At 44.3% G+C, this 255,286-nt stretch overlaps 8 protein-coding genes and 1 pseudogene across 14 annotated transcripts; 7 read left to right on the top strand and 2 right to left on the bottom strand.

The window, feature by feature from the left end:
• Positions 1-22,381: 22,381 nt before the first annotated feature.
• LOC124012764 (ubiquitin-conjugating enzyme E2 E2-like) lies at positions 22,382-74,223 on the bottom strand. Its single transcript, XM_046326705.1, has 6 exons — positions 73,951-74,223; positions 72,191-72,394; positions 68,581-68,631; positions 32,272-32,404; positions 27,973-28,120; positions 22,382-23,955 (listed from the first exon to the last, which is right to left on the bottom strand). Exons 2-6 carry the CDS (start codon positions 72,385-72,387, stop codon positions 23,858-23,860), a joined length of 627 nt encoding a protein of 208 aa, XP_046182661.1. The 5' UTR covers positions 72,388-72,394; positions 73,951-74,223; the 3' UTR covers positions 22,382-23,857.
• Positions 74,224-80,156: 5,933 nt separating this feature from the next.
• Positions 80,157-85,507, top strand: LOC124012698 (splicing factor 3A subunit 3). Its single transcript, XM_046326578.1, has 15 exons — positions 80,157-80,379; positions 80,672-80,719; positions 80,876-80,928; positions 81,035-81,140; positions 82,280-82,352; positions 82,437-82,528; positions 82,618-82,700; positions 82,865-83,003; positions 83,090-83,226; positions 83,479-83,586; positions 83,684-83,753; positions 84,117-84,281; positions 84,448-84,558; positions 84,809-84,899; positions 85,155-85,507. The coding sequence occupies exons 1-15, from the start codon at positions 80,284-80,286 to the stop codon at positions 85,286-85,288; spliced, it is 1,506 nt and encodes a 501-aa protein (XP_046182534.1). The 5' UTR covers positions 80,157-80,283; the 3' UTR covers positions 85,289-85,507.
• A 110-nt stretch (positions 85,508-85,617) lies between these two features.
• Positions 85,618-88,182, top strand: LOC124013394. Of its 3 annotated transcripts, XM_046327705.1 has the most exons (5): positions 85,618-86,480; positions 86,597-86,647; positions 86,765-87,327; positions 87,423-87,521; positions 87,723-88,182. In XM_046327705.1, exons 1-5 carry the CDS (start codon positions 86,357-86,359, stop codon positions 87,993-87,995), a joined length of 1,110 nt encoding a protein of 369 aa, XP_046183661.1. In that variant the 5' UTR covers positions 85,618-86,356; the 3' UTR covers positions 87,996-88,182. The 3 variants fall into 3 exon arrangements, with proteins under 3 accessions (XP_046183661.1, XP_046183663.1, XP_046183662.1); XM_046327707.1 differs by having other exon boundaries at positions 85,618-86,647; positions 86,951-87,327; XM_046327706.1 differs by having other exon boundaries at positions 85,618-86,647.
• A 565-nt stretch (positions 88,183-88,747) lies between these two features.
• On the top strand, positions 88,748-103,717 carry LOC124012389 (metal regulatory transcription factor 1-like). 2 transcript variants are annotated; one of them, XM_046325961.1, is made up of 11 exons: positions 88,748-88,928; positions 89,452-89,939; positions 92,871-93,109; positions 93,489-93,620; positions 94,670-94,743; positions 99,313-99,446; positions 99,664-99,738; positions 100,814-100,871; positions 100,981-101,672; positions 102,177-102,246; positions 102,498-103,717. In XM_046325961.1, exons 1-11 carry the CDS (start codon positions 88,907-88,909, stop codon positions 102,767-102,769), a joined length of 2,256 nt encoding a protein of 751 aa, XP_046181917.1. In that variant the 5' UTR covers positions 88,748-88,906; the 3' UTR covers positions 102,770-103,717. The 2 variants fall into 2 exon arrangements, with proteins under 2 accessions (XP_046181917.1, XP_046181919.1); XM_046325963.1 differs by lacking the exon at positions 88,748-88,928 and adding an exon at positions 88,961-89,162.
• A 2,019-nt stretch (positions 103,718-105,736) lies between these two features.
• On the bottom strand, positions 105,737-118,280 carry LOC124012390 (glycoprotein endo-alpha-1,2-mannosidase-like protein). Its single transcript, XM_046325964.1, has 4 exons — positions 116,332-118,280; positions 115,981-116,090; positions 111,348-111,424; positions 105,737-108,094 (listed from the first exon to the last, which is right to left on the bottom strand). Exons 1-4 carry the CDS (start codon positions 116,837-116,839, stop codon positions 107,458-107,460), a joined length of 1,332 nt encoding a protein of 443 aa, XP_046181920.1. The 5' UTR covers positions 116,840-118,280; the 3' UTR covers positions 105,737-107,457.
• A 5,133-nt stretch (positions 118,281-123,413) lies between these two features.
• LOC124012241 (protein lin-28 homolog A-like) lies at positions 123,414-139,102 on the top strand. Its single transcript, XM_046325715.1, has 4 exons — positions 123,414-123,474; positions 126,786-126,961; positions 132,500-132,678; positions 138,880-139,102. Exons 1-4 carry the CDS (start codon positions 123,414-123,416, stop codon positions 139,100-139,102), a joined length of 639 nt encoding a protein of 212 aa, XP_046181671.1.
• A 5,987-nt stretch (positions 139,103-145,089) lies between these two features.
• LOC124012788 (serine/threonine-protein kinase pdik1l) lies at positions 145,090-154,305 on the top strand. The gene is made up of 3 exons (XM_046326749.1): positions 145,090-145,318; positions 148,144-148,439; positions 151,703-154,305. Exons 2-3 carry the CDS (start codon positions 148,155-148,157, stop codon positions 152,441-152,443), a joined length of 1,026 nt encoding a protein of 341 aa, XP_046182705.1. The 5' UTR covers positions 145,090-145,318; positions 148,144-148,154; the 3' UTR covers positions 152,444-154,305.
• Positions 154,306-156,924: 2,619 nt separating this feature from the next.
• On the top strand, positions 156,925-167,478 carry LOC124012022 (nuclear inhibitor of protein phosphatase 1-like). Of its 4 annotated transcripts, XM_046325360.1 has the most exons (13): positions 156,925-157,029; positions 157,158-157,451; positions 157,633-157,746; positions 157,880-157,954; positions 158,044-158,220; positions 160,235-160,335; positions 160,449-160,514; positions 161,769-161,829; positions 162,343-162,496; positions 162,728-162,948; positions 163,093-163,237; positions 163,383-163,447; positions 165,374-167,477. In XM_046325360.1, the coding sequence occupies exons 2-13, from the start codon at positions 157,353-157,355 to the stop codon at positions 165,743-165,745; spliced, it is 1,650 nt and encodes a 549-aa protein (XP_046181316.1). In that variant the 5' UTR covers positions 156,925-157,029; positions 157,158-157,352; the 3' UTR covers positions 165,746-167,477. The 4 variants fall into 4 exon arrangements, with proteins under 4 accessions (XP_046181316.1, XP_046181317.1, XP_046181318.1 ...); XM_046325361.1 differs by lacking the exon at positions 156,925-157,029 and having other exon boundaries at positions 157,037-157,451; XM_046325362.1 differs by lacking the exons at positions 156,925-157,029; positions 157,158-157,451; positions 157,633-157,746; ... (1 more) ...; positions 158,044-158,220; positions 160,235-160,335 and having other exon boundaries at positions 160,452-160,663; positions 165,374-167,478.
• A 7,805-nt stretch (positions 167,479-175,283) lies between these two features.
• LOC124012841 lies at positions 175,284-246,465 on the top strand (annotated as a pseudogene).
• Positions 246,466-255,286: the final 8,821 nt, after the last annotated feature.

The raw sequence follows: 255,286 nt of genomic DNA, 5'->3' as shown, positions 1-255,286 counted from the left end.
CTAAAATGATATTGGAGGCAGCTTATGGTAGAGAAAAGAACATTAAATTATCTTGCAACAGCTCTGGTGGACATTCCTGCAGTCAGCATGCCAATTGCACACACCCTCAAAACTTAAGACACGCAACCATTGTGGCATTGTGTTGTGACAAATCTGCATGTTTTAGAGTGGCCTTTTATTGTCCCCAGCACAAGGTGAACCTGTGTAATGATCATGCTCTTTAATCAGATTCTTGATTTTCCACACCCACCATGGATTATCTATGCAAAGGAGAAATGCTCACTAACAGGGATGTTAACAAATTTGTGCACAGAATTTAAAAGGAAAGCTTTTAGTGCTTCTGGAAAATGTTTAGAATCTTTTATTTCAGCTTATGAAACATGGGACCAACACATTACATATATATATAGTGGAGCAAAAAAGTATTTAGTCAGCCACCAATTGTGCAAGTTCTCCAACTTAAAAAGATGAGAGGCCTGTAATTTTCATCATAGGTACACTTCAACTATGACAGACAAAAGGAGAAAATCCAGAAAATCACATTGTAGGATTTTTAATGAATTTATTTGCAAATTATGGTGGAAAATAAGTATTTGGTCAATAAAAGTTTCTCAATACTTTGTTATATACCCTTTGTTGGCAATGACAGAGGTCAATCGTTTTTTGTAAGTCTTCACAAGGTTTTCACACACTGTTGCTGGTATTTTGGCCCATTCCTCCATGCAGATCTCCTCTAGAGCAGTGATGTTTTGGGGCTGTTGCTGGGCAACACAGACTTTCAACTCCCTCCAAAGACTTTATATGGGGTTGAGATCTGGAGACTGGCTAGGCCACTCCAGGACCTTGAAATGCTTCTTACGAAGCCACTCCTTCGTGCCCGAGCGGTGTGTTTGGGATCATTGTCATGCTGAAAGACCCAGCCAGGTTTCATATTCAATGCCCTTGCTGATGGAAGGAGGTTTTCACTCAAAATCTCACGATACATGGCCCCATTCATTCTTTCCATTACACGGATCAGTCGTCCTGGGATTTTGCGTGGAGCCCCAGATCGAGGGAGATTATCAGTGGTCTTGTATGTCTTCCATTTCCTAATAATTGCTCCCACAGTTGATTTCTTCAAACCAAGCTGCTTACCTCTTGCAGATTCAGTCTTCCCAGCCTGGTGCAGGTCTACAATTTTGGTTTCTGGTGTCCTTTGACAGCTCTTTGGTCTTGGCTATAGTGGAGTTTGGAGTGTGACTGTTTGAGGTTGTCTTTTATACTGATAAAAAGTTCAAACAGGTGCCATTAATACAGGTAACGAGCGGAGGACAGAGGAGCCTCTTAAAGAAGAAGTTACAGGTCTGTGAAAGCCATAAATCTTGTTTGTAGGTGACCAAATACTTATTTTCCACCATAATTTGCAAATAAATTCATTATAAATCCTAAAATGTGATTTTCTGGATTTTTTTCTCATTTTGTCTGTCATAGTTGAAGTGTACCTATGATGAAAATTTGAGGCCTCTCTCATCTTTTTAAGTGGGAGAACGTGCACAATTGGTGGCTGACTAAATCCTTATTTGCTAGTGGGAGGAGCTATAGGACGGGCTCATTGTAATGGCTGGAATGGAACAGAGTCAAACGTGATTTCCAAATCTTTGATGCTTTTGATACCGTTCCATTTATTCCGTTCCAGCCATTACAATGAGCCTGTCACCCTACAGCTCCTCCGACCAGCCTCCTCTGATATAATGTAATGTGCTCATCAATATATAATTAAAAAGTTAAGTTACCAGACACTCCCAATAATCAGCAGAGGGTGACAGAGAGAGATGATATGTTCTTATCTCTTCTTTATGATGGTCATATTAGGTTACATTAAGTTTCCTGCATGCCAAAGCATTCCTTCCAAATTGTCTCCCATCCTCTTATTGCAGGTAGCAATGGGCCATGTAGCGAAGACGCTAACTTACAGGTACATGTAGGCTACTGTTTTGGACATTCAGAACTCACCTGGTGGAGTGGCTTCACCACATGGGATGGCTTCTTCAATGTGATGATGGCAGACCACAGGAGATTGTCCTTTCTACCTGCATTGCTTGCTGTTTGGGGTTTTAGGCTGTGTTTCTGTATAGCACTTTGTGACATCAGCTGATGTAAGTACATTTGATTTATTGATGGTCCATACAAAGTCCACTTAACTACATTTTGAATGTAAACACATGACCAATATTGGCCTTAAAGGGTTCATTTGAGTGCAGTAGGCTACAGGGCAAACAGTCAACCTCTCCAGTCAGATGGTCTGATTGAGCCTACCCTTAAACCATTGACCAGCATCACCAACCTGTGGGATTTACTGACCTCAAATTAGGAATAACACACCATACCGGCAGCCAGTCCCTCAGAAAAGGTTGAGATATTAGATATGGATTATATTATAAATTGGGTGGGGTCGAGACCTGAATGCTGATTGGCTGACAGCCATCAGACCGTATATCATGGGCTCTAATTACATTGGTAACCAGGCGCTTTCATTTATTGACTTCAGTAACCGTAAAAGCCTTGGTTTCATGCATGTTAACATTAGAAGCCTCCTCCCTAAGTTTGTTTTATTCACTGCCTTAGCACACTCTGCCAACCCGGATGTCCTAGCCATGTCTGAATCCCAAAACCATCAAATGTCCATCCCTAACTATAACATGTTCCGATAAGATAGAACTGCCAAAGGGAGCGGAGTTTCAATCTACCGCAGAGATAGCCTGCAGAGTTCTGTCTTACTATCCAGGTCTGTGCCCAAACAATTTGAGCTTCTAATTTTAAAAATCCACCTTTTCAGAAACAAGTCTGTCACTGTTGCCGCTTGCTAGACCACCTTCTGCCCCCATCTGTGCCCTGGGCACCATATGTGAATTGATTGCCCCCCCCATCTATCTCCAGAGCTCGTGCTGTTAGGTGACCTATACTGTGACATGCTTAACACCCCGGCCTTCCTACAATCTAAGCTTGATGCCCTCAATCTCACACAAATTATCAATGAACCTACCAGTTACAACCACAAATCTGTAAACACGGGTACCCTCATAGATATCATCCTAACCAACCTGCCCTCTAAATACACCTCTGCTGTCTTCAACCAGGATTTCAGCGATCACCCCTCATCATAGTCAAACGCTCCCTAAAACACTTCAGCGAGCAGGCCTTTATAATCGACCTGGCCCGGGTGTCCTGGAACGATATTGATCTCATTCCGTGAGTAGAGGATGCCTGGTTATTCTTTAAAAGTGCTTTCCTCACCATCTTAAATAAGCATGCCCCATTGAAGAAATGTAGAACCAGGAACAGATATAGCCCGTGGTTCACTCCAGACCTGATTTTTTATTTTTTTATTTCACCTTTATTTAAACAGGTAGGCAAGTTGAGAACAAGTTCTCATTTACAATTAGGACCTGGCCAAGATAAAGCAAAGCAGTTCGACAGATACAACGACACAGAGTTATACATGGAGTAAAACAAACATACAGTCAATAATACAGTATAAACAAGTCTATATACAATGTGAGCAAATCAGGTGAGAAGGGAGGTAAAGGCAAAAAGGCCATGGTGGCAAAGTAAATACAATATAGCAAGTAAAACACTGGAATGGTAGTTTTGCAATGGAAGAATGTGCAAAGTAGAAATAAAAATAATGGGGTGCAAAGGAGCAAAATTAATTAATTAATTAAATACAGTTGGGAAAGAGGTAGTTGTTTGGGCTAAATTATAGGTGGGCTATGTACAGGTGCAGTAATCTGTAAGATGCTCTGACAGTTGGTGCTTAAAGCTAGTGAGGGAGATAAGTGTTTCCAGTTTCAGAGATTTTTGCAGTTCGTTCCATTCACTGGCAGCAGAGAACTGGAAGGAGAGGCGGCCAAAGAAAGAATTGGTTTTGGGGGTGACCAGAGAGATATACCTGCTGGAGCGTGTGCTACAGGTGGGAGATGCTATGGTGACCAGCGAGCTGAGATAAGGGGGGACTTTACCTAGCAGGGTCTTGTAGATGACATGGAGCCAGTGGGTTTGGCGACGAGTATGAAGCGAGGGCCAGCCAACGAGAGCGTACAGGTCGCAATGGTGGGTAGTATATGGGGCTTTGGTGACAAAACGGATTGCACTGTGATAGACTGCATCCAATTTGTTGAGTAGGGTATTGGAAGCTATTTTGTAAATGACATCGCCAAAGTCGAGGATTGGTAGGATGGTCAGTTTTACAAGGGTATGTTTGGCAGCATGAGTGAAGGATGCTTTGTTGCGAAATAGGAAGCCAATTCTATCAGCATATCGATTGCGCAACCAGGGGTGGTAAAACCTTGGATCATTGTTACTCTAACTTCCGCGACGCATATAAGGCCCTGCCCCGCCCCCCTTTCGGAAAAGCTGACCACGACTCCATTTTGCTGATCCCTGCCTACAGGCAGAAATTAAAACAAGAGGCTCCACGCTGAGGTCTGTCCAACGCTGGTCAGACCAAGCTGACTCTACACTCCAAGACTGCTTCTATCACGTGGACTGGGACATGTTTCATATTGCGTCAGATGGGAATATTGCCGAATACGCTGATTCGGTGTGCGAGTTCATTAGAACGTGCGTCGAAGATGTCGTTCCCATAGCAACGATAAAAACATTCCCTAACCAGAAACCGTGGATTGATGGCAGCATTCGCGTGAAACTGAAAGCGCGAACCACTGCTTTTAATCAGGGCAAGGTGTCTGGCAACATGACTGAATACAAACAGTGCAGCTATTCCCTCCGTAAGGCTATCAAACAAGCTAAGCGTCAGTACAGAGACAAAGTGGAATCTCAATTCAATGGCTCAGACACAAGAGGCATGTGGCAGGGTCTACAGTCAATCACGGACTACAAGATGAAATCCAGCCCAGTCACGGACCAGGATGTCTTGCTCCCAGGCAGACTAAATAACTTTTTTGCCCGCTTTGAGGACAATACAGTGCCACTGACACGGCCTGCAACGGAAACATGCGGTCTCTCCTTCACTGCAGCCGAGGTGAGTAAGACATTTAAACGTGTTAACCCTCGCAAGGCTGCAGGCCCAGACGGCATCCCCAGCCGCGCCCTCAGAGCATGCGCAGACCAGCTGGCCGGTGTGTTTACGGACATATTCAATCAATCCCTATACCAGTCTGCTGTTCCCACATGCTTCAAGAGGGCCACCATTGTTCCTGTTCCCAAGAAAGCTAAGGTAACTGAGCTAAACGACTACCGCCCCGTAGCACTCACTTCCGTCATCATGAAGTGCTTTGAGAGACTAGTCAAGGACCATATCACCTCCACCCTACCTGACACCCTAGACCCACTCCAATTTGCTTACCGCCCAAATAGGTCCACAGACGATGCAATCTCAACCACACTGCACACTGCCCTAACCCACCTGGACAAGAGGAATACCTATGTGAGAATGCTGTTCATCGACTACAGCTCGGCATTCAACACCATAGTACCCTCCAAGCTCGTCATCAAGCTCGAGACCCTGGGTCTCGACCCCGCCCTGTGCAACTGGGTACTGGACTTCCTGACGGGCCACCCCCAGGTGGTGAGGGTAGGCAACAACATCTCCTCCCCGCTGATCCTCAACACGGGGCCCCACAAGGGTGCGTTCTGAGCCCTCTCATGTACTCCCTGTTCACCCACGACTGCGTGGCCACGCACGCCTCCAACTCAATCATCAAGTTTGCGGACGACACAACAGTGGTAGGCTTGATTACCAACAACGACGAGACGGCCTACAGGGAGGAGGTGAGGGCCCTCGGAGTGTGGTGTCAGGAAAATAACCTCACACTCAACGTCAACAAAACTAAGGAGATGATTGTGGACTTCAGGAAACAGCAGAGGGAACACCCCCTATCCACATCGATGGAACAGTAGTGGAGAGGGTAGCTAGTTTTAAGTTCCTCGGCATACACATCACAGACAAACTGAATTGGTCCACTCACACTGACAGCGTCGTGAAGAAGGCGCAGCAGCGCCTATTCAACCTCAGGAGGCTGAAGAAATTCGGCTTGTCACCAAAAGCACTCACAAACTTCTACAGATGCACAATCGAGAGCATCCTGGCGGGCTGTATCACCGCCTGGTACGGCAACTGCTCCGCCCTCAACCGTAAGGCTCTCCAGAGGGTAGTGAGGACTGCACAACGCATCACCGGGGGCAAACTACCTGCCCTCCAGGACACCTACACCACCCGTTGTTACAGGAAGGCCATAAAGATCATCAAGGACATCAACCACCCGAACCACTGCCTGTTCACCCCGCTATCATCCAGAAGGCGAGGTCAGTACAGGTGCATCAAAGCTGGGACCGAGAGACTGAAAAACAGCTTCTATCTCAAGGCCATCAGACTGTTAAACAGCCACCACTAACACTGAGTGGCTGCTGCCAACACACTGTCATTGACACTGACCCAACTCCAGCCATTTTAATAATGGGAATTGATGGGAAATGATGTAAATATATCACTAGCCACTTTAAACAATGCTACCTTATATAATGTTACTTACCCTACATTATTCATCTCATATGCATATGTATATACTGTACTCTACATCATCGACTGCATCCTTATGTAACACATGTATCACTAGCCACTTTAACTATGCCACTTTGTTTACTTTGTCTACACACTCATCTCATATGTATATACTGTACTCGATACCATCTACTGTATGCTGCTCTGTACCATCACTCATTCATATATCCTTATGTACATGTTCCTTATCCCCTTACACTGTGTATAAGACAGTAGTTTTGGAATTGTTAATTAGATTACTTGTTGGTTATCACTGCATTGTCGGAACTAGAAGCACAAGCATTTCGCTACACTCGCATTAACATCTGCTAACCATGTGTATGTGACAAATAAAATTTGATTTGATTTAACTTTGGATTGGAGATGTTTGATATGGGTCTGGAAGGAGAGTTTACAGTCTAACCAGACACCTAAGTATTTGTAGTTGTCCACGTATTCTAAGTCAGAGCCGTCCAGAGTAGTGATGTTGGACAGGCGGGTAGGTGCAGGTAGCGATCGGTTGAAGAGCATGCATTTAGTTTTACTTGTATTTAAGAGCAATTGGAGGCCACAGAAGGAGAGTTGTATGGCATTGAAGCTTGCCTGGAGGGTTGTTAACACAGTGTCCAAAGAAGGGCCGGAAGTATACAGAATGGTGTCGTCTGCGTAGAGGTGGATCAGAGAGTCACCAGCAGCAAGGGCGACATCATTGATGTATACAGAGAAAAGAACCCTGTGGCACCCCCATAGAGACTGCCAGAGGTCCGGACAACAGGCCCAATTCTCAATTATGGTGGATTTATCAGTGTTGACAGTGTTTCCTATCTTACATTTACATTTACATTTACATTTAAGTCATTTAGCAGACGCTCTTATCCAGAGCGACTTACAAATTGGTGCATTCACCTTATGACATCCAGTGGGACAGTCACTTAACAATAGAGCATCTAAAACTTAGGGGGGGTGGGGTGAGAGGGATTACTTAACCTATCCTAGGTATTCCTTAAAGAGGTGGGGTTTCAGGTGTCTCCGGAAGGTGGTGATTGACTCCGCTGTCCTGGCGTCGTGAGGGAGTTTGTTCCACCATTGGGGGGCCAGGGCAGCGAACAGTTTTGACTGGGCTGAGCGGGAGCTGTACTTCCTCAGTGGTAGGGAGGCGAGCAGGCCAGAGGTGGATGAACGCAGTGCCCTTGTTTGGGTGTAGGGCCTGATCAGAGCCTGGAGGTACTGAGGTGCCGTTCCCCTCACAGCTCCGTAGGCAAGCACCATGGTCTTGTAGCGGATGCGAGCTTCAACTGGAAGCCAGTGGAGAGAACGGAGGAGCGGGGTGACGTGAGAGAACTTGGGAAGGTTGAACACCAGACGGGCTGCGGCGTTCTGGATGAGTTGAAGGGGTTTAATGGCACAGGCAGGGAGCCCAGCCAACAGCGAGTTGCAGTAATCCAGACGGGAGATGACAAGTGCCTGGATTAGGACCTGTGCCGCTTCCTGTGTGAGGCAGGGTCGTACTCTGCGGATGTTGTAGAGCATGAACCTACAGGAACGGGCCACCGCCTTGATGTTAGTTGAGAACGACAGGGTGTTGTCCAGGATCACGCCAAGGTTCTTGGCGCTCTGGGAGGAGGACACAATGGAGTTGTCAACCGTGATGGCGAGATCATGGAACGGGCAGTCCTTCCCCGGGAGGAAGAGCAGCTCCGTCTTGCCGAGGTTCAGCTTGAGGTGGTGATCCGTCATCCACACTGATATGTCTGCCAGACATGCAGAGATGCGATTCGCCACCTGGTCATCAGAAGGGGGAAAGGAGAAGATTAATTGTGTGTCGTCTGCATAGCAATGATAAGAGAGACCATGTGAGGTTATGACAGAGCCAAGTGACTTGGTGTATAGCGAGAATAGGAGAGGGCCAAGAACAGAGCCCTGGGGGACACCAGTGGTGAGAGCGCGTGGTGAGGAGACAGATTCTCGCCACGCCACCTGGTAGGAGCGACCTGTCAGGTAGGACGCAATCCAAGCGTGGGCCGCGCCGGAGATGCCCAACTCGGAGAGGGTGGAGAGGAGGATCTGATGGTTCACAGTATCGAAGGCAGCCGATAGATCTAGAAGGATGAGAGCAGAGGAGAGAGAGTTAGCTTTAGCAGTGCGGAGCGCCTCCGTGATACAGAGGAGAGCAGTCTCAGTTGAATGACTAGTCTTGAAACCTGACTGATTTGGATCAAGAAGGTCATTCAGAGAGAGATAGCGGGAGAGCTGGCCAAGGACGGCACGTTCAAGAGTTTTGGAGAGAAAAGAAAGAAGGGATACTGGTCTGTAATTGTTGACATCGGAGGGATCGAGTGTAGGTTTTTTCAGAAGGGGTGCAACTCTCGCTCTCTTGAAGACGGAAGGGACGTAGCCAACGGTCAGGGATGAGTTGATGAGCGAGGTGAGGTAAGGGAGAAGGTCTCCGGAAATGGTCTGGAGAAGAGAGGAGGGGATAGGGTCAAGCGGGCAGGTTGTTGGGCGGCCGGCCGTCACAAGACGCGAGATTTCATCTGGAGAGAGAGGGAGAAAGAGGTCAGAGCACAGGGTAGGGCAGTGTGAGCAGAACCAGCGGTGTCGTTTGACTTAGCAAACGAGGATCGGATGTCGTCTACCTTCTTTTCAAAATGGTTGACGAAGTCATCTGCAGAGAGGGAGGAGGGGGGGGGGGGCGGAGGATTCAGGAGGGAGGAGAAGGTGGCAAAGAGCTTCCTAGGGTTAGAGGCAGATGCTTGGAATTTAGCGTGGTAGAAAGTGGCTTTAGCAGCAGAGACAGAGGAGGAAAATGTAGAGAGGAGGGAGTGAAAGGATGCCAGGTCCGCAGGGAGGCGAGTTTTCCTCCATTTCCGCTCGGCTGCCCGGAGCCCTGTTCTGTGAGCTCGCAATGAGTCATCGAGCCACGGAGCGGGAGGGAGGACCGAGCCGGCCTGGAGGATAGGGGACATAGAGAGTCAAGGGATGCAGAGAGGGAGGAGAGGAGGGTTGAGGAGGCAGAATCAGGAGATAGGTGGGAGAAGGTTTGAGCGGAGGGAAGAGATGATAGGATGGAAGAGGAGAGAGTAGCGGGGGAGAGAGAGCGAAGGTTGGGACGGCGCGATACCATCCGAGTAGGGGCAGTGTGGGAGGAGTTGGATGAGAGCGAGAGGGAAAAGGATACAAGGCAGTGGTCGGAGACTTGGAGGGGAGTTGCAATGAGGTTAGTGGAAGAACAGCATCTAGTAAAGATGAGGTCGAGCGTATTGCCTGCCTTGTGAGTAGGGGGAAGGTGAGAGGGTGAGGTCAAAAGAGGAGAGGAGTGGAAAGAAGGAGGCAGAGAGGAAAGAGTCAAAGGTAGACGTGGGGAGGTTAAAGTCGCCCAGAACTGTGAGAGGTGAGCCGTCCTCAGGAAAGGAGCTTATCAAGGCATCAAGCTCATTGATGAACTCTCCGAGGGAACCTGGAGGGCGATAAATGATAAGGATGTTAAGCTTGAAAGGGCTAGTAACTGTGACAGCATGGAATTCAAAGGAGGCGATAGACAGATGGGTAAGGGGAGAAAGAGAGAATGACCACTTGGGAGAGATGAGGATCCCGGTGCCACCACCCCGCTGACCAGACGCTCTTGGGGTGTGCGAGAACACATGGGCGGACGAAGAGAGAGCAGTAGGAGTAGCAGTGTTGTCTGTGGTGATCCATGTTTCCGTCAGTGCCAAGAAGTCGAGGGACTGGAGGGAGGCATAGGCTGAGATGAACTCTGCCTTGTTGACCGCAGATTGGCAGTTCCAGAGGCTACCGGAGACCTGGAACTCCACGTGGGTCGTGCGCGCTGGGACCACCAGAGTAGGGTGGCCGCGGCCACGCGGTGAGGAGCGTTTGTATGGTCTGTGCAGAGAGGAGAGAACAGGGATAAACAGACACATAGTTGACAGGCTACAGAAGAGGCTACGCTAATGCAAAGGAGATTGGAATGACAAGTGGACTACACGTCTCGAATGTTCAGAAAGTTAAGCTACGTAGCAAGAATCTTATTGACTAAAATGATTAAAATGATACAGTACTGCTGAAGTAGGCCAGCTGGCAGTGGGTGCGTTGTTGACACTACACTAATCAAGTCGTTCCGTTGAGTGTAATAGTTTCTGCAGTGTTGCTATTCGGGGGCTAGCAGGCTAGCTAGCAGTGTTGATTACGTTACGTTGCGTTAAAAGAACGACAATAGATGGCTAGCGAACCTAGAAAATCGCTCTAGACTACACAATTATCTTTGATACAAAGACGGCTATGTAGCTAGCTAAGTAGCTAGCTACGATCAAACAAATCAAACCGTTGTACTGTAATGAAATGAAGTGAAAATGTGATACTACCTGTGAGTGCGACCGGGTAGTTGAGTTCTATACAGAAGACGTTGGCTAGCGTTGGCTAGCTAGCAGAGTCACCTACGTTAAGGACGACAAATAGCTGGCTAGCTGACCTCGGTAAATTAAGATAATCACTCTAAGACTACACACTCTAAACCTAAACTACACAATTATCGTGGATACGAAGATACGAAGACAGTAAAGACAGCTATGTAGCTAGCTAACACTAAACTAATCAAGTCGTTCAGTTGAGTGTAATAGTTTTCCCAGTGCAGCTAATCAGTGGACGTTAGCTAGCTGGCTAGTGAAGACTACGTTAGGACGGCGAAATACGATAATTACGCAATTATCTTTGATACAAAGACGGCTATGTAGCTAGCTGAGAAGAAATTGCTAAGATAAGACAAATCAAACCGTTGTGATATAATGATATAATGAAATATAATGAAAAAGTTATACTACCCGTTGGAGCGACGTGCAGATGCGACCACTCGCTCCAACGTGCATAAGATCTTCAGTGCAGTGGGCAGCTGGGAGGAGGTGTTCTTATTCTCCATGGACTTTACAGTGTCCCAGAACTTTTTTTGAGTTAGTGTTGCAGGAAGCAAATTTCTGCTTGAAAAAGCTAGCCTTGGCTTTTCTAACTGCCTGTGTATAACGGTTTCTAGCTTCCCTGAATAGCTGCATATCACGGGGGCTGTTCGATGCTAATGCAGAACGCCATAGGATGTTTTTGTGTTGGTTAAGGGCAGTCAGGTCTGGGGAGAACCAAGGGCTATATCTGTTCCTGGTTCTAAATTTCTTGAATGGGGCATGTTTATTTAAGATGGTTAGGAAGGCATTTAAAAAAATATCCAGGCATCCTCTACTGACGGGATGAGATCAATACCCTTCCAGGATACCCCGGCCAGGTCGATTAGAAAGGCCTGCTCGCTGAAGTGTTTCAGGGAGCGTTTTACAGTGATGAGTGGAGGTCGTTTGACCACTGACCCATTACGGATGCAGGCAATGAGGCAGTGATCGCTGAGATCTTGGTTGAAGACAGCAGAGGTGTATTTAGAGGGGAAGTTGGTTAGGATGATATCTATGAGGGTGCCCGTGTTTAAGGCTTTGGGGGGGTACCTGGTAGGTTCATTGATAATTTGAGTGAGATTTTGAGGGCATCAAGTTTAGATTGTAGGATGGCTGGGGTGTTAAGCATGTTCCAGTTTAGGTCGCCTAGCAGCACGAGCTCTGAAGATAGATGGGGGGCAATCAGTTCACATATGGTGTCCAGAGCACAGCTGGGGGCAGAGGGTGGTCTATAGCAGGCGGCAACGGTGAGAGACTTGTTTTTAGAGAGGTGGATTTTTAGAAGTAGAAGTTCAAATTGTTTGGGTACAGACCTGGATAGTAGGACAGAACTCTGCAGGCTATCTTTGCAGTAGATTACAACACCGCCCCCTTTGGCAGTTCTATCTTGTCTGAAAATGTTGTAATTTGGAATTAAAATTTCAGAATTTTTGGTGGTCTTCCTAAGCCAGGATTCAGACACAGCTAGAACATCCGGGTTGGCAGAGTGTGCTAAAGCAGTGAATAGAACAAACTTAGGGAGGAGGCTTCTAATGTTAACATGCATGAAACCAAGGCTATTACGGTTACAGAAGTCATCAAAAGAGAGCGCCTGGGGAATAGGAGTGGAGCTAGGCACTGCAGGGCCTGGATTCACCTCTACATCGCCAGAGGAACATAGGAGGAGAAGAATAAGGGTACGGCTAAAAGCAATAAGAATTGGTCGTCTATAATGTCTGGAACAGAGAGTAAAAGGAGGTTTCTGGGGGCGATAAAATAGCATCAAGGTATAATGTACAGACAAAGGTATGGTAGGATGTGAATACAGTGGAGGTAAACCTAGGTATTGAGTGACAAAGAGAGAGATATTGTCTCTAGAAACATCATTGAAACCAGGAGATGTCATTGCATGTGTGGGTGGTGGAACTAATAAATTGGATAATGTATAGTGAGCAGGACTAGAGGCTCTACAGTGAAATAAGCCAATAAACACTAACCAGAACAGCAATGGACAAGACATTGACATTAAGGAGAGGCATCCTTAGTCGAGTGATCCTTAGTGAGTGGAGTGGTTGGTTTCGGGGTCAAGGCGATTTAGACAGCTAGCCAGGACATCGGTAGCAAGCTAGCATAGGAAGGAGGTCTGTTGTTAGCCACCTCTTGCGTTCCGTCAGTAGATTAGTGGGGTTCCGTGTGGTAGAGGGGATTAGTCCAAATCACACAACAACAAAAATAAAATAAAAACAATAGATATAGTTATAAAGGCCCAAGAATAAACATAATAATAAAAATAAATAAATTGTCTGATTGCCTATTCTGAGAGCAGCCGGTAAGACAGCTAACGGTTAGCAGGCCGCAGATGGCCGTTCAGGTAACGTTGAGACGGAGGAGCCAGCCGGATCTCCTTCGGGTAGATAACGTCGGCAGTCCAGTTGTGAAGGCCCGGAGGGGCTCCGCGTAGGCAGTAAAACGGGTCCGGATAGGTGACTGCAGCCCAGGAGTGATTGATGGAGCTCAGGAATGATTGACGGAGCTGGCTAGCTCCGGAGTAATTGATGTTTGCTCCGGAATCGACGAGAGCAGATAGACACACAGATAGCAGCTAGCTAGCTGTGAGATCCGGAAATGAATGTCCAGAGAGCAGTTGAAATCCAAGGACATGGAGAGAAAAATTGGTCCGGTATGTTCCGTTCCGAGCCGCGCTGCGCCATACAAAACTGGCGATAGATTTTCGAGCTAAAGGATAGCTGATGACCACAAACCATGGTTAGCTGAATACTAACGATTTGCCAGTAAAGAAGCTAACTAGCTTCTGAACTAGCTTCTGATTAGCTTCTAGCTAGCTCCTGGCTAGCTTCTGGCTAGCTTCTTGGAGTTTCTGGCTAGCTTCTGGCTAGCTTCTTGGAGGATTGCAGATTTGAGGTAAATAATACTTATTTATAAATATAAATTGGTGGGGCGGGTTGCAGGAGAGTGTTTTGAAGATGAGTTGATGGAAAATAAAAAAATGTATGTGAAAAAAAGTTGTAAATATATATATATACAGGACACGACAAGACGAGGACAAAAGACGTCTGAACTGCTATGCCATCTCGGGCAATGATTGCCCTTGACCAGCACAAAAACATCCTGTGGCGTACTGAATTAGCATCGACTAGCCCCCGCGATATGCAACTTTTCAAGGAAGTTAGGAACCAATACACATAGGCAGTTAGGAAAGCAAAGGCTAGCTTTGTCAAACAGAAATGTGCATCCTGTAGCACAAACTCCAAAAGGTTCTGGAGCACTGTAAAGTCCATGGAGAAAAAGAGCAAGCCTTTTTCTACGGCTGGCTATGCTTTCCACCTGGCCACCTCTACCCCGGTCCACAGCCCTGCAACCCCCACAGCAACTTGCCCAAGCATCCTCCATTTCTCCTTCACCCAAATCCAGATAACTGATGTTCTGAAAGAGCTGCAAATCATATCAGCCGGGCTAGATAATCTGGACACTCTCTTTCTAAAATTATCCACCCCGAAAATGTTGCAAGCCCTATTACTAGCCTGTTCAACCTCTCTTTCCTATTGTCTGAGATCCCCAAAGACTGGAAAACTGCCACGGTCATCCCCCTCTTCAAACAGGGAGACACTCTAGACCCAAACTGCTACAGACCTATATCTATCCTACCCTGCCTTTCTAAGATCTTCGAAAGCCAAGTTAACAAACAGATCACTGACCATTTCGAATCCCACTGTACCTTCTCCGCTATGCAATCTGGTTTCCGAGCTGGTCATGGATGCACCTCAGCCACGCTCAAGGTCCTAAACGATATCATAACCGCCATCAATAAGAGGCAATATTGTGCAGCTGTATTCATTGACCTGGCCAAGGCTTTCAACTCTGTCAATTACCACATTCTTATCGGCAGACTCAACAGCCTTGGTTTTTTTAATGACTGCCTCGCTTGCCTGGTTCACCAACTACTTCTCAGACAGAGTTCAGTGTGTCAAATCAGAGGGCCTGTTGTCCGGACCTCTGGCAGTCTCTATGGGGGTGCCACAGGGTTCTTTTCTCTGTATACATCAATGATGTCGCCCTTGCTGCTGGTGACTCTCTGATCCACCTCTACGCAGACGACACCATTCTGTATTCTTCTGGCCCTTCTTTGGACACTGTGTTAACTAACCTCCAGACGAGCTTCAATGCCATACAACTCTCCTTCCGTGGCCTCCAACTGCTCTTAAATGCGAATAAAACTAAATGCATGCTCTTCAAACGATCGTTGCACACACCTGCCCACCCGTCCAGCATCACTACTCTGGACGCACTTCAAATACCTAGGTGTCTGGTTAGACTGTAAACTCTCCTTCCAGACTCACATTAAGCATCTCCAATCCAAAATTAAATCTAGAATAGGCTTCCTATTTCGCAAAAAAGCATCCTTCACTCATGCTGCCAAACATACCCTAGGTAAAACTGACCATCCTACCGATCCTTGACTTCGGTGATGTCATTTATAAAATAGCCTCCAACACTCTACTCAGCAAATTGGATGCAGTCTATCACAGTGCCATCCGTTTTGTCACCAAAGCTCCATATACTACCTACCACTGCGACCTGTATGCTCTTGTTGGCTGGCCCTCGCTTCATATTCGTCGCGAAACCCACTGGCTCCAGGTCATTTACAAGTCTTTGCTAGGTAAAGCCCCGCCTTACCTCAGCTCACTGGTCACCATAACAGCACCCACCCGTAGCACGAGCTCCAGCAGGTATATTTCACTGGTCACCGCCAATGCCAATTCCTCCTTCAGCCGCCTTTCCTTCCAGTTCTCTGCTACCAATGACTGGAATGAACTGCAAAAATCACTGAAGCTGGAGACTTATATCTCCCTCACTAGCTTTAAGAATCAACTGTTAGAGCAGCTCACGGATCACTGCGCCTGAACATAGCCCATCTGTAAATAGCCCACCCAACTACCTCATCCTCATACTGTTATTTGATTTATTTTGCTCCTTTGCACCCCAGTATCTCTACTTGCACGCTCATCTTCTGCACATCTATCACTTCAGTGTTTAATTGCTTTATTGTAATTATTTCTCCACTATGGCCTATTTATTGCCTTACCTCCCTTATCCTACCTCATTTGCACACAGTGTATATATATTTTTTTCTATTGTATTATTGACTGTATGTTTGTTTTATTCCATGTGTAACTCTGTGTTATTGTTTGTGTCGAACTGCTTTGCTTCATCTTTGCCAGGTCTCAGTTGTAAATGCGAACTTGTTCTCAACTAGCCTACCTGGTTAAATTAAGGTGGGAAAAAAACAGTTTATAATAGCAATAAGGCACCTCTGGGGTTTGTGATATGGCCAATATACCATGGCTCTACTCGTGTTGCGTCGTGCATAAGAATAGCCCTTAGCAGTGGTATATTGGCCATATACCACACCTCCTCGGGCCTTAGTGCTTAATTGACCACTCCATTTTCAATAGTTTAGTCATTTTGTAGACTAGAGACTCGTTGAGTCTTTATCTACAGTTTCCCCCTGCCCTGGTCTCTTAAGACGAGCTGGGGGTGGAGAAGGTTGAGGAATAGAACAAGGGAGGTTGTGAGACTCTGATGCACCAGAAACAACCATCTTTTTTCTTCTCACTGTGAAGTAGAAATGGAGAGGTGGAGTCCCCCCTTCCATTCCCTGCCTGGCAACAACAATTCCATCCCTCCGCTGGTGTCTCTCCTCTTTGCCTGATAGGAATCAGGGTCCAACCTACACCAAATCATTTATGGCTGCACAACACAGAATTGTAAGGCCTGACTCCACTCCTCTCAACTCTGGCTTTGAAAAGGCAATGATTCTACTAATTCATCCTGGATCAGTTCTCTTCTCACCACTAATGCTCAACAGTCTCTCTGGAGAGGGCTGAGCAATCCATGTGCCAGAGGGAAGATGTGGTGCTGGTTTATGTTGCAATAGGCCTACAATGACTGAGGCCATTGACGTAATTTGCAATAAGAAGCAGCATTGCTGCCTAATTAATAATGAACTCTTAACTAATGAATCATTTTCACAAAACTAGACAACACAAAGCTCAAAACCAAACATTTAATTTGGAATGTTCCTTTCATGACAGCCTGACACACATTAGGAGTGAAGGCATGCATCCAGATGTTGAGGCTCAACATACTGTCTATGTTCTGTTCCATTGCAGGGGGTGTCCTACATTTTGATACTGGAATATTAGGAACTAAACTGTGGTAGTTCTAATGGCCGGAACTCAGAACTGTAGAATTACAGAATGGAATCTCTGGAACTGGAACGGTCACTTTGAATAGACAGGGGACAAGATGAGAGTTCTTTACGTGAACATACAGTAAGTAGCTTTAACTTTCATCACTAATCATAAAAAGGAAATGTTCTTTAAAACGTGACATGAGAAAATAATAAACCGTCTAAAATGGGTGTATTATATTTTATGAAATGTTTTACAATACAAAAACATACACGTACAAAACGACAACATACAGACATACACAAACATTCACACCATCACCCCTGCCCAGACTCACCTGCTCTCACCCCTATCTCCAACGCCCGCATCACTCTCCACCACATGGCCTCAAACTGCACACTTTTTGTTCTCTCCATCCCCCACACACTTTCAACTTTTAGATAATGCATTTGACCTTTCCATTGTGTTAACGATGGAGGATTGGTTGATTTACAGTTTTTACACGTACATTTTTTCTAAATGATTGACGAGAAAAGTATTGTCCGACCCATTGGGTATACATTTACATTTTAGTCATTTAGCAGATGCTCTTATCCAGAGTGTTCATCTTAAGATAGCTAGGTGGGACAACATATCACAGGCATAATAAGTACACTTTCCCTCAAAGTAGCTATCAGCAGAATCAGAGCAAGAAGGGACGGGGGGGTCAAGTGTTGGTTCAGGTTTTTTTGTTTATTGAGGGGGTTTATTTAAAGAGATATTAGATTTCAAGTGCATTCAGAAGATGGGCTGGGACTCTGCTGTCCTAGCTTCAAGGGGAGCTGGTTCCACCATTGTGATACCAATTTTGAAAACCAGGCTTGCTGTAGTGTTCTGGATAAATTGCAAGGGTTTGATGGCACAAGCTGGGAGCCCAGCCAACAGAGAATTGTTGTTGTCCAGACAGACAAGAGATGACAAGTGCCTGGATTAGGACCTGCATCTCTTCCTGTGTGAGGTAGGTTTGTACTCTACGGATGTTGTAGAGCATAAACCTGCAGGAGCGAGTCACTGCTTTGATGTTTGAAGAGAATGACAAGCTGTTGTCCAGGGTCACACCAAGGTTCTTTGCACTATTGGAGGGCGACACTGTGGAGTTGTCAACCGTGATGGAGAGGTCTTTGAGTGGGCAGGCCTTTCCTGGGAGGATGTGCAGCTGTCTTGTCGAGGTTGAGCTTGAGGTGGTGGGCCGACATCCAAGCTGAAATATCTGCCAGGCAGGCAGAGATGCGTGTCGCCACCTGGGTGTCAGAAGGGGGGGGAAGGAGAAATGTAGTTGTGTCATCCGCATAGCAATGATAGGAGAAACCATGTGAGGATATGACGGAGCCGAGTGGCTTGGTGTATAGAGAGAAGAGGGCCAAGAACCGAGCCCTGACGGACACCAGTAGTGAAAGTACATGGTGCAGATACAGATCCTCTCCATGTCACCTGGTTGGAGTGACCTGCCAGGTAGGATGCAATCCAAGAGAATGCAAAGCCTGAGACACCCAGCCCTGAGAAGGTGGAGAGGAGGATCGGATAGTTTACGGTGTTGAAGGCAGCGGATAGATCTAGGAGGATGAGAACAGAGGAAAGAGAGTCAGCTTTGGCAGTGCGGAGAGCCTCCGTGACACAGAGAAGAGCAGACTCAGTTGACTGATCCATTTTGAACAACCGATTAGAGTCAAGAAGATTGTTCTGAGAGAGATAACGAGAAAGTTGATCAGAGATAGCAAGCTCAAGTGTTTGGTAAATAAAAGAAAGAAGGGATACAGGTCTATAGTTTTTGACGTCAGATGAGTCGAGTGTTGGTTTCTTGAGGAGGGACTCAGCCATTTTGGAGGGGACGTAGCCAGTGGTCAGGGATGAATTGATGAGGGAAGTGAGGAATGGGAGAAGGTCTCCAGAGTCTGGAGGAGGGGAAGGGGTCAAGCGGGCAGGTTGTCGGGTGGCCAGACCTCACTAGTTGCAGTATTTCATCTGGAGGGGAGAAAGAGGTCAAGTTGTAGGGTAGTTCTGTGTGGGAACAGAGGACACAATAAGCTGAGTGAATGAGGAGCTGATATCGTCAACCTTCTTTTCAAAGTGATTGACAAAGTCATCCGCAGAAAGGGAGGGGGAAGGGTGGAAGATTAAAGAGGGAGGAGAAGGTGGAAAAGATTTTCCTAAGGTTAGAGGTAGCATCTTGAAATTTAGAATGATAGAAAGTGGCTTTAGCAGGGGATACAGAGGAAGAGAAGGTAGAGAGGAGGGAATGAAAGGATGATAGGTCTTCCGGAAGTTTAGTTTTCCCGCCATTTTTGCTCAGCTGCACTGTTCTGTAAACTCGCAATGAGTCACTCAGTCACGGAGCAGGTGGGGAGGGCCAAGTGGGCTGGGAAAAAAGGAGACATTGCGAGTCATAGGATGCGGAAAGGGAGGGGAGTAAGGTCGAAGAGGCAGAATCAGGAGACAGAATGGAGAAGGATTAAGCAGAAGGGAGAGAAGATAGGATAGAAGAGGAGAGACTAGTGGGAGAGAGAGAGTGAAGATTGCGACGGCGCATGACCATCAGCGTAGGGGCTGGGCGGTTAGAATTGGAGGAAAGGGAGACAGAAAAGGAAACAAAAGTGATCAGAGACCTGGAAGGGGTTTGCAGTGAGATTAGTAGGCGAGCAGCCTCTAGTAAAGATGAGGTCAAGCGTACTGCCTGCCTTCTGAGTTGGAGGGGATCAGGAAAGGGTGAGGTCAAGCGTACTGCCTGCCCTGTGAGTTGGAGGGGATCAGGAAAGGGTGAGGTCAAGCGTACTGCCTGCCCTGTGAGTTGGAGGGGATCAGGAAAGGGTGAGGTCAAGCGTACTGCCTGCCCTGCGAGTTGGAGGGGATCAGGAAAGGGTGAGGTCAAGCGTACTGTACTGCCTGCCCTGTGAGTTGGAGGGGATCAGGAAAGGGTGAGGTCAAGTGTACTGCCTGCCCTGTGAGTTGGAGGGGATCAGGAAAGGGTGAGGTCAAGTGTACTGCCTGCCCTGTGAGTTGGAGGGGATCAGGAAAGGGTGAGGTCAAGCGTACTGCCTGCCCTGTGAGTTGGAGGGGATCAGGAAAGGGTGAGGTCAAGCGTACTGCCTGCCCTGTGAGTTGGAGGGGATCAGGAAAGGGTGAGGTCAAGTGTACTGCCTGCCCTGTGAGTTGGAGGGGATCAGGAAAGGGTGAGGTCAAGCGTACTGCCTGCCCTGCGCGCTTGAGGGGACTGGGAAAGGGTGAGGTCAAGCGTACTGCCTGCCCTGTGAGTTGGAGGGGATCAGGAAAGGGTGAGGTCAAGCGTACTGCCTGCCCTGTGAGTTGAGGGGATCGGGAAAGGGTGAGGTCAAGTGTACTGCCTGCCCTGTGAGTTGTAGGGGATCGGGAAAGGATGAGGTCAAGCGTACTGCCTGCCCTGTGAGTTGGAGGGGATCAGGAAAGGGTGAGGTCAAGCGTACTGCCTGCCCTGCGAGCTTGAGGGGACTGGGAAAGGGTGAGGTCAAGCGTACTGCCTGCCCTGTGAGTTGGAGGGGATCGGGAAAGGATGAGGTCAAGCGTACTGCCTGCCCTGTGAGTTGGAGGGGACTGGGAAAGGGTGAGGTCAAGCGTACTGCCTGCCCTGTGAGTTGGAGGGGATCGGGAAAGGATGAGGTCAAGCGTACTGCCTGCCCTGTGAGTTGGAGGGGACTGGGAAAGGGTGAGGTCAAGCGTACTGCCTGCCCTGCGAGTTGGAGGGGACTGGGAAAGGGGAGGTCAAGCGTACTGCTTGCCCTGTGAATTGGAGGGGATCGGGAAAGGGTGAGGTCAAGCGTACTGCCTGCCCTGTGAGTTGGAGGGTACTGGGAAAGGGTGAGGTGAAAATAGGCAAGTAGGGGAAAGAGAGAGTTGGAAATAAATTAATCAAAGTTGGAAATTATGAAGAGCGGTGAGCCATCGTCAGGAAATTAACTTATCATGGTGTCAAGCTCATTGAGGAACTCTCAAAGGGCACCTGGTGGGTGATAGATGACAACAATGTTAAGCTTGAGTGGACAAATGACAGTGACAGCATGGAATTCAAATGAGGAGATAGACAGGTGATAGAGGGAGAAAAGAGGAATTTTCCAGTTAGGATAAATAAGTAGACCTGTGCCACCACCGTGACCAGAGAGAAAACAGTCAGATGAAGAAAGAACATCTGGAGTAGCCGTATTCTCTGGGGTGATCCACATCTCCGTCAGGGCCAAAAAGTCAAGGTACTGAAGGGCATCATAGACTGAGATGAACTCTGCGTTCTTCACTGCAGACGTTGAAAGAGACCCAGAATTCCACATGGGTTGTGCGCGCAGGGTACACTAAATTAATAGGTTTGCAGCCAAGTGGTGGGGGTGCCTATAAAGCCTACAGGGTGAGGAGCGAACAGGTATAGAAAACACACACAGATAACATCAGAATATAACTAGGTATGATACTGAAGTGAGAGAGTGGTGTGGAACTCGGCAGAACCAGCTCACTGCACCCCCATATGCCATATCTTGAAATATGCACAGACGGATTGAAAGTATATTTGCATTGTAATACTTCTAACAGCCAACCTTCTGTGTCCATAACTTTTGGACTTTATAGCGTTCCCAGAAGGCATGGATTATTGAGTCATTGTTAGTTTTACATTTAATCTGTGAATTTTGTCCCTTGTATAGAATTTATTACGCACGTCTTGGTTCCAATCGTTGAAACATTTTTCTAAGTGTCAGTTGGATAGGCTTTCTGCAAGGTTTTGAATATCTTACCAATCATATGATCATCCTTTTATGGCTCAAATAGGATCCCCTCAAGATTGCTGTGAAATCCAAAAGATTTCAAATAGAAATTAAGGCGCACGTATGTGAACATATTTACATTGGTCAGTCCAAAATTGGTTTTCAATTTCAAGGAAATACTGTAAATGTATTTTCTGATTACCAATTAATTTACTGTTTCTATGCCTTTAGTTTTTCATGTGGATCCATTTAAAATCGGTAAATTCTGAAAAGCTTTCCAAGGATTGTTCCATAGCGTTGTTTTTAATGAGTGATATTTGTGAGTGAGTGATGTTTCATTTTCTTCCATATTGTTATAATGTTCCTAACTAGAAAGTTGTTAATGTTCTTAGATTTATCCTTTGAAAATAAAGATGTAAAAATATTATGGGAAGGAGCATGCGTATCTTCAATATGTACCCATTGTTCCTCTTTAGTGCATTTAATAATATTCATATTTGAATGACCATAGAACAGCAGTAAATATGATTGATTTTGCATTCAAATCAACATGGTTAACTCAGTGAAGAGGACCCCCAGTGAACACATTAGCAACAGATTAGCCGAGCTAGAATTAACATTACAACCAGTGTTTAATTGAGTATTCAATAAGTATGTATTCTCACAAGGCAAATGTACAGCAAACAACTGCCAGCTGGCTAGCACCACAGGAGGTGAGCAGTAAGACCAGCTACACACAGATCCAGACGGCCTTACTGTCATGTCAATAACTTCTTGGGGCAGAAAAATTACATCAAATAATTAATCATAGAATAAAGTCCACTCTGCATTTGTAGACACTAATTCTGCAGACAGGCTTAAATTGAAGCTGGCCTCTTAAACAACACTTAATAGAATGCATGGAGTCTTTAATGCATGGGCTCTAGAATGCATGGAGTCTTTAATGCATGGGCTCTAGAATGCATGGAGTCTTTAATGCATGGGCTCTAGAATGCATGGAGTCTTTAATGCATGGGCTCTAGAATGCATGGAGTCTTTAATGCATGGGCTCTAGAATGCATGGAGTCTTTAATGCATGGGCTCTAGAATGCATGGAGTCTTTAATGCATGGGCTCTAGAATGCATGGAGTCTTTAATGCATGGGCTCTAGAATGCATGGAGTCTTTAATGCATGGGCTCTAGAATGCATGGAGTCTTTAATGCATGAGCTCTAGAATGCATGGACTAGAATGCTCTAGAATAAAATACATTTTTCATCAATCACATAAAGGGTCTAGTATTTTAAAAACTCATGATAATGCATATAAAAAAAGCAATAAACGATGTAATAATACGAACAACAACAAGAATAACAGTATTAAAGCTTTCATGACCATATCAACATTCGGTGTATTGGAAAGAAATTCCCAATATACTCTTTGTATAAAAAAAAGAAGTGATCAAGTGTCTGCATGGGACAAATAACAGTTCATGTTGTCAGAGGAGGGTTGGGTGTGCCATGTGTTTGATACCATTTACTCAGTTCCAGCCGTTACTATGAGTCCGTACTCCCCAATGAAGGTGCCATCTGTGATGAGGAAAGGGTGGGGGGGATCAGGTCAGGTGGGTGTGCTTCCACAGATTTGGGGCTCAGAGTGGGGGGGCAAGTAGCTTGGTCCCAAATCTGTTTGTGCTGTATAGCCAAATACTATTGGTCTAACTGTAAGTCGCTCTGGATAAGAGCGTCTGCTAAATGACTTAAATGTCAATGTAATTCATCATTGTCATACCAAACACGCCAATAATTCATTGTTTGGCATGCGATGACTATAGGAGTTGGCTATACAACACAACCAGATCTGGGGCCAGGCTAGGGGCGGAGGGGTGAGGGGTCGGTGTGCTCCACAGATTTTGGGTGGTGGCGGTGGGTCTGGGAGGGGGACAGTGGAGGTCCTTGCTGTCAGACTATGTGGCGTATCTCTTGGTCCACTGTTTGGCTATCCTGTCGTGCTCTGGTCTGTTGGTTGTGTACTGGGTGGCGATGCTTCCTACCAGAGGGTCAGCTGTGAGGAGGGAGAACAACATGGATGACATTTTAACCACCATTAAATCACGTCCCATCACATCCATTGGTTGTTTGTTTACAGTCAGAAACTGTCACCCCAACTATTCAGATAAACAATTTGCTTCCATTAACTATGATTTTTACAGACTACCTTGATACCTTTAACATCTTAAATGGAAAAACCCATGAATTATTTCCCATGTCGTGAAGCCCCGTTCATCTCAAGTAGGACACTCTATAATTATATGACATACAAAATAGCAGACACTTTTACAGACATCATGTGAATCAAGTGTTCACAGCAGGCTTGACTAGTACTACAGGAAAGGTGGGTGAAGCAAAATGACAGAGACATATTCCCTTTACAGCACATCACAGTGACACACTCTGACCAGGGGTGTATTCAGGGATGTGCAACCATAGAAATAGAATGAATATAATGGGCGTGGAAGCTCTAACCCTGGCAATCTGACTGGTAAACTCACAGGTACACTCACAATGCCTGCCTGGTATTGTGATGCAATCATTTCCATGGTCTTTTGGAATGTTCTATCAACTGATTCTAACTGACGTGGCTCATGCAATGGAATGTATTTTTTGTAATGTCAGTTGAGTTGATTCAACAAATCACAGCACAGATTGAAGGGTACACTTCCTGCATTTACTTCCTGGTGTGGGTACACTCCGAATGGCTGCCATTCCACCCATTATACCATCATTTGATTTGATTTTATTTTATTAGGATCTCTTTTAGTCCCCATTTGGACTAATCTTCCAAGAGTCCTTAACATTAAAATACAATTTATAATACAAACACACTTTCACATATAACACACTATTACAAACAATACATAATATACTAGCATAATGACCCAATAAATACTCAATCTAAAGAAATATTGATTATTCATCTACTATAGTCCCACAACATTTCTATATCTATATTTAAATTGTTTTTAAATAATGTTTAAACTTATATATTGAAAGGTTTCTAGTTTGCTCAGTTAATTTATTCCATTTCTTTATTGCTCTAAATCGAAATGTTCTTTTGCCCATTTCTTTTTTCTGTCTGGATAACGCATAGATGGTGGACAATCTATTCCTAGTATTTACGGAATGTCTGTCTCTTACCAACTGAATACCGTTGTGAATAGAACTTGGCCGTTTTAAATGATGTATATTATAAAATAAAATAAGCATGGCTATTTAGACTTGGAGCCCACATCGACAGCTCCAAACCCACTATGCAATGTGGGAAGGGGTCTGGGAGGGAGGGAGAGGGCCCCCCGAGGGGGGAGGAGGGGAAGTAATGACCAGACTGATGAGAACCCCCTGTGTATAGCCTCGTTATTGTTATTTTATTGTGTTACTTTTTATTACTCAATTTGGTGTTTTCCCCCATTTTGTGAATTCTTGGTTGGTGAGCGGACCCCAGACCTCACAACCATAAAGGGCAATAGGTTCTAAAACTGATTTAAGTATTTTTTTGGCCAGATCCTAATTGGTATGTCAAAGTTTATGTTCCCTTCGAGGGCATAGTTGGCCCTTCTTGCATTGTATCTCAGATTGTTCACCTTTTTTGGAACACCATTATTCTTGTCTTACTGAGATTTACTGTCAGGGCCCAGGTTTGACAGTATCTGTGCAGAATATCTAGGTGCTGCTGTAGGCCCTGCTTGGTTGGAGACAGAAGCACCAGATCATCAGCAAACAGTAGACATTTGACTTCAGATTCTAGTAGGGTGAGGCCGGGTGCTGCAGACTGTTTTAGTGCCCTCGCCAATTTGTTGATATACATGTTGAAGAGGGTGGGGCTTAAGCTGCATCCCTGTCTCACCCCACGGCCTTGTGGAAAGAAATGTGTTTGTTTTTTGGCCATTTTAACTGCACACTTGTTTGTGTACATGGATTTTATAATGTCGTATGCTTTTCCCCCAACACCACATTCCATCAAATTGTATAGCAGATCCAAAAGCCAAATTGAGTGAAATGCTTTTTTGAAGTCAACAAAGCACGAGAAAACTTTGCCTTTGTTTTGTTTGTCAATTAGGGTGTGCAGTGTGAATAGTTGGTCTGTCGTATGGTAACTTGGTAAAAAGACTATTTGACATTTGCTCAGTACATCGTTTTCACTGAGGAAATGTACAAGTCTGCTGTTAATGATAATGCAGAGGATTTCCCCAAGGTTGCTGTTGAAGCATTTCCCACAGTAGTTATTGGGGTCAAATTTGTCTCCACTTTTGTGGATTAGGGTTATCAGTCCTTGGTTCCAAATATTGGGGAAGATGCCAGAGCTAAAGATGATGTGAAAAGAGTTTATAGCCAATTGGAATTTGTTGTCTGTATATTTTATACTTTCATGTAGGATATCATCAACACCACCTTTTTGGATTGGAGGGTTTGTATTTTGTCCTGTAGTTCATTCAATGTAATTGGAGAATCCAGTGGGTTCTGGTAGTTTTTAATAGCTGATTCTAAGATTTCTAATTGATCATGTATATGTTTATTCTTTGTTATAGAGCCAAAAAGATTTGAGAAGTGGTGTATCCACACATCTCCATTTTGAAAACTCTTTGCGTGGTTGTTTGTGTGTTCCAGAAGTGGTTAGATTATATGGATTCTTCAATTACATCGAGATGATTTCTGATGTGCTGTTCCTTCTTTTTCCGTAGTGTATTTCTGTATTGTTTTAGGTGCAGACTCAGGTTTTCTGGGTCTCTATGTTTTTGGTTGAATAGGTTTCTCAATTTCTTTCTTAGGTTTTTGCATTCTTCATCAAACCACTTGTCATTGTTCTTCATTTTCTTAGGTTGTCTGCTTGGAATATTTTAATTTGATAGGGAATCTGAAAATGTCAAGTATACTGTTTAGGCTTTCTACTGCCAAGTTTACACCTTCACTATTACAGTGTAATGTTTTGTCCAGGAATTTGTCTAAAATATTTTGAATTTGTTGTTGCCTAATTGTTTTTTGGTAGGTTTCTACACACTTTCCTCCCATCTATAGCATTTCTTAATATTGTGCAGCTCCTTTGGCTTTGATGCCTCACGATTGAGAATTGGTCTGTTCAGGTAGACTGTGATTTTATGGTGATCTGATGTGGTGTCAGTGGGCTGACTGTGAAGGCTCTGAGAGACTCTGGGTTGAGGTCAGTGATAAAGTAGTCTACAGTACTACAGCCAAGGGATGAGCTGTAGGTGTATCTACCATAGGAGTCCTTTTGAAGCCTACCATTGGCTATGTGCAGACCCAGCGTGCGACAAAGCTGCAGGAGTTGTGACCCATTTTTGTTGGTTGTTTTGTCATCGTTGTGTCTAGGGTGGCATATTTGGGAGGGTATACGGTCACCTCCAGGTAGGTGTTTGTCCCCCTGTGTGGTGAGTGTCAGGTTACGGCATTTAGGTCACCACAGACTAGTACATGTCCCTGGGCCTGGAAATTGTTGATCTCCCCCTCTAGGATGGAGAAGCTGTCCTAGTTAAAGTATGGGGATTCTATTGGGGGGATATAGGTAGCACACATGAGGACATTTTTCTCTGATGAGATCATTTCCTTATAAATTTCTCGCCAGATATAAAATGTTCCTGTTTTGACTAATTTAATAGAATGGGTTAGGTCTGCTCTATACCAGATTAGCATACCTACTGAGTCTCTTCCCTGTTGCACACCTGGTAGTTTGGTGGATGGGACTACCAGCTCTCTGTAACCTGGAGGGCAACCAGTGTCTCTATTTCCAATTTATTTGATGAAGTCTTGGCTCCTGCTCTTTAGGTTAAAGGCAGATTACCTCAGACCTTGTAAATTCCAGGATGAGATAGTACTCTCTCTCGTGTGTCGTGTCTCTCGTGTGTCATCTCTCACACGCGCTCTCTCTCTCTCTCAATTTCAATTTAATGGCTTTATTGGCATGGGAAACTTATGTTTACATTGCCAAAGCAAGTGAAATAGATAATAAAAGTGAGAGACACTTCTCTCGAGTCTCTCTGTCTGATTGGTTGACTGGGGTATCACTCACCAGGGTTGCAGTCAGTGAGCAGGGAGCAGATGGACAGCAGCACCTTGGAGATGGTGAGGGCGGGGCTCCAGTTGTCCTTCAGGATGTCCAGACAGATCACACCCTGACTGTTGATGTTACAGTGGTAGATCCTGGTACGGAACGTAACCTAGGAAACAACAAAGTACATCTATATCAATAAGGGGGTGCACCCTTCCACTGACTCGCTCACTCACTCCCTAGCTGACTTACTCACTCTCAATCACTTAATGAGTGATTAACCATGCTGGCCTGCTTGTGGAAACTGTGCTCCAAAAAAGCTGCATAATCTCCCAGGCTATCCCAAGGTGTGGAGGGGACCTGCTGGTCTAGTCTGTGGTATTTGTGTACCCTGTTCCTTCCTTCCTTCCTGCCTGCCTGCCTGCCTGCCTGCCTGCCTGCCTGCCTGCCTGCCTGCCTGCCTGCCTGCCTGCCTGCCTGCCTGCCTGCCCAACCCAGCCCAGCGGAAGGTCTGTCTCTCAGATCAGCAGATATGTTTCCTTTAATCCTCAGTCAGCAGAGGGCAGAGAGAGAAGAAGAAAGGTAGAGAGTATGACTGAGGGAGAGAAAGAGAGAGAAGAAGAAAGGTTAGAGATGACAACAGCCTGAGAGAAGCCACACATCCTGAGGCAATCACTAAACTAAACGGTCTCAGGGCTGATCCCCAATCAACACACCTGCATAGATTATTTTCTCAATAATCACTGAACATAACATCACACTGGCATAACACAGTTTCTATACCGATTATTGTCAAACCAGACAGTCTTTCCTGAGACATTGTGCATTATACTGTATGTCCATTGTGCTGCACACAATTTAAACTTACTCTTGAGTGATGCATGCCAAGATACACCAGAGAGAAGGGACTGTTGATATTGCAACTACACAACTCAAAAGCCGGTTCACCAGTATGAAAGAAATCGCAAACGGCTTGTCTGCTAAAAATGACAATCTATCTGGATTTGCCAATTTATCATCTGTCCAGTATCCAGACGACCTGTCCCCAGAGCTTCCTATACAGTTCATCTCTTTCCGTAACATGTTGAGGTCGGCAATTGAGGAGAACAAGAGGCCCCAGTAAAGACGTTACAGAACTGCTGTATTTAAAGCACAACTCTCTTCTGCACAGTTTCCCTGATATCGATATGGCTGCCCCCCCCCGTCATTGTCGTTTCTGTGGAGAGATCATTTTCTCAAATAAAACTCAGAAATAACGACCTAAGAAGCATTAGGCTCTCAGTCTGCTTTTGAACACCTGAGAAAGCTCCACTCATTGCACTGGTGCCATCATAGCCTTGACCACGGTATTTGTTCGCTGATATCCCCTCGTGGGGCGGCAGGTAGCCTAGTGGTTAGAGCGTTGGACTAGTAACTGAAAGGTTGCAAGAATGAATCCCCGAGCTGACAAGGTAAAAATCGGTTGTTCTGACCCTGAGCAAGGGAGTTAATCCACTGTTCCTAGGTCGTCATTGAAAATAAGAATTTGTTCTTAACTGACTTGCCTAGTTAAATAAAGCTAATATATATATATATATTTCACTTTTTCGGTCACATTCCTGAAGCCCAAGAGTAGTACTTGTTTAAATTCAAAAGGATTATAAATTACTTTTGGAGGGTTACTGTAAAAATTATTTATTCCATTTAAAAAAGATATCGATGACAGGCGCATGGGACCCCAGAGCTCGTGGGCCAATCCCAACTTGCGGGGGTGTCCGGTACGCCAGTGAACAGAGCCCAGATAGTTTATTCACCAGCTTCTCTCTATCCGTTGTTATTTTTTTCTTTTCAAATCTCTGGGTTCGAGTTCAGGCTCAGTCGCAGCCGGCTGCGACCGGGAGGTCCATGGGGCGACGCACAATTGGCCTAGCGTCGTCCGGGTTAGGGAGGGCTTGGCCGGTAGGGACATCCCTGTCTCATCGCGCACTAGCGACTCCTGTGGGGTGCCGGGCGCAGTGCATGCTAACCAGGCAACCAGGCACGGTGTTTCCTCCGACACATTGGTGCGACTGGCTCCCGGGTTGGATGCGCACTGTGTTAAGAAGCAGTGCGGCTTGGTTGGGTTTCGGAGGACGCATAGCTTTCAACCGTCGTCTCTCCCGAGCCCGTATGGGAGTTGTAGCGATGAGACAAGATAGTAACTACTAACAATTGGATACCACAAAATTAGGGAGAAAGGGGAGTAAAAAATTTAATTAAAATAAAGTTATTTCAAAACCTTCCAGCTCTCAAAATATCTTCTCCATGGCAAGCCAGATATCTTTTCAGAATAAAAATAAATAAAAACTAACACATGGGAACACATCCCATCCTTAAATATGCACTAAAAATAAAGATGTACAGTTGAAGTCGGAAGTTTACATAGGTTGGAGTCATTAAAACACGTTTTTCAACCACTCCACAAATGTATCATTAACAAACTATAGTTTTGGCAAGTCGGTTAGGACAGCTACTTTGTGCATGGCACAAGTCATTTTTCCAACAATTGTTTACAGACAGATTATTTCACTTAAAATTCACTGTATCACAATTCCAGTGGGTCAGAAGTTTACATACACAAACTTGACTGTGCCTTTAAACAGCTTGGAAAAATTCCAGAAAATGATGTCATGGCTTTAGGAGCTTCTGATAGGCTAATTGACATATTTTGGGTCAATTGGAGGTGTACCTGTGAATGTATTTCAAGGCCTTACCTTCAAACTCAGTGCCTCTTTGCTTGACATCATGGGAAAATCAAAAGAAATCAGCCAAGACCTCAGAAAAAAATTGCAGGACAACAGCAAAGGACCTTGTGAAAATGCTGTAGGAAACAGGCACAAAAGTATCGATATCCACAATAAAAAGAGTCCTATAGCGACATAACCTGAAAGGCCACTCAGCAAGGAAGAAGCCACTGCTCCAAAACTGCCATAAAAAAGCCAGACAGTACAGCCAGACATGTACAGTTTGCAACTGAACATGGGGACAAAGATCGTACTTTTTGAAGAAATGTCCTCTGGTCTGATGAAACAAAAATAGAACTGTTTGGCCATAATGACCATCGTTATGTTCGGAGGAAAAAGGGGTAGGCTTGCAAGCCGAAGAACCCCATCCCAACAGTGAAGCACGGGGTTGGCAGCATCATGTTGTGGGGGTGCTTTGCTGCAGGAGGGACTGGTGCACTTCACAAAATAGATGGCACCATGAGGGAGGACAATTATGTGGATATATTGAAGCAACATCTCAAGACATCAGTCAGGAAGTTCAAGCTTGGTCGCGAATGGGTCTTCCAAATGGACAATGACCCCAAGCATACTTCTGGGGCGGCAGGGTAGCCTAGTGGTTAGAGCGTTGGACTAGTAACCGAAAGGTTGCAAGTTCGAATCCCCAAGCTGACAAGGTACAAATCTGTCGTTCTGCCCCTGAACAGGCAGTTAACCCACTGTTCCTAGGCCGTCATTGAAAATAAGAATTTGTTCTTAACTGACTTGCCTGGTAAAATAAAAAAAATAAAAAACTTGTGGCAAAATGGCTTAAGGACAACAAAGTCAAGGTATTGGAGTGGCCATCACAAAGCCCTGACCTCAATCCTATAGAAAATGTGGAGGCAGAACTGAAAAAGCATGTGCGAGCAAGGAAGACTAAAAACCTGACTCAGTTACACCAGCTCTGTCAGGAGGAATTCACCCAACTGCTTGTGGAAGGCTACCCAAAACGTTTGACCCAAGTTAAACAATTTAAAGGTAATGCTTCTGACCCACTGGGAATGTGATGAAATAAATAAAAAGCTGAAATAAATAATTCTCTCTACTATTATTCTGACATTTCACATTCTAAAAATAAAGTGGTGATCCTAACTGTCCTAGGCAGGGAATTTTTACTCTGATTAAATGTCAGGAATTGTGAAAAACGGAGTTTAAATGTATTTGGCTAAGGTGTATGTAAACTTCCGACCCCAACTGTACTTGTCTATTTGTGTTTCAGAGTAGCCATTGATGCACTGTTAATGTTTGTCTCTAAAGTAGCCGGTGTCGTGCAGATGTTTAGTATTTCACGCCCTCAAAGCCTAACCCAAGGCCCAAATCAAAAATAAAACAGAATTAGTCAACATGGGCTCCTGGGCAAGCACTAGTCTAGCATACATACGTGTGTGTGTGTGTGTGTGTGTGTGTGTGTGTGTGTGTGTGTGTGTGTGTGTGTGTGTGTGTGTGTGTGTGTGTGTGTGTGTGTGTGTGTGTGTGTGTGTGTGTGTGTGTGTGTGTGTGTGTGTGTGTGTGTGTGTGAGCATGCACATGTGTTTACCTTGGGTGGTTTGAAGGGGTAGTCTGGTGTAAAGGCGATATCTAGGAAGAAGACCCCTCCCTCGTACACAGAGCCTGGTGGCCCCAGGATGGTGGATCTCCACTCATAGATGTTGTCTCCTTTCGGACCAGCACTGCAAGGGCACAGAAGAAAGAAATGCAATATACAGAATGTATTTAGAAAGCAGGACATTACATTTTAATTCTGTAACTCAATTCCTGATTCAGCAGTGTGTGTGTTGTGAAAGATAAAGAGAGAAGAAGCCTGAATGATCTCTCTCTTATTATCAACAAAACTATTCCGTATAACTCCTTTTTACCAGATACATGCCCATGTCATCTCTATGCAGTTATCTATTTACACACACACACACACACACACACACACACACACACACACACACACACACACACACACACACACACACACACACACACACACACACACACACACACACACACACACACACACACACACACACACACACACACACACACACACACACACACACACACACACACACACACAGCCCTCCCTGTAGTACTTGAGAACTACAGTGTAGACTAGAGAGCAGCTGGCTGCTGCCGAGTCTCATTGTTACGTTTCCTCCTCCTACACGTAGTGGAGAGGACTAATAATCAAATCCTATTTTAGAAAGAGAGCGATGGCGAGAGAGGTGGGCCAAAGCAGCGGAAAGAGAGCGAGAGGGGAGGCATTAATGCAATGCGAGTGAGTGTATCACTAAAGCTGTTCATTTGAAACTCTAGTCCGTAGTAAAGAGGTAGGCCTCTGTATTTTCTGTCTTGCTCATTTTGGACACAGTGAGGAATTGTGGGAAACAAGTTGAAAGAAAGAAAGAAAGAAAGAAAGAGAGAGAGAAAGAAAGAGAGAAAGAAAGAAAGAGAGAGAGTGTGCCTCCAGGAGACAGACAGCTTGGCAGTAGTAAATAGTTTTGGTCGTGGTCACGGTCTAGGCTGTTGTTGCACAACATGACTTAGTGGTTAGGAGAGATCTATGTTTGTGGGTCAAATCAACCCATTGCTATAGGTGGTTGAGACAGACGTTCCACATGGCACTCTCTCCTAGTCCTCTTATGGTTGGCTAAAATAGTGATTTTCTCCCCTCTCTTCCCACAGTAAGTCTCTAAGCTACAGACCGCATCTGGATATGTTTAGAGCACCAACAGCAACACCCATGTATAACCCAGGCTTGTGGAACCACTGGTTCCCTATCCAGTAACAAAGAAGTACTGTGCTCTATCAATGTTTATGACCTGTCCTCACTCCAGAACCATAGTGGGATGTAAAAGCATAACGCACCATAAAAGTATAAATGGTGTAGAAACAGGCCTCACTGATATCAGAGACGGTTGATGATGTAATATTACTATCACAAAGACAGTCTTTTTTTTCTGCCAGGGCTTCCTCATCCCTCACTCTCCCTACCTTCTCCCCCTGCCCCTCCCTCCCCTATAACATCACACAGTACCCCCGCCCCCCCACCCATCCTCCCTCATCGCTCACGGCAGTTCCTGATTATTTTTTTACTCAGGCGGCAGCTGGGCATCACACGCAAAAAAACAGGAACTATCACAGACGGCTGCAGGGATTGGACAATCCCTCACTACAGCGATGCTTCCTCACTACAGAGATGAGCGCTGAAATGCGCTGGTAGCAGTATGGATAGAGGAGATGTCCCAGACAGTCAGAGGGAAGTGTTGTATGACAAGAGGATATCCCTGACACCACTACCTCTCCTGTTGCGGGAGGGGAATGTAGAAAGAGAAGAGAGTGTCAGAGAGCGAGAGTGAGGCAGAAGAAGAAGGCATGGCGAGCTGTATGCCAGCTGTACTCCAGTTCTCACTAACCTAGCACTTAGAAGAGACGTGTGCTCATTGGATACATGCCCATATCTAAAAGTAGCTACAGCTATATCTTACACTAGCACACTTCGTACTATCCAGAGAAGGCCTAAGGATTCATAAAAATGTACATATATTTCTATTTCATTTCATCTTCACAATTACTTGAATGATCTAATTTTACTCCTTAGTTTGTGTTAAAAAGAGAAGGGTTAATACTAAAGAGATTAAATATCCAATCAGGATTTTATTTTGTGGTCTCTGGGTATAAAAATCTAGCTAGCTCAGCCAGCCATTGAATAGGCCTTCAGAAGCTGGATAGAAGGCCTCTGCCATTCAACTGTATTAAAGCAGAATTTGAGTGACAGTAGAATGAACCAATTACATTTTGACTTGCAATGGTTGGGACTGTTTAAAAAAAAGAAGGGGGGGAAAAGGAAGAGGTGTATTGTCTAGGCCTTCTCAATCACATGATCATCATCTGGGGAGTGACACTGTTGTTGTTAGCTGGCTCTCTGAAAATAATGACTGAAACACTGTTGTTACAGCTCTCTTGGTGTTAGCGAGCTCTGAAAATAATGACTGAAACACTGTTGTTACAGCTCTCTTGGTGTTAGCGAGCTCTGAAAATAATGACTGAAACACTGTTGTTACAGCTCTCTTGGTGTTAGGGAGCTCTGAAAATAATGACTGAAACACTGTTGTTACAGCTCCCTTGGTGTTAGCGAGCTCTGAAAATAATGACTGAAACACTGTTGTTACAGCTCTCTTGGTGTTAGCGAGCTCTGAAAATAATGACTGAAACGTTGTTGTTACAGCTCCCTTGTTAGCTGGCTCTCTGAAAATATTGACTGAAACATTGTTGTTGTTACAGCTCCCATGATAGCTGGCTCTCTGAAAATAATGACTGAAACATTGTTGTTGTTACAGCTCCCTTGTTAGCTGGCTCTCTGAAAATATTGACTGAAACATTGTTGTTGTTACAGCTCCCATGATAGCTGGCTCTCTGAAAATAATGACTGAAACATTGTTGTTGTTACAGCTCCCTTGTTAGCTGGCTCTCTGAAAATAATGACTGAAACACGGTTGTTGTTACAGCTCTCTTAGTGTTAGCAAGCTCTGAAAATAATGACTGAAACACGATTGTTGTTACAGCTCCCTTGGTGTTAGTGAGCTCTGAAAATAATGACTGAAACACGGTTGTTGTTACAGCTCTCTTAGTGTTAGCAAGCTCTGAAAATAATGACTGAAACATTGTTGTTGTTACAGCTCCCTTGTTAGCTGGCTCTCTGAAAATATTGACTGAAACATTGTTTTTGTTACAGCTCCCATGATAGCTGGCTCTCTGAAAATAATGACTGAAACATTGTTGTTGTTACAGCTCCCTTGTTAGCTGGCTCTCTGAAAATAATGACTGAAACACGGTTGTTGTTACAGCTCTCTTAGTGTTAGCAAGCTCTGAAAATAATGACTGAAACACGATTGTTGTTACAGCTCCCTTGGTGTTAGTGAGCTCTGAAAATAATGACTGAAACACGGTTGTTGTTACAGCTCTCTTAGTGTTAGCAAGCTCTGAAAATAATGACTGAAACACGATTGTTGTTACAGCTCCCTTGGTGTTAGTGAGCTCTGAAAATAATGACTGAAACACGGTTGTTGTTACAGCTCCCTTGATAGCTAGCTCTCTGAAAATAATGACTGAAACACTTACATTTAAACTTTAGATCACCGGTTAGTGGGATGAACGTGATTTTATTTTTTTTAATCAGCCGGGTCTATGTGTTTGAACAAAAGTGTCTCTCCTTCAGTGCCATGGAGAACACGGATATTATGGTAGCAGTCCTTTCAGCACCATGAGCCTGTCACCTTTGATGTGACACTGTTGTTGTTGCTATTGGTGACAGTGTGATAGTGGTGTTAGCCAATCTTGGTTTGTGTAAACAGTGTGTTTTGTTAGCTGGTCGTATTATTTTATACGGTGTGTGTGTGTGTGTGTGTGTGTGTGTGTGTGTGTGTGTGTGTGTGTGTGTGTGTGTGTGTGTGTGTGTGTGTGTGTGTGTGTGTGTGTGTGTGTGTGTGTGTGTGTGTGTGTGTGTGTGTGTGTGTGTGTGTGTGTGTGTGTGTGTGTGACAGCCCGAAGCACAGCCAGGCCTGTTTGAATCATTTATCATGTCATCACTAGAAATAGAATGGCCCGACTACAGAAGATGTGATGTCGGGCGCATTAAGTGATGCTACATTTCTGTTATTTTCTTGATTCCTTACTTGTTTTCATCCCTCTGAAGTCCTAGGTCCTATAGTCACGGTTCACCACTGCTATTCATGGAGTGTTATATTATATGTGAAGTGTTGTGTGTTTTTAGGCTCAAGGGTTACTTCATGGATGGCAACAAATCACAAGGGAATAACAAATCACAAAGGAGCATATCCTGAGTGCCTACCCTGCATAACTCCATGAGAGAGGATGACACACCAGCAGACAGACAGACAGACAGACACACACACAGACTGTGGGAGTACAGCAGTATTACCATGTACTTATACTCCATGGAAAGCTAATCCCTCCCATTCCAGATTATGGGCTAACTGGATTATACCTGCCTATGGATATATGATATTGTACCAGCTAGCTACCTCAGCACAGAGACACATTGCAAACCCAATCCCTACACCTGTCAGTTATCGCTCTCCTCTCCCCCTACTCCACCCCCCACTCTCCTCTCCCTTGCTCTCACCTCTCACCTTGTTTCACTGACACATTGATTAACCTTAATATTAACCGTGACCTTGTGATTGTGGTTCAATCATCCCTGTGATTGCTATGACCTTTGACCTGGTCTAACCTAATAAAATGTCCATCCAGATTGGAATGCCATTACTCAGATTCTACATCGATCTCTTTGATGTCAATCATCATCAAAAGAGGGAACCTACAAGGTGGTTATTATTGACTGGTCAACGTGAATTGGTTACATCGTCTTTCATTGGTGTCATAAACGCCTTGATGATGCTTCAGTTAGAGCAGGTCTAGCCTGAGGACCATAAGTAAACCAATCATCAACGCATGCACACACACACACACACACACACACACACACACACACACACACACACACACACACACACACACACACACACACACACACACACACACACACACACACACACACACACACACACACACACACACACACACACACACACACACACACACACCAACACACCAACACGAGGATTATTATAGTGAACAATCAGCAACACCATCATTGAGTCTCCTTCATAATAAAGCATCAGCTTGAGGTCACTGTTAAAGGCCCAGAAAGAGGATAAAACACCCAAATCCCTCCGAGAGAAAAGCTATTTTCAGTCTTTTGTTCCTTCCAGCTAAAAGGCCTGTGTCTGCTTGTTATTGGTCTTTATGTGTCCTCATTTGGCCAGCTAATTGCTCACAATGCACAGATCCTCAGGAGCAAAATGCTGGCTGGGAAGAGGGGGAAGAAAGGGGATAGGAGTTGGGAGAGAGAGAGCGAGCGAGCGAGATAAGGGAGAAAGAAAGAGATCTGATGCCCTTTGACCTTTCAATGAGCAGTAAACCAATTGTGTCCCCATTGTCTTGGGCCCCATTGCCGACCAACCCATCCCTGGAGAATGTGTGTGTGTGCGCGCGTTCCGTGATTGGAATAAATACTGAATTGCTAACAGTCATGCATCAATGGTTTGTAATTTGGTTCATAACTTCCACTTGTATGACATCCGCCAATGTAATTATTGTAAACAGATCATGTGGAAATCAAGTGACAACTTTATTAGTTACATATTGCAGACAGTATCAGCCAGACACACGCTTACTCAACTTACCCCCATATAAAGAGAGAATTATCAACTTCAATCATCAGAAGGGAATAAAATCAACTATTTTGCTTTGTGAATTATTTGGTATGACAAGATCTAGACATTTAAAAAGGTAATTTCCCATTGAGTCGACATATGCAGGTTTAACTATGAATGTGGTCTTTGGAAGCGTGATAACATTGCGTTTTTTTCCCAGCTATGCACGTTTTAAAGACAATCGGATTGAATCTGGCCCACTTTCGGGTAACTCTCTTAGTGCAGTCACAAGCTTCATAACCATCAACCTTCTCTTTTTCTCCTCCTGCTCCTCCCCTGAACGACATCAAAAGAGAGTCTGTCTGCGTCTCTCCATTTCTGTCTCTGTCGTCTGGGTTATGTTTAAAAACGCCCTAGCTACAGCAGCCCATTATCCCTCGGGAATATTTTGCTGCTCTGTAAATAAATAGACAAGAAGCTCCCAGTCCAGGTTATTACCTGCACCCCAAGCTTCCCCAGTGATCACTTGAGTGATGATAACCTCTCAGGTTGCCATTACTACACAGAACGGGTAATTCATTAACATTAACGTGTAGGTGTTAAAACACTAACAGTGAGCAATAAAACAGACTGCAGAGAAGAGAGTGGGAGTCAGAGGAAGAGAGGGAATCAGAGGAAGACAGAGAGAAAGATTGGAGAACAGGAGATGTCAACACACACACACACACACACACACACACACACACACACACACACACACACACACACACACACACACACACACACACACACACACACACACACACACACACACACACACACACACACACACACACACACACACACACACACACAAAGGAAGAGAGATCAACTGGAGCACAGCTGTCTGACCGCCTACTTAACCATAGGGAGTGAAGATGAGTTTGAGGCAGACCGGGTGGACCAGGGTCCCTAGGGTTTAGAGCTGAGCGGACGTGTGGAGACAGACAGTGATCTGAGGAGGACGTCAAATCAAACAGCTTGAATGTAGAGTATTCTACACTCTTTATTGGTTCCACAACTACCATTGTTCTGTAAGGAGACTCTATAGCAATCCCTATCCAGCAACACGCACACAAACGGTCTCCAAGCTCTCAAATCTCATACACACTTCAAAAACCATTGTAAAAGCTATATAAAAGTGCTCCTTCCTACGCAGCGTAACATCAGTGAGAGCAAAGCCAGAGCCATGATTCCTGCTACTTCATTTGGAATTTTAAAACATTGTTTGATAAAATATTGAATTGGGCCTTTACTACTGTAGCCCATAGAAATGCATTGAATAACACATTCATAAATGGCAAAACAGACATTCCTTATGATTTATTTTTTGGTTTTGAAGTGTCTGTCCTTTATCATATCATACTTCCATAAAAAATGTAACCTGTATCGGGTTACCTTCAGATGAGTCCCGCAAAACGGACGACACCATCATGTTCGTGAGAGTCTCCCCTTTCCATAGTGGGATCATGTTAGTTCGTATCCCAAATGGTTCGGAGACTACAGGCAGATGTTGGCGCATCTGCGAGTCAGACATTCAGACGCCCGTTTGGACACAACAGACGCCCGTTCGGACACTACAACACATTTTTGATGGATTTTTGGGTTGTCTCCTGGTCTAACAAACAGCGCTGTAGGCGGATGCAGTGGATGGAGCCAATACAAAAAAAACACATCTCTATCTTAAAATAGATATTTGTGGATTTTTGTATTATGTCAATCGACTCTAGAGGTTTTAACTGCAACACTCAAGTAATGATGCAGCCAGGCAAGTCAAAAGTAATGATGCAGCCAGGCAAGTCAAAAGAAATGATGCAGCCAGGCAAGTCAAAAGTAATGATGCAGCCAGGCAAGTCAAAAGTAATGATGCAGCCAGGCAAGTCAAAAGAAATGATGCAGCCAGGCAAGTCAAAAGAAATGATGCAGCCAGGCAAGTCAAAAGAAATGATGCAGCCAGGCAAGTCAAAAGAAATGATGCAGCCAGGCAAGTCAAAAGCAATGATGCAGCCAGGCAAGTCAAAAGTAATGATGCAGCCAGGCAAGTCAAAAGAAATGATGCAGCCAGGCAAGTCAAAAGAAATGATGCAGCCAGGCAAGTCAAAAGAAATGATGCAGCCAGGCAAGTCAAAAGTAATGATGCAGCCAGGCAAGTCAAAAGTAATGATGCAGCCAGGCAAGTCAAAAGAAATGATGCAGCCAGGCAAGTCAAAAGAAATGATGCAGCCAGGCAAGTCAAAAGAAATGATGCAGCCAGGCAAGTCAAAAGAAATGATGCAGCCAGGCAAGTCAAAAGAAATGATGCAGCCAGGCAAGTCAAAAGTGATGCAGCCAGGCAAGTCAAAAGAAATGATGCAGCCAGGCAAGTCAAAAGAAATGATGCAGCCAGGCAAGTCAAAAGTAATGATGCAGCCAGGCAAGTCAAAAGAAATGATGCAGCCAGGCAAGTCAAAAGAAATGATGCAGCCAGGCAAGTCAAAAGAAATGATGCAGCCAGGCAAGTCAAAAGAAATGATGCAGCCAGGCAAGTCAAAAGAAATGATGCAGCCAGGCAAGTCAAAAGAAATGATGCAGCCAGGCAAGTCAAAAGAAATGATGCAGCCAGGCAAGTCAAAAGAAATGATGCAGCCAGGCAAGTCAAAAGAAATGATGCAGCCAGGCAAGTCAAAGTAATGATGCAGCCAGGCAAGTCAAAAGTAATGATGCAGCCAGGCAAGTCAAAATTATTGATGCAGCCAGGCAAGTCAAAGTAATGATGCAGCCAGGCAAGTCAAAGTAATGATGCAGCCAGGCAAGTCAAAGTAATGATGCAGCCAGGCAAGTCAAAGTATTGATGCAGCCAGGCAAGTCAAAATAATGATGCAGCCAGGCAAGTCAAAATAAATGATGCAGCCAGGCAAGTCAAAATTATTGATGCAGCCAGGCAAGTCAAAATTATTGATGCAGCCAGGCAAGTCAATAATATGCGAGAACTGGCCCCTCTGGTTGTTCACAGATCCCAAGGAGAAGGATAGGGAGAGAGGGTGGCATTTCTCTCATCTCCACACTGTGCACACACAGCAATGTGTGTGTATGTGTATGTGTTTGTGTGTGTGTGTGTTAGTCCATGTGCTGTGTGTGGAAGGGGGAGAGCTGGCGGCACAAGACCAGGCAGCCAGACCTGCAGACTCAGCGGTTGTGAGAATTTCCAGAGGAGCTTGTTACTTCTCACTAATTAGTCTACAAGGACTTAGCTTCTGATTACCGGCCCTGTTAAATAAAGGTTCAATAAAAAACTACAATTCTAGCCAAATAAATAAACAAATACATAATAATATATGCCATTTAGCAGATGCTTTTATCCAATGCGACTTAGTCATGCATGCATACATTTTACATATGGATGGTTTCCGGGAATCGAACCCACTACCCTGGCGTTCAAAGAGCCATGCTCTACCAACAAAGCTAATGTGAAATGGCTGCTGGTCCCTGAAGTGACAGGGTTGGAGGACCCTGATCACAGAGATTCTCCACCTTTCCTCTGTTCTCCCGTTCTCCCTCTCAGTGCCAGCTGTGAAAGAGCAGGGGAGGACAGACACCTGAAATAAAAGCCCTAGCAGGAAGCTGATATCCTGTCTTTGTGAGGGGAGCAAGGCCACAGGCGTGTGTCTGCACTGACTCCATGCCAGAATTGTAATGGAATACTACCCTGGCCAGTGTTTGCATTGGAAGCTATTTGTCCGGGTGCCAACAGTTCACTGTTTACAGTTTACACACATGAGCAGCAGAGCCAGTCTGAGACTCTCAGTGCCTGGAGGGTCCAGGCCACACACATTTGACGTACACATGCTTGTAATGCATAATGCTTCAAAACTAATTACACCTGTCAGCTTTAAGTAAAGTATTACTACTTTTATTAACAATGCCTCTGGGAGGAGACAGAGAGGAGGATAGAAGGAGGAGGAGACAGAGGAGGATAGAAGGAGGAGACAGAGAGGAGGATAGAAGGAGGAGACAGGAGGATAGAAGGAGGTGGAGACAGAGGAGGTGAAAGAGAGACAGAGAGGAGACTTTAGAGGAGGTGAAGGAGAGGTGGTGAAGGAGAGGATGAGTGCTTTGAAGAGTAGCCCACCACTGATTTACACCCATCCATTAGCTGCTCTTAAAACAGCATCCTCCTCCTGAAACGGCCCGGAGAGATCAGCCCATTCAGGGTTACTAGGGTTTAAAGGGGAAGTGTAGCAGCATAAAGGGCACATTAAGAATTCAACAGCCCGGTTATTGAATCATTTAATCCTATCACAGCCATGTCAGCTGGAAAGCTAAACCTAGGCAGGCATGGAGACAATGAATCAGCCATTTACATTGTGGAGGAGGACAGTCTCATGAGAATGATCTATTGACCAGAGACTAGAGAGAATCCTGGCAGTTTCCACTTTGTGTGTCCTGGTAGGAACGTATCCTATAAGGTCAATACAGCTGCAGCTGGTGGAAAAGTGACCTCTGCCCAGACACTCTACAGCAAAACTACAGTACTTTGACAAACACAGGGCAGAACCTTGAAACATTGCTCCCCATTGATATGAGTGGTTTTATTCATGTTAGAAAGCAAAGCAGCGAAAGAGGCTGGAGCTGCCAGTGGTATCTGGGAGGAAGAGATTGGATACTGTAGGTTGGAACACAGGCTCCGAACAATAAGAAGTACATCATAATTCCCAGTCGGCTGACTGGAGCACATTACAGGGTGATCTGGAGAATGCTGTGAAGTCTATTTCTACAGCACGACATTAACGCTGTGAAGTCTATTTCTACAGCACGACAGTAACGCTGTGAAGTCTATTTCTACAGTACGACTGAGTAACACTGTGAAGTCTATTTCTACAGCACGACATTAACGCTGTGAAGTCTATTTCTACAGCACGACATTAACGCTGTGAAGTCTATTTCTACAGCACGACATTAACGCTGTGAAGTCTATTTCTACAGTACGCCAGTAACACTGTGAAGTCTATTTCTACAGTACGACAGTAACACTGTGAAGTCTATTTCTACAGTACGACAGTAACACTGTGAAGTCTATTTCTACAGTACGACAGTAACACTGTGAAGTCTATTTCTACAGTACGACAGTAACACTGTGAAGTCTATTTCTACAGTACGACAGTAACACTGTGAAGTCTATTTCTACAGTACGACTGAGTAACACTGTGAGGTTTATCATTTCTGAGTGTATTCAGGCCCTCTGAGCACTATTGCTAAAACCACATCAGTTTAAGAACTCGGTTCACTAAGAAAACAGTGTAATGAATTTCCTCCTCTTCTTCCGAAGAGGAGAGGCGAGACGGATCAGAGGACCAATATGCGGCGTGGTAAGTGTCCATGGTTCTTTTTAATACGTTAAGTCACACATGAACAACTGACTACAAAAAACAAGAAATGTGAAAACTCAAAACAGTCCTATCTGGTGCAAAGACAGAGACAGGAACAATCACCCACCAACACACAGTGAAACCCAGGCTACCTAAGTATGATTCTCAATCAGAGACAACTAATGACACCTGCCTCTGATTGAGAACCATACTAGGCCGAAACATAGAAATACCCAAATCATACAAAAACAAACATAGACTGCCCACCCAGCTCACGCCCTGACCATACTAACTAAATACAAAACACAGGAAATAAAGGTCAGAACGTGACAAACAGACCTGGTACTCCTTTGTATAGTTGTTATTGTTTGTTATTAAAAACATATTTGGGGTACTTTATACCCCCTTTTCCCTCCCTAATTTCGTGATATCCAATTGGTAGTTAGTCTTGTCCGTACGGCAGTTGCAGCGATGGGATTCGGGGGAAGCGAAGGTCGAGAGCCATGTGTCGTCTGAATCACGACCCTGCCAAGCCACACTGCTTCTTGACACAATGCTCGCCTAACCTGGAAGCCAGGCGCACGAATGTGTCGGAGGAAACGCCGTACAGCTGGCGACCAAAGTAAGCGTGCATTGGCCCGACCACTACGAGTCGCTAGAGTGCGATGGGACAAGGACATCCCAACCGGCCAAACCCTCCCCTAACCTAGACAACACTGGGCCAATTGTGCGCCACCTCATGGGTCTCCCGGTCGTGGCCGGCTGCGACACAGCCCGGGATCGAACCCACATCTGTAATGATGTCTCTAGCACTGCGATGCTGAGCCTTAGACTGCTGCACCACTCAGGAAGCTGTAGCCATGTTATTTTTACTCATTATTTTGTATTATTCCTTGTGTCACTATTTCTATTTTATCTTTAGCTCGGCATTGTTTGATAGGACCCCAGTAACTAAGCATTTCACTGTTAGTCTACGCCTGTTGTTTACAAAGCATGTGACAATTAGAATTCTATTTGATTTGATCTGCAGCATACCACCCTACATCCCACTGCTGGTTTCCTTTTGAAGCTAAGCAGGGTTGGTCCTGGTTGGTCTCTGGATGGAAGACCAGATGTTTCTGGAAGTGGTGTTGAATGACCAGTAGGAGGCACCCTTTTCTCTGGTCGAAAAAATATATCCCAATGACCCCAGGGCAGTGATTGGGGACATTGCCCTGTGTAGGGTGCCGTCTTTCGGATGGGATGTTAAACGGGTGTCCTGACTCTCTGTGGTCACTAAAAATCCCATGACACTTATCGTAAGAGTAAGGGTTAACCCTGGTGTCCTGGCTGAATTCCCAATCTGGCCCTCATACCATCACGGTCACCTAATCATCCCCAGTTTACAATTGGCTCACCCCCCCCCCCCCTCCCCTCTCAGTCAACATAACAGGTAAAATAATGGTTAAATAATAAAAGTGTCTCTACTGTGCATTCCCTCCAGCTTGCTCTCTGGCCCACGAGCCATATTTTATGTCAATAACATTCTCAGGTATGTACACAGTACAGGGACATTGCTGGCATTGGTCGGCCGGGAGGCAGCAAGCCTCTGTCCACCTCCCCTCACAACTGGTTAGTTGAGTACAGCTGTAACAACAACAGAAGGCAGATATAGAGAGAGATGGCTAGCCAGGACAGCTTTAGTCATCTGGCTGTGTGTTTATCACTGTGATGACAGAGGAGATATTGGCTGTTAAAGCCAGTGAAGAAGCCAAATAGTTGACACAACAAAAATGGCTCTACAATTTTAGACTACTATAATATTAAGTGTGCCATGTTAACTTTTCTCTACCCCTATCTGTTCTTGTTTCCTCAATACACACTTATACAAGGAGACAGTATAAGCCAAACATGACTCTGTCGGTAATAAAATGATGATGTGTGTGTCCAAGGACTACCAAAGGATACTGCAGGCAGCCTGTTAATGAGGAGCTAATCACTCACCCAACACAGAGACATGAGCATCTCGCATAACAACACTGGTGACCTCAGTCACATAACTCCCCCTCATCAGAGCCAGGCTTAATCAGCTGTGTCTAATGTCAGAAGAGACAAAGACAAAAAGGCAAGCAAGGAGATTGGTGAATTGGAAAGGATAATGGTGAACTGAGGCTCTGCAGTGTGTGAGTGTGGGGGAAGAGGCACAGAGGGGAATGAAGAGGATGCGAGAGATAAGATAAAGACCTGTAGAGTGTCTGTGAAAAGAGAAGAGCAAAGAAGGGAAAGGCCCTCCACCCAGCTGAGGTTGCCGTGACTTTTAGTTTTGAGATTGAGGATAATTAGATCCACAGTGTGAGCTCAATCCAGGGCCTCTCAGCTTCTGTGGACCAGATGGGAGTGTAATTAATAAATTCATTAATCTCTCCCTTCCTCCTATTGAATGGGCTTTATTAGCATGGGAAACATATGTTTTCATTGCCAAAGCAAGTGAAATAGATAAACAAATGTTAAATAAACTACAATTTTGTACAGTAAACATTACCCTCACAACAGTTTCAAAGGAATAGAGACATTTCAAATGTCATTATGGCTACATACAGTGTTGTAACAATGTAGAAAAGGGAAAAGAAATAAACATACACTGAGAGGAGGAAATGCAGCATAAATATATACGGTGCATTCGTAAACTATTCAGACCCCTTCCCCTTTTCCACATTCCGTTACATTACAGCATTATTCTAAGGCTTTGGCCTGAATGCCAAGCATCACGTCTGGAGGAAACCTGGCACCATCCCTACGGTGAAGCACGGTGGTGGCAGCATCATGCTGTGGGGATGTTTTTCAGCAGTAGGGCTTGGGAGACTAGTCAGGACCAAGGCAAAGATGAACAGAGCAAAGTACAGAGAGATCCTTGATGAAAACCTGCTCCAGAGTGCTCAGGACCTCAGACTGGGGTGAAGGTTCACCTTCCAACAGGACAATGACCCTAAGCACACAGCAAGACAATGCAGGAGTGGCTTCGGGACAAGTCTCAATGTCCTTGAGTGGCCCAGCCAGAGCCCGGACTTGAATCCGATTGACCATCTCTGGAGAGACTTGAAAATAGCTGTTCAGCGACACTCCCCATCCAATCTGACAGTGCTTGAGAGGATCTACAAAAAAGAATGGGAGAAACTCTCCATATACAGGTGTGCCAAGCTTGTAGCATCATACCCAAGAAGACTCAAGGCTGTAATCGCTGCCAAAGGAGCTTCAACAAAGTACTGAGGAAAGGGTCTGAATACTTATGTAAATGTGATATTTCAAATAATCATTTTTAAGAAGTTAGCACAAAAAAAAGAATAACCTGTATATGCTTTGTAATTATGGGGTATTGTGTTTAGATTGAAGAGGGGATTTTTTTTAGAATAAGGCTGTAACAGGCTGTTACAGCCTTTTAGAATAAGGCTGTAATTTTAGAATAAGGCTGTAACATAACAAAATGTGGAAAAAGTCAAGGGGTCTGAATACTTTCCGAATGGGCTGTGTGGTGTCTCTAATGGCCATTTGGCAGGAGTTTAGGAAGTGGAGCTCAGTTTCCAACTCATTTTGTGGGCAGTGTGCACAAAATGTGTGTCTTCTCTTGAGAGCCAGGTCTGTCTACAGAAGCCTCTCTCAATAGCAAGGCTATGCTCACGGAGTCTGTACATAGTCAAAGGTTTCCTTCATTTTGTGTCAGTCACAGTAGTCAGGTTCTCTCTGTTCAGGGCCAAATAGCATAAATACACCTCTGCTGTTTTCAACCAGGATCTCAGCGATCACTGCCTCATTGCCTGCGTCCGTGTTTGTTTAACCCATGTGTAACTCTGTTGTTTTTGTCGCACTGGTTTGCTTTATCTTGGCCAGGTCGCAGTTGTAAATGAGAACTTGTTCTCAACTGGCCTACCTGGTTAAATCATGGTGAAATCAAAAATTCAGGTAACTACCTCATGTAGCTTGTTCAGTGAATGCTAAGAGTGTGCAAAGCTGTCATCAAGGCAAAGGGTGGCTACTTTGAAGAATCTGAAATATATCTTGATTTGTTTAACACTTTTTTGGTTACCACATGATTCCATATGTGTTATTTCATATTTTCTACAATGTAGAATATGGTAAAAATAAAGAAAAACCCTGGAATGAGTAGGTGTGTTCAAACATTTGACTCATACTGTATGTTTTTGCTGTTTGTTCATTTTAGAGCCAAAAAGATTGGAGAAGTGGTTTATCCATACATCTCCTTTTTCCATAGTGTATTTCTGCATTGTTTTAGTGATTCACCATAGTGAAGGCTCAGTGTTTTCTGGGTCTCTATGTTTTTGGGTGGATAGGTTTCTCAATTTCTTTAGGTTTTTGCATTCTTTATCAAACCATTTGTCATTGTTGTTAATTGTCTTAGGTTGTCTGCTTGGAATTTTTAGATTTGAAAGGGAAACTGAAAGGTCAAATATACTGTTTAGGTTTTCTACTACCAAGTTTACACCTTCACTATTACAGGGAAACGTTTTGTCCAGGAAGTTGTCCAAAGGGGATTGAATTTGTTGTTGCCCAATTGTTTTTTAGTAGGTTTCCACACTACTTTCCTTAATTTATAGCATTTTTTAATATTACTCACGATGAGTATTGCTCTGTTCAGGTAGACTGTGCTTTTACGGTGATCTGATGGGGTCAGTGGGCTGACAGTGAACACTCTGAGAGACTCTGGGTTGAGGTCAGTGAAAGTACTACTGCCAAAAGATTTTATTTTATTTTTTTACCTTAATATAAAAAGGCAAGTCAGTTAAGAACAAATTATTATTTACAATGACGGCCTACCCCGGCCAAATCTGGACGACGCTGGGGCAATTGTGCGCCGCCCTATGGGACTCCCAATCATGGCTGGATGTGATGCAGCCTGGATTTAAACCAGGGACTGCAGTGACACCTCTTGCACTGAGATGCAGTGTCTTAGACCACTTCGCCACTCGGGAGATGAGCTATAGGTGTACCTACCGTCGGAGTCCCCTCCACGCCTACCATTGACTATGTACATACCCAGCATGCGACAGAGCTGTAGGAGTTGTGACCCATTTTTGTTGGTTACGCTGTCGGAGTTCTGTCTAGCGGGCCATACGGGGGATGGAATGGTATGCCCCCCCCGCCCCCCAAAAAAGTAGAGGCTAGACGCAAAACATCCCCTTGAACTCTAGACATAAATCACCGATGAGACTATCCATGAAGAGTCATAAAGAACATTTAAAACATGTTGCTGATTTGGGGTGACATATTACTCCCTTTGATGGAATTCTGTTAGAATTCTATAGTAATAACACCCTACCCTCCTGGCTGAGAGAGAGCCTAATGATGTGGAACGTGGAATGCTTAGCATACCATAACAAGAGTAGTTGCACTCCAATACTTCCAAATTGACTGTTTAATTAATCTCCCTTTCTCTCTCGATTTCTCTCTCCCTCTCTGGGTGTCTGATGCCGTCATTTTTACAATGACGTTCTCTTGTTAAAAATGACTAAGTGCTTGAACTTTTAGTCTCCCAGTGGGCTCTGGGATTTCCTTGTTTAGCTTGCCACTGGTTTATTGTTTTAGCCGTAAAAACTCAAAAAATAAGCCCTCAGTAGTCAATAATAGACTCTACTCATTCACTATCTGCAAAGTACACACTCTTCATATTAAATTCTAATACTGACAGTTTTTAATTAAAAAAAGTCACTGTCAGCAGCAGACACTTGATCATGTTGATACAGTATGTGAGGGTGTTCTATTTATACATTTAGACCACTTTCTACCTGAGAGAAGTTGAAAATACTGTTTGGTATGTATAATTACAGTTATTATTTCTTAAAGAACTAATTGACCAACATTGGTTCAATTATTTGAATTATATTTCCTTCAGCGTTTTTTTCAGTGAGCTCAATGCGCTCGTTGTGTCGTTTCTCTAGAGATACATCAGATCAAGCCCGAACTGTGCGATGTTGTAGGGAGTGGTAGTTTCCAACAGCGCAGAATTCTACATAGTTTAGTGCAGAAAACGTGATAGTTAACTACAATGACCATAATCCACTGCACGTCGGTGCGTTTATTTTACGTGTATTTTAAGTGTCGGGCAAACCCAGAGAGAAAAGACAGAAGAATTCTCTATCTAGAGTGGGATGGAAAGAAGTTGCGTCGGGAGGTATCTGTACCTGAAAATACATTTTCTAAGTGAGTGATAGTTGGTATTCAGCAATCATAAAAGTATGCCTTATTTAACTTGAAGAACTACTAAAATTGTGATTTTGTCAGACAGCAGCTCTATAGAGATGAGATGAAGACGTGGAATTAAATAATAAAGTAATCAAATAAAACAATGTTATATACACAACTATTTAAATATTTGATTTAAGTAATGTGAATAAATTATAGTTAATACAGTTGAAGCTGGAAGTTTACATACACATACAACTCAGTTTGTCACAATTCCTGATATTTCATCCTAGTAAAAATTTCCTGTCTTAGGTCAGTTAGGATCAACACTTTACTTCAAGAATGTGAAATATCAGAATAATAGTAGAGAGAATTATTTCTTTCAGCTTTTATTTCTTTCATCACATTTCCAGTGGGTCAGAAGTTTACATACACTCAATTAGCATTTGGTAGCATTGCCTTTAAATGGTTTAACTTGGGTCAAATGTTTTGGGTAGTCTTCCACAAGCTTCCCACAATAAGTTGGGTGAATTCGTCCTGACAGAGCTGGTGTCACTGAGTCAGGTTTATAGGCCTCCTTGCTCACACATGCTTTTTCAGTTCTGCCCACAAATTAGGATTGAGGTCAGGGCTTTGTGATGGCCACTCCAATACCTTGACTTTGTTGTCCTTAAGCCATTTTGCCACAACTTTGGAAGTATGCTTGGGGTCATTGTCCATTTGGAAGACCCATTTGCGACCAAGCTTGAACTTCCTGACTGATGTCTTGAGATGTTGCTTCAATATATCCACATAATTTTCCTCCCTCATGGTGACATCTATTTTGTGAAGTGCACCAGTCCCTCCAGCAGCAAAACGCCTCCACAACATGATTCTGCCACCCCCGTGCTTCATGGTTGGGATGGTGTTCTTCGGTTTGCAAGCCTCCCCCTTTTTACTCCAAACATAACGATGGTCATTATTGCCAAAAGTTATATTTTTGTTTCATCAGACCAGAGGACATTTCTCCAAAAAGTTTTGGAACAGTGGCTTCTTCCTTGCCCATGTGCAGTTGCAAACCACCATTTCTTATGCCGGTTTCAGCTTCCTTGCTGAGCGGCCTTTCAGGTTATGTCGATATAGGACTCGTTTTACTGTGGATATAGATTATTTTCTACCCGTTTTGTCCAGCATCTTCACAAGGTCCTTTGCTGTTGTTCTGGGATTGATTTGCACTTTTCACACCAAAGTACGTTTATCTCTAGGAGACAGAACGCGTCTCTTTCCTGAGCGGTATGACGGCTGCGTGGTCTCATTGTGTTTATATTTGCGTACTGTTGTTTGTACAGATGAACGTGGTACCTTCAGGCATTTTGAAATTGCTCCCAAGGATGAACCAGACTTGTGGATAGTCTTCCAAGATGGCGTAGCAGTCAGGCGTCTTTTGTCTTTGTCTGGTCCCGTGTATATATCTTTTAATATATTTTTTCTTCTTAACCTCAACTTCAACATACTTTCCTGCATCCCACCCCACCCAATGTGGTATGGAACTGGTATTTTCTTTACTTTAGAACCAGAACCCCCAACAGAGGCTAGCCAGCTAACTAGCTACTAGCTAGTAGTCAGCAAGCCACTGCTAGTGGTCATCAGCTAAACTTTAGCCAGGACAACTCCTGCCAGTCTGCACAACGCGATTCAACCCAGAGCTTATTGGACTTCTTTTTCTCCAAAAGCCCCCGATTCCTACCGCAAGCTCTGAACCTCTTCAACTGGGTCATCGCAGCTAGCTAGCTGCTATCTGATTGGCTTCTCCTGGCTAACGTCTCTGTCCTAAAACAGGCACCAATTAGCCTGGAGCTAGCCTATGCTAGGCCCATCTTCCGGCTAGCTGAAGAGATCCATCAGCCACTCCTTGGGCTACAATACCTAGTTTGCCAATTGGCCTGGAACCCTTTTATTGCCAATACGGAGCCCAGCCGATCCATCACGACTGGACTACTGATGTAATCCGCCAGAGGGGCTTTTTCAACAGGCTCCTCCGTCACGATGTCCCCTGAATGCCCACCTGCTAGCTGCAGCCCGCTAGCTGTCTCAAACATACCGGACTGTTAGCTTAATTAAGAGGTCAATCAGCCATATTTTTGGGCCTACTGTACCTATTTTGACAATTGGCCTGGACCCTTTTACTACGCAGACCCCTGCTGATCCATCACGACTGGTCTGCCGACATAACCGTACGAAGGGGCTACAACAGACTTCCTCCGTTGCGACATCCCTCTAAGGCCCTTCTGCTAGCCTGCTATCCCCGGCCCGCTAGCTGTCTGAATCACCATGTCTCCAGGCCACCCAGCTACTCACTGGACCCAATGATCACTCGGCTAGGCATGCCTCTCCATAATATCAATATGCCTTGTCCATTGCTGTTTTGGTTAGTGACTATTGTCTTATTTCACCGTAGAGCCTCCAGCCCTGCTCAATATGCCTCAGCTAGCCCTCTTGTCCCACCTCCCACACATGTGGTGACCTCACCTGGTTTAATTGATGTCTCTAGAGACAATACTGCTCTCATCGTCACTCAATGCCTAGGTTTACCTCCACTGTACTCACATCCTACCATAGCTTTGTCTGTATATTATGCATTGAATCTATTCTACTGCACCAAGAAACCTGCTCCTTTTACTCTCTGTTCCGAATGCACTAGACGAACAGTTCTTATAGCCTTTAACCATACCCTTATCCTACTCCTCCTCTGCTCTTCTGGAGAAATAGAGGTTAATCCAGGCCCTGCAGTGCCTAGCTCCACTCCCATTCCCCAGGCACTCTCATTTGTTGACTTCTGTAACTGCAAAAGCCTTGGTTTCATGCATGTTAACATTTGAAGTCTCCTCCCTAAGTTTGTTTTATTCACTGCCTTAGCACACTCTGCCAACCTGGATGTCCTAGCCATGTCTGAATCCTGGCTTAGGAAGACCACCAAAATCCATGAAATGTCCATCCCTAACTATAACATTTTCCGACAAGATAGAACTGCCAAAGGGGGTGGAGTTTCAATCTACTGCAGAGATAGCCTGCAGAGTTCTGTCTTACTATCCAGGTCTGTGCCACACAATTTGAGCTTCTACTTTTAAAAATCCACCTTTCCAGAAACAAGTTGTGTTTGTGCTGTTAGGTGACCTAAACTGGGACATGCTTAACTTCTTCGGGCTACGGGACAGTATTCGGAAGTTTGGATGAATGAGGTTCCCAAAGTAAATTGCCTGTTACTCAGGCACAAATGCTAGGATAAGCATATAATTGGTAATATTGGATAGAAAACACCCTAAAGTTTCCGAAAATGTCCTTCTGTAGCTCAGTTGGTAGAGCATGGCGCTTGTAACGCCAGGGTAGTGGGTTCGATCCCCGGGACCACCCATACGTAGAATGTATGCACACATGACTGTACGTCGCTTTGGATAAAAGCGTCTGCTAAATGGCATATATTATTATTATATTAAAATAATGTCTGAGTATAACAGAACTGATATGGCAGGCAAAAACCTGAGGACAATCAATCCAGAATTTATTTTTTTCAGCTCACCCTTGATTACTATGGCTGTCAATGGGAATATAAAAGGAATAAATCCCAGATTGCAGTTCCTAGGGCTTCCACTAGAGGTCAACAGTCTTTAGAAAGAGTTTAAGGCTTGTTTTTTAAATGAGCTAGAATTTGTAGTTTTAGTAAGTGGCTCCCATTTTGGCTGTAGTATTTGTGGTGTGTTCCGGTGAGTGCACATACTTCATTACATTCACACATTGTTTGATATGTTTGGAAGACGTTTATTGGTAACTTACGGGGTTCATTTGTATTAATTTTGTACTAGGGAAACCGGTGGATTACAAAAGGACCATTTGTTATGTAGCTTGGACCCTTGTGATTGCAACCAGATGAAGATCTTCAAAAGGTAAGTGATTTATTTTATCGCATTTTTGACTTTCGTGACGTCTCTGCTTGGTTGGAAAATGTATGTAATGCTTTTGTGTGCGGGGCGCTGTCCTCAGATAATCGCATGGTGTGCTTTCGCCGTAAAGACTTTTTGAAAACTGACACTGCGGCTGGATTAACAAGAAGTTAACCTCTCTATGGTAGGAATTTTGGATGAAAAGCAAGCCCAAATTAAACCGCCTGCTACTCGGGCAGAGAAGACATGATATGCATATAACTGGTAGATTTGGATAGAAAAAAACAAAATTTCCAAAACTGTTAAAATAGTGTATGTGAATATAACAGAACTGATTTGGCAGGTGAAAACCTGAGAAAAATCCATTCAGGAAGTATAAAAAAATAAATAATAATAATAATAAAAATATTTAAAAAAATAAAAAAAAAAAAATATATATATATATATATATATATATATATATATTAGTTTTCTATTCAATCCATTGATTTAGGACTCAATTTGCAGTTCCTATGCCTTCCACCAGATGTCAAGTCTTTAGAAATGGTTTCAGGCTTGTATTCTTATAAATGAGGGAGTAAACCAGTCTGAATGAGTGGACCCTGACGTGTCACAGAGCTTTTTCATGCGCAATCCCGAGAGTGCATTTCTTGTTTACCTTCTATATTTACGACGTTATTGTCCAGTTGAAATATTATAGATCATTCAGGCTAAAAAACAACCTGAGGATTGAATATAAACATGGTTTGACATGTTTCTATGAACTTTACAGATACAATTTGGATTTTTTATATGCCTGATTTGACTGAGTTTGAGCCTGTGGATTACTGAAGAAAATGTGCGAACAAAACAGAGGTTTTTGGATATAAAGAGACTTTATCGAACAAAAGGAACATTTAGAGTAAATTAATGTCTTCTGAGTGCCACCATATGAAGATCATCAAAGGTAAGGGATTAATTTTATCTCTATTTCTGAGTTATGTAACGCTTCTGCTTGACTGGTTACTGTTTGTAATAATTTGTCAACTGGGTTATGTTCTGGGCTAGGTATGTTCTGGGCTAGGTATGCTTTCACCGAAAAGCATTTTATAAATCTGACACCGTGGTTGGATTAACAAGAAGTTCATCTTTAAACCTATGTAAAATATGTTTTGTTTTCTGAATTTTTATAATGAGCCTTTCTGTATTTTAATTTGGCGCTCTGCAGTCTCACTGGATGTTGGCCAGATCACATACCCTAGAGAGGTTAAGCTTTTAAATGATGTATGACACTTGTATTTTTATGAATGTTTATATTACGATTTCTGTCATTTGAATTTCACGCTCTGCAATTTCACCGGATGTTGTCGAGGTGAGATGCTAGCGTCCCAATGATCCATAAGAAGTTAACACCCCGGCCATCCTACAATCTAAACTTGATGCCCTTAATCTCACACAAATTATCAATGAATCTACCAGGTACAACCTCAAATCCATAAACACAGGCACCCTCATAGATATCATCACAAACAACCAGCCCTCCAAATACACATCTGCTGTCTTCAACCAGGATCTCAGCGATCACTGCCTCATTGTTTGTGCCTGTAATGGGTCTGTGGCCAAACGACCACCCCTCAATTATGTCAAACGCTCCCTAAAACACTTCAGCGAGCAGGCCTTTCTAATCGACCTGGCCGGGGTATCCTGGAATGATATTGACCTCATCCAGTCAGTAGAGGATGCCTGGTTATTCTTTAAAAGTGCTTTCCCCACCATCTTAAATAAGCATGCTCCATTCAAAAAAATTTAGAACCAGGAACAGATATAGCCCGTGGTTCACACTAGACCTGACTGCCCTTGATCAGCACAAAAACATCCTGTGGCGCACTGCATTCACATCACATAGCCACCGTGATATTCAACTTTTCAGGGAAGTTAGGAACCAATATACACAGGCAGTTAGGAAAGCTAAGGCTAGCTTTTTCAAACAGAAATTTGCATCCTCTACTTTCCGGCTACCCGGAAAAAGCACTAAATAAACTTCAGTTAGTGCTAAATATGGCTGCTAGAATCCTGACGAGAACCAAAAAATTTGATCATATTACTCCAGTGCTAGCCTCCCTACACTGGCGTCCTGTCAAGGCAAGGGCTGATTTCAAGGTTTTACTGCTAACCTACAAACCAACCACAAACCACATGGGCTTGCTCCTACCTATCTCTCTGATTTGGTCCTGCCGTACATACCTACACGTACGCTACGGTCAAAAGACGCAGGCCTCCTAATTGTCCCTAGAATTTCTAAGCAAACAGCTGGAGGCAGGGCTTTCTCCTATAGAGCTCAATTTTTATGGAATGATCTGCCTACCCATGTAAGCAACGCAAACTCGGTCTCAACCTTTAAGTCTTTACTGAAGACTCATCTCTTCAGTGGGTCATATTATTGAGTGTAGTCTGGCCCAGGAGTGTGAAGGTGAACGGAAAGGCTCTGGAGCAACAAACCGCCCTTGCTGTCTCTGCCTGGCTGGTTCCCCTCTTTCCACTGGGATTCTCTGCCTCTAACCTTATTACAGGGGCTGAGTCACTGGCTTACTGGGGCTCTTTCATACCGTACCTAGGAGGGGTGCGTCACTTGAGTGGGTTGAGTCACTGATGTGATCTTCCTGTCTGGGTTGGCACCCCCCCTTGGGTTGTGCCGTGGCGGAGATCTTTGTGGGCTATACTCGGCCTTTTCTCAGGATGGTAAGTTGGTGGTTGAAGATATCCTTCTAGTGGTGTGGGAGCTGTGCTTTGGCAAAGTGGGTGGGGTTATATCCTTCCTGTTTGGCCCTGTCCGGGGGTGTCCTCGGACAGGGCCACAGTGTCTCCTGACCCCTCCTGTCTCAGCCTCCAGTATTTATGCTGCAGTAGTTTGTGTCGGGGGGCTAGGGTCAGTTTGTTATATCTGGAGTACTTCTCATGTCCTATTCGGTGTCCTGTGTGAATTTAAGTGTGCTCTCTCTAATTCTCTCTTTCTCTCTTTCTTTCTCTCTCTCTGAGGACATGAGCCCTAGGACCATGCCTCAGGACTACCTGACATGATGACTCCTTGCTGTCCCCAGTCCACCAGGCTGTGCTGCTGCTCCAGTTTCAACTGTTCTGCCTTATTATTATTGGACCATGCTGGTAATTTATGAACATTTGATCATCTTGGCCATGTTCTGTTATAATCTCCACCTGGCACAGCCAGAAGAGGACTGGCCACCCCACATAGCCTGGTTCCTCTCTAGGTTTCTTCCTAGGTTTTGGCCTTTCTAGGTAGTTTTTCCTAGCCACCGTGCTTCTGCTTTGAGACATCAGCTGATGTACGAAGGGCTATATAAATACATTTGATTTGATTTGATCCTGTAGCAAACTCCAAAAAGTTCATGGAGAATAAGAGCACCTCCTCCCAGCTGCCCACTGCACTGAGGCTAGGAAACACTGTCACCACCGATAAATCTACTATAATTGAGAATTTCAATAAGCATTTTTCTACAGCTAGCCATGCTTTACACCTGGCTACCCCTACCCCGGCCAACTGCCCGGCACCCCCCACAGCAACTTGCCCAAGCCTCCCACATTTCTCCTTCACCCAAATAGCTGAGATTCTGAAAGATCTGCAAAAATTGTTGCAACCCCTATTATCAGCCTGTTCAACCTATCTTTCATATTATCTGACATTCCGAAAGATTGGAAAGCTCCTGCGATCATCCCCCTCTTCAAAAGGGGGAGACACTCTAGACCCAAACTGCTACAGACCTATATCTATCCTACCCTACCTTTCTAAGGTCTTCGAAAGCCAAGTTAACAAACAGATCACTGACCATTTTGAAACCTACTGTACCTTCTTCGCAATGCAATCTGGTTTCAGAGCTGGTCATGGGTGCACCTCAGCCACGCTGAAGGTCCTAAACGATATCATAACCACCATCGATAAGATTCAGCCGTATTCATCGACCTGGCCAAGGCATTCGACTCTGTCTATCACCACATTCTTATCGGCAGACTAAACAGTCTTGGTTTCTTAAATGACTGCCTCGCCTGGTTCACCAACTACTTCTCTGATAGAGTTCAGCGTGTCAAATCGGAGGGTCTGTTGTCTGAACCTCTGGCAGTCTCTATGGGGGTGCCACAGGGTTCAATTCTCAGACCGACTCTTCTCTGTATACATCAATGATGTTGCTCTTGGTGCTGGTGAGTCTCTGATCCACCTCTACGCAGACGACACCAGTCGGTATACTTCTGGCCCTTCTTTGGACACTGTGTTAACTAACCTCCATATGAGCTTCAATGCCATACAACTCTCCTTCCGTTGCCTCCAACTGCTCTTAAATGCGAGCAAAACTAAATGCATGCTCTTCAACCGATTGCTGCCCGCACCTGCCCGCCCGTCCAGCATCACTACTCTGGACGGTTCTGACTTAGAATATGTGGACAACTACAAATACCTAGGTGTCTGGTTTTAGGGAGCATTTGACAGTGATAAGGGGTGGTCGTTTGACTGCAGACCCATTATGGATGCAGGCAATGAGGAAGTGATCGCTGAAATCTTGGTTGAAAACAGCAGAGGTGTATTTGGAGGGCAGGTTGGTTAGGATGATATCTAGGTTCATGTTACCTGGTAGGTTCAGCTATGATCCCTTATTAATGTTAAATCCACTTCAATGAGTGTAAATAAAGGGGAGGAAATGGGTTAAATAATGATTTTTTAAAGCCTTGAGACATGGATTGTGTGTGTACGCCATTCAGAGGGTGAATGGGCAAGACAAAAGATGTGCCTTTGAACGGAGTATGATAGTATGTGCCAGGCGCAAAGGTTTGATTGTGTCAAGAACTGCAACGCTCCTGGGTTGTTCACGCTCAAGTTTCCCGTGTGTATCAAGAATGGTCCACCACCCAAAGGACATCCAGCCACCTTGACACAACTGTGGGAAGCAATGGAGTCAACATGGACCAACATCTCTGTGGAATGCCTGGACAACTTAGGGCTGTTCAGAGGGCAAAAGAGGGTGCAACACAATATTAGGAAGGTGTTCCTTATGTTTTGTACCTTCAGTGTATATTATCATCAACAAGGTGATAACATTCCCATCTGAATGCTCATATCTGATTATGTCTGAAACCGGGAGACTGATGTAAGTCAATTACACTGCAAAGGAATTTGAGGCATGCATTAGTCAATCACACACTACCACCGCCCTGAAAATCAGTGTGGAATGAGATATATTTTCTCCTTCTGTAGTTCTCGGTTACGGTATGCCTCAATGCTTTCTATTCCACTTCATCACTTACCACTAGTGTTCATTTAGAATTGATTGCTCTGGAACAACACACAATGTTCCTGGGATTATGGATGGAGGGAGAGAGAGAGAGAGAGAGAGAGAGAGAGAGAGAGCAATCCTCCAGGGGATCCACATTGTTTCCTTCTGCCAAAGGGGATTCTTATCAAAACACTGCCAGGACCACCATGAAAGGAAATGGTAATTAACACACACACACACACACACACACACACACACACACACACACACACACACACACACACACACACACACACACACACACACACACACACACACACACACACACACACACACACACACACACACACACACACACGGTATTTACATAGACTTGCAGAGCGCTTGTCACATTCAATTAATTACTCTCTGCTCGGGTGACAAACTTGATTAAACAAGAGAAAATATCCCCATAACATCCCATAATATCATCCACGTCCTGCATGCTTGGCTTGCTTCCTTTCAACATATCAAATCTTATTTTATTTGTCACATGCGCTGAATACAACACCTTACAGTGAATTACAAGCCTTTAACCAACAATGCTTTAAGAAGTTAAGTTTTAAAAAAATAGAAAAGAAAAGTAACAAATAATTAACAGAAGCAGTAAAATAACAATAACGTGGCTATATACAGGGGGTACTGGTACAGAGTCAATGTGCAGTTAGTTATGGTATGAGGTAATATGTACATGTTGGTAGAGTTTAAAGTGACTATAATAAACAGAGTAGCAGCAGCATAAAAGAGGGGTCTGGGTAGCCCTTTGATTAGCTGTTCAGGAGTCTTATGGCTTGGGGGTAGAAGCTGGTAAGAAGCCTTTTGGACCTAGACATGGCGCTCCGGTACCACTTGCTGTGCGGTAGCAGAGAGAACAGTCTATGACTAGGGTGGCTGGAGTCTTTGACCATTTTTAGGGCCTTCCTCTGACACCGTCTGGTATAGAAGTCCTGGATGGCAGGAAGCTTTGCCCCAGTGATGTACTGGGACGTACGCACTACCCTTTGTAGTGCCTTGCGGTCGGAGGCTGAGCAATTGCCATACCAGGCAGTAAAGCAACCAGTCCGGATTCTCTCGATGGTGCAGCTGTAGAATCTTTTGAGGATGAGGACCCATGCCAAATCTTTTCAACCTATGAGGGGGAATAGGTTTTGTCGTGCCCCCTTCATGACTGTCTTAGTGTGTTTGGACTATAATAGTTTGTTGTTGATGTGGACACCAAGGTACTTGAAGCGCTCACTACTGCTCCACTACAGCCCCGTCGATGAGAATAGGGGCGAGCTCGGCCCTTTTTTTCCTGTAGTCCACAATAATCTCCTTTGTCTTGATCACGTTGAGGGAGAGGTTGTTGTCCTGGCACCACACGGCCAGGTCTCCGACCTCCTCCCTATAGGCTGTCTCATCATTGTTGTTGATCAGGCCTACCACTGTTGTGTCATTGGCAAACTTAATGATGGTGTTGGAGTCGTACCTGGCAATGCAGTCTTGAGTGAACTAAGTACAGGAGGGGACTGAGCACGCACCCCTGAGAGCCCCCGTGTTAAATCAGCGTGGCGGATGTGTTGTTACCTACCCTTACCACCTGGGGGCGGCCCATCAGGAAGTCCAGGATCCAGTTGCAGAGGGAGGCGTTTCGTCCCAGGGTCCTTAGCTTAGTGATGAGTTTTGAGGGCACTATGGTGTTGAACGCTGAGCTGTAGTCAATGAATAGCATTCTCACATAGGTGTTGCTTTTGTCCTGGTGGGGAAGGGCAGTTTGGAGTGCAATAGCGATTGCGTCATCTGTAGATCTGTTGGGGCAATACACAAATTGTATTGTGGTCTAGGGTTTCTGGGATAATGGTGTTGATGTGAGCCATGACCAGCCTTTCAAAGCACCTAATGGCTACAGACATGAGTGCTACACGTTGGTAGTGATTTAGGAAGGTTACCTTAGTGTTCTTGGGCACAGGGACTATGGTGGTTTGCTTGAAACATGTTGGTATTACAGACTCCGTCAGAGACAGGTTGAAAATGTCAGTGAAGACACTTGCCAGTTGGTCAGTGCATACTCGGAGTACACTTGCTGGTAATCCGTCTGGCCCTGCAGCCTTGTGAAAGTTGACCTGTTTAAAAGGTCTTACTTACATCGGCTACGGAGAGCGTGATCACACAGTCATCCAAAACAGCTGATGCTCTCATGCATGCTTCACTGTTACATGCCTCAAAGTGAGCATAGAAGTAATTTAGCTTGTCTGGTAGGCTCGTGTCACTGGGCAGCTCGCGGCTGTGCTTCCCTTTGTAGTCTAATAGTTTGCAAGCCCTGACACATCCGGCGAGCATCGGTGCCAGTGTAGTACGATTCAATCTTAGTCCTGTGTTGGACAAGGATAATTGCCAAATACATTCTTTAAAATGAGACACGTTTTGTTGAAAGTTAGAATGTTTTATTTTCTCAAGGGGGAAGTATCACGACTCCCTCTCCTCTCTTTAAAATAGGGATGAAAAACAGACCGAGAGGGGGAGGAAGAGAAAGAGAGAACGAGGAAGGGAGAGTGATAGTTGTGTTTTATTGAAATGAGGAGGAACAGAAGTGGTTCGCTGCAGAAGGAGAAGGATGGAGAAAAAATAAAGAGAAGCTAACGAGCGTCAGTGTCCGCTCCTCATATATGCCTCCCTTCCTGTCCTCCTTTACAGTGAGTATTAATACTGTTGTCACATCAATTAGTCACGTATGTGAGGACAGGCAGAACACACAGCCTTTGATAAACAGATGGTGGATGTTTCTACCTGTTGCTCTATAAAAAGGAACACAGTACAAACCAAGAAGGGAATTAACCTCGTATCTTTGAATCAGTGGTGGTTGGTGACATTTGTGATGAGGGAGGACAATATATTGTTTTTTTTAGGAGCATGGCCATATTTCTATTACAGAATATTGGATGACTGTCATTCACAATCCATTCACCCAGCTCAAATGTAACATCAATAGGTTTAGGCTACTACACGATACTCTAATTTTCCCTATACCCATTATGAGGTTGCTACAACCTAACCTATGAATGAAAGTTTACAATGTAACTAGGTGCAGAAGTCGAGAGAATTTTGAGTAATCAAGGTGACAGTGACACATTCAATACTGCCTTGCACACTCTTGCCTAAATCTAGCTGATCTACAATGTAATTATTAGTCCAGCAGTTACAAACAAGAGGTTTGGATAAATTCCGGTATGTTTATCCCCGTTTCGCTCCCGTTTGTTTCGTTTAACAAACATTTTTCAACAGAATCAGTGGAACGAATACAACCCTGATCACACGCAAACATAGTTCACTATCATAGCAGTCACATAAAAGGGGCGGCAGGGTAACCTAGTGGTTAGAGCGTTGGACTAGTAACTGAAAGGTTGCAAGTTCAAATCCCCAAGCTGACAAGGTAAAAATATGTCATTCTGCCCCTGAACAAGCAGTTAACCCACTGTTCCTAGGCCGTCATTGAAAATAAGAATTTGTTCTTAACTGACTTGCCTAGTTAAATAAAAAGGTTAAAAAATGAAAATACAATGAGCAAATTTATCATGCTGTTTGTATAATTCCCTTCTCAAATCTATGCTCTCACTTTTACTCTTCGCTTGTGGACTTCAGTGCCCGTTACAATCCTACAGTCAGCAAGCAGTTACACCGCCGGGCCCCGGGGGCAATAAATTAATAAAACCAAAAGCTTACCTTGACTTGGAAGAGTTCCAGTGTTGGATAGCCATAGCCAGCTAGCTAACATAGCATCCCTCTCTGATTTAGCCCGGTGTTTGAATAGGCTTAACTAGCTAGATGTATTCACCAGCTAAGTGAAAAATAATAAAATACAACAAAATATAGCCTCTCGCTTCTGCTTTTAAATAATTACATTTGTTCAAAACTCTTCAACTATTGGTCTTTCTCTCTCCTTTTGACATTTTATGCACTGCAGTGCTGGCAAGCTGTAGCTTATGCCTTCAGTACTATATTCATTCTCTGACCCTGATTGAGTGGACAACATGTCAGTTCATGCTGCAAGAGTTCTGATAACTTCCGCAGGATGTCCTCCAACCTGTCATAATTACTGTGTAAGTCTATGGAAGAGGATGAGAACAATGAGCCTCCAAGGTTTTGTATTGAAGTTAATGTACCCAGAGGAGGACGGAAGCCAGCTGTCCTCCAGCTACACCATGGTGCTACCCTACAGAATGATGTTAAGGCTACTCTAGACCTTCATTTCAAAACAGTGTGTTTTAATCAATTATTTGGTGACATTAATATATTTTGTATAGTTTTATTTGAAAATAATTATTTCGTCAATGTTTCACCATTTCTATTTTTATGACATTCACTTAGGGACATTGTCCTCCTCTTCCACCTCCGAGGAGCCTCCATTGCTTCTAATGTGTTGTGTAGGCTACCATAAATTATCCTTATGGTGTATTGCAGCCATATACACTAAATAAGTATGCGGACACCCCTTAAAATGAGTGGATTCGGCTATTTCAGCCACACCAGTTGCTGACAGGTGTATAACATCAAGCACACAGCTATGCGATCTCCATAGAAAAAGAATGGCCCGTACAGAAGACCTCAGTGACTTTCAACATGGCACCGTCATAGGATGCCACCTTTCCAACAAGTCAGTTGGTCAAATTTCTTCCCTGCTAGAGCTGCCCCGCTCAACTATAAGTGCTGCTAAAGTGAAGTGGAAATGTCTAAGAGCAACAACGGCGCCGCCGTGAACTGGTAAGCCACACAAGCTCACAGAACGGAACAGCCAAGTGCCTAAGCGCGTAAAAATGATCTGTCCTCGGTTGCAACACTCACTACAGAGTTCCAAACTGCCTCTGGAAGCAACGTCAGCACAAGAACTGTTTGTCTGAAGCTTCACAAAATGGGTTTCCATGGCCGAGCAGCCGCACACAAGCCTGAGATCACCATGAGCAATGCCAAGCGTCGGCTGGAGTGGTGTAAAGTTCGCCGCCATTGGACTCTGGGAGCAGTGGAAATGCGTTCTCTTGAGTGATGAATCACACTTCACCATCTGGTAGTCCGATGGAAGAATCTGGGTTTGGTGGATGCCAGGAGAACGCTACCTGCCTGAATACATAGTGCCAACTGTAAAGTTTGATGGAGTAGGAATAATTTTCATGGTTCAGGCCCCTTAATTCCAGTGAAGGGAAATCTTAATGCAGCAGCATACAACGACATTCTAGACAATTCTGTGCTTCCAACTTTGTGGCAACAGTTTGGGGAAGGCCTTTTTCTGTTTCAGCGTGACAATACTCCCGTGCACAATGCGAGGTCCATACAGAAATGGTTTGTCGAGATCAATGTGAAAGAACTTGACTGGGCCTGCACAGAGCCTTGACCTCAACCCCATCAAACAACTCTGGGATGAATTGGAACGCCGACTGTGCCCGACTTCACTAATGCTCGTGGCTGAATGGAAGCATGTCCCCGCAGCAATGTTCCAACATCTAGTGGAAAGCCTTCCCAGAAGAGTGTAGGCTGTTATAGCAGCAAAGGAGGGGGACCAACTCCATATTAATGCCCATTATTTTGGAATGAGATGTTCTATGAGCAGGTGTCCACATAAACTACATGGCCAAAAGTATGAAAAATATTAAATCACACATTGCTTTTATCTTACAAAATACACGTTGAAATGTTATATTGTTGTGTCGACTTCTACAAACACCAAACACTAGAAAACCCCACATGGGTTTATAGAAGACTTGGAGGGGAGCTTGGGCCTGTTTCTGTAAGAATGAACAAACACCCCAAAAGGGATTCAATACAGAAATCTACAAATCACTTGTGTGAGAGCTCTTCCTCACAGTGCACTGTACTGAAAGATACTCCAGCAGTCTGTGGCCAATTCTTCACTCATCTCTCACTCACACACACACACACACACACACACACACACACACACACACACACACACACACACACACACACACACACACACACACACACACACACACACACACACACACACACACACACACACACACCTCTCTGAGATGACGAAATTGCCGCTGCCTGATGTCGAAGTGAATCCATTCGTCATGAAACTGCTTTCAGAATAGACATCCTTCAAATAACAAATTTTCATACAAATGTCATTTTCAATACGAATGTCTCCCCATGAAATGTATTTCCCCCCTCTCCCTTTGTCAGTGAATATAATAGCATGCTTCATTGAGATTATCCATAGCTGAGGGCTACACCTCACGCTAAGAGAGGTATAACAAACACACTCTAACGAGGGGGAAATAGTTTTAATTCCGTGACGGGAGTGTTTTCAGTCATGAAGTTTATTTTCTCTCAATCACCCATACCTTCACCAGCTCATACAAACACTTCTCTCTCTCTCTCACACACACACACACACACACACACACACACACACACACACACACACACACACACACACACACACACACACACACACACACACACACACACACACACACACACACACACACACACACACACACACACACACACACACACACACACACACACTTCCCCAAGGCGTCAGTCTCTCCGACAACAAACGCTGACTCGCCAAAGACCCACAAAATGAAAACACACAGAAACTCTTGATTGACAGGCATGAATTTTAGCATTGTGCCCCCCTACCACTATGACTTAGTGTAAAATCAACTATAATTGCTTAGCCAGTGTGTGTGTGGATTGAAAATGGTGAAAGAGTGCCTTTCCCAGCCGCGGGAGTCGGAGCAAATACAGCAGCGAGCAAGCAACATTACTAGATTGATCTTAGTAGTGAACACACTGGCCAATCACTTCTCTTTCTACTCGTGCTGTGACTCACAACTCAGACAGCTCTGATAGGTACACTATACATAGCACCAGTCTAAAGTTTGGATACACCTACTCATTCAAGGGTTTTTCTTTATTTGGACTATTTTCTACATTGTAGAATAATAGTGAAGACATCAAAACTATGAAGTAACACATATGGAATCATGTAGTTACCAAAGAAAGTGTTAAACAAATCCAAATAGATTTGATATGAGATTCTTCAAAGTTGCCACCCTTTGCCTTGACAGCTTTGCACACTCTTGGCATTCTCTCAACCAGCTTCATCAAGTAGTCACCTGGAATGCATTTCAATTAACAGGTGTGCCTTGTTAAGTTAAATAGTGAAATTTCTTTCCTTATTAATGTGTTTGTGCCAATTAGTTGAGTTGTGACAAAGTAGCAGGAGTATACAGAAGATAGCCCTATTTGGTAAAAGACCAAGTCCATATTATGGCAAGAACAGCTCAAATAAGCAAAGAGAAACAACAATCATTACTTTAAGACATTAAACTTCCTATGGCTTGAAACCAGCTAACGGGATCGATATGACAACAGCCAGTGAAAGTGCAGGGCGTCAAATTCAAAACAACAGAAATCTCATAATTACAATTCCTCAAACAAGAAGTATTTTACACCATTTTAAAGATAAAACTTGTTAATCCCACCACAGTGTCCAATTTCAAAAAGGCTTTACGGCGAAAGCACACCAAACGATTATATTAGGTCTGCACCTAGTCACAGAAAAACACAGCCATTTTTCCAGCCAGAGAGGAGTCACAAAAAGCAGAAATAGAGATAAAATGAAATCACTAACCTTTGATCTTCATCAGATGACACTCATAGGACTTCATGTTACACAATACATGTATGTTTTGTTCGATAAAGTTCATATTTATACACAAAAATCTGAGTTTACATTGGCGCGTTACGTTCCAGTAGTTCCAAAACATCCGGTGATTTTGCAGAGTGATTGCCACATCAATTTACAGAAATACTCATAATAAACATTGATAAAAGATACAACTATTATGCATGGATTATAGAAACAGCGGTAGCATTAAGGAGAAGTGTGTCAGATTTCAAAAAAGCTTTACCGAAAAAGCACACCATGTAATAATCTGAGTAAAGCGCTCAAATCAAGTCATACAGATATCCGCCATGTTGTGGAGTCAACAGAAGTCAGAAATAACATTATAAATATTCACTTACCTTTGATCTTCATCAGAATGCACTCCCAGGAATCCCAGTTTCACAATAAATGTTTGATTTGTTCGATAAAGTCCATAATTTATGTCCAAATACCTCCTTTTTGTTTGTGCGTTTAGCCCAGTAATCCAAATTCATGACGCGCAGGCCAGGCGAAAAGTCAAAATGTTCCAATAACAGTCCGTAGAAACGTCAAACGAAGTATAGAATCAATCTTTAGGATGTTTTTAACATAAAACCGGAGAATTCCTGTGTCTTCAGAAATGCAATGGAACTCAAGCTAATTCTCACGTGAATGCGCGTGACCAGCTCATGCCACTCTGCCAGACCACTGACTCATTCAGCCCCCCCCACACCTCCTTCACAATAGAAGCATCAAACAAGGTTATAAAGACTGTTGACATCTAGTGGAAGCCTTAGGAAATGCAATTTGACCCCATAAACACTGTATACTTGATAGGCAAAGAGTTGAAAAACTACAAACCACCAATTTCCCATTTCCTGGTTGGATTTTTTTCTCAGGTTTTTGCCTGTCATATGAGTTCTGTTATACTCATAGACATCATTCAAACAGTTTTAGAAACTTCAGAGTGTTTTCTATCCAAATATACTAATACTATACTATACTAATACTATACATATATTAGCAACTGGGCACGAGTAGCAGGCAGTTTACTCTGGGCTCCTTATTCAGCCAAGCTACTCAATACTGCCCACAGCCATAAGAAGTTTTTAACGTCAATGTGGAACATTTCAAGAGCTTTTAAAGTTTCTTCAAGTGCAGTTGCAAAAACCATCAAGCGCTATGATGAAACTGGCTCTCATGAGGACCACCACAGGAAAGGAAGACCCAGAGTTACCTCTGCTGCAGAGGATAAGTTCATTAGAGTTATCAGCCTCAGAAATTGCAGTCCAAATAAATGCTTCACAGGGTTCAAGTAACAGATACATCTCAACATCCACTGTTCAGAGGAGACTGTGTGAATCAGGCCTTCATGATCGAATTGCTGCAAAGAAACCACTACTAAAGGACACCAATAATAAAAAGAGACTTGCTTAGGCCAAGAAACACGAGCAATGGACATTAAACCGGTGGAAATCTGTCCTTTAGTCTGATGAGTCCAAATTTGACATTTTTGGGTCCAACCGCTATGTCTTTGTGAGACGCAGAGTCGGTGAACGGATGATCTCAGCATGTGTGGTTCCCACCGTGAAGCATGGAGGAGGAGGTGTGATAGTGTGGGGGTGCTTTGCTGGTGTCAGTGATTTATTTAGAATTCAAGGCACACTTAACCAGCATGGCTACCACAGCATTCTGCAGAGATACACCATCTAGTTTGCCCTTAGTAGGACTATCATTTGTGTTTCAACAGGATAATGACCTAACACACCTCCAGACTGTGTAAGGGCTATATGACCAAGAAGGAGAGTGATGAAGTGCTGCATCAGATGATCTGGCCTCCACAATCCCCTAACCTCAACCCAATTGAGATGGTTTGGGATGAGTTGGACTGCAGATTGAAGGAAAAGCATTCTAACAGACAAAGAAACCACATTGTAAATGCAGGCAGCACTACAATAAGGTTGCTATCTGTATACCATTCATCTGAGTGACTCAGCCAACATAGCACAGGCCCTTCACCATCCCCTTTCCTTCTATGCCATGCACAGCACAGACTGACAGAGTGCTTCAGGTGTCACAGACACATAAAACAGGTGGAACATGCTCATATACACGCACAGACCACTATAAAACAGGCGGAACAGGCTCACACACACGCAGAGCGTCATAAAACAGACAATCAACAAGCTCCTACCTGCAGTTAGGTGGCGGGTCCAAGGTTATCTCAGCGAGCTCCTTCTGAATCCTGGGGAAAGAGATGGAACTTACATGTGGTGGAACACACACACACACACAGATCATATACTGAGTGTACAAAACATTAAGAACACCTGCTCTTTTCATGACAGACTGACCAGGTGAAAGCTATGATCCCATATTGATGTCACTTGTTAAAACCACTTCAATCAGTGTAGAGGAAGGGGAGGAGACAGGTTAAAGAAGAGTGTTAAGCCTTGAGACATGGATGCTGTATGTGTGCCATTCAGAGGATGAATGGGAAAGACAAATGATTTAAGTGACTTTTGAATGGGGTATGGTAGAAGGGTGCCGGTTTGTGGCAGTTCTTGACACAAACCGTAGGAAGCATTGGAGTCAACATGGGCCAGCATCCCTGTGGAGTGCTTGCGACACCCTGTAGAGTCCATGCCCCGACGAACTGAGGCTGTGTAATGCTATACACACGCAGAACAGACTAGCTAGTGTGTTATATAAAGTCTGCCAGTAAAATCAATCTGTTAATGTACACACTGAATAACTCATTGATGTCCTAATGAGTGCCTAGAATTGTGATTGAATACAGGAATACGTCTTGTCAGACTATATCAACATAGGGACGCACTGTTGAATTCCTCACCTAGTTTCATGGGCAAGTGTAAATTGACATTGAGATCAGACAGGCCTTGCTGTGTAAAAGAGTCATATCTGCTTTCTGGACAAATACATGAGACAGATTGAGATAAGGATTTTAATGACACAGGGTGAACTAAACATTTTGATTTAGACTCTCCCTCCCTGTTGGAAGTATTTATGGAAGAATACATAAATAAACAGTGGTTTAGTATAGTGAGTAGATAGGATCAGGGCAGGGATTATGTTATACTGCCGTACACAGCACTGCTCATTACATAACTATGCCAATGATTTGCTCTGAGGATCCCAACAGGCAGGTGCAGTTTTTTTTTACAATCAGTTACTTCACCGTCCATTAAGGCTGCAATATTCCACTCACACGGAGCCAATACTGACAACAAGCTACTCTCCAAGGGGTTGGAACTGGTTCAGGGAACACAACCTAAATACGAACAACATTTTTATAGGGACAGAATCAGAACCGGGAGTGTACTGTTCCGAAACAGAACGGTTATTTTAAAGGCATGGGAAAAGGTTAATAATGTTCTTTTACCTACAGGGGTCTTATTTCCTGCCCCCAAAAAAAACCGCAACAACGCGTGTGTAGGTTACAAGCCCCTTCCCTTCCAACGCATGGGCTACTGTGGCTTACTGATGTAGAAATTCAATAATTAGGGAGAGATTCTTTTCATTAGAGAAGAATGAATTAACTTGTTCAATGTTAGTTAAGGATACTATAGTTATAACGTTTCACATTGGATTTATTAACTATAAAAAGGTATGTTTTTATTTAAATTCTGGTAACACTTTACACACACACAAGCTTGTTAGCTAACTAGTTCTGGTGCAACGTTAAGCCACCTCTCTGAGGTTCAAAGACACTTCAAAGTTCCTCCATAGAAGCCGCTCCTCCTCGGTATAATTCTGTGGGCCTAATAAAGATAATACATGTCATAACAAGATGCCCAGCACTTCAAGCCTCCTCCTCCACCTTCTCTCGCTCGCTCACCACCCACAACATTTAAGTTGCATCTCGGGCCCTACACTTGTCTGTCCAATGCATGTAAACAACTAGTTATAGCTTGCCCGCTCCATAGCAAGCTGCTCTATCCGCACTGATTGGTGAAGTAATTTAATGTTGAGCTAAATGTTAAAGAAAATAGATTTCAGAGGTTTAAAAAGGAACAGAAAGGAACGATATAAACCGTTACTTTTTTGGGATTTGAACCGGTTCAGAACATAATTTTGCTGGTTCAGTCAGAACAGTGGAACGGAACCAAATGAATAATCATAACACTACAGATTGAGATATAATCCTGGTTCCGAATGTATTAAGTGTCTCAGAGTAGGAGTGCCGATCTAAATCCTAGTCTGAGACACTAAATACATACAGCCCCTGACCCTAAATCATCTATTCACACTGTTCACAACAACTGTTGACACTATCTGTTAGATGAGCCAAACAAACAGTCAGCTGTAGCCATGGTGGAGGACAACGACAAGCAGCCTTCCAACATCAGGCGACAGGGAAGTGTCACAACATCAGTAGAAATGGCACCCCACCACTCACCAGCACCACCGCTCAGAGCGGGAGAGAACCTCAGGTGGTCCTTTTGTTCATTTCACCTGTCATCCCTGTCGGCTCATTCCCTCGGTCCTCTCCAAATGCCACGCCATGGAGGAGTGCACACATTCACGCGCGCACACACACAGAGGAGTGCTGACAGGAAGGCACCACACCTCAGGGAGCGAGCGAGGGGAGGAAGAGTAGAACAAACGACAGCAGATCCCTTCCTCTCCTCTGTGTGTGCTTGTATTGATTATAAACTCTCTGGTTCATGATGAGAGGAGACTGTGGGTAAATCATTGTGCCCTACTATTCCTTACAGGCAGTGGGATAATACTTATTTCTGCAAGGGGCTGTATAACTGTAATACAATCACTGCGGTTATGGAGTAAGTCGTTCCCAGGCTTGAATGCACAAGACGCTCTAATTTTATCTACAGTATTTTCTCATGAGGTGGCACATTTTACGTGGTAAGGCGGCAGGCTGTTAAGAGCAGATGGAGGGAAGAATAAACGAGGGAATGAACGAGGGAATCCAGGGGGAAATGGACCAATTACAGAACATGCAGGCCTCCCTCTCTCACGGTCACTCATCCATGGGTTCTCTCTCTGACACAAACACTTTGTTTGTTTTTCTCTAATGTCCCTCAGACCATTGCATTTCATAACCCATTGATGGTTATAATAAACCCACTGCTTCAAGGTACATCTAAGTCAATATAATCTCTCTATTATACTGCGTATGACATTTGTGGCTCGGAATGGAACACCTTCCTAGAGTCAGTTTTGCCCTCAGAACAGCCTCAATTCTTCCGGGCATGGACTCTGCAAGGTGTTGAAAATATTCTACATGGATGCTGGCCCGTGTTGACTCCAATGCTTCCCACAGTTGTGTCAGGTTGGTTGGTGGACCATTCTTGATACACATGGTAAACTGTTGAGTGTGAAAAACCCAGCAGCGTTACAGCGCTTGACACAAACTGGTGCGCCTGGCACCTAATACCATACCCCATTCAAAAGGCACTTAAATAGTTTGTCTTGCCCATTCACCCTCTGAATGGCACACTTACACAATCCATGTCTCAAATCCTTCTGTAACCCGTCTCCTCCCCTTCATCTACACTGATTGAAGTGGATTTAACAAGTGATGTCAATAAGGGATCATAGCTTTCACCTGGTCCGTCTGTCATGGAACGAGCAGGTGTTCTTAATGTGTTGTACACTCAGTATATTGGATAGTCCATTGTTGAGCTTGAGCTGTATTCCAAAGAAATTCCACAAAAAACATAAATGCACTACATGCATATTGTATATGACTAAGACCGTCAAGGACACTTCATTACACAATCTACCTGAACAGAATAGAATAGAGAGAATTGCTGATCTACCTCTTGGCGCTGGTGGAGAGCTTGGCAGCAGTCTTGCTAGATATCTTGGCCTCTTTCTTCTTGGGCGTTGTCTGATCCCTCTCCTGACCCTGCTCCTGAACCGGAGGGGCCACCTCTCTCTGCTCCACGTCCCAGCTTCCCCCACTGGTGTTGGGACTGTCGTCCGGCCTTGAGCTGGGCTGCACCTCACTGGACATCCTGGCTCTGACACACACACACACACACACACACACACACACACACACACACACACACACACACACACACACACACACACACACACACACACACACACACACACACACACACACACACACACACACACACACACACACACACACACACAGATCACTCAAGGGTTTGGGGTTTTCCTACACACCTGCCTAAAGCTACAGCAGTCGAAGGTGAGAATACTATTGGTTCTGTGTTTGTCCTTCAGTCTTTAGCTATTCTGATAGAAGTACGGTATTAAAAACCAAACCACCAGAGACAGCCAGCTACAGCCAACAGAATGAAATACTGTTCTCCTCCCAGCTCTCAGGTCTTTTAAAGGTCATTATAGTAAGGAAGGCAGGTTCCTTGTCCTTACGGACCAGCTCACACTACAGCCTCTATAATCAAAGCTCCTTCTACAAGGTCGGATTGAGGAAATGTAATTTCCCAACATACCATATGAGCCCTCAAGGTGAAGCAGTGTATTTTGAACATTCACAGAATGAGAAGTAGTTGTTTGGGTAAATGAGGGTTGTGTGCAGTGTGTGTATGGGGGGGGGCTACTGTAAAGGAGCAGATGGTTGCTGAAATGAGCATCACATTCCAGAAAGAGCATAATGACAGATAACAGATCTTTAAATTATTGCAAAGTGCAGTTCTACCACACACACTTTGGTCATGAACATTCAGGATCATTGGGCAACATTCTACACAGACAGTAATTGGATACATTTCATTTTCTTCTTCTGATACGGAGATTGATGGTTTCTACTGAGGCAATTTAGGGATGTTGTTAATAGGCTAAGCATACAAAACACAAAGCATGATCTTCTAGAAAACATTGTTTATATTCTATTTTATTGATTCTATAAGTCATCTCTCTTTGACAAGTTAAAGTCAATTGAAAATACTGTGAGTTTTGGCTATCAAAGACATGTGCACACTTTGTAACAATAATTTAACATCAATGTAACACAACCAACGGAACACCCCCCCTCCCCTCCCCCCAATGATAATATCTTCTTCTCCCAGGCCATCGGCTCTTTAAACACTTTCAGTGTTCTCCTTTTATACCGAGACGGTGATGATAAAATCTGCTATAAAAAAAAGTAACACATCCCGTGTTGCATTGGTCTCACAGTCATTCATACGGACGAGCACATTTCTTTTGTGTGTAAATAATCCCTGTTGTCACGTAGGGCTGTCAGAATAACTGATCCACTTGGTCTACTGCTGGGGGAGCAGCCGTCATCTCGCGGGCACTCCACATAATTGAGAAGGCCTAAAAAAATAACACCCTAACGGTAATCGGAGAGCTCTCATGTGCACTCATAGCCTCAAGATAAACACAACACAAAACGTTCGAAGCAGCTTGAGTGAAATATTAGCTGTGAAGCTTTCCCACATCAAGAAGACCCGTCTCCGCACAAAAGACACCGAACCCCCCACCCCCCTCCCCATGAGGATATCGTTCTTCTCCCGGGCCATCGACTCTTTTAACGTTACTTTCAATGTGCAGTTGTTACAATGTTTCAGAAAGAGATTACCTTCCAAATAGTTGGACGGTCGATGCAAACAATCTTCTATCAACCCCTGAAGTAGGCTATATCCCGTGTGTTGAAGTAGGCTATATCCCGTGTGTTGAAGTAGGCTATATGCCGTGTGTTGAAGTAGGCTATATCCCGTGTGTTGAAGTAGGCTATATCCCGTGTGTTGAAGTAGGCTATATGCCGTGTGTTGCTCGGCCGTTCTATTCGATCTGTTTCTCCGTTCGCTTTCGTTATCCGCTCAGACTGGCTGCGAGAGAATGAGACAACCGGACCGCCTCTGAGCGCGCGCTCTCTTTTTTTTACACAGTGAGTACACGAGTGCGCGCAACCAAGTGTGTGTGTATTGGGCTTTTCAAATCGGGTAACAAGCATTGGCAGTAGAGGGTTAACGGTTAACCAACCTAACAATATCTAATGAATAGGCTCATTTTGATATGTTAGGGTATTTTTCCTTTATTTGCAAAGTTCAAGAAAAGTTCACAGAAAACTCTTATCAGACGAGCTAGGGAAGATAGTGGATGTGGTTTCAATACAGAATTGTTTTTCTTTCAAAATAATTCATAGAAATATTGTCGATAGACCTACATTGCATTCGGAAAGAATTCAGACCCCTTCCCATTTCCCACATTTTGTTACGTTACAGCCTTATTCTAAAACGTATAAAATAAAATATTTTCCTCATCAATCTCCATACAATAGCCCATAATGACAAAGAGGAAACATGTTTTTAGAAAATTTAGCAAATGTATAGAAAAATCAAAAACAGAAATACCTTATTTACATAAGTATTCAGACCCTTTGCTATGAGACTTGAAATTGAGCTCAGGTGCATTCTGTTTCCATTGATCAGTTTCTACAAATTGTCTGGAGTCCACCTGTGGTAAATTCAATTGATTGGACATCATTTGGAAAGGCAACCGCCTATATTAAGTCCCACTGTTGACAATGCATATCAAAGCAAAAACCAAGCCATGAGGTCGAATTAATTGTACGTAGAGCTCCGAGACAGGATTGTGTCGACTCTTCCTAGAGCTGGCCACCCGGCCAAACTGAGGAATCGGGGGAGAAGGGCCCTGGTCCAGAGCTGTTGCCAGAGAATTGAATGTTAATTTCATGTTAATTTCTCTACCATAAATCGCCTCCAATGGCATTTTAGAGAATTTGGCAGTACGTCCAACCGGCCTCACAACCGCAGACCACAGACCACGTGTAACCACGTCAGCCCAGGACCTCCACATCCGGCTTCTTCACCTGTGGGATCATCTGAGGGGTTGGAGAAAGGTGTGCTAAGGAGTATTTATGTCTACAACAGAGCCCTTTTGTGGGGAAACCTAATTCTGGTTGGCTGGGCCCACCCATGGCTGCGCCCCTACCTAGTCATGTGAAATCCATAGATTATTTATTTATTTATATTGACTGATTTTCTTAAATGAACTATAACTCAGTAAATTTTTGAAATTGTTGCATGTGGTGTTTATATTTTTGTTCAGTATAGAATGATATCACTCAACAAAAAACTAGGTGAAAAAATCTGAAAAATCTCTCTTTCCACACTCAAAAACTCACTGACGGTGGCGGAACCTAAATTACGGGAAATATGTCTCCTCACGCGATGATTAAACTGTGGAACGGTGTTGCTATGTTCGCGGTTTTCCTGAATTTGGGCTACTTTGAAAACGATGTCGCGGGTGAAATGTATTCGTTGTGGATTTTTGGGCTATTTCTAAATTGCACCACGGCCACCAAGGCATTTCTCTTAAAATGGTGGTTTTGGGGGCTATTTCTAAGTTGCACCACGGCCGCCAAGGCATTTCTCTTAAAAATATATATTTCACTGTGACCAGCTCCTCAGTAGTGGTAACGGAGAGGAGGTGTGTGTGTTTTGAGAGTGCAAAGCACAGCACTACAGTTATTGGCTGAATCAAGTGAGAGAGGAGAGAGAGCAGCATGCGCGCACGTTGTGACAGCTTTTTACCAGTTGTAGGTGGGCTATTTAGATTGTCGTTATAGAGACACCTATTTCCTAGTATTTTTTCCATTAAACATGTACTGTTAAACATAATACCGTAGAAGTGATGCACATCAATAAATAATAGAAACATAGAACTGGAAAACGACTTTGGGCGCACTACATGAATCCCTTGGAGATGGTTTAAACTGCATTCTAATGTTGACTGCTTAAAGAAAACTGTATCAAGCGAAGTGCTTTATGCATGCTCAATTCTTCAGTCTCGGGGGCTGCCTGAGTGGACAGTGGAAGTTGTGGAACTCCCTCGCGTGGTTCTTTTTATGGGGATAAGTCCTCAATGAAACGGACATTAGGTTGAAAGTTAATAATTATACATTTGCCTCTGTTGGCCCTCAAGTAGCCTATTAATGTATATGCCATTGTAGGCTCCCACTTGATATAATAAATATGTTGAAATGACGATATTACTGGAGTCATTGCAAGTCAATTTGTGTCACTTGTGTCGCCTACCTGGAGCTGGCAAACCAATGTAATAAATAGCCTATTACTTGTTGTAGCCTTGTGTTATTATGAACGCGTTAGATTGACAGTCAGATTAGGCTACATATAAAACGAATAAAAAAAATAAACACTGGTTGTTGACAAGCATATTCAGTTCATAAATATATTATTAATATTTCATTCAGTGATTTAAATTATGACCCCATCCAACAGTAGCCTATTCCAGTAAGCTATTGGGGAAACAAGCACTTCGTATTGCGAAATCGCTTTTCATGTTGAATAAATTAGTCTGTTAATTCGAAGTAAGCAAGCTGCTAAATCGTTCAGTTTACATTTTGCCTACATTTATTCTAGGCTACTGTAGACTATCTGAAATGAGATGTAGGCCTATCAGGGGCTATAGGCTACCTGCCTTTATCCAAGAAAACTATGGACATTTTTTATTAGAATCATAAACCCAGATTTTAGACTGTAGCCTATGTCTATTGTAGAGGTCGACCGATTATGATTTTTCAACGTCGATACTGATTATTGGAGGACCAAAGAAAACGATACAGATTAATCAGCCGATTTGTATTTATTTATTTGTAATAATGACAATTACAACAATACTGAATGAACACTTGTTTTAACTTAATATAATACATCAATACATTCAATTTAGCCTCAAGTAAATAATGAAAAGTTCAATTTGGTTTAAATAATGCAAAAACAAAGTGTTGGAGAAGAAAGTAAAAGTGCAATATGTGCTATGTAAGAAAGATAACGTTTCAGTTCCTTGCTCAAAACATGAAAGCTGGTGGTTCCTTATAACATGAGTCTTCAATATTCCCAGGTAAGAAGTTTTCGGTTGTAGTTATTATAGGAATTATAAGACTATTTCCCTCTATACCATTTGTATTTCATTAACCTTTGACTATTGGATGTTCTTATAGGCACTTTAGTATTGCCAGTGTAACAGTATAGCTTCTGTCCCTCACCTCGCTCCACCCTGGGCTCGAACCAGCAACACAACGACAATTAGCGTGCGCTAACTAGCTAGCCATTTCACTTCGGTTACACGAGCCTCGGGAGTTGATAGGCTTGAAGTCATAAACATCGCAATGCTTGATGCACAACGAAGAGCTGCTGGCAAAACACACAAAAGTGCTGTTTGAATGTGAATGAATGTTTATGCGCCTGCTTCTGCCTACCACCGCTCAGTCAGATACTTAGATGCTTGTATGCTCAGTCAGATTATATGCAACGCAGGACACGCTAGATAATATCTAGTAATATCATAAGCCATGTGTAGTTAACTAGTAATTATGATTGAATCCCCCAAGCTGACAATGTGAAAATCTGTCTTTCTGCCCTTGAACAAGGCATTTAACCTACCGTTCCTAAGCTGTCATTGAAAATAAGAATGTGTTCTTAACTGACTTGCCTAGTTTAATAAAGGTATAAAAAAACTATTTAATGTGCGCCCAAAATACCGATATCCGATTGTTATGAAAACTTGAAATCGGCCATTCCGATTAATCGGTCGACCTCTAGTCTATTGAAATAACAAGTCAATCTCGCAAATGGGCCATTTATAACCTTTGTAGTCTTAACATCTGGCACACAATAACAACACAATTAAAAATAGTGTTTTATGTTCATCCAAGTGTTTCTTGCTCAGAGATTGCGAGATCTTCTGTCAAACTTACATCACTCAAACTCTGCTGTCGGATTTATCTATAGTTTCTGTACAGCACTTTGAGATATCAGCTGATGTACGAAGGGCTATATAAATAAATTTGATTTGATTTGATTTATGCACATCCGCAAAGGGTTTATTTGTTTGGTCCACCATGATCCAAGCACAGCAAGACAGTCGTGATGAGGGCACGACAAAACCTATTCCCCCGCAGGAGACTGAAAAGATTTGGCATGGGTCCTCAGATCCTCAAAGCATCCTGACGGGTTGCATCACTGCCTGGTATGGCAACTGCTTGGCCTCCGACCACAAGGCACTACAGAGGGTAGTGCGTATGGCCCAGTTAATCACCGGGGCCAAACTTCCTGCCATGCAGGACCTCTATACCAGGCGGTGTCATAGGAAGTTCCTAAAAATTGTCCAAGACTCCAGCTACCCTAGTCATAGACTGTTCTCTCTGCTACCGCACGGCAAGCGGTACCGGAGCGCCAAGTCTATGTCCAAGAGGCTTCTAAACAGCTTCTACCCCTAAGCCATAAGACTTCTGACCAGCTAATCAAATGGCTACCCAGACAATTTGCATTGCCCCACCCCCTTCTACACTGCTGCTGCTCTCTGTTTATTACCTATGCATAGTCACTTTAATAACTCTACCTATGTAATAGGATTGCTTCAGCCCCTCTCCTCGCCCCTACCTGGGCTCGAACGAGGGACCCTCTGCACACATCAACAGTCACCCTGGAAGTATCGTTACCCATCGCGCCACAAAATCCGTGGCCCTTGCAGAGCAAGGGAAACAACTTTAGGTCTCAGAGCGAAAGATGTCACCGATTGAAACGCTATTAGCGCGCACCCCACTAACTAGCTAGCCATTTCACATCGGTTACACCTACATGTACATATTACCTCAATTACCTCGACAGCGGTGCCCCTGCACATTGACTCGGTACCGAGGTATTTTCTTAAATCTGCATTGTTGGTTAAGGGCTTGTAAAATAAGCATTTCACAGGAAGGTCTACACATATTGTATTCGGCGCACGTGACATCAATAAGTCTAAATATTGGTGTTACATTGCACAACCTTCAATGTTATGTCATATTTATGTTAAACTCTGGCAAATTAGTTTGCAACGAGCCAGGCGGCCCAAACTGTTGCATATACCCTGACTGCGTGTAATGAAAGCAAGAGAAGTGACACAATTTCCCTAGTTAAAAGAAATTCATGTTAGCAGGCAATATTAACTCAATTATGCAGGTTTAAAAAAATATATACCTGTGTATTGATTTTAAGAAAGGCGTTGATGTTTATGGTTAGGTACACATTGGTGCGACGACAGTGCTTTTTTCGCGAATGCGTTGTTAAATCACCCGTTTGGCGAAGTAGGCTGTGATTCAACGATAAATTAACAGGCACCGCATCGATTATATGCAACGCAGGACAAGCTAGATAAACCAGTAATATCATCAACCATGTGTAGTTAACTAGTGATTATGTTAGGATTGATTGTTTTTTATAAGATAAGTTTCATGCTAGCTAGCACCTTACCGTGGCTCCTTGCTGCACTCGCATAACAGGTAGTCAGCCTGCCACGCAGTCTCCTCGTGGAGTGCAATGTAATCGGCCATAATCAGTGTCCAAAAATGCCGAACACCGATTGTTATGTAAACTTTAAATCGGCCCTAATTAATCGCCCATTCCGATTAATTGGTCAATCTCTAATATTTGGGTGTGTGAGACTTGATATCAGAAGAGTTACAGGGTGTGAAAAGTGGTGGTGTCCCATCCTTTCAGGTTGTTGGCCTGACGTAGGACTATTAATTATATTACTATTAATATATTTAAATAGTTGAGTAGGGTGATGTTATTTTTTTGTTAGTGTAGTGTTAGATTGGAGGGTATTTTTACAAATCTATTTTGTTATTTATTCAAGCAAAGTATTATGGAGTTGTACTCCAGTGTAGTAGATGGCGGTAATGCAACATTTATTGGATGCCAACCGCTGTTAAACCTCATCGAAGAAGAATTGGGATAGAAATTCTAGCTTGACCTGGCAACCCTGCTGTGGAACTAGTTCCTCTCAGTCCCAACATGCGCCATTGAATATAAACGTAACCGAAGTTTCACGGCATTCATTGTTCAAGTCCTTATTTCTGTAATTTTTTGTTCAGAAAATAACAATGGAGACGATTTTAGAACAACAACGTCGCTACCATGAGGAGAAGGAAAGGCTGTTGGATGCCAAAACTAAGGAAATGATGCATAAGAAAACCACGGTATGTGTTGCATCAACGCGAATGCTATTTAATGTTCATGAAGACGTTCATTGATTAAAGCATTAAACAAAATCAGATAAGCTAACGTTATTTTTGCGAATAGTAGCTTGTGTGTTATGATTTTGTTTATTTGTGGCTACCTAACCAGCTACATTTCTGACCGCTATTGTATTCAGTTAACGTTAGCTGAATTAGATATACGGCTAGTTTGTTAGCTAGCGTTTAACTGGTCCAGTTTCTGGCTTTGCCATCTAACCTTAGTTAATATTTATGGATTTTTCTTCTCAAACAGTTACGCGAACAAATAAACTCAGACCATCGAACTAGAGCAATGTTGGATGTGAGTATTCTATGTGATATTGAAACATCACAACAGTAAATAACAAGTTGGACCTGTATTTTCATATTCACTTGTCTTGTGGTTAATAGCCTACTTGTCAAGGACATGCATGATGTGACAGTATTGTTTTGATAACTAGCTACGCCGTCCTTTCAGAGATACATGGACGTGAGCTCAACTGTCAGGGAAGCATATGAAGACAAAGATGGGTAAGTGTGTATGTAATGTGTTTGTGTTTCAAGCGCTCATGCATGATCAGCCTTGTTATGCGGAGTAAAATCAGAGGTGTAGTATTTTTGCTTTCTCTATCCACAGTATGAGGAAGGATGAACTGAACGCCATCTCAGGACCAAATGAGTTTGCAGAGTTCTACAACAGACTAAAACAGATCAAGGAGTTCCACAGGAAGCATCCTAATGAGGTCATCTTTTTATCAGCTCCTTCCTGTCAGGCCTAGCTGTACACTGAATAAATCATCCCAGAAGTACACAGAGGGTACAAAACATTAAGAACACCGGCTCTTTCCATGACATACACTGATGTCACTTTTTAAATCCCCTTCAGTCTGTGTAGATGAAGGGGAGGAGACAGGTTAAAGAAGGATTTTTAAGCATTGAGACATGGCTTGTGTATGTGTGCCACTCAGAGGGTGAACGGACAAAACAAAAGAATTAAGTGCCATTGAACAGGGTATGGTAGTAGGTGCAGGGTGCACTGGTTTGTATCAAAACTGTATCGCTGCTGGGTTTTTCACATATAACAGTTTCCCGTTTGTATCAAGAATGGTCCACCAGCCAACTTGACACAACTGTGGGAAGCATCGGCATTAACATGCGCCAGCATCCCTGTGGAACGCTTTTGACACCTTGGGGGGGGTTCATGTTTTGTACACTTTGTAGGGGGGTAGGTGTTTTTAATGTTTTGTTCACTCGGTGTATATCTTCTCAAAAACCCTAAGTAGTTCCAGACACAGAGATACGTTTTTAAAGGGGCAATCTGAAGTTAAAACAATTACACTTTACCCCGCCACTGTTTTGGTAAAATGCTGAGGAATGGGGCAGGAGAAATGTAACCACTCAAATTCATAGACAGAGCTAGGTCTGACCATCCATGATATCACAGTATAGTTTGAGATGTGTTGAGGCTATACACTAGTGTTTGTTTACAAATATGTTGTTTATAAAAAAATAGAGTAAAACAAACTTATATTTTGAATTCTGGTGGGGTATGACAGTTGGAACTAAGCACATGCAACATTTATAAGTTATTCTTCCTGAATCAATCAATGGGTTTATGTAATTAATTTGAAAGTCCACACATAGATACACCAATCGCACATTGCCCCTTTAGATAACTATTGTATCATTCAATATGTCTCAGGATTCTACATGTCATTCTACAGTCCAGGTGCGCAAAGGGGGGGGGGGGGTAATTTGTGTTATTGCATGTTCCACAATAAATGTCTGAAACCAAATCTTGAACTGAAGTTTAGGTCAACCAACCTTCATCAGGGTTTAGCATTTCTGCTGCTCTGGCTAAGTCTGTATGTTGCTGTTTCAGATCTGTGTGCCCATGTCTGTGGAGTTTGACGAGCTGGTCAAGGCTAGAGAGAACCCAACTGAAGAAACACAGAGTGAGTTTTCTACAGTATGGTGGTGGAGTCATTGTCTAACACTGTGTAGGTGTTAATGTAATGATTTATGTGGTCTTTCCCCAGACATGGTGGAGTTCAGTGATGAGGAGGCGTACGGACGCTACCTTGATCTTCATGACTGCTATCGGAAGTTCATCAACCTGAAAGGGGCAGAGGTAAGATGTCCACTCGCCACCCTAAATACTCCTCATCCTAGTCTAATGTCAAACTATACTAAAGCCTAACCTTCTGCCCTCTGTTTCAGAAACTGGAGTACATCAGCTACCTTTCCTCATTTGACCAGCTGTTTGATGTCTCCAAGGACAGAAAGAATGCTGAATACAAAAAGTAAGCATATTTAACTATTTGCTCTATTGTACAGACCTTTTCTTTGTGATTGTACTGTAAATGCATTCCTATAGAATTGTAGTACCTTATATTAATTTGTTTGTAGTTCTCCTCCGCATGTTTTTCCATCAGGTTGTTTCACACCTGTGTTCGATGTTATACAGGTACTTAGAGATGCTACTGGAGTACCTTCAAGACTACACAGAGAGAGTCAAACCTCTGCTGGACCAGAATGATCTCTACGGCAAGATCCTGGGAGAGTTTGAGAAGAAGTGGGAGATGGGGACCTTCCCTGGCTGGCCAGTGAGTGTCCAAGATGGGGAAGAAGACTACTATAGTGATGGTCTATATGGGAGTTTCACATTTTTTATTCTCTTCCTCTGTTATAGAAAGAGACGAGCAGTGCTCTGACCCACGCCGGAGCTCATCTAGACCTTTCTGCTTTCTCCTCTTGGGAGGAGTTGGCTTCCCTGGGTCTGGACAGGTTGAAGTCTGCCCTTATGGCCCTGGGCCTGAAATGTGGAGGGTAAGCAATAAGCATGCTCTTCTGTGGCTGGGAGGAGGTCTTAAACTTAAACTTTACTTTAAACTTGGAATACTGGAATAACAGTTGTAATTAGAATATTATAACAGTAACTGGAATATTGTAATAACATCAAATTCCAGCAGTAGACTAGGAGTATAGATCGACGGTGTACTGATGACTAATATCGGACTGGGTGACTGATGTAAGGTTGCTAAATGGGTGTATATGGCTAATGTGTATGTGACCTCACAGAACCCTGGAAGAGAGAGCCCAGAGGCTGTTTAGCACCAAAGGAAAATCCCTAGAATCTCTGGATCCCTCCTTGTTCGCCAAGAACCCCAAGTCCAAGGGACCCAAGAAGTATGTGATTGTCAGTTAAACATTTGCATGTTTTATGTTTTTCTGCACCTGATAGCATGTTCTAGCCGTGTTATTGACCATTCCAATCTCTCTGCAGAGACACAGAGCGTAACAAAGAAGTCGCCTTCCTGGAGTCTCAGGTTTATGAGTATGTGGAAATCCTGGGGGTAAGTAAAAGATGCCAAGGATGACTCCTTTATAGAACAAGGCCTGCACACGGTTAAAGCTCCCAATTCACTGCTTTATTGATAATGTTTCCATCCTGTCACCTGACCAAGATTAGTTTCTGATCGAAATTTTGTCAATAAAGTGGTGAATTGGGAGCTTTAACCATGTGCAGGCCTTCTTGTTCTATACTAGTGTTCTTTATTAGCCCAGCACCTATGTTTTTAGTCGTATTTAATGAATGTCTTTAGTTCTGAGGGCCTTTATATAACGGTTAGTCCCGGCCATACAATAGGTGTGTTTTACTCACAATAACCACACAAACACCTGTTAACACTTCCATCTGATTGTCTGTGGCCCTGTAGGAGCAGAGGCAGCTGACCCATGAGAATGTGCAGAGGAAGCAGGCCAGGACAGGAGAGGAGAGAGAGGAGGAAGAGGAGGAGCAGCTCAGTGAGAGTGAGAGTGAAGATGAGGACAACGAGATAATCTACAACCCCAAGAACCTGCCTCTCGGCTGGGATGGAAAGGTTTGGATTCTGGCCCTGACATCAGACCTGTGTACTAGCTGTGTTAAAGCGCTGCAATACTAATGAAATACAAATTATTGTTTTATTAATAATGGTCTTATTTATTCAGACTTCATTGTACAGTGGTTGCATGCTACCACACTAACCTTGTTTTTAATTGTTCTAGCCCATTCCATACTGGCTGTACAAACTCCATGGCCTGAACATCAATTATAATTGTGAGATCTGTGGAAACTACACGTACAGAGGACCCAAGGCCTTCCAGAGGCACTTTGCAGTACGTTCAGATTTCTGTTCAACATTATTCATATAATTATTTGCGTATTGTTATTACAGTGTCATATTAGGTTATTACAGTGTTATGTCAATGCCCTCCTTTTGTTTGTATGTGTGCATAAGTGAAACTGTAGAGGATTCGATTTTAGAAATGGACTAATTCTGTTCTCAGCTGATAAGAGCATGTTGACCATGGTTGGTTAATATTACTGCTAGATAATATGTTGTTACCTGTTGTCTCCTCCCCTCAGGAGTGGCGTCACGCCCATGGAATGCGCTGCCTGGGAATCCCCAACACGGCTCACTTTGCCAACGTCACCCAGATCGAGGACGCTGTCTCTCGTAAGTAGTTCTGTTACAGCCCTGATAGAGGCTGAGGCAGATGACAAGTGAAAATAATGAGTATTGTTATTTGGGTTGAATAGAATAGTCATGTTATAGAAAATAGTGTTACCAGACCAATAAATAGTTGTACATCCAGATTGCCCTCACAAGAAGATTTCTGACCGCAAGGGTCTTTCCTGGTTAAATAAATGATGAAAAATGACTGATCATTCAGTCCACGTTCTGGATAATAATAGTGTATTTTTAACCCAGTATGGTCAAAGCTGAAGTCACAGAAGGCATCAGAGCGCTGGCAACCAGATACAGAGGAGGAGTACGAGGACTCCAGTGGAAACGTGGTCAACAAGAAGACCTACGAGGACCTGAAGAGACAGGGTCTGCTGTAGAGAGGAGACCGACAAAGACTTGGAAACCTTGAAGCGCAACGTGATGCCCAATTTGTTTATTTTTTTGTGTGTTTTTTCTGGCCTTTGACCCTTGACCTTTTCATTTACATTTTTCATTTAGAAGTTGTGATGTTGTTTTTATTAATTCCTTCCTTTGACAACCATTTTGAAATGGAACAGCCATCGATTCTAATAATAAATGGGTAATATTTGTCACCATTGTTGTTTCTGAGTTAGTTAGTTCTATTAGAAAGCAATTGTAATGTCTTAAGTTGTTTAAGGAGTCACCTGAACCACTGTCCATTACCAATGAACCCTCCCATTGTCAGGTGATGGACAGTCCCTTTAAAGGGAGTGTACTAGAGGGGAGTCTGCAGATATCTTCACACTTGCTCACCGATTCCTCTGTTTGCCTGGTAAGGAAAATTCACCTTTTATTTACTAATTCATACATTTCATAAAATGTTGAAGATGCTTTCTCAGCTCAGCAGTTTTTTTGGAATTATACAAGACACTTGTGCTGTATTTGAGTGAGCTGTTAATGATTTAAATATTGTTATTTCATGTAGCATGACTTGCTTGCTATGACATGCAAATTGACTTACAGTATCAGTTTGCCAATATGAGTACACTTGAGGGAAGAAATGTCTGAATATTGCTAAAATAATGTTGGATTTGGTCTGTTATAATATACACCATCCAACAGTCATCATAACTGGTCATATATAAACAGGGATATGGGTATGATAGCGTTTAATTGTTTACCACTAATTCACATGACCACATTACCAGTCTCCAGGCTGCACCCATTAAAAGTAATTGAGAGAGGAGATAAGCATTTCCTTAGGTGATGCATTGAGATGGAAGTTCTGGCTCCTGGTCTTGGCTAAGTGTATCCTGAGGGGATCATGAAGCTACCACGGTGTGTTCTACGAGTACTCCTGGACCCCAGGGTCAACACTAACTACATGGATTTATAACGTGTTTAAATTGATGGAATATTACTCTCATCAACATAACAATGCCCACGCCATCACATGACTGAGAATCTAAAACCTTCATTAATTAATGCACATGTTTGTACGGGCTATGTTTGTACGGGGACTCAGGCTACACTTTTGCAGGTTAATTATCCACACATCTGCTGCTGGGGGAAGTAAGCTAAGGATGTTTTTGAAACAGGACTGCAGAGGTATCCTCATCACCTTACCTAATCAATATCAGTAGTCCAGTAAATATCAGTTGTTTTTATACAAAAATGACAGAGCTGACCTTGATTAGCATTTTTATTATTCCATTTCAATGCAGGAGTCCTTGGTCTTTCCGGTCCTCAAAGGAGATCTGTTGTATTTGTTCTTGGTAAGATTACAACATCTCTGATTTGTATAATCTGATTATCCCTGATTGTTTTAATAGCTGAGAGATTTAATAAGCTTTGATTATAACTCATTTGATTATTAATTCATTATCATTTAGTGCTTTTGAATCTAACCATTAAGAAAACTGTGGGAGACCAACTCCCAACTTCCACAAATGACCCCAAGATGACTGAAGCTCAAACCACCCAACCCACCACAACCATCAGCAAACTGTATCCTATATGCACAACCAGGTCAAAGACTGAAAACAGCCAAACCATTCACACCACCACTGTCCCTCCAGGAAGAGACTACTACAATACAGACCGCAACAAAGAAGTCTTCCCTACATCCCAGACTGGGGGAGAATACACCATAGCTCAAGATTACATCACAAACATCTCTACACTCAAGACTGAGAGAAACGACACAGAAGATGATATTAACGTCACCCATTCTTTCAATAATGAGATGGTGAAGTATAGTGATGTCATACCAACATCTCAGACCAATGGAAACCATATTCAAGATGGGGGCAAGGACTTTGATGACCAAGGCTCCATTGCCTCCGATATGACCCAAACTGAGAACTATAATATCACCACAGAGCCTACCCCTACAGCTACAGCAAGATCCACAATGGGAGACATGACTGTAAATGCTGCATTAACCAGAAAGAAGGTACTACATATTTCTTGCAAATGAATGCAAAATGCTGGCAATTTGGCAGAAATGTCAACTTTTCAACATACATTATAATTTGCTTTCCTTCACAGATGAGGTCTTGTAAAATATTTAGCTGTATCGGCATAACGTGCTACAAACATGTGAAGGTCATGGAGGAGTTGTGTGAGGAGGGTATGGACTTCTGTGAGGTAAGAAGAGACCCATTCCTTCTAACAAATGTCTTTACGATGCAATGTCAACTCATTTGGCTTGGTTATCAACATGTCAGTTCATCTGGATCTAAACTATTCATGGATGAAGAAGTGTTGTTTTTGTTAATTATGATGATTCTTCCAGTCCTGATGGTTATGATCACAATGATGATATTGAACTTATACACCATCCCACAGCTCAAGAAAGCCTCAAGCCAGGTCACCTGGAATACATACGTGGCAGTGTGGAGTGCTGGATGCGCCAGAGACTGCAGACAGAGCACTAAGTGTGGTCCCTTCAGCTCGTACCAATGCCACAATGAGTGTTGTGTGGCTGGGGCTGTCTCCTGTCTCAGACTGGATGGTTCTCTCAACATGCCTGTCAACTCTGCCTGCTGTGGCCTGGGGAGTCTCTCCCTCCTGGCTCTGAGTGTAACCTCTCTACTGGACAATCTACTCAACACGCGCTAATCTACTAACCTTCCTGTGATATTAGACTCACTTTAGAATGCAGAGGGTTTAGTATGGATCGACTACATTTACATTTAAGTCATTTAGCAGACGCTCTTATCCAGAGCGACTTACAAATTGGGTAAATTCATATTTCAGTTTTGTCATATCCACTGCTTGGGCGTCATTAGTTCTTTCATGTTTTCTTCATCTGTGAATGCAAGCTCTTGTGAAAATAAAACTGTTTTCCAGCTTTATGTTGTTCTTAAATACCACATCCCAACCTCTAGCGGATCCAGTCATGGGTTTGAGTGGGCTGTTCTTCTGTGGGTGTTACTGCCTGGGGATACATAGGCCTAGAATGAACCCACTATGGACCAATTACTGTTCAAAATGATTTCAACTCAGACAATTAGACTCATACCTCAACTATGTTACGCCTCAACCATGTTGATCATTATATTTCTCGGATTCTCATCAAGATTGTATCACTGTCGGGTTCACAAAAAAAAACGTATTTCCGATGGTGTGCAGTGTGTTCAGCAATAATTCATCTTCACAAGATGGCGCTATAGCACAGTTATATCCAGGAGCTATAGCGTATACATGTATCTGCCAAAACAATAGAAACGGTTGAGTAAATAAGGGATACAAAGTATGTTGAAAGCAGGTGCGATTGCTGAGTTAATTCATCAATTAACATCCCATCTTACTTTGGGTCATGTATAAATTACTGGGCAGGCCATTATTTTGGCTACAATGGCTATGCCACCGGCCATAGGATGACAATGCCCACATCCACAGGGCACGAGTAGTCACTGAATGGTTGATGAGCATGAAACCGATGTAAACCATACGCCATGACCGTCTCAGTCATCAGGTCTCAACCTCATGCCACCGTGCATTGAAATTGCTCTGGCTCGTGGTGGCCCATGTTGGTGTTTCCTTTATTTGGTCAGTTACCGGTCGTTTACTTCACTGAGGGAGGGAGGGAGACTGTTCACGGTTGAGTCTGGGCGGAAAGAGGAAGCTGGTTAAATAGGCTGCTAGGGTGACTACGATGTAGCAACACTGTAACGACGGAGGAATCGATTTTGAAACAGAATTAACAAAGCGGAAGACATGTTATAAAGACAAACGACCTTGTAGTTATTGTTGACTGCATTTACGTGGTGAACTTTCAAAACTGTGAGTAGCTAGGGATTGTTATTGAAACGTGGCAACTTTTCTGTGCTGCGTCCTGCTGAATGGGTGCTTCTTAGTAGCAACAAGTAAAATAGTTTTGATGATAGCCTAAACTCGCTGAGGAATGCCGAGATTGTAGTTGACTTTATTAGGTTACTGTCGTTTCAAACCGTTTAACCAATAGTCCGTTAATCTCAACAAAATTAAATGCATTTGTAGCTGCTGTCGTGAAAGCCTACTCTTACTTGATACATTTTCTAACCCTCTACTTCTCATTTCAATTGCTACCCAGTGAGTGTGTCACCTTTGTTACCATTTATGAGGATGAATGAGACCGTGCTCTTTGTCGAGGAAGAAGAGGCGGACAAGACAAATCAGCAGGTTGAAGAGGACAATGTCTCCAGGAAGATGGTTACTGTCGACTGGGACCAATGGGACAAGCTACTGCTGCCCTCTACACTGGACTCTGGTGTGCACAGTCTGGACACAGTGTATGACAGAACCACTGTGATGATTGAACAAGACCCAGTGGGTTCTAGAACTGACAATAAAGAGGAGGAAGAGGACATGATGATGTACCTACATGAGGGATGTGAGACGGAGGGCCGTGGAGGTCTGGAAGACCACTGGCAGGCCATGTCACAGGGGTACATCCACCACACCATCTCCCAGGACCAGATCCAGTTCACCATCAACCCTGGTTCCACACCCATGCCACGGCACATCCAGGGGGCCACCATCACACTGCACTCTGAGTGCCCAGATACCCACCACAGCGAGGTAAGCCTTGATATCCAAGGACCTGAAGACTTGTGTTAGCTAATTGAGCTAATGCCTGGGTTTTGGCCCAGTGGGCTAACCCCTGGTTCAACCCCAGTGGGCTAACCCCTGGTTCAACCCCAGTGGGCTAACCCCTGGTTCAACCCCAGTGGGCTAACCCCTGGTTCAACCCCAGTGGGCTAACCCCTGGTTCAACCCCAGTGGGCTAACCCCAACCCCAGGTTCAACCCTGGTTCAACCCCAGTGGGCTAACCCCTGGTTCAACCCCAGTGGGCTAACCCCTGGTTCAACCCCAGTGGGCTAACCCCTGGTTCAACCCCAGTGGGCTAACCCCTGGTTCAACCCCAGTGGGCTAACCCCTGGTTCAACCCCAGTGGGCTAACCCCTGGTTCAACCCCAGTGGGCTAACCCCTGGTTCAACCCCAGTGGGCTAACCCCTGGTTCAACCCCAGTCGGTCACATAAGCCTGTTTTGATATCTGAGCATGTTCTGTATTTATTTGGATATGTTGTCAGGAAAACTCACTCCTGGTATTCTGGTTGTGAGGAGGAGAGGCATCATCGGATGTCATAAGGTGAATGCACCAATTTGTAAGTCGCTCTGGATAAGAGCGTCTGCTAAATGACTTAAATGTAATGTAAATGTAATCATTGCTCATTCATATACAGGGCATTTGCAAAGTATTCAGACCCTTTGACTTTTTCCGAATGTTGTTACGTTACAGCATTATTCTTTTTTCTCTCTTTTTTTATCCACCCTTAATCTACACAATATCCCATAATGACAGAGCAAATACTGTTTTTTAAATCAATTTTAGCAAATGTATAAAAAAATAAATAACGGAAATTACATTTACGTAAGTATTCAGACCCTTTACTCAGTACTTTGTTGAAGCACCTTTGGCAGAGATTACAGTATTGAGTGTTCTTGCGTATGATGCTACAAGCTTGGCTGCTCTGGAGCAGGTTTTCATAGTCTCTTAGTCCTTGCCGGTGAAAAACATCCCCACAGAATGATGCTGCCACTACCATGATCACCGTAGGGATGGTGCCAGGTTTCCTCCAGATGTGTCGCTTGGCATTCAGGCCAAAGAGTTCAATCTTGGTTTCATCAGACCAGAGAATCTTGTTTCTCATGGTCTGAGAGTCTTAGGTGCCTTTTGGCAAACTCCAAGCGGGCTGTCATGTGCCTTTTACTGAGGAGTGGCTTCTGTCTGTCCACTCTACCATAAAGGCCTGATTGGTGGAGTGCTGCATAGATGGTTGTCCTTCTGGAAGGTTCTCCCATCTCCACAGAGGAACTCTGGAGCTCTGTCAGAGTGACCAAGGCCCTTCTCCCCCGATTGTTCAACTTAGCCGGGCGGCCAGCTCTAGGAAAATACTTGGCGGTACCAAACTTCTTCCATTTAAGAATGATGGAGGCCACCATGTTCTTGGGGACCTTCAATGCTGCAGAAGTGTTTTGGTACCCTCCCCAGATCTGTGCTTCGACACAATCCTGCCTCGGAGTTCTACGGACAATTCCTTCAACCTCATTGCTTGCCTTTTGCTCTAACATGCACTGTCAACTATGGGACCTTATATAGACAAGTTTGTGCCTTTCCAAATGTCCAATCAATTGAATTTACCACAGGTGAACTAAAATCAAGTTTTAGAAACATCTCAAGGATGATCAATGGAAACAGAATGCACCTGAGCTCAATTTAGATTCTCATAGCAAAGGGTCTGAATACTTATGTAAATAAGTTATTTCTAATTTTGAAATAAATTAGCAACATTTTATAAACTTTTTTTGCTTTGTCAATATGAGATATTTTGTGTAGATTGATATCGATTTGTATTTATTTAATCCATTTTAGAATAAGGCTGTAATGTAACAAAGTGGAAAAGGGGAAGGATCTGAATACTTTCATAATGTACTGTATATTTTCTAACGTCCCGGTCATGATGTCCTGAAGGATGTTACAAGGTTATAGATGGGCAGAGAGCCATTTTGTAGTCTTCTTTGAAATTACACTGAGTCGAGAGTGTAGGCCTCAACCCTTCTGGCAAACATGACATGGGGTTGGTCAGGCTTACACGTGATGATCATATGATGTGTATTCTCAGTCTGTGAATAACTGAGACCGACCCTTTTCAGCATATCACATATACACTCTTAGAAAAAAGGGTATGAAAAAGGGTTCTTCGGCTGTCCCCATATGAGAATACTTTTTGGTTCCAGGTAAACCCTTTTGTGGAAAGGGTCGTTGATGGATCCCAAAAGGGTTCTACCTGGAACCAAAAAGGTCTATTCAAAGGGTTCTCCTATGGGGACAGCCAAAGCACCATTTTACTTTCTATATAGCTCCGTTCTAAGAGTGTATAACATGTGGAAGGGAGTAAGACGTCCCTGAGGTCATTCATTCACATCATCATCACAGAGAAAATAAACCATGCTAGGTTAGCAGCAGCAGAACCATATTGTGTGAAGGTGACAAGCCAACTGTTATGATGAAGTCAGTGAGTGAGAGGAAGAGACAGGAGAGGAGATTGGTTTGGGGTGGGGAAATTGGGCCAGCCCGGGAGCTAGCTGTGAAGCTTCTGTTTTCCCTCATCATCATCAGTCTCTCTCCCATCCAGAACCACAGTCATTATAGTCAAGGTCTCTGAAGATGTAAAGATGAGATGATAATTCTCATGCTTTACAGCCTCTTGGTTCTCTTTCTGTGAAGGTAATTAGATCTCATTCATAAATGTGCACTTCAATCTTCTCACAGAAACCAATACAGCTGATTCATTTCCAGACTTGATGTATAGTAATGTTTGTGAAGTGTTACATACCGGTACTAAAAACACTTCATACATGTTAAACTTATGTTTATGCATATGGTGGTTTTCCATCTTGTTGACATAGTTTACGACCACAACTCTCTGCCTGTCTGTTCTGCAGGTGAAGCGTTACCAGTGTCTATACAAGGACTGTACTCGTACCTACAGCACAGCAGGGAACCTGCGGACCCACCAGAAGAGACACAGAGGAGAATACACTTTTGTCTGCAACCAGTTGGGCTGTGACAAGGCCTTCCTCACCTCCTACAGTCTGAAGATCCACGTCCGCGTTCACACCAAGGAGAAGCCCTTCGAGTGTGACCAACAGGGCTGTGAGAAGGCCTACAACACACTGTACAGGTAAGGGTTAGACCAGTGTTTTCCCTACCATTGACTAGGTGGGGAAGATGCCACAACCTAGCAGTTTTCTCCGCCACATCTATTTAGTTCGTATATTATTTACAGGCCCACTGGCACTAAAATTGTCAACTGAAGGAATCGCAGCCAAATTATTGTAGCGGGTAGCCTTCCTGCCATGACGTGTCACGTGATGATGTTTCATCAGTCATGAGTTGGGCACTCTGACCCCCTGACCTCAAAGTTAATTTACACAGCTTAGTGGCCTTTGGTATGCTGACCCCAAGTCAAGCCACAACTCACAGTGACTGTATGTTGGTGTGTTGATCTGCAAACATCAGCCGTGTTTGTTTCTCTCTGTTGTGTTTGTGTTGATGTGCAGGCTGAAAGCACACCAGAGACTGCACACAGGGAACACGTTTAACTGTGAGTCGGACGGATGCACCAAGTACTTCACCACTCTGAGTGACCTGAGGAAACACGTCCGGACACACTCCAAGGAGAGGCCCTTCAGGTGAGCTCACAATGAATGGCTGAAGTATGCAGTGGGTTGAAAGGACTAACTAATTCATGAACAAATGAATGCTTGCACAAATGAATACATGAGCACGGTTACATGCACACAATAATGTGATTATTGTAGATAGTCAGGTTAATATAATAGTTTGATTGAAAAGTTACATCCATTGCAAGAAAAACGATTTCCCTACATGGACACATCTGAAATTAGGCTACCGATGGGACTTTTGATAAATGCCGAAAATCGTCAATCAAAATAAATGTTCTACCACAGTGACCATGTTATTTTTGAGAAGACTATTAGATGATGAGTTCGGACATAAAAGTTTGTATGTGAAAACTATTTATAAGATGCATACTTTCAGTTTTTCCTAACTTTTTTTCCCAGTCAATCGCACATAGCAAATAAACCACTGGAACATCGATTAAGCTGTTTACATTCCTAATAATTCTAAAGATTGCTCAGAAAACCAGGTGTTTTCATCGGCATATGCTTACTTTGATTATGACCAATTTAAGATGAGCAGAGTCAGGTGTTTACATGACTAATGTCATGCTCTATCAGATATGAAGGTAAGACCCAGATGCAGACCACGTAGAATAAACAAGACTTTAATATTCCAACAGTGGCAGGCAATAGACAGGTCAATGCAGGCAGGGGTCAGTAAACCAGGGCAACGGTATCGGGCGGCAGGCACGCTCAGGGTAAGGCAGAGTGGTCAGGCAGGCGGGCTCGGAGTCAGGACTGGCAAAGGGCGAGAAAAGAGAGACTGGAAAAAGCAGGAGCTGAGACACAAAACGCTGGTTGACTTGAACAAACAAGACAAACTGGCAACAGACACAGAGAACACAGGTATAAATACACAGGATAATGGGGAAGATGGGTGACACCTGGAGGGGGCTGGAGACAAGCACAAAGACAGGTGAAAGAGATCAGGGTGTGACAATACTCTGCAATAATCGGTTTAATGTTGCATTATTAGTGTGCATGTAAACGTACTCAATGAATGAACATAACTCAACTTAGTGTTGTTTTCTCACCAGGTGTGACCATCCTGGCTGTTACAAGGCGTTCACCTCTAGTGACCATCTCCAAACACACATCCTGGGACAAATAGGTGAAGGTGGCGTGGTGATACACAGCGAACTCCTTGTCTTTTTTAAATGAAACTAGGGGGAGTTGAAAACCCCTTTTTTCCGGAGGTGGAGATAAAACAATACGCTCTAGCACGTCATTCTTTCCTCCCCGCTACGTTTTATTGAGTGCTCTTAATGGGGTATGGCTTCCTTAGCTGAGTCAGATTCTCAAGACAGGTGTGTGTTGAAAACATCCAAGTTTATTTCAGCCCAGTAGATAGGCCTCAGCACTGCTCAGCTCCCCAGCTTCTTATTGGCCCATTTATTCTCGCAACGCCCTGTCAGCGAATCCTGATGAGCCTATTTATCCACCTCCAACAGAGTGCTGAGATAACACACATACATAAAACACTCCCAAAGATCCAAACCCAGTCCATCTAGCACTCCAGACAGGCTCATATATTTGTAGGATTTCAAAATACTTTTTGAACCCAGGTCTGATTGCTGTTGTTGTTGTGGAGCTATTAATACTGCTGCTGTTGTGGTGGAGCTATTAATACTGCTGCTGTTGTTGTGGAGATATTAATACTGCTGCTGTTGTGGTGGAGATATTAATACTGCTGCTGTTGTTGTGGTGGAGATATTAATACTGCTGCTGTTGTTATTAACACTGCTGGTTGTGGTGGAGCTATTAATACTGCTGTTGTGGTGGTGGAGCTGTTGTTGTTGTGGTGGAGATATTAATACTGCTGCTGTTGTGGTGGAGCTATTAATACTGCTGTTGTTGTGGGGTGGTGGAGCTATTAATACTGCTGTTGTTGTGGGGGTGGAGCTATTAATACTGCTGTTGTTGTGGTGGTGGTGGAGCTATTAATACTGCTGTTGTTGTGGTGGTGGAGCTATTAATACTGCTGCTGTTGTGGAGCTATTAACACTGCTGCTGTTGTGGTGGAGCTATTAATACTACTGTTGTTGTGGTGGAGCTATTAATACTACTGTTGTTGTGGTGGAGCTATTAATACTACTGTTGTGTGTGGAGATATTAATACTGCTGTTGTTGTGGAGCTATTAATACTGCTGTTGTTGTGGAGTTATTAGTACTGCTGCTGTTGTGGTGGAGCTATTAATACTGTGTTGTTGTTGTGGAGCTATTAATACTGTTGTTGTGGTGGTGGAGCTATTAATACTGCTGTTGTTGTTGTGCAGCTATTAATACTGCTGCTGTTGTGGTGAAGCTATTAATGCTGCTGCTGTTGTGGTGGAGCTATTAATACTGCTGCTGTTGTGGTGAAGCTGTTAATACTGCTGCTGTTGTGGTGAAGCTATTAATACTGCTGCTGTTGTGGTGGAGCTATTAATACTGCTGCTGTTGTTGTGGATGTGGAACTATTAATGCTGTTGTTGTTGTGGTGGAGCTATTAATACTGTTGCTGTTGTGGTGGAGCTATTAATACTGTTGCTGTTGTTGTGGAGCTATTAATACTGCTGTTGTTGTGGAGCTATTAACACTGCTGCTGATGTGGTGGAGCTATTAATACTGCTGCTGTGGTGGAGCTATTAATACTGCTGTTGCTGTGGTGGAGCTATTAATACTGCTGTTGTTGTTGTGGAGCTATTAATACTGCTGTTGTTGTGGAGCTATTAATACTGCTGCTGTTGTGCAGCTACAGTGCCTGTTGCTGTTGTGGTGGAGTATTAATACTGCTGTTGTTGTGGAGCCCTGTTTTGAACTTTGCTGATGTGGTGGAGCTATTAATACCTTTTGCCACATTTCAGGCTTCAAACATAAAGATATAAAACTGTATTTTTTTGTGAAGAATCAACAACAAGTGGGACACAATCATGAAGTGGAACAACATTTATTGGATATTTCAAACTTTTTTAACAATCAAAAACTGAAAAATTGGGTGTGCAAAATTATTTAGCCCCTTTACTTTCAGTGCAGCAAACTCTCCAGAAGTTCAGTGAGGATCTCTGAATGATCCAATGTTGACCTAAATGACTAATAATGATAAATACAATCCACCTGTGTGTAATCAAGTCTCCGTATAAATGCACCTGCACTGTGATAGTCTCAGAGGTCCGTTAAAAGCGCAGAGAGCATCATGAAGAACAAGGAACACACCAGGCAGGTCCGAGATACTGTTGTGAAGAAGTTTAAAGCTGGATTTGGATACAAAAAGATTTCCCAAGCTTTAAACATCCCAAGGAGCACTGTGCAAGCGATACTATTGAAATGGAAGGAGTATCAGACCACTGCAAATCTACCAAGACCTGGCCGTCCCTCTAAACTTTCAGCTCATACAAGGAGAAGACTGATCAGAGATGCAGCCAAGAGGCCCATGATCACTCTGGATGAACTGCAGAGATCTTCAGCTGAGGTGGGACACTCTGTCCATAGGACAACAATCAGTCGTATATTGCACAAATCTGGCCTTTATGGAAGAATGGCAAGAAGAAAGACATTTCTTAAAGATATCCATAAAAAGTGTTGTTTAAAGTTTGCCACAAGCCACCTGGGAGACACACCAAACATATGGAAGAAGGTGCTCTGGTCAGATGAAACCAAAATTTAACTTTTTGGCAACAATGCAAAACGTTATGTTTGGCGTAAAAGCAACACAGCTCATCACCCTGAACACATCATCCCCACTGTCAAACATGGTGGTGGCAGCATCATGGTTTGGGCCTGCTTTTCTTCAGTAGGGACAGGAAAGATGGTTAAAATTGATGGGAAGATGGATGGAGCCAAATACAGGACCATTCTGGAAGAAAACCTGATGGAGTCTGCAAAAGACCTGAGACTGGGACGGAGATTTGTCTTCCAACAAGACAATGATCCAAAACATAAAGCAAAATCTACAATGGAATGGTTCAAAAATAAACATATCCAGGTGTTAGAATGGCCAAGTCAAAGTCCAGACCTGAATCCAATCGAGAATCTGTGGAAAGAACTGAAAACTGCTGTTCACAAATGCTCTCCATCCAACCTCACTGAGCTTGAGCTGTTTTGCAAGGAGGAATGGGAAAAAATTTCAGTCTCTCGATGTTCAAAACTGATAGAGACATACCCCAAGCGACTTACAGCTGTAATTGCAGTAAAAGGTGGCGCTACAAAGTATTAACTTAAGGGGGCTGAATAATTTTGCACGTCCAATTTTTCAGTTTTTGATTTGTTAAAAAAGTTTGAAATATCCAATAAATGTTGTTCCACTTCATGATTGTGTCCCACTTGTTGTTGATTCTTCACAAAAAAAATACAGTTTTATATCTTTGTTTGAAGCCTGAAATGTGGCAAAAGGTCACAAAGTTCAAGGGGGCCGAATACTTTCGCAAGGCACTGTATATATACTGCTGCTGTTGTGGTGGAGCTATTAATACTGCTGTTGTTGTGGTAGAGATATTAATGCTGTTGTGGTGGAGCTATTAATACTGCTGTTGTTGTGGATGTGGAGCTATTAATGCTGCTGTTGTGGTGGAGCTATTAATACTGCTGCTGTTGTGGTGGTGGAGCTATTAATACTGCTGTTGTTGTGGAGCTAATAATACTACTGCTGCTGTTGTTGTGGTGGAGCTATTAATCCTGCTGCTGTTGTGATGGTGGAGCTATTAATACTGCTGCTGTTGTGGTGGTGGAGCTATTAATACTGATGTTGTTGTTGTGGAGCTAATAATACTACTGCTGCTGTTGTGGTGGTGGAGCTATTAATACTGCTGTTGTTGTTGTGGAGCTAATAATACTACTGCTGCTGTTGTTGTGGTGGAGCTAATAATACTACTGCTGATGTTGTTGTGGTGGAGCTATTAATACTGCTGCTGTTGTGGTGGTGGAGCTATTAATACTGCTGTTGTTGTTGTGGAGCTAATACTACTACTGCTGCTGTTGTGGTGGTGGAGCTATTAATACTGCTGTTGTTGTGGAGCTAATAATACTACTGCTGCTGTTGTTGTGGTGGAGCTATTAATCCTGCTGCTGCAGGTTTCTCTGGGGCCCAGTTCTACTCACACACACACATTCTAACTATAACACTGTAATTTGTCTTTCTAGCCTGTTCCTCTGATACCAGAGAACCCAACAAACTCTTCCTCCCTCTGAGGAGCTATGAGTCTCAGATGGGGTTTAGATCCATTACATGTGATCTGTGAATGCAAGTCACATTGATGTCAGAGGCTGAGGAAACATTATCTGCCTGCTTTTTGGGTTTGCTTCCCAGTGGGAGTTTCCATATGTATCCTGCAGAACTGCTTGTGTCTGTAGCCAGGACTTTTCTCAGTGTGTGTATGTGTGCCTGTTTCTCAAACAACACTAGTGGCTTGAACCTTTCATCCCCCCCAGAAAACAGATGCCTCAAGGCACTAAAGGCTACATCAGCATAAACTCCTGTTATTAATGATCATTGTCGTTATGCATGGACTTGGATATTGCTGAGCGTATTTCTTTATCCTGCCCCTTCACCCATAAGGCAAAGAGTTGTGGACTCAAATTACCTTTCTTTCTCCAAGCCAGGACTATGTCTCAATTTCTTATGGGTTGTAGCAATAGAGTTGGCTGCTGTATAAGAGAGACCTATAAAAGTAATATCATTGTGTGTGTGTGTTCTTTCTTCTAGGTGAGCCACCCCTCCTTCAGGTGGACACAGATGGTGATAACTCCCTAAGCTCCTCCAACAGTCCGAGGGACAACATCAAAGGTCACGACCCTGGACCGTCAGCTGACATAATTCACAGCCACTCCCTCTCAGACGTGAGTCCTCCCACCATGTGACTGAAAATGGCACTTAATAATGATGTTTTGACAATGACATATTGCATCTGTTTCTGTCTCGCACGGTATGTGTCAAGACTTACTGGTCAAATATCCATGCAATCAATAGATTTTCTGTCTTTTAAGTCTGTTCTCAATATGCGGTGCTCTCTAATCATCTCTTATAATTAATCAATAATCATGTTTTGAAACACAGGATTTGAATCCTCATTCCCCATGTCTCAGTGATATGAGCCTGATTTCCACTGCTTCCCAGCTCCGAGAAAGTAATGTAAGTAATTTTGTAACTCTTTTTTTCTCCAAATGTTCAATTTCGCACACTATCTGAATAAACATCCATGTCTTAAAGACATACACTCTCCGGCCAGTTTATTAGGTACACGACTCCGTTCACGAAAAAGGATAGCTCCTACAGAAAATGAGTCACATGGCCGTGGCTTGCTATATAAAGCAGGCAGACAGGCATCAAGGCATTCAGTTACTGTTTGATTGAACATTAGAATGGGCAAAACAAGTGACCTAAGCGACTTTGATGGTCGGTGCCAGACACGCCTGATCCAGTATCTCAGAACTGACTGGCACCCTGGGCTTTTCAAGCACGACAGTGTCTAGGGTTTACCGAGAATGAGTCCTGTGGGCGAAAACAGCTCGTTGATGAGAGAGATCGAGCGGAGAATGGCAAGAATCGTGCAAGCTAAGAGGCGGGCCACAAATATGCAAATAACAGCGCAGTACAACAGTGATGTGCATAACGGCATCTTAGAATGCACTACTCGTTGATCCTTCTCCTATCAGCTAAAAACAAGAAGAAGTTGCTCTAGAGGGCATGTGATCACCAACACTGGAGTATTGAGGAGTGGATTAACATTGTCTGGGACATGACAGTTTACTAGCGTGGCCTGTTCAGTCCACACACCTCCGCCCAAATAGAACGTCTTTGGGATGAGAGAACGGGCTGTTGGCAGCATGAATGTACCACTGTCCAATCTGCAGCAACTGCGTAATGCCATTGTGTCAGCATGGACCAACATTCCTGTGTAATATTTCTGACGCCTTGTAGAATGCCCCCCAAAAAATCATTCTGGAGGAAAGGGGGGTCCAACCCGATACTAGATAGGTGTACCTAATAAACTGACTGGTGAGTATATATACACTATACAGTTATCCCTTTGCTATTGGCTATATAGACACTATTAGAGACTACAGTCATGTCCCAGGGCTAATTGTATACATGTATAATTTGTGCATACTGTATGGTAATTGTAATAGATGGTAACTAAGACGTGCTGTATATGTTTAGCTTGTTAGACTAATGTTTCTCTGCTGCCGTCTTGTCCCTGTGGCAGTCTGATGCCCTGGACCTGGTGTTTGAGTTGCTGTTTCAAGACAAGACCCAGACACAGGGTGAGTACTGTACCATGTTGTGGTGAACACCACCTGTGCTTTGTGGTCTAAATGCCTTGTCTCCTGTTAAGCCCTTAAAAACATTTTATCTGTCCCCTATCTTATCCAGATGTGTCATCGGTGGCAGTGACCTCGTATAGTTTGGAGAACCCATCTCTAACCGTGGTGCTTTCAGAAGCATCTCAACCTTTAATTTCTACCTGTCCTGAACCCTCTGACTCTACCCCTAGTGAACCCCGTCCTGTACCCCTCACCTCTGGGTGTATCCCGAGTGAACCCCGTCCTGTACCCCAGCCCACCGCTCTCCTCACCCCTGGTGAACCCTGTCCAGTTCCTGTTTCTCCCATGATCAGTGATACACCTAAACATGAGGTGATTCCAGAACAGCCATCCAATCAGAGCCTACTACAACAGCTAGCCTCATCACTCCATTCCCAACCAGGCTCCACCCAGAACGTACTATCACAGCCAACCACCACCCTCCATTCCCAACCAGGCTCCACCCAGAGCGTACTATCACAGCCAACCACCTCCCTCCATTCCCAACCAGGCTCCACCCAGAGCGTACTACTACACCCAGCTGCCATGTCCTCCATCTATTCTCAACCAGGCCCACACCCTCCACCCTCCAGCTCCTCCCTCCAGGCCCCACTAACACCCCTCTCCCTGGAGTACTCTACTCATCCTACGGTCCCTGCCCACAGTACCATCCAGCCCATCACCTTGTCCACTCAGAACCTCCAGTGGCTGTTGAACAGTATCAATGACCCGAGGCAGCAGGACATGCAGACACAGCTATCCGTGAGTCATCATTAACAACTTACTAATAGGTTGTTATTATAATTATAACAAGTCAGGTCCATTATAAGTTATAAGCAGATAATACATTTTTCTATTAGATGTTGGTCTAATAATACAACATTCTTACATGTTTTTATCGGACAGTTTTTTTATGAATTAATAATTTGTTGTCATACGATATTTGTGTCATTATTCTAGATGCTTTATTGAAACCTCCTAACCTGGAGGGTAGTAAAGCCAGCTAATTAGAATATGGAGATGGCTGCAGTCCAATGATTTGGTCTTTTAATTAAAATATGGAGAGGGTCGTCCAATCATTGGCCTTTTTATTAGGATGTGGAGAGGGACTATCCAATCATTGGCCTGCTGGATCTCATCCAGTCCAACTGTTAATTGACCTTCAGTTGTTTTAATGAAACTTTTCCTCTGTTTAGCCATGAGGCATTGACATTCTGTTAATTATATGCTGAACATGCTCTCTTCTCTTGTTCTGTTGTATTTCAGCAACAACACAGTGGCTCGACACTAGAGAAGCTCTATTTCACCACAGAAATACCAATGGGAGGGAACACAGGTAATTTATGGAGATTCATCTTTTGCTTCGTTATATTTACCGACATATGAATTTAGGTGTGGTTTTTACACGTATTCTACATGTTGATCATTTCAATGTATTTGGTCGCTAAACATTAGCAGTTGCAGAGCTGTAGATATTGTAATGCTAGCAACAAGACCGTATCTGTGAGGTTGTTGTACTGTACAATTTGTATGGATATATTGACTTTTAAAAAGATTATTTGACATGCAATTTGTCTTGTCTGCTAGGGACAGCTCTGCAGCAGATAGGCCTGAGTCTGCCTGTCATCGTAATTAGACAGGGAGAGTCATGCCAGTGTCGGTGCCCCTGCAGAGACGGCAGCGCAGCATCAGACACAGAGAAACAGACTAGTGCCCAGTTCCTTCAGTCCCAGGACCTATCAACCAAGGACCCACCCCCTCAGCCCCAGGACCCACCACCCCAGCCCCCTCAGCCCCAGGACCCACCACCCCAGCCCCCTCAGCTCCAGGACCCACCACCCCAGCCTACTCCACCATAGCATCCTCAACCTCCACCTGTACATCCCCCATGAAAATTCAAGTCAACATTGTATTACTGGAGAAACTGTTCCTGTTCCTTATCCAACTGAGGTGTCTCTATGCACTGTGCTGTGTACTTAACTCTTTCTGTTGTTAATACCTAGTTCAGGATCAGGTCTCCATACCCTGTCCCCATAACCTCAATCAATAGAAACCCAAACTACTCCGGACTGGTTGCTGAGGGTAGAAAGCAATCATGTGCTGCATTTCAGTGTGGATCAGGTCAATTCTGGTAGCAGACTAGCGGTCTATTATGAATTGGGCTTGAACAGTGGCTGGCCGCTGAAGGTAGTGTGGAAAACGGTTGACTAGAGCACAAATCCTCTGTAGCAACATTCCTCTTTACATCCAGTCCCACTGGAAACATGAAAGGTGACATTTCTTTTTGATGGCGCAGAAAGGTAAAGCACTGTTAAAACAGACTATCACTCCCCAAGCAGTACTTAACATTGCATTTTTTGCCAAATGTGTGTGGAATGCAAAGTGTTGTGGCATCGCGTGTGTCATGTATCCGTACCGTTTCATTCTGAACCTGCAAATGATCTCTGTGTTCAAGGATGTGGAATAATGGGAGATCTAAGTAGCAAATGCTGCTCTAACAATGCAGTGCAGTACATTTAGACACTAGCAAACTAACCTGGCAATGCACAAATATTAGTGTTTTCTTCAACGTTCAATGTTCACAATATAAGTGTTTTTAACATGTCATTTTTTTATGTAATGTCATCATCTGTAACTGTTTTACTTACTGACATGATGACCAGATGGACAGGTTAGCTGAGGGGTCTGCATCAGGCTCCCTGTGGAGGAGCTCTGAAGAGTAACTGTTTTACTTACTGACATGTTGACCAGATGGACAGGTTAGCTGAGGGGTCTGCATCAGGCTCCCTGTGGAGGAGCTCTGAAGAGTAACTTAACTGTTTTACTTACTGACGTGATGACCAGATGGACAGGTTAGCTGAGGGGTCTGCATCAGGCTCCCTGTGGAGGAGCTCTGAAGAGTAACTGTTTTACTTACTGACATGTTGACCAGATGGACAGGTTAGCTGAGGGGTCTGCATCAGGCTCCCTGTGGAGGAGCTCTGAAGAGTAACTGTTTTACTTACTGACATGTTGACCAGATGGACAGGTTAGCTGAGGTGTCTGCATCAGGCTCCCTGTGGAGGAGCTCTGAAGAGTAACTGTTTTACTTACTGACATGTTGACCAGATGGACAGGTTAGCTGAGGGGTCTGCATCAGGCTCCCTGTGGAGGAGCTCTGAAGAGTAACTGTTTTACTTACTGACATGATGACCAGATGGACAGGTTAGCTGGGGTCTGCATCAGGCTCCCTGTGGAGGAGCTCTGAAGAGTAACTGTTTTACTTACTGACATGTTGACCAGATGGACAGGTTAGCTGAGGGGTCTGCATCAGGCTCCCTGTGGAGGAGCTCTGAAGAGTAACTGTTTTACTTACTGACATGTTGACCAGATGGACAGGTTAGCTGAGGGGTCTGCATCAGGCTCCCTGTGGAGGAGCTCTGAAGAGTAACTGTTTTACTTACTGACATGTTGACCAGATGGACAGGTTAGCTGAGGGGTCTGCATCAGGCTCCCTGTGGAGGAGCTCTGAAGAGTAACTGTTTTACTTACTGACATGTTGACCAGATGGACAGGTTAGCTGAGGGGTCTGCATCAGGCTCCCTGTGGAGGAGCTCTGAAGAGTAACTGTTTTACTTACTGACATGTTGACCAGATGGACAGGTTAGCTGAAGGGTCTGCATCAGGCTCCCTGTGGAAGAGCTCTGAAGAGTAACTGTTTTACTTACTGACATGTTGACCAGATGGACAGGTTAGCTAAGGGGTCTGCATCAGGCTCCCTGTGGAGGAGCTCTGAAGAGTAACTGTTTTTGAATGTACAAAAATCCACTTGATTGTGTCTCTTTGAATGTTCTGCATTATTGAACGAGCTTAATGGACTTCCTGTTTTTAAGTGCTTTGGAACTCTGATTGGCATAATTCCCTCGACGACATCCCCCCAGCCAACCCTGCTGCCTTTAGATACATTTCCTCTCTCTGTATCTGTCTCTGTCTCTCGTGCCTTTCTTTTTTCTAGTGTGACTTTCTGTCCCTGGACAATGTTTTCACATGACCTCAATATTCTCAGTGTTACTGAGTTAACAGAAGGAAACCGTTTTTTCCTAGCTTGCTTCTACTTCGCTGGCCTGATGGACCCATGCAGGAGGATCAGATGGTGATGGATTCAAGATGGAAAAAGCTCTGTATGCATTATGCTCATTTAGAATCTGAACTGATATACTTTGTTTCACCATTGTAGAATGAACATCAGTTTGGATTCCAGGCTAAGAGGATGCTAGTAGCAAGGAACAACAGGCTTTCTAAATGTAAATGACTTCCTTATTTACGCCCTCCTGCTGTCTTGTCAGTCAATTCTATTTTCATACTTCTCTCTCTCTTTGATTCTCTGTCCCTTTCTCTCCCCTCTCAGTTCACTGCCCTTCTACGGTTGACATTCTGAGGTACGAACCAGGAAGCTATAATGGTATGAATGCATCATCTGATCTGTCACCTGGTACTAGAAGGATCGGTGATGAGGAGTGTCAGGGCCGGCCGTCGCACGGTGCTGTGAAGCCTGACATTTCTAACCACGCCTGGTTGGTTTGGTGTTAAAGGCTGTGTTTGGGCAGTGTGGGTATGGAGCAGGACAGAGACTCAACACTGGCCCCATGGTTTCTATTTGTCCTGAGCTTAGTAGTAAAGTAGCTAGTGCAGTGTGTTGAGAAGGGACTAGGCAGCCTGCTACGGCTTGACAATGATAGAAGAGCGTGTTACAGGACAGGCTTCTTCCCAGATGGTGGGTCTGACCCTTGCTGATTCGGTTGAGTCGAAACCACCCTATTTCAAACACACCAAAGATTCCCACATAGTAACCAGACAATACGTTTATTTTTCACCATTTAAAAGTATTACAGGAAAGAATAAGTCCTCAATGTCAGAATGTCTCCAAGCTCACCCACACTACACAAACCCCAGTGGCTATATCATTACTGTGGCGATCATCACAACAGAACTCATCTGAAAGTCACTCAAAACAGGCTATTTCTTGGCACTAACATAAGTTGACTTAAACCAACCAATGAAACTTTGTACAAAAGTATTTGTGTTGTGTATTCAGATGTAAAATAAAAATAATTAAAAAACAGGCATCGGGATGAAATTCACATAAATGGAAAAGTTCATTTGAGAGAAGAACAGAAGAGTTGACAAAAACAGAGACAGGTTCAATCATGAGTGTACCCTGAATCCCAAACCAACCCCTAGCCCCCTCCCCCTAGATGCTTCTGCAGATCTGAGAGGATTGGATTGGTGTAAGCAACCTTCATCTTGCCCAATGATAGGCAAGGTGGAATTGTTGCTAAGCCAATGGTGTGAGCAGTCTCAGTCCCACTTGCTCCACTGAAAAGCATACGCTACTTGTATTTATTTGGATAGTGAAGATAAAATGTGTACATTTGGCTCTATACTCCAGCATTTTGGAATTGAGATCAAATGTTTCATGTGAGGCGACTACTGAATGTCACCTTTTATTTGAGGGCATTTTACGTATCATACGTATCAGTTTTACAGTTTAGAAATAAAACACTTCTGTATGTAGTCCCCCCATTTGAATAAAATACATATTCTTATAAGTATTTGGACAAATTCACTTGTAGTGTATTAAAGTAGTCAAAAGTGTATACCCCCCCAGAAAAATATATATGCTAAGCTCTCACCATTACCAATAACAGGGGAGGATTAGCATTTTTGGGGTGGGTATGATCTCTGTTCCTCTGTAACTTTCTCACTCATCATTATTCAGGATATATTCATTACTATCCATAATCATGGCAGCATCCACATTTAATGTAGAAGTGTTCAGAAACATCTATTCTTATTTACAATAAAAGTGACTCCAGTACATTATTCACCATTCAGTTCTATTGGGCAAAATCTGTAACACATAATATGTAACACAACCAAAACAAACTGCAAATGCATCCAACAAGTTTATAGAGTCACAAGCTTGACGTAGTCATTGCGTGCTTTGAATATGGGACCAAATACTAAACGTTTGAATAATATGCTATAAGTTCAATTGTCCAAATACTTATGAGAGGGAAAAAACACATTTGAATGGGGAGGGGACTAGATACATTAAGGTTTTCATTTCTAAATGGTAAAACATATGTATGAAAATACCCTCAAATAAAAGGTGACATGCTGTACTCTCGCCTCATATTAAAAACAAATCTCAAATCCAAAATGCTGGAGTATGGGGCCAAATTGACATTTTTTTGCTTCACTGTCAAAATAAATATGGTTTATATTCACAAGGACCCAAAATACCCAGCAATGAGGCCACTCCAAACCCTTTTCTCACTACCATGCTGAACCAAACTGTGTTGGCTGTGCTATTTTCTTTCAATTTTTAAAAATGTTTCAGCAGGTTCCAGTGACTATGGTGGATAGTAACCACTAACCAGGACAGCTCAGTATAGTTTGGCTCGGCTCAGCTCAGAAATGTGAAAAGCTCCTCAGTTTTACTCGCTCCAGTCACACCCAAAAGGTATTATTCCCATCGACCCAGTCCAGTCAGGACTCCTGTCCTCTACATGAGCCACTTGTCTTTCTCCTTGTTGAAGTGTTCGGCCCACTTCCTGGTGAGTTCCAGGTATAGATCTGACCGGTGGGGCTGGTAGTCCAGATACAGCCGTGTCACCGTCTTCCTGGGCACCGCCTTCTCAATCTGTGTCCCCTCGTGCCACTCGTTGAACGACGTGATGGTCACGATCTCCGGCCGCACCGACAGCGCAGCCTGTAGGCTGGTCTCATAATAGCGTCCGTTGACCCTGTTCCTCGTGTTGTGGTTGTTCCATGGCCTCACTGCGGTGTCAACGTATCCCGGCCCGGCGCTGGGCACAAACAGGAGGTTATTACCGTCACAGAAGTCCTTGACCGCCTTCCAGTTCTGGTGAGAGGAGCCGAAGGAGAAGCCGTTGGAGGCAAAGTATGTATACATGCCGTCGAAGCCACCGGCCAGGATGTCGTGTTTGTGGCGTTCCTCTACGACCAGGGCGAGGAAGACGCCATCGTAGGGCGTACCGCGGAGGGTGTGGGCGCCGGCGGGGTGGAGCAGGTCGGCCCAGGCCTCAGGCGGGGTCAGGTAGGAGTCGTAGACATAGAACAGAGGAAGGATCCGCCCCGTGGTCGACCTGAAGCGGTAGAAGGCGCCATGGTTCCCATACCTATTGAGGTCAAGATTTTGTTTACTTTAGTTCATGTTTACTTATTCAGCTAGAAGCTGAATTGCAGTATACATACAAATCACACTTATTTTTATAGAGAAGTGAACAAGCAAGATGGAAAACATATCATGACTCCATAGGTAGCCAATCTTCCACTCCCAATGTGTATCACCCACATGGGTGATTCGATTTTACAGTCAGAGATTATTATATAAAAATGTGTTGTTGTTTTACACTTGTTACAAAGCAGGAGGTTCTGCCAACACAAGGGTTCTCAATTGAGTGAAGTGCCAGATGTCTACAGAAAATGCTATTATGTGAAATGGTGCTATTATTTTCAAGAGCAAATTTGGAATGTGTGAACACTGTAGATGGAGAGATCAGCATTTATAAATGTACCCTCCATCTCCCACTCTCATTCTCTCTGTGGTTTATTTTCAGGCAGATGGCTAGCACAGTTGCTTTTGCAGAAGTTGGCCTCAGTCACGATCATCACTGTTCAGTTAGCTTGACTACGATACGCTAACCCTCCTGCCGCCCACAGAGGGTGTCCAAAGGTTGGGACAATGTTAAGGTGGATCACTATCATGCCTCATTATATAAAACATCTCATATTCATATTTCTGTTCTCTACTGGTCTAGCCTGCTCTCGATCTGTTGGTGCACTGTAACCGGTTCCTACAAATGTAACATCTTAATTTGATCATCCTGTAGCAGGAGAACTTTCCTGCAATGCAGGAAATGTTAAACTTGTAGTGTATTTGAGGGTTAAAAAGGCTTCTAAAGTTTGTAATTTCCACTTTGAAATTTCAGACTTGATTTTCCCTTACGAAAAGTGTATCAACCCCATACAAAAATGTCCATACATTTTTATCCACATAATAATTCACATACCTATTGCTGCATGATTATTATCCTGCTGTAGTAAACTGGCTCAAATGAAGATCCTACATACAGTGGGGCAAAAAAGTATTTAGTCAGCCACCAATTATGCAAGTTCTCCCACTTAAAAAGATGAGGCCTGTAATTTATCATAGGTACACTTCAACTATGACAGACAAAGGGGGAAAAAATCAAGAAAATCACATTGTAGGATTGTTAATGAATTTATTTGCAAATTATGGTGGAAAATAAGTATTTGGTCATTAACAAAAGTTTATCTCAATACTTTGTTATATACCCTTTGTTGACAATGACAGACGGTTTCTGTAAGTCTTCACAAGGTTTTAACACACTGTTGCTGGTATTTTGGCCCATTCCTCCATGCAGATTTCCTATAGAGCAGTGATGTTTTGGGGCTGTTGCTGGGCAACGCAGACTTTCAACTCACTCCAAAGATTTTCTACGGGATTGATATCTGGAGACTGGCTAGGCCACTCCAGGACCTTGAAATGCTTCTTACGAAGCCACTCCTTCGTTGCCCGGGCGGTGTGTTTGGGATCATTGACATGCTGAAAGACCCAGCCACGTTTCATCTTCAATGCCCTTGCTGATGGAAGGAGGTTTTCACTCAAAATGTCACGATACATGGCCCCAATCATTCTTTCCTTTACACGGATCAGTCGTCCTGGTCCCTTTGCAGAAAAACAGCCCCAAAGCATGATGTTTCCACCCGCATGCTTCACAGTAGGTATGGTGTTCTTTGGATGCAACTTAGCATTCTTTGTCCTCCAAACACGACGAGTTGAGTTTTTACCAAAAAGTACTATTTTGGTTTCATCTGACCATATGATATTCTCCCAATCTTCTTCTGGATCATCCAAATGCTTTCTAGCAAACTTCAGACGGGCCTGGACATGTACTGGCTTAAGCAGGGGGACGCGTCTGGCACTGCAGGATTTGAGTCCCTGGCAGCGTAGTGTGTTACTGATGGTAGGCTTTGTTACTTTGGTCCCAGCTCTCTGCAGGTCATTCACTACGTCCCCCCGTGTGGTTCTGGGATTTTTGCTCACCGTTCTTGTGATCATTTTGACCCCACGGGGTGAGATCTTGCATGGAGCCCCAGATCGAGGGAGATCATCAGTGGTCTTGTATGTCTTCCATTTCCTAATAATTGCTCCCACAGTTGATTTCTTCAAACCAAGCCGCTTACCTATTGCAGATTCAGTCTTCCCAGCCTGGTGCAGGTCTACAATTTTGTTTCTGGTATCCATTGACAGCTCTTTGGTCTTGGCCATAGTGGAGTTTGGAGTGTGACTGTTTGAGGTTGTCTTTTATACTGATAAAAGTTCAAACAGGTGCCATTAATACAGGTAACGAGTGGAGGACAAAGGAGCCTCTTAAAGAAGAAGTTACAGGTCTGTGAAAGCCAGAAATATTGTTTGTAGGTGACTAAATACTTATTTTCCACCGTAATTTGCAAATAAATTAATTAAAAATCCTACAATGTGATTTTCTAGACTTTTTTCTAATTTTGTCTGTCATAGTTGAAGTGTACTTACGATGAAAATGACAGGCCTCTCGTTTTTTAAGTGGGAGAACTTGCACAATTGGTGGCTGACTAAATACTTTTTTGCCCCACTATGTATAGTCGTTGTTATAAATATGTTTGGCATGACAATGACCATGGGAGTTGACAAGACTGCACAAACAGATATGGGACCTGCAGGCTACTACTGGTCTCTTCCAAAGCCAAACTATTTTCATACATTTTCCCACAGGTACTAATCTTTTAGTGTCGCTATCAATTGTCTCAAGCCCTCTAAGTAATACTCTAAAAATGCAAGTGAAATCAGGTCAAAGGCCACTTGCATTTCATTCCTTAACCTCCTTTAGACCTGAAGAAGACTCAGATTTCTCCAGATCAAAGTCACTGGAAATTGACATGGGAAGCAGAGCTCTGACCTTTGGCTGAAAGTAAGTGATAAGAGCATCTTAATCTGTGTGAGTTTGAGAAAGAGAAGGGGGGGAGTGAGAGTGGAGAGGAGAAATGGAGTGGCTGGATGTACAGAACAGTCGAAGTCCAACCTGCTTGTTAATGTGTATCTCAGTTAGTAGAGCATGGCGTTTGCAATGCCAGGGTTGTGGGTTTGATTCCCACGGGGGACCAGTATGGGGAAAAAAAGTGTGAAAATGTATGTCGCTCTGGTTAAGTGTCTGCTAAATGACCAAAAAACATGTAAATGATCTAGCGAGTAAGAGGAATGGAGAGATGTGTGAATTGTTTAAGATGATGTAGTTTCAATGATGTAGTTTGAGAGAGAGAGAGAGAAGAGGACATGTTGATGCATAGGACACTGGAAGGTCAACCTACTTGTCAATTATGTATTTGATGTTATCGTACATGCTGTGGTCAGTCCGTCCCTTGTACGGCTGGATGTGGAACGCCACCTGTGGGAACCGAGTACAGATACGGATCATTATAAACTCTTAATAAAGAGGACAATACTGTCTGCAGTACACATTTTCATAGTCTTTGAAACATTATTATATCACTTGAATGTAAACACTGTCCTGTAAATGAAGACGTAATGAAAAGCAATGTTCACATTCATTAGTATATCAGCACATTTCCATTTTATTGTTGCATTGAAATGCAGTAAGGCATTGACTGTTCAATGCACTGGCATAGAGAAAGAACAAGTACTGTCGATACCTCGCTTTCCAACAAAGTCACTGTATTTATACACTGTTAGAAAAAAGGCTTCCAAAAGGTTTCTTCAGCTGTCCCCAGCAGGATAATTATTTCTGGTTCCAGGTAGAGCCATTTTTGGTTCCATGTAGAACCCTCTGTGGAAAGGGTTATACATGAAACACAAAAGGGTTTTGCAAATGGTTATCCTATGGGGACAGCCAAATAATACTTTTAGGTTCTAGATAGCACCTTTTTTTAAAGAGTGTATTATACAGTATGTTCTGTATGTTGACTTTGTCTGTATTGTTTGTACAATGTCTTCATGGCAGCACCTTCTCACTAAGTTATATTCTGGGTATGTGTTAATGTACTATGCGAATAAAGTGATTCTGATTATTGTTCATAACCAATGCATTTCGCCATGTTGCCCTACAACTGGCATATCCATCGGTAAATAGTACTCTCTTAGAAAAAGGTTCTTCGGCTGTCCCCATAGGAAACCCCTTTGAATAAACCTTTTTGGTTCCATGTAGAACCCTTTCATTTACATTACATTACATTTAAGTCATTTAGCAGACGCTCTTATCCAGAGCGACTTACAAATTGGTGCATTCACCTTATGACATCCAGTGGGACAGTCACTTAACAATAGTGCATCTAAAACTTAGGGGGGGGGTGGGGTGAGAGGGATTACTTAACCTATCCTAGGTATTCCTTAAAGAGGTGGGGTTTCAGGTGTCTCCGGAAGGTGGTGATTGACTCCGCTGTCCTGGCGTCGTGAGGGAGTTTGTTCCACCATTGGGGGGGCCAGGGCAGCGAACAGTTTTGACTGGGCTGAGCGGGAGCTGTACTTCCTCAGTGGTAGGGAGGCGAGCAGGCCAGAGGTGGATGAACGCAGTGCCCTTGTTTGGGTGTAGGGCCTGATCAGAGCCTGGAGGTACTGAGGTGCCGTTCCCCTCACAGCTCCGTAGGCAAGCACCATGGTCTTGTAGCGGATGCGAGCTTCAACTGGAAGCCAGTGGAGAGAACGGAGGAGCGGGGTGACGTGAGAGAACTTGGGAAGGTTGAACACCAGACGGGCTGCGGCGTTCTGGATGAGTTGAAGGGGTTTAATGGCACAGGCAGGGAGCCCAGCCAACAGCGAGTTGCAGTAATCCAGACGGGAGATGACAAGTGCCTGGATTAGGACCTGCGCCGCTTCCTGTGTGAGGCAGGGTCGTACTCTGCGGATGTTGTAGAGCATGAACCTACAGGAACGGGCCACCGCCTTGATGTTAGTTGAGAGAGGTTTCCAGAGAGGTTTCTACATGGAACACATCGAGTTATCTTTTTCTAAGAGTATGGAACCTGTTCCTCAGGGAATTCATGTGCAATATGTGTTTAATCAAATGTCATGGACTCCAGTGTCCTTCCTGAATAACAGATGAAATTGACCCTGTCAGACTAGAGTGCCAGAGTCCTCTGGGCTGGGATCAGCCAATCAGAGATTGCCTATAACTGGCAGATCATCTATAAATCCTTCTCTTACTCCAGGGCCTCTGTGTCTCTATGTGTGTGCTCCTGGCGATGGGAGAGCTTGTATCTCAAGTGTAAAGATATAAGGTGATAGAATGGCGCAGGGCAGGAGCTAAGTTCTTGAAAATGTAAAAAAAAGACTGGAAGAAGAAGAAGAGCAAACCACTGAAGCAGAGGTTCTTAGCTCCCTGCAGTCATCTCCAATATCCAAACTCAGGATCTCACCCTCTCTGTCATGTCTTAAGTGATCCTCTATCCTCCTCGAAGAAAAGAAAAGTGATTTGGAGATCTATTCCTTCCAGTGGTACTCCAGGGAACCTTATCTTGCTGGATATAGATAATGAGCACGATACTTACTGCTCTCTACTTTAAAGCAATAATACTCTCTCCCTTAAAGTATTACCTAAGGCCGTTTTCTCTCTGTGCCTCTGTCTTTGCTGCAACTGAGAGACAATGCCTGCCAACCTTTCAATGAACCACTCAAGGACCTTGGAGATACAGTAGATGACATACATATAAAGTCTATACATCCAACCAGGATGAAATCCCTTGAGGTTTCAAAACAATTTTTCAAGGGAGACCACATACCAGAACCTTGAAGGGTCAACAGGGAGTCTCTCAGCATTCAAATGACTGATTGCGGTGTGACACAGATTGCTGTGAATGATTCAAATGACATGAATGGGACTGTGGCAGCAGGGCTGACATACTGCTGAGTGGTGGCTGCCCTCTCTCACCCCAGGGTTAGACAAGCCTGATCCCATATCTGTTTGGGATGTATAGCCTACACCTACTGTCATTGTCGAGAGAGCACAAACATATTTGGGACCAGGGTTAAACTGCCTGACGACTAGGAAGTTTACCTCAGCTGCTGTATAGCAAAATGTCCACTTCAGCTCACCGACAACCGCTGATAGAACCGTCGAGCCATGAAGGAGCGTGGCGGGCTACATAGAAAGGAAAGAACACCCACTCCCTCCCTCTAGCTCTCTTTCATAAAGAGTTTCCATGGCAACACTGTGTTTGGCACGGCAGCAACCAGGCTCACTCGATCGCCGAGCCGTCAGTTTGTGTCTTTGGCCTCAGAAAGGCCGAGCGGCAAGGTGAGCTGATGTGCTGTTCAATCTGTCGCTTTCCTCAGCTGAATAAACTGTGTGTGTGTGTGTGCGTGCGTGCGCCTCTACTGGAGATGAGAAGCTGTTTTTCAGTTTGTTCACACGTTGTGCTGTGTAGTGAGAACAGATTCTCCTATTAGCATTCTGCCCTCAGGTGCAGCTACGCTGACTGTAAACTGGGAACGTCGATCTTTATTGAAACATCTAAATATTTACACAGATGTTTGTTTTGTCATTGTTTTTTTTGTGAGACGTAATAATAAGCTAGGCCCGAGGCAGTTTAATGTTTACACATTAAGCTCTGTATATTCTTATTCATGATTTAAGGTGATGATCATGTAAACAAAGTCAGTGAATGGAACAGTCCGTGTGCATATTAAAGGCTTTATGAGTAGAAAAGACAGGTCGGCACAGATACACTGAGGACGTATGCAAGAAAAGAGAGATCTCAGTCCCTCTACCTCAACCTATAATTCCTGTGTGGCAGGGATTCTGCAACACTGGTTGGAACAGAACATTGCAGCGTTAGCCCTCAGGTTAGTCATACAGAGATACAAACCGTTACTGTTGTGGAAGTCCCAGACAGACCTACAGTGCTTCTCATTATTCATGCAATTCCACACTACACACACGGTTGGAAGTGAAGTCTGCACTGTCTTCTGCAAAATGTAGGCCTGACATATTCTACATATGAAAGCGAATGGAAAGAAGAACCTTGGGCTATATTTAAATAAATGCATGCACTGTACTGCATGCTATGGGTTTATGCAGTGTGTGCGTGCGTGCGTGCGAGAGTGAGAGAGAGAGAGAGAGACCATCTCGTGCCATGCACACAGGCCTCAGGCTGCATGATCAGCCCCAGTTATGCCTTGGAGGCCAATGCTGTGTGTGTGTTTGTGCGTGCGTGTGTGTGTGTACAGAACATCTCTAATTGCTTCAATAGACTGAATGTCAAACAGTACACAGTGCCTTGAACGGTATCCCCTGAGTCACTCCTCAGTCAATTAGAAACGGTCTTTCTTCGGTTTTAAAATACTGAAGAAAAACAAAGTCTGCCTTCATAGGACCTTGTGAAGCACCCAAAGACTTGGGATGTTGTTGAAGAAATGTGTTTTCTCTGACTACATCAATAACATACAAGATGGAGGAAGAAAGTGGGCTAGAACAGATGGTTTTAGGTATAGAAAATACATTCCAAAACCAACATCACACACTTCACCCTAAAAAAGAAATGCATTGTGTTTGTCTTTGGTGGAACACAGTGAATTTATACATACACAGTGGCTGTTTTTGTAGTGTGAATATTTCAAAGTGTATGTATTTAGTTAGGTACAAAGGCCAGGACTGATACTCAGACTACTACAACAAAGGTCTGAGTTAACGTAGTCTCTTCTGACAGACTGTTACAGAAGAATGTAGGTCTATTTTCTGAATCTCAAGTTTAGGATGTGAGCGAACAACATAACCCTTAACCACCTACCAACCAATCATCACTGCCAGACGGCCGGTCAGCCAGCCAGGGTTGAGGCCAATTCCTTTTGAATTCAATCCATTCCAGAAGAAAACTGAAATTCCAATTGACTGAATTGGAAAGGAATCGACCCCAACCCTGTAGCCAGACATTTATTTCTTCAGTAAAGCACCAGAAAGTGTAAAAACATACCGGTTCTATCACCAGTTACCTTGATGCTGTGTCTGTGGGCAGCGTCCATGACAGCAGGCACCAGGTCTTCACATGGCTCACCATGGTTGTCTGCAATGCCAGGCGGGTACCAAGACAGAACCAGTACCCCTGGGGCAAAACAGTTAGTGAGGACACTCTCTGGTATGACTATTGACAGAAGGGTAGGTCTATAACACATCCCCTTTCATATGAAAGCTCAAGAGCATTAGGTGCACAACATTGGTGCAGATTGAATGGGGGAGTTTAAGTGAAGCTACGTCAATATTTGAGAGCTACAGTATCATGTCCAGGACACCGCTTGATAATGATATTTCAGTTTGGATGGGTTAGTCGTGCCGAAATCCCTTACCTGCTGCAGCCGCTTCAATCTGCGACATGTGTGACTCCAGCACGGTGGGGTCTCTGGAACTGTATGGTCCTAGCTCCGGGTAGAAACTCGACGCTATGTCCTCCGGAGGACTATGTCTTCCTTTGGCGTGGCTGGCGGCGATCTTAGGGTCCCAGTGCGGCACTAGAACATGGTCCCAGTGAATATATTTACCGTCCATCTGTGGGGTGCCATACCACAGGTAATAGAAGATTTGTACATCGTAGAATATACTGTAGTCACGGTCGGATTTTGTGAAGACGACTTTGGTGTCACTGGCTAGATGGGGCTGACCAGGGGAAACTACCATGTCGTTTGAAACTGGCCGTCGCCGGTCACCTCCTCTTTCCCCCACAAACTCTCCCATTCCCGGGGCCAGGTCTGAGAAGCCATCGCTGGGTTTCAGTGTCCTGAGGCCCATCATGGTCCCGAAGATGAAGAGGGTGAATAAGAAAAGTGCAATGAAAGCTTTCTTGCGCAGCCGTGTCATTTTGGTAGCTGTCCGTAGTGCTGAAGGAAGCCTAGTAGAACGCTCTGTGCTGAGGGAAGCCTAGTAGAACGCTCTGTGCTGAGGGAAGCCTAGTAGAACGCTCTGTGCTGAGGGAAGCCTAGTAGAACGCTCTGTGCTGAGGTGCTGAAGGAAGCCTAGTAGAACGCTCTGTGCTGAGGTGCTGAAGGAAGCCTAGTAGAACGCTCTGTGCTGAGGTGCTGAAGGAAGCCTAGTAGAATGGTCTGTGCTGAGGTGTTGAAGGAAGCCTAGTAGAATGGTCTATACTGAGGTGCTGAAGGAAGCCTAGTAGAATGCTTTGTGCTGAGGTGCTGAAGGAAGCCTAGTAGAATGCTCTGTGCTGAGGTGCTGAAGGAAGCCTAGTAGAATGGTCTGTACTGAGGTGCTGAAGGAAGCCTAGTAGAACGCTCTGTGCTGAGGTGCTGAAGGAAGCCTAGTAGAACGCTCTGTGCTGAAGGAAGCCTAGTAGAATGGTCTGTACTGAGGTGCTGAAGGAAGCCTAGTAGAACGCTCTGTGCTGAGGTGCTGAAGGAAGCCTCGTAGAACGCTCTGTGCTGAGGTGCCGAAGTGAATAGACAGCCAATCCGTTGAGTGCTTTCGTTGAAACTATAGCGTCGTTAGATCTATGTCAGTCTCTTCCATCAACATGTGAAGTCTTCAAGTATACACACTTAGCATGAGAAAAATGTGGGAAAAGCCACTCAATCTCTACAGTGGTTTGTGCGTTTCGTTGTAGAGTTCAGTGCCAGCGTTCGTGGCTTGAGTTCGATGTCTGACTTGAAGCGCAAAGAATCAAATGCATGTCCCTTCAAACATCTAAGATATAGCCTGTCAAACCATCACCGTTTCCTGGTAATGTGTTTTGAAACGAATCTCTCCTTTGTGTTACGTTTTCTGCTTCTATCAACGAATAGCATATATATCTCTAGCATTAAGGTTTAGCTTCTCCTAACGACTGACTGTCATTACCATTTCAGGGCATCGTCATATTAGGGTTTTTATGCTTTCCGACCGCCGAGAGTTCATTTGTGGATTCCACTGAGAGAAACAGAGAAAGCATGTCGCTCTGGTCGTATTTTAAAAGCCAATCTCTCTAGTTATTTTCCCCAAACTGTGCCTCCACACTCCCAGCTGCTCTTCTGGACTGTGAATTCATCACATAGTTCGCAGCACAGTTACCTTTGTCTTCTGCAAGTGCTCTCCGCTCGCGTGCTACCCATACCCCTTGTTTATCCGCGACTCTTATCTACCTCGATTATGCATTTGAACCTGCTCTTCCGGGAGCAAACCGTTATAATCCATCACATTTTCAGAACGGTAGAATTGGTCGACATTTAATTGTCTGCGCTAGGTCGATTTGCGGTTTTAGGCAGACAGATATAAAAACAATCGTTTTCTCGCCACACACAGAAGGAGGAGGAGGCTGAGCACAGCGCTCGATGGTGCGATGCGGGGGCGAGCAGAGTGGGAGGGATTAACCCTGGTTTTAAAATCTATGAATTAACCCCGCACACTGCCATGAGAGGAAAATAGAGCGCGCGTGGAACCAATGGTTAGCCTATTGCTTTTGCCTTTGTTCTGTAGCCTATGTGGTTACTTTGACTCAGTGTCTATGGATAGAAGTAGGCTACGTTGCATTCTCGTGCTATCCTTCTATTTCAAAATATCCTCCTATTTCAAAGCCTTTCTCTCACGGATCAGTTGGCTGTTCACACTATAGGCTATGTGGGCTATATGTTACAATATGGGCACATTGACTTACATCTACTATTTATTGAACAAAATAGATTCAACCTGTACGATTTTGGCTATATGATACAGCCTATGGCGAGAGGCTATAGAACACATTTTGTCAGTATATGTCAGTGGAGAGGGAAAGAGATGACATTTGAATAAAGATAAAATAACAGAGGGCTAAGGGCCCTTGTGTGGCCCCAGTTGAGCGCCTTTTCAAATGTATTTTGTTCCTTGCCAATAAAGACAACAGCAAAAGAATCTCAATCCTAAATCTTTGAAATAGCCTATTTCTGCTTGATCATTATTGCTTTTCACACAGGAGATTTCCAATTCCACGAAGCATCGGTGGGCTGAGTAGGTTTATGTCGAAAACATTACAACATTTAAATATGTAGAAGCTTTGAAGTTGACGGTTGAGATGAAAGATGATGCCACCCACTACATCCTTTTGGACGAGCTAGAAACCCTGGCAAGATTAGCTCCTGGGAGGCAGATAAATACCCACTCACACGGTGGATTAGTGCCGCAGCACTGGCAGCTGGCACTGGGAACCGGAGTGGACACCCACGGCTAGGATCTTCTCCTCGAATCAAGCCCACTGGCACAGCTCGCTTCTCTCCATAATAATCAGTTAGGCTTTTCTATTATGAAGGCCCCCTGACTGTGCTTGTGTTGATTTTGTTTATAGCCCAAGGCTTCTTATTTTTCATTGTTTTCTTATTTTTTAAAGGCTCAAATCTCATTAGCATATATAGTCAACAAAATGGTTTTTCATTATGTTATTCTATTGATGTTGTCTTCATTATGATTTGTATATGAGTGTGTCTTTAGGTTTCATGCACAAAAACATAGAAACTCTATCTGTTTAAATCAAACAAGCCTCGATCCAGTTTAGGCCTCTGCAAATTTGTAATGGAACCAGAGTGACATCTAGTGGGATGAGAGATACATTGTTTTACAGTAATCTTGTTGATGTGAGAAATATGACTGGTGAGGATCCGAGCCACACCGTATTAATAAAAGTGACAGGTTCAGTTGCATTCAGTGATGATAGAGAGGACTGATTTAATGTAATCTCTCACTGTATACATGCATATACATTTGTCACCACCAGGTGGAGTCTATGTATCATTAAAACGAGTTTGAATTGTGAGACGAATTGAAAGGTAGACTATAGCACCATGCACAACAAGGGATGGGTTCACAAAATGTTTACATGGGCGCTTTTCGTTATCGAATAACGATATCGATCGACACATGATCAGTTAAAATGTAAATAGAGACACCTTGAAGTGAATCATAAATCCCGTGTTCTAGCCCTGCAATTGACTTGATTCTGCATAGTGATTTGAATATTTGAAGCTTTATGAAAAAATGACACGTTGTGGTTTGATGTATGAACGCTTCTTCTGACTAGTGGTCTTCGTTGAGCGCCAAATGTAACTTTCAGAAATCATCAACAGTATGTTTTTAGAGGTTTCACTTTAGTGGTAAGAGCTGTCCAAGGTGCTGAAATAGTCTAGTGGTTAGAGCGTTCATGACCGTAAGCGAAACGTCGCTGGTTCGAATACCCAAGCCGACAAAGTAAAAAGTATTTCGATATGCCCTGGAGCAAAGCACTTAACTCTAATTTGCTCCAGGGGCTCTGTACTGACCCTATAAAATAACGAATTTCACTCCACCTATCCAGACCAGTCAAACGTTTGGACACACCTACTTATTCAATTATTATTTATTTTTAAATTAAAAAATATATATATTTTCTACATTGTAGAACAACCCCTCCAAACTGTGTAAAGCTGTCATCAAGGCAAAGGGTGGCTACTTTGACGAATCTTAAATATAAAATATATTTTGTTTTGTTTAACACTGTATTGGTTACTACAGGATTCCATGTGTGTTATTCGCTATTATTGTACAATGTAGAAAATAGTAAAAATAAAGAAAAACCCTGGAATGAGTAGGTGTGTCCAAACTTTTGACTGGTACTGTATATACATATAAATGCTACTTTAACATTTGTTGTCAAATGCCAGCCAGAAATGTTCTCTGCTCTGACACACACACACACACACACACACACACACACACACACACACACACACACACACACACACACACACACACACACACACACACACACACACACACACACACACACACACACACACACACACACACACACACACACACACACACACACACACACACACACACACACACACACACACACAGAGACACACACACACACAGAGAGAGACACACACACACACAGAGAGAGACACACACACACACACAGAGAGACACACACACACAGAGAGACATACACACACACAACTGTAGAATATCTAAAATTCTTATGTGAAAATTAACTTGTTAGTACCTCTGTTGCTCAACCCCTATTGGCAGATAATCAGCAAAACCACCAGACAGTGTCACAGTAGTTTGATGTATTGGCTCTCTCAGCAGATGGCCTGGAGATGGACTGTCTTACCTGACTTCAACAAGTAACAACACATTAACCAATCAAACACTCTAAGCTACATGTTATTCCATGTTAAAAACAGTTAACATGCAAACAGAATGTATAGGATATGTAGCTTATTACAGTTTTTTTTCAATCACTTTGCTACAATTTTCACAAGTATGTTGTACATTTTCACAACACTGAACACAAAAATGGAAACAAATCATCAAATTGACTAATGTTTCAAAACTCTAAGCACTTTTTAATTGACTGAGTACTGCAAAACAATTCAAAGTCTCTTGTTCACTGCATCAAATCGCTCTTTCAGTTTACATACATATTCATAAATATTCTTGTAATTGGCTAACAATACATACATTTAACTATCACTTAACAGATCAGAACTGCTGAACACTGTAAAATGTTTTATTTTCACATCATAAACTTATCAATTTAGGTTGGAAGGTTCAACCAAATCCTATACGGATGTGGCTGTAAATACTACATCACTATCATCCTACATCAGCCAGTGTGCTTCAATACAGTAGGGCAATGTGTACCTGCCACAATACCCTATATCTGATTATTTCTTCTACATGTGTGCTGTTTACAGTAAGGATACTGAACCTGTCAATCTCATTTTTCTCAACACGCTTCAAACTTTACATTGGATACAAACAAATGCTGAAAAATAGAATATGTCCATAAAAAAATGGTACATACTGGTACATAGCTAAATACTTCATGAAAAAATGTATTTACCTTATTTTATTCCTTCTATTCAGCACATCCAACAGATTTATTTCGAAAATTGTATCTTGCATTTTTTGCTATTAGATTACATGCGAGTTTAAATGACTAAATGGTGACTATTGGTGACTAAACAAAATGTTGTCATAGTATTTGACAAGAAAAATTGATATTGCATGAATAACTCAGGGGTGAAAGAAGTGTTTGACTCCAATGAATGCTCAGTCAAAGGTTCTGAACATAAGACAAGTGTTATCAGTTATGAAAATATACCACTTGCATCTGAAAAAATGTACCACAGTGATTGAATAAAAGCATAGATATAAAAGCAACAGCCTTTTCTAACAATGTTTTTTTTGTGGGAGGGAGAAAGAGAGAAAAAGAAAGAGGGAGGGCTGCCTGTCAGAACATCACAGTATGATGCATGGATCAGGTACAGATGGATCAGGTTATTGATCAGTGCTGTGTCCCCTGGGGGAGGAAGGTGAGATGTGAGCTGACAGCTGAAACCATATGGAGCCATTGGGTTTCTCCTTCAACCAATCACAAGGCCCTAGCATGTTTCCCAGGTCAACTACTCCTCAATGCAGTTCTTGATATGAAAACATGGATCAGTACACCTCATGCTCCTCACAACACATGCACGCATGTGTGCACACACACACACACACACACACACACACACACACACACACACACACACACACACACACACACACACACACACACACACACACACACACACACACACACACACACACACACACACACACACACACACACACACACACACATTAAATTAATGAACCCAAGAGAGAAACACTATACACTCTTGCAGCCTGGTTGTAGATAATCTTACAGATATCTTGCCTGCTGTTACAGGAATGGTAGTCAACAACCATGGAAGGGGTAAGATAGATGGAACCCTCTGCCCTTTCAGTCACTATTACATAACATCTGGTAGTGTGGGTGCATGCATTTGTGTGTTTGCTAGCATGCGTGTGTGGAAGTTGGGTGGGGGCTGCAGTGTGTGTGACCAGTGAGCACATGTCGAGGCATTGTAATTACTAAGCCCCTGTGTGTGACAGGGGTCACCTTAAGGCCGGCCTTCTTTGTGCTCTGACCAACAGATCCAGGGCCCTTCGTCTCCATGGTGACCCAGAGAAGACTGCAGTGTAGCAGCAAGCCTGAGAGATTATTAGAGAAGAATTTGAATGAAACCAGTCATATAGTTTTAATTAGCTAACACCTCTCACACCATCTTGTTCTCTCCTCTCTTTCTCTCTGTCCCCCCATTCCTCTATCTGCCCCTCTCCCTCCCACCTCTATATATCTCTATTTCTCTATTTCTCTATCTACCATTCTCCCTCTCCTTGTGTGTGTCTCTCGCTCTCTCTTTTGCTCCCTATCGCTCTCTCTCTCTTTCTCTCCAGTGTGTAATGACTGATGGTTTTATAAGACGGAGGATCCTATGTCCATCCCAAAATGACTCCCTCCTCCACTTCCCGTTCATCCTGGGGACGCCTTATCTCACAGGTGTCGTTGGCACACATGTAAAGAAGAAGGGTAAAGGCACGAGGGTGCAGGTGACAAGGGTCCCATATGGCCCAGTGCACCAGCTGCCCAACGGACATGCACGACCTCAAAGTGTCCCGTTCACAGCGTACGATTGGTTTCCGTTTCCTGTATCGGACAAGGTATCCACGTTTTACTATTGATGTGCGTGACTCAGTGTCTTTGTCAGGCGCTTTACGGCAACAGGTGGATGGGCTTTCCACTTATGATGCAGCTGATTCCCACAACCCAAGTTATCTTAGTCATTTTAATCATCCAACATTGTAATTGACTTGAGGTATTGTAGCCTATTGAGTTCATGCGGTGTACTCAGTGCTTAGAGAAAAGCCGGATGACACCTGCATTTTCAATGTCATGACAGCTGCCATTGAAAAGCGTTGACGGCTGAGGGAGAGCACAGATCCGGTAAAGGTGACTCATCGTCGCTAATTATTCAAATGCTTCAGCAGGGATCCTGAACCTTTGGGTTTCAGAGGCCATAAATACCCATGTCAAGTCGGTGAAGGGACTGACAGGTTTTACGTATAACCTTGCTTTTGAAGAGCTCACCAAGATTTACTTTCTAAAATGTGTCCAAAAGATCCCAATTGTGGTGAGTTTACCATTTTATTCCTTTGTTAACCTGAAATATATGCCAAATATATGGGCACTATGAAGTAGGACTATTTTGTGTGTGTGTGACTTGGTGTGTTTTACACCTGATTACTTGTTCTGTTACCCGGCCTTTTATCCCATTGTTACCTCACGTTTAGTCTGCAGTGTCTACCAGGGGGAATTGTCTCGTTGATTGGGATAGCATTGGTAGCCTGTAAACTTCTTATTTTTCTAGATGGTCTTTTCATCCTCCCTATCGCAATTGAGATGGTGAGAAATAGTCAGATTTGTAGAAGTGACACTTCACTCAACGTTTTGGATTCCTTTCAAGGTTATTCTATCTGGTTTTATTTTCCATTTTAACTTACCAATATTGAGAGGGCACTACAACGTTATAACAACGCACCAGTAATAATGTGCCATAGCCTTGTAGCCTATGAGGACAGGCCCTCCCCCTCTCACACAAGGCAACACAACCCCTCTGTTGACGTGCATATTCATTATCTGTATCCGTCAGCGATTCTGAGGGAATTCGATGGAAACCTATTTCACCGTCTTTCACAGACCGTGCACCCCCAACACAAATAACAAGCCAGTTATGGGGAATTATAAGAGCAACATTCACGGGAGGATTGTGTGGAACTAGTATCTCAACCGATAGGTGTTTATTTATTTCCTTTGTTTACAGCGTGTAGTCGATAGTAAATCCTAAACACGTATGACAGTAGCAAAATATGTTAGCTCAAAATTGTTTCAAACGAAATGACAAAAGGGGAATGCATGTAGCCTGCCTATCCTGGATATTTCTACAAGATCAGCTACTTTAAATAAGATATTCTATTTTTTCCTGCTCACTGCTACATGTATTTTCCTGATATTAACCTATTCTTTGGTTTATAGATTATATTAATGTGACTTTTTTAGTGTATTCATGTGTGAATGCAACAAACAGACACAGAACAGCTGGATTTAGATGTCCTTGGTTTTTGATGGTGTGGAATGTGGAAGGGCAAGGTTTCATTTGAATGGTTTCCGTGAAACCATGCACCTGAGTGACTCATTATCCGCATATTCAAATGCTCCAGGCACTGTGGGGGTTGTGGCTCTTCCTGTCCCGGAAGTGGAGGGGGTCGCACGGGGTGTGAGTCCCCCAAGGCCCCGCTGCTAACATCTAGGTGGTCTTCGCCGCTGATTGGTCGCTCGGCGAATTTGGGCCCTATCACCGTGGAATGTCTAATTTATCAGCCAGAAGATTGCAATTGAGCATCACGTGGTGGCCTGGATCGAAAAGGTGGGGGTTAATATTAGAGGTATAGGAGGGTCAGAGTCGGCTCCCTTCCATATTGTGCAAGACCAGGAGAAGAAAAATACACTATTTTCCAAAGAGGGATTACCGAAAAACGTGCACGGATGTTGACGATACAACCAGAGTTTATTGCCTGATTCTTCTGGAGTTGTAGGAGGGCCAGGAACCCCCCAAACCATGGCAGAAGGTACAGGCAATGGTTCCACAGGTTCTTTGAAGATCTTTGAGGGGATTCGATGGAAAGATCTCTTTATGAGAAGAGACAAAAAGAGGGCGGGTTGGGTTTCCTTGTATTGTCTTTCAGATTTGGGGATTCTTTTGAGAAATGATTCCCAGCAGTTTTACACCACCGGTTGTCAGGGCGAAAGTATCTCCAACACTCTTTGTTTGTTTCCATTGCTGTTCTGTTCCTCTTTTGCGCCTTTGTTAAACTGTATTCGGGAAAGTGGTATTGTGTAGAGTGAAGGAGGGTTGAAGGTGGACAGGGCAGGGGGGATTGGGGAGAGGAGGACACGGTAACCCTGGAATAAAATATACCCGGGAAAGGGATGGTCTCTTTTTCCGAACAGCAGTTTACAGGTAGATCGGTCATTACTGTTTAGATTAGGAACGTTTTCCGAAAGCAATAGCACACGTTTGCCTGAGAATGTTGTTGTAATGATTTATTATTCGATTTGGGACCTACAATCTCTTTTCATGGATGAATGGTTTTCAGTGCTGCGTTGACATTTTGGGATAAATTATGACTATAGGTGATGCATTTTGCTTTATACTTTTCATTGGTAACTGAATCTTCAAGTTTAATATTTTCTATATTTTTTTCTTCAACTATTCAAAGATATTGTGTTCTCGGTTTTCGTTGCTCCCCATGGGAAGAAAATGCAAACTTTTATTAGGCTACATTTTCAGAGTCAATCTCTTACGTGCTTGGGAATTATTTAGGCATGTATAGTGTAAATCAACACGTTAGAAGCTATACTATTGTAATGGTAGATACATTTAAAACGTGTACATTTATTCAAATGATTCATTTTGACGATATTATTTCGATTAGCTTATATTTATTACGCATATTATTATTTATAAGAATGCATCATTATTATCGTATTGTTATATATAATTAGGCTAGTATGATTAGACCTATTATTATTATCACCATTAGCGTATTTTTTCCATATCAAAACAACTTGAAAAAGAGTCCGTTTAATATCTTAGTTTTAAAACAGTGTATTCCTATGGATAATATATCGACATTGTTTCGAATAGCAACATTGTTTACACCCATGTGTTCCTAGCTTGCTGCGCTGCTCTCGAGCTCTTTACCATTACGCAACCCATTAAATGCCTTCTTCATGTCGAACCAAAGAACTGACGCTGAAAAACATCCGAGTAAGAGTCTCCCCAACTCGTTTTCCTGTCACAATTGTTGACAAGACATGCCATATTTCAAACATCTATATTTTCTAAACTGACTGAGTGACATTATTTTATCTCGAAAGGGGGCTGTGCAAAGACGGAAGAGGAGGAAGCCACGGGCTCAGAGGAGGATCTGGGTTCGTCTCGTGGCAGCGGCGTGTGTAAATGGTTCAACGTCCGGATGGGTTTCGGGTTCCTGTCGATGACCAACCGAGATGGGACACCGCTCGAGGAGACTGTCGATGTATTCGTTCATCAGGTGAGGTCTGCTGTGGGACTAGGACTCGAAGAGTGTGGTGTTGATGTTCGTCAAGGCCTGTCTCGAGCTCCAAACAGGTCCGAATGGTTCTATTGGCGCGTTTTTGTGCGAGTGCATGTCTTATTTATCAACAATGTAAATATCCCACTTTTGTGATGTTTTCGTTAAGGTAGGTCATTATTATTTACCTGCCTTGATTTAGCGTTTTTAGGCATTTGAATTTATCGATCATGCAATTATATAGGCCTATCACTCATTGTTTATAGTGCTTGAAAACCACTTTGCTGCACTCATTCAAAACGAATTTATAGTTTGTATGTTTTCTTAGCTTGGGCAAGAGGCAATAGGATTAAAAAAATATCTTTTAAACATTTGACAACATTGTCTTGAAATTGTCAGCTGATTCACCTTTTAGAAATTAAAATATGTAGGCCTATTTCTCAGCAGTGCATGTGGTTTATAATGTTATTCTTACAGGCTGAACAACTCTTATTAGGCTACATTAGTTTATTACTCAGTTAGAACTTATTGTGTAGCTAATATTACCAAATCGAAACAAGCATGATAAATAAAATCATGTAGCTTTAAAACTAAAAACAAGATTTTGTTTATTTTATGTTCAGATGATATGCCATCAATGCTATAACTGGAATCAGAGGCCCATCATCTTTGTAGTTTGCATGAGAAAGTTAATGTTGTTGTCAAGAAGTGACATGTAAAAGAACCTCTCTAAAGTAAGATATAAGCCAGCCAAGAAGAAAAGATTTTGGTTAATTGATCAGTTGTTACATCTGATTAGGCTTCTGATTAGGTGTTGCAAGCAGGGTAATGGTAGCCTTTAGGGAAATTGATTATCATATTGCCCTAAAACTAGCTAATGAATGAAACATTTACAGACTAAAATATAACATTTTCATAATAATAGATTGTTTGTATTTGGTGTTTTAATAAACCTACCAGAAAATAAAATGAATTGAATGTGAATATTGGTTTTGAAATACAAAAGGATGGGTTCAATATAAAAAATCTATTGGCACATTTTTACCTCACAATCTTTTAGAGTTTTACAAAGGCAGATAATGAATGACAATAAATGTTGGGGAATAAGTGTTATGTAAAATGTCGGAATTAGGAGTAATGTAAAACCAAGTTAGTAAAACCGGAGGGGAAATCTAGTTTGTTTCAAATGGAATGGAATGCGAAGCATCCTGAAAGACAGCCTAATGACTCCAGGATTGTTTTGTCAAATTAACCTGGAGATTATCAACATGCCCGAGAATCAATCAATCAAATGTATTTATAAGGCCCTTTTTACATCAGCTAATGTCACAAAGTGCTATACAGAAACCCAGACTAAAACCCCAAACAGCAAGCAATGCAGATGTAGAAGCATGGTAGCTAGGAAAAAACTCCCTGGAAAGGCAGGAACCTAGGAAGAAACCTAGAGAGGAACCAGGCTCTGAGGGGTGGCCAGTCCTCTTCTGGCTGTGCTAGGTGGAGATTATAACAGTACATGGCCAAGATGTTCAAACATTCATAGATGACCAGCAGGGTCAAATAATAATAATCACAGTGGTTGTAGAGGGTGCAACAGGTCAGCACCTCAGGAGTAAATGTCAGTTGGCTTTTCATAGCCGATCATTCAGAGTTAGAGACAGCAGGTGCGGTAGAGAGAGAGTTATGAGTACCATCATGTCCGAGGCTGTCTTCTCCACCGTCCTTCCTGAGTTAAGGTAGAGGTCTGAGGGATTTTAATGTAGAGTTTGGGCATAACAGTTAAAATATGCTAAACAGGGGAGATTGATTGACAATAGGGATTTGGTCCGAAAGTGCTAATATTGGCAATTGGACTTAAAAAAAGAGTAGACCGAGAGACAAGGGTTAGTCTAAGCAGAGATAACAAGGCTCATTCCTCTCGGTCCCCAACGAACCCTGCTTCCTGTTATAAAGTCCTTCAAACGTCAGGGGAGTTGGCATCTCATGTGGCAGCCCACCCACCCCAGACTAGCCATACCCTGACTCCCACCCAGACCCTCTGCCCGTAGCCCCAACCCATCCACCTTCCCCAGCCATCCACCATCAGCCCTCCACACTCTGTAAACCTGGATGCTAAAGACCAAAGTCCTCTCCTCAAATTTCTCTGCTCCATGTTCCTGTAAACTGCTTAATCAAAGGAAGAAAAATGAGTGATTCACCCATAAAAAGGTTATCAAACACCCACATTACCAGTCCCCTAATCCACCCCTGCCCTCATACAGGCCTGGAGGGACTGCTGGACAATGGCTGCTATTGTCAACGTAACAGAGAGGAAATCCTGCTGGCTGTGATCTTGTACTATCTGTGAATGAAGAGTGGGTGGTGGGGAGGTTGTGTGTGTGTGTGTGTGTGTGTGTGTGTGTGTGTGTGTGTGTGTGTGTGTGTGTGTGTGTGTGTGTGTGTGTGTGTGTGTGTGTGTGTGTGTGTGTGTGTGTGTGTGTGTGTGTGTGTGTGTGTGTGTGTGTGTGTGTGTGTGTGTGTGTGTGTGTGTGTGTGTGTGTGTGGATAATATTGTGTATTTGTGTGTGAGAGAGAATGAGATTGACAGAAACGGAGAGAGAAAGAGAGAGCTTGAGAGCTGTGTTCATTCACAAGAAAGCAGTCAAGGGAGGGAGAGTTGGGGTGGGGGTGATTGAAGGAGGAGAGGTCAGCGGGGTCAGGGGATAGTTCCGGCCCGTTCACCTCCTGAAGGGGAAGGAATGCTGAAGGTTGTCAGGCCATCATGACTTGGATTCCTTTCCCACCATTATCACTTCAAACCCCCCAGAAGAGACCTCACAGTCTGGGTTAAGACTGATGCTATGCAAGGGCCATAAACTGACCCTCCACATCACAGCCCTCTCACCATCATCATAAAATTCTGCTCCACAACATTTTAAGATGGGCTTTAAAAAAAATCTATGAGCATAGTATAATCTGGTAAACCAGCCCAGTATCATAGAATAGACGTCATATAGTAAATGTAAATTCGGGACACTCAAATTAGGATAATATGTTACTTTTGGTATGGTTACAGACGGCAGAAGGTTAATTAAGGCAAAAACAGAGCATTACGCATGATTGTTTATGTAAATCCGAGAAAATCCATTTAGTATGATATGTTATGTATTCATTTGTGGATGTCCAGCATACAATTCGTATTGTTATGAATTTGCAAAGCAAACAATACCTTACGAATTTTTAAAATGTATGATACGTCCATGAATTCCAACTTTTTGTGGCTAACGCTAACATTTGCAAGCTGGCTAACGTTAGCTAGGTTAGGGTTTAAGGTTATACACCCCAAAGTATAGCAACCCAAAGGTTGCGTGTTTGAAATTTCATCACGGACAACTTTAGTATTTTAGCTAATTAGCAACTTTTCAACTACTTACTACTTTTTAGCTACTTTGCAACTACTTGCCTGTTAGCTAACCCTTCCCCTAACCCTAACCTTAACTCTTTTAGTTAATTCTTCCCCTAATCCTTAACCCTTTAACCTAACTCCTAACCTTATCCTCTAATCCAGCTAACGTTAGCCAGCTAGCTAATGTTAGCCACAACAAATTGGACTTCTTAGCATATCATACATTTAGCTAATTCTTAAAATATTGTACTTTTGGAAAATCATAATATATTGTACATTTTGCAAATTCGGGAACATATCATACGAATTGTAATTCGTAACATGTCATACAAAATGGCTGATGGACATCCACAAATTAATATATACCAGATGAAATTTAACATATCATACTAAAGATAGTGTCTCGGATACACAGTGCCTTCAGAAAGTATTCAGGCTCCTTGACTTTTTTTCATTTTTTTTAGATTACAGCCATTCTAAAATGGATGAAATTGTATTTTTCCCTCATCAATCTACACACAATACCCAATAATGACAAAGCAAAAACAGGTTTCAGAAATTTTTTTGTAATTTATTTTTATTTTTAACGGAAATATTACATTTACATAAGTATTCGGACCCTTTCCTCAGTACTTTGTTGAAGCACCTTTGGCAGAGATTACAGCCTTGAGTCTTCTTGGCTATGATGCTACAAGCTTGGCACACCTGTATTTGGGGAGTTTCTCCCATTCTTCTCTGCAGATGAGGAGCAACACTACACAGCTATTTTCAGGTCTCTCCAGAGATGTTCGATCGGGTTCAAGTCCTGGCTCTGGCTGGGCCACTCAAAGACATTCAGAGACTTGTCGTGCGTGAAGCCACTCCTGCGTTTTCTTGGCTGTCTGCTTAGGGTCGTTGTCCTGTTGGAAGGTGAACCTTCGCCCCAGTCTGAGGTCCTGAGCGCTCTGGAGCAGGTTTTCATCAAGGATCTCTCTGTACTTTGCTTCGTTCATCTTTGCCTCAAACCTGACTAGTCTCCCAGTCCCTGCTGCTGAAAAACATGTATGTAAAGAATAATATGAACCAGGTTGGGGAAACAGATCAGGGTTACTTTCTGTGTCTCTGGAAGGTCTTGAACAAGGCATGATTCTTCACCTTGAGCTCAATGGTATGAAATTAGTGTCATACCTACCGCTGTTCAGGCAGCTGCACATGAGACAAAGCACATGAGGACGATAGAACTAGGTGGCCACGAAATCCAAGCTTCTTTTTCCAGAGGCCCTGGACTAAGGTTGACAATGGCAAGGAAATGTCTTTCTCAAGGTGGACACATACAGTCTTGAACCCATTATTTATGTGCCTTTTGGGCTGCTATCCCAAGAATGCACACCTTTCCCCTCCTCCCTTCTTTTCCCAACATCCTTAGCAGTGGTCAGTCTGGGACTTGACCAGATAAAGTTATTTTGGAGAGTCTATTGGCTGTTCTGTGTGGTGGTGGAGAGGAAGGGGAGGGGGAGCTTGGAGCTTGGAATGCTGTGACTAGCTTGGGGGAGGGGGTAACGTTGTCCACGCAGACACACACACACAAACACACACACATTCTGAAGTGGGAAGGGTGTAGTGAGCAAGCAGTTATTGTTGTTTTAATAGGGCTGTCAATGGGACTGGAATCTGGAGGGATGGGGGTTGGCCCCTGAGAAAGCGCGAGAGTGCCTGGATGTTTCCATTGATGTATTAAAACCTATGCAGAACGTTAATGTATGCATGTAGGATCCCAATTAAGGAACAGCTCTTAGCTGTAAGCACACCAGAAGACAACATGTGAAGGGGACCAGCTATATGAACAAACAATGGCAGAGTCAAATTAATTTAAACTCTTTTTGTCTCTGCTTCCTGACCAGGCTGGGAATTGGGCTGGGGAACAAATGCACCCTTGTAGACACAGGAAGGGCATCATATCTGGCATTAGAACTGTTTTCCACAGTTCTTCACAGGCGTAGAACCATTTTAATATCTTCTCAACAGTTCCCTGGCCAAATAACCTTTCTCCAACTCTGACTACTCATTCCCCATTCCCTCACAGGGTAACGCTTCCGCTTTACCCTCACTTAGAACAGTTCTCATGCTGTTCTAAACTATTCCGCGGACCACACTCATGCTCCCTCTCCCCTACACAGAGCAAGCTGCACATGGAGGGCTTCCGTAGCCTGAAGGAGGGCGAGGCGGTGGAGTTTACCTTCAAGAAGTCGTCTAAAGGCCTAGAGTCTGTCACGGTGACGGGGCCAGGGGGAGCACAGTGTGTGGGCTGTGAGAAGACACCTAAGGGGCAACAGAAACGACGCTCCAAGGGGGACAGGTGAGACAGTTCAATCAATATCTTTAAATGGCACATAGCCGAACCATGCATCACTTAACATCCCCACTTACTCAAAATAATTCCATGATATGGAAACACTGTAACACTCTGCTTATAGTATTAACTATGAACATCACTGCAATATTAACAACAAGTTTATCTGTGGCATGGTTGTTAACAAATAATTTGAGGGTGTTGAAAATATCTGGTGTCATCATCATGAAAGTTGCCAAGTTTACCGTTTTAGCCACAATGGTCTGACATCAAACAGATTTATTTATCCTCTTTGGTTGACATTCAGGACCTAGTTACGCCAGCATAAACGCAACTTGATTCCCTTTTTATGCATTTCTCTCTCTACGCATATTCTGAACTTAAATTTAAGCATGGGGGAAACATCAACGCCAGCGTGGTACGCGTTTGGGGTGGAGATAAAATAAATGTGGCGGAGGTGTGTCTACAGATTCTGACAAATAATTCCACCACCTTTACATGTGAGGAAACCATGAGTAAGGTCAAGCGTACCTGCCTGTTCCAAGTAGAAAGAGCATCCATATTTTTTGCAATATAAATAACAGCGTTCTCCATACACTGTAATTTAGCCTGCAGGGATTCAATAAAAAGGCAAAGAGTCATGCAAAATGTAACCTTTGTCCTCTCTAGAACGGTTTAATCATACAGTATGCCCCGACATTTCCTGTTTCCTTCAATTAGTAGGCTAAAGACTAAGTTATTATTAGTCACTATCAGTAGGGATGGTAAGTAATAACCATGTATAGCTTATATCAGTGGAGGCTGGTGGGAGGAACTATTGGAGGACCAGCACATTGTAATGGCTGGAATGGAATGGTATCAAACACATCAAACAAACGGAAATGACATGTTTGACTCAGTTCCATTGATTCCATTCCAGCCATTACAATGAGCCCGTCCTCCTATAGCTCCTCCTACCAGCCTCCTCTGGCCTATACTTAATTACCAATTTAGTGTTCGTTCCCTTCCCTACATTTGTATTGTTCCTTTACATCGTTGGCTTTAGCCTACCTTTAGCCTACCACATGATTGTGGTTGTGGTTAAGTGTAAAGGACAAATGCAAATTGTAGTAAAAATAAATTGGGACATGTAGGCTTATTAAAAGCTCCTAAAGTCGATGTCCGGGTCCCCGTGAAAATTGAATTAGCATAATAAATAAATCCATATAGAAATCCATTAGTTTAAACTAGAGATATCTGTTTTTTTTCATTGGATGCATCTCAATCCACCACTTCCACATATGTCACGCTTCCGCATCTGCGGGGAAAGGTGACAGAGCTAGAGTGGTGTTTGTCAGACCATGAGACATCCCGAAAATCGTTCTTCTCACAAAATTGTCTGTAGCGTCCGAACGGTTTGGCCTACAAACTATTATGACACCTCTATGGAAAGATGAGACTCTCATGAACATGATGGCGTCTTTAGCTTCTGTCTTTAGCTTCTGAACAGTTTGGGCTACACACTAATATGACCCCTCTGTGGAAAGGTGAGACTCGAACATGAACACATACATGTCAGTTGTTTTTAAAAAATTAATGGAATTATATATTGAGACTGTTTAAGTGCCAGAAATATGGGGTTAAATACATGTATAAAAAAATGGTTCCTGATCTTTCAACTATCAGATATGTGACAGACACAAATTTTAGAAGAAAGTTATTTATTTCTAGCCATTTTAAGCCTGTAATCGAACCCACAAATGCTGATGCTCCAGATACTCAACTAGTCTAAAGAAGGTCAGTTTTATTGCTTCTTTAATCAGAACAACAGTTTCAACTGTGCTAACATAATTGCAAAAAGGTTTTCTAATGATAAATTAGCCTTTTAAAATGATAAACTTGGATTAGCCAACACTACGTGCCATTGGAAAATAGGAGTGATGGTTGCTGTTAATGGGCCTCTGTACGCCTATGTAGATATTTCATAATAAATCAGCCGTTTCCAGCTACAACAGTCATTTACAACATTAACAATGTCTACACTGTATTTCTGATCAATTTTATGTTATTGTAATGGACAAAAAAAAGGCTTTTCTTTCAAAAACAAGGACATTTCTAAGTGACCCAAAACTTATATATATATATATATATATATATATATATATATATATATATATATATATATATATATATATATATATATATATATATATATATATATATATATATATATATATATATATATACATTTACATTTAAGTCATTTAGCAGACACTCTTATCCAGAGCGACTTACAAATTGGTGCATTCACCTTATGACATCCAGTGGACATCCAGTTTACAATAGTGCATCTAAATCTTAAAGGGGGGTGAGAGGGATTACTTATCCTATCCTAGGTATTCCTTAAAGAGGTGGGGTTTCAGGTGTCTCCGGAAGGTGGTGATTGACTCCGCTGTCCTGGCGTCGTGAGGGAGTTTGTTCCACCATTGGGGGCCAGAGCAGCGAACAGTTTTGACTGGGCTGAGCGGGAGCTGTACTTCCTCAGTGGTAGGGAGGCGAGCAGGCCAGAGGTGGATGAACGCAGTGCCCTTGTTTGGGTGTAGGGCCTGATCAGAGCCTGGAGGTACTGAGGTGCCGTTCCCCTCACAGCTCCGTAGGCAAGCACCATGGTCTTGTAGCGGATGCGAGCTTCAACTGGAAGCCAGTGGAGAGAACGGAGGAGCGGGGTGACGTGAGAGAACTTGGGAAGGTTGAACACCAGACAGGCTGCGGCGTTCTGGATGAGTTGAAGGGGTTTAATGGCACAGGCAGGGAGCCCAGCCAACAGCGAGTTGCAGTAATCCAGACGGGAGATGACAAGTGCCTGGATTAGGACCTGCGCCGCTTCCTGTGTGAGGCAGGGTCGTACTCTGCGGATGTTGTAGAGCATGAACCTACAGGAACGGGCCACCGCCTTGATGTTGGTTGAGAACGACAGGGTGTTGTCCAGGATCACGCCAAGGTTCTTAGCGCTCTGGGAGGAGGACACAATGGAGTTGTCAACCGTGATGGCGAGATCATGGAACGGGCAGTCCTTCCCCGGGAGGAAGAGCAGCTCCGTCTTGCCGAGGTTCAGCTTGAGGTGGTGATCCGTCATCCACACTGATATGTCTGCCAGACATGCAGAGATGCGATTCGCCACCTGGTCATCAGAAGGGGGAAAGGAGAAGACTAATTGTGTGTCGTCTGCATAGCAATGATAGGAGAGACCATGTGAGGTTATGACAGAGCCAAGTGACTTGGTGTATAGCGAGAATAGGAGAGGGCCTAGAACAGAGCCCTGGGGGACACCAGTGGTGAGAGCGCGTGGTGAGGAGACAGATTCTCGCCACGCCACCTGGTAGGAGCGACCTGTCAGGTAGGACGCAATCCAAGCGTGGGCCGCGCCGGAGATGCCCAACTCGGAGAGGGTGGAGAGGAGGATCTGATGGTTCACAATATCGAAGGCAGCCGATAGATCTAGAAGGATGAGAGCAGAGGAGAGAGAGTTAGCTTTAGCAGTGCGGAGCGCCTCCGTGATACAGAGGAGAGCAGTCTCAGTTGAATGACTAGTCTTGAAACCTGACTGATTTGGATCAAGAAGGTCATTCAGAGAGAGATAGCGGGAGAGCTGGCCAAGGACGGCACATTCAAGAGTTTTGGAGAGAAAAGAAAGAAGGGATACTGGTCTGTAATTGTTGACATCGGAGGGATCGAGTGTAGGGTTTTCAGAAGGGGTGCAACTCTCGCTCTCTTGAAGACGGAAGGGACGTAGCCAGCGGTCAGGGATGAGTTGATGAGCGAGGTGAGGTAAGGGAGAAGGTCTCCGGAAATGGTCTGGAGAAGAGAGGAGGGGATAGGGTCAAGCGGGCAGGTTGTTGGGCGGCCGGCCGTCACAAGACGCGAGATTTCATCTGGAGAGAGAGGGGAGAAAGAGGTCAGAGCACAGGGTAGGGCAGTGTGAGCAGAACCAGCGGTGTCGTTTGACTTAGCAAACGAGGATCGGATGTCGTCGACCTTCTTTTCAAAATGGTTGATGAAGTCATCTGCAGAGAGGGAGGAGGGGGGAGGAGGATTCAGGAGGGAGGAGAAGGTGGCAAAGAGCTTCCTAGGGTTAGAGGCAGATGCTTGGAATTTAGAGTGGTAGAAAGTGGCTTTAGCAGCAGAGACAGAGGAGGAAAATGTAGAGAGGAGGGAGTGAAAGGATGCCAGGTCCGCAGGGAGGCGAGTTTTCCTCCATTTCCGCTCGGCTGCCCGGAGCCCTGTTCTGTGAGCTCGCAATGAGTCATCGAGCCACGGAGCGGGAGGGGAGGACCGAGCCGGCCTGGAGGATAGGGGACATAGAGAGTCAAAGGATGCAGAGAGGGAGGAGAGGAGGGTTGAGGAGGCAGAATCAGGAGATAGGTTGGAGAAGGTTTGAGCAGAGGGAAGAGATGATAGGATGGAAGAGGAGAGAGTAGCGGGGGAGAGAGAGCGAAGATTGGGACGGCGCGATACCATCCCAGTAGGGGCAGTGTGGGAGGTGTTGGATGAGAGCGAGAGGGAAAAGGATACAAGGTAGTGGTCGGAGACTTAGAGGGGAGTTGCAATGAGGTTAGTGGAAGAACAGCATCTAGTAAAGATGAGGTCGAGCGTATTGCCTGCCTTGTGAGTAGGGGGGGAAGGTGAGAGGGTGAGGTCAAAAGAGGAGAGGAGTGGAAAGAAGGAGGCAGAGAGGAATGAGTCAAAGGTAGACGTGGGGAGGTTAAAGTCGCCCAGAACTGTGAGAGGTGAGCCGTCCTCAGGAAAGGAGCTTATCAAGGCATCAAGCTCATTGATGAACTCTCCGAGGGAACCTGGAGGGCGATAAATGATAAGGATGTTAAGCTTGAAAGGGCTGGTAACTGTGACAGCATGGAATTCAAAGGAGGCGATAGACAGATGGGTAAGGGGAGAAAGAGAGAATGACCACTTGGGAGAGATGAGGATCCCGGTGCCACCACCCCGCTGACCAGAACCTCTCGGGGTGTGCGAGAACACGTGGGCGGACGAAGAGGGAGCAGTAGGAGTAGCAGTGTTGTCTGTGGTGATCCATGTTTCCTATATAAGTTGTGTCCTTGTTTTTGAAAGAAAAGCAATTTTTTGTCCATATATATATATATATATATAGACAGTGCGACTCTTTATTTATTTGTATAGCTTGCAGTTCATTCACTGTTAGTCACCACCTCCACACAAAATACTTTTCTCTGGGTGTGCTCCAGCTATGATTTTTATTAGCCTATTGAGTCTTATGACCTCAAACACCACATAGATGTGAGTTTATTTAACACTGTCTCTGTCTCTTTCGCCGACTCACAAACATAACAGTGGAATGCAGAAGTAAAAAGGGAAAAGGATCCTATCCATTTAAACTCACTGACTCCCAAACATGAAAGTGGGAATAGGGGATGCAGAAAAGGGAAAAGGATCCTATCCATTTAAACTCACTGACTCCCAAACATGAAAGTGGAAATAGGGGATGCAGAAAAGGGAAAAGGATCCATTTAATTGATACCAGATGTAGGTACCCTGAGAGAGGTCATAGGTCATGGCAGCCATGGCAACAGTGGGGTGTGTTGTGTAAATTAGGTGGGGGAAAGGAAGATCCAGAGAGAAAAGGCTAGGGGTCAGGGGTTAGAGGTCAGGGTGCAGTATTGAAACAAAGAGCCCCCTCTGCTCTCCTCTCCCACCCTGGTGCCCACACTGATCAATAATCAACGGCATCCTAGAAGAGGAGAGGGTGTGTGTATGTGTATGGTAGGGGGTGGGATACAAAGGGCAGAGGACAGAAGAAGGAGGGAAGTGGTAGTAAGCTTGGGGAGGCTCTGATGCTCCATCTGCGTTGGAGTTAATGCAATCACAAAATTCCCCATTGTTACTATACTTACATCTACTGATTTGAGATTGTGTGAAATGTATGTTTTGAGGCATTGGTTTTAATGCACTATACACCTCCTAAAATGATCATACACAAGTATGCAGTAAATAAACTGTGCATACATAAGAGGCAGTCATACTAATAATGCTGATACTTTCTCAAGATTTACTTAATCTTATCATAGATGAGATCTGAGGAAATTCAAGAATCTGAAACTATATGTGGGAGAACACTGCACTCTGGTGGAAGAAGGTGTTAACTGTCTGAAATCATTGTATTAGTGCGAGTCCCCTTCTCCCATTGTGTTCTAGATGCTACAACTGTGGAGGACCTGACCACCATGCCAAAGAATGCCAGCTACCTCCTCAGCCCAAGAAGTGCCATTGCTGCCAGAGCATCAGCCACATGGTGGCCAACTGTCCAATCAAAGCACAGCAGTCCTCCCCTGGCTCTCAGGGAATAGCATCATCATTGAGGGATGAGAAAGAGGAGCAGAGCCACGCCCCCTTACTCCCCAGGGAGAGCTCTGATTGATCCATTCAAGGATTCAGCCAATCACAAGGTTTCATTGTAATGCTGCTGTTAGAACTACATCAGGCTGTCTTTATTTATCGAACGAACAGCAAGAAAATTGTACTTTTATTGATGCGATAGTTGAGATTGAGAGTTAGCTCTGTGTTTTAATGCACAGAGAGACACATCTATCCACCTTCTTTGCAACTCAAATACTTTTAGTAATTCCTTTTTTTTTGTCTATGAAGGTATTCGTTCTGCATTAGATAAAGAAGTGTCTTAGCTTCACACTGAAACAATCAAAACTCACTGTGTTTACAAACTGCAATAAGCCTTGTATTGTCAGTTTTTACCACTGTACCTATGTGCACTGATTATTTTATTTCCCCTGCTGCAGCTAAATCAGAGTTAGCCTACGTGGAGTGTTTTCCCCAAAAGCTTTTGTTAGAAAAAGGTAAAGAAAATACAATCATCCAAGTGAATATACAGAAGTAGATTGTTTCTTGGTCAAAAAGGAGTGTGTCTTTCTGCTTATTGAAATCTTCATTGGGCATTATAAGTCATTGTGCATTTCTTCGGCCAAGTGAATGTTTTAACCCTTTCTGCTGTATGAATGTTGGTACACCATGGATGCCGATAGGACTGTGTACAATACAGCTTGTCATAAGTGCCATAGCCTGGCCATTTGTCTCATGGGTGGTTGGATGTTGCCTCCTCCCATGCATTTCACAAAGCTTTGACTCAAGGCTAATTGCTAGACCAGCGTTGATTGTATGACAGACTGTGTCTTTCTGTCTGTCCCATATCTTTTACTTTGGATGTAGACATGGCTTTCTAACATATTCTACATATTAGGGGTGTTCTCATACCCTACCCAATACATTACCTGTTTATCATTGTCTCATTGTACTTGGAAAGTATTTAGAAAAAATGTGCTTTCTTGGATGGGTGTTTTTTCTTCAATGACATATTTTCATGATTGAGTGAAATGATAAAGGGACTCAAGTGTTGAATAAGATGGTTCTAAGTGTAGTCTTCATTCCTCTTTTACAGAGGTGACTGGAATACTTTACACCACTTAAATGGATATAGATATTGTTATCTTTTTATATTTATTATTTATTCATTGTCTTAATTCTCTAAGCCTCTAATTGATCCAGTATTACAATTTCTAGCTCATTTCTGTTTAAACTGAAACGGGCTTTGGTTGTGGGCTCTTTAGAGCTTCATGGTCATATTTAGGGGCTTCGTTTTCAGTTGACTTCGTAATATGTTGTACGTAAACCATTGCAACAATACTCTGCACTAATCATGTATGGAGTATGAGTATGGACATTTCTTAAAGATACTTAATAACTCATTGATCCTTATGATTGTAGCTAGGGTTTAGTTTCTCTGAAATCCTCATGTTGAACTCAGGGAAACCCATTTAAAGAGGAGCTACTTTGGAAGGAGAGGTAAAGTGTATTATGTGTGTACCTATAGCCTATAGGCTGGGTTGCCGGAAAACCCATGCAGAACATTGATTGCCAAAAGAGCCAAAAGGGCAATGCACTATTTACACGTTGCTATGACGTTACAGTAGTACAGCTAGCTATATTGAATGTTATATCCTAGTTTTGCTCTCTTTTTCTGATTGAATTGGTGATCAAGTTGTAAGACAGCGTAGGTATTAGAGAATAATGATATTTCCTTAGACACCCTGAGTTACTTCTCTGGTCTCTCTCTGGAGGTGGCATAAGACCAGTCTGAAGCACCAAACCATCTACCTCCCCACTTTCAGTGGTTATTGTAAATATACAGCTTCGTCACAATATTAATATAATGTTGTTTAGTCCCGTGTTTACTTTGCATGGTAGTCAGTCAGTAGTTAGAATAGAGTAGACTTGCCTCTCCATGTAGGAACTACAGAATGGGCCCCTTTGTAGACAAAGCATTTTGATGACCAGGGTTGGACTGGCCGGTCCATTTTTAGCCCAGTGGGCCTGTCTAACTTGGGTTTTTTGGGCAAAATGATCATTATGCGGTTAATAATGGGCGCCTTGAGGGAATAAATAGGCCGGTGTGGGGGTTCAAGAAAATTAATGACCTTGTCTATGACCTTTTAAGAGCTTGTGTTGATGGGTAATGACATTTGCCATTTGATGTCACACAGTCATATGGGTTTGAGCCTAGTATTTTATCCCTTAATTTATTTAGGCTGTAAAGTCCAGACAATGGGTTTAATCTTTTTATTTTATTTAGAGTGGGTCGTGTTTTTTATATTACAATGTTCTTACTATATGAAAACAAGACAGAAATGCCTTGTCAAGAATCTATACAAGTCTACCTCAGGATGTTTTTGAAAATGGACAATGACAGAGTTTTTTAAAATCAAGATGAAATTGTCCATGAATTTTGTGAGATGTTTTTGAATTTTTCCTTTTATGTGAATGATTTATTTGTTTCAGGTTGCAATGCGATGTGTTCTACCTCCCACAGAAATGCTGTTGAATGATTGTTTACTGCTTTTATTTTTTTGTGATTAAGCATTGTCTGCACCAATACATCACAGACATTTTTGAATTATTCTCTGCATTGATATTATTTTGTGTATGTATAACATGATAATACTGAACTCAAAGCAAGAGGGGTATATTACTCTGCATGTAGGTGACAACAGTGCCTCTTGAACAAATCACCTTATCTATACTTACCAGGACAGGCAAACGCCCTAACAACTTCAAGCAGCTTCAATAAACCTCTGACATCTCTGTTGTGTTTCTGCAGACGTGTGACACTAGGCCTACTTAAATACCAAAGCATCAAATATAAACATATTCAGCATAGGCTGTGGGAAAAAACAGTATTTACTGTCAGAAACACATTTGTTAAATTTTGTGACAAATCTGCCACTGATCTTTTGATACATTGTAATGAGTTTGTGTAAGTTATGCTTTTGCATATGTTTATTTCTTATATGAGTTGAAAGTATGGTTAAAAAATATTCTGAATCATTCCTCACAAAATGAATACCCACCTCTTTTCCCTCATCTATTGTTTCTTGTCACTATCTCAATTAGGCCTATATGTCAGTGTTCAATGTAGAGGTAATACACAGTGCCTTCAGAAAGTATTCACATCCGTTCACTGTTTCAGCATTTTGTGTTACAGCCTGAATTTACAGCGGATTCAATTTAGATGTTGCATTACTGGCCTACACAAAATACCCCATGATGTCAAAGTGGAATTATGTTTTTAGAAATGTTTACAATTTAATTGGAAATCAAAAGCTGAAATGTATTGAGTCAATAAGTATTCAAACCCTTTCTTATGGAAAGCATAAATAAGTTCAGGAGTAAAAATGTGCTTAACAAGTCGCATAACAAGTTGCAAGGACTCACTCTGTGTGCAATAATAGTGTTTAACATAATTTTTGAATGACTACCTCATCTCTGTACCCAACACATACAATTATTGCACAGTGAATTTCAAACACAGATTCAAACACAATGACCAGGAAGGTTTTCTAATGTCTCTCAAAGAATGGCTGCTATTTGTAGATTGGTTTAAAAAAAAAAACAGACATTGAATATCCCTTTGAGCATGCTGAAGCTATTAATTACACTTTGGATGGTGTATCAATACACTCAGTCACTACAAAGATACAGGCGTACTTCCTAACTAAGTTTCCAGAGAGGAAGGAAACCGCTCAGGAATTTCACCATGAGGCCAATGGTGACTTTAAAACAGTTACAAGGTTTAATGGCTATGATAGGAGAAAACTGAGGATGGATCAACAACATTGTGGTTACTCCCCAATACTAACCTAAATGACAGAGTGAAAATAAGGAAGCCTGTACATAATAAAAATATTCCAAAACATGCATCCTGTTTGCATTAAGGCACTAAAGTAAAACTGCAAAGAATGTGGCAAAGAAATAAACTTTTAGTCCTGAATACAAAGCATTTTGTTTTGGGGCAATCCAACACATCACTGTGTCCCACTCTTAATATTTTTAAGCATGGTGGTGGCTACATCATGTTATGGGTATGCTTGTCATCTGCAATGACTAGGGAGTTTTGGGGGGATAAAAAGAAACGGAATAGAGCTAAGCACAGACATAATCCTAGAGGAATACCTGGTTCAGTCTGCTTTCCAACAGACACTGGGAGAAAAATGTATCTTTCAGCAGGATAATAATCTAAAATACAAGGCCAAATATACACTGCAATTGCTTACCAAGACAATATTGAATGTTCCTGAGTGGCTTAGTTACAGTTTGGACTTAAATCGGCTTGAAATTCCATAGCAAGACTCGAAAATGGCTGTCTAGCAATGAAAACAACCAATATGTCAGCTTGAAGAATTTTCCAAATTATAATTTGCAAATATTGTACAATTCAGGAGTGCAAAGCTCTTAAGAGACTTAACCAGAAAGATTCACAGCTGTAATTGATAAATGTGCAAAGAAATTATAAAACCATGTTTTCACTTTGTCATTATGGGGTATTGTGTGTAGATGGGTGAGATTTAAAAAAAAAATATTTAAGCAATTTTGAATTCAGGCTTTAACTCAAAATGTGAATAAGACAATGGGTATGAATACTTCCTGAAAGCACTGTATGATGCACAAAAGAAACAATAGGCCTCATATTGTGTGTTACTTGATTTCTCTGCTCTGCTGTTTATTAGACCAAAGAATGTAGCTATGTTGACTGTTATCACCAACCACAGTATGTGGTATAGTAGGCCTATAGCTCACTTTGACAAATCATGTATCAAGCTGTATTACAAACTGAGTTGCGAACCAGACATAGTAGTGTTGACACATGCATCATTGACTAGCCTGTTAATAAAAATATATCAATATGATACACAGTGGTGGGTCTCTTTTTAGCCCTATGTCACATCATCTTTTTGTTATTCTTTAACTTAGGCTGCAGTTTCTGACACACTGAACATGTAATGCATTGTTGGGCCTATAATTGATTAATGGGTTGGTAGTCTAGTGCCTAGAGACTTTAAAGTTGTTTTACCAAGTAACAAAACAACTTTTCAAGAGACAATGTTTATAATAACCGATTTATGAATACTTTGTTGCGACATTGTGCTCGTCTCTTCCAGTATGGTGCTGTCCCTTTTAAGAGCATGTTCCAAACAGGTACCGTGATAGGGGAGTTACATTTTCTGCAAACCGTTTTGATTAAGATATAATTCATAATCTAGTTCTTATTGATACTGCCTACTGTATAAAATTATGGTTGAGATAAAGGTCTCTTTCAGTGTGTCATTTCATTCAAGATCATTGACTTAGTCGCCTGTGTTGTGTCGAATATAATCTTACATCCTGCATGGCATCACTTTGGCGCAAACTAAATGTGGCATTCAGCGGGGTTTCCGGGAAAAACAATACAATTTTACAAACATTAAATGTCACGATACCTTAAGAATTAAGTTATTGCCATAGATTTGCATTCAAAATGTTTGAATAAATATTCAAATGATTTTACTTAAACATTTTTTAAACTAGGCAAGTCAGTTAAGAACAAATTATTATTTTACAATGAAGGCCTACCCCGGCCAAACCCTCCCCTAACCCTCATTTTACTGGTGTAATTAAGCTTTTCGGTAGAATTTGGGAGGGAGTTGCAAGGGCAATAATCAAATCAAATCAAATCAAATGTATTTATATAGCCCTTCGTACATCAGCTGATATCTCAAAGTGCTGTACAGAAACCCAGCCTAAAACCCCAAACAGCAAACAATGCAGGTGTAAAAGCATGGTGGGCATGGTCTGACACAGGAAGTTGGTGGCACCTTAATTGGGGAAGACGGACTCGTGGTAACGGTTGGAGCGGAATCAGTGGAATGGTATCAAATACATCAAACACATGGTTTCATTTTTTTAATCCATTCCATGCGCTCTGTTCCAGTCATTATTATGAGCCGTCCTCCCCTCAGCAGCCTCCACCAATTTAAAGCTATGCAATGAACGGGGGAACACTCATTTCCCCTTTCAGTTAGCTGGAAGCTTGCACAAAAGGCTCAACAAAAAAAGTGAAAGGAAGGGGGCAGTATTTCCCACGGCTGCTGCTGTAGAGCACCCTGGCTGTGTTGTTTTGGGAGCGAGCAAGCGGGCGCGCGCTGTTGACGGGGTACTTGAGCTGCAGGTTTGCGATCTCTCATCACGGACCTTGTTTTGTCTGCCAGAGAAAGTCAACAACAAATGAATCGTTGAGGGAAGACGAAAACAGGTAAAGGTGTAGCTTGCTAGAGTTATAGTTAGCTACTTTGTTTCCTTTCCTCGTCTTCAGAAGAAGCCAGCTCTTTTGTCCGCCCGTGTGACATGGTGCTTGGTCGTGTGCGCAGGTGTGTGGGACTGCGTTACGTTAGCTTAGCCGAATTGTGCGGAGCCAGAACAAGCTGGCGCAGAAGGACAATAAAGGTGTCGAGCTAACTAGTTAGGTAGTTTACTTTACGTAAGACCGGGTCATCCCCCGGGTTCACGTTTAGGTTTTTGCCCAATCTGATTCAAAATAACAAACTCATCATGCCGTCATTGTAAATAATATTTTGTTTTCTTAACTGACTTGCCTAGTTAACAACAAAAAATCACCAGGCTTTGATTTATTTAATGTAACGCCAGGGCAAAAACCTGCAGCTAGCGGGCGGGGGACCCAGGACTGAGTTTGGGGAAACCCTGACATAAGGTACTGAACTAGCTAGCTAACTTGTCTACATTCCCTGTGGCAACATAGTAATATATCATTTACATGTATATAGCTAGCTAACGGTAGTTATGATTCTAACAAACTATTCATGTATTTTTAGCCAGCAGTTTCTTCCTTTGCTTGCTAGCTAGCTAACGTTAACTAAAAACAGTTTCGCTTCCGTGTTTAGCTAGCAAGCTAATTCTCCTAGAGTTTAGCTAATTACACTGAACTTACTATTTGATCATGTTTATTAATTCTTGCATATTTGGGCAGTGGGCTGACGTGTCAGGAAATGGCAAAGCTAACTTTAACTTTCCCCTCAAATGCTGTAGCTGTCAGCAATGCGTTTAGTGCGCAAATAACAGGTCAAATCTGTGAGGGGGAAATGTTGATTTGTTTACATGTCGCATGCTTTGGCCTCTGAGGTGTTTACATTTCCACATTTGCTCTCTTGCGGGTAGTCCAATAGGTAATATTTTGGAGCCTACCATTACTCGTTAAGGTCCAATGACTTTATGTGATATCGTCAGAGGTAGACTGGCTCAGGCAGCCAAAAACTCAATCTAAACGTGAATTGATTCCTAAATTGCGATACGGTTCAACACTGAACAAAAATATAAACGCAACATGTAAAGTGTTGGTCCGATGTTTCATGAGTTTAAATAAAATATCCCAGAAATGTACAATATAAACAAAAAGCTTAAGCTCAAATTTGGTGCACAAAATTGTTTACATTCCTGTGAGTGAGCATGTATCCTTTGACCTGACTTTCACCTGACAGGTGTGGCATAACAAGAAGCTGATTAAACAGCATGGTCATTACACAGATGCACCTTGTGCTGGGGACAGCAATAGGCCACTTTAAAATGTGCAGTTTTGTCACACAACACAATGTCACAGATGTTTCAAGTTTAGGGAGTGTGCAATTGGCATGCTGACTGCAAGAATGTCCGCAAGAGCTGTTGCCAGAGAATGTAATGTTAATTTCTCTACCATGAGCTGCCTCCAATGTTGTTTTCGAGGAGTATTACTGTCTGTAATGAAGCCTTTTGTGAGGGAAACACTCATTCTGATTGGCTTAGCTGGGCTCCCCATGGTTGCATCCCTGTCCAGTGATGCGAAATCTATAGATTATGGCCTAATGAAAATATTTCCTTATGAATTGTGAATTATGACTCAGTAAAATCTTTGAAATTGTTGCATTTGTGTTTTTGTTCAGTATAGAAACATAAAACTTGTTACTTTTAGTATCACATCAAATAATTTCACAAATGCAAAATATACACTTACTGTACACTGTTTTAACTGGGTTTATCATCAACAGTATTTTTCAGTGATCAAACGTTTCTCGTGGCCGCCTTTTGGTACACACAGGTGTTCGGGGCATGCTAGATAGCTAATTGTCACCCTAACCCTCTATGGCCGGGTGGGCACCCTAACCCTCTATGGCCGGGTGGGCACCCTAACCCTCTATGGCCGGGTCGGCACCCTAACCCTCTATGGCCGGGTGGGCACCCTAACCCTCTATGGCCGGGTGGGCACCCTAACCCTCTATGGCCGGGTGGGCACCCTAACCCTCTATGGCCGGGTGGGCACCCTAACCCTCTATGGCCGGGTGGGCACCCTAACCCTCTATGGCCGGGTGGGCACCCTAACCCTCTATGGCCGGGTGGGCACCCTAACCCTCTATGGCCGGGTGGGCACCCTAACCCTCTATGGCCGGGTGGGCACCCTAACCCTCTATGGCCGGGTGGGCACCCTAACCCTCTATGGCCGGGTGGGCACCCTAACCCTCTATGGCCGGGTGGGCACCCTAACCCTCTATGGCCGGGTATCAATGAGAACTGTTGTAATAAGTATGATTTCTTGCTGATATGGAAGATAATGTCTTTATGCTTCCGAGTGTTAGCTCTCTTAACAAAACTCCCCAGTACAGAATACGCCTTCCTTCAATGACTCTTATGTATAACTTAATGGACTGGGAGTCATGATCAAGTGCTATCTTGCGGATAGAAAGCCAACTGTCCTAATTTGACTTGCTAAAACTTAAACACTGTTAAACAACATTTTTGTCATCCATCTGACAGTGTGTCACTTGGCTAGTTCATTTTCCTGAGAACTAATCAGATTACATCTAGACTAGGCCTATAGCTAGGTTTTGATGTGGTCAGGAGCAGGGGGCTGTCATGTCAACTCACAGATATGTTTTTCTTAATTTAGTATGACGGATAAACTCACCTTGTTGGGATATTATTCACTAACTGAGGGTCATCAAGGTTACATTCTCAGTTTGTTCTGCTGACCACCTAGCTCTCAACAACAATCAGTGGTACCCCATTAACCCCCCCCCCCCCCCACACACACAGTGAGGAAGAGGATGGTGAGCAGCCAGCCGAAGTATGAGCTGATCCAGGAGGTAGGACGTGGCAGCTACGGCGTGGTGTACGAGGCGCTGGTGAAACGCACCGGGGCCCGGATGGCCGTGAAGAAGATCCGCTGCCACAGCCCAGAGAATGTAGAGCTGGCCCTCAGGGAATTCTGGGCCCTGAGCAGTATCCAGAGCCAGCACCCCAACGTCATCCACCTGGAGGAGTGTGTCCTGCAGAGAGATGACCTGGCTCAGAGGATGAGCCATGGGTCCAGCTCCCCACTGTACCTAGAGGTAATACATTTTATATGGATGGATGGCTAGAAAGATTTATAAATAACAGGCTTGCTGTAGTAAAATGCAGATAGACTTGTCCAGAGGATGAACCACAGATCCAGCTCCCTGCTATACCTGAATGTATTGATCATAGACTTAAAACAAAATGTACAGATACCACCTTTTACACATGAAGCACAGGGATTCACAATGAGTACAAACAATAGATGAGTAAATAATTAAAATGTAATACATTAGAACTGTAGTAAAAGCAATGTATTGCATCAAATGTATAGAAAGTGGAGGAGGCAAAAACAACTGGGGGAGATGGGAGGGCTACTATGGTTCAGGTTTCTCTTTGTCAATGTGACAGGGTTGTTCATATGAAAGGACTCTTCTAGCGGACAGGAGAGGGTTATATATGATGTCTTCAAATAGGCTCCAGGAGGGTAGGCTTGGGCGGTATCTAGTATACTGGAGTATTTTGAAATAGCCACGGGCTAAAATAAATGTTTTAATACCTCAAACTATTTTTTTGAAGTTGAAGTATTTGAATATTTGTTGGTACTTTTTAAGAAAATGCCTGCATCAACTTGTGCAATATGTCACCTGTCACATACTTTTCCATTATGAAACTTACCGGTAGTCCCCAGTCATGTGGTGTTTGTTTACAAGCACATACAGATGAGACTGGAGTCTTGTGAGTCACTCACTGTTGTTCAGCACGGGTCAGGTGATTTAGTTGCAGTATGGTATTCACAACTGTTTGTCTGCTAGATATCTTAACTGTCTAAAATGTGCTAAAATGCTCTGCAGTTGTGCGTTTTGTTTGCTAATTTAGTTGCTAGTTAAGTGGTTAGCTTGCTCGAAAATCAGGCTTCGCTTGGTAACAGCAGAGAATGCCCCGCATGGATGAAGAGCCTTGGATATCCCAGTATGGCACACTGTAAGTATGAGAATCTGGATACCCCCAAGCCTACAAGTGGGTTTATGTGTAGGTTTTAAGGATGGGCCTAGTTTTTGAATCCCCCCACCAAATATCGAACTTTATGTAGCCTACTTAACATATCAGATATTTATGAGTAAGGTTAGGCCCTAGTTCAAATGCATTGTAAGCACATGGAAGAGTACAAATTCAGACCAGAGGAATCACATCTTGAGCATATCTGTTGAAAGACCACAGCCACAGAAGAACCTCACACATGGATCTGTGCTGGCAGGGCGGAACTTACCATTCAACCTCAAGGTTCTGTCTCGCATATGCTGAGAAGCAACTTGGCAGCCGACGAGGATGTGGTCAGAGCAGAGGTGAAGGAAACTGTTTATGTTGATGGGTAGAATGTTAGTGGAGAAGCTTCTTTTTGAATTCCTAAACTCAATTCACCAAAGGGCAATTATAGAAGTGATAGAAAACACAACACCAGGATAGCCTAAATACATTTAGCATAACACAACTTAATGTAACAAACATACCATAACGATTGAATTATGTAGAACAAGACAGGACCGATGCACACACTCCGTAGATCCCGATGTTGGCTATAGGATGATGTATTGGACACTGAGCACAGTCACGCTACTTGATAAAGGGAGTGTTGGATTGTTTTCCCTTCTGGCTGTTCCACATATTGTTGCCAGCCACAAGTGGCAGAGTACACTGCTGTACCGACGGACACAGAGGTGACCGAAATGGGTAGTCCAGGGTTTGCTAGTAATTCAAGGCGTTAGCTAGTGTTGCTTCCAGTGTTTTGGCCTCTCATTCAGCCTGTTGCATGCCTCTACAGAGTGTTCATACTGTGACTAGTTAGCTCAGAAGACTGTGTTCTGTTTAGCTAGTCATCCTTGTGGCTCTGTGTTGTCAGGTGGTGCCTTGAACACTGTTTTTTAAGGGGGTATCTCATGTCCTCATTGAGCACTGTGTTTTAAAGGGACTCCTGTCCCCAGTCAACCTGTCTAGTCTGTTACCAACAACATGTTCCTCCCTCTTGGCTTACTGAGGGTTTAAAGGGCCTGGCAACAACTGATTGTAGCCTCTCAGCGGCACGTGGGCCATTGTCACACTCACATACATTGTCCGACCCGCTCTATGAGCTTGTTAAACACTGCAGCATGTTGGGCTTGGCCGCTTTCCCAGAATCCTTTGTTCCGACCGAGTCTTTTTTGCTTGTTCTACTGCTGCTTATAGAGGGAGAACATTTTGATAATGGGACAGGATTACCATGTGGGGGAGGAACCATCATTATAATAGATCAGAGGCCAGGGACTGTATTATCTGACTGGCAATGATGGTGAATTATTTAAATCTATTAGATTACGGATGGCTTGGCTCACTGACCAATTTTGTGTACAGACTGGTTTTCCCTAAGTGGCGGGACTGACAATGTGTTGTTTTGTACCATAAAGATTGTCAGGCATTTGATTCGTCTGTAATTCAAAACCCAAATAGTTGTGCTGCTGGTGTGTGCATGTCAAAAACCTGCAGCACATTTTCTATGGGAGAGGATCGGTTTTAAGATCTGGTCAGCTGTCAAAAGGAGACGTGTGCTTGATTAACCCAGTTCCCACAGCAGAAGTCTTTCTAAGATCAGAGGAGTCACAACGAGTTTAGATTTAAAACAAAAAGAACACAAGGAGCCAGCGAGACAGAAAAACCGACAACGCACACACCCCTCCATTTGACGGCTCACAGAGGAAGGAGGCTGGCAGTCACGCTGTGAATTCAAAGCCAAAGGCACGAGACAAGGCAGTTTTGCTTGTTTTTTAAATTCCCCCCAAGGAATTTAATAGAAGTGTTTTTCTTGGCTTATCAATAATCAGGACTGCCACTGTGTTTTAGATTACATAATCAATTTCCCTGTTTCCCTGTCAGGTAGGTACCGCTGCTAGAAATAGCATTTTGTTCTGTTTTCATAGTAATTTTCCTCCAGTTAGCATTTCCTCTGAAACGTGATGGGAATTGACACAGAGAGCTTGACGGCTTGCTCCCAGCAGCCTTTTTGAACAATTTCTTTTTGATCTGTTCAGCAGTCAGTTCAGCGTTCGTCTTATTGGTGACATTTTCTGAAGCGAGCCAAGTGTTTCCTGAATACAGAGCATTACAGTCATTGGTTAGAGCATGGTGCTGGCAACCCCACGGGTTTGGGCAAAATTCCTGCATGGGCACATACTGAATGCCTGTATATCCAGTGTCTGTTTTGGATTGTGTCTGTCTGTCTGCTGAATTACTATATGATGTACTATTAATACTAATGGCCTTTCTGTTGTCTCTGTTCTGTCTCCAGCTGGTGGAGACCTCTCTGAAGGGAGAGATAACCTTTGACCCGTGCTGTGCCTACTATCTGTGGTTCGTCATGGACTTCTGTGATGGAGGAGATATGAACGCTTACTTGCTGTCCCGTAAACCCAGCCGCAAGACCAACACCAGCTTCATGCTGCAGTTAGGAAGTGCCCTGGCCTTCCTGCACCGAAACCAGATCATCCACCGAGATCTGAAGCCTGACAACATCCTCATCTCCCAGGGAAGGACCTTTGCGGGAACCCCCGAGCCCACACTGAAGGTGGCGGACTTCGGGCTGTCAAAGGTCTGCTCCACGTCGGGCCTCAACCCTGAGGAACCAGCCTCTGTCAACAAGTGTTTCCTCTCCACAGCGTGCGGCACGGACTTCTACATGGCTCCAGAGGTGTGGGAGGGTCACTACACGGCTAAAGCAGACATCTTTGCCCTGGGTATCATCATCTGGGCCATGGTGGAGCGGATCACGTTCGTTGACGTGGAGACCCAGAAGGAGCTCCTGGGAAGCTACGTGCAGCAGGGGGAGGAGATCGTGCCCCTTGGGGAGGCGCTCCTGGAGAACCCCAAGATGGAGCTGCTGATCCCGGCCAGGATGAAGAGCATGAACGCGGGCATGAAACAGCTGATCCGGGAGATGCTGTCGTTCAACCCTCAGGAGAGACCTGACGCCTTTGAACTGGAGCTCCGACTGGTCAGGATCGCCTGCAGGGAGCTCGACTGGGACACGTGATAATTGATGTGGATAGGAGGAGAGCGGACCATGGGACTAGTAGTCACAACATCAAGCACTTGTATCTAGTCCTAATTCACCACTGTTAGCTCTGGGTGGTCGAGGCCACACAATGGGAGGTTTATAAAAAAAAAATATTAAAAAAAAATGTTTTAAGAGAACAATTCAAACGTTGCAAAGATTTTTGCTTTGCAGTTGGATATTGGTTTAGATGTAGGACTACTGGTAAACCTAGCTCAACGGGTTGATAGCCAGGCTGTAAAAATGTTTGTTTTGAATGTTAACAGAGCAAGGCTGTCCATAAAGCACATTCAGCTGTTTGTCTCTCAGAAGGAGAGGTGCTGCTAGCCACCCCAGTGGTTTAGGCTAACCTGTTAACTTTAACTCTCTCTCTTTAGTTGTTTGCCTACAAATTTCACCCCAGTCTCGGTGCTAATAATCGTACTTCGGATGCAATTTATGAAACAGGGAGACCGCATCCCGTGTAGATATGATGCAATTAAATTCCAATTTAGACACGCCTCAGTGATCGTAAACTGTGCACGGCTGGTTTTAACAGTATTCTGTGACCACACCCAGCTCCTCCCCATCAACACACACACACTTCCCACTGCTCAGGTAAAATCGAAGATATACTGTTGGTTGCGATTTGTAGACAGCCAGCTGTTTGAAGAGACATATCACACAGGACAGTATTCTGAGCTGGCCCTGAGCCAACTATGGGATCAGGCTAAGTCTTGGTATGCCAGCCCAGCCCAGACATAACCTAGTATAACCCCCAGCCCAGACATAACCTAGTATAACCCCCAACCCAGACATAACCTACTATAACCCCCAGCCCAGACATAACCTAGCATAACCTCAGTCAGCCAGTGTCATAATTGTCCTGGAATGTGTCATGATTGCCCCATAATGAAAATAATTTTTAGGAATGGAGTGTTTGGAATGTAATTAACTTGAGTCACCATAATTTAAAGTCCAGAGATAGCAAGCTGCTTATTCAAAACACATAAAGGAATGTGTTGTTGCCCCAAACTAACATTGATGTATTTAACTGAAGAGCCAATGTTCTGCTTGTATTATTAAAATATAGTGCTTTAATTTAGACTTAAATTCTCACAACTGAAGGCCAGCGAATTTCCAAATGAAACCTGTGTGAACGGAATGGTTAGGGGTATGACTTCACTGGCAATCACTTGGTGAAAAAATTCACTTTTATTTAGTTATTTTCCTTTTCATAACTTACCATGCTATTATCTATCACCTTGAGAAACAGTTTTTACTTGGGGCCTGGGAAGATATATTGTCAAACAGCAAACAAGAAGTCTCTCTTACACACACTGGTGTATTGTCAGCACACAGAACGTCTACTTATGCATGCAATGCCTCTCACCTTCAGAGAGGAGATGGAGGCAGCACAGCACACAGTTGTCCCTGAGCCCAGAGGATGTATTTAAAAAATACAATTTTGTGTTTTAACCTGATCTCCTCTCACTGTCAGTTTTCACCTGGGTTTCCCCAGGACAGACACGCACACCTCTGTTTCCCCTGGGTCCTGCCGGATTTAACGGTAATCCCTTTCTCCACGTTTCCTTCCGACAGACTCCTAAGCCTATTACGTTTGGTGTAGGTGGCAGAGGTAAAGGAAGGCACTCTGGGGACCCAGGCCTATTGCCTTGCAGGTCATAATTTGTGCGCTTCTAACAGTTGTGAAAATGAAAAAATTATCAATATCTGAAAAAATGTGGTTTTAGTGTGTCATTCAAACAGTGGCATAAGTTTTAAAATATATTTCATACGAGCAGACTGTCGCCAACATTAACCTGCATTATTGCCTTTTTTAAATGTCTTCCATTGCCAAAGTCCTCTTGTCTTTCATGATATTAACATACTTTATGCCTTATTTTAATATCTCCACACACTAGCACCTAGCACTACATTGTGTGATTGTTGCGGTGGCCAGGCACATTTTGGCCCGAGTTTTGGCTATTGGGTTTTTATCTCTGCTGTTTTACCCCCTTCAATATTAGCACTGATTGCCCCTTTAAGAACATTTCTAAAGCACAATCAGCAGTTTCTATATTTAACAAAAATATAAACTTAACAATTTCAATGATTTTACTGAGATACGGTTCATAAAAAAAATAAAATCCAGTCAATTAAAATACATTGATTAGGCCCTAGTTTATGAATTTCACATGACTGAGCAGGGGTGCAGCCATAGGCTTGGGAGCCAGGCCGAACCAATCAGAATGAGTTTTTGCCCCACAAAAGGGCATTATTACAGACAGAAATCCTTCTCAGTTTCATCAGCTAGTGGGCTGTCTCAGATAATCCCGCAGGTGAAGAAGCCAGACGTGGAGGTTCTGGGCTGGCGTGGTTACACGTGGTCTGCGGTTGTGAGGTCGGGTGGAGGTACTGCCAAATTATCTAAAATGACGTTGGAGGCAGCTTATGGTAGAAAAATTAAAATTCAATTTTCTGGCAACAGCTCTGGTGGCATTCCTGCAGTCAGCATGTCAATTGCACACTCCCTCAAAATTGAGACAACTGTGGCACTGTGTTGTGACAACTACATTTTAGTGGCCTTTTATTGTCCCCAGCACAAGGTGCATCTGTGTAATGACCATGCTGTTTAATCAACTTCTTGATATGCCACACCTGTTGGGTGGATCAATTATTTTGTCAAAGGAGAAATGCTCACTAACAGGGATTTGCACACAATTTGAGAGAAGGTTTTTGTGCATATGGAATATTTCTGGGATATTTTTTTCTGCTCAAACATGGGACCAACACTTTACATGCTGCGTTTTATATTTTTGTTCAGTATACATCCATTTTTGGACTTTTAATGATATGTACTCATTGATTCATGAATATACACTGTACAAAACAATAGGAACACCTTCCTAATATTGAGTTGCATCCCCTTTTGCTCTCAGAACAGCCTCAATTCATCTGGGCATGGACTCTACAAGGTGTTGAAAGCATTCCACAGGGATGCTGGCCAATGTTGTCTCCAATGGTTCCCACAGTTGTGTCAAGTTGGCTGGATGTCCTTTTGGGTGTGAAAAACCCAGCCAGCATTGCAGTTCTTGACACTCACTGGTGCGCCCTCCACATACAACCATACCCCGCTCAAAGGCACTTAAATATTTTGTATTGCCCATTCACCCTCTGAGTGGCACACATAAACCAGTGGAGGCTGCTGAGGGGAGGACGGCTCATAATATCTGGAAAGGAGCGAACGGAATGGCATCAAACACATGGAACCCAAGTGTTTGATGTATTTGATACTATTCCACTCCAGCCATGACCATGATGCTGTCCTCCCCAATTAAGGTATGAACCTCCTGTGATATTCTCAATTGTCTTAAATCCTTCTTTAACCTGTCTCCCCTTCATCTACACTGATTGAAGTGGATTTAACAAGTGACATCAATAACAGATCATAACTTTCAACTAGATTCACCTGGTCAGTCTTTCGTGGAAAGAGCAGATGTTCCTAATGTTTTGTACACCTTGTGTATATGAGCTACTACAGAGGCTGAAGGAGGAGTTTATGGACATGTGACTGTGAATTATTACGAGCGCCTTGACATTGTTTGAGTTGTATGTTTGCTGTGATGGTTGATCCTTTTTCAACAGTTACTTCAGCTTCCCATATGTTCTGTCATTGATACAGAAGTGGTTTTAGAGTTGGATACTGTGTTGGTGTGCTAGTGGTGATAATTGTCTTCATTGGCCCAACTTTGGTTGGTCATTGATGTGTTTGTGTGTGTATTGATCGTGTACACACACAAATGGGGTCACCTACTCAAAAACGTCTTTGCTGCTTCTGATGAACTTGATAAGGAGATAAAAATAGCTCGTTGCCTGAAATATAATCCTACCAGACTCCGATGTGTCAGCTTTGGTGAAATCTGCATCCAAAATGGCACCCTATTGCCCATATAATGCACTACTTTGGACCAGAGGCCCTGGTCCAAAGTAGTGATGTGATATATATGGTGCCATTGGGAACACAAATCGTAAGTGCCCTATTCAGAACAGGACCCATTGCAACGACAAACCTCATCAGTTGAAGATAAACACCAAGCATCATCAGTGTACATTATAACCAGGTGTATGAGGGGCTCAAACTTTTCTATGAACAATATTTCCTTTGTATGTCGTAAGATATTTTGAAGAGATTCAGTGAAATGTATCAACAAATGCTGTAAAATGTCATTCATTGTTCAATTGATGGCGTTCTAATTAAAATAAATAAAATAAAAAACATGGATTAAAAAATATATACTCGATTTCATATCATAGTAAATGTTTTAGTGAGAATGAACTTGTCTGCAAGTTTTCAATTTATTTAGCTGCTGATTGAGTGGGAGATGCCCTTTGTTGATTGCTGAGGTTATATGGTTGCTACACTTTGGTCTCTGATTGGTTAATTGGATAATTGGCTAAGGTTTTTTTTTGCTAGTGAGCTGAAATGTGGTGATCTGTCAAGTGTTACACCTTTCAGTCTTATGGGATAGTTGTAATGATCAAATCAAACTAAAATCCCTCTTCCAACTACAAGTGGGGTCAAGGTGAGTCTTGAAGGGACCTGCAACTAAGATGTCACACAAATTAATTTAACTAGACTTTTAAAGTTTTAGTCACTCATTGTACCTGCTTTCAGTAGATGTGTTGTGCAGTTCAATGTGTTTTTCCAAAGTATACAACAGGGGCTCATATATGGGAAGTGGATACAGGTACAATCAGTCCACAGGTGGATTTACCACCTTCCAGTCAGGACAGAAGACAACCAAGGTGTTTCTTTTAACCCCTATGTCGTCACAATGAAACCCATAACTGAACAAGGACAATGTTCTCTTGGAATGCATTGAACTAGCATTCGTATATTTATAAAATGGACAAGCTTCAGATGATGCCGTGCACTGTGTCCCAACTGCTGTCTGCCACGGCTGTCGGGGAAGTCTTCAGAGTTGGTGACATTGAGGTCAACCAGGTGAGTGTTTCTGCTCCACCAGGTGAAGGGTCCCTGTTGGTAGAGAAACCTAGAGCTCGTTCCCAGTAGGTCCTATATCATGTTTATCCACTTTATTCACTGCAAACCAGAAAAAAACTTCTGGCAGCGCCGCATTGATTCAACATCTACACCTGTCCTTGTATTTGATTTCTGGATGAAGGTATCTGTGCTGGGTATCGTCAGGAGAACGGTTCCCTCAGTAAACAATGTCTTGTACTCCGTGGACGACATGACTGGACCACCATTAGGCGTGAAGCTCTGGGTGGACACTGCAGTAAGTGGATAATTATAGGTCTTCGTCCAGAAATGTTTGAAATTAACTAGGTCGGGGAGAAATAGGGCATTGGCAACTTTTTAAAAGCATTTTTAGTTTCTCCTATAGCAGATAATATACTGAATCCTTACAGGATCCTGGTGTGGACAGTACTTTTGTGTCCCCAGGGACTTATGTCAAGGTCACTGGAAGCCTGCGTATCATTCAGGTAAATGTATTTGATTTAGTACTTTAAGTCTAGTATTTCTCTACATGAGTATGGCACATTTCTGTACCCCTTCATATACTTCCTGCCAGGGCCAAAGATCATTGGTGGCTTTCAACATCTGTTGCCTTGAGGACCTGAATGAGATCACCTCTCACATGCTGGAGGTAATGCAGGCCCACATGCAGCACAACAGGAACCTTTGTGGTGGTAGTAATCCTGGAGATGGAGACGCATCAACCTACGGGCTGAGTGCCAGTCAGAGCCAGGTCAGTTCTCTAGTCCTGCAGCACATATAATGCCTAGACCCTAGCTTCTAATGCCTGACTCAGATTATAGGGCTGAACCGTACTATGATGGTTTAGATATTTTCTTTTCACATTGTCCTTTTGTCACGAGAGTTTTCAATCCCAATGATAATAACAATCAATCAATAGCTTTGGCCAATCCCCGAGGTTTGTAAGACCATGGGTTTAATAATTATTAGTCTAAGACTGAGTTTATGCGAAAGGCTAGTGCAGTTTATTCGGAGAACGTTCTAAAGTCAAGAATACAAAAACATCAATTTTATAGCTGCGCACATACTTCCACACAAACAGTATGTATCCTACGCACATACATACACACAAACAGTAGGTGAGTTTTATCCTTCTCCATAGTTCTCACCACTGTGTATCACTACCCAGCCGACAGTTCCATTCCCCCGAAATTAGGGAGACCTTGAGAAGTACTCCCTGTCCTCTCCCAAGTCTGAGGCCTAGCCAGGTCAGTTCAAACACAGTTTTAATTGTACTTCGATATTTTACTAGGCACACACACACACAAACAAGTTCAAATCCTAAACTACGCCTTGCTCAGACAGTCTGTGTTTTTCCACTATACAGATACATTGTTTAACCTAATTCAGACTAAAACTACACACATCAGATTATAATTTTGATTCTAATCAATTTTATACAGTTAAAATAATTCCACTCTGAAACCTTATCATTCTCTTTCAACATTTAAATTATTTTATCACCTTTCCAGCACGGTTCCAGCAACTAGTGCAACTGCGAAGCCAGCACCGCTAAGCTTAGCTAGGTTTGTCTAAGTAGTGTGAAAAGGGTTTGTGCCTTGGGACAGGGGGTAGGGGTTGTTTCTGGTCTCAGTTTACAGTTTTGAAAGCAACGTGACAATGGATTTGTCTGTGTAATAATAACTATTTGTAAGTCGCTCTGGATAAGAGCGTCTGCTAAATGACTTAAATGTAAATGTAAATATATTAGGCCTTCTATGATATCATGGTGGTCCGCAAACAATTGTTTAAGTGCATGCTGCCACCTACTGTGGTGGGCTGTACGATCAATCATGATCTGCCCAATTCTGTACTACCATGAAAATAAAATTTGAAATAAATAAATCCTTAACTTCTACCACACCCTCCCCAACCCCATTAAACTTTATCATGCTGAAACACTCCACCCTTAGGATTGTTCAGCATGTCAAAATAACCATTTCAACAGTGACATATTACCACCAATATTTCTTGCCGTCTCCACAATAACCTTCAACCTGGCATTTCTGCTTTCCTCAACCTGAGTCGTATTGATAACCTTACCAATAAAAGCTATGAAGTCAAATTCATTCATTATCAAAGTCCTTTGACACCGCACATTCATGAGCACAAGATTTCTGAATTGGGCCTCCACACTGCCAGGACCATTAGAAGCACCAGCCCAGACAGTAGGTCCACTTACTACAGGTATGTCCATGTAAGATCCATCAGTCCACACTGTAGTTCTATCAATCTATTTTATGGCCTCTGTACACAATACATCATGACTGATCCTATATCTCTGAGCCTCTCTAGCCTCTCTCTGTACCTGGCATCTACCAAATGCTATGCGGGACCCTCTGCACACATTAACAACAGTCACCCACGACGCATCTTTACCCATCGCTCCACAAAAGCCGTGGCCCTTGCAGAGCAAGGGGAACCACTACTTCAAGGTCTCAGAGCAAGTGACGTCACCGATTTGAAACACTATTTAGCGTGCACCACCGCTAACTAGCTAGCCGTTTCACATACGTTACACTGAGTTGGAATAGGTGTTGTCGTGCCCTCTTCACGACTGTCTTGGTGTGTTTGGAACATTCTAGTTTGGCATGTAGGTTAAGGCTACATTTACACAGACAGTCCAATTCTGATATTTTTTTCACAATCAGATCAGTTCTGAAAAAGATCTGATGTGTAATGTGATTTGGTCAAAAGACCAATGGCTTTATTTCTCCTCCTGTAAGGTGTTGAACCTGATCAGGAGTTGCTCAGACTCCAAGCCCAGGGGCATCAGTCTAGAGGAGCTAGACATTAAGCTGGGGTACCTCAGCATGACTACCATCAGGTAACAGATACTCTTTTTTTGGGGGGGGGTCAGTAGGGAGAACTTTAAAAATAAATCTTAGTGAAAAGAGACTATCTGGTCTAATGCTTCCTTTTTCCATTTACTCCATGCAGCCAGACCTTGGAGTTTCTTATCAGAGAAGGCCACATCTTCTCCACCATCGACGACAAGCATTTCAGGTCCACTACTGGCTAGGCCCCCAAACTCAACTCTGGACCTTGAAGCCAGTCCACTGCATGTTTTCGTTGTTCCCCTCTAATCAGTTACTGATTAGGTGTGAGTGCAATTATCAGGTAGAACAGAACCAGCAGGTTGCGGACCTCGTAGGGTAAGAGTTGTTACCCCTGGGCTAGAGAATGTCTTCTGTTGTTTAAGGTCATCTTACATCAATGGCTATAGGACGTTTTTAAATGAAAGACAGAACATTTTGGTTTATCAACATGCATGTCTGTTACTTTTTATGATTTGTTATTTATATTATTTACTCTCAAATATGGTGACTCTGTGGCCTAATTTTATTTTTATATAGTTTTGAGGTCCTCTGGTATGTGACAGCTGATGTACAGTGTAAAATGTTGATTGGATAAATGATTGTTTGGTGAAATGTCATTATGCAATGAAAATAATGAATAGTCAAAATTGTATTGTCTTGATTTGCCAAACAACAAAATATGTTGAAACGAACCTCTACTATCGTGGGAAACTTGTTATAAATCTACCCCAAACAATTTGATCTCCAACGTATATAGCATAGATATTTAAACCAGGGGAATTAAAGTAGGTTTATTAACTTTCATAATAAACTACGATTCCCAGCTTTCTACAGACTTCCCTGTAGTCCTCATATTCCCAGCATTCACTACTAGTGCACGGTGTAAGATGGCAGCAAACCCAAGCACAAACACACCTCTTTTTGACTGCCCGTCATGGTAAGACCAGCGACGATGTCTAATGCATAATTTTGACTGTCCAAAATCAAAAGCATGCAGTAGAGTGTTGTAAGGTCCATGTCGGTGAAGTTGATTAGATTGTCGCATCGAAATAGGATGTAGTTTGCTTGCTAGAAACATGAGCTAACTAGCTAGCTATCTGGGTTAACTTCGCTATGATATTGGAGTGCTCAGTCACAGTAGTATGCTAGCTGTTAGAGCATTCAAACGTTAGCTTGTCAGTGAAATCCAGCAGCAGGGTTTGCTAAAGCTGTATGGTGTGCCAGAATGCTTACTGTTATGCAGCATTTGCAAGCGTGTTCCTTTCTCAAGACAAGAATAACAGTATTGCTTGTGCAGTTCACACATGCAAAACATTTGAAGAAATGGTATTGCAAATCCGTAGTCTTGATCAACTAGTTATGCAGCAAGGCGGCAAAACAGCCTCCATTTGAGTAAAAGCATAATTACAACATGCAATTGACATTGACTTTGTTTTGTCAGGGCAGGGAAACCTCCCCCTGGACTCCATCTAGATGTGGTGAAGGGAGACAAGCTAGTAGAGGTAAGTCTACTAGTCTTAACCCTGACACCAACTTCAACTTTTTTGGTGCTGGACAAAAATAACCACAGAAGCAAGAGCAATGCCTCTGTGCAGAAGATATGGCTTGTATCAAGTAGCCTAATGTTAATTTAAATATAAGACTTAAAGTATGTTATAAGGTGTAGGGCCTATATTATATATTTGCTGCACATGTCACTGTGTTGGAAGATGTGCTTAAACAAACATGGAATAAGGTCAGTTCTCTCTGCCTACCTAACCTAGTGACCCCTTGGATTCCAATGCAGTCAAAGACCCACTAGTTATTTATCCCTAACCCTAAATTGCCCTTGAACCAGGCACTTAACCCTAATTTGCGCCAGGGCTGACACTACTATTGCTGACCCTGTAAAACACCACATTTCACTGCACCTATCCGGTGTATGTTACAAAACCTTTTCTATAGAAAACCATTGCAATACCAGTCCATGACCTTAGATAGGCAACTCTGTTGACATTTTTTTTCTCATTTGGTAGAAGCTAATCATTGATGAAAAGAAATACTACTTGTTTGGGCGGAACCCAGACTTGTGTGACTTCACGATAGACCACCAGTCGTGTTCTCGTATCCACTCAGCCCTGGTCTACCATAGACACCTCAAGAGGGTTTTCCTGATCGACCTCAACAGCAGTGAGTATCTAGTACTGCTTTAGTATCCTGCAGTATTTCTTTGTCTGGCAGTCAGTTGTCAAGGGTTTGTTTCAGTGTAAATGTTCAAGAAAGAGAACCGTAGCTTGCTGGCCCCTGGTACAAAAAGGATTGGGCCATGCCATGTCATTGTAGATGCCAAATAGAAGATATGTGAACTTCAACATGAAGTTACATTTTGAAAGGACAATCCATGTTACTCTGTCCCGCTAGCACATGGTACATTCCTGGGTCGTATCCGTCTGGAGCCCCACAAGCCCCAGCAGGTGCCCATCGACTCCACCATGTCGTTCGGGGCATCCACACGGGTCTACACCCTGAGAGAGAAGCCCCAGACCCAGACTAACACCATACCTGGAGGGGAGGTGAAGGCAGGGGAGGACGAGGAGCTCAAAGGACTGCTGGGTCTACCTGAGGAGGAGACTGAGCTGGAGGTGTGTGTTTGTGTGGGGCAGGGGACTGCTTGAGTTCTTGTGACATATATTTGTTTTGTTCAAGCAGCTAATGTAGAATTTTCTGGTTTCTCCATCTGTTTGATGAACCTGACTGCATCCATCCTCTTGTTTCACCTGTTCCAGAACCTGACAGAGTTCAACACGGCCCACAACAAGCGTATCTCCACCCTGACCATTGAGGATGGCAATCTGGACATTGTGAGGCCCAAGAGAAAGAGGAGGAGTAGCAGGGTCTCCTTCAGTGAGGAGGAGGTCATCATCAACCCAGGTGTGTTAGTTAGGGTTGATGACCCACATGCCCGTAGACACACAAGCTTGCACACTGACATGCAAGAACACACACCCGTGCACAAATGCAGATGCGTGCGCACACATTTCAAAATGTAATCCTGTGTGTCTTCTTGTTTTTACAGAGGACGTCGACCCATCAGTAGGGCGCTTCAGGAACATGGTACAGACTGCTGTTGTCCCAATCAAGGTAAACTTCTTCACGTCTATCTCATACTTTATGCTGGGGATGATTCTTGAGAAAAAAGGCAAAAGTTGTGTTGACCAAGGTTGTTGTTGTTGTAATAATGAAAACAAATCAAGAAAAACCGATTTAGTGAACAAAATCAAATCAAAACTGTTTAAAAAACAAAAACTATACCGAAAACAATATCTTTGACTCCAAAACAAACTTAAATAAAAACCATCATGAATTATGTTTTTTTTTTAACATTCTTTTTCTTAACATTGGGCAAAAATTTAATGGTTTTCAAGCTACTGAAGCTGGTGTGTAAATGCAGCTAGCTTTTGATTTATTTCTGCCTCTTAACTTATTCACAATTCGTTCATGATTATCCCAAATTATGGTAGCATCCACATTAATGTAGAGGTTAGAACCTCTTAAGGATCTGCCCCTTTTTTAAATTTTTGCCTAAAATGACATACCAAAATCGAACTGCCTGTAACTCAGGACCTGAAGCAAGGATATGCATATTCTTGATACCATTTGAAAGGAAACACTGAAGTCTGTGGAAATGTGAAATAAATGTAGGAGAATATAACACATTAGATCTGGTAAAAGATAAAACAAAGAAAAAAAACATGTATTTTTTTTGTACCAACTTTTAGATGCAAGAGAAAGGCCATAGCGTATTATTCCAGCCCAGGCGCAATGTAGATTTTGGCAGCTAGATGGCAGCAGTGTATGTGCAACGTTTTAGACTGATCCAATGAACCATTGCATTTTTGTTCACAATTTTGTTTCAAGACTGTCCAAATGTGCCGATTTTTGGTTTGTTAATCATTTTTCATAACTGTGCACTCCCCTCAAACAATAGCATGATATTATTTCACTGTAATAGCTACTGTAAATTGGACGGTGCAGTTAGATTAACAAGAATTTAATGTCTATGTCCTGGGTAATTTTCTTGTTACTTTACAACCCCATGCTAATCGCATTAGCCTATGTTAGCTCAACTGTCCTGCGGGGGACCCACCAATCATGTAGACGTTTTAAGAAACATTATATTCTTATTTACAATAAAAGTGACTCAAATTACACAATACATTATTTACCATTCATTTCTATTGGGCACAACTTAATCTGAAACACGACCTCTACATTCTTTTGGGGGACTACTTTAATACACAAGTGAATTTGTCCAAATACTTTTTACACCTTCAAATGGGGGGACTAGATGCATAAATTGAATTAATTTCTAAATAGTAAAACAGATACCGTATGTATGAAAAAACACTAAAATAAAAGGGTAATTCTGGACTGTCGCCTCATATGGAACATTTGATCTTAAATCTAACATGCTGGAGTATAGAGCCAAATTAAACGTTTTTCTTCACTGTCCAAATAAATACATAGGTAGCTGACTCAATTCTTTTGAACATATTTTTTTGCACCAGTTTCGGTGCTTTTCCTTTTAAATCCAAGTCTCATTGAGATTGACTTAATAATTTAAACCTAACCTTACTTATGACCTTACCCATCACCTTATTTATTACTGCCCCCCACTTGAAAGAAATTACATGCTCAAAAACACCCCAAAAAACTATATAGCACATGTCTCCAAGCCGCCTCCTGTTCCTAATTCTAAAACGGAATCTAAATAATATAAAAACTAAATATTTGTATACAACTAAAACTAAATAAAAACTGAACTAACTGACACTAAACTAATAGAAATATAAAAACACAACTATAATTACCTTCGTGTTGATCCATCTCCAATCAATTCATGCTAAAAGTTGATGTTGACAAATTGAGGTCAATCAATCCCATTTTATTTATAAATCCATTTTCAGACTATTTGTCAGAGAGTACTTCACAGTGCTTTACTGTTAACGCTACTATATTGCCATCTTCAATCTTCTCATTCCCCCCTAAACCCTGCTACCCAATCAGAAGAGGAAGATGGAGGGTCACGCTACACTAGGTCTGGAGGACTCTGTGGCCAGACGCATGCAGAACTTCCCTTTCAGTGGAGGGCTCTATGGAGACCTCCCACCCACCATTGGAGAGGCCGGCTCCCTCCCCGCCATGGCCCAGGGTGGAGCTACTATCCTGGGGGGCCTGCCACTAGTCTTCCCTAACCCTGCTCCCGAGGTGGACGTCTCCCCCACCTCAGCCTCAGCACAGCCCTTCGTCACCCCCAGCCCTGCTGTTATCCTCGCCCCCGGACCCTACACCACCGAGGCTCTCAACGAACCACGCAAGAAGAAATATGCCAAGGAGGCGTGGCCAGGGAAGAAGCCCACCCCTTCTCTTCTAATATAGGTCATTTTCAAAATGGCAACCGATTTCCCTTAGTGCTCTACTGGCTAAAGGTAATGCACTATATAGGATACCATTTCAAATTTGCACATAGCACCTCCCTGGACAATATAATGGGAGTGGTTAGTATTAGTTAGGAGAGTGGTCACGTCTCTGGACAACCAATCAATCAAGACTTCCTGTACTGTACAAGCTGTGACAAAGGGATATAGGGATCCCTGATATAGGGAAATGTTTGTGAGAATAATAATATATTTTGGTTTGGATGTTTTTTTTGTCTGCTTCATACATGTATTGTTTTATTTTTATTGCTCAACTCACTTAAACTGACAAAGTAATGTCTGACTGACCTCAGATTAGCGTATTGTAACTAACACAGATTGGTCCATTTGAACCATTGTTTTACAGCTTTATTTATTCATTATTTTAAACAAAATGAAACATTGCTCTGTTGCAGAAAAATGTCTTATAAACTCGCTATTCACTCTCTGACTGTTTGATTCACAGTATGATTTTGCCTTTGTGGATATTTTTAGTGCTGTTGGTTTCACTGAAAACCATGTTTCTGTCAATACAGAGGGTAACATTAACCAGACAAGGCCTGCTAGATGTTTTAATAATCCACTCAGACAAGGCTATGAACTGTGGGTACAGATTGGCTTTAAAGAAACTATGAAGAAACAGAGCAGTTTTTGTGTGTGAGACAGTTGTATTATAATTTTTTGCTATTTTTATATGAGAATTGGGGGGTTGGTTGAAATGGAACCCATTATTGTCAGATATGTATGAAATTCAGTTTAGAAAATAAATAAAGTTTAAACAAAGTGACATGCAGGTTATTAGAATTCATATCTTTGATATTTGTATAATAAACAGTAATAATCCATACTCCTCTCTCTCCACTGTGTGAGATGATGGTGGGAGAGGAGGATTAGTTTAGTCCCTAGAGAAATCTCCCACTGGGTCTCTGCTGTTGCTTTCATGTTGTCAGTTTTGCCCTTTTACTTTACATGATGCCATCTACTGAGGAAGCTCCTGGGATGGCAAAGGGATTGTTCAGCTAAATGAATGTGATTGTCTGTTCTGGGAACATGTCAAATGTGTCTGTTACTTCCTCAAGGTGATGAGTTTGACGTAGGTCTCGTCTAATTTAAACCTCAAATTTCATCCATTGTTTTTTGTTTGAGTATTACTTGTGGGTTTGTTAAAGCAAACAGTTTGAAAAGGAATCTGTCCTCAAAACCATTCTGAGTTTTTATAGGAGTAAAATTAAGAAATAAATTGTTGTAATCCCATCGATGGCAGTGATTAGCAATCATTGCTACTTGCTGCATAACGAAGGGTATTTATCCCTCACAATATCTATGTGATGCACAAGCTGCAGACAATGTTAAAAAATCTAGTGTGGCTCATTTTGAATGGCTGTATTTCCATGGTCAATGCCGTGTCCGGTTCAATTAACATATGTGGCTCATTTGAAATGATTGTGTTCTTATAGTTAGTTGTTGATCTCTTTTCCACCAGAGGGCAACATGTGTACTGTGCTCTGCTCTCTTTGTGGAAACGACCCAGGATGTCTACCTCAGTGGATCACTAAACTCGTACTCGTTGTGTCACAAAAGTTCTACATCTAGGAATGAAAATTAAACCATTATTAGGAAGACATCCATATTGGAGATATTGATATTGTTAGTATTCTGTATACATGAATAGGTAATAGCAGACACAGGGTTCATGATTAACATTGTGAATAGGACTGATCATTGTTGATTTTGAACGGACCGTGATAACGGCCAATCAAAGACTCATCCTGTCCCAATTTCGAGGGCCAGTAATAAAGCTGTCCGTGTTTTGCCTTTTGGCTGGTGTTATATATTTGAGTAACATCTTAATGCTTGTGATAGTCTGCTGTAAGGGGATGTTGGCAATACCATAGTCATGCTGTGCTCAATGAGGTGATCTTACTTAGAGAAACTCTGGAGTGGGTTTGGTAAGAGAATATGCAGCTGCACAATTTCACCTGTAGGGGTCTCTGGGGCTCTTTTGCTGGCCCTGCTTTGCTGTCTGTTTTTTTATGTCTCAAATGGCACCCTATTCCCTTTATAGTGTACTACTTTCAACCAGAGCTCTATGCACTAGATAGGGAATAGGGTGTCATTTGGGTTGCTATCTGTCTCCCCATTGCAGATAAACCACCAGCAACTCCTTAATCAAATTTGCATGAGTGCGCTCAGGTTGCCATGGCAATAATTATCAGCGCTGCCTAATTAACTTTCTCAATTGCTTAATGAGATACGACCCTCTGAACTCTTTTTTTCTTCTTTCTAATCCATGTTTTCTTTTTTTATTCTCTCCATCTTCCCTTCTCTCTCGCCTCACTGTTAACCTGTGACCACTGAGATAATATAAATAAATTCTGCCTCACATGGTTTAACACAAGAGTGTATACGGCAGAGAACAATGAAATATATTTCCTGATAGTTTCACACATGGAATGCAAAATGGAGACTAAAATATACTACCTGTAATACTGGTATACTATCCATCAGTACATATTATTATATTGAGTATGCAACTCACATGTTGTGATGTAGTGGCCCCTGAAGGCTTCAGGAGCCACAGGTGACCTGCTGAGACAGTTGAGTGAAGGAGGGGTGGAGAGAGCCCGCCGGCCCTGATCACCCCAATCGCCTGTCGCACACAGTGAAGCGGAACTCTCAAGACGTTAGAGAGACAGGGTGGAGACGGGGGAGACGGGGAGGAAACCACTTGGTGACATCCTCACAAAGCCTCCTACCCCTCTGCCACCTTGTCACACCCAATGTTCTACACCTCTACATTCCTACCAGGCCACTGTTGTTCTGATTCAATTGTCTTCTCCCCTGGAGTGTGCTCATTCCTTCACATAGGTTCAAGTATTGGATTGGTATAGGCATGTGGTGGAGGTAGAATCCAATATATTTCCACCAGTCCATTTCTGAGGTCACATTGTGGGGTAGTGAATGAGTGCTCACTTCTGCAGACTGTAGGCAGGCTCTCGTGTAGTTGTGCCTTGGTCCCTGGGAGTGACTTCATCATGCAGTAAGTGTGTTCCCTACTCCACCCTGTAGACAGAGCTGTGTTGGTCAGTCAGCCAGCTCAAGGACTTTCCTTCAGTGTACAGTAAGCTAGGCAGGCCAGCCAGATCCATTATGGGATCACTGCTAGGGCAGCAGACCACAGCGGTCACACCAGTTCATGGGAACTCCTGCTCCATTTTTCATAGGAGGGATATTTCAATGTCTACAGCCGGGTTGGGCCAAGTTCAGTTTAATGAATTTAAATGATTCATGAGTTGAAAATGGTCCATTGTTTAATATGAGCATTTTTTTGATTCATGAATTGACTGAATTGGTAACTGAATGGACCCCTGGTCCACAGGACTGGGTCATTTAATTTACACATTTACTGTGTATATGACACATAGTTGCTTTGCCTTTAGGGCAAACCCTGTGATTTCAGTGTAAAACCTAAATCTAGTGGTTACATCCAGTTATGTTATTCTCTGGTCATTTCCTGGTTACATTTATGAATGGCTAACCAGTTATGAATCTGGTTACTGTTTTTATCTTAGTGGTTACATCCAGTTATGTATGGCTCTGGTTACATCCAGTTATGTATGGCTCTGGTCACATCCAGTTATGTATGGCTCTGGTTACATCCAGTTATGTATGGCTCTGGTCACATCCAGTTATGTATGGCTCTGGTTACATCCAGTTATGTATGGCTCTGGTTGCATCCATCTGACTGCTGTCATTATTTAATTGTGCCATTTCCTTTCTGTTTCCTTACAGCCAGAGGAGGAAAGTGACGGGGAAGATTATCTTCGTTGCACCTCTGCCTACACTGCATCACTGTGTATTCTCTCTCTCTCTGTGAGTGGATTTCATGGTTTGAAGGTGCAATCTGAAACAGGATTAGCGTTACAGTAGGTGTGGGAGTGTTAGCTAAACCTCTCTTATGCAGGTGTGGCAAGGGAAGACTGTCTGTCGCACACACACACACACATACACACACACACACACACGGCACAATGAACACAGGGATTCTTAAAGCAGGACAGAAGTTGACAAAGTGTTTTGGTAAAAAGCTGAGGGATGGGTCTGGAGAAATGTAACCACACTCAAATCTATAGACAGAGGTATGGATGCCAGGACTGAGCATCCATGATATCAAAATTATCATTTTATCCATGTTCTGAAAAACAAGCTTACATTTTGGGTTCAGATGGGGTATGATAGTTGAACTAAATGATAGTTGCATTTATAAGTTATATTCTTCAAAAATGTATACAGTACATTCAAAAATGAATATTGCCACTGCAGATTTAAAAATATTGTTAATACCACATTGGTATTCATCAAAGCTTAGGGAGGCAGGGCCCATTCTGCGTTATGGTTTGGTTTTCAACTAGAAAAAGACAACGAATCCAAAGCAGAAAGTGTTAGTCAAACCAGCACACTACTGCCAGTGCCACATGAGAGTAAAATAAAATGCAGCCTTTTTGTCTTTGGGAAAGTCTACTAAAAAGTGAGAGAAGTAGAGTTGAGTGGGCTGGTCCCAGATCTATTCGTGCTAACTAACTGCTATGGTCATTGTCACACCAATGAGACACATCCTGGGATGGCCATGGGCTGTGTACTGGCTACAGACACCCAGCCTTTCCACACACACATGCATACACACATCCATGCACGCACGCACGCACACACGCATGCACTCACACCACACACACACAACCCCCAAGTGTCTTCACTGACATTTTCAACCATTCCCTGACCCCGTCTGTAATATCTAAATGTTTCAAGTAGACCACCCACCATAGTTCCTGTGCCCAAGAACGCCAAGGTAACCTGCCTAAATGACTACCGACCCATAGCACTCACATCTGTAGCCATGAAATGCTTTGAAAGGCTGATCCATGGCTCACTTCAACGCCATCATCCCAGAATCACTGGACCCACTTCAATTTGGATACCGCTCCAACAGATGACACAATCTCTATTGCACTCACACCGCCCTTTCCCATTTTGACAAACGGAACACCTATGTGAGAATGCTGTTCATCGAATGCTGTTCAGCGTTCAACACCATAGTGCCCTCCAAGCTCATCACTAAGCTAAGGACTCTGGGACTGAACACCTCCCGCTGCAACTGGATCCTGGACTGCCTGACTGGCAGCCCCCAGGTGGTAAGGGTGTGCAACTACACATCCGCCTCCATAATTAAGTTTGCCGACGACACGCCAGTGGTAGGCTTGATCACCGATGACGATGAGACAGCCTATAGGAAGATCAGAGATTTGCCAAGGTGCTGCCAGGACAAGAACCTCTGTCAATGTAAGCAAGACAAAGGAGCTGATCGTGGACTACAGGAAAAGGAGTGCCAAGGACACCCCCATTCACATTGATGAGGCTGTAATGGAGTGGGTCAAGAGTTTCAAGTTCCTTGGTGTCCACATCACTAAGGACTTATCGTGTTCCAGACACACCAACACAGTCGTGAAGAGGGCACGACAATGCCTACTCCAGGAGAAAAAGATTTGGCATGGGACCTCAGATCCTCAAAAGGTTCGACAGCTGCACCATCGAGAGCATTCTGACTGCAACTGCTCGACAACCCTGGTGGGATAATAAAGTTGATCTGAAGGTGCTACAGAGGATAATGCGTACGGCCCAGTAAATCACTGGGGCCGAGCTTCCTGCCATCCAGGACCTCTATACCAGGTGGTGTCAGAGGAAGGCCCTAAAAATTGTCAAAGACTCCAAGTCATAGACTGTTCTCTCTGCTACCGCACGGCAAGCGATACCAGAGCACCAAGTCTGGGACCAAAAGGCTCCTTAACAGCTTCCCGCTGAGCAGTTGCTCAAATAGCTACCTGGACTATTTGCATTGATCCCATTATTTAATTATTATTTGTTATATTTTTTTGACACAGGCTCGATGTACACACACACACACACATATTCACATTCCTTCACACTCTTCACATACGCTGCTACTACTCTCTGTTTATTTTCTATGCATAGCATCTTTGCCCCTTACCTTCATTTACATATTATCTCAATTACTTTGACTATCCCATACCCCCCCCCCCCGCACATTGACTCGTACCAGTATCCCCTGTATATCGCCTCGTTATTGTTACTTTATTGTGTTACTATTTTTCATTTATTTTATTTAGCTAATTTTTCTTACCTAAAAAAAAACAAATACTCTGCATGGTTGGTTATGGGTTTGTAAGTAAGCATTTCATGGTAAGGTCTAAACCTGTTGTATTCGCCGCACATTTTCGATTTTTTATTTGACACTATGAAACAACACCCACAGCTCTTCTTATGTAACAGCACAAGGTCGTAGAGGAGGGGTTGCTAGATGGAGGGAACATCATTGATGAACAAAAAGAGAGGCAGAAAGTGAGATTGAGAGAGTGAGGGGAAGACAGGGAGGGAGATGACTGCTGTTAAAGGGGCTTTAGAGCAAAGATTGGGCTCACATTTGAGGACCTAAACAGTACAGAGCCAGAATGCAGTCTGGCTCTCAAAGTCAAATCCGGAAGGGTTTTTAAAAAGGAGAGGACAACAGGACAACGACCCTGATTTTTATGGCAAATATTGAGTGGTCCAGACTGTGTCCCATGACCTATAATTATTGTTATGTTCAGTGAACATCCCTCACCTTTTGTACAGTGTTAGTCTACTCTTCTGTCATGCCTAATTAGAGCTGTAGTCAGTCAGTCTGGCGTTGTTGCTCAACACAAGGGTGGGAGTGACATCATCACCCTGTCCCAGTAAACACATCAGAAGTAGCCTTGGCTGACTAGCTGTCTTAGGTAGGTAGGTTACACTGTGATGATGTAGGTTACACTGTTGTTTTAACGGTAACTTACTTGGCAGCCAGTTACCTGTAAGTTACTGTAAAAAAAAAAACTTTACAGTAATCTGCTGTTAAACTAAAGTTTCTTTGGAATTTACACTGACATAATATACCTTTATTATAGTAATGGACATGAAAACAATAATAATAATGTACATTAGGTTAGAGTAAATTCCAAAGAAACTTTGATTTATATGTACATTACTGTAAACTTTACAGTAATGTGCTGTTAAACTAAATATCCTTTGAAATTACGGTAACATAGTGTACTTTAAGAAAAAAAGTAATTTACAGGTAACTGGCTGCCAGTAAGTTACCACAAAAACAACAGGATATTTTTTACACTGTAACCTTTCTACCTAAGCCAGCTAGTCAGCCAGGATTACTACTGGAAGTTGATTGGTTCAATACTGATTTATCTCCTTTTGTTGTTATTGTTGTTGTTGTCTGACTCTGGAGCTGGAGCTTCCTTGGTTGTTTGTCAGTGCCAATGCCCAACAGCTTAGTTTGCTACGGGCCACACCAGATCAGTACACACATCGACTCAACTCAGCTCCACTCAACTGAGCTGGCAGTGGCTCAGTGTTTGCATTCCATAGGATAGGAGTCACACCGCATTCCGGTTACAACTTCACTGCGGTGCATAAAAATATCCTCTCCAGACCGCAGGGCAGGGGCCATGTGTTTTGAATTACCCCTTTGTTTCTCATTTACAGCATCTCTCCCTCATTTATCCCCCTCTCTCTTTCTTTCCCCATCCCCTCCTCTTCTCGCTCTCTCCTCCCCTCCTTTTTTTGGTCTCCCTCTCCTTCACTCTCTTGCACTCTACTCTTCCTCCTCTTCTCGCCCTTCCCTTCTCTCACACACACCCTCTCCCTTCCTCCCTCTCTCCTTCCCCTCTCTCCCTCTTGCTCCACTCTCTCCCCCTCCTTTCATTGCCCCCCACTCTCTCTCTCTTTCCCTCTGTCACCCTCTCCTTCCCTCCTCTTCTCCCACCCCTCTCTCTTTCACATCTCATGTTGTGATAGACCCGTTTAGTCACCATGAAAGCATTCCACTGTAGGAGCATTTGAGGATATGGTTTCCCCTGACAACCAAGCTGTCAATAGTGGGGGTAACATCACCACCCACCACTGGGGAATTTTCCATTGAAAAAGGGTAATGGGGTTATAGAATATATTATAGAATAGAGTATAGTATAATATATTATAGTATAATATAATTCATAAAATAGAACATAATATAATATAGTAGCAAATAATATAACTTCATATCAAACTTCAGGTGCATAACAGTCAAATAACCCTTCATTTGATAGAATAACAGTCAATGCATATGTAGAGAGACACTATTAGTTGAAAGGAGATCAGTATGGATACCCCACAACTTGAACCCAATGAGGGTTCAGCCCGCGGGCGCCAAATGAGTGTGACATTCACAATGGTCGCTTCCGCCTTTCTCTGCTGGAGGAAAACACCCGTACGGAGAAAGGATGGTATGAAATGAAACCGCGAGACAATTATTATTTCAAAGGGTATGTAATTGAGACTTTTCTGACTTTCTTGTCTGACTGCAATGCATAGGGAATCTGCGTAGGGAATATGGTAGACGTTCATGCATAAATTAATAAATATTTATTTGTAGCATTAATTAACCCGGTAATAATTACATATTATAATCATTCAATACAGTGTTGGCAGTTCATGTAACTGAACTGACGTGCACAATACGGCATAGTCACTTAAATAACTCTACCTTTATGTACCTCAACTAACCGGTGCCCCCTGTATATAGTCTCGCTATTGTTATTTTACTGCTGCTCTTTAATTATTTGGTACTTTTATTTATTATTCTTATCCGTATTTTTGTAAACTGCATTGTTGGTTAGTGGCTCGTGAGTAAGCATTTCACTGTAAGGTCTACCTACACCTGTTGTATTCGGCGCATGTGACTAATACCGTTTGATTTGATTTGATTAAGAGGTTTATAAATGCAGCACTCTTGAGGTGAATATGTCTTGCTTATCCCAGTCTATCTCATCAACAGGTAGACATCTGACCACTGACAGACGATCACATGCAGCACATGGAAAAGCATCACAAATCGGATGGCTAAAGCACACCACGTCAACTGCTCTTTTATTTAAGCATTCTTGTTTATTCCCAAAGCAATAAACATCAATGAAACAATGCAATCACATTTATCAAGGTATTTTATGAACTGTGAATAAATATTCTCTATATGGGATATCAATGTGAAACGATGTTGTATACAGAACAAAATGGATATTCCCTTTGATCCAAGTCTCATATAAATATATGTGTAAGCAGCACACATTTATTCAACGCTACAGTTTAGTCGCTTGATAATCAAGCCTCACTGACGGATACACACTGGTGTACCAATGTGGAAGGAATAGGGTTGGGTAATAATCAAGAAATCTACCGAAATAAGGGAGGTTAATTGCATGTAATGCACTTATGGCGGGGCGTCTTCGTCGCGTGAGAGAAGGAAGACAAACATAGCATGCTCCACGAGCCGATACTTTTTTCGTCTGGAATTCTGCGGGTTGTAAATGATTCATAGAGCAAGCTTATTTTTAAGCGGAGTAATTGCGCCCAGCTCGCACAGTTAGTCCGTGTGTTACTATAAGCTATGAGTGTGTGTGTTGTTTTCGGGTGAGCGCTTGCGTGTGAGTGAAAGCCGGTCACCAATCTGCAGAGGAGACCGAGAGGAGATTCCAGACGAAAGAAACAGTGAGCGTGAGCAGACTTCGTGAAAGAAAGTCAAATTAATTTGGCTTTAATTCTGGGGTTTTGTCGAATATATCGTCCAGCCCTGCCAGTCCAACGGTTGGTCAAGGGAATCAACTGTTGCTGCGGCCGAATGGTTTTTAAAGGGACATTAGGCTAATCACAATTTACCAAATCCGTGTTGCTGACTGTGAATCTGGACATGGGTTTGAGAATGCATTTTTAACCATCACCTGGACCTGGTTTATTTATCGTGCTGCGCGCACCCGGCGGCCGGATGCATGTTATTCATGGTCTGTTCTGATACTGCATAGAGAATACATGCTCTTCCAGAATGATCCTACTCCACGCCTCTCCTGGCTTTTTGATATTGGTTTATCATATTTTTCTATCAGTCAGCAGCAGTTGCTTGTAGGCAAGTAGACACATTTGGGCTATTTGAACAATTCCAAAGGCAGTTGGAGGATAATAGTGGATTTTTTGTTTCTTTGTGACCTTGCCTTTTCGGCGTTAATCCAAGAGGATAGATGCTAATGATGGAGAATAACGGCATGGACGCGCATCAGGTTGGAATCAATCCTGAATACGAGCCGGAGAGCCGGCCGCGGTCATGCACTTGGCCGCTGCCGAAGTGTCCGGAGGATTTCCCTCGGGGAGTGGATGAAGCAAATCGAGGTCTGCCCCTGGCATCTGTCAAACTGGAGCAGCTTCAATACAACGTGTCGGCATGCCGCGGTGGATCAGCCGAGGGAAGAGGTGGCGCACCCGCGGAGCTCAAACATCCAGCCGGCGCCCCGGTCCCCATCGCAGCCGGCGCTCCTACATGCATGTCTGGGGCTGCCCTCGACGTGGCCGGCCAGCTGCGCAAAGCCAAGTCATCCCGGAGGAACGCGTGGGGAAACCAGTCGTACGCGGACCTCATCACGCGTGCCATTGAGAGTGCCCCTGAGAAGAGACTCACTCTGTCGCAGGTTTACGATTGGATGGTGCGCTTTGTCCCTTATTTCAAGGATAAAGGCGACAGCAATAGTTCAGCTGGATGGAAGGTACAGTAACATAGCCTACTTGAAATTCCTAATAATTAGCCTCTATATGATGATGGTGTGTGTTGATAGGGGGTAGCCTATATGTCAGTCTTTCCATAAAATCAATTTTAGATCTTGATCACTTAATTTGGGTTGTGCATCTTAACCACACATGGTTGTTCAGTGTTCAGCCATAAAAATGGACAGCTCTCAACTGATGGTTAAAGCAAATTACTTGTTCCAGGTTAACGATGTATGGTTTTCGCATTTCCCCACATTCTCCACCGCTACTCTCCAGTCAGTCAGTTTGTAGAAAGGGGCGGTGAGATGGGACTGAGGGAGGCGGAGAGAGGTTACTGGGTTCATCCTATTTTACAGTCTATAGGCTATGCATAGCAAAGCAGAGCAAATCAGTACCAACATAAACGCTTTGTTTGTGCTATGGTGGAAAATACTGTTTGCGCACTTCACTGTGAAGTGTCCACGTCATGATTTTATTATAAAGAGATTATCTGACTGTAGAAGTGACTGCGTGACGCCATGTTCCGTTCGAACTCAACGTTGTTTCATCTCTGGCTCCCAAGCCATATGTAGAGGAGAGGAATAAACGAGTCACGCTGGGCACAGAAAGTCAGGAGTGTGTCCGGGTCAATTCTGTTCCTTGTGTTCACGCACGAGCCACTCCGCTTGGCTAGACTTTGTTAACCCTCAACGAACAAGAGCTATACCCGTCCACTTCTATTCATTACGCGCGTGGTAAAATTAGGCAAGTGCTATGCAATTTGATAATACTCCACAAAATAGGAAAATAGAGATGATCCTTTAAATTAAAATCTAGACGAGAGTATGTGTAATCTACTTTAGTTTACCGCACATTTGGTGTGGGGATTATATTGGCAAAATGATTGTGGACTGGATTATTAATTCGATAGGCCTATTTGTTCAAATCATATAGGCCTAGTTCCGACCTCTCCAAGCCCTAATATAGATTTGAATATTTGATTAATCCCTCAATAAGGGATTATCAAAACGATCAATTCTACACAGATTGCACTCATCTATTTTATCAGGGCTTTAGGTCATGTAGTTTAGCTTTGGTTTTCTTTAGGGTGTGTTTTGAGTCAACCACCTGGTGTAATACACCCCTCCTCTCCCTAACTATCACTTTGTTCTGGTTTTCTGGGAATCAAACACACACACACAGTATTATACAACTAACCTTGTGGCACACAATTCAGTCCCTTTCAAAATCCTATTTTACATAATCCTGAATCTTTTTATTTATTTAACTATGCAAGACAATTAAGAACAAATTCTTATTTACAATGACAGCCTACCAGGGAACTGTGGGTTAACTACCTTGTTCAGAACAACAGATTTTTAGCTTGTCAGCTCAGGGATTCGACCCAACAACCTTTTGGTTACTGGCCAGCGCTTTAACCACTAGGCTACCTGCCACCTCAACCTTAACCCTAACATTAACCTGAAAACCTAACCCTAAAACTAACCCAAAGCCTAACCCTAAACCTAATTCTAACCCTAACAAATAATTAAAGAGCAGCAGTAAAATAACAATAGTGAGGCTATATACAGGGAGTACGGATACAGAGTCAATGCTTAGGGGCACTGTTTGGTCGAGGTAATTGAGGTCATATGTACATGTAGGTAGAGTTCTTAAAGTGATTAGATAATAAACAGAGAGTAGTAGCAGCGTAAAAGAGGGGTAGGGGGGAGGAAATGCAAATAGTCTGGGTAGCCATTTGATTAGATATTCAGGAGTCTTATTGCCTTGGGGTAGAAGCTGTTTAGAAGCCACTTGGACCTAGACTTGACGCTCCGGTACCGCTTACCGGGCAGTAACAGTGAGAACAGTCTATGACTAGGGTTCTGGAGTCTTTGACAATTTTTAGGGCCTCCAGTCACAAAAAGACAGTCGTGAAGACACCCCCTGGTATAGAGGTTCTGGATGGAAGGAAACTTGGCCCTAGTGATGTACTGGGCCGTACCCACTATCCTTTGTAGTGCCTTGCGGTCGGAGTCTGAGCAGTTGCCATACCAGGCAGTGACGCAACCAACCACCATGCTCTCGATGGTGCAGCTGTAGACCTTTTGAGGATCTGAGGACCCATGCCAAATCTTTTCAGTCTCCTGAGGAGCAATAGGTTTTGTCGTGCTCTCTTCACGACTGTCTTTTTGTGACTGGACCATGTTAGTTTCTTGGTGATGTGGAAACCAAGGACCATGAAACTCTCAACCTGCTCCACTACAGCCATGTCGATGAGAATGGGGGTGTGCTTGTTCCACATTTTCCTGTAGTCCACAATCATCACCTTTGTCTTGATCACGTTGAGGGAGAGGTTGTTGTCCTGTTATCTACCCTTACCACCTGGGGGGCAGCCCAACAAGAAGTCCAGAATCCAGTTGCAGAAGGAGGTGTTTAGTTCCAGGGTCATTAGTTTAGTGATGAGCTTTGAGGGCACTATGGAGTCGAACACTGAGCTGTAGTCAATGAATAGCATTCTCACATAGGTGTTGCTTTTGTCCAGATGGGAAATGGCAGCGTGGAGTGCAATAGAGATTGCATCATCTGTTGGAGTGGTATCCAAATTGGAGTGGGTCTAGGGTTTTTGGGATGATGGTGTTGATGTGAGCCATGACCGGCCTTTCAAAGCACTTCATGGCTACAGACATGAGCTCTTAGTGTTCTTGGGCACAGGGACTAGGGTGGTCTGCTTGAAACACGTTGGTATTACAGACTCAGACAGGGAGAGGTTGAAAATGTCAGTGAAGACACTTGCCAGTTGGTCAGCGAATGCTCGGAGTACACATCCTGCTAATCCATCTGGCCCTGCGGTCTTGTGAATGTTGACCTGTTTAAAGGTCTTACTCACATCGGCTATGGGGAGCCTGATCACACAGTCGTCCGGAACAGCTGATGCTCTCATGCATGTTTCAGTGTTACTTGCCTCGAAGCAAGCATAGTTTAGCTCGTCTGGCAGGTTTGTGTCACTGGGCAGCTCTCAGCTGTGTTTCACTTTGTAGTCTGTAATAGTTTGCAAGCCCTGCCACATCCAAAGAGCGTCGGAGCCGGTGTAGTACGATTCAATCATAGTCCTGTATTGACGCTTTGCCTGTTTGATGGTTCATCGGACGGCAAAGCGGTATTTCTTATAAGCTTCCAGGTTAGAGTCCCGCTCCTTGAAAGCGGCAGCTCTACCCTTTAGCTCAGTGCGGATGTTGCCTGTAATCCATGGTTTCTGGTTGGGGTATGTACGTACAGTCACTGTGGGGACGACGTCATCAATGCACTTATTGATGAAGCCAGTGACTGATGTGGTGTCCTCCTCAATGCCATCTGAAGAATCCCGGAACAAATTCCAGTCTGTGCTAGCAAAACCGTCCTGTAGTTTAGCATCTGCTTCATCTGACCACTTTTTTATTGATCAAGTTACTTGTGCTTCCTGCTTTAGTTATTGCTTGTAAGCAGAAATCAGTAGGATAGAATTATGGTCAGATTTGCCAAATGAAAGGCGAGGGAGAACTTTGTATGCGTGTATGTGGATTAAAGGTGGTCTAGAGTTCACTCTGCTTGCAAATTTAACATGCCGTTAGAAATGAGGTAAAATGGATTTAAGTTCCCTACATTAAAGTCCCCGGCCACCAGGAGCGCCGCCTCTGGATGAGCTTTTTCCTGTTTGGTTATGGCCTTAAACAGCTCTTTGAGTGCGTTCTTCGTGCCACCATCGGTTTGTGGTGGTAAATAGACAGCTACGAAGTATATAGATGAAAACTCTCTTGGTCGATATTGTGGTCTACAGCTTATCATGAGATCCTCTACCTCAGGCTAGCAAAACCTCAAGACTTCCTTAGATATCGTGAACCAGCTGTTGTTTTTCAAATATACATAGACCCTCACTCCTTGTCTTACCAGAGGCTGCTGTTCTATCCTGCCGGTACAGTGTGCAACCTGCCATCTGTCTGTTAATCATGTCATCGTTCAGCAACGACTCGGTGAAACATAAGATATTACAGTTTTTAATGTCCTGTTGGTAGGATATATGTGCTTGTAGTTCATCCACTTTATTATCCTGCGATTTTACGTTGGCCAATAGTACCGATGGCAAAGGCAGATTTGCCACTCATCTCCGGATCCTTACAAGGTACCCTGATCTCCTTCATGTGATAACTCGGTCTTTTCTCCTGCGAATGACGGGGATGATGGCCTCGTCGGGTGTCTGAAGTAAATCCCTCTCGTTCGTCTCATCAAAGAAAAACGATTAGTCCAGTTTCAGGTGAGTAATCGCTGTTCTAATGTCCAGAAGCTCTTTTCAGTGATAAAAGACGGTAGCAGCAATATTTGATTTGATGTACAAAGTAAGTTACTAACAATGCAAAAAACCAAACAAAATAGCACGGTTGGTTAAGAGACCATAAAACGGCAGCCATCCCCTCCAGCGCCATTACACACACACACAGACACGCACGTTTTCTCATCCCGCCTTCCCTGGCATCTCTCTCATTCAATATACGACAATCATAACATTCTGAGAAAGACAGCGGTATTAAGATAAATAATTAATATAAATGAAATCACCATTTAATTTAGGTGTAAGTAAGTTCAGTGGATAGGAGTACTCCTATTGTTAGGGTTAGGTTTTAAATAGGATTTAAAATAGGCTTAATTCTCCAGGCCCTGTGAGTCTGTGTGTGTATGTGTGCGTGTGTGTGCTGCCCAGGGATGCATAGCTGTATGCCAGCTCAGATTCCTCCGCAGGGCTTTGTGTGTAACAAGGGCTTTGATTGGCTGGTTTGGCAGTGATCTGATAGGCTGGGAGGGCAAAAACAACTTGATTCAATCTTAATAACAGTGTTAAAAACAGGCATGCACATGATGGGCTGTAACAGTTGGCAATGGGTTTAATACGATTTTAAGCACATAAAAACGCACACTCGCACAGAAACAAACACACATTCAGATGTGAAAACACACACACACACACACACACACACACGCACACACGCACACGCGCACACGCGCACACACGCACACACGCACACACGCACACACGCACACGCACACACACACACACACACACACACACACACACACACACACACACACACACACACACACACACACACACACACACACACACACACACACACACACACACACACACACACACACACACACTGTACATTAAACATTATCATCCACATCACTAAGTTGTTGATGAGATGAATAAGAGAAGAAACATATATGGATGGGGGGATGATCAAATCAGATACAGTGGTAGCTGCTGGTTATTAAAAACAGTCTGTAATAACGGTTGTGAAATGGGTCGTTCCGCTATTTCGGTGCCTTTTGAGAAGTGTAAAAATGTCCCCCAAAAAATGTGATTTCACCAAATTTGTACTTTATGTCATAAAGAGCATATGATCAACTTTAGAAAAAAAAAGTTGAGAGGTTAAATAAAATAAAAGACTATAGTACATGCCTATTAAGTACCAAATAATGTAACAAGGTTGACCGTAACAGGATTGACAATTTAATCTTAAATCAACCTTAAACCAGCCCCTAGCAGAGCAGAATGGAGAAGAACCCATACGGAAAAGTAACACGGCCTTATATATCATATTTAAACATGACATACATTTTAAAATATCTGATCATATATTTTTATAGCTTATATAACTCTCACACCCCCATAACACAAATACTAATATGGATATGTATTTTCATCGTGCAAAATACATATACATTTTTTGCTTTGAAAAGAGAGGCAGAGTATTGGTGGTTACCCACTGGGCACACACTGGTTGAATCAATGTTGTTTCCACGTCATTTCAATGAATTGTTGTCTGTGCCCAGTGGGTAGCTAGCTTGGGAGATGGTGAAACCTACGGTACAGGCTTAAGCCTGATTCACACAATAGGGCCTAACTGAGCTGTACTGGCCTGGTTTTACAGACACCATAGCTGCTGGAACCATGTTGAAAAAAGGACTATGTGAAAAGAAAATATCAGAGCCAGCGCAGTACAGTTTTCTTTGGCCCTGTAGTGTGGATCTAATGGGTTGAGCAAGCCCTGTAGTGTGGATCTAATGGGTTGAGCAGGCTCTGTAGTGTGGATCGAATGGGTTGAGCAGGCTCTGTAGTGTGGATCTAATGGGTTGAGCAGGGCCTGTAGTGTGGATCTATTGGGTTGAGCAGGCCCTGTAGTGTGGATCTAATGGGTTGAGCAGGCCCTGTAGTGTGGATCTAATGGGTTGAGCAGGCCCTGTAGTGTGGATCTAATGGGTTGAGCAGGCCCTGTAGTGTGGATCTAATGGGTTGAGCAGGGCCTGATCAACTCATTAGATCCACACTGCATTAGATCCATTAGATCCACATGGGTTGAGCAGGACCTGTAGTGTGGATCTAATGGGTTTAGCAGGCCCTGTAGTGTGGATCTAATGGTTTGAGCAGGCCCTGTAGTGTGGATCTAATGGGTTGAGCAGGCCCTGTAGTGTGGATCTAATGGGTTGAGCAGGCCCTGTAGTGTGGATCTAATGGGTTGAGCAAGCCCTGTAGTGTGGATCTAATGGGTTGAGCAGGCCCTGTAGTGTGGATCTAAGGGGTTGAGCAGGGCCTGATCAACTCGTTAGATACACACTACAGGGCCTGCTCAACCCATTAGATCCACACTACAGGTCCTGCTCAACCCATGTGGATTTAATGGATCTAATGTAGTGTGGATCTAATGGGTTGAGCAGGCCCTGTAGTGTGGATCTAACGGGTTGAGCAGGCCCTGTAGTGTGGATCTAACGAGTTGCGCAGGCCCTATAGTGTGGATCTAAGGGGTTGAGCAGGCCCTGTAGTGTGAATGATGCCTTAGAGAGGTTCCCTGTGCTGTGCCAGCCAGGCTGGTTGGCGTGGGTTCAACAGAAAGCTCTCTGCATCACTTCCATGTTATTGTTATTATCACAGACACAGCAGAAGGAGAGAGAGCTCTCGAGTTGGCGGGCTTGGCACCGAGTCCACCACGGGGGACAGAGGGATGAATGGAAGGATGGAGGAAGGAGGAGTGGGGGGTTCTTGTCTGAGAACGGGACTCTAGAGATCCATCCTATAGTAAAGCATCACCTCATAAGTAGTTTGAATGGAGGGAAATGGATGGAGAAGAAAAAGAGGAGGGAAGACAAGTGTTGGAAGGTATACACATATTTAACATATGTTATTGGTTACATACACATATTTAACATATGTTATTGGTTACATACACATATTTAACATATGTTATTGGTTACATACACATATTTAACATATGTTATTGGTTACATACACATATTTAACATATGTTATTGGTTACATACACATATTTAACATATGTTATTGGTTACATACACATATTTAACAGATGTTATTGTTTACATACACATATTTAACATATGTTATTGGTTACATACACATATTTAACAGATGTTATTGGTTACATACACATATTTAACATATGTTATTGGTTACATACACATATTTAACATATGTTATTGGTTACATACACATATTTAACAGATGTTATTGTTTACATACACATATTTAACATATGTTATTGGTTACATACACATATTTAACAGATGTTATTGGTTACATACACATATTTAACATATGTTATTGGTTACATACACATATTTAACAGATGTTATTGGTTACATACACATATTTAACATATGTTATTGGTTACATACACATATTTAACAGATGTTATTGTTTACATACACATATTTAACATATGTTATTGGTTACATACACATATTTAACATATGTTATTGGTTACATACACATATTTAACAGATGTTATTGTTTACATACACATATTTAACATATGTTATTGGTTACATACACATATTTAACAGATGTTATTGGTTACATACACATATTTAACATATGTTATTGGTTACATACACATATTTAACATATGTTATTGGTTACATACACATATTTAACATATGTTATTGTTATACACATATTTAACATATGTTATTGGTTACATACACATATTTAACATATGTTATTGGTTACATACACATATTTAACAGATGTTATTGTTTACATACACATTTTAACATATGTTATTGGTTACATACACATATTTAACATATGTTATTGGTTACATACACATATTTAACAGATGTTATTGTTTATACACATATTTAACATATGTTATTGGTTACATACACATATTTAACATATGTTATTGGTTACATACACATATTTAACAGATGTTATTGTTTACATACACATATTTAACATATGTTATTGGTTACATACACATATTTAACAGATGTTATTGGTTACATACACATATTTAACATATGTTATTGGTTACATACACATATTTAACATATGTTATTGGTTACATACACATATTTAACATATGTTATTGGTTACATACACATATTTAACATATGTTATTGGTTACATACACATATTTAACATATGTTATTGGTTACATACACATATTTAACAGATGTTATTGTTTACATACACATATTTAACATATGTTATTGGTTACATACACATATTTAACAGATGTTATTGGTTACATACACATATTTAACATATGTTATTGGTTACATACACATATTTAACATATGTTATTGGTTATACACATATTTAACAGATGTTATTGTTTACATACACATATTTAACATATGTTATTGGTTACATACACATATTTAACAGATGTTATTGGTTACATACACATATTTAACATATGTTATTGGTTACATACACATATTTAACAGATGTTATTGGTTACATACACATATTTAACATATGTTATTGGTTACATACACATATTTAACAGATGTTATTGTTTACATACACATATTTAACATATGTTATTGGTTACATACACATATTTAACATATGTTATTGGTTACATACACATATTTAACAGATGTTATTGGTTACATACACATATTTAACATATGTTATTGGTTACATACACATATTTAACATATGTTATTGGTTACATACACATATTTAACAGATGTTATTGGTTACATACACATATTTAATAGATGTTATTGTTTACATACACATATTTAACATATGTTATTGGTTACATACACATATTTAACATATGTTATTGGTTACATACACATATTTAACATATGTTATTGGTTACATACACATATTTAACATATGTTATTGGTTACATTCACATATTTAACAGATGTTATTGGTTGGATACACACATTTAACAGATGTTATTGGTTACATACACATATTTAACATATGTTATTGGTTACATACACATATTTAACATATGTTATTGGTTACATACACATATTTAACATATGTTATTGGTTACATACACATATTTAACGTATGTTATTGGTTGGATACACATATTTAACACATGTTATTGGTTGGATACACACATTTAACAGATGGTATTGCGACGGTAGTGAAATGCTTGTGTTCCTAGCTCCAACTGTGCAGTAATATTTAACAACACACAACAATACACACAAATCTAAAGTATAAGAATGAAATTAAGAAATAGAGAAAAGTTGAGCAATGTCGAAGTATAAGTATAAATATATATATATATATAAATATGTGACGGGATGTATATACATTATGGACTGTATGTGGATAGAATATGTCATACATGTATATGTGAAGAAAACGTGGATAGAATAGAATATGTACAGCAATACAGTGCATTGTGAAAGTATTCATCACTCTTTGTTATGCAGGTGAATGAGGACCCAAAAGCGACTTGGCGAGTCTTTAATCCAGTTTAAGGAAATAGCAATACTCCTAGACAAATCGGAGCGGTAAATAAAGCATAAAAACAATTTCACTCGTAATCACGAGAACTGACTGGAGACTCGATAATAAACTGCAGGTTGCCTCGGGAAGGCACTTGACCGTAGCAGACTCAGACACCTGCTCACCCCGCAGCATCTGAGGGAAACACGACACGACAGGGCGATACAAGGACACAGCACGGTGAACAATAGACAAGGATCCGACAGGGCAGAAACGGAAAACAAGGGGAGAAATAGGGACTCTAATCAGGGGAAAAGATAGGGAACAGGTGTGGGAAGACTAAATGATTGATTAGGGGAATAGGAACAGCTGGGAGCAGGAACGGAACGATAGAGAGAAGAGAGAGAGAGAGGGAGAGAGAAAAAGGGGAACGAACCTAAAAAGACCAGCAGGGGGAAAACGAACAGAAGGAAAAGCAAAATGACAAGGCAATATAAGACAAAACATGACAGTACCCCCCCACTCACCGAGCGCCTCCTGGCGCACTCGAGGAGGAATCCTGGCGGCAACGGAGGAAATCATCAATCAGTGAACGGTCCAGCACGTCCCGAGACGGAACCCAACTCCTCTCCTCAGGACCGTAACCCCCCAATCCACTAAGTATTGGTGACCCCGTCCCCGAGAACGCATGTCCATGATCCTACGTACCTTGTAAATAGGTGCGCTCTCGACAAGGACGGGAGGGGGAGGGAAGACGAACGGGGTGCGAAGAAATGGGCTTGACACAGGAGACATGGAAGACAGGATGGACGCGACGAAGATGTCGCGGAAGAAGCAGTCGCACAGCGACAGGATTGACGACCTGGGAGACACGGAACGGACCAATGAACCGCGGAGTCAACTTACGAGAGGCTGTCGTAAGAGGAAGGTTGCGAGTGGAAAGCCACACTCTCTGGCCGCAACAATACCTAGGACTCTTAATCCTACGTTTATTGGCGGCTCTCACAGTCTGTGCCCTGTAACGGCAAAGTGCAGACCTCACCCTCCTCCAGGTGCGCTCACAACGTTGGACAAACGCTTGAGCGGAGGGAACGCTGGACTCGGCAAGCTGGGATGAGAACAGAGGAGGCTGGTAACCCAGACTACTCTGAAACGGAGATAACCCGGTAGCAGACGAAGGAAGCGAGTTGTGAGCGTATTCTGCCCAGGGGAGCTGTTCTGCCCAAGACGCAGGGTTTCTGAAAGAAAGGCTGCGTAGTATGCGACCAATCGTCTGATTGGCCCTCTCTGCTTGACCGTTAGACTGGGGATGAAACCCGGAAGAGAGACTGACGGACGCACCAATCAAACGACAGAACTCCCTCCAAAACTGTGACGTGAATTGCGGGCCTCTGTCTGAAACGGCGTCTAACGGGAGGCCATGAATTCTGAACACATTCTCGATGATGATTTGTGCCGTCTCCTTAGCGGAAGGAAGTTTAGCGAGGGGAATGAAATGTGCCGCCTTAGAGAACCTATCGACAACCGTAAGAATCACAGTCTTCCCCGCAGACAAAGGCAGACCGGTAATGAAGTCTAGGGCGATGTGAGACCATGGTCGAGAAGGAATGGGGAGTGGTCTGAGACGACCGGCAGGAGGAGAGTTACCTGACTTAGTCTGCGCGCAGTCCGAACAAGCAGCCACGAAACGGCGCGTGTCACGCTCCTGAGTCGGCCACCAAAAGCGCTGGCGAATAGACGCAAGAGTGCCTCGAACACCGGGATGACCAGCTAACTTGGCAGAGTGAGCCCACTGAAGAACAGCCAGACGAGTGGAAACAGGAACGAAAAGAAGGTTACTAGGACAAGCGCGCGGCGACGCAGTGTGCGTGAGTGCTTGCTTAACCTGTCTTTCAATTCCCCAGACTGTCAACCCGACAACACGCCCATAAGGAAGAATCCCTCGGGATCAGTAGAAGCCACAGAAGAACTAAAAAGACGGGATAAGGCATCAGGCTTGGTGTTCTTGCTACCCGGACGGTAAGAAATCACAAACTCGAAACGAGCGAAAAACAACGCCCAACGAGCTTGACGAGCATTAAGTCGTTTGGCAGAACGGATGTACTCAAGGTTCTTATGGTCTGTCCAAACGACAAAAGGAACGGTCGCCCCCTCCAACCACTGTCGCCATTCGCCTAGGGCTAAGCGGATGGCGAGCAGTTCGCGGTTACCCACATCATAGTTGCGTTCAGATGGCGACAGGCGATGAGAAAAATAAGCGCAAGGATGAACCTTATCGTCAGACTGGAAGCGCTGGGATAGAATGGCTCCCACGCCTACCTCTGAAGCGTCAACCTCGACAATGAATTGTCTAGTGACGTCAGGAGTAACGAGGATAGGAGCGGACGTAAAACGTTCTTTTAGAAGATCAAAAGCTCCCTGGGCGGAACCGGACCACTTAAAACACGTCTTGACAGAAGTAAGAGCTGTGAGAGGGGCAGCAACTTGACCGAAATTACGAATGAAACGCCGATAGAAATTAGCGAAACCTAGAAAGCGCTGCAACTCGACACGTGACCTTGGAACGGGCCAATCACTGACAGCTTGGACCTTAGCGGAATCCATCTGAATGCCTTCAGCGGAAATAACGGAACCGAGAAAAGTAACGGAGGAGACATGAAAAGAGCACTTCTCAGCCTTCACGTAGAGACAATTCTCTAAAAGGCGCTGTAGAACACGTCGAACGTGCTGAACATGAATCTCGAGTGACGGTGAAAAAATCAGGATATCGTCAAGATAGACAAAAACAAAGATGTTCAGCATGTCTCTCAGAACATCATTAACTAATGCCTGAAAAACAGCTGGCGCATTGGCGAGACCAAACGGCAGAACCCGGTACTCAAAATGCCCTAACGGAGTGTTAAACGCCGTTTTCCACTCGTCCCCCTCTCTGATGCGCACGAGATGGTAAGCGTTACGAAGGTCCAACTTAGTAAAGCACCTGGCTCCCTGCAGAATCTCGAAGGCTGATTTGTAAGTCGCTCTGGATAAGAGCGTCTGCTAAATGACTTAAATGTAAATGTAAATGTGATGACATAAGGGGAAGCGGATAACGATTCTTAACCGTTATGTCATTCAGCCCTCGATAATCCACGCAGGGGCGCAGAGTACCGTCCCTTTTCTTAACAAAAAAAAACCCCGCCCCGGCCGGAGAGGAAGAAGGCACTATGGTACCGGCGTCAAGCGACACAGACAAATAATCCTCGAGAGCCTTACGTTCGGGAGCCGACAGAGAGTATAGTCTACCCCGAGGAGGAGTGGTCCCCGGAAGGAGATCAATACTACAATCATACGACCGGTGAGGAGGAAGGGAGTTGGCTCGGGACCGACTGAAGACCGTGCGCAGATCATGATATTCCTCCGGCACTCCTGTCAAATCGCCAGGTTCCTCCTGAGAAGTGGGGACAGAAGAAACGGGAGGGATGGCAGACATTAAACACTTCACATGACAAGAAACGTTCCAGGATAGGATATAATTACTAGACCAATTAATAGAAGGATTATGACATACTAGCCAGGGATGACCCAAAACAACAGGTGTAAAAGGTGAACGAAAAATCAAAAAAGAAATAGTCTCACTGTGGTTACCAGATACTGTGAGGGTTAAAGGTAGTGTCTCAAATCTGATACTGGGAAGATGACTACCATCTAAGGCGAACATGGGCGTAGGCTTGTCTAACTCTCTGAAAGGAATGTCATGTTTCCGAGCCCATGCTTCGTCCATGAAACAACCCTCAGCCCCAGAGTCTATCAAGGCACTGCATGTAGCACCCGAACCGGTCCAGCGTAGATGGACCGACAAAGTAGTACAGGATCTAGATGGAGAGACCTGAGTAGTAGCGCTCACCAGTAGCCCTCCGCTTACTGATGAGCTCTGGCTTTACTGGACATGAATTAACAAAATGTCCAGCTAGTCCGCAATAGAGGCACAGGCGGTTGGTGATCCTCCGTTCCCTCTCCTTAGTCGAGATGCGAATACCTCCCAGCTGCATGGGCTCAGTCTCTGAGCCAGAGGAGGGAGATGGTTGCGATGCGGAGCAGGGAAACACCGTTGACGCGAGCTCTCTTCCACGAGCCTGGTGACGAAGATCTACCCGTCGTTCTATGCGGATGGCGAGAGCAATCAAAGAGTCCACACTTGAAGGAACCTCCCGGGAGAGAATCTCATCTTTAACCACTGCGTGGAGTCCCTCCAGAAAACGAGCGAGCAGCGCCGGCTCGTTCCAGTCACTAGAGGCAGCAAGAGTGCGAAACTCAATAGAGTAATCCGTTATGGATCGATCACCTTGGCATAGGGAAGCCAGGGCCCTAGAAGCCTCCCTACCAAAAACTGAACGGTCAAAAACCCGAATCATCTCCTCTTTAAAGTTCTGGTAATTGTTAGAGCAATCAGCCCTTGCCTCCCAGATAGCTGTGCCCCACTCTCGAGCCCGGCCAGTAAGGAGTGAAATGACGTAAGCAACCCGAGCTCTCTCTCTAGAGTATGTGTTGGGTTGGAGAGAGAACACAATATCACACTGGGTGAGAAAGGAGCGGCACTCCGTGGGCTGCCCGGAGTAGCAAGGTGGGTTATTAACCCTAGGTTCCGGAGGCTCGGCAGGCCAGGAAGTAACAGGTGGCACGAGACGAAGACTCTGGAACTGTCCAGAGAGGTCGGAAACCTGAGCGGTCAGGTTCTCCACGGCATGGCGAGCAGCAGACAATTCCTGCTCGTGTCTGCCGAGCATGGCTCCTTGGATCTCGATGGCAGTGTTACGAGCGTCTGTAGTCGCTGGGTCCATTCTTTGGTCGGATCCTTCTGTTATGCAGGTGAATGAGGACCCAAAAGCAACTTGGCGAAAACAGAGTCTTTAATCCAGTTTAAGGAAATAGCAATACTCCTAGACAAATCGGAGCGGTAAATAAAGCATAAAAACAATTTCACTCGTAATCACGAGAACTGACTGGAGACTCGATAATAAACTGCAGGTTGCCTCGGGAAGGCACTTGACCGTAGCAGACTCAGACACCTGCTCACCACGCAGCATCTGAGGGAAACACGACACGACAGGGCGATACAAAGACACAGCACGGTGAACAATAGACAAGGATCCGACAGGGCAGAAACGGAAAACAAGGGGAGAAATAGGGACTCTAATCAGGGGAAAAGATAGGGAACAGGTGTGGGAAGACTAAATGATTGATTAGGGGAATAGGAACAGCTGGGAGCAGGAATGGAACGATAGAGAGAAGAGAGAGAGAGAGGGAGAGAGAAAAAGGGGAACGAACCTAAAAAGACCAGCAGGGGGAAAACGAACAGAAGGAAAAGCAAAATGACAAGGCAATATAAGACAAAACATGACACTCTTGGCGTTTTTCCTATTTTGTTGCATTACATCCTGTAATTTAAATGGATTTTTATTTGGATTTCATGTAATGGACAAACACAAAATAGTACAAATTGGTGAAGTGAAATGAAAAAAAAAACTTGTTTCAAAAGAATTCTAAAAAATGTCAAACTGAAAAATGGTGTGTGCATATGTATTCATCCCCTTTACTATGAATGCCCTAAGGATATGGTGAAACCAATTATCTTTAGAAGTCACATAATTAGTTAAATAAAGTCCACCTGTGTGCAATCTAAGTGTCACATGATCTATCACATGATCTCAGTATATATACACCTGTTCTGAAAGGCCCCAGAGTCGGCAACACCACTAAGCAAAGGGAACCACCAATCAAGCGGCACCATGAAGACCAAGGATCTCTCCAAACAGATCAGGAACAAAGTTGTGGAGAAATACAGATCAGGGTTGGGTTATAAAAAAATATCCTAAACTTTGAACATCCCACTGAGCACCATTAAATCCATTATTAAAAAATGGAAAGAATATGACACCACAACAAACCTGCCAAGAAAGGGCCACCCACCAAATCTCGTGGACCAGGCAAGGAGGGCATTAATCGGAGAGGCAACAAAGAGACCAAAGATAACCCTGATGGAGCTGCAAAGCTCCACAGCGGAGATTGGAGTATCTGTCCATAGGACCACTTTAAGCTGGGCTTTACAGAAGAGTTGGGCTTCACGGAAGAGTGGTCAGAAAAAAGCAATTTCTTAAAGAAAAAAATAAGCAAACGCGTTTGGTGTTCACCAAAAGGCATGTGGGAGACTCCCCCCCAAAATGGAAGAAGGTGCTCTGGTCAGATGAGACTAAAATTGAGCTTTTTGGTCATCAAGGAAAATGTTATCTCTGGCAGAAATTCAACACCTCTCATCACCCTGAGAACATAATCCCCATGTTTTTCATCGGCAGGGACTGGGAAACTGGTCAGAATTGAAGGAATGATGGATGGTGCTAAATACAGAGATGTTCTTGAGGGAAACCTGTTTCAGTCTTCCGGAGATTTGAGACTGGGATGGAGGTTCACCTTCCAGCAGGACAATGATCCTAAGCATACTGCTAAAGCAACACTCAAGTGGTTTAAGGGGAAACATTTAAATATCCTCGAATGGCTTAGTCTAAGCCAAGACCTCAATCCAATTGAGAATCTGTGGTATGACTTAAAGATTGCTGAACACCAGCAGAACACCAGCAGAACACCAGCAGAACACCAGCAGAACACCAGCAGAACACCAGCAGAACACATCCAACTTGAAGGAACTGGTGAATACTTATGTAGGCTCATGTTTTCTGTTTTTTGGGGTCTTATTTCTTGTTTGTTTCACAGTAAAAATATTATGAAAGTAGAAAAATTGAAAAAATATTTGCATTTTCAAAGTGGTAGGCATGTTGTGTAAATCAAAATAAAATAAAATAATCAATTTTAATTCCAGGTTGTAAGGCTACAAAATAGAAAAAATACCAAGGAGGGTGAATACTTTCGCAAGCCACCGTAGTTTAATAGGATGGCATTGACTAGAATACAGTATATACATACAGTATGAAATGGGTAAAACAGTATGTAAACATTATTAAAGTGACCATGGTTCCATGTATATGTACACAGGGCAGCACCCTCTAAGATGCAGGGTTGATTAACCTGGTGGTAGCCGGCTAGTGACCGTGACTAAATTCAGGGCAGGGTACTGGGTGGAGGCCGGCTAGTGACCGTGACTCGGTTCAGGGCAGCGTACTGGGTGGAGGCCGGCTAACAACAGTGAGTAAGTTCAGGGAAGGGTACTGGGTGGAGGCCGGCTAGTGATGGCTATTTAACAGTCTGATGGCCTCGGGTGACTGAGGTCGTTGATGATCTTCTTGGCCATCCTGTGACACCGGGTGGTGTAGATGTCTTGAAGGGCAGGCAGTGATGCGTTGGGCTGACCGCACCACCCTCTGGAGAGCCCAGCGGTTGTGAACAGTGCAGTTGCCTTACCGGGCAGTAAAGCAGCCTGATAGGATGCTGTCAATGGCATGTCTGTAAAAGTTTGTGAGGGACTTTGGGGCCAAGCCAAATTCAACCTCAGCCTCCTCAGCCTCCAGTTTGCATGGGTGTATCATTTCAGATTGTGAGTGATGTGTACGCAGAGAACCTTGAAGCTTTTCACCTTCTCCACTGTGGCCCCATCCACGTGGATGAAGGCGTTCTTCCTCTGCTGTGTCCTGAAGTCCACGACCAGCTCCTTCATTTTGTTGACGTTGAGGGAGAGGCTATTTTCCTGTAACCACGCCGCCAGGGCCTCCCTGTAGGCTGTCTCGTCGTTGTTGGTAATCAGGCCTACCACTGTTGTTTAGTCTGTAAACTTGATGACTGAGTTGGAGGCGTGTGTGGCCACGCAGTCATGGGTAAACAGGTAGTACAGGAGGGGGCTGAGCACGCACCCTTGTGGGGCCCCTGTGTTGAGGATCAGCATAGTGAAGGTGTTTTTGCCTACCTTCACCACCTGGGGCGACCCGTCAGGAAGTCCAGGACCCAGTTGCACAGGACGGGGTTCAGACCCAGGACCCCAAGCTTAGTGATGAGCTTGGGGGGGGGTACTATGGTGTTGACGGCAGAGTTGTAGTCAATGAACAGATATGATCCTTAACCAAATTCACTAAATAGCACTGCTAGTAGCTTTATATTTTTTCTTAAAGGATTTAATCCCTTTCTACCTGGTTTTAGTTGTTTAGTTGTTTCACTTCAGACTGGAGTATTTATTTATGAGAAGGGAAAAAAAGAGAAGGGAAGAGACAAAGTGTTGGAACAACGGAAAGAAAGGGGGGTTGTGTGTGTGTGTGTGTGTGTGTGTGTGTGTGTGTGTGTGTGTGTGTGTGTGTGTGTGTGTGTGTGTGTGTGTGTGTGTGTGTGTGTGTGTGTGTGTGTGTGTGTGTGTGTGTGTGTGTGTGTGTGTGTGTGTAAATGTAAGTGCATGCTTGTCTGTGTGTGTGTGGATTGCCACTAGTTGTAGACAGTACAGGATTTGATCCAGATGATCCCTTTGTCCCCTATGTTGATTAAGAGTTGATCTACTATAAAAGCTTCAGGACATTGGAGTTGGATAGAGGGAGAAGAACAGTAAGGGGTTTAATCAAGGGAACATCATTCCAAACCTTTTCATTGTCAATAATTACATTTTGCCCATATTCTTGATGAATAATGGTAAGAAACTGACTGGTTTGAGACCACAAAATCAACCAATAGTCTTATTGAGAAAAAAATACTGAAGAAAAATATAAAAGCAACATGCAACCAGTTCAACAGTTTTACTGAATTACAGTTCATATAAGGAAATCAGTCCATTTAAATAAATTCATTAGGCCCGAATCTATGGATTTCATGTGACTGGGCAGGGGCGTAGCCATGAGTGGGCCACAAAAGAGCATTATTACAGACAGAAGTATTCCTCAGTTTCATCATATGTCCGGGTGTCTGGTCTCAGACGATCCAGCAGGTGAAGAAGCAGGATGTGGAGGTCCTGGGCTGGCGTGGTTACATGTGGTCTGCAGTTGTGAGGCCAGTGGGACATACTGCCAAATTCTCTAAAACGATGTTGGAGGCAGCTCATGGTAGAGAAATTAACATTAAATTCTCTGCCAACAGCTCTGCTGGACATTCCTGCAGTCAGAATGCCAATTGCACACTCCTTGAAAACCTGAGACATCTGTGGTATTGTGTTGTGTGACAAAACTGCTCATTTTAGAGTGGCCTTTTATTTTCCCCAGCATAAGATGCACCTGTGTAATGGACCATACTGTTTAATCAGCTTCTTGATATGCCACCTCTGTCAGGTGGATGGATTATCTCGACAATGGAGAAATGTGAGAGAAATAAGCTTTTTGTGCATATGAAACATTTCTGGGATCTTTTATTTCAGCTCATAAAATATTGGAACAACACTTCACATGTTGGGTTTACATTTTTGTTCTGTGTAGTTCAGAGATTAAATGATTAGTTTAGTGGTTTCACCTCAGACTGGAGTTTTTTTAATTGGAAAAATACTCCAGCTCAGAATCACTGCTTTACAGTGAATCATCTGTATAAACCATGTTGGTGCACTCAACGATCTCAGTGGTCACACTCAAACCAGATAGAATAAGATGCTGGGTGCCATAAAGAGGATGTTGAGCAAGCCATGGAACCATAGAACGGAAATTCCACTGTGAAAATCGAGTCCAGACACACACACACACTACACACACACACACACACACACACACACACACACACACACACACACACACACACACACACACACACACACACACACACACACACACACACACACACACACACACACACACACACACACACACACACACACACACACACACACACACACACACAGGCAGGGTGGGCCGATCTTGGAATTTGTGACTGTGTGTGATAAAATGTGCTGGGTCCATGCAGCACACACACAGCCTGCCTCGACGTGGTGTTCTCTCAGAGGAAAGTTTTTCCAGAGTCTTATAGAACTACAGTTGAAGAGTTTATAGTGGAGTATTTTGTTTATAGTGTAGTCTTTTGTTAATACATGTATCTAGGTAAACAATGAACCATAATCCCAATTCATGAAGTTACTACACTGCATGAATCTGCAGGTAGCTAACCAACCAGGTTCATTGTTAGCTAGCTAACATTAGGTTATAACTAGCAAAGCAAATGCCTCTGAGATATTAATAATAAGATCATACATGTAATGTTAGCTAGCTAGCCAGCCAGCCAGCTAACGTTAAACTAGCTAGCTAACTGTACACTATAACTTGAAATGAAAATGACATTCTGTCAACTAGAAATGTGTAACATTTGAAAAGGTCGCTAGCTAGACTATTTAACCCGTATACATCATTGGTGGACCCTTCTCCCTGTCACAGATGCCAGGAGATGTCATCTCCTTAGCTATCATACTCTAACTCCACTGATTTCAAAACTCAGTCCACCAGAAAATGGAGAGCAACACGTAAGCTTTTCTACGACGCGATACATTTAAAAAGCTGCATTAGACAGGATTACTGACGTGCTCAAATAAACAGAAGTGTGCTATATGGCAGACCAATCCGAACTCATTTCTCGGCATGTCCAGCCCACTCACTATCTCAGCCAATCATGGCTGGCGGGAAGGTTGCTGACTTTTTCTGTAGCTAAACCAACTAGGCTCTTAATTTAACAATTTTATTTATGTTTTTAAGGCACATGAAAGTTCACATGTTCCAGAAGGCATTTCTGCCCAAAAACGCATTTTGATTAAATAAAAGTTTACATTCAAATGGCTCTCCTGTAAACTAGTGACCTGAGACATACGCCTAGTTTCACTTTTTTTTTCATCAGAAATGATTGCTTATGTGTACCTTCATGTGTGTGTATACTATTACTGTTCTCAGATTTCTAATTAATAGATTTTAGATGTGTGTGAATTTTTTGTTGTTGTTGCGTAACGCTATATATCCATTATTTAGCTGGAATTGAATGTTAGTATACTGTATATTTGACTGTGATATGTGGTTGACTCACCTAGCTATCTTAAGATGAATGCCCTAACTGTCTATAAGTTGCTCTGGATAAGAGCATCTGCTAAATTATTAAAATTTCAATTGTAAATGTTTTACATACAGATCTCATATTACTTACTGTATTTAATTTGTCACAAATGTATAATTTGTGCAGTTCTTTATTAAGCCTGCAATATGTAACTTTTTGGGGCGACCCAACCAATTTCACATAGAAATATGTGTTATAGATCTGTAATTCTTATTGTAGCATATCTAAGATGTGATAGTTTTATGTGCGCTGTCTATACTTCCAGTTCTTAAGTTTTGTTTTTGCATCTTTTATTTTCGGTTTTGTACACCAGCTTCAAACAGGTGATGGAACATCGGTTTAGATGGTACATTGATTCTCTACACTATACTTGCATGTTTTGTCACATAAACTGAAATTAACTACTTTAATTTTTGCAACCTGGAAATGGTGGAGCGATTTCTGCATAGTGCATATTTAAGTATGTAGCTATTTGTTACATTTGACTGTATAAAACCTGTAACGTCTGCTTCCAACTCCCACTCTCAAACACGTAGACCCCCTGAACGCAGCTCACTTTCCAGCCCACTTTCCAGCTCACACTCTCAAACACGTAGACCCCCTGAACGCAGCTCACTTTCCAGCCCACTTTCCAGCTCACACTCTCAAACACGTAGACCCCCTGAACGCAGCTCACTTTCCAGCCCACTTTCCAGCTCACACTCTCAAACACGTAGACCCCCTGAACGCAGCTCACTTTCCAGCCCACTTTCCAGCTCACACTCTCAAACACGTAGACCCCCTGAATGCAGCTCACTTTCCAGCCCACTTTCCAGCTCACACTCTCAAACACGTAGACCCCCTGAACGCAGCTCACTTTCCAGCCCACTTTCCAGCTCACACTCTCAAACACATAGATCCCCTGAACGCAGCTCATTCTCCAGATCCCAGTCACCCGAATTCTGATCACCTATTCACACACCTGTATGTCATTATCAAACACTATTTAGTTCAGTTCTTTGCACCCAATCATTGTGAGGTATTGTTTGTTTTGTGACACACTTTTATTCGAAGCGCTGGGTTTCACCGTAATTAATCATCCTGTGTATGATAGTTTTGGCTGCCTCACTTACAACGCCTTTTGCCTATTCTCTGCCTGTACTTTAGCCTATCGGATTTCCTGTTATCAACCTATTGCCTGATCTCCCGGACAACGTTACTAGCCGTTTCCCTGCCTGTACTGTTGCCTTTTGGACCCCCTGTGTATGACCTTCTGCCTGCCCCTGGACCCAGCTACCTGACTCCTCCTGTGGTCCTTTACAAATAAACAGCTGCTGCGCCCTGCGCTTGAATCCAGCTCTCTGTCTCCCATCGTGTCCAATACAAAACCTAGCAGTACTACTTATTTCTCTGAGACTGAGGCGGAGCATTTCGTAAAAAATCGGATTATTTGTCTCTCTGAAATGAAACCAAGTGATAGATATTAAACAAATACGTGTGTCATTGAACATCTTTACATTTGAGTAATTTAGTCATCATTCACTCTTATCCAGAGTGACTTACAGTAGTCCATACATTTTCATACTTTTTGCATACTGGTCCACCGTGGAACTGAACCCACAAGCGTCATCCTCTACCAACTGAGCCAAACAGGACAACCCAATGCCAGGATTAGATAGTGAAAAAACACACCAATCTCGTTCATAATTTATTAAAACAATAAAAGCTAATTTAACAACATTTCTGAAATGGATATATAGTGTTTTTGAATCAAACTCTTCACTTGTTCCAGTATCTTGTATGGCTGATTTGGGTTTGTGGGAATTGTAGGCCAATCAAACCTGCATCATGGACAACTGTATGGCTGATTTGGGTTTGTGTGAATTGTAGGCCAGTCAAACCTGCATCATGGACAACTGTATGGCTGATTTGGGTTTGTGGGAATTGTAGACCAGTCAAACCTGCATCATGGACAACTGTATGGCTGATTTGGGTTGGTGGAAATTGTAGGCTAGTCAAACCTGCATCATGGACAACTGTATGGCTGATTTGGGTTGGTGGGAATTGTAGGCTAGTCATACCTGCATCATGGACAACTGTATGGCTGATTTGGGTTGGTGGGAATTGTAGGCTAGTCAAACCTGCATCATGGACAACTGTATGGCTGATTTGGGTTGGTGGGAATTGTAGGCTAGTCAAACCTGCATCATGGACAACTGTATGGCTGATTTGGGTTGGTGGGAATTGTAGGCTAGTCAAACCTGCATCATGGACAACTGTATGGCTGATTTGGGTTGGTGGGAATTGTAGGCTAGTCAAACCTGCATCATGTACAACTGTATGGCTGATTTGGGTTGGTGGGAATTGTAGGCTAGTCAAACCTGCATCATGGACAACTGTATGGCTGATTTGGGTTGGTGGGAATTGTAGGCCAGTCAAATCTGCATCATGGACAAATGTATGGCTGATTTGGGTTGGTGGGAAATGTAGGCCAGTCAAATCCGCATCATGGACAACTAGAGAACTCCTGCATTTCTATTACTGTCTGTGTTTTGCATTTCTATTACTGTCTGTAAGTGTTTTACACTTTGGTGTGTTTCAATGTTTTCAGGACTTGCTCATGTGTTTCTGTGAATGCATGTAAGTGTGTATTCCCATCTGCACATACAAACGACTTCCTCCATGCATCTCGATCCACTGTATCTCCTCTCTCAGCAGAGCAGATTCAGGTATTTGAGATTAGACTAATCTTAGTGGTAGCAGGTGAACAACCTATTTCTGGTGCAGTAGAGAGCCTGCGGGTATTAGAGCATATCGACTGGGAGGCTGAGGCATGTGCTTAGAGGTACTTACATTTTTAATCAGATCTTCATAAGGGCTTTCTCCCTTCGGAGGCCCTGGCTAACTAAGACTGACGGGAAGTAAGCAGTAGAGGACAGCAGCACTGTGTATGTGTGTGTCTGTGTGTGCGTGCACGCGCATGTATGTGTGTCTGTGTGTGCGTGCGCGTGCGCGCCTGTACGTGTCTCTGTGTGTGCGTGCGCGTGCTTGTCTGTGTGTGTGCGTGCGATTGTATGTGGTTGGTTAATGCTGCTAGCTAGAGGGAAGTTGGATGGCTCAGCTCTCCTGGATGTTGCAGTTGGACTACCCAGAGGCATTCTCTCTTGCTACTACAGTACCTTCTGGCTATTAAACCTCTGACCTGGTGCCACCGTACCGTACTAACCACTTCACTGCCCAAGGAGCTGTTTGACCTCTCTTCCTGTTCTCTAGCTGCTCTTTACCTGCATCCCTTTAGAACATCTGCTGGGTTGTACATCTAGGTTGTCTGAACAGGGTCTCTATAAGCGGATACTGTGGTCAGGATAGAGGAATCACAAGGCAATTCATTCCAATGCTTTGATGACTGTTGTTTGTTGACATGTTTCATCGCTAAATGGTACCCCGATGACAAAATGAATTAATGTCGCTGACAAGTACGACGTTGTGAGAGCAAAATAATGGCGAGATTGTGGAGAAGAGAAACGGGACACATTACCAGAACACTTAACTCTTTTATGCCATTATTAGTCACTGTTCATGTTAATTATTCTCAATGAAGTGGCCTCGTGTTCAAGTGATGTTCTGCATCAATCAGGATACTCTCTCGTTGTCAAAGCTTACTGTTTCTCCTCTTACTGATTCATTCCAGGGTTGTGATGCCACTTTGATTAGCAGTGATGGGAGAAAGAAAACCTCAATGATTGGAATTGTTTAAATAAACGATGTGCTTGTGTTAAATAGAGAAACGTGCTCGACCCCAGTCTACGTCACCATGATTACATTTGTTGAATGTATTGACAATAAAGAAAAGCCACGTACAGCCAAGAACAGGAAGTATTACAGCCAAGTACATGCAGTACATACTTGAAAATGTAGTACGATGCTAACATGATGACAGGTGAGGACAGGACACAGCTCTCCACTAAGGTTTAGCCTGAGCTACTGTATGCAGTTGGTACATCAGACTCATTTAGCTGATCACTGCAGATCAGAATGAAAGACCCATGTTAGCATGTTAGCATACGTACTCGTCGAGATGAAGACTGCCAAATATCTAATAGTACCTAGTCACGACTATTAAAACAAACCAACGAACAGATGGCTATTGCACAATTAAATAGACTCTGTATGCTATTAAGGACAGTACATATGAATATACCTTATTTTAATTTAGGATGATGGTTGAATCATCTGTTTGGCTGAACAGATTAACATTAATAACCATTCATTGATATTAATATATTAAGATACTATGTGGAGTTTTAATGAGTGTGTGTGCTTTTCAGGTTAGAAAGGTGTGGGGCACAAGGCAGACAGAGGTCATGAGCACAAGACAGCAACTCAAACTGTATTTTTGTGGTAGTTTGAGTAAAATAGGTCAGGATTCAGAGCTCGCAGAGCCTTTATCATTCTGCACATGTGATGGCTGAAAGACAACTGATAGCCTTGAATGAACCAAACCTCTCTCTGTCTTTCTCCCTCTCTCTGTCTTTCTCCCCCGTCTTTCTCTCTCTTGATCATTCTCTCTCTACCTTTCTCCCTTGCTCTTTCTCCCTCTCTCTCTCCCTCTCTCTCAGTCTCTCGCTCTTTCTCCCTTGCTCTTTCTCCCTCTCTCTCTCCCTCTCTCTCAGTCTCTCGCTCTTTCTCCTTGCTCTTTCTCCCTCTCTCTCTCCCTCTCTCTCTCTCGCTCTCCCTTGCTCTTTCTCCCTCTCCCCCTCTCAGTCTCTCGCTCTTTCTCCCTTGCTCTTTCTCCCTCTCTCTCTCCATCTCTCTCGGTCTCTCACTCTTTCTCCCTCTCTCTCCATCTCTCTCAGTCTCTCGCTCTTTCTCTCTTGCTCTTTCTCTCCCTCTCTCTCCCTCTCTCTCGATCTCTCGTTCTTTCTCCCTTGCTCTTTCTCCCTCTCTCTCTCCATCTCTCTCAGTCTCTCGCTCTTTCTCCCTTGCTCTTTCTCCCTCTCTCTCTCCCTCTCTCTCTCTCAGTCTCTCGCTCTTTCTCCCTTGCTCTTTCTCCCTCTCCTCTCTCTCTCTCAGTCTCTCGCTCTTTCTCCCTCTCTCTCTCCCTCTCTCTCTCTCAGTCTCTCGCTCTTTCTCCCTTGCTCTTTCTCCCTCTCTCTCTCCCTCTCTCTCTCTCAGTCTCTCGCTCTTTCTCCCTTGCTCTTTCTCCATCTCTCTTTTTCTCACTCTTACTCTCTTTTTGGACTGCCCCTTTTCACTGCACTTCTGTAGCCGGAAGGCTGAAAATAAGTTATCATGTCAGTTTCACAGTTTCCTCTAAATTGCTTGTTAATTAATACAAAGTGGGAATATGGTTGTATAAACCTGTATGTCTGTGAAACAAGCCCACAAAGATGCATTCTAATCAACATAGCTCCGCTATCTTCCTCTTCTCTGTCTCTCTTAACTGTCTGTCTCTCTCTCCTTTTCTACCTCTCCTTTTCTCCTTTCCTCCCCTCTCCTCAACTGTCAGTGGCTGATTTATAAGCCCACCTTAAGTCTGACTTCATCAAATCCTTGATACCGTTAGCCATATACTCAGTCTCTGATGACGGCCGTGGTGGTCGATTTAATGGAGGCATTAATCTGTCTCTTTAATGGTGTTGTTGAGTGGAAGGTGGCCACCATAAGACGACACACTAAAAGATGAGTTACAGGGACCAAGAGATGGAATAAGAGAAGGGGAAATACAAAGGAGGGAGCTAGGATGCTGAGGAGGGGAGTGGCATTATGAGAGGAGGAGGAGGAGGCTATTCTAGTATAATGGTGGCATGATCTGAACAAGTATTTAAAAGCATTTTTCATATATATTTTGTTAAAGAAGAATGCATAGAACATCCAGAATATATAGTGAGGTGGAAGACAGAACCAAAGAGTCCCCAATAAATAAAGAAGGAATAGTGGACAAAAGAGAAAGACAGGGAGTAGACAGATAGAAGAGAGAGGATTCATTGCTTTGATTGTGACGTGTGACAGAGCTGTGTGACAGAGCTATGTGACAGAGCTGTGTGACAGTGCTGTGTGACAGTGCTGTGTGACAGAGCTGTGTGGCAGAGCTGTGTGACAGAGCTGTCTGTGTAATGTTCTCAAGAGGGATATAAAGAGGCTCTGTGCCTCTTCCTTAGTCCTCTGCTCTGTCACCTCGCTCACGCTCTCTCCCTCTGCCTTTCCTTCTATCTCTCTTTCCCTGATTCCCTCTCTCTCTCTAGCTCTATCTCTCCACCCCCCTCTCCCTCTCTTTCCCTACCTCCCCTTTCTCTCTCCGTCTCTCCGTCTCTCTCTCCCTCTCGCTCGCTCAATCTCTCTCGCTCACTCGCTCTCTCTCGCTCACTCGCTCTCTCTCGCTCCCTCACTCTTTCACTCGCTCTCTCGCTCTCCCTACCTTCCCTTTCTCTCTCCTTCTCCTCTGTCTCTCTTCATCTCTCTCTCTCTCTCTCTCTCTCTCTCTCTCTCTCTCTCTCTCTCTCTCTCTCTCTCTCTCTCTCTCTCTCTCGCTCTCACTCTCTCACTTAGCTCTCTCTCTCTCTCTCTCTCTCTCTCTCTCTCTCTCTCTCTCTCTCTCTCTCTCTCTCTCTCTCTCTCTCTCTCTCTGTCTCTCTCTACTAATGATGTGTTCCGCCTGCCTCTGTCTGCCTGACTAATGTCCACTGACAGCCCCACTCAGGCGGAAAGGCTGTGACCGCCCCTACACACACACACACACACACACACACACACACACACACACACACACACACACACACACACACACACACACACACACACACACACACACACACACACACACACACACACACACACACACACACACACACACACACACACACACACACACACACACACACACACACGTTTATCCTACATACTTAAATTTATGTGATGCACACACATAGTCACATACCGAGTGCATGCCAACTCACTTCACCACCCAAGCATTGCACTGATAGATCTACAATAGACAAATCTCACCCAATCTTTCACATGTAAACAGAGATGTATACAGCAGATGACACATGCAAACATATTTTCACATACATGGCAGCACTGGTCTTCTCACACAACATCCCATATACACACACTTGTCTAATAATAAATACAATAGGATAATTTTCATTTAACCTTCATTTAACCTTTAAGAAATATTAGGAGAAAGATGAACATACTACAGAACCCAGAGCTTTGTCGAAAACCTCTCAGAGTAAGTCTGGTTACTCACACACACACACACACACACACACACACACACACACACACACACACACACACACACACACACACACACACACACACACACACACACACACACACACACACACACACACACACACACAGACACACACACACACACACACACACACACACACACACACACACACACACACACACACACACACACACACACACACACACACACACACACACACACACACACACACACACACACACACACACACACACACTGTCCCGCGTGTCGCACCAGTGTCTCGGTGTCATCTCGCCAGGGGAAGAGAGGTTAAGAAGGAGGTCAGTGAGCAATGCTCTCACACAGGGCTACACCTCTGGGTTCCCCCATGGTCCCAGTACACACCACACACACACACACGATCCCACAGTCACACTCCCTCAGCTGATGGTTCCAGCCCACCCATTATTCAGTGTTACGCAAGACCTCGGTGGCCTCTCTCTGTCTCTATTTCTCTGTCTCTCTCTCGCTGTCTCTCTGTCTCTATCTCCGTCTCTCTCTCTCTCCATCTCTGTCTCTATCTCTGTCTCCCGCTTGCTGTTTCTCTCTCTCTCTGGGGTACTGTACTGCTCTGTAGCTGTGAAAGTAGAACAACCGTTTGTAGACTTTGTGAGCAGTATGTGTGATATATACAGTTGGGAATGAAGCTGGAATGGATTTTATAACAGTATAACTAGATCAGTAGATTTTTTTTGGTTGAAACAGAAACTCACATTTTTAATGAATGGAGGATACATTTCCATTTTACTTTATGTAGGATTGTATAAATTATTAGAAGCCTATCGGTGATACTACAGATATAGGATCTTAATTTGATCACCCTGTTGTTGCAAACTTGTAGTGTATAATTGAGGTTTAAAAATGTTTCTAAAATGTGTCCTTTCCACTTTAAAATTGGAGACTTGATTTGCCCAAACTAGAAATGTATCAACCCCAACAAATATGTTCATTAATCCACACAATAATTCACATCCTGTTGCTGCAGCATTATTTTCCTGCTGTGAGAAACTGGTCAAATTAAGATAGGAGATCTGTATGCAGTTTATATTACTCTCAGTGACATTCTAAGGAATAGGAATATGACAGATAGAACTGATATAGTTCTCTGGTCTACCCTTTGAATAGACTTGAACATTCATCTATACTCCACCCCTCTGTTACCAATGACCCCCCCCCCCCAATGACACACACACACACACACACACACACACACACACACACACACACACACACACACACACACACACACACACACACACACACACACACACACACACACACACACACACACACAAACATTCCAGCATCTCCATTAGCAATTCATGAGGCTGGTCTCATTAGACGTTCAGTTTTACCATGGGCCTCTGAAGTTTGTGTGTGTGTGTGTGATTCTCTGAAGTATATGGCTGGAGCAACTTATTAATATTTCATAGTCTCCCATTGAGGAGCTAAAAACTAGTCGACCCGCTTCCGCTACAAAGTGACTGCTCTTCTTCTTCTTCTTCTCTTTTCACCTCTTTTCTCGTTAGACTCTGTATGTCTCCTCTCCTCCCATTCCCTCTCTCTCATTTTCTCTCTTCCATGCTCTCTCTCCATCTTTCTCTCCTCAGCTGCCCCCCTCTTTCGCACGGTGCCGCCACTCAGACCCTAACTCAAACTGACTTAATTGGGATGTCTTTGTTCCAGGAACTGTGGGCATCCCTTCCTCTTCCCATTCCCCTTCTCCTCGGATCCTTACCAGAGAGAGAGATTGACAAAGAGAGAGAGAAGTGGGTAGAGGTAGAGAATGGGTAGAGGTAGAGATGAAGGGGAGTAGGAGAGGAGGAGAAGAGAAGAGGAGGAGCTGGGTTGGGAGAGAGAGAGAGAGAGAGAGAGAGAGAGAGAGAGAGAGAGAGAGAGAGAGAGAGAGAGAGAGAGAGAGAGAGAGAGAGAGAGAGAGAGAGAGAGAGAGAGAGAGAGAGAGAGAAAGAGAGAGAGAGAGAACCCCAAGTGAACCTCACACTCTCCCAGTGCCATGCGGGGGTTGGGGGCTGTTGTCTGTGTGTGTGTATCGGGGTGGGGGACCCGAGGGTTAAAGGGTTGGGGACAGGGGATGTCTGATTGTCAGCCTTGCAGACAGGAGCTCTGCCCCTGAAACAAACTCATGCATGAATAAGTCAATAAAGGCAGTCTGTGTGTCTGAACGAGTGGAATGAACAGACGAGAATCAGATCGGGAGAGGGGGATGAGAGGAGGGGACCATGGCAGGAGGGTAGAGGAGGGGAGAGTCTGTGAGAACGAGACAAACGCCACATTCCCTGGCAATGAGAAACAACCAGAAAGAAGAAGAGAAAGAGAGGGAGATCTTTTATGGGTTTGGTACAGTGTGTGAGCATGTTTGTGTGTGTTTGCATGTGTGCATGCAATGCTGAGTGTATGTGTGTGCTTTAGTGCGTACATGTTTGGGTATGTGTGGTGGTGGTGGTGTTAGGATGGTAAGAAGACTTAAAGAAATAAGTTAGCCTATTGTAGTCTCTGTTGTAGTCTTTATTTCAGTCTATTATAGTCTCTGTTGTAGTCTAGTGTAGTCTCTATTTTAGTCAATATTGCAGTCTAGTATAGTATCTATCAGAGGTGGGATCAAGTCATTTTTTTACAAGTCACAAGTAAGTCTCAAATCTTACCACTCAAGTCCCAAGCCAAGTCCTAAGTCAAGACAGGCAAGTCCGAGTCAAGTCTCAAGTCAAGACCGTCAAGTATCAAGTCAAGTCTCAAGTCCTAAACTTTGAGTTTCGAGTCCGAAACAAGTCATAATGTGCTCTTCACCAAATGTAATACCATTTCATATTTTTAACAAGAGTAATAGTTAGTATATTACATTTACGTGAATCATGAAGGCGTTTATGAATATCTACATATTATTACTTTCCAAATAAACATTATATTTCCATGGAAATACAATGGTAGCCATGAGAAAGACCCCCCCAATAGTGATCGACTATTCAGGATCGCTATGGGGCGCAATTGGGCGATGTAGGCTTGTACACAATCGCCCAACCTTAACACACACACACACACACACACACACACACACACACACACACACACACACACACACACACACACACACACACACACACACACACACACACACACACACACACACACACACACACACACACACACACACACACACACACACACACACACTCTGTGTGGTTACAGTAGGCTAACGTATGTCAATGGTTTCAGGAACAGCAGTAACATCAGGCAGGATTTAGGCTACTAACTGCCTAGCCAGTTGTTGCTCAATCTGGGTGCAACGATCACGTTCCCGCACTGACTGACTGTGTGGAGGCTCATTGACTTAACGTTACATTAGCCTACATGCTACAATAGTACAGTTATAAATATATAGCTGTCGGCTATATTAGCCACGACTTACCGTTCTTTGTGCAGCTTCAAATGTTGAACAAAGTTGGAAATAGTTGCGACTCCGTCTATAATTGTCTTCCCGCATGTTTTGCAAGTATCTGAAAATAAAACGTTTGGGGATCATCTTTCCAAGGGCTCCATCTGAATTCACTCCTCAACGTTCCTCTGCACTGCCACACACAACTTTCTCTCAGCTGACACAATTTAATTAGCTGCTGTCTGATTCAAACTGTAATCCGTTAAATGAAGAGTTGATGCGCTGAACATTTTTTTTAATGGCATCATTTTTAAATATTTGGAATTGGGGAGGGTATCAAGTCAGGTCGAGTCATAAGGCTCAAGTCCAAGTCAAGTCACGAGTCATTGGTTTTAAAATCAAAGTCGAGTTGCAAGTCATCATATTTGTGACTTGAGTCTGACTCGAGTCCAAGTCACGTAACTTGAGTCCACACCTCTGGTATCTATTGTAGTCTTTATAGTAATCTACTATAGTCTATGTTGTAGTCTCTATTGTAGTCTAGTGTAGTCTCTATTGTAGTCTCTATTGTAGTGTCCATTTTAGTCTCTATTGTAGTCTCTATTTTTAAATGTACGTAAATTGTAAAGTATTTAGTCTGTAATGTATTTGGCGGCAGGTAGCCTAGTGGGCGGCAGGTAGCCTAGTGGTTAGAGCGTTGGGCCAGTAACCGAAAAGGTTGCTAGATTGAATCCCTGAGCTGACAAGGTAAAAATCTGTTGTTCTGCTTCTGAACAAGGCAGTTAAACCCACTGTTCCTAGGCCATCATTGTATATAAGAATTTGTTCTTAACTGACTTGCTTAGTTAAATTTAAAAAATTGCATTAGACCCCTGTAAGATTAGCTGTCTCCATTGGCATTGGCTAATGGGGATCCTAATAAATCAAATAAAATGTATTGTAGTCTCTATTGTAATCTGTATTGTAGTTCCCATTGTAGTCTCTATTGTAGTCTATTATAATCTCTATTGTAATATATTATAGTCTCTATTGTAATATATTGCAGTCTCTATTGTAGCTTCTATTGTAGTATTTTGTAGTCTCTATTTTAGTCTATTGTATTCTCTATTGTAGCCTAGTGGGCGGCAGGTAGACTAGTGGTTAGAGTGTTGGGCCAGTAACCGAAAGGTTGCTAGATCAAATCTCCGAGCTGACAAGGTAAAGATCTGTCGTTCTGCCCCTGAACACCGTCCTTGTAAATAAGAATATGTTCTTAACTGACTTGCCTAGTTAAATAAAAGTCTATTGTAGTCTCTATCTCATTGTCTTCTGCAGGAATGCATTTTTAAAATGTACATACCAAACGCATTGTCTGCCTCCTGTTGTGAGTCGTAAGCAGTGAGAAGAATAATTGAATGAGAGACCCAGTGAAAGAAGAGCAAGAGAGGATGGAAACAATAATGTCTCATTTCAGCCCAATAAGGATAATTTGAATGTTGAGACAAGAGAGGAGTTCTCTCTCTCTTCGCATTACATGACCCTTTCCCTGTAACCCTCCACCTGGCCCCCCCCCATGCCTTTCCAATCAGTTTAACCCTCTTCTCCCTCTCTTCACCCCCCCCTCTCTTTCTCTTTATCTCTTCTGCTTCTCTTATTCCTTTGTTTATTACACCACTCAGACTCGACAAGGCAGAGTTTTCCCTGACGGATGTGTACTGTGTTGTGTGAGTCCTCCTCCAAAGCTCTGTCAGACCTAGGTTCACCCCAGGACATGGCAATGTGTTTGTGTGGTTGTAGTGTCGTCTTGAGTGCCTGGAACTGGTTGTGGTGGACTCGGCAGCCATGTTGATCACCAGCTGACAGAGGAACACAACACTGGGTCTTTCAAAGGCTCTTTCAGTGTCTCCCTCTTTTTCACCTCATCAATTTTCACTTCGGCGTTATTTATTTCAGCCTCCCGTCTCCCCCGGCAACCTCGTTCCTGCAGCCATCTTCACAGCTCTCTCTTTCAACATCTTAAACCATAACCACCCCCAGCCTCTCTCTCTCTTTACTTTATTCTCTACTCTTTATTCCTCCCTCTGTATTCCCTCCTTTCTTTCTCTCCATCTACTATTGGTCAGGTCTCATGGGGGAAGATAGTTGGCAGGAAGCAGGCTTGCTACCATGGCAACAGGAACCCTCCCTCTCCCACAGGTCTCCTTAGCAACTGGTAGCTTGGCATTGTAGTAATGAGCAGACCCAGTGTGCCAGGCTAACAGAGTACGAGAGGAGTGTGTTTGTGTGTGTATGCGTGTGTGTATGTGTGTTTGTTTGTGTGTATGTGTCCGTGTGTCTGTGTGTATCTGATTGCTTTATTAACAGTATATGACTAGCAAGAGCAGTGTGAGAAATACCAAATAGCTGAGCCTCTCCAAGGTGTGAGAGTGTGAATTTGACATTTGCAAACCATTTTCAAGGAAGATTAAATTCTTGACACATTTTAAGGTGTTTCATTGAGTTGACAGTCTGAAGAAGAACAATACATTTGATCCATTTAGTTTTGAAGTAGAGAGCTATTTGTATGCGCTGAAATAACATCATCTCTCTTTCTGTGGGTGAAGTTATCGTGTTTGAGTTTATGAAGCAGTGCCTTTGTGTTGTGCCTCGTTGTAGAGATCAGGTTTCTCCTCTCAGAGACATTGGGAACAATTAGCCTGTGACATGGTTGATGATTGATTGTGTACACAGCAAACACCCAGGATTGGAAGGAAGGGTAAAATGATAAGACAATGATATGACATTCTTTGGGCGTAATGTTTTACCAAAGCCCATTGGCAGATGGAGCCTTCGATCAACATTTACATACATTTACATTTAAGTCATTTAGCAGACGCTCTTATCCAGAGCGACTTACAAATTGGTGCAATCACCTTATGACATCCAGTGGGACAGTCACTTAACAATAGTGCATCTAAAACTTAGGGGGGGTGGGGTGAGAGGGATTACTTAACCTATCCTAGGTATTCCTTAAAGAGGTGGGGTTTCAGGTGTCTCCGGAAGGTGGTGATTGACTCCGCTGTCCTGGCGTCGTGAGGGAGTTTGTTCCACCATTGGGGGGCCAGGGCAGCGAACAGTTTTGACTGGGCTGAGCGGGAGCTGTACTTCCTCAGTGGTAGGGAGGCGAGCAGGCCAGAGGTGGATGAACGCAGTGCCCTTGTTTGGGTGTAGGGCCTGATCAGAGCCTGGAGGTACTGAGGTGCCGTTCCCCTCACAGCTCCGTAGGCAAGCACCATGGTCTTGTAGCGGATGCGAGCTTCAACTGGAAGCCAGTGGAGAGAACGGAGGAGCGGGGTGACGTGAGAGAACTTGGGAAGGTTGAACACCAGACGGGCTGCGGCGTTCTGGATGAGTTGAAGGGGTTTAATGGCACAGGCAGGAGCCCAGCCAACAGCGAGTTGCAGTAATCCAGACGGGAGATGACAAGTGCCTGGATTAGGACCTGCGCCGCTTCCTGTGTGAGGCAGGGTCGTACTCTGCGGATGTTGTAGAGCATGAACCTACAGGAACGGGCCACCGCCTTGATGTTAGTTGAGAACGACAGGGTGTTGTCCAGGATCACGCCAAGGTTCTTGGCGCTCTGGGAGGAGGACACAATGGAGTTGTCAACCGTGATGGCGAGATCATGGAGCGGGCAGTCCTTCCCGGGAGGAAGAGCAGCTCCGTCTTGCCGAGGTTCAGCTTGAGGTGGTGATCCGTCATCCACACTGATATGTCTGCCAGACATGCAGAGATGCGATTCGCCACCTGGTCATCAGAAGGGGGAAAGGAGAAGATTAATTGTGTGTCGTCTGCATAGCAATGATAAGAGAGACCATGTGAGGTTATGACAGAGCCAAGTGACTTGGTGTATAGCGAGAATAGGAGAGGGCCAAGAACAGAGCCCTGGGGACACCAGTGGTGAGAGCGCGTGGTGAGGAGACAGATTCTCGCCACGCCACCTGGTAGGAGCGACCTGTCAGGTAGGACGCAATCCAAGCGTGGGCCGCGCCGGAGATGCCCAACTCGGAGAGGGTGGAGAGGAGGATCTGATGGTTCACAGTATCGAAGGCAGCCGATAGATCTAGAAGGATGAGAGCAGAGGAGAGAGAGTTAGCTTTAGCAGTGCGGAGCGCCTCCGTGATACAGAGGAGAGCAGTCTCAGTTGAATGACTAGTCTTGAAACCTGACTGATTTGGATCAAGAAGGTCATTCAGAGAGAGATAGCGGGAGAGCTGGCCAAGGACGGCACGTTCAAGAGTTTTGGAGAGAAAAGAAAGAAGGGATACTGGTCTGTAATTGTTGACATCGGAGGGATCGAGTGTAGGTTTTTTCAGAAGGGGTGCAACTCTCGCTCTCTTGAAGACGGAAGGGACGTAGCCAACGGTCAGGGATGAGTTGATGAGCGAGGTGAGGTAAGGGAGAAGGTCTCCGGAAATGGTCTGGAGAAGAGAGGAGGGGATAGGGTCAAGCGGGCAGGTTGTTGGGCGGCCGGCCGTCACAAGACGCGAGATTTCATCTGGAGAGAGGGAGAAAGAGGTCAGAGCACAGGGTAGGGCAGTGTGAGCAGAACCAGCGGTGTCGTTTGACTTAGCAAACGAGGATCGGATGTCGTCGACCTTCTTTTCAAAATGGTTGACGAAGTCATCTGCAGAGAGGGAGGAGGGGGAGGGGCGGAGGATTCAGGAGGGAGGAGAAGGTGGCAAAGAGCTTCCTAGGGTTGGAGGCAGAAGCTTGGAATTTAGCGTGGTAGAAAGTGGCTTTAGCAGCAGAGACAGAGGAGGAAAATGTAGAGAGGAGGGAGTGAAAGGATGCCAGGTCCGCAGGGAGGCGAGTTTTCCTCCATTTCCGCTCGGCTGCCCGGAGCCCTGTTCTGTGAGCTCGCAATGAGTCATCGAGCCACGGAGCGGGAGGGAGGACCGAGCCGGCCTGGAGGATAGGGGACATAGAGAGTCAAGGGATGCAGAGAGGGAGGAGAGGAGGGTTGAGGAGGCAGAATCAGGAGATAGGTGGGAGAAGGTTTGAGCGGAGGGAAGAGATGATAGGATGGAAGAGGAGAGAGTAGCGGGGAGAGAGAGCGAAGGTTGGGACGGCGCGATACCATCCAGTAGGGGCAGTGTGGGAGGTGTTGGATGAGAGCGAGAGGGAAAAGGATACAAGGCAGTGGTCGGAGACTTGGAGGAGTTGCAATGAGGTTAGTGGAAGAACAGCATCTAGTAAAGATGAGGTCGAGCGTATTGCCTGCCTTGTGAGTAGGGGGGAAGGTGAGAGGGTGAGGTCAAAGAGGAGAGGAGTGGAAAGAAGGAGGCAGAGAGGAAAGAGTCAAAGGTAGACGTGGGGAGGTTAAAGTCGCCCAGAACTGTGAGAGGTGAGCCGTCCTCAGGAAAGGAGCTTATCAAGGCATCAAGCTCATTGATGAACTCTCCGAGGGAACCTGGAGGGCGATAAATGATAAGGATGTTAAACTTGAAAGGGCTAGTAACTGTGACAGCATGGAATTCAAAGGAGGCGATAGACAGATGGGTAAGGGGAGAAAGAGAGAATGACCACTTGGGAGAGATGAGGATCCCGGTGCCACCACCCCGCTGACCAGACGCTCTCGGGGTGTGCGAGAACACGTGGGCGGACGAAGAGAGAGCAGTAGGAGTAGCAGTGTTGTCTGTGGTGATCCATGTTTCCGTCAGGGCCAAGAAGTCGAGGGACTGGAGGGAGGCATGGGCTGAGATGAACTCTGCCTTGTTGACCGCAGATTGGCAGTTCCAGAGGCTACCGGAGACCTGGAACTCCACGTGGGTCGTGCGCGCTGGGACCACCAGAGTAGGGTGGCCGCGGCCACGCGGTGAGGAGCGTTTGTATGGTCTGTGCAGAGAGGAGAGAACAGGGATAAACCGACACATAGTTGACAGGCTACAGAAGAGGCTACGCTAATGCAAAGGAGATTGGAATGACAAGTGGACTACACGTCTCGAATGTTCAGAAAGTTAAGCTACGTAGCAAGAATCTTATTGACTAAAATGATTAAAATGATACAGTACTGCTGAAGTAGGTCAGCTGGCAGTGGGTGCGTTGTTGACACTACACTAATCAAGTCGTTCCGTTGAGTGTAATAGTTTCTGCAGTGTTGCTATTCGGGGGCTAGCAGGCTAGCTAGCAGTGTTGTTTACGTTACGTTGCGTTAAAAGAACGACAATAGATGGCTAGCGAACCTAGAAAATCGCTCTAGACTACACAATTATCTTTGATACAAAGACGGCTATGTAGCTAGCTAAGTAGCTAGCTACGATCAAACAAATCAAACCGTTGTACTGTAATGAAAATGAAGTGAAAATGTGATACAACCTGTGAATGCGACCGGGTAGTTGAGTTCTATACAGAAGACGTTGGCTAGCGTTGGCTAGCTGTTGGCTAGCTAGCAGAGTCACCTACGTTAAGGACGACAAATAGCTGGCTAGCTAACCTCGGTAAATTAAGATAATCACTCTAAGACTACACACTCTAAACCTAAACAACACAATTATCTTGGATACGATGATACGATGATACGAAGACAGCAAAGACAGCTATGTAGCTAGCTAACACTACACTGATCAAGTCGTTCAGTTGAGTGTAACAGTTTCTCCAGTGCAGCTAATCAGTGGACGTTAGCTAGCTGGCTAGTGAAGACTACGTTAGGACGGCGAAATACGATAATTACGCAATTATCTTTGATACAAAGACGGCTATGTAGCTAGCTGAGAAGAAATTGCTAAGATAAGACAAATCAAACCGTTGTGATATAATGAAATATAATGAAAAAGTAATGAAAAAGTTATACTACCCGTTGGAGCGACGTGCAGATGCGACCACTCAACGGATTTCTTTCTTTCTGAAAGCGACCGTTACTAAGACATAATATAAGATGAGGGTCTCCTGGAAAGGGAAAAGCATTCTGGAGCTGTCCATTTGGTATTTTGTTACATCAATTATTTGGAGTCATCTGTACTGGTATAATTATGCCCTCAAAATGACAGTGGTTTCACTCCTAGCCACGTTTTTATAGATGTTTGTATTCCTCAACCATTGCATCAGCTGAAACGTGTTAACCTCAATTTGAACATAGATCTGATGGTATAGAGTAGTGAAGTAATAGTCTCTCCAGAGACACAGTGCCAGGTGTCTCTGTCTTTAGCTGTGATGACGAGGCCTGTTTCTCAGCTCTCCTTCTCAGGTGTTATGGAGCTGTGCACTCCCAAAGGTTTCTCCTCGCCTCACCTGGCCTCAGCTCTCTCTGACGGAGCCGTGCTCTCCCAAAGGTGTCTCTCCTCCTTCCACCTGGCATGGTGTGGTAGTAGTGGGTGGGAAGAGGCCTGGCTCTAAACCTGCTATTGTCACTCAGAGCCCAGAGCTGGTCGTTGTGCTCTAAGGACTGGGCAGCACAGCGCTACAGTACAGCGCTACGGTACAGCACTACGGTACAGCGCTACAGCACAGCGCTACAGCACAGCACGGCACAGCGCTACAGCACAGCGCTACAGCACAGCACGGCACAGCGCTACGGTACAGCGGTACGGTACAGCGCTAAGGTACAGCGCTACAGTACAGCGCTACAGCACAGCGCTACAGCACAGCGCTACAGCACAGCGCTACAGTAGCTGGCACGCAGGGAGGATTTTCCGATCCCCTGCCCCGCTTTCAGATGGTCCTTAATCTGCCCAGCTCTATTTTTATATTCCCTCCTCCTCTCCCTCCCACCCCCGTGCTCTCCTTCTATATGTCCACTCCGTTCCTCCTTGTGTCCATCCCTCTATCTCCATCCATTCCTCCTCTCTCAGAACAGTTTTAGGCTGGTACTGTAGCTCCAATTAGTAGAGTGTCCGGTGGGGATTAGGCTCGCTGTCTGCCCGTAAGGCCTCCAGGCCCACTCAGCCATCCATGCTCCCTTCCTGCTTACCTCTTCCAGATCTCTCTCAGGTTAGCCACTGAGCTCCCTCCCTCTCGCCCTTCCTCCTTCCCTCCCCTCCTCCCTCCTCCCCAGAGCGCTACAGCAGCTCCTCATGGAGCAGAGCAGGGGGAGTGAAAGGCCTGCTGTCGCCTGAGGGGCTGAGGAGCGTAGGTAGGGCTGAGCCATGACTCCGGCCCCTCTGCTGCCTGCTACACTGAGGAGGACAAGATGACTGGTACTGTACTTCTCTTAGAGGCTGATCTCTTCACCACTGCTTAATCAGCCAAAACCTTAATACCGTTGGAACAGTTACAACTTCTACTGCTGCTATTATCAACACTAATCCGACTATTACTATTGATACCTGTACCACTACAACTACTACTACTACTATTATTATTACTGCTACTACTACTGCTACTACTATTACTACTACTACTACTACTACTACTACTACTACTACTACTACTACTACTACTACTACTACTGTCTATTACCACTACTACTATTACTACTACTGTCTGCTACTACTTCTATCACTACTACTACCTCTATTACTACTTCTATTACTACTACTATTACTACTACAACTACTACTACTACTTATGTCTACTACCACAACTACTACTGCTACTACTAATAATGCCTACTACTAATGCCTACTGCTACTACTACTACTACTACTACTACTACCTTCTGCCACTACTACTATCACTACTAATGTCTACTAGTACTACCACTAGTACTACTGCTATGATTATACTTTATACTACTACTTCTACTACTACTGCTGTCTACTACTACTACTACTACTACTACTACTACTGTCTATTACTACTACTACTACCACTACTACTACTACTACTAATATGACTACTACTACAACTACTACTAATGGCTACTAATATTACTACTACTACTACTACTACTACTAATATTAATACTACTACTTTCTACTACTACTACTGCTGCTGCTAATACTACTACTAGCACTGCCTATTACTACTACTACTACTACTACTACTACTACTACTACTACTACTACTGTCTGCTACTTCTACTATCACTACTACCACTGTCTACTACTCCTAATACTGTCTGCTACTACTACTATCATTACTACTTGTCTACTACTACTACTAATACTATTACTGTCTTATTACTATTACTACTAGTACTACTACTATAGTGTCTACTACTATTACTACTACTTCTACTACTACTGCTATTACTACTACTACTACTACTGCTTCTACTACTATTGTCGACTACTACTACTGTCTACTATTACTACTCTTATTACTACTACTACTGTCTACTAATACTACTACTACTACTACTGTCTATTACTACTACTACTACTTCTACAACTACTGCTGTCTACTACTACTACTACTACTACTACTACTACTACTACTACTACTGTCTATTACTACTACAACTACCACTACTACTACTACTACTGTCTATTACTACTACTACTACCACTACTACTACTACTAATATGACTACTACTACAACTACTACTAATGGCTACTAATATTACTACTACTACTACTACTACTAATAATAATATTAATACTACTACTGTCTACTACTACTACTGCTGCTGCTAATACTACTACTAGCACTGTCTATTACTACTACTACTACTACTACCACTACAACTACCACTACTACTACTGTCTATTACTACTACTACTACTACTTCCACCTCTACCACTACTACTATTATTAGTGCTACTAATTTGACTCCTACTGTCTGCTACTACTACTACTACTACTGTCTACTACTTCTACTACTATCACTGCTGCTACTACTACGTTATACTACTATTACTACTACTACTAATACTATTACTGTCTATTACTACTACTGTCTACTACTACTGTCTACTAATACTACTACTGCTACTACTACTAATACTACTAATACTATTACTACCACTAGTACTTTATCTCTACTGTGATAGCACCACTACAGCAAGTACAGCACATTCCCACAACTGCCATTACCATTACCACAGCCCTCCCACTCAAACCATAACCCTTGTATCTTTCAAACAACCTTGTATACTGCTGCTTGTGTTGATCTATTATTATTTCCCTTCAATCCACCAGAGCATTGTATCTCTCTTTATTCCCCTCCCCCAGCTACACCTTCTCCTTCTCTTCCCCCTCTCCTTCTCTTCTTCTTCTGTTCTCCCTCTCCTTCTCCTCTCTTTCTGTTCTCCTTCTGTTCTCCCTCTCCTTCTCCTCTCCTTCTCTTCCCCCTCTCCTTCTCTTCTCCTTCTCTTCCCCCTCTCCTTCTCTTCTCCTTCTCGTCTCCCTCGCCTTCTCTTCTCCTTCTCTTCTTCCTCTCCTTCTCTCCTTCCCTTCTCCTTCTTTTCTTCCTCTCCCTCTCCTTCTCATCTCCTTCTCGTCTCCCTCTCCTTCTCTTCTCCTTCTCTTCCCCCTCTCCTTCTCGTCTCCCTCTCCTTCTCTTCTCCTTCTCTTCTTCCTCTCCTTCTCTCCTTCCCTTTTCCTTCTCTTCTTCCTCTCCTTCTCTTCTTCCTCTCCCTCTCCTTCTCTTCTCTTTCTCCTTCTCGTCTCCATCTCCTTCTCTTCTCCTTCTCCTTCTCGTCTCCCTCTCCTTCTCTTCTCCCTCTCCTTCCCTTCTCCTTCTCTTCTTCCTCTCCTTCTCTTCTTCCCTTTTCCTTCTCTTCTTCCTCTCCTTCTCTCCTTCCCTTCTTCCTATCCTTCTCTCCTTCTCTTCTTCCTATCCTTCTCTCCTTCTCTTCTTCCTATCCTTCTCTCCTTCTCTTCTTCATATCCTTCTCTCCTTCTCTTCTTCCTCTCCTTCTCTTCTTCCCTTCTTCCTCTCCTTTCTCCTTTCTCCTTCCCTTCTTCCTCTCCTTCTCTCCTTCTCTCCTTCTCTTCTTCCTCTCCTTCTCTCCTTCCCTTTTCCTTCTCTCCTTCCCTTTTCCTTCTCTTCTTCCTCTCCTTCTCTCCTTCCCTTCTTCCTATCCTTTTCTCCTTCCCTTCTCCTTCTCTTCTTCCTCTCCTTCTCTCCTTCCCTTCTCCTTTTCTCCTTCCCTTCTTTCCTCCCCTTCTCTTTTTCTCCTTCCCTTCTCTCCTCCCCTTCTCCTTCTCTCCTTCCCTTCTTCCTCTCCTTCTATCCTTCCCTTTTCCTTCTATTCTTCCTCTCCTTCTCTCCTTCCCTTCTTCCTATCCTTCTCTCCTTCTCTTCTTCCTCTCCTTTTCTCCTTCCCTTCTCCTTCTCTTCTTCGTCTCCTTCTCTCCTTCCCTTCTCCTTTTCTCCTTCCCTTCTCTCCTTCCCTTCTCCTTCTCTCCTTCCCTTCTCCTTCTTTTCCTCCTCTCCTTCTCTCCTTCCCTTCTCCTTCTCTTCTTCCACTCCTTCTATTCTCCCTCTCCTGCTCTTCCTCTCCTTCTCTTCTCCATCTCCTTCCATTAATCCGTGAGCCTCCCAGTCCTTTATTCCCCTTCAAAGAGACAACCGCCGCCCGTGACATCAGTCACAGGAAGTGAATCTTTAGCGTTGACTAATTCCCATCGATCGCCTCCAGACAGGCTTAGCAGAAGAGAGGCAGGCAAGAGAAGAGGAGAGCCATTCCCGCACAGCACAGTCTGGCTCCTGCTCTCTCTCTCTCCCCCCGCCTACAGAAAGAAAGAAATCCTCTCTCTCCACAATGAACAGATGCAGTCGTCAGCAGCTTTTATCTTCTCCCTCCACTTCTCCACTCCTCCACTTCTCCTCTGCTGCTCATTATCAAATAAATGCTATGAATAGAATAGAAAGACACTACCCATTGACAGCACTGACCGTGCATAAGGACACACACACACAGACAGGGCCGACTGTGCATAATGATTGTTAACTGTGAAAAATGTATGAATAAATAACGTCTGGAGCACGGTGGAAAATCAACTGCTTTTCTCTAGTGTCTAGTCCGACTATATACAGTTGAAGTCTGAAGTTTACATACACCTAGGTTGGAGTCATTAAAACTCTACACAAATGTATTGTTAACAAACTATAGTTTTGGCAAGTCGGTCAGGACAACAATTGTTTTCAGACAAATGATTTCACTTTTAATTCACTGTATCACAATTCCAGTGGGTCAGAAGTTTACATACACTAACTTGACTGTGTCTTTAAACAGCTTGGAAAATTCCAGCAAATTATGTCATGGCTTTAGAAGCTTCTGATAGGCTAAATTAAATCATTTGAGTCAATTGGACGTGCACCTGTGGATGTATTTCAAGGCCTATCTTCAAACTACTTGCCTCAGTGCCTCTCTGTCTCCTAGAGATTAATGGACTTTGGTGTGAAAAGTGCGAATCAATCCCAGAACAACAGCAAAGGACCTTGTAAATGCTGGAGCAAACAGGTACAAAAGTATCCATATTCACAGTGAAACGAGTCCTATATCGACATAACCTGAAAGGCCGCTCAGTAAGGAAGAAGCCACTGCTCCAAAACTGCCATAAAAAAGCAAGACTATGGTTTGCAACTGCACATGGGGACAAATATCGTACTTTTTGGAGAAATGTCCTCTGGTCTGATGAAACAAAAATAGAATTGTTTGGCCATAATTACCATCATTATGTTGGGAGGAAAAGGGGGAGGCTTGCTAGCCGAAGAACACCATCCCAACCGTGAAGCATGGGGGTGGCAGCATTATGTTGTGGGAGTACTTTGATGTAGGAGGAACTTGTGCACTTCACAAAATAGATGGCATCATGATGTAGGAAAATTATGTGGATATATTGAAGCAACATCTCAAGACATCAGTCAGGAAGTTCAAGCTTGGTCGCGAATGGTTCTTCCAAATGGACAATGACCCCAAGCATACTTCCAAAGTTGTGGCAAAATGTCTTAAGGACAACAAAGTCAAGGTATTGGAGTGGACATCACAATGCCCTGACCTCAATCATATAGAAAATGTATGGTCAGAACTGAAAAGCATGTGCGAGCAAGGAGGCCTACAAAACTGACTCAGTTACACCAGCTCTGTCAGAAGGAATGGGCCAAAATTCACCCAACTTATTGTGAAAGGCTACCTGAAACGTTTGACCCAAGTTAAAAATCGCGCAACATTTCAGCGCCCTGCTATTCATGCCAGGAATATAGTATATGCATATGATTAGTATGTGTGGATAGAAAACACTCAGATGTTTCTAAAACTGGTTAAATCACGGCTGTGACTATAACAGAACGTGCGTTTCATCGAAAAGTGCAGGAATATCTGATCACTGAAAATGGAAAAAAATATCCATGCGCCACTTCCAAGGAGATTGCAATACCTACAGCTTCCACACGTTGTCTGGAGTCTGGAGTCTTGTCATTTGCGGACTATTTGTTTCTTGGTCAAACAGACGCAAGGCAGCGCATTTCTTCCGGTCTCCGACCGGATATTTTGGTTGAGATTTATTCGGACAGCATTTCCAGACGGACACCTATAGAATTGACATCACCTCGTGATCAATTTTATCGCTTATTAACGTGTACTAATACCTAAAGTTGCATTACAAAAGTATTTCAAAGTGTTTTGTGAAAGTTTATCATCGACTTTTTTAATTAAAAAAAATGACGTTACGTTAGAAAATGCAATTTTTTTCCGTTGTTCACACAGTGGTCATAGATCGATATCTAGGCTATATATGGACCGATTTAATCAAAAAAAGACCCAACATTATGTTTATGGGACATCTAGGAGTGCCAAGAAAGAAGCTCGTCAAAGGTAATGAATGTTTTATATTTTATTTCTCCGTTTTGAGTAGCCCCCGGCTATCGCAAAATCTGTCGTTAGGTGACGTTGAAGTATTTTGGGGGATACATGCTATCAGATAATAGCTTCTCATGCTTTCGCCGAAAAGCATTTTACAAATCTGACTCGGTGGATAGATTCACAACGAGTGTAGCTTTAATTCAGTACATTGTTTGTACATTTTAATGAAAGTTTGAGTTTTATCAAAAACTATACGTGGCGCACTTGAAATTTCCGCTGATTGATGTTCCCACAGCGGGAGTACTTCTCTAACAAGTTTTAAACAATTTAAAGGCAATGCTACCAAATACTAATTCAGTGTATGTAAACTTCTGACCCACTGGGAATGTGATGAAAGAAATAAAAACTGAAAAAAATAATTCTCTCTACTATTATTCTGACATTTCACATTCTTAAAATAAAGTGGTGATCCTAACTGTCCTAAGACAGGGTTAATTGTTATTCAATTGTTATTGAATGTCAGGAATTGTGAAAAACTGAGTTGAAATGTATTTGGCTAAGGTGTATGTAAACTTCCAACTCAACTGTAACTCTGAAGAATGCTCATTTAGAACAATCCCCTGGAACACCCAGGATTAGTATGGACTATTCGTATTCCGTGAAAACCACATCTAATGGAACACCATCCACATGCACAGTATGTAAAACAGAACACTCTGAATTCTAGAAAGCTCCGGAATGCGGAGCCTTAAAATGTGAAAGCAAAAAAAAAAGATCACTATATGATGTTACAATGAATTCTCTAAAGAACCTGCCCGTTCCACAGAGTTCTCCACTGAGGATAGAGCTGTAAGAGCTAGAATTTTAAAAAGTCCAGTCAGTGAGAAGCAGAAGGGAGAGGTGCAGAAGCCCAATAACCTGTTCCACTCTTGGACATTTACAGACCTTTGGCAGGGAGTGTAAATCAACATGGCTTCCTTGTGGTTTTCAGTTCAGCCTGCACTACAGTACTCTCTGATGAATAGCTAGTTCCTCTGTGTCAAATGTTTATAGCTAGTACCACAATCAAGCAGGTGCAGGGTATGTAGAATATCATGAATAAAACAAGGAAAACACCATTTAAAGAAGATACGGGTCCAGATGATGCTTGATTAAAACTTAATTCCCTGATTATCAACAGCTCTTCAAAACACAATATACTATAAGAGCTGTTTCTTTCTTGTACCTAATGAGTTTAGAGTGATTTACGTCCCAATCAAACCTTATTATTGGAAGGTACTGTCAGTGTGGCAGAGGGACTATCTGTCTGTCTGGGATCAGTCTGTCTGGAATCTGTCTGTCTGGGATCAGTCTGTCCGGGATCAGTCTGTCTGCAGTGAAAAAATCTCAGGGATTAAGGAGACTCTTCATCTACTACTACTACTACTACTACTACCTCTACTACTATAACCACTACTACTACTACTACTACTACTACTATTACTACTATAACCTCTACTACTACTACTACTACTACTACTACTACTACTACTACTACTACTACTACTACTACTACTACTACTACTACTACTACTACTACTACTACTACTACCTCTACTACTACTACTACTACTACCTCTACTACTACTACTACTATTACTACCTCTACTACTATTACTACTACTACTACTACCACTACTACTACTACTACTACCACTACTACTGCTACTACTACTACTACTACCTCTACTACTACTACTACTACTACGACTACTACCTCTACTACTACTACCTCTACTACTACTACTGCCTCTACTACTACCTCTACTACTACTACTACCTCTACTACTACTACTACTACTACTACTACTACTACTACTACTCTACTACTACTACTACTACCTCTACTACTACTACTACTACTACCTCTACTACTACTACTACTACTACTACTACTACCTCTACTACTACTACTACTACTACTACTACTACTACTACTCTACTACTACTACTACTACTACTACTACTACTACTACTACTACTACTACTACTACTCTACTACTACTACTACTACTACCTCTACTACTACTGTTTAACCAGGCATTAAAGAGACTCTTCATCAAGGCTTCTTAAGACCTTATTGTGGGATCAGGGTCAATGTCCAATAAATAGGATTGAGCTGATTGGCCAGAGATCTCTGGTGTCTCACGGCATTCCATTCTCTCCACGAACAACTGTAGCCCGGTCAGTGACCATAGAGTAAAAGATTTCAAGGCAGCACAAATAGATCTGGGACCAGGCTAGAACAGCGGTTATATGTTTCTGCAGTGGACTCCCCACCAGAATCAGGACTGATAACATTGAGATATGGTATGTCTGTTAAGATATGGCCGTATACTGATTTAAAACCAATGGAAGTTGTGTACTGCTGAACCCTAGCAGTGAAAAACATGTTTTCCTCAGAGAAGAGGTATCAACAGGACAGATCAAGCTACCCATATGTTCAGCCAGGCCGGTCAAGCAGCCTACGCTTGTTTTTTGTTCCCAGGGGTTTACCAATAAAACCCTTTCACCAATTTTGTCACATATCAACGTCATAGTCACTGTTTCCACTCAAAATCGTCATGATCCTACTGATCGACCAATCCGTGTCCTGTCGCTGTGGTGTCGTGTTGAGCCCCAGCTAAGGAGTAGCCCAGATTAAAGCAGGATTAGCCTGGGATTACCCTGGATTACCCAAACTGGATATGGATTACGTATGACTGACAGTTTTGGAGAGTGGTGGGGAGTAATGTGTGCGTGTATTGAGGGAGAGTGTGTGTAGAGGGAGAAAGAGGGAGGGAGGGAGAACGTTCCACTACAATAGTGAAGGTGTAAACTTGGCAGTAGAAAATCTTAACAGTATATTTGACCTCTCAGCTTCCCTATCAAATCTAAAAATCTCAAATAGAAAACCGAAGAAAATGAACAACAATGACAAATGGTTTGATGAAGAATGCAAAAATCTAAGAATAAATTGAGAAACCTGTCCAACCAAAAACATAGAGACCCGGAAAACCTGAGTCTACGCCTTCACTATGGTGAATCACTAAAACAATACAGAAATACACTACGGAAAAAGAAGGAACATCACGTCAGAAATCAGCTCAATGTAATTGAAGAATCCATAGACTCTAACCACTTCTGGGAAAATTGGAAAACACTAAACAAACAACAACACGAAGAATTATCTATCCTAAATGGAGATGTATGGGTAAACCACTTCTCCAATCTTTTTGGCTCTATAACAAAGAATAAAGAGCAAAAACATATACATGATCAAATACAAATCTTAGAATCAACTATTAAAGACTACCAGAACCCACTGGATTCTCCAATTACCTTGAACGAGTTACAGGACAAAATAAAAACCCTCCAACCCAAAAAGGCCTGTGGTGTTGATGGTATCCTTAATGAAATGATCAAATATACAGACAACAAACTCCAATTGGCTATACTAATACTCTTTAACATCATCCTTAGCTCTGGCATCTTCCCCAATATTTGGAACCAAGGACTGATCACCCCAATCCACAAATGTGGAGACAAATTTGACCCAAATAACTATCGTGGTATATGCGTCAACAGTAACCTTGGGAAAATCCTCTGCATTATCATTAACAGCAGACTCGTACATTTCCTCAATGAAAACAATGTACTGAGCAAATGTCAAATTGGCTTTTTACCAAATTACCGCACAACAGACCATGTATTCACCCTGCACACCCTAATTGACAACCAAACAAACCAAAACAAAGGCAAAGTTTTGTCATGCTTGGTTGATTTCAAAAAAGCCTTCGACTCAATTTGGCATGAGGGTCTGCTATACAAATTGATGGAAAGTGGTGTTGGGGGTAAAACATACGACATTATAAAATCCATGTAAACACAAAACAAGTGTGCGGTTAAAATGGGCATAAAACACACACATTTCTTCACACAGGGTCGTGGGGTGAGACAGGGATGCAGTTTAAGCCCCACCCTCTTCAACATATATATCAACGAATTGGCACGGGCACTAGAAAGTCTGCAGCACCCGGCCTCACCCTACTAGAATCCAAAGTCAAATGTCTACTATTTGCTGATGATCTGGTGCTTCTGTCATCAACCAAGGAGGGCCTACAGCAGTGCCTAGATCTTCTGCACAGATTCTGCCAGACCTGGGCCCTGACAGTAAATCTCAGTAAGACCAAAATAATGGTGTTCTAAAAAAGGTCCAGTCGCCAGGTCCACAAATACAAATTCCATCTAGACACTGTTGCCCTAGAGCACACAAAAAACGATACATACCTTGGCCTAAACATCAGCGCCACAGGTAACTTCCACAAAGCTGTGAACGATCTGAGAAACAAGGCAAGAAGGGCATTCTATGCCATTAAAAGGAACAAAAATTTCAACATACCAATTAGGATCTGGCTAAAAATACTTGAATCAATAATAGAGCCCATTACCCTATACGGTTGTGAGGTCTGGGGTCAACCAAGACCAACCAAGACTTCACAAAATGGAACAAACACCAAATTGAGACTCTGCATGCAGAATTCTGTAAAAATATCCTCCGTGTCCAACGTAGAACACCAAATAATGCATGCAGAGCAGAATTAGGCCGATACCCACTAATTATCAAAATCCAGAAAAGAGCTGTTAAACTCTACAACCACCTAGATTCCAAGAACACAGGATGAGATGTTACTATCCTTTGTGCAAGCACTTCCAAGAGTTCATGAACAGTGAGCCTGGTGAAATTTGGGGAGCGCATCGTCAGTAGTGTACCTTTGGTTCCTATGGTGTTTCGGCCTTTCACACTATACACCCTCCCCAAAGGCGGCCAGCGACAGGGTGATCAATCCTACGCTTGCGTCCCATTCCCAATTAGTCATAGGAGTTGCCTTGTTGTTGATAGCCAACATCCCATGGGACTATGCATGGCAGGGGCGTCCTCCTCCCTGAGTCAAGCATTGTTGACCGCATACCTCCTGGCCCTCTCACTTCGGGGCCCAGCTGGGGTCTTTCCTCTTCATCCAGAGCCACTGACTGCTGCCTTCTTCCGCCTCCGATACAGCTTTGATTGCCGAACGCTGGCTCTGGCCCTTAATTTCCAGGTCTCTAAACAGTCTGGTTGTAGATGTTGCCACAAAACCTCTGCAGCCCACCTCCACTGGTCGGACTTCTGTGTTCCAGCCATGATGCCATGCTTCGGCAGCTAGATCGGCATAGTGCAGATGTTTTCGCTCATAAGCCTCATCTACTGAGTCCTCCCAGGGTACTGTGAGCTCAATGATGAAGACCTTCTTGAGCGAACGGGACCAGAGCACCATGTCAGGTCTTAGGGTGGTGGTTGCGACCTCCGGGGGAAACACAAGTTGCCGGCCAATGTCAGCTAGCATTTTCCAGTCGCGTCCTTAGGTGAGGCTTGTTTTACACCCTGTGAGAATGTGCCTGAGGTTGGCTGGCATGGAACAGAGGGCAGAGTCCGGATCTACACCATACCATTGGTGAAGATTAACTGGTGTCGGAAGGACGTCATGTGTTGCTCTGATGGAAAAGCTCAACCACCTCGCTTCCATGGCCCACAGATCCTTCCAGCTGATCTTCCTCTTCTCCACACTGTCCCATCGAGTCCACTGTCCCTGTTTGGCAAGAGAGACTGCCTTGGCCCACCTTGCAGCCTCCTCCTGATGGCGTACTTCCTGCACTACCATCTTCCTCCGCTCTGGTGCAGTGGCCTTACTCCAAGCAGCACGGCTAGTTAGCCCAAGGCCTCCTCTCTCTTGCTGAACATGACCCACAATGTCAGCATGTCTGAGGGCTGCTGTTGCCTCCTGGACTGCTTTTCCTGGCCTCCATTTGCGCCCAGTTGCCAAGGTCGGCACGTTGTTGCTCACCACTGGGTCTTGAGATTCATTCAGTGTCATCTGGAGCCTGGTTTTTTGCACACTTGAATTCCTCTGTTAGACTGGTGAGGGGCAGCTTGAGGACACCATCTCCATAGAGGCCTATGGTGGTAAGGCATCGAGCCACTTCTTTAAGTAGCCTGTGACTCCTCTTTCCATCTTCTCCACTGTTGAGATTGGAACCTCACACACTGCTAGGGGCCACAACACCCGGGGTAGGAGACCAAACTGCAGACACCAGGCCTTTAACTTTCCAGGTAGCTGGGTGTTGTCGATGGACTGTAGGCTACTACTGATGTCTTTACGCAGCTGTTGCACCTGGTCTTTGTCCTTCAGGCTTGCATCATACCACCTTCCAAGGCTTTTTACCGGCTGCTCAGACACTGTTGGGATTTGGTCATCTCCGATTAAGAACTTCAGGTCAGAGAGTACTCCCTTCACAATCGAGATGCTGCGTGACTTGGATGGTTTAATCTTCATACGGGCCCAGCTGATGTTCTCCTCAAGTTTTCTGAGCAGTCTCCTGGTGCATGGGACAGTGGTGGTCAATGTTGTAATATCATCCATGTAGGCTCTGAGTGGAGGGAGGCGGAAACCAAGGTTGACTCGCTGTCCACCAGCAACCCATTTTGAGGATCTGATGATAACCTCCATTGCCATTATGAATGCCAACGGAGAAATGGTACATCCCGCCATTATACCTACATTCAGGCACTGCCATGAGGTGGTAAACTCTGAGGTGGTGAAGCAGAACTGCAGATCCTGGAAGTACGACTTCACCAGGGTTGTGATGGTGTCCAGTATGTGGAAAAATCTGAAGGCAAACCACAGGAGTTCATGGGGCACAGAGCCAAATGCATTGGCGAGGTCGAGGAAGACTACATGGAGGTCCCTTTTCTCCACCTTGGCCATTTGGATCTGGTGCCAGATCATGCTGGAATGTTCCAAGCAGCCAAAGAACACTGATATTTCTGCCTTCTGTACAGATGTATCGAAGTACGCATTCCTTTGCAGGTACTCGGACATCCTCTGGGCAATGACCCTAAAGAAGATTTTACCCTCGACATTCAGTAAGGAGATTGGGCGGAATTGGCTGATGTTCACTGCATCCTTCTCCTTAGGGATCAGGACCCCGCCTGCCCCACGCCACACTTTGGGTATTATCTTCTTTTGCCAAGCTGTTCTCATAAGCCTCAGGAGGCACCTCAGGTCTTCTGGTGTGTTCTTATACACTTTGTACGCGACTCCATTTGGCCCTGTAGCTGATGCTGTTCTTGCCCGTCGAACTGTGTTTTCCACCTCTTTCTATGTCGGAGGGCTGGTCTCAATATGATGTACCGGGGGTTCAATGGGTGGGATATCTGATGGGATGGCCAGATGTTCATGTCGCTTTGGGTCAAAGTTTGTTGTTCTCAGGTGCTCCTCTAGGTCTTTCTTTGTTGTTTTTAGAGCTCCACTTTTTTCCTTCGTGAAGAGACTTTTAAGGAACTTGAAGGGATCTTTATAGAATCGAGTTCTAGTTCGTTCTGTCTTCCTTCTGCATTTCCGTAGGTTCTCTGCTCTACGGGGGGATGCCAACTGGGTTTTGATGTCAGCCTGAAGTGCCTCTATGCCTTCCTTTTCCACTTCTGAGGCCTTCTTCCACTGTTTCTTAAGCTGTCTCCTTTCTTGAACGAGGCGCTTGATTTCTTTTTGCCTCCTGGAAACTGGTGGGGTTGGAACCTTTCGCCTCTTCCACTCCAAATCTTTCTGTCCTGTACTCATAGATGATGTCCCCCATCCTCTCCAACTTCTTCTCCACTGTGCCTCGAAGTTTCTCGAGGGTCAAGGTAAGGTCAGTATTCACTGTTTCCCACAATTTCTTGTCACTGGTGCCAGGCCACTTCACATACGGTCTGTGCCCTGGTAGTCTCCTCTCGACTGCAGGTCTGGGAGGCTGGGTGAGTTCCACTCCTGTTGTTGCTTCCACCCCAGTTATTACTTCAGTGCTTGAGTTTACATCCTCCATGACAGTGGTACCTAAAAGGAAGCGATTCCCAAACCTTCCATAACAAAGCCATCACCTACAGAGAGATGAACCTGGAGAAGATTCCCCTAAGCAAGCTGGTCCTGGGGCTCTGTTCACAAACACAAATACATCCCACAGAGCCCCAGGACAGCAGCACAATTAGACCCAACCAAATCATGAGAAAACAAAAAGATAATTACTTAACATATTGGAAAGAATTAACAAAAAAACAGAGCAAACTAGAATGCTATTTGGCCCTAAACAGAGAGTACACAATGGCAGAATACCTGACCACTGTGACTGACCCAAACTTAAGGAAAGCTTTGACTATGTACAGACTTAGTGAGCATAGTCTTGCTATTGAGAAAGGCTGCCGTAGGCAGACATGGCTCTCAAGAGAAGACAGGCTATGTGCTCACTGCCCACAAAATGAGGTGGAAACTGAGCTGAACTTCCTAACCTCCTGCCCAATGTATGACCATATTAGAGAGATATATTTCCCTCAGATTACACAGAACCACAAAGAATTCGAAAACAAATCCAATTTTGATAAACTCCCATATCTACTGGGTGAAATTCCACAGTGTGCCATCACAGCAGCAGGATTTGTGACCTGTTGCCACAAGAAAAGGGCAACCGGTGAAGAACAAACACCATTGCAAATTCAACCCATGTTTATGCTTATTTATTTTCCCTTGTGTACTTTAACCATTTGTACATTGTTACAACACTATATATATTTATATATAATATGACATTTGTAATGTCTTTATTGTTTTGAAACTTCTGTATGTGTAATATTTACTGTAAATTTTTATTGTTTATTTCACTTTTGTATATTATCTACCTCACTTGCTTTGGCAATGTTAACACATGTTTCCCATGCCAATAAAGCCCCTTGAATTGAATTGAATTGAGACCTCCGAGCGTGGTGAGTCTGGGTCAGACTCAGTTTCTATTTATACTCCAGACTACACGTGAGTTGCAGCAATGTTTGCCATCACACACACACACACACACACACACACACACACACACACACACACACACACACACACACACACACACACACACACACACACACACACACACACACACACACACACACACACACACACACACACACACACACACACACACACACACACACACACACACACACACACACACACACACACACACACACAGCAGCACTGTGCTATCTGTCACACTCAATCTCTCCCAGTGTGTGTGTGTGTGTGTGTGTGTGTGTGTGTGTGTGTGTGTGTGTGTGCGTGCGTACGTACGTGCGTGTGTCTGTGTGCGTGTGTTTGTATGTGTGTGTGTGCTTGTGTCACACTCAATCTCTCCCAGCCAAGGCCTCTCAGCTTCATGACAGAATATCTTTGTGACAAGTTAACATAGAGACTAGTGTTAATACTGTATGGCAGTGAGACATGACAAGGTGGTTGAACGCCCCAAAAATGTGCATTCTGGTTGTGCAGTACAGTGTTAACCCCAATGGACAAGTGCTTAGCTTTTTTATTTATGTGCAAATCAAACCCCCTTGTAAGGAAAATATAATTGATGTTCTATTCATATATGTTCACTGTAGGTCCCAGTACTCCTAGTAAGGTAACAACAGTGATAGTGGTGGTAGTGGTAATATGTTCTACCACACTTGACTTACTAATCAGTGAGGCTGACTGTTCCACATAGGTAGCTATAGGTCGCTAGGTAGTGAGGAGTGGTGATTGCTGCTGATTGAGGCTCCCTGGTGGATAGGAACACAAATCTGTCAGATTCAGATAAAAGCCTGTTTGGAGTAGCTGGCTTCCCTGCCTGCAGCATCATCAAACAGCATCTGACTGCCACGCACGCACACACTCACGTACGCTCACACACACTCACACAAGCAACACACTTCATCTCTCTCTGTCTCTCTCTACTCCCTCTCTGGTTAGGTTTACTCTGTTGCCATGGTTACGCCCAGCTGGAGCCCACCGTTGTGTGAGGAACCTGTCAGGGTGTCTCTCTCAGATCACATGATGTGGGTCGATCTCGCGTTGGCCTCGCTCACTACGCCGTCATTCAATTTGCCTTTGATTAAGTCTGTAACAATACTCGCTGTATGAAGTGTATACCACCACCGCATCTCTACATCTGTCTGTGTGTGTGTGTGTGTGTGTGTGTGTGTGTGTGTGTGTGTGTGTGTGTGTGTGTGTGTGTGTGTGTGTGTGTGTGTGTGTGTGTGTGTGTGTGTGTGTGTGTGTGTGTGTGTGTGTGTGTGTGTGTGTGTGTGTGTGTGTGTGTGTGTGTGTGTGTGTGTGTGTGTGTGTGTGTGTGTGTGTGTGTGTGTGTGTGTGTGTGTGTGTGTGTGTGTGTGTGTGTGTGTGTGTGTGTGTGTGTGTGTGTGTGTGTGTGTGTGTGTGTGTGTGTGTGTGTGTATGTGTGTGTGTGTGTGTGTGTGTGTGTGTGTGTGTGTGTGTGTGTGTGTGTGTGTGTGTGTGTGTGTTTGTGTGTGTGTGTGTGTGTGTGTGTGTGTGTGTGTGGAAATGCATCTGGCTATTAAGTCAGTGTATGCTCATAACTGCTCATGTATTTTGTCAGCTTTGCCTTTTCTGCTGAGGACCCCTCTGAGGGTCGGAAAGGACATACAGTGCCTTGTGTAAGTCTACACACCCCTTGAACAGTCTTCAAATGTTACTGCCCTGCTACAATATATCCATGGGGTGTCCGGCATTGCCATCAGCTGTTGAGGAAATGCTTCCTTTAAAATCAATGAAAGCTGCTTCAATGCCTGTGTTGAGCTCGCATTGTGTTTCGTCCAATGGCAGCTTCCAAGGTTAAATTCTCGATGGCTGACTTGCGCGTTCATTCTATCTTGCGAATTTAAATAATGAGAAATAAAGTTTATTTTGGTTGCATATGGCCTTGACTATACACCACTGGTTATTGTACTAAGATGTATGAAGTCAAGAATCTACTACTACTAGCTAACTAGCTACATTGACTAGTTAGGTTCCCAATCTAAACAAAAGCAACTTGTGAAATTGGAGGATAATTTAGTACAACCACTACCAACAATTTAATGAGCACTGGACCAAAGCTATTGTACTTACACATAAACAATGAATATGGAACAGTATGAAAACTAGAATATAGACCTCTTCCCCTCTCCTCTCCGCTCTTCCCCTCTCCTCTCCGCTCTTCACCTCTCCTCTCCGCTCTTCCCATCTCCTCTCCACTCTTCCCCTCTCATCTCCGCTGTTCCCGTCTCCGCTCTTCCCCTCTCCTCTCCTCTCCGCTCTTCCCCTCTCCTCTCCACTCTTCCCCTCTCCTCTCATCTCCGCTCTTCCCCTCTCATCTCCGCTCTTCCCCTCTCCTCTCCGCTCTTCCCCTCTCCTCTCCGCTCTTCCCCTCTCATCTCCGCTCTTCTCCTCTCCGCTCTTCCCCTCTCCTTTCCGCTCTTCCCCTCTCCTCTCCACTCTTCCCCTCTCCTCTCCACTCTTCCCCTCTCATCTCCGCTCTTCCCCTCTCATCTCCGCTCTTCCCCTCTCCTCTCCGCTCTTCCCCTCTGCTCTTCCCCTCTCATCTCCACTCTTCCCCTCTCATCTCCGCTCTTCCACTCTCCTCTCCGCTCTTCCCCTCTCCTCTCCGCTCTTCCCCTCTCCTCTCCGCTCTTCCCCTCTCCTCTCCGCTCTTCTCATCTCCGCTCTTCTCATCTCCGCTCTTACCCTCTCCTCTCCGCTCTTCCCCTCTCATCTCCGCTCTTCCCCTCTCATCTCCGCTCTTCCCCTCTCCTCTCCGCTCTTCTCATCCCTCTCCGCTCTTCCCCTCTCCTCCCCGCTCTTCCCCTCTCATCTCCGCTCTTCCCCTCTCATCTCCGCGCTCCCCTCTCCTCTCCGCTCTTCCCCTCTCCTCTCCGCTCTTCCCCTTTCATCTCTGCTCTTCTCATCTCCGCTCTTCCCCTCTCCTTTCCGCTCTTCCCCTCTCCTCTCCACTCTTCCCCTCTCATCTCCGCTCTTCCCCTCTCCTCTCCGCTCTTCCCCTCTCATCTCCGCTCTTCTCCTCTCCGCTCTTCCCCTCTCCTTTCCGCCCTTCCCCTCTCCTCTCCACTCTTCCCCTCTCCTCTCCGCTCTTCCCCTCTCATCTCCGCTCTTCCCCTCTCATCTCCGCTCTTCCCCTCTCCTCTCCGCTCTTCCCCTCTGCTCTTCCCCTCTCATCTCCACTCTTCCCCTCTCATCTCCGCTCTTCCACTCTCCTCTCCGCTCTTCCCCTCTCCTCTCCGCTCTTCCCCTCTCCTCTCCCGCTCTTCCCCTCTCTCCGCTCTTCCCCTCTCATCTCCGCTCTTCTCATCTCCGCTCTTACCCTCTCCTCTCCGCTCTTCCCCTCTCATCTCCGCTCTTCCCCTCTCATCTCCGCTCTTCCCCTCTCCTCTCCGCTCTTCTCATCTCCTCTCCGCTCTTCCCCTCTCCTCTCCGCTCTTCCCCTCTCATCTCCGCTCTTCCCCTCTCATCTCCGCTCTTCCCCTCTCCTCTCCGCTCTTCCCCTCTCCTCTCCGCTCTTCCCCTTTCATCTCTGCTCTTCTCATCTCCGCTCTTCCCCTCTCCTTTCCGCTCTTCCCCTCTCCTCTCCACTCTTCCCCTCTCATCTCCGCTCTTCCCCTCTCATCTCCGCTCTTCCCCTCTCATCTCCGCTCTTCCCCTCTCCTCTCCGCTCTTCCCCTCTCATCTCCGCTCTTCCCCTCTCATCTCCGCTCTTCCCTCTCCTCTCCGCTCTTCCCCTCTCATCTCCGCTCTTCCCCTCTCTCCGCTCTCCTCTCTTCCCTCTTCCCCTCTCATCTCCGCTCTTCTCATCCCGCTCTTACCCTCTCCTCTCCGCTCTTCCCCTCTCATCTCCGCTCTTCCCCTCTCATCTCTCTTCCCCTCTCCTCTCCGCTCTTCTCATCTCTCTCCGCTCTTCCCCTCTCCTCTCCGCTCTTCCCCTCTCATCTCCGCTCTTCCCCTCTCCTCTCCGCTCTTCCCCTCTCCTCTCCGCTCTTCCCCTTTCATCTCTGCTCTTCTCCTCTCCGCTCTTCCCCTCTCCTCTCCGCTCTTCCCCTTTCATCTCTGCTCTTCTCATCTCCGCTCTTACCCTCTCCTTTCCGCTCTTCCCCTCTCCTCTCCGCTCTTCCCCTCTCATCTCCACTCTTCCCCTCTCATCTCCGCTCTTCCCCTCTCATCTCCGCTCTTACCCTCTCCTTTCCGCTCTTCCCCTCTCCTATTCGCTCTTCCCCTCTCATCTCCGCTCTTCCCCTCATCTCCGCTCTTCCCCTCTCCTCTCCGCTCTTCCCCTCTCCTCTCCGCTCTTCCCCTCTCATCTCCGCTCTTCCCCTCTCCTCTCCGCTCTTCCCCTCTCCTCTCCGCTCTTCCCCTCTCATCTCCGCTCTTCTCATCTCCGCTCTTACCCTCTCCTTTCCGCTCTTCCCCTCTCCTCCGCTCTTCCCCTCTCCTCTCTGCTCTTCCCCTCTCATCTCCGCTCTTCCCCTCTCCTCTCCGCTCTTCCCCTCTCCTCTCCGCTCTTCCCCTCTCATCTCCGCTCTTCTCATCTCCGCTCTTACCCTCTCCTCTCCGCTCTTCCCCTCTCATCTCCGCTCTTCCCCTCTCATCTCCGCTCTTCCCCTCTCCTCTCCGCTCTTCTCATCTCCTCTCCGCTCTTCCCCTCTCCTCTCCGCTCTTCCCCTCTCATCTCCGCTCTTCCCCTCTCCTCTCCGCTCTTCCCCTCTCCTCTCCGCTCTTCCCCTTTCATCTCTGCTCTTCTCATCTCCGCTCTTACCCTCTCCTTTCCGCTCTTCCCCTCTCCTCTCCGCTCTTCCCCTTCCTCCCTCTTCCCCTTTCATCTCTGCTCTTCTCATCTCCGCTCTTACCCTCTCCTTTCCGCTCTTCCCCTCTCTTCTCCGCTCTTCCCCTCTCATCTCCACTCTTCCCCTCTCATCTCCGCTCTTCCCCTCTCATCTCCGCTCTTACCCTCTCCTTTCCGCTCTTCCCCTCTCCTATTCGCTCTTCCCCTCTCATCTCCGCTCTTCCCCTCATCTCCACTCTTCCCTCTCCTCTCCGCTCTTCCCCTCTCCTCTCCGCTCTTCCCTCTCATCTCCGCTCTTCCCCTCTCCTCTCCGCTCTTCCCCTCTCCTCTCCGCTCTTCCCCTCTCATCTCCGCTCTTCTCATCTCCGCTCTTACCCTCTCCTTTCCGCTCTTCCCCTCTCCTCTCTGCTCTTCCCCTCTCCTCTCTGCTCTTCCCCTCTCCTCTTCGCACTTCCCCTCTCATCTCCGCTCTTCTCATCTCCGCTCTTACCCTCTCCTTTCCGCTCTTCCCCTCTCCTCTCTGCTCTTCCCCTCTCCTCTCTGCTCTTCCCCTCTCCTCTTCGCACTTCCCCTCTCCTCTCTGCTCTTCCCCTCTCCTCTTCGCACTTCCCCTCTCCTCTCTGCTCTTCCCCTCTCCTCTTCGCACTTCCCCTCTCATCTCCGCTCTTCTCATCTCCGCTCTTACCCTCTCCTTTCCGCACTTCCCCTCTCCTCTCATCTCCGCTCTTCTCATCTCCGCTCTTCCCCTCTCCTCTCCGCTCTTCCCCTCTCCTCTCCGCTCTTCCCCTCTCATCTCCGCTCTTCTCATCTCCGCTCTTACCCTCTCCTTTCCGCTCTTCCCCTCTCCTCTCTGCTCTTCCCCTCTCCTCTCTGCTCTTCCCCTCTCCTCTTCGCACTTCCCCTCTCATCTCCGCTCTTACCCTCTCCTTTCCGCTCTTCCCCTCTCCTCTCTGCTCTTCCCCTCTCCTCTCTGCTCTTCCCCTCTCCTCTTCGCACTTCCCCTCTCATCTCCGCTCTTCTCATCTCCGCTCTTACCCTCTCCTTTCCGCTCTTCCCCTCTCCTCTCCGCTCTTCCCCTCTCCTCTCCGCTCTTCCCCTCTCATCTCCGCTGTTCCCCTCTCATCTCCGCTCTTCCCCTCTCCTCTCCGCTCTTCCCCTCTCATCTCCGCTCTTCCCCTCTCCTATCCGCTCTTCCCCTCTCCTATCCGCTCCCCTCTCTCCGCTCTTCCCCTCTCATCTCCGCTCTTCCCCTCTCCCTCTCCGCTCTTCCCCTCTCATCTCCTCTCTTCTCCCGCTCTTCCCATCTCCGCTCCGCTCTTCCCCTCTCCTCTCCGCTCTTCCCATCTCCGCTCCGCTTTCCCCTCTCATCTCCGCTCTTCTCATCTCCTCTTCCCCTCTCCTTTCTGCTCTTCCCCTCTCCTCTCCGCTCTTCCCTTCTCCTCTCCGCTCTTCCCCTCTCTCCCGCTCTTCCCCTCTCATCTCCGCTCTTCCCCTCTCATCTCCGCTCTTCCCCTCTCCTTTCTGCCCTTCCCCTCTCCTCTCCGCTCTTCCCTTCTCCTCTCCGCTCTTCCCCTCTCCTCTCCGCTCTTCCCCTCTCATCTCCGCTCTTCCCCTCTCATCCCGCTCTTCCCCTCTCCTTTCTCCTCTTCCCCTCTCCTCTCCGCTCTTCCCCTCTCCTCTCCGCTCTTCCCCTCTCATCTCCGCTCTTCCCCTCTCATCTCCGCTCTTCTCTCTCCGCTCTTCCCCTCTCCTCTCTGCTCTTCCCCTCTCCTCTCCGCTCTTCCCTCTCCTCTCCGCTCTTCCCCTTCCCTCCGCTCTTCCCCTCTCATCTCCGCTCTTCCCCTCTCATCTCCGCTCCCCTCTCCTCTCCGCTCTTCCCTCTCATCTCCGCTCTTCCCTCCTTTCCACTCTTCCCATCTCCGCTCCGCTCTTCCCCTCTCCTCCCGCTCTTCCTCCGCTCCGCTCTTCCCCTCTCATCTCCGCTCTTCTCATCTCCGCTCTTCCCCTCCTTTCTGCTCTTCCCCTCTCCTCTCCGCTCTTCCCTTCTCCTCTCCGCTCTTCCCCTTCCCTCTCTTCCCCTCTCCTCTCTTCCCCTCTCCTCTCCGCTCTTCCCCTCTCCTCTCCGCTCTTCCCCTCTCCTCTCCGCTCTTCCCCTCTCCTCTCTTCCCTTCTCTTCTCCGCTCCCCTCTCCTCTCTTCCCTTCTCCTCTCCGCTCTTCCCCTCTCCTCTCCGCTCCTCCCCTCTCATCTCTACCTTCCCCTCTCATCTCTACTCTTCCCCTCTCCGCTCTTCCCCTCTCCTCTCCTCTCCGCTCTTCCCCTCTCCTCTCCGCTCTTCCCCTCTCCTCTCCGGTCTTCCCCTCTCATCTCCACTCTTCCCCTCTCCGCTCTTCCCCTCTCCTCTCCGCTCTTCCCCTCTCCTCTCTTCCCTTCTCCTCTCCGCTCTTCCCCTCTCCTCTCCGCTCTTCCCCTCTCCTCTCCGCTCTTCCCTCTCCTCTCCGCTCTTGCCCTCTCCTCTCCGCCCTTCCCCTCTCCTCTCTCACTCTTCCCTCTCCTCTCTTCCCTTCTCCTCTCCGCTCTTCCCCTCTCCTCTCCACTCTTCCCCTCTACTCTCCGCTCTTCCCCTCTCCTCTCCGCTCTTCCCCTCTCCTCTCCGCTCTTCCCCTTCTCTTCCCTTCTCCTCTCCGCTCTTCCCCTCTCCTCTCCACTCTTCCCCTCTCCTCTCCGCTCTTCCCCTCTCCTCTCCTCTCTTCCCTTCTCCTCTCCGCTCTTCCCTCTCCTCTCTTCCCTTCTCCTCTCCGCTCTTCCCCTCTCCTCTCCGCTCTTCCCCTCTCATCTCTACTCTTCCCCTCTCATCTCTACTCTTCCCCTCTCCGCTCTTCCCCTCTCCTCTCCTCTCCGCTCTTCCCCTCTCCTCTCCGCTCTTCCCCTCTCCTCTCCGGTCTTCCCCTCATCTCCATCTTCCCCTCTCCGCTCTTCCCCTCTCCTCTCCGCTCTTCCCCTCTCCTCTCTTCCCTTCTCCTCTCCGCTCTTCCCCTCTCCTCTCCGCTCTTCCCTCTCCTCTCCGCTCTTCCCCTCTCCTCTCCGCTCTTGCCCTCTCCCTCCGCCCTCCCCTCTCCCTCTCCACTCTTCCCCTCTCTCTCTTCCCTTCTCCTCTCCGCTCTTCCCCTCTCCTCTCCACTCTTCCCCTCTCTCTCCGCTCTTCCCCTCTCCTCTCCGCTCTTCCCCTCTCCTCTCCGCTCTTCCCCTCTCCTCTCTTCCCTTCTCCTCTCCGCTCTTCCCCTCTCCTCTCCACTCTTCCCCTCTCCTCTCCGCTCTTCCCCTCTCATCTCCGCTCTTCCCCTCTCCTCTCCGCTCTTCCCCTCTCATCTCCGCTCTTCCCCTCTCCTTTCCACTCTTCCCATCTCCGCTCCGCTCTTCCCCTCTCCTCTCCGCTCTTCCCATCTCCGCTCCGCTCTTCCCCTCTCATCTCCGCTCTTCTCATCTCCGCTCTTCCCCTCTCCTTTCTGCTCTTCCCCTCTCCTCTCCGCTCTTCCCTTCTCCTCTCCGCTCTTCCCCTCTCCTCTCCGCTCTTCCCCTCTCCTCTCCGCTCTTCCCCTCTCCTCTCCGCTCTTCCCCTCTCCTCTCCGCTCTTCCCCTCTCCTCTCCGCTCTTCCCCTCTCCTCTCTTCCCTTCTCTTCTCCGCTCTTCCCCTCTCCTCTCTTCCCTTCTCCTCTCCGCTCTTCCCCTCTCCTCTCCGCTCCTCCCCTCTCATCTCTACTCTTCCCCTCTCATCTCTACTCTTCCCCTCTCCGCTCTTCCCCTCTCCTCTCCTCTCCGCTCTTCCCCTCTCCTCTCCGCTCTTCCCCTCTCCTCTCCGGTCTTCCCCTCTTCTCCACTCTTCCCCTCTCCGCTCTTCCCCTCTCCTCTCCGCTCTTCCCCTCTCCTCTCTTCCCTTCTCCTCTCCGCTCTTCCCCTCTCCTCTCCGCTCTTCCCCTCTCCTCTCCGCTCTTCCCCTCTCCTCTCCGCTCTTCCCTCTCCTCTCCGCCCTTCCCCTCTCTCTCCACTCTCCCCTCTCTCTTCCCTTCTCCTCTCCGCTCTTCCCCTCTCTCCACTCTTCCCCTCTACTCTCCGCTCTTCCCCTCTCCTCTCCGCTCTTCCCCTCTCCTCTCCGCTCTTCCCCTCTCCTCTCTTCCCTTCTCCTCTCCGCTCTTCCCCTCTCCTCTCCACTCTTCCCCTCTCCTCTCCGCTCTTCCCCTCTCCTCTCCTCTCTTCCCTTCTCCTCTCCGCTCTTCCCCTCTCCTCTCTTCCCTTCTCCTCTCCGCTCTTCCCCTCTCCTCTCCGCTCTTCCCCTCTCATCTCTACTCTTCCCCTCTCATCTCTACTCTTCCCCTCTCCGCTCTTCCCCTCTCCTCTCCTCTCCGCTCTTCCCCTCTCCTCTCCGCTCTTCCCCTCTCCTCTCCGGTCTTCCCCTCTCATCTCCACTCTTCCCCTCTCCGCTCTTCCCCTCTCCTCTCCGCTCTTCCCCTCTCCTCTCTTCCCTTCTCCTCTCCGCTCTTCCCCTCTCCTCTCCGCTCTTCCCCTCTCCTCTCCGCTCTTCCCCTCTCCTCTCCGCTCTTGCCCTCTCCTCTCCGCCCTTCCCCTCTCCTCTCCACTCTTCCCCTCTCCTCTCTTCCCTTCTCCTCTCCGCTCTTCCCCTCTCCTCTCCACTCTTCCCCTCTACTCTCCGCTCTTCCCCTCTCCTCTCCGCTCTTCCCCTCTCCTCTCCGCTCTTCCCCTCTCCTCTCTTCCCTTCTCCTCTCTGCTCTTCCCCTCTCCTCTCCACTCTTCCCCTCTCCTCTCCGCTCTTCCCCTCTTCTCTCAAGCAACGCAATGTGTATAGTGGAGCTGAAGAGTTAAAATCACATCTTAAAATGGATTACATTTGTTCCTACTGATGTACACAACCTATTCCATAGTTCCAAAGTGAAAGAAAAGTGATAGAATATTATCCAAATGAAGAAATAACAAAAATCCAACCCAGAGATTAATACTTGGTGGAAGCACCTTTGTCAGCCATTAGAGCTGTGAAACACTTGGAATAAGATTCTATCAACTTTGCACAATTCAGAAGACAGATGCAGCGTTTCCACAAACTTTTTATTTGGGCTCTGCAGTCCTTGCCGGTGACAAGCATACCCATAACATGATGATTTCCCCAGTCCCTGCCGGTCACAAGCATACCCATAACATGATGATTTCCCCAGTCCCTGCCGGTGACAAGCATACCCATAACATGATGATTTCCCCAGTCCCTGCCAGTGACAAGCATACCCATAACATGATGATTTCCCCAGTCCCTGCCGGTGACAAGCATACCCATAACACAATGATTTCCCCAGTCCCTGCCGGTGACAAGCATACCCATAACATGATGATTTCCCCAGTCCCTGCCGGTGACAAGCATACCCATAACACGATGATTTCCCCAGTCCCTGCCGGTGACAAGCATACCCATAACATGATGATTTCCCCAGTCCCTGCCGGTGACAAGCATACCCATAACATGATGCTGCCGCCACAATACTTGAAAATACAAAAGGATCAACAACACTGTATTCACTCCACATTACTGACCTGTATGATGAAGTGAAAAGAATAAAGCCTTTTTTTTAAAAATCCACTCCAAATGACCCATTCGGTTTTCAGCAAGGCTGTCAACTAATACTGCAAGACACAGCACAGCAAAGAAATGCACTTTTTAGCCTAAATGAAAAACTACAGGCTTGAGTTAAATCCTGTACAACAAAACACAAAGTATCATGTTATGGGTATGCCGGTCACTGGGGAGTTTGCTAAATAAATAGAAAATAGAAAATAGAATAGAAAGGAGCAAAGCCCAGGTAAAAAGTGACAGGAAAATCTGCCCCAGTCTTCTGAAACGCTAAGCCTGAGATAGATGTGTATTTGTTCGGGGGACAAATATATATATATTTGTTACGTCAAAGACACACTAGAATGGCTCTCCAATAGATGTTGTGTGTTCCTGAGTGGTCCAGCCTTAGTCCTAACTTACATCTCTTTGAAAATCACAGACAATGTTTGAATGTTGCTGTCCATCAATGACTCCCACCCAAATGCATCGAGCTTGAGCAATTTTGACAAAAACTATTGATAACTGTTTCCCCAAGAGTTGTGCAAAGTTGGTAGAATCTCATTCAAAATGATTCACAGCTGTACTGGCTGGGTGTGAAGATGTACACAATCAAGACATCATTTAAATTTTAATTTTATTTTTATTAATTTGGAAATGTTTCTGTATTTTTTCTTTAACTTTGAAAATGTGGAGCAGGTTGTGTACATCATTAAGAACAAATCTAATGTGTTCTCTTTTGAAATGTAATTTCAAAGCAGCAAAATGTGAAGACTGTGCAAGGGCTGTGTCGGCTTTCACTGGTGACTGTAAATACCTATCTCTTATCCCATTTCCAATCCTCTGTAAAAGGACTGGAGTCAAGGCAGCATGTTGTCAGCGGTGGATTGGTGGATGGGGTAAATTATAGGTAGGACCCAGCATTGATTTGCAACCCACTTAGCTGCTGCATCTTCCTGGAGATGCTTTGTGAGATCGGCAGGAAACTATTATCTTTTGTTCAGGTGTTTTGCTTTTCACACAATACCAACCACGGACAAAAAAAACGAAGAGACGTAGCTAATCTGTCTAGTCGGAAGGGAGTCCAATTTGGCAAGGTCCCACTGTTAGAAACCCTAGTTTAGGGTTAGGAGGGGATCATATACACTGACAGACACTATATGGATTCCACAGCCAGGTGGGTGGTAAAGGAGACTCTTGAATATAGATTTGCATTACATTTGTTTCTGGGTATTTGGTTGCTGTTCCATGTGAATGGGCTGGATGGGGAATGGAAATTGTGTCACCAGAGAGGTGACGAGAAAATAGATACAATTGGTGGATGGATATATATATACTGTAGGTGGAGAGAATGAGAGATGGCGCAATCAGGAAACCGCGGGGAGAGAGAAGAATCGTGAAGGAGAGCAGCGAAATAGGACAGGAGACAGAGGGGAGAATGATTGAGAGAATGAAGATAGAGAATAGGATGAGATGAGGAGACATGTTAGCTACATGTTAGCTACAAACCAGGTGGGGAAATAGATAGAATGATAGAAGTGAGGAGAAAAGATGCAGACAGTAAGGGAAACATGAGACAATTAGATGAGAGGGAAAAGGACACAGGGGATACATTAAAGTATATGGCAATGATAAAGATCAATCACACATACAGTAGGCTACTTAACTTGGCTAGCTGAAGAACATGGCAATGATATGAGCATGACAGTGATGCTTGGCCACAGATACAGTAAAGTACTACGCTTGGCTAGCTCAGACGATCTCTACTCCCACTAAGCTTCTCCTGCAGGCTGGTTTAGATCTCATCAGGGCCTGTATTAAAAAAACGTCTCAGAGTAGGATTACTGCTGATATCCAGGTTGGCTTCAACTTCAAATACTGCTATAGAGCTGTAGATTAGCTACATAGTAGACACTCAGACGAAACCCAGATTTTAAGACATATAGGGTCTGTTCCAATATGCACACTAGCATGCCACTTGAGTGATGAAGTAAGTAGTAAGTAGTGGGTAAGTATGGATATTGGAACACAGCCGTAGGGAAGCATCACGTCTTACTTCACATACTAGTAGATCTAGCCCCTTATTAAATGAGGTTACCCAGAGGCAGACATAATATCCACACAGCTACAGTTATTATCACAGCCCATGTTGCTGGTTCTGGACTCCTTTTCTCCTTTCTTTCTTTCTTTCTTTCTTTCTTTCTTTCTTTCTTTCTTTCTTTCTTTCTTTCTTTCTTTCTTTCTTTCTTTCTCTTTCTTTCTCTTTCTCTTTCTCTCTCCCTCCATCTCCCTCTCTCTCTCTCTCTCTCTCTCTCTCTCTCTCTCTCTCTCTCTCTCTCTCTCTCTCTCTCTCTCTCTCTCTCTCTCTCTCTCTCTCTCCCTCCATCTCCCTTTCTCTCTCTCTCTCTCTCTCTCTCTCTCTCTCTCTCTCTCTCTCTCTCTCTCTCTCTCTCTCTCTCTCTCTCTCTCACTCTCCCTCCATCTCCCTTTCTCTTAACCATAATATTCACACAGCTATAATCACTGCCCCTGGTACTGTTTATAGGATCATGTTTTATAAGGAACAGGAATGACTCTGTCTCCTCCCTCTATCTCTCCTTTCCCTTTCTAGATTTCTCCAATTCTCTCTCTCTCTCTCTTTCTCTCTCTCCCCCCCGTTTTGGTACTCTTCCAGATCTACATTATCTGCCAAATGACTCTGCCAAATCTCCCTTTCCCGTCTCATTCTCTCTCCTTCAGCCTCCTGGCTAGATCTCAGGGTTTCATATTTGGAGGCCTTGCGATCAATACAGCGTGTTGGTGATTGGGTTGCCACGCGTGATACATTTCTGTAACCTTGGTGATGGTTTGGTGTGGAGTCTCTGGCTGAAACCCTCCCTGTATTTTGGCTCAGTGAGAGAAAGGAAAAGGAGAGGAGAGAGGGCAGAGGAGAGAAGAGGATGGGATGGGGAGGAGGATGGGGAGGAGAGAGGAAAGGAAGTAAAAGGAGATGAGAGGAGAGGAGTGGAATGAGAGGAGTGTAGAGGAGAGGAGTGGAGTGGAGTGGAGTAGAGAGGAGAGGAGGGAAGAGCTACTGATTGGCTATAGCTCTGAGACACTTCGCTGCTCCCTGCGCTCCTTATTCTCCATCCCTCTTTTTTTACTTCTCGCTCAGGTGAAATAGTTTGGTGGTGATTTCAAATGATTGTGTGTTTTAAAAATGTGATAATTTCACCCTAAATGTTCTCTTGGGTGTTAATGTTTATCTCCCCTCTCTTTCTCCCTCTCTCCCTCTCTCTTACCCCTGCTCTCCCTGTCTCTCCCTCTCTTTCCTTCCCATCTATCTCTACTCCAGAACTCCATCCGCCACAACCTGTCCCTCCACACTCGGTTCATCCGTGTCCAAAATGAGGGGACAGGGAAGAGTTCCTGGTGGATGCTGAACCCAGAGGGGGGGGAAGATGGGTAAGGGACCCCGGCGACGCGCTGCTTCCATTGACTGCCCCAACGGCACCAAGATCCTGAAGAGTAAAGGACGAGCCAGGGGGAAGAGGACTGGAGCTGGAGCTGGGAGTGGAGCTGTTGGTCGGGGCAGGCGGCAGGGTTATGGTCTGGGTCAGGGGGCTCGGCCGGGGATGCATCAGGGGTCTCCAGAGCATGGTAGTCCTGCAGGGAAGGGAGGAGTAGGGGTGGGAGGAGAGGAGTACGATGCCTGGACGGATCTCCACTCCCGGACCTCCTCCTCAGCTTCGACGCTCAGCGGCTGCCTGTCTCCCATCCTGGCCGAGGCTGAGCCAGATGAGCCAGAGGAGGGAGGTCTGTCCTGCTCCACTTCCCCACGTCTCTATCCCAGCCCTACTTCCACTCGCTCCCCTGCCCTGGGCACTGGGGGGGCACTGCCCTGGAACCTCAATGGAGCTACCCCAACTCACTGACCTGACTGGAGCTATCAGCCTGGATGAAGGCTACCCCCACCCCCAGAACCACCCTCAGACCCAGCCTCGTAATGGCTACCCCAGCCCCTACGGCTCCAGCCCCAAGGAGGAAGGCTCCTACTGTGGCCCCGTCTATGGGCAGCCATCCCTGGGCATGCTGCGGCTCCACGCCCCCATGCCCATGCAGACCATCCAGGAGAACAAGCCAGCCAGCTTCCAGCGCCCCCTGAGGGCCTACTCAGAGAGCAATGCCCTGCAGAGCCTGCTGACCGGAGGGCCTGGAGGTCCTCAGTACTGCAGTAAGGACATGGTCACACTGGGAGGGCAAGGAGGGGAGGCACACACGCTCCTGACCCAGGTAACCAATCAGAGTCGCAGCAGCCACAATCATAGCCATAGCAACCATAATCACAATAACCATGAGCACGGACACAATCCAGGCCCACACAATGGTCACGGCTCAGTTCATGACCAGAACCCCAGCGGTCATCATCAGAATGGTCACCACAATCACGGTCACCCCAACCTGGACTACAACCATAGCCACAAACATCACCTCAGCCCAGGAACTGACTACAACCAGAGTCACAGCCACAAACTGAACCCAAGCCATGACCACACTCCCCGGTCCAATCAGGGTCACCACCACGGTCACCTCCAGGGTGGACCTAGACCTCCAGGCGTCCAGGCTCTTTCTCCCAGAGTCAACACAGATATCCTGCAGCCCTACAGCCTCAAAACCCCCACCCCAACCCCTAGCCACTATGGCCCCCTCACCCCCATCTCCCCACCACCAATCCCCCGTCCCTGCCCCCAACCCCGCCTCAGTTCTTGACATACCCCAGGACCCCTGCCTCCGCCTGGCCTCCGCCCCGGCCCATCACCCCCACCCCCGCCACCAGCCATACCCCGGTACCACCTACCACCAGGGTATAACCATGACCGACTCCTGGCATGGCTACTACCACCACACCCTCCACCCCTCCCAGAACTACCATGGACACCTCCACCACAGCACTCACCAACCCAACCGCATGGCTCCAGACCTGGATGTAAACGTAGACATTCTCCCCAGCAGCCTAGACTGTGACGTGGAGTCCATCCTCCTCAATGACTTTATGGACACAGAGGGGATGGGGATGGACTTCAACTTTGACGGCTCCCTGTCTCAAGGAGTGGGCATGGGCATGAGCATAGCGGCTTTCGCCGGAGCGCCCCAGGGACATCACAGTCAGAACTGGGTGCCTGGGTGAAGGGGATTGGTCGGGGAAGCCCAAGGGCCAATCAGGACACAGCAGAAAGGCTTTCACCCACAAGGCTGAGCTGCAGGGGTCAGAGGTCTGGGATCAGGGTCAGAACGTACCCTTGGACTGACTGACTGATTGACTGTGATGCTTAATGCTACAAGACAAAAGAACTGAATATGTATTGTCATGTTGTTTCCTGAGGGTCCCTTTACAATCTCCATTCTCTCTCTTCCTCTCTCTCTCCCTGTTCCTTCTTTCCTTTCTCTGATCCTCTCTCTGTGCTCTCTCTCATTCCCTCTGCACCCGTTCTCTCTACTCCCTCTATCTCCGTGTGCCTCCGGTCGCTCCTGTGATGGAGTAGCACCACAGCACCCTCCCAGCTCTGTGTTATACCCCTGGTTCATGTTCTTCAGTTGGTCTGCTATACTGTATCACGCACTTTACATCCATCGCTTTCAAAACAGATGCAGTATAACAAAGACCGGGGGGGGGGGGGGGTCATAGTTTGTGTTAAGTTGAATTTATGCAAACCACTTTATTATCCATCTCTTCTTATAAAAAAAGAGAGAGGCGGTATCTTACTTGAGAACAGGATCAAACAACTACATAATAAATAGGTTCAGCGGGTTGAGGTGCTTGTATTTCATATGGGTTGGAAGGTAGGGAGGTCGGGGAATGGGTGGATGGAGGGAGGGATGAAGGAAGAGGGGGTTGGCTTCACCAGGGTCAGGGCGAGTTCTCCTTCTTCCTCAAGGATGGAAGGATGCAAGGATGGAGGAATGGAGGGATGGATTGAGGATTGGGGGTCAGGAGTTCCCCTTCTCCCTGGTGGTGTCGCCCACCATAGATGGATGGAGGGGTGGACGAATAGAGGATAGATAGAGGATAGAGGGATGAGGATAAGCGTTGTTGGTTGGTTGCTATGTCCCCCAGTGTGGTCCAGGAGGACAGCCATCCATCAGACAGCCTCCATTTAAATGCACACAGCTAGGGCCTCCATTTAAATGCACAATCCCCTCTTTAATCTCTTTAAGCTACGGTGATGCATCACTATTGCAAATTTAATACGCCACTCTGTTTCTCCCCCCTTCCATTCACCTCCATCTGGACACGCACGCACGCACACGCGCGCGCACACACACACACACACACACACACACACACACACACACACACACACACACACACACACACACACACACACACACACACACACACACACACACACACACACACACACACACACACACACACACACACACACACACACACGCTCCATTCACCTCCGGACACACTGGTTTAATGTGTTTTGGCCAGTGATGATGTTAAAGTAACTGTGTACTAAATAGCGGAGGAAGGAGAAATGGAGCAATGAGGCGAGGAAAGGAGAAATGGAGCAATGGGGAGAGGAAAGGAGAAATGGAGCAATGGGGAGAGGAAAGGTGAAATGGAGCAATGGGGAGAGGAAAGGAGTCATGGAGCAATGGGGAGAGGAAAGGAGACATGGAGCAATGGGGAGAGGAAAGGAGACATGGAGCAATGGGGAGAGGAAAGGAGAAATGGAGCAATGGGGAGAGGAAAGGACACATTGAGCAATGGGGAGAGGAAAGGAGGCATGGAGCAATGGGGAGAGGAAAGGAGACACAGGGCAATGGGGAGAGGAAAGGAGACATGGAGCAACGGGGAGAGGAAAGGAGACATGGAGCAATGGGGAGAGGAAAGGAGCAATGGGGAGAGGAAAGGAGACATGGAGCAATGGGGAGAGGAAAGGAGCAATGGGGAGAGGAAAAGAGACATGGAGCAATGGGGAGAGGAAAGGAGACATGGAGCAATGGGGAGAGGAAAGGAGCAATGGGGAGAGGAAAGGAGACATGGAGCAATGGGGAGAGGAAAGGAGACATGGAGCAATGGGGAGAGGAAAGGAGACATGGAGCAATGGGGAGAGGAAAGGAGACATGGAGCAATGGGGAGAGGAAAGGAGACATGGAGCAATGGGGAGAGGAAAGGAGACATGGAGCAATGGGGAGAGGAAAGGAGACATGGAGCAATGGGGAGAGGAAAGGAGACATGGAGCAATGGGGAGAGGAAAGGAGACATGGAGCAATGGGGAGAGGAAAGGAGACATGGAGCAATGGGGAGAGGAAAGGAGACATGGAGCAATGGGGAGAGGAAATGAGACATGGAGCAATGGGGAGAGGAAAGGAGACACAGGGCAATGGGGAGAGGAAAGGAGACATGGAGCAATGGGGAGAGGAAAGGAGACATGGAGCAATGGGGAGAGGAAAGGAGACATGGTAATATTCCCTCTGTGCCTCTTCCTCTCCATTTGGTGGATTTATGTAGCTCTCCTCTAATTTGAAATAAGGAGCTTTCTCCCTGCCTGCTCTGCTTCCTGGAGAGGATTGTCATTCAACCCCAGCCTGGCTGCTTCCTCTAGCTGACCAACCACACAACACAACAGTTTACTCAATCTAGGGGCCGTCCTAAATGGGTCCCTGTCCCCTACACACTGAGTGTACAACACATTAGGAACTCTTTCAAACCACACCGGTTTGAGTGTGTCAAGTACTGCAACGCTGCTCTGTTTTCACACTCAACAGTTTCCTGTGTGTTTCAAGAATGGTTCACCACCCAAAGGACATCCAGCCAACTTGACACAACTGTAGAAAGCAATGGAGTCAACATGGCCAGCATCCCTGTGGAATGCTTATGATACACCTTGTAGAGTCCATGCCCAGATGAATTGAGGCTGTTCTGAGGGCAAAAGGGGATGCAACTCAATATTAGGAAGGCTTGATGTCCTCAGTCCTTATACCTCAGTACAGCCCCTCTTGTCCTATCCTCCGTTCCACCTCTCACACACAGTAGGGTAAAGCCTGGAATGTTTTACACTAGTGAATTGGCACACTGATTAACACATTCAACAAGATAATTATTTAGTGCTATCTCCCCTTCACAGAAACTCTCCTCCTATCCTCCCCCTCCCCCCCTCTCTCTCTCTCTCTCTCTCTCTCTCTCTCTCTCTCTCTCTCTCTCTCTCTCTCTCTCTCCTCTTTCTCTCTCCCTGTCACATTCCTTCATTCCCTCCATCCCATTCAACACCCCCCCTCTGCATCTCTCTTCCTCTCCCTCTCTCTCATCCTATCACATACTCTCATCCAGAGGTTAGACAGAGGGGAAACAACATTAATTCCCTGGCTAAAGAGATAAATGATTTATGATTTATTTATGCAAGTGTTGGTGTTTTCTCATCTCATCTCCCTGGCACCAAGTTATAATTCTCTCTCTTCAGAAAGCACAAGGGAGATTTTAGAGAGGTTTTGTGCGTCCAGTAACAGGGGAAAAAAGCCAGGCTATTAGTGCTTGAACAACAGGGTCCTCCTGGTCCCAGTTCACATTGTATTAACGGTACAAAGAACATAGGAATTGGCTGGCTGTACAGCACAAACAGATCTGGGATCAGACCAGTCCTCTGCCACTCCACCCTTCAGATTCCTACAGTATCTGTTGTCTCTAGTCGAGCTTTACTTTGCTGTTGTCTGTTTTCTTGTGGTTGTCCTGTTCTGTGATCGTCAGTGAGGTCCTTTGTCTTGATAGGGTGCTTTGTGTTTGCAGCATTTTTACTCCAGGAGGGAGACGGGGGGGGGTCCTGTCCTAGCACCAGAGAGAGAGAGAGAGAGACCAGTCTTCACTCGCATCCAGTTATTTTTAGGGGAGAGGCTAGAAGGGAGGTAAAGGGACAAGGAGAGAAAGGTAGAGAGACCAGGGAGGTTAGAAGGGAGAGAGAGAAGGAGTAAGAGAGAGAGGCAGACTGTGAGACAGTGATATTTTCCAGCCGAGTAGCTTCCTGTAGAACTGGCCTTTTGAATCAGGCCAAATGTCAAGTGCTACTCTGCCGGCACCAACACGCTCAGATCAGATAACTATCCCTCTGCCCTGATGAAAGAGGAACAACGACGGGTATCTTCACAGGGCTTCCTCTGCCGTTCGTTGTTCCTTTCTTTCTTTTTGACTTGAGATGGCATATTTTTGTAACCCGACTGTAATTTAGTGTCTGGCCCCAGCGTGCGTGTGTGTGTGTGTGTGTGTGTGTGTGTGTGTGTGTGTGTGTGTGTGTGTGTGTGTGTGTGTGTGTGTGTGTGTGTGTGTGTGTGTGTGTGTGTGTGTGTGTGTGTGTGCGTGCGTGCGTGCGTGCGTGCGTGCGTGCGTGCGTGCGTGCGTGCGTGCGTGCGTGCGTGCGTGCGTGTGTGTGTGAAGCACACATGATGATGTACAAGATGATGTACAGAATTGATGATGGAAATCCCTTGCCCTGTAATATCACTTGTCCTGGTCTCCTTCCAACCAGGTGACCCGTGATACAAGTCAGTGTTCGACGTCCATCCATGTCTGAGGACGTCTGGAGATGACATGGAAACCGGCCTCTAGGGGCAACAGTGAGAGCTGGTACCTTCAACTAGGTTTTGGTTGTGAACGAGGATGGTGGATGGTTTTTAGCATCTGCCTTGCAAATTCAAATCCACTGCTAGAAAGTTGTTTTTGACATTTTTGTGTTAAGCTTTTCCCAAACCTTATCCCTTACCTTAACCATTCGGTGTTCATTCCTAACCTTATCCCTTACCTTAACCATTCGGCGTTCATGCCTAACCTTATCCCTTACCTTAACCATTCGGTGTTCATGCCTAACCTTATCCCTTACCTTAACCATTCGGCGTTCATGCCTAACCTTATCCCTTACCTTAACCATTCGGTGTTCATGCCTAACCTTATCCCTTACCTTAACCATTCGGTGTTCATGCCTAACCTTATCCCTTACCTTAACCATTCGGCGTTCATGCCTAACCTTATCCCTTACCTTAACCATTCGGCGTTCATGCCTAACCTTATCCCTTACCTTAACCATTCGGTGTTCATGCCTAACCTTATCCCTTACCTTAACCATTCGGCGTTCATGCCTAACCTTATCCCTTACCTTAACCATTCGGCGTTCATGCCTAACCTTATCCCTTACCTTAACCATTCGGTGTTCATGCCTAACCTTATCCCTTACCTTAACCATTCGGCGTTCATGCCTAATCTTATCCCTTACCTTAACCATTCGGCGTTCATGCCTAACCTTATCCCTTACCTTAACCATTCGGTGTTCATGCCTAACCTTATCCCTAACCTTAAAAATTCTGAGTTAATGCCTAAAATGATCTTTTAAATACTTCCAAATTTAACATTTGCAACAACTTCCAAATTTGTCGTTTGAGAAACATGGATGAACGTCTAATTCTGTCGTGAGACTGTGAGAGCTAGTTGCTCCTTCATGCGCGGTGAGGTACAACATACATACGTACATACATACATACATAATATATACAGGTTATATTTATTGGTTGAGAAGATGGGTTCTGTGCTGTGGCCCTTTGACTCCCTCAGTCCCTCATTATCTTTATTACAGAGACATGATGATGCTTCTATTACAATCTGATTCTGTACATAATCTATATTGGAGAAAAAATTGTATTATCATTTTTTGGGACAAGCAAAACATCAATTTCTTTTCTAAAATGATGTGTCTGATCATCTGTGACTATAAAATAAAACAAAAGAAAACATAGACTTGTTTTGTTCCTGTTTATTTGTGTGTGCAGATGTGCACGTGTAAGCCTGCCTGTGTGTGTGTGCAGATGTGCACGTGTAAGCCTGCCTGTGTGTGTGTGCAGATGTGCACGTGTAAGCCTGCCTGTGTGTGTGTGTGCAGATGTGCACGTGTAAGCCTGCCTGTGTGTGTGTGCAGATGTGCACGTGTAAGCCTGCCTGTGTGTGTGTGAAGATGTGCACGTGTAAGCCTGCCTGTGTGTGTGTGCAGATGTGCACGTGTAAGCCTGCCTGTGTGTGTGTGCAGATGTGCACGTGTAAGCCTGCCTGTGTGTGTGTGCAGATGTGCACGTGTAAGCCTGCCTGTGTGTGTGTGCAGATGTGCACGTGTAAGCCTGCCTGTGTGTGTGTGCAGATGTGCACGTGTAAGCCTGCCTGTGTGTGTGTGCAGATGTGCACGTGTAAGCCTGCCTGTGTGTGTGTGCAGATGTGCACATGTAAGCCTGCCTGTGTGTGTGTGCAGATGTGCACGTGTAAGCCTGCCTGTGTGTGTGTGTGCAGATGTGCACGTGTAAGCCTGCCTGTGTGTGTGTGTGCAGATGTGCACGTGTAAGCCTGCCTGTGTGTGTGTGCAGATGTGCACGTGTAAGCCTGCCTGTGTGTGTGTGCAGATGTGCACGTGTAAGCCTGCCTGTGTGTGTGTGCAGATGTGCACATGTAAGCCTGCCTGTGTGTGTGTGCAGATGTGCACGTGTAAGCCTGCCTGTGTGTGTGTGTGCAGATGTGCACGTGTAAGCCTGCCTGTGTGTGTGTGCAGATGTGCACGTGTAAGCCTGCCTGTGTGTGTGTGCAGATGTGCACATGTAAGCCTGCCTGTGTGTGTGTGCAGATGTGCACGTGTAAGCCTGCCTGTGTGTGTGTGTGCAGATGTGCACGTGTAAGCCTGCCTGTGTGTGTGTGCAGATGTGCACGTGTAAGCCTGCCTGTGTGTGTGTGTGTGCAGATGTCACGTGTAAGCCTGCCTGTGTGTGTGTGCAGATGTGCACGTGTAAGCCTGCCTGTGTGTGTGTGCAGATGTGCACGTGTAAGCCTGCCTGTGTGTGTGTGTGCAGATGTGCACGTGTAAGCCTGCCTGTGTGTGTGTGTGCAGATGTGCACGTGTAAGCCTGCCTGTGTGTGTGTGCAGATGTGCACGTGTAAGCCTGCCTGTGTGTGTGTGTGCAGATGTGCACGTGTAAGCCTGCCTGTGTGTGTGTGCAGATGTGCACGTGTAAGCCTGCCTGTGTGTGTGTGTGCAGATGTGCACGTGTAAGCCTGCCTGTGTGTGTGTGAAGATGTGCACGTGTAAGCCTGCCTGTGTGTGTGTGCAGATGTGCACGTGTAAGCCTGCCTGTGTGTGTGTGTGCAGATGTGCACGTGTAAGCCTGCCTGTGTGTGTGTGCAGATGTGCACGTGTAAGCCTGCCTGTGTGTGTGTGCAGATGTGCACGTGTAAGCCTGCCTGTGTGTGTGTGTGCAGATGTGCACGTGTAAGCCTGCCTGTGTGTGTGTGAAGATGTGCACGTGTAAGCCTGCCTGTGTGTGTGTGCAGATGTGCACGTGTAAGCCTGCCTGTGTGTGTGTGTGCAGATGTGCACGTGTAAGCCTGCCTGTGTGTGTGTGCAGATGTGCACGTGTAAGCCTGCCTGTGTGTGTGTGCAGATGTGCACGTGTAAGCCTGCCTGTGTGCGTGTGCAGATGTGCACGTGTAAGCCTGCCTGTGTGTGTGTGCAGATGTGCACGTGTAAGCCTGCCTGTGTGTGTGTGCGTGTGTACATGCATGCATGAGTGTGTCTCCGCTCATTCATTCAGTTGTGTGTGTGTGTTCCTTCATAGACACACTGCTGTGCATTAGATGAGCCAGCCAACCCCGGCAGTACACCCCCTGTCATTATTACCATACTATAGCTGTAACTCCTGACACATCACAGCAGCAAAGTGGGGTCTCTTGGTGTGTATGTGGGGGTGAGTCGGTAGGGGGCAAGAGAAATGGAGGGATATGTGAGTGGGTGGGAGTGAAATGGCTATCAGAGGTGACTTTCAGTGGGATAAACTCTCATAACATCCATAAACACAAACACACACACACATAAACATATTAGCTCACGAACATAATAAAAAACAGACCAAATGAGTCGTGTGTGTGTGGTGCACGCTAGCAGGTGCGTTGTGTGTGTGTGTGTACCAGCCATAAACGGGTGTGAAAGTGCTGACGCTCAGAGAGACATATTCTTGGAGCTGAGAGATCCCCTGCAGGCCTAGTAACCTTGAGCTCCATCCCCCAGCCACGGTAAACCAAGTCAGGCATACCAGACAGACAGTGTGTCCCCGGCCACAGCCCCATCCACATACACACACAGCCCCACTGGAGCCCAGCAGGGGGCCCTAGCCTATGGCCTGACTACAACCTGCCCTGAGACCCCCCAGTGTGTGAGCGTGCTACTGGCCTAACCTGTCCACTGCGTGATAAGAGAGAGAGAGTGAAAGAAAGAGGAAGAGAAAGAGGGAGAGAGAGAGAGAGAGAGAGAGAGAGAGAGAGAGAGAGAGAGAGAGAGAGAGAGAGAGAGAGAGAGAGAGAGAGAGAGAGAGAGAGAGAGAGAGAGAGAGAGAGAGAGGATAGAGAGAGAGAGAGAGAGAGAGAGAGAGAGAGAGAGAGAGAGAGAGAGAGAGAGAGAGAGAGAGAGAGAGAGAGAGAGAGACCAGTCTTCACTCGCTCCATTCATCTATATTTCACAGCATTGTCAATTAGTGTCTAAGTGTGGTTGGAGAGAGATATAGAGCAAGAGAGAGAAAGAGAGACTGATAGAAAGAGACCGAAAAGGAGACATGTCTCTGTGGGCTGTCTGCTCCAGGTCACCGTGTCCTGGTGATGTCCTCTCTCTGTTCCCTTTCTACCCCAGCCAGCGGAATCCTGCCTGGGCAGATCTGAGGCAGGGAGGAGGTCCTAATACCGGAGAGGGGAGTCCTATAGCTGGACCACAATACTGTCTGGGTAGGGGTAGAGGAGGACAGGGAGACTGGGGGAGGATAAAGGGAGAGCAGAGACAGGGGGACTCTGGAGTGTCAAATGATAGAGAATAGAGGAGAGGGGGGACTGGAGCATCAAAGGATAGAGAATAGAGGAGGGGGAGACATGGAGCATCAATGGATAGAGAATAGAGGAGGGGGGACTAGAGCATCAAAGGATAGAGAATAGAGGAGGGGGAGACATGGAGCATCAATGGATAGAGAATAGAGGAGGGGGGGACTGGAGCATCAAAGGATAGAGAATAGAGGAGGGGGAGACATGGAGCATCAATGGATAGAGAATAGAGGAGGGGGAGATTGGAGCATCAAAGGACAGAGAATAGAGGAGGGGGAGATTGGAGCATCAAAGGATAGAGAATAGAGGAGAGGGAGACTGGAGCATCAAAGGATAGAGAATAGAGGAGAGGGAGACTGGAGCATCAAAGGATAGAGAATAGAGGAGAGGGAGACTGGAGCATCAAAGGATAGAGAATAGAGGAGAGGGAGACTGGAGCATCAAAGGATAGAGAATAGAGGAGAGGGAGACTGGAGCATCAAAGGATAGAGAATAGAGGAGAGGGAGACTGGAGCATCAAAGGATAGAGAATAGAGGAGGGGGAGACTGGAGTATCAGAGGATAGAGAATAGAGGAGGGACTTCCCTGCAGTTT

The sequence above is a fragment of the Oncorhynchus gorbuscha genome, linkage group LG24 (assembly GCF_021184085.1).
Source record: "Oncorhynchus gorbuscha isolate QuinsamMale2020 ecotype Even-year linkage group LG24, OgorEven_v1.0, whole genome shotgun sequence".
Lineage (NCBI taxonomy): Eukaryota > Metazoa > Chordata > Actinopteri > Salmoniformes > Salmonidae > Oncorhynchus > Oncorhynchus gorbuscha.
Note: the sequence above shows the minus strand (reverse complement) of the source record. Positions and strands in the feature narration are given on the sequence as shown.

Bases quoted from the DNA above. Each gene is read 5' to 3' on its own strand.
- LOC124013394 (XM_046327705.1), top strand. From the start codon at position 86,357: ATGCACATGTTTGTACGGGCTATGTTTGTACGGGGACTCAGGCTACAC. The intron at 86,481-86,596 runs GTATCCTCATCA...ATTTCAATGCAG, and splicing joins TTTGAAACAGGACTGCAGAG to GAGTCCTTGGTCTTTCCGGT. The intron at 86,648-86,764 runs GTAAGATTACAA...ATTATCATTTAG, and splicing joins ATCTGTTGTATTTGTTCTTG to TGCTTTTGAATCTAACCATT.
- LOC124012390 (XM_046325964.1), bottom strand. From the start codon at position 116,839: ATGACACGGCTGCGCAAGAAAGCTTTCATTGCACTTTTCTTATTCACC. The intron at 111,425-115,980 runs GTAACTGGTGAT...CGGTTCCCACAG, and splicing joins CCCACAGACACAGCATCAAG to GTGGCGTTCCACATCCAGCC. The intron at 108,095-111,347 runs GTAGGTTGACCT...TGACCTCAATAG, and splicing joins ATCAAATACATAATTGACAA to GTATGGGAACCATGGCGCCT.
- LOC124012764 (XM_046326705.1), bottom strand. From the start codon at position 72,387: ATGTCCAGTGAGGTGCAGCCCAGCTCAAGGCCGGACGACAGTCCCAAC. The intron at 68,632-72,190 runs GTAGATCAGCAA...CTCTTTCCCCAG, and splicing joins CTCTCCACCAGCGCCAAGAG to GATTCAGAAGGAGCTCGCTG. The intron at 23,956-27,972 runs GTGAGTGATACC...CCCTCCTCACAG, and splicing joins GCTCACTGACTGCAACCCTG to CTGACCCTCTGGTAGGAAGC.
- LOC124012022 (XM_046325360.1), top strand. From the start codon at position 157,353: ATGGACAAGCTTCAGATGATGCCGTGCACTGTGTCCCAACTGCTGTCT. The intron at 162,949-163,092 runs GTGTGTGTTTGT...CACCTGTTCCAG, and splicing joins AGGAGGAGACTGAGCTGGAG to AACCTGACAGAGTTCAACAC. The intron at 163,448-165,373 runs GTAAACTTCTTC...CTACCCAATCAG, and splicing joins CTGCTGTTGTCCCAATCAAG to AAGAGGAAGATGGAGGGTCA.
- LOC124012788 (XM_046326749.1), top strand. From the start codon at position 148,155: ATGGTGAGCAGCCAGCCGAAGTATGAGCTGATCCAGGAGGTAGGACGT. The intron at 148,440-151,702 runs GTAATACATTTT...TTCTGTCTCCAG, and splicing joins GCTCCCCACTGTACCTAGAG to CTGGTGGAGACCTCTCTGAA.
- LOC124012389 (XM_046325961.1), top strand. From the start codon at position 88,907: ATGTTGGTGTTTCCTTTATTTG. The intron at 93,621-94,669 runs GTGAGCTCACAA...TTTTCTCACCAG, and splicing joins TCCAAGGAGAGGCCCTTCAG to GTGTGACCATCCTGGCTGTT. The intron at 100,872-100,980 runs GTGAGTACTGTA...TATCTTATCCAG, and splicing joins AGACAAGACCCAGACACAGG to ATGTGTCATCGGTGGCAGTG.
- LOC124012698 (XM_046326578.1), top strand. From the start codon at position 80,284: ATGGAGACGATTTTAGAACAACAACGTCGCTACCATGAGGAGAAGGAA. The intron at 80,380-80,671 runs GTATGTGTTGCA...CTTCTCAAACAG, and splicing joins TGATGCATAAGAAAACCACG to TTACGCGAACAAATAAACTC. The intron at 83,754-84,116 runs GTAAGTAAAAGA...GTGGCCCTGTAG, and splicing joins AGTATGTGGAAATCCTGGGG to GAGCAGAGGCAGCTGACCCA.
- LOC124012241 (XM_046325715.1), top strand. From the start codon at position 123,414: ATGGCCCAGTGCACCAGCTGCCCAACGGACATGCACGACCTCAAAGTG. The intron at 123,475-126,785 runs GTACGATTGGTT...TTATCTCGAAAG, and splicing joins CAAAGTGTCCCGTTCACAGC to GGGGCTGTGCAAAGACGGAA. The intron at 132,679-138,879 runs GTGAGACAGTTC...ATTGTGTTCTAG, and splicing joins CGACGCTCCAAGGGGGACAG to ATGCTACAACTGTGGAGGAC.